This window comes from Ovis aries, chromosome 6 (genome assembly GCF_016772045.2).
Source record: "Ovis aries strain OAR_USU_Benz2616 breed Rambouillet chromosome 6, ARS-UI_Ramb_v3.0, whole genome shotgun sequence".
NCBI lineage: Eukaryota > Metazoa > Chordata > Mammalia > Artiodactyla > Bovidae > Ovis > Ovis aries.
The window spans coordinates 111,056,678-111,295,727 of record NC_056059.1 but is presented as its reverse complement, the minus strand read 5'-3'; the positions used below and the strand labels follow the sequence as shown (position 1 = coordinate 111,295,727).

The window sequence follows — 239,050 nt, the reverse complement described above, 5'->3', positions numbered from 1 at the left end:
GCCATGAGTCCTATATAATTAGGGTCCCACCCTTAAGACTTCATTTAATCTTAATTACCTCCTAAAATCCCTGTCTCTGAATATAGTCACATTGAGGATTAGCTGAGAACAGAATAATTTGGGGGGACATAGTAGATGTTTTTATAAAAGACCATCTGCTTGGAGTGGTCAACTGTTATAACAGGATTTGTCTACTACCTTTGTGCTAACTACCTATGATTACGAGCTCCCTTTTCTTTTAAATGTTTGCTTATTTGGCTGCATCGAGTCTTAGTTCTGGCACCTGAGCTCTTATAGTTGCAGCGTGAACGATCCAGTTCCCTGACCAGGGATCAAACCCAGGCCTGATGCATTGGGGGCGTGGAACCTTAGCCACTGGACCACCAGGGAAATCCTCCCTTCTCTCTTAGTATTTACTTAAACTAAAACAGTTCATAAGAATTATCCATCTCCTATTACATTCTAAAATCATTAAAAAGCATAGTTTAAAAATGACATTTCTTGCAAAAATTCTTATACAAGCAAAATAGATGAATCTAGCAGACGTATTTTAAATTCAAATGCAAAAATCTAATTTTTTAGGTTAAGTGTTCCTATCTGACTGAAGAGCTTTTAATCATGAATGAGTGTTGGATCACACGTCACAAAATTGTTTGTCCTGGATCTTTTGAGGTAATCATATATGACATTTTTCTTCTCTTAATGTTGTTATTGCAATGACAATGTCAAACTTTCCTTTCATTCTTAGGATGCACTAAACTTGGTAAAGATGTTTTAAAAATTAATTGTTGGGATTTTGTTACTAATTAGATTTTGAGGGGCCTTAATGTTCATTACTGAATTTGGCCTATTATTTTTCCTGTATTGTTCTTGAGAATAAAGGATATTCTAATATTAAAAAGGAAGACAGATATGTTTTCTTTCTCTCTCTCCCTGTCTTTCTCTGTCTCTCTGTTTCTGTCTGTCTCTCTCTTTATCACACACACACACATTCATTATCTGTTTTATGAATTTGTCCATAAAACTGTTCGTATCTGGTGAGACGTTTTTGTTATGAATATATATGTATGACATTAATTTTGCTATTTTAGCCATTTTTAAGTGTACAAGTAAGTGGCATCAGTTGCATTCACAACACTGCACAACCATCGTCACTATCTAAGACTTCATTACCCCAAACAGAAACTCTGTACGCCTTAGGAGCATTCACATATATGTAAAACAGATGGCTAGTGGGAAGCTGCGGAATCACACAGGGCGCTCAGCTCGGTGCTCTGTGATGCTTACAGGGGTGCCACGGGGGTGGGTGGAAGGAAGGCTCAAAGGGGACAGGATGTATGTGGACATACAGCTGAAATGTTGTGTGCGGCAGAAACTAAGGCCATATTGTAAAGCAAACTATCCTCAATTTAAACAAAGAATTTGTAGTCAAATAATTAATTTATTTAATTAATTAACATATTAATTATATTATTTGACTACAAATTCTTTTTACTTAAGGGAAACAATGCTTATTTTGGACCAGCCAAACTAACAAAAGCCTATAGCGCATACACAACGAAAAGAAACTTTACTTTTTGAACAGGAAACCCCCGTTTCTCCCTCCCCTCGCCCTGGGCGGCCTGTAATCTGTTTTCTGTCTTATGAACTCGCCTATTCTAGATATCTGGCATGAGTGAATTCCCAGCGTGTGTCCCTTTGTGTCTGGCTTTCCTTTTAGCATTAGGCTTCCGAGTTTCATCCGCGTTGCAGCGCTCATCAGCAATGCGAATCAGCTGTATGTCCACATACATCTTGTTCCTTTTGAGGGCTGAATGATATTCCACACTTTGCTTATCAGTTCATCTCCTGATGAACGCTTGGTTGTCTCTACCTTTTGGCTAGTGTGACTAATGCCGCAGTAAATAGTCACATGCAAGAATCTGTTTGAAGCCCCATTTTCAACACTTTTGGGTATATATGCCCAGCAGTGGATTGTTGGGTGGCATCGTAATCCTGGCTAACCTTTTGTGGAACTGCCAAACTGTTTTCCATAGCGGCTGAGCCATTTTACATTTCTAGTCTTAGTCTTTGAGTCACCATAGTCAAGGCTCCGGACATGCTCCTGAACAAGTCTTTGGATGATTCCAGGCCCTAAACATTGACTCACTTCCCAGGGTTCAAGTGTTCTCAGCTGAGGCCCCAGATATTGTGGAGTAGAGATTAGTCAACCAGTTCTGCTTTGTTCAAATTCCTGTTTCATGGAATCCATGTGCATAATAAAATTATTCTTTTAAGTCACTGCATTTTTGGGCTCATTTGTTATGCATCAATAATAACCATAGCAGTCATATCTTTAAATAAATAAATAGATGAATGAATGAATTGATGAATGAAATATAGTCATTATTTTTTTACATGGGACTCTGAGACACATAATTTCTACATGTATACCTAAAAGAAACTAGAAGAATGTACTCATTGCCTTCAAGGGTAATATCACTAAAGCATGATGCATTAGAAACCCTTTTGGGAGATTAGAACACTAGGATAAACATGGAAAAATTATAGTACCTGAGATGAAAGTATTATGCTGTATAGGCAAGCACACACATAAAAGCTGCAATGGTGCATTAAGTCAATAAATGGCCAAAGTCTGCCGTGTACAACTGGGCATGTGGAACACAATTTCAGCTTCAGACGAATGTGTCATTCTTACTCGGGTCTTGGAGTTCTAAAATATTTTTGATTGTAGCTGATTTATTCTCCATGAAAGAAAAATGTTTCACAAGGGAAAATACATCACTAAAATAAGGCTCAACCTGGAAGCTGAAGAATCACCTTTGAATCATAAATTTTATAAAACTGCATTCTTCAATATTTGATTTATATTTTCCAATTTACTGAATTATATACATCTCTCCTTGAAATATAACTCGGACTCCAGTAAATTTGAACCTGTTGTTTCTATAACAAATGGAGAGAAACATTTACTGACTCAGATATGTTGGTTGTGTGGCCTATTTTTATTTTATAGTTATTAAAGCATTTAATTTTGTTCCTCTGGGGCCATGATTTCTAACCTTTGTTGAATTGCAACACTTTTTGTTCTCATTTGTTTCATTTCATAACATTCCCACTTCTTAAGAGAGCTGTCTGAGCTATTGAGAATAAAATGTAAGATTCATTTTATTTAGAGACTCATGTCATAAATTGAAATGACTGGAGATGCTCTTACGTAGAGAAAACTAGTGCTCTAGTCTGAATATTTTTCTCTTTGAAAATGTTGCGTGCTTGGGTGCTAAGTTGCTTCACTTGTGTCTCTTTACGACCCTATGAACTGTAGCCCTCCAGGCTCCTCTGTCCGAGAGATTCTCCAAGCAAGAATTCTGGAGTGGGTTGCCATGCCCTCCTCCAGGGGATCTTCCCAACCCAGGGATGGAAACCACGTCTCTTGTGTCTCCTGCGTTGGCAGGCGGTTTCTTTACCATTGGGACTTCCCTTGTGGCTCGGCTGGTAAAGAATCCGCCTGCAACATGGGAGACTTGGGTTCGATCCCTGGGTTGGGAAGATCCCCTGGAGAAGGGAAAGGCTGCCCACTGCAGTATTCTGGCCTGGAGAAATCCCTGGACTGTATAGATCGTGAAGTCGCAAAGAGTTGGATACGACTTTTGCTTTACTTCACTTCTTTACCACTAGAGCCACCTGGGAAGCCTCGAAAAGTTTCCTTTCCTACAATTTTTACATTCTCTTCTCTAGCTACTTCCCTTAAGTGCATCTCACTGGTCTTACCTGTGTCATCAGCTTAGGGTACAAATATCACGACAGTCTCACTTTCTTTTCTTAAATTTTATTTACTTATCTGGGCGGGGTCTTCGCTGCTGCGCACAGGCTTTCCTCTAGTTGTGTCAAGCAGGGGCTACTCTGTTGCGGCTTCTCATTGCGGTGATTTTTCCTGTTGTGAGCACATCTTGTTTATTCATTCATCTGTTGATAGACATCTTGGTGGCTTCCATGTTCCGGCTTTTGTAAACAGTGCTGCAATGAACATTCGGATGCATATGTCTTTTAGAACTGTGGTTTTCTCAGGGTATATGCCCAGTAGTGGTGTTGCTGGGTCATTTGGTAGATTTATTCCTAGTGTTTAAAGGAATCTCTATACTGTTCTCCATAATGGTTGTATCAGATTACATTCCCACCAACAGTGCAGGAAGGTTCCCTTTCCTCCAGTCCTCTCCAGTATTTACTGCTTGTAGATCTTTTGATGATGCTCGTTCTGAGTGGTGTGAGCTGATCCTACATTGTGGTTTTGATTTGCATTTCTCTCATTATTAATGATGTTGAGCATCTTTTCATATGTTTATTGGCCCTCTGTATCCCTTCTTTGGAGAAATATCTGTTTAGGTCTTCTATCAGAGAGGTTTAAGTGCTGTCAAAATTTAGCAAGAAGGTCACCATCTAAGTCTCTTTTGTTCCCAGGATATTTTGCAGATTTATTCACTGACGTCAAGGATGCAAGGGGCACTTAGAAAGGGCAGCATCCGTCATGCCACAGAAAATCCTGTGATGTCCCCTTTTCCCAGGGCAATGGGTGTCCCCTTGTCTTTCGTTGCATAATCAAGAAGAGGTGCTCAAGTGACCCTTCATGGAAACAAGGTCTTATCCAAGGAAAGTTGCTGGGATTACTAGATAGAAGAGGGGCTGACAATATCTCTTGATAAAAAATACTATACTCGGTTTCACTCTGCACTCTGCTCCATCTACCATTTTCTCGTGTCCTATGGTGCCACAAATTGTACTGCATTTCCTTCAAATTCCCTGAATACTAAACATACTCAGGAAACAGAGGGAGTGGACTGGACTCAATTTAGGAATGACTACTCTATTGATTCCAGGTCAAGAATTTTCTTGTCTCGGCAGCCACAGTTCCATGTGGAGGCAAGAATGCTTTCTCTCCTGATGCAGGGGATTTGGTAGGGGATGTGAGTCCTCATATTGGTACAGATGATATATGGATGTAGAGAGTGCCTAGGAGCATCTATGGGCTTCCCAGGTGGTAATAGTGGTAAAGAACCCGCCTGCCAATGCGGGAAATGTAGGAGACACAGGTTCAGTCCCTGGGTTGGGAAGATCCCCTGGAGGAGGTCATGGCAACCCACTCCAGTATTCCTGCCTGGAGAATCCCGTGGACAGGGGAGACTGGCGGGCTACGGTCCATAGGGTCCCAAAGAGTCAGGCATGACAGAAGCGACTTAGCAAGCATACCTGCAGAAGCATCTATGTTCGCTTCTTGATTTCTGCCAAACTGGAGAGCTGTATTTCCAACATCCTTAGTTGGTCCGTTATATCCTTGGATGGGCCAGGATATAAGTAGCACTTTCTAGGACTTGCCTCTGATTTGAAAAACTGTTGATGTTTTTGGAAATGCATGGCTGATTCTACAAAACTGTCTAGCGAATAGATTTCTGGAGTAAAAGCCCTCTGTAGATAGGAAGCTGCTGGTGTTCTCACAAGGTGAGAGGTGGAATTTGGGGGAAAGGGAAAAGGGACTCTTGTCATCATACACTGCTCTGCTGTCTTGGGCTGGGACTCTGAGGGGCTTTGACACACTCGAGGAATTTCCTGGGGGTGATAGGAAGTTTGGACACGGCCATATGCTGCCAAACCAGGGCAAGATAGGAAAGCAATCCTACAGGAGTCTGGCCAGCCTCTGGAGGGTGGCCCCTAGGTCGCAGGTGCCACCATGTATAGTTGCTATCTTTTAAAAACACTGTTATCATTCCTCTCTGTTTTCCCTGAGACTTCAGTGAAATCTTGGAATGATTCCCACATGGCCTCATCTGGGCTGTGGGAAATTAAAGAAAGGGTTTATACCCATGCTTGGGGTGAAAGAGTAAGGAGATAAAGAATAATTTCAGAAGCAAGAATGATGGTATTGGTAGAGTTTGCTAGATCTTCAAAAACAAAGTGAATTCTAAGAATGCTGGTTGGGAGAAAGAAACACCAGTTTGCCCCTGATCATCTGAAGATTCTCTCTCTTCGCCACCAACCTGGGTTATTTTATCAAGGGATGTTGAGGTTTATTCATAAATTCTCACAAGCTTCAGGCTGTGTCCTATTTCAAGTCTCCACTAACCCTTCAGTATCAAGGCTGCCTTCTTTCTTTATTCTCCCAGGGCTTACTGCTAGCTTAGTGGCTGGGACATCATTTAGTCTTTCCCAGTGGGTTCTCATTACTAAGGGAAATTCCCAGCACATAGTAAACACTCAATAAATATATATTGAATGATTGAAGGACGATTTTTATTGGGTCATTATTTGAGGGCAAAAACATTTGCATCTGAAAAATACTATCTCCTCTTGAATTAGCTGTGTTGATTCAGACAGTCAGAAAGGTTGCTTCTGCAAAATTTAGAAAGGCCATCCTCAGTAGCAGGGGGCTCTAGGGCAAGTGGTTGGGATGATGGCTTTTAGTGTAAGACTGAACTGCTGGTCTCAAACTCTGGATTTGCCACTTGCTAATTGGAGAAACAGGCAAGCGACTTTTGGTTTTGGTTGATGTATAATTTCAAATTAAAATCTAACTGTCCATCTATCTACATTTATTAAATATATGCCATGTGACAAGTATGATGAAAAGTGCTAGAGATTTAAAGATAATTTTAAAAAATTCTTAATTTCTAGCTGTTTACCACCTAGAAGGGGATTGAACTATCTAACCACTTTTATCCAATTAGATTTATGGCAAGTCATAGAAGGGTTGCCTGAAATTAGAGTTTGTTGTTGTTCTCTTTGTTTAATTTATTTTTTTAAAATAAGGATAGTTGATTTGCAATGCTTCAGGTTTACAGCAAAGTGATTCAGTGACACATATGTATGAGTATTTGTCACTCAGTCTGACTCTTTGTGACCCCATGGACTGTAGCCTGCCAGGCCCCGCCGTCCATGAAATTCTTCAGGCAAGAATACTGAAGTGGGTTGCCTTCTCCAGAGGATCTTCCCAACTGAGGGATCAAACCTGGGTCTTCAACCTTGCAGGAAGATTCTTTACCAACTGAGCTACTAGGGAAGCCTAACATATATGTATACATATAGTAAAAGCGAAAGTGAAAGTGAAGTCGCTCAGTCGTGTCCGACTCTTTGCAACCCCATGGACTGTAGCCTATCAGGCTCCTCTGTCCATGGGATTTTCCAGGCAAGAGTGCTGGAGTGGGTTGCCATTTCCTTCTCCAGGGGATCTTCCTGACCAAGGAATCGAACCCGGGTCTCCTGCATTGCAGGCAGACGCTTTACCATCTGAGCCACCTGAGGTTAACTATACATATATGTGTATTCTTTTTTAGATTATTTTCCACTACAGGTTATTGTAAGATATTGAATATATATCCGTGCTATACAATAACTGCTTCTCTGGTGGCTCAGACTGTAAAGAATCTGCCTGCAATGCAGGAGACCTGGCTTCAATCCCTGGGTCAGAAAGATCCCCTGGAGAAGGGAATAAAACCACTCCAGCATTCTTGCTTGGGAAATCCCTTGGCCAGAAGAGCCTGGAGGGCTACAGTCCATGGGGTTGCAGAGTTAGACACGACTGAAACAACTTAGCATGCACGTGCTATATAATAGGTCCTTGTTTTTTATCTATTATATATATACACGTATATATTAGTGTGTATATGTTAATCCCAAATTCCTAATTTATCTCTCCCCACCCTTTCCTTTTGGTAACCATAATTTTGTGTTCTATGTCAGTGAGTCTACTTCTGTTTTGTAAATAAGTTCATTTGTATCATTTGTTATATTCCACATATAAGCGATAGCAGTATTTGTTTTTCTCTGATTTACTTCACCTAGTATGATAATCTCTAGGTCTATCCATGTTGCTGCAAATGGCATCGTTTCATTCTTTTTTAATGGATGAGTAATCTTCATATATATATACGCCATATCTTCTTTGTCCGTTCATCTGTTGATGGACATTTAGGTTGCTTCACGTCTTGGCTACTATAAATAGTGCTGCTCTGAACACTGGTGTGTGTGTATCGTTTTGAACTGCGTTTTTATCTTCTCCAGATATATGCCCAGGAGTGGGATTGCTGGATCATACGGTAACTCTATTTTTAGTTTTTTGAAAGAGTTTTGTCTCTTAATTGCAGAATATATGGAAAGGTAGCTTTTAAATATGTGCTGGGCAATGGGAGGAGATGACCCAAATGAAATATAGAAGACTTTGTCTCCAGTCCCGCCTTAGCAACCACTGACAATTCCTGATCCTTCATGGACAGCTGTTTCCTCTTCTGTAACTAAGAAACGAAGTGGACAGCGAAAGATGATCTTTAATGGCTCTCCAAGCTCACTCTTGGATTTTGTCGGAAAATTTGTGTTCTAGTAGACGAGCTATCGTTGCTGGCCGCTAGAGGTCAGTCCCTTAAAAGTAAGCTGGCCATTTTCCATCCTGCCATCAAAGTCAGGCTTGAAGCAAAAGTAGAAGTGCATTTTCTCGTCCTGTTTTGGGGAAAGAAAATAGCTTTATTTTTGACATATTTGAGCCTCGGTCTTGACATCCTTAAACTCCTGTGCTAAATGCTGACTGCAGAGTTTACTAACACTAGTGTGAGAGATGGAATGAACAGAATATGCAGTTCTAGTTACAGAAGCACTGATGATTTCTGTACAGACCTAAATGCACTGTTGTGTAACAGGACAAAAGAGAAATTGAAAACGACTCTTCTGTAGACCAGTTCCATCTGCATATCCAATGACGGGCTTGCTCCCATCCATTCACTGAGAGTTGAAAAAGCAATAGGTTTTCAGATCTGCTTTTTTGATAGAACATAAAATTTCAGCCCTTAGATACATGGGGAAGGCATCAGTTGTCTCCCTCTCCCCAAGTTCCTGCCACCTTGAAAAACAGGAACTTTGAGTCTCTTACTGCCTTGAAATTTCCAATCACTATCTTTCCATGACTCCAAAGGGTGGAGGGAGGAGGACTAACTTCTCTGGTGAGATGACGAGAGTCTACAGTCCTGGCCTTTGTGCCACTCTTGGGAGTGGGCTGTGTGTAAAGGGCCACTTGCAGGTATGGACAATGTGGAGTTCAATGAACTTGACCTGGGGTGAAGCTGACCTTTGTCCTTTCTGAGGACCAGAGAAGTTTCTGATCCTCTGGGGCAAATGTTCCCTAAGGTCTGGACCTTGGGGCAACCATCGGAGAATTTGTTTCAGCCTCATATCCAAGTTGCAGTCTTTGATTTTGTGTTACCAGTGGGAAAGCCCGTATTTTGTTCCATTTGTGTATATTTTACAATCGGGTTAGTGGTGGCCAAGGAGAGAAGCAGGATTACATGGAAACACCTCCGCTATCAGTGGAGGTGGGTTCATACTGCCCTCTCACACTCATTATTGCAGTCTTGTTTGCCACCTGGTTGGGTTGGGGGTTAAGCAAGAGTAGGGCTTCAAGTTGTTCTTGGAATGCAGGACTGAGGAAAGAAGACAAATACGCCCCTCCTCCCTTGATGATCATTGTATTCAGCTGAAATCAAACTGAAATGAATACAAAGGACGGATTACAGAAAAGAAGTCATGAAAATACAACTTGAAGAATATATAGGAGGAAAATGTTTCTTCTGCTTTGTCCAAGTCGTGGTAGTGATGGAAGAAGAGTTGGTATTAAAAGCCAGGCCTTTTCTGGTACCAGCTAGTGGTCCATTGTTCCTGTTTAACACTCCCTTTACCCGTCTCCAAACCTATTAATCGCTTCACTGGCTGTGTGTGATGTGAAAGTCTCTAAGTCGTGTCCATCTCTTTGTGACCCCATGGACTATACAGTCCGTGAAATTCTCCAGGCCAAAATACTGGAGTGGGTAGCCTTTCCCTTCTCCAGGGGATCTCCCCAACCCAGGGATCAGACCAAGGTCTCCTGCATTGCAGGCAGACTAGCTGAGCCACGAGGGAAGCCCTCACTGGATCAGTTCAGTTCAGTCCCTCGGTTGTGTCCGACTCTTTGTGACCCCATGGACTGCAGCGCGCCAGGCCTCCTTGTCCATCACCAACTCCCAGAGTTCACTCAAACTCACGTCCATCGAGTCAATGATGCCATCCAGCCATCTCATCCTCTGTTGTCCCTTTCTCCTCTTGCCCCTAGTCCCTCTCAGCATCAGGGTCTTTTCAAATGAGTCAGCTCTTCACATCAGGTGGCCATAGTATTGGAGTTTCAGCTTCAGCATCAGTCCTTCCAATGAATAGTCAGGACTGATCTCCTTTAGGATGGGCTGGTTGGATCTCCTTGCAGTCCAAGGGATTCTCAAGAGTCTTCTTGAACACCACAGTTCAAAAGCATCAATTCTTTGGTGCTCAGCTTTCTTTATGGTCTAACTCTCACATCCATACATGACCACTGGAAAAACCATAGCTTTGACTGGATGGACCTTTGTTAGCAAAGTAATGTCTGTGCTTTTTAATATGCTGTCTAGGTTGGTCATAACTTTTCTTCCAAGGAGCATAGAAGGCAAAAAAACAAGAAGGATCCACAACAACGGCCCCAATAATAATTATATTCATTTATATAGAACTTTCTGTCGTTCATTCATTTATCCCTTAAACATGTACTGAGCGTCTATTATGTGGCGGGCACTGTTTCCCCACCCTCATGGAGGTGACATTGATTTGAGAGTTGACAGAGGGCTACAGCAGGTGATATCAGTGCCTTTCCTCTACTCCTTAGACTTTAATGAGTTCAGGAAGCTTGTCCATTTGTCTTATCTCCCTCTCTGTGCCTGGGGTCTCTTCTCAGAACATTGAAAGTGAAAGTATCAGTTACTCAATCGTGTCCAACTCTTTAGGACCCTGTGGACTGTAGCCTGCCAGGCTCCTCCATGGAATTTCCCAGGCAAGAGACTGCAGTGGTTGCCATTCCCCTCTCCAGGGGATCTTCCTGACCCAGGGATTGAACCCAGGTCTCCCACATTGCAGGCAGACTCTTTACCGACTGAGCCCCAGGAGGTTCCCAGAGCCTTGGGAGTTGGTCTTTAAGCCCTTCAGCTTCCACGCTGTCAGGGTGAGCTCATTCTGGGCTGTGTGTCATCTCCCATTTCCCCAGCTTCCCTCTGGAATAAACTTCTGTCAGCTACTGTGGTCATTGCCTAGTAACACACACACATGAGCTGTTTTCCTTTCCCTCCATGCCTTCCTCACTACCTTATTGGTGTTTCCAGCACCCCCCAAATAAACTACTCACACTTGGGTCCCTGCCTCAGGGCCTGCTTTTGGAAGAAACCAGTTAGAACAGTCACTTTTCACATACACGGTCAACTCTGGTCTTCTAGAAATCCTATGATGTTATGTACATCATGGTATCTGCCCTTCAGACCTTTTTGGAAAGAAAGAAGAAAAACAAACAAATGAAGACACTAACATCGTCGGCTGACGGGTTTTGCCCAGGCGGCCGTGTTTTATACCAGGTCTTTCCAGTCCTGGCTGGTTGGACCAGGGGAAGGCTCTGACTCAGCACACAGCCAATCCCAGACCAGCCCCTTGGCAAACAGGGACCAGCTAAGCTGTGAGACCTCCTCTCCCCTGGGGCATTTGAACTGGGAAATGGGGAGAGAACCAGGCAGAGATCAGGCACTTGGACCTGAAGCAAGAAAGATGCCACGACATTACCCTGGACCAGAAATGGCCAGGAGAGGCTGAAATGATGAGAAAGGAGAATCTGCAAGGTAGGAAAGACACACAGAGGTGACAAAGCCAGGGGTCGTATGAGCAGCCCATGAGTGCAGAAGGAAACAGACACAAAGGGGAGAGGGATCAAGGTCAATGTAGAAAGAGGAAAGAAAAATCAAGGGCAATGTTGAGGAGGGGATCAGGACCTGCCACGTCTTCCACTGAGGTCCTCAAGGACAGTTCTTACAAGGTCTGATCAAAGCAGGATTCCTTGACCATTTCTTTTGTGCTGAATTAAGAAAAATCTGCTTCATCAGGCAGAGAAGAAGAAATACCATATGACATTCCTTATAGGTGGAATCTGAAGAGAAATAATACAAATGAACTTACAAGACAGAAGCAGACTCACAGGCTTAGAAAACAAACTTATGGTCACCAGGGGGAAGGATGGGGATAAAGGATAGTTAGGGAGCTGGGATGGACAGGTACACTCTGCTATATTTAAAATGGATAACCGACAAGGACCTACTGTACAGCATATGGGACTCTGCTCAGTGTTATGTGGCAGCCTAGATGGGAGGGGAGTCTGGGGGAGAATGGATACATGTATATGTAGGGCTGAGACCTTTTGCTGTTTATCTGACACTTTCACAACATTGTTAATTGGATATACCCTAATATGAAATAAAAAAGTTTAAGAAAAAAATACATAAATAAGGCAAAAAAAAAAAAAACTACATCAGAAGGTAGTTGTCAAGTTTTGCTTTTAATAGTATGGAACTAGGTATGATCTTGCTATTTAGGTTTGAATTTGGAACACAAAGGATTCCAGATTCTCATTGGAGCTGCTCATTTATTTCAAGGAAGGCAAGTGGATTTCTTGTCAAGGGTGTAGTCTTGTCCATGGATGGTGGCCTCCTGGAGATTTTGCCAAGCAGAATTCTGGACACAGTGGGAAGGAACGCTGTGATCGCTTAGCAATGTTTGCTGTGAGTTCAGAGAAAGGACGGCAATCACTTGTTTTCTGCTTTGGATGTACTATGGAAACAGACTTACAGGGTTTAGGGGGCTTGTCACAAAGTCATGCAAAGCTGGTTATTGGAATTGCCAACACTGAGGAAGTCCGAGCATGGGTTGGAAAAGCATTTCCAGATATAGAGCATTTCAGAAGGGAGTGGGTTTATTAAGAAGAAAAAGCAGAGATAATGTGAGCACTGCAACACAGCAGGCTGACCTCCCAACAGACCAGAGAGAGTTGACAGTTCTTGTGGTAACCCACAAGCCAATTTTTATAGCCTCAAGACAAAGTAAATTCCTGGATGCTTGGCATTAGGTGATTGGTTGAGACACTATAGTGTATTTACTGAGTGGGTATCTTTGCTTAATTGGGAGACAGGAAACTTGTTAGTAATGATCAAGGGGCTTTTAGTAACGATTACAAAGGGGCTCAGCCAGCTTTGAAGGTGACCTGGGTTCTGGGCTCCACTTCGGAGGCATTGGTGTGAGGTCTCAGATCTGTGACCCTGGGACTCAGGACTAAACAGTCGGGACTAGGTCTTCTGTCTTCTGACTTTCCATCCAGCATTTCTTATGTCTTTCTGATTCAGTTAAATCTGACTTTGATGCTGTTTCAGAAATCGAAGAATCCCTTCTCATAAGAAAAGCTGCTTTTTATTATAGGAGAAATTAATGCGTAGCCCTTCTGAAGGTCACTTGGATTCATGTCATGCCTTTGCAGGAGAATTCTAGTGGGGCAGAGTTGCCAGATTTAGCACCTAAGAATACAGGCCACCCCATTAAATGTTTGGTTTATTCTTAAACAGTTATTTGTTGCACTAGGTGAAACTCCAATTTGATTGAACATCCTGAATTTAATCTGAATTTTGTGCCTAGGAGGAGTCAAGTGGATAAGGACTTCTTGGGCATGTATTTAACTTTATATATTGATGTATATCGGGGAAGGCAATGGCAACCCACTCCAGTACTCTGGCCTGGAGAATCCCATGGACGGAGGAGCCTGGTAGGCTGTGGTCCATGGGGTCGCTAAGAGTCGGGCACGACTGAGCGACTTCACTTTCACTTTTCACTTTCATGCATTGGAGAAGGAAGTGGCAACCCACTCCAGTATTCTTGCTTGGAGAATCCCAGGGACAGAGGAGCCTGTTGGGCTGCCATCTGTGGGGCCACACAGAGTTGGACACGACTCACGCAAATTAGCAGCAGCAGTAGCAGCAGCACTGACATATACATATTCTGGTTTGGGGTTTCCTATGTGGCTTAGTGATAAAGAATCCACCTGCCAATGCAGGTTCGATCCCTGGGTCCAAAAGATCCCCTGGGGAAGGAAATGGCAACCCATTCCAGTATTCTTGCCTGGAAAATCCCATGGACAGAGGAGCCTGGAGGTCTACAGTCTATGGGGTCACAAAAGAGTAAAACATGACTGAGCGATTAAACAACATATGTATCCGGGGTTCTGACCATCTCATCTACCAACCATCTGATTATTATTTGCCAATAATCTGACCACGGGAACACTTCAGGCAGCTGTACTTTAATTTTCGTTCTCAATTCAGTTGTTCCTCAGTATAGCGAGGGGTTGTTTCCAGATGCCCTGTGGATGCTCAAATCCCTGGGTGCTTGAGCCCCTTCCAATCAGCCTGCAGTATCAGCTGAAGTGGAATGGGCATACCAAGGCCCGACTGCACAGTTAAACCTGGGGGTTTTCTGCAGAAAATCCTTGAAACACCATCATTGTTTCAAAGTAATTTCAGTAACAATAGAGATGCACTGCCGTGCTAAGAATGTTGTCTGAAGCTGTGGCAGGGAGAGACTATAGAGACAGATTTTTCCCGTTGTTTATTTCAGCAGGGGCAGTCTCTCACAAGCAATCTTGTAAAAGTTAGTGCTGTAATTTAAGAGGATGGCTGCAACATTTTAGGATTTATGATTTTTCTGCATTCAGTGATTTCAGATTATTTCTTGGAATTCTGACCAGATTGAGCAAGGCTTGAGTTCCATAAATCCTGCCACCTCCATGATGGTCCTGGAGCTGAGCCATGATCCAGTCTTCTTCATATGGCTGCTCATAAACGCCTTTGCCAGCCAGGAAACACTTTGGTTCTAAATGACTTCATACTGTGGGTAACCCTTTGGATTTATAGTTCCTGACTAATAAAACACAATAAAATGATGTCAATTCAAGACTCATTTCCTTCCCTGTTTAAGCTAGGGTGGGATAATTTAAAATATATATAAACTAGGATTGTTTTGATTTATTTTTGCTTTAAAGAAATCTCTGGATTGGACAAGCAGTTGTGTCACCAGAAAACTTCAAAGATGGTGTTCATGCATACTTCAGCCTATAGTGTCGAGATTTTTTTTCCTTAGACGTTTTTCTCTGCAATCCTTTGGAAGTGTAATCATGTGTGACCACCCTGACAATCTAAGAACTTATATAAAAGTTTTATGTAAAATATATTATAAAAATTGAAGTTAAAGATCAAAAGGGTAGAAATAAAAAAAAACCTCTGTTAGTAACTACTTTTGACGCAGACTCTTTCTATGCACATGCAAACAGACTTTGAAAATGGGATAATCACTGAGAAGAGTTTAAAAATGGGATGACCACTGAAAAGATTCTCTAGTAACCTACTTTGTTCTGTTAATATTTCTTGAACATCTTACGGTGCTGAGGCATTTCCATCCTCATAACTTTTAATGACACTGTATATATTCTACTGGATGAATGTATCACAGCTCATTTAACCACGGTTCTATCATCAGACACTTAGGCTGTTTCCCAATTTTCCATATTATAAACCTTGGTGCAGGCTCTTTCTTGTAATTAAATCTTTGTACACACGATCAATTATTTTCTTGGAATATGTGCTTCGAAGTTGGAGACTCTGTGAGTTTTGTATCCTAGACAAAACAGAAAGGAAATATGTTGGCTAAGGTGAGAGGGAATGGGGATGAGGGCATCGTTTCTGGTTGCTTCTTGCGTGCTTTCAAGACAGGATACAGTTCAGCTGGGGGTTCTCAGAAGGGAGCCACTTTCTTACCTGAAATGGTAACCAGCCACGTGGGTATCTCTGTGAATAAAAAGATCATTTGGAAGATGGCTGTTGGCAAACAGATTGTGGGGACTGAGTAGACTCTGTCACTGTGAACATGCTGTACAGAAGTTCTGAGCTGGGACAATTTTGACCCCAGGGATGTTTGGCAGTGTCTGGAGATATTGCTGATTGTTTGCTACCGAAGGGGAGCTGGGTGCTCCTACTACCCCAGGTAGAGGCCAGGAATGCTGCTACATGTCCTAGGGTGCTCAGGACAGACCACACAGTGAAGACGCTCTGTCTTAAAACGTCAGTATTGCTGATGTAGAAAAGAAAGCAGAGACGTGTCTGCGTCAATGTGTCTTTTAGAAACCATGGCACAGAATTTAAGCAATCCTCATGGCAAATTCCTTTTTTTCTTTTTTCAATTTTCTTCTCCAAAAAACTCTGGTTACCCAACATACTCAGTACATCTTACACTTGATCTTGTTCCTACACTAAGGGATGCATGAAGCCCATGGAAAGTGCAGTCCCACATGCTCCTGGCTCTGTGTGTGTGTGTGTGTGTGTGCGCACGCGTATATGTGTGCGAGTGTATGTGAGCACGTAAATACAGTAGAGACTGTCTGGTGAAGAAAGCCAAGAGGCATTGAGGCTGCCTGGTTTTTCTAAGCCTGTGATATAATGATGATGATGGTGAGAGATTGCCCAGGTTCTCCTTGGCAGAACCAAACCAGACCCATGGACCCAGCACCAGTCTCTTAGGGCCAGTCTTTGTCCTGTGTGCAGAGCAAGGGTGGTGGGTGCAGTTTTCGCTAAGTAAAATTTACATGGTCTAGCCAGAATGAATATTTTGGTCATGCTTGAGCACATCTTGATAGTGACAGGCTTAGTTACCAGTTGAAGTAGGAAGTATATTAACCTGCATGAAAGGAAGACAGTTGAGGAATGGGGCTTTTTGCTCATAGCACAATGATCTGTCTATAAAACAGGGTCTCTGTGAAGTGGTCTTGAGAGGCAGGGAGTAAGCTGTGTATGCTCATAACAGAGCAGGGGTGAAGCAGGCAGGAATTCCAACCCCATGTGTATTAAGGCTTGACTGTGTCTTCTTGTTCAGTGGCTTTTCTCATCTCTAACAGGGTAAGAGGAACACTTAACTCCTGATGAGCTGGAACTCTGGTAGAAACTTGAACCCTTGAATGTGCAATCAGCTACCTGTGGCTTTTGCAAGTTTAGGAGAGGGATTTACGGAGGGGACACTTCTTCAAAATCTGTTAATCATGGCCAGGTCTTGGCCCCAAACTCTAGTGTAATCTTCTTGTAATTGGACCTGAACCACTCTGAGGCACGAGGGCTCCTTGTGCTTGAACTGCTGACAGCCCTAAGCAGCTCCAGGGGGTGTTCCTTCTGCTCTTCTCAAGATGGGGCAACAGAGCTATTGCACCCCCTCCATGGAGCTTTGAAGAGAAACTAGAGAAGGAAGGGATTAAGGAGAGAGGCCCTGGTGGTCCATTGGTTAAGACTCTGCACTTCTACTGCAGGGGCATGGGATCAATCTCTGATTAGTGAACTAAGATCGTGTACAACACGCTGTTGTTGTTATTTAGTCTCTGAGTCATGTCCAACTCTGCAATCCCATGGACTGTAGCCTGCCAGGCTCCTCTGTCCATGGGGTTTCCCAGGCAAGAATACTGGAGTGGGCTGTCATTTCCTTCTCCAGGGGATCTTTCTGACCCAAGGATTGAACCACAGCTCTTGTATTGCCAGGCGGATTCTTTACCATGGAGCCATCAGGGAAGCCTTACTTGTCATGTAGTGAGGCAAAAAAACACACAAAACAAACAAACAAACAAAAAAGAACCTACCAACCAACCAACCAACCAACAAACAAAACAAGCAACCCCCTACAACAGAAAACCAAAAAAAAAAAAAAGAGGAATCCTGTGCTGTTTAATTTCCACTTGCTCCCAAACCCGATTCTTGACTCCTCTTCAATTGTCTATCCTTCCTAGCACAGTTCTTTTCCCGGGAAGCCCCTCTCTGCACACAGCATTGCCCAGCCTCCCTTTCTTCCTGAAGCTGTTGGGTTTGTCTGGGCAAGGAGAGAGAGAGGATACTGGAGGGTGGAGGAGAGCAGGGTCAGAGTTTCCCACCTTGGCTCCCTCCCCACTTCTGTTTGGTCCTAGTCATGGCCAGGCGCTACCCCAGGCGTGCTTCCTGGAGGAAGGTCTTCTTTGCGTCTCCCACTCTCGACTGCGTTGTGTCCACTGTCACACCCCTCCCCTCCAGGCCTGGGGCAGTGATGGCTCCTGCCCTGGAGAGTGCTTGGACCTTAACACTTCTGCTTGCTTCTTTTCACCTTGCCTGCCCTTCTGAATCCAGTTGTTCCACTGACCTTTCTATAGTGAAATCCTTTTTAGTGTGTCCTGTTTGGACGCTGAGTGGCACATTCGAAGGAGAGAGGAACCCATAGAGACTGTGGTAGGTGGCCTCAACTATGATCTCATCCCGTGTCATTCTTAAGCAACATCCCAGCATTGAGGGGCCTGATGTGTCCATCCTATGCTGCTCCTTCGAGGGGGAGATGAAAGTGGGAGAGGCACTGCTTTTCCTGAAAAGGAAATAAGGTGCAAAGCTAAAAGGACCCAGGATGGTACTGGTTACAAAGACAGAGAGCAAATGGCAGCTGCTGGTGCCTTTAGGCATCAACTGATGATCTCTCAAGAAGCAAGAAGGAAAACAGGACGATAGTGATGCAGCCAGACTGATGAACTAGGAGAGCATTTCAGTGCCCCATAGCAGTGCTATTATTATGTTGGCCAAGGAAGGCATTGGGTTTACTGGCTCTTCTTTGATTCTACAAAGAGACTAATCTCTAAGGATGCTTTGCTCCTTCTTGTTTATAATGATCAAAGATAATTGCATAGATTTTTGTACATATTAGGATATTGATATAAAAAATCAGAAGATTTTAGGGGAAGAAGAAGATTTCAATTGAGCACAATCCATTCTTTCATTAAAAGTCGACTGGGAGCTAGCATTAAGACAGCCTGTAGTGAGTGATCATCTCAGATGCCAGGTTTGTAGAGTGCACAATATTGAGCAAGTCTGACAAAATACTGGTGTTCCTTGGTGGCTCAGAGTAAAGAATCCGCCTGCAATACCAGAGACCCAGCTTTGATCCCTGGATCAGAAAGATCCCCTCAAGAAAGGAATGGCTACCCACTCCAGTATTCTTGCCTGGAGAATTCCATGGACAGAGGAGCAAAATTAGATTATCTCAGAGAAAAGCCATTCTGGCAATGGATTGATTTTGTATAATGCAGACAAAATAAATATGGTTTTGATTTTATATGAAATCAGCCTACAGAGGTCACCTGTTGCTTTTGACTGACCATCAGTAAGCTCTCTTTCCCTAGGCCTGGTGCCTTTATCTTCCATATGACTTAGGTGGGGCTGATTATGTCCTTTGCTCTAGGAATGGACATGTGACATGGCCTAGCCAATGGGAACACCACCTTCCCTTAGCCAATCATTGATTAAGGAGCGTACTCATGACTTAAGCAGGACCAATCAGAACTAAAAGACTGTCATCCTTAGATCTTTTGCTAGGAATACGGAGAAAGAGAAAAAGAAAATGTATATATTTTTTCTGTTGAGACTGCAAAATGCAAACCTGGAGCTGTTGGTGGCTGTCTTTGTCACAAAGGCAGGTGTCTGCCTGAAAGTGAAATCTACACTGGGGAGAACCCATCTGTGAGATGGGGAGAGATGAAATCCTGGTGACAATGAATGAGAACCCAGAGATGGCTAGAGAATTTAATGCTACTTCATTGAGTTCCCCATTCTTGAGCCCTTTTGAACTGGATTCTATCCATTGTAATCTTAAGAGTCTTGGTTAGCGCACAGGATGGTCACAGGGCTTTTCTGGGGTACTGTTTAGCTCTTCACCTGAAAGAATTTGGGATAAATTGGGAAACTGGGATTGACATATATACACCATTATATATATATAAAATAGATAATTAATGAGAACTCACTGTATAACAGAGGGAAAAAAAGAAGGTACAGTCTGTTTGTAGGGCATATATTAAGTTAATCTTGAAATGCATTCCAATATATAGCAGGTGCAGAAAATAGTGTTTGACTTTACTTATATGAGGTATAAGGCTCCCTGGTAGCTCAGCTGGTAAAGAATCCACCTGCAATGCAGGACACCCTGGTTTAATTCCTGGGTGAGGATGATCTTCTGGAGAAGGGATCTACCCACTGCAGTATTCTTGGGCTTCCCTGGTGGCTCAGCTGGTAAAGAATCTGCGTACAATGCAGGAGACCTGGGTTCAACCCCTGGGTTGGGAAGATCCTATGGAGAAGGGAACAGCTACCCACTCCAGTATTCTGGCCTGGAGAATTCCATGGACTGTATAGTCCATGGGGTCACAAAGAGTTGGACACCACTGAGAGACTTTCACTTTCACATATGAGGTATCTTGAATAGTCAGATTTGTAGAGTTTGAAGGCACATTGGTAGATGTCAGGGGTATGGAAGGTGGGGTAGGCAGATGGAACAGGGACTTAGTGCTTATTGGGGACAAAGTTTCAGTTTAGGAAGGTGAAAAATTCAGGAGATGGATGATGGTGAGAGTTGCACAAAAATGTGAATGTACTTAGTGCCACCAAATCATACAATTAAATGTGATTAAGATAGTACTTCTTATATATGTGACTTTTATCACAATAAGAATCATTGAAAAAAGAAATTAAACATACATTTTATATCACATGGTATAATCTATTTATTGAGATAAAAATGTGAATTGTCTACTGGTTAATACATGATAAATGACTAATTTTTAAATATTCAGGAAAAAGTAGGCAGAGGCTAGATCCCAAAGAGTCTAATGCTTAACTAAAGGCTGTTTGCAATAATATTAGGAAGGATAAGATCTTTTACAAGTGACTGAATACCCTCCTCAAAAATACTTAAGTGAATGGCATTTAATGGCAGCCATAACTGAAAAGTCCAAAGGAAGAGCTGGATATTATAGACATGCCTAGATCAAGATCCAATTGATTTTAAATTTCTCTGTTTATCTCTGTGTTCTGACACCATCTGTGCATGGTTCCATTCTCACGTGGTTTATGTTTTATGATTGTAATATGGTTGTTAGAGTCTCACAGGGTCAAGTCCAATGGGAAAGAAAGAGAGTCTCTTTTATAGACATACCAGCAAAGTCTCACAGTTCTGTTTGAGGTACCTGAATGAATTATTTTGGTGAGCAGAATGCTATGCTTTGATTGATCAGGCCTGAGATTTACAACCTGCAAGAGTCAATTCTACCTACCTAGAAGCTCAAAGATGTAGCATGTGAAGGAAGGTGGTCTTTTAGGAAGACACGAGGTATGAATACCAGAAAAATGATATGCATGTCAGGTAGTAAATAAATAAATTCAAATTGTTGTTCAATCACTAAGTTGTGTCCAACTCTGTGACACCATGAACTATAGCATGCCAGGCTTCCCTGTCCTTCACTATCTCCTCAAGATTTCTCAAACTCATGTTCATTGAGTTGGTGATGCTGTCTAACCATCTCATCCTCTACTGTCCCCTTCTCTTCCTGCCCTCAATCTTTCCCAGCATCAGGTTTTTTTCCAGGCTTTTCACATCAGGTGACCAAAGTAATGGAGCTTCAGCTTTAGTATCAGTCCTTCCAGTGAAGATTCAGGGTTGCTTTTCATTAGAATTGATTGGTTTGATCTCCTTGCTGTCCAAGGGGCTCTCAAGAGTCTTCTCTAAAATCCAGTTTGAAAGCATCAATTCTTTGGTGCTCAGCCTTCTTTATGGTTGAACTCTCACATCCATACATGACGACTGGGAAAACCATAGCTTTGACTATACGGATCTTTGTTGGCAAAGTGATGCCTCTGCTTTTTAATACGATGCTTAGGTATGACCTAAATAAAATCCCTTATGATTATACAGTGGAAGTGAGAAATAGATTTAACGGCCTAGATCTGATAGATAGAGAGCCTGATGAATAATGGAATGAGGTTCATGACACTGTACAGGAGACAGGGATCAAGACCATCCCCATGGAAAAGAAAATGCAAAAAAGCAAAATGGCTGTCTGGGGAGGCCTTACAAATAGCTGTGAAAAGAAGAGAAGCAAAAAGCAAAGGAGAAAAGGAAAGATATAAACATCTGAATGCAGAGTTCCAGAGAATAGCAAGAAGAGATAAGAAAGCCTTCTTCAGCGATCAGTGCAAAGAAATAGAGGAAAACAACAGAATGGCAAAGACTAGAGATCTCTTCAAGAAAATTAGAGATACCAAGGGAATATTTCATGCAAAGATGGGCACATTAAAGGACAGAAACGGTATGGACCTAACAGAAGCAGAAGATATTAAGAAGAGGTGGCAAGGATACACAGAAGAACTGTACAAAAAGATCTTCATGACCCAGATAATCACGATGGTGTGATCACTCATCTAGAGCCAGACATTCTGGAATGTGAAGTCAAGTGGGCCTTAGAAAGCATCGCTACAAACAAAGCTAGTGGAGTTGATGGAATTCCAGTTGAGCTGTTTCAAATCCTGAAAGATGATGCTGTGAAAGTGCTGCACTCAATATGCCAGCAAATTTGGAAAACTCAGCAGTGGCCACAGGACTGGAAAAGGTCAGTTTTCATTCCAATTCCAAAGAAAGGCAATGCCAAAGATGCTCAAATTACCGCACAATTGCACTCATCTCACATGCTAGTAAAGTAATGCTCAAAATTCTCCAAGCCAGGCTTCAGCAATACGTGAACCGTGAACTTCCTGATGTTCAAGCTGGTTTTAGAAAAGGCAGAGGAACCAGAGATCAAATTGCCAACATCCGCTGGATCAGGGAAAAAGCAAGAGAGTTCCAGAAAAACATCTATTTCTGCTTTATTGACTATGCCAAAGCCTTTGACTGTGTGGATCACAATAAACTGTGGAAAATTCTGCAAGAGATGGAAATACCAGACCACCTAACCTGCCTTTTGAGAAATCTGTATGCAGGTCAGGAAACAGCAGTTAGACCTGGACATGGAACAACAGACCGGTTCCAAATAGCAAAAGGAGTATGTCAAAGCTGTATTTAACTTCTATACAGAGTACATCATGAGAAACGCTGGGCTGGAAGAAGCACAAGCTGGAATCAAGACTGACGGGAGAAATATCAATAACCTCAGATATGCAGATGACACCACCTTTATGGCAGAAAGTGACAAGGAACTAAAAAGCCTCTTGATGAAAGTGAAAGAGGAGAGTGAAGAAGTTGGCTTAAAGCTCAACATTCAGAAAACAAAGATCATGGCATCTGGTCCCATCACTTCATGGGAAATAGATGGGGAAACAGTGGAAACAGTGTCAGACTTTATATTTTGGGGGGGCTCCAAAATCACTGCAGATGGTGACTGCAGCCATGAAATTAAAAGATACTTACTCCTTGGAAGGAAAGTAATGACCAACCTAGATAGTATTTTCAAAAGCAGAGACATTACTTTGCCGACTAAGGTCCGTCTAGTCAAGGCTATGGTTTTTCCAGTAGTCATGTATGGATGTGAGAGTTGGACTGTGAAGAAGGCTGAGTGCCGAAGAATTGATGCTTTTGAACTGTGGTGTTGGAGAAGGCTCTTGAGAGTCCCTTGGACTGCAAGGAGATCCAACCAGTCCATTCTGAAGGTGATCAACCCTGGGATTCCTTTGGAAGGAATGATGCTAAAGCTGAAACTCCAGTACTTTGGCCACCTCATGCGAAGAGTTGACTCATTGGAAAAGACTTTGATGCTGGGAGGGATTGGGGGCAGGAGGAGAAGGGGACGACCGAGGATGAGATGGCTGGATGGCATCACCGACTCGATGGATGTGAGTCTGAGTGAAGTCCGGGAGTTGGTGATGGACAGGGAGGCCTGGCGTGCTGCGATTCATGGGGTCGCAAAGAGTTGGACTGAACTGAACTGAACTAGGTTTCAAGAAACAGTTTATTTTGTAGAGATTGAAGCGCCACTGATGGCTTTCAGGCTGTGGAGTGACCTGACCATGTATGTAGTATAGAAGGACAGATCAAGCTTAATATGGAGAATGGATTTGAGGATTGTGGCCAGGGGCCAAGATTCAACTAAAAGTTTTATTTTTACTAGTTCAGAGGAGATGGTAAATGTACAAATGAAACCTTGACACTGGCAATGGAAAGCTACAATGATTCACAAATGAACTCTTAGGTGCTAGAACCATAAACACTTATGGTGAAAGAAATTCACCAGGGAAGGGAAAGAAGACATCCAGGATGTCCCTTAGTTTTTTGCTTTGGTGACACGGTGAGTAGTGATGTCATCTATTGATAGCAGAACTACAGAAGGAGAGAGAAAGGAAGGTATATACTAACAATAGTGTTAATCACTCGGTTGTGTCTGACACTTTGCGATCCCAGGGACTGTAGCCTGCCAGTCTCCTTTGTCCATAGAATTCTCCAGGCTTGAATACTGGAGAATCTCTTCTCCAAAGCAACAATAACTAATATTTAAAAAGCATTTTAAATACAAAACATCCATGATCTTTTTCATTGGGTGGCTGAGAAAAACTGTATTTAAAGTTCATGGAATCTTTTTTTTTTTTTTTTTTCCATTACAAACATCATTCGCAATGATGAATGACCTGGCAATGCTCTTCTGTATACCCCTATACAAGGAAACACATGTGTTCTGTAAATGTACAACATAGGTACATGCATGTTCACGCAGACACAGTTTTATATTAATCTCACCCTTTCATTTTTATTTGTTTTGCCCTTTTGTTCTCATCCTCTTTTGACCCGTGTGTCCTTTCTATATTTTATCAATCTTTCCAAGTGGCTTTAAATCCTTATGGAATGAGACAGTACATTGTCAACCAACATTTCTTGATACATGTTCATTACAAGTCAGCTCTTACGAAGAATGACTGGAATGGGACTTGGAGTTTTTTAAACCAAAATTGTTCTTCTTTACACAAATATCAGTAAAAGTGAATAAATTGTATCTGTCATTTTTTAAGGAGTAAAAGACACCTGCTTTTGCTTAAAAGTTTATCCTTTTAAAACCAAAATAACCTTTCCTTTCCCACTTTAGCTCTCTGATTCCTATCACAATCCTGCCAGATATTTCCAAATAAAATTCATTCCTTGGCCTAGAACCAAGACTCCAGCTAAAGAAACTTCAGTTTAAAAAGCTACTCAAAATAAGCTTTGCAAGAAACATGTAAGAGATAAGTAAATAAAATGGAGTCCAAAAAATGAATGCATTAAAGGATCATGATGAGAAGAAAGTTTAAATTACATAATACTCTTCTGGGTCATGACTGTCTTCCATGACTTCTCCATCTTCAGTTTCTTCAGCAAATCTCATAATCTTCAAAGGGGCTGTCTTTTGTTCTTCCCCAGGTAAATTTTTCCTATTGGCTAGTTGTTGGTTTTTTTTTTTTTTTTTTCCTTTAAAAAAAAAAAACAACTTTACAGCTTGGAATTCTAGGTTCAGCTGCTGTTTTGAGGCAGATGACTATCTCAAAAAAAAAAAAAAAAAAAAGATGTCCTTTTCATTATAGGGGTCTGGAATGCAAAAGTAGGAAGTCAAGAAACACCTGGGGTAACAGGCAAATTAGGCCTTGGAATACGGAACGAAGCAGGGCAAAGGCTAATAGAGTTTTGCCAAGAGAATGCACTGGTCATAGCAAAAACCCTCTTCCAACAACACAAGAGAAGACTTTACACATGGACATCACCAGATGGTCAACACTGAAATCAGATTGATTATATTCTTTGCAGCCAAAGATGGAAAAGCTCTATACAGTCAGCAAAAACAAGACTGGGAGCTGACTGTGGCTCAGATCATGAACTCCTTATTCCCAAATTCAGACTTAAATTGAAGAAAGTAGGGAAAACCACTAGACCATTCAGGTAGGCCCTAAATCAAATCCCTTATGATTATACAGTGGAAGTGAGAAATAGATTTAACGGCCTAGATCTGATGGATAGAGAGCCTGATGAACTATGGACGGAGGTTCATGACACTGTACAGGAGACAGGGATCAAGACCATCCCCACGGAAAAGAAATGCAAAAAAGCAAAATGGCTGTCTGAGGAGGCCTTACAAATAGCTGTGAAAAGAAGAGAAGCAAAAAGCAAAGGAGAAAAGGAAAGATATAGGCATCTGAATGCAGAGTTCCAGAGAATAGCAGGAAGACATAAGAAAGTCTTCCTCAGTGATCAATGCAAAGGAATAGAGGAAAACAACAGAATGGCAAAGACTAGAGATCTCTTCAAAAAAATTAGAGATACCAAGGGAATATTTCATGCAAAGATGGGCACATTAAAGGACAGAAACGGTATGGACCTAACAGAAGCAGAAGATATTAAGAAGAGGTGGCAAGAATACACAGAAGAACTGTACAAAAAGATCTTCATGACCCAGATAATCACGATGGTGTGATCACTCATCTAGACCCAGACATCCTGGAATGTGAAGTCAAGTGGGCCTTAGAAAGCATCACTATGAACAAAGCTAGTGGAGGTGATGGAATTCCAGTTGAGCTGTTTCAAATCCTGAAAGATGATGCTGTGAAAGTGCTGCACTCAATATGCCAGCAAATTGGAAAACTCAGCAGTGGCCACAGGACTGGAAAAGGTCAGTTTTCATTCCAATCCCCAAGAAAGGCAATGCCAAAGAATGCTCAAACTACCGCACAATTGCACTCATCTCACACGCTGGTAAAATAATGCTTAAAATTCTCCAAGCCAGGTTTCAGCAACATGTGAACCATGAGCTTCCAGATGTTCAAGCTGGTTTTAGAAAAAGCAGTGGAACCAGAGTTCAAATTGCCAACATCCACTGGATCATGGAAAAAGCAAGAGAGTTCCAGAAAAACATCTATTTCTGCTTTATTGACTATGCCAAAGCCTTTGACCGTGTGGATCATAACAAACTGTGGAAAATTCTGAAAGAGATGGGAGTACCAGACCACCTGACCTGCTTCTTGAGAAATCTGTATGCAGATCAGGAAGCAGCAGTTAGAACTGGACATGGAACAACAGACTGGTTCCAAATAGGAAAATGAGTATGTCAAGGCTGTATATTGTCACCCTGCTTATTTAACTTCTATACAGAGTACATCATGAGAAATGCTGGGTTGGAAGAAGCACAGTTGGAATCAAGATTGCCAGGAGAAATATCAATAACCTCAGATATGCAGATGACACCACCCTTATGGCAAAAAGTGACAAGGAACTAAAAAGCCTCTTGATGAAAGTGAAAGAGGAGAGTGAAGAAGTTGGCTTAAATCTCAACATTCAGAAAACAAAGATCATGGCATCTGGTTCCATCACTTCATGGGAAATAGATGGGGAAACAGTGGAAACAGTGTCAGACTTTATTTTGGGGGGCTCCAAAATCACTGCAGATGGTGACTGCAGCCATGAAATTAAAAGACACTTACTCCTTGGAAGGAAAGTAATGACCAACCTAGATAGTATATTCAAAAGCAGAGACATTATTTTGCCACCAAAGGTCCATCTGGTCAAGGCTATGGTTTTTCCAGTGGTCATGTATGGATGTGAGAGTTGGACTGTGAAGAAAGCTGAGCGCTGAAGAATGGATGCTTTTGAACTGCAATGTTGGAGAAGACTCTTGAGAATCCCTTGGACTGCAAGGAGATCCAACCAGTCCATTCTGAAAGAGATCAACCCTGGGATTTCTTTGGAAGGAATGATGCTAAAGCTGAAACTCCAGTACTTTGGCCACCTCATGCAAAGAGTTGACTCATTGGAAAAGACTCTGATGCTGGGAGGGACTGGGGGCAGGAGGAGAAGGGGATGACAGAGGATGAGATGGCTGGATGGCATCACGGACTCGATGGACATAAGTTTGCATGAACTCCGGGAGTTGGTGATGGACAGGGAGGCCTGGCGTGCTGCAATTCATGGGGTTGCCAAGAGTTGGACACGATGAGCGACTGAACTGAACTGAACTGAACTGACTATCTCAAACCACCTCTTATCTCTCTTCTCTAATCTTTATTGTCCTTGGCCTCCCAGACCCATGTCCTGAGGAGGAAGGAGAACCATGATTGGAAAATGCATGGCAGTCAGAGGAAAAGGATTAAAGCAAGATAGATCTGCAAGCTGGGAGAAGGAAGTATTGCCCACAGGCACAGCTTCTTGATCATCATAAATTTCACCCTCGATAACAGTAGCATCCAGCTCTGGAACACACAGGGGCTTCATACTTTCTTATGAATAAAATCTCCAGTTCTCAGGTTGCCATTCGAGACTCTTGCAGATACAGCCTATGGATTGGCCTCTTTTGGGTCTCTGCACTCACTCTCATGCTTTGTCCCCATTGTTCCCTGTATTGGAAGTGCCCTCCCTCCACTTTGGCCATTCCAAGTTCCATCTGTCACTTCAGGCAAAGGGGGCAGAGATTTCCCTAATTGTTTTTTCTCTCACATCCCAGTTTTGGAGTTAACATTTTCCCCTCAGCATTCCTTCCAAAGTATTTTGTCTTTATCTCCAGTTTGCTGCTGCTGCTGCTAAGTCGCTTCAGTTGTGTCCGACTCTGTGCGACCCCATAGATGGCAGCCCACCAGGCTCCCCCGTCCCTGGGATTCTCCAGGCAAGAATACTGGAGTGGGTTGCCATGTCCTTCTCCAATGCATGAAAGTGAAAAGTGAAAGTGAAGTGGCTCAGTCGTGTCTGACTCTTAGCGACCCCATGGACTGCGGCCCACCAGGCTCCTCCATCCATGGGATTTTCCAGGCAAGAGTACTGGAGTGGGGTGCCTTTGCCTTCTCCTATCTCCAGTTTAGTGCTTGTCATATTTTAGCATGATTATTTCCAGAATTCTAGGTATTTTGTGTGTGCATGCGTGTCATTGCCTTTCTTAATTCCTTAGAAAGTGGATGGCAGGGGTTGCACCAAATTCATCTTCTGTGAATATAAATACATCTGTGTTGTATTATCTTCACAGAACCCAGTGTAATGATTCATGCATAGAGGCATTGAATGATACTTATTATATGAATGAGCAAAGAATGTGGAAGGATGGACAGGATGCCAAAAAAAGTGGGCGCTAGGGAATGCTGATACTATTGGCCAGGGGAATGGGCGTGAGAGTATTATGGGCGAGATTATCTGAGGAATTGCAGTTCAGTGGGGAACGATGTTGACACTGAGAAACAGTGGAACTAAAGGGTGTGTGAGACTTAGAGGGGACAGTTATTTGTTCAGATGTTTGGCCATGCCCTCTCCTCCTCCTGTTCGCTCCTTCCATTAACTCATTCATAAATCAGTGTTCATATGCTTTGCTTTATTAGAATTTATTACCTGGGAAACCCATGAGAAACAATATCTTACTACAATGGAAAGCCCTGCCCTTACCTGTGTTAAAACTAAAACGACAAATATTTGTTCTGAGACATTATCATGATAAAGAATTTAGGAAAATAACCTACTGACTAATCTCTGAAACCCGTTTCTCTTCATTTCCATTACCACTCCCAGGGTATCTCTAGATTTTTTTCACCCCTTCCTGATTGCAAATACCATCAGTGTTTTGAGGATGAGATGGGAGAGACTATAGCTGTTGAATTCCTTGTTTTATTCGCATATCTCCCACCTATTTAAAAATACACATCTTAGCACATACAGTATTCTTCTAGGTATAAAATCTTCTCTTGTTCCAACCCCCAGGAATAACAAGCCCCATGTGCCTCCAGCGCTGAGTCAACCTATTTGCCATGGCACTTATCATACTGAACTGTGACAGTATACTCAATACTCAATACACATTAGCCTAGGGATTTTGTCTTAACTCATTATTAAATCTGACCCAGCAATATAGTGTCTGGATCCTACAGTCTCATGAAAGAATTATTGAGTATACTTCATATATAAGCATGAAGGAAAAAATAATACAGCAAAATAATCACTTTAGTTTGTTTGAAATTACTTGTCATCTCTCACCTTTGTGTTTTTACTTATTACAGTCTTTTGAGAATTGTCAAGGACTTTGGGATGTTTTGATCAGGCAAAAATACAATTTTATGAGGATTTAATGAGACAATATCATTGCCAGCTGGTTTTAGGACTCAAGAAATTTAATAGAAAATTTGTAACATTGTCTTTAATTTGTTTAAATATTTATGAACATCACTTTTGAGAGAACATATGTGGGTTTTTTTTTATATAATTCATTTTAGTGTGGTTTCAATGGTTTGCTGGTTCAACTTGTGTTAACAGATTCTGCTAGAATTGTCTGTAAATGCTCTGGAATCTGAGTGGGTGTCTTTCTGGATCTCATTTCCGCTCCTTCCAACTTCCAGGGCCCCAGATTAAATCAAAGTGTCTGCCATAAGGATCTTGGGACATTTCAGACCAGCAGTCCTCATCAGAGCTCATCGTCTTCTGATATGGAGTCTAGATAATCCGTGTCAACATACAGGAGAAATCCAGAGAACAAGCTGTCAGCCCAGCCTGGGTCTGAGAAGAGCCCATTCTGGTCAGTGAAGAATATCTCCAGCCAGACTTCATCTTCTGGCTGCAGATAGATGACTGTGGACCCTGAAGCCACATCATGGTTGCCTGTGTTGGCATCAAAGGTCTTTATCCGATACTGCCCATTGTGTACCAGCCCAATGGCCAGGTGCTTATTTGCCAATGTGATATCATAAGAAAAATAATAGATCCCTGGGAAGGCACAGATGAACTTTCCCGTTGCGGGGTTGTAGTGCTCTCCCTCGTTGAAGAGGACCTTGTTAAATATAATTGGCAGCCTTTCTTCTGGGTAGCTGGTTGTGATGCCAACAGAAAAGGCAGATTTGAGCACGATGCTTCCACATCGACACACTCCAGGCAGCCCCGGGTCCCCTTGCTCTCCTCTGTCTCCTTTTGGTCCAGGAGGCCCAGGAGGACCTACTTCTCCTTTCTCTCCCTCAGGTCCTATGGGTCCCTTCTTCCCAGTCTCTCCTTGGTCCCCTTTCTCTCCAGCAAGGCCCAGGGGTCCAGCCTTACCTCTCAAACCTTCAAAAAGAGTTTAAAGTTTAGTTAATAGTTCCTGTAAATATAGCATCACAAACAACATGCCCACACACCGCAAGTTTGTCTTCTCAACTTTCAACAGTATACTACTGAATAATTCATATATTTTTTAAAAAAAATCACTGATGTGCTGCAATGAAGACAGAAAAATTTCATCAAAATATCAAGAAAATTTTCCTGATTATATGAGAAATCATCTAAAACTTACTAATTAAAAAAAAATTAACCATCATTTTGATGATGAATCCCCTGCTGCTAAATTAGATACACACAGACACTCATCATTACTGGAGGAATTCAAAAGCATGATGATATTATTCCCCAGAGTGGGGTCATGCAGGTAGGCAGGACAAGATGAATCCTAGAGGCTACTTAGTTCCATGCCCCATTCAGCTTTTATCAGCATTATTAATAAAAAGTTAATTCAAGTTAGATTAGCTCATATTTATTAAACATTTACAATGTCCCAGCTGCAAGCCTTATGTGGATGCGTCATCTGCTTTAAGTCTTGCAACAGCTTTGTTAACTAGGAATTATTATTACTTCTAACCTTAGATGAAAAAACTGAGCCATGGAGAAGTTAGTTTGTTCAAAGGAACAGAGTTAGTGAAGGATGGAGAGGTGATCTGAACTCCAGCCTGCCTAACTCTGGCACCTGGACATCTCTTGAGAGATGTGTAAATTGTGAAGTGCAACACAGAGAGGGCTCTTCAGTATGTCACGATAACCAAACAGCTGTGACTGCCACCACTGTGTGGGAGTTCTTTTTGGTGGAGAAAGCTGAGTCCCAGAGAGGGAAAGAAACTTGTGTCAGTAGCAAGACTAGGACTGGATGTCAAGCTTAATGATGTTCTGCCTTCATCACAATGCCTTTTACCTTTGGGGCTGAAATTAAAAGAAAAAAACTTTTTTTTTTTTTGACTCTACAGCTAAGTGGATGTATTATTTTCTTTTATTTTTTATTTTTTTTTAAAAACTTTTTATTTTTACTTTATTTTACTTTATAATACTGTATTGGTTTTGCCATACATTGACATGAATCCACCATGGGTGTACATGCGATCCCAAACATAAATGTATTATTTTAGTCAAGTCCTTTAATTTCTCTGGGTCTCCATATATGTAGGAAAGACATAAAGGCTGTGAAAAATAACAGCTGACCTAAAAGTATAAAAAATGTCATTCAGTGCTATGGCCAAATCCACTTCATAAATAGCTTCTTGAAAAGTATCCAGATTATTGGTAATTTGTAATACATTTTTATAGTCAGAGAAAGTATATTATTGTTATACTGTGTAATTTTACTCTTAACTATGTATCTGTTCTCAGGAATTTTATTAAGCTAGGTCTTTTATCTTGATGGAAAAGGAAATGGCAACCCACTCCAGTATTCATGCCTGGAAAATCCCATGGACCAAGGAGCCTAGTGGGCTACAGTCCATGGGGTTGCAAAGAGTCAGACACGACTAAGTGACTTCACTTCACTTCACTTTATCTTGATAGTACTTTGATATCACTTACTTGGTTATTACACCTACATCAATTTATGAGTTTTGATTATTATTTTTTTTTCAGTTATTTGGCAAATTTAGCAATGAAGTGTTCTGGATAATACAAGTTTCAGGAGAATTAAAGCTGTACTCTTAAAGCATCAAGTATTTTGTCTCAATGATTTGTTTAGTAATTTATGATGCATAGAAAAATGCTAATAATGAATGCAACCCTTTTTTGGCAACATGGGATTGAGAAGAGCTGGACACAGCGACTTGACAACAGCAACAACCGGATACAGCGGCAACAGCTCAGTCAGCATTGTTATTGATCATAGGGCTGTTCTCCAGCTCTGGATGACCTTTGCTGTTAAGTTAAAATTCTGTTGCAGGGAAAAGCCAGTTCTGACTCCATGTTGGAACTGTTTCTCTGACTCGTTTTTTATTACTTTTCTTATTATAATCATACATAACAGCCCATCTCAGAGAAGCCTGCCCCTCTGCCTGAATGTTAAAGTGCCTTGTTTAACACCCAGTCCATCTGTAGAAGGCAGGAAGAAAGAAATTAACACATCTCCTGCCTGAGGCTTGCCATTCTAGGAGATATTTGCAAGATTAATGGCCTTTTTACTTTGTTTCCTCATCTTCCCTCGTCTCTGATCTATAAAAGAACCTGAAATCCAGACCCCATACATGGTTATTTTGAGACATTAGTCTAACATCTCCTCAATCAGCTGGCCTCCAAATAACGTCGTATTTCTTGCTTCAACACCTCGTCTCCGATTCCTTGGCCTGTTGTATGGTAAGCAGAGCAAGCTTGGACTTGGTAACAATTCCACTAGCCCCAGCCAAAACAAACTAGTATTTATTTCTTGAAATAAGGCCATGATAGTCGAATCTTTTGATGTTTGTTTCTGTTTGGTAGAAAAGGAATATGAATACTATTTTACTGTGAAATTAACTTATGAATCAAGGACTACAAGTTACACATTGCTATTTTATTTTCAATAGGAGCTGTCTTTATACATGACTTTGATGTATCAATAAAAAAACATTTTGGCATCAGTAGCAATTCCTACCACTAAATTTCATTATGTACTAAAATTCCTCTGCCCCTATAACTTTGGGCAAGTCAACTCTTGTCTGAATTTCAAATGCCACGTTTATACTATGAAAATATTGGATCTAAATCCACTCTAAACCCGGCGGGGAAAGTAGCAAACGGTGACTCAGCAAACCCGATAAGCTCTGGTTCAGCTGTGGATTAGTTGGGTGAGTGCGAAGAAGGGGCTTTATCTCTACAACTTTCTCAGTCCTTGAAATGAAGGTTTTGGACTAGATTTCTTGAAGTCTTATTCTCTTGAAAATCTTAGCGACCAGACCATAAATACTAAGATGCAGTTTTACAACGCCAAAAAAGGTCTTTATAATCTCAACACTTGGATCTCTATAGTTATTGAATATTTTGAACTGCTGGGAGTTAGATAACCAGGGACTAGCTGTAATAATTTATGGTGACTCTTCCTGTGTGCTTGAAGGATTTGCTCTGTGATAAGGGCCAATTAATGAAGAATGGAATGAAGGGATAAATCACTCTCCCCTCCCTATTCAGTCAGACATATGCTCGGTAGAGAGGAGAATTATGGAGTGTTAGTCTATGCTTAGATACTGAAACTCGGAGAGAATGGATTTCTTCTTGGTCCTCCATGAAATGAGCTTATAAGGATTTTTTTCTTTAGTGCTATTTTTTTTTCGATCCATCCACCCATGCACTCATCATACCTGTATGTGCACAGGCATAGATCCATCTAAACCATCTAATACTGATTGACCATCCGCTACAGGCTAGGTGCTGTGCTGGGTCTGAATGCCCTTGACTTGAATGACAACTGTCTTATCCCCAAGTTAGCTATTATGACATGTTACATTGTGATCTGCAAATATGGGTCATAACTAAGTTCATAAACATCCAAAGCAGTATAGTAAAACAGAATGATCTCTCCACAAGGTGGTTCTAGTGTTTCCTCTGTCCATGAAATTTTGCAGGCAAGAATACTGGAGTATGTTGCCATTTCCTCCTCCGAGGGATGTGATTTCACATTATATTAATTAAAAAAAAATGCTACCACAATAATTGCTGTACAGCAGTGAGGGAGATGGGCTTCCTTGGTGACTCAGATAGTCAATAATCATCCTACAATGTAGAAGACCTGTCCCTGTGTCAGGAAGATCCTCTGGAGAAGGAAATGGCTACCCACTCTAGTATTCCTGCTCGGAGAATTCCGTGGACAGAAGAGTCTGGTGGACTATAGTCCACGGGGTCACAAAGAATCAGACATGCCTGAGGGACTAACACTTTCTGTTCACAGTGAGGGAGACATATTTTAATGGAAGGTTAATAATTCAAACTCTGTAATTTAGAGTAGGGAAGCTGGACAGAGCATATACTTGACCATGCCAGGGGGTTGAGGTGGATGTGGTGGGGATAAATGAGAAGACATACACAGTATTAAAGGGAAAACAGGAAGCAGAAGCTCCCAGCCACTTTGTGTCCAGTTCCAGACACATTAAAAGCTAATCCTCAAAGCCCCAGGGTTCTGTCCTTATTGTTTGTAAATGAGATGTGCCTTCACTGACCACACAGACATTCTTGCTTTTCTTATATCCTTACCTATACGTATGTATACACTGGATTTAAATAAAACTGGGAAAGTCTTTTTACTTTTGAATATCAATTTTGTCTTTTGTAACATTATTATTGATTATGATTTTTGCTAAGAAGGTTACAGTTGAGATTAAGTACCTAATGTAAAAATCACTGGTACAGTAAATTCTTGATTAATAGTGATGATGATGATGACATGTTGTAATCCTGTGCTCCCACTGGCCTGCCCCACCCAATGTTTGCTTGTCAAGATTGCAGCAATGTTGTGTTCATGTTCACATTCCCTAGAATGGGGTTCTTAACCAGGTGCAATTCAGCACCCAGGGAAAACTGGCAATGCCAGGAGACATTTTTGGTTGTCACAACTGGTGGGGAATGCCCTGGCATCAAATGAGATGTGACTAAATGTCATTCAAGGCAGGAGATGGCCATCCCACGGCAACAATTATTTGGATCCAAATATTATTAGTGTGGAGGTTGAGGAACTTTGGTTTAGAATAATACTGGAGAGCAAGAGGTGTGCAAAAAGTTTGTTGAATGAAAGATGCATGAATGGATGGATGAGTGAATGGACTGATCAGTATGGGGGTTACCTGATCTCATATATGGTTAAACTTGTAGCAGTTGTTGTTGTTCAGTTGCTAAGTCGTGTCTGATTCTTTGGGACCCCATGGACTGCAGCACGCCAGACTCCCCTGTCCTCCACTATCTTCCAGAATATGCTCAAAATCATGTTCACTGAAGCGGTGATGTTATCTAACCATCTCATCCTCTGCTGCCTTCTTCGCCTTATGCCTTCAATCTTTCCCAGCATCAGGGTCTACTCAGTCACTCAGTCGTGCCAACTCTTTGCAACCCCCGGACTGTAACCTGCCAAGGTTTTCTGTCCATGGAATTTTCCAGGCAAGAGTCCTGGAGTAGGTTGCCACATCTCTTGCATCTCCTGCATTGCAGGCAGATTCTTTACCACTGTGCCATCTGGGAAGCCCCCAGGATCTAACTACTAACATTCTATTTCAGCACCAGGGTCAATTACTAACATTCAGTTTACTCTGAATGCATATCCATATGTTTAAATAGCACTACAGTTACCTCATGAAACAGATAGGTCATTTCTAGTTTATTATATGGCTTTAGAGAAGACTCTTGAGAGTCCCTTGGACTGCAAGGAGATCCAACCAGTCCATTCTGAAGGAGATCAGCCCTGGGATTTCTTTGGAAGGAATGATGCTAAAGCTGAAACTCCAGTACTTTGGCCACCTCATGCAAAGAGTTGACTCATTGGAAAAGACTTTGATGCTGGGAGGGATTGGGGGCAGGAGGAGAAGGGGACGACGGAGGATGAGATGGCTGGATGGCATCACTGACTCGATGGATGTAAGTCTGAGCGAACTCTGGGAGTTGGTGATGGACAGGGAGGCCTGGCGTGCTGCGATTCATGGGGTTGCAAAGAGTCGGACACGACTGAGTGACTGAACTGAACTGAACTTGGATATTCACAAATGTAGCTATGACTAATACTCACAGATCACAGTGTAATAGATAATAACAGCAAACATTTACAGAATGCTTATCACATGGCACTTATTCTTGAGTACTTTGTATGTATTATTTTTCTTAATCTTCACAATCACACTGAATAACTCCAATTTACCAAGAGGAAACAGATTCAAAAGTTTTTTCTCCCCCAAGGATGCAAAGTTAGTAATTGAAAGAATCATATCTTTCTGACTCCAATGCATTTTTGTGTGACCACTACATTACTATTTCCAGACACAGTAAGCTAAAAAGGCCAGTAATATCTAACTATGATCACGGTGTCATTATCGAATTTCAAGCATATTCACGACACAGTAGTGTGTTCACAGGTGTTACCAAATAGAAGACATTGAAAGATGACGCCAGAGCTCCAAATGAAAGTTTATCTGATGTTGAAACTTCACCTAAAGATACTTTATCTAGGGTTGATTAAGGGCCATAGATTCAGTAGCTGCTGATTTGCCAAATATTTTCTGCATAAGAAATTCAGCAAAGAATTATTATCTAATCACTTGAATATATCTATAATGATATTGTTTCCCATAACATCAGTAAATCACTTGCAGTGACTAGAGACATACTGCTTAGATCTATTGATTTTTTTCTTCCTATCTTTGTCCCACATTTTACACTCGGAAACTTGTTTTCAGAGATTGATTCCATCCAAAACTTCCTTTTATTTTTTATCATTAACACAGTCTCACTAGAATTTTAATTTGGTTTACTTTGAAACATTGCAGAATCTGGCAAGCTTCATGAGCCGACTTATTTGTGGGGGGAAAAGGTGACAATTACTGAAAGAGTAGGGGACAATCGTCTTGCTGTATAGAGCTGTAAGAAATCTAGAGTTTTAGCTGCTATAGGACAGGTGGGAGAGTGTTGAACTAAGAAAGATCAACAAAGGTTATACAGTACTACTGTCATTTCACCTGTTTGAGAAGTAAAATCTAGAAGCCTTTTTTTGTCTTTTTGAGGCTCTAAGTGCAGAGAGGATGGTCCTTGTGCCTCTGGCTCCTAATTCCTGCCCTCTGCTTCATCCGCCCGTATCCTCCCCAGCCATCTGTCTGTCTATCCATCCATTCCCCCTCTCACAGGCAGCCACTGTACCAGCCCAGAGGTCGTGGGTATCAGATGTTCCAGGAGAATTCAGCTCTGCCAGGCATTACCCTACCCTTCCATCCTCCTTAACTTATTGAATCATCTACCACTCTGCATTCTCATTTATAAATGGGACCATATCCCCTTGAAAGAGCTGTCATGGGGAAGCTGCAGTGAGATTGCAGTTAGAGGGTTTAGAGCAGCAACTGCGGCATAGCAAGGACTCAATAAATGGTTCTGATTAATGAAGGTGAGGTCAGGAAAGGACTGAAAGGGCGCTTCTCATTTGAAAAAGCAGCAAAGCAAGGGATTCATCTTAAGGTGGGGGCGACAGAGGGTTTTTACGGAACTTCATTCATTACCTGCAGCCCCCTTTTCACCTTTCTCTCCTTTCCTGCCGTCTCTACCATCTCGTCCTGGAAGGCCGATCCGACCATGGGGCCCGGGGGAACCATTCGCTCCAGGGGGGCCTGGAGGCCCAGGTAGGCCAGGAATGCTACAGATATACCTTGGGGAGTAGCTCTCTCCTTTGAACTGATTACCCCGCGGTTGTCCACTGGCGCAAATGGCAAAACTTGTAACATAGAGCAAGACAAACATCTTTGGCTCTGAAAGAGAAACACACGGACATCAGTGCACCCTCTCAGGTGGGGGTTTCAGGATAAAGGAACAGGAGAGTGGGCATTGTCAACAATTCACCCCAGGGACCACCTCATCATGGGTGGCTAAATGCCATGTTTGCCCTCATAATTCCACTTGAGGTTTATTGGCACATTATTCCTTATTATAATTAAATTTATTTACCTTTAATTGAAGGATAATTACTTTACTTTATTGTGCTGGTTTCTGCCAAACATCAACAAGAATCAGCCATAGGGATACCTATGTTCCTTCCCTTTTGAACCTCCCTCCCACCTCCCTCCCCATCCCACCCCTCAGTTGAGTTTCCTGCATCATACAGCAAATTCCCATTGGCTATCTATTTTACATATTGTATATATTACTCTTTTTATTAATAAGCTTTATTGTAGAAGCACAATATTGTCTTAAATCAGAAGGAAGAAAAATGTATTTATTGAACAAAATTACTTTGGTGGAATGCTTTTGTAAAATTCCTGGTGACGCAGAAAACATTGTCTGAATTAGCACATTACTGATAGTTCTCAGTTGGTGGAGATGAAGCACTGATTTTTAAAATTCCAAAATAAATCACTGTTGCATTTTTTCCCTGTAGGAATTAATGATGGACTTTGAAAAATAATGTTTGTGTTTTTTTATTTTTTTGCAGAAGTATGCAATTTTTAGCTTCCCTGGTAGTTCTGCGGTAAAGAATCTCCCTGCCAAGCAGGAGACTTGGGTTCAATCCCTATGTTGGAAAGATCCCCTGGAGAAGGCAATAGCAACCCATCCAGTCTTCTTACCATGGACCGAGAAGCCTGGTGGGTTACAATCCATAGGGTTGCAAAAGAGTTAGACACGACTGAGTGACTGAACAACAACATGCATTTTAAAAAAGAAAAAGAAATGCAAATGAATAAGATAAACATCAACATTATTCTCACCATGCAGAGATAATTACTGTTTATACTTTGATGTATATGTTCTGGTCTTTTTTTTTTTTTTTTCCCCTGTACTATGAAGAAAAGTGGTATTATGACATTCCTGGGAGTCTTTAACTTTTTTTCACTGAACAATATGTAAGGAGTATCTCCCCATGTCAGAAATTTTCATAACATTAAAAACATTTTTGCATTTGTCTCCGTTGTCTTTTATGTACACCATTTCCCCTTATAGATCTTTGTTTCCAGTTTTCTTTTTTTTTTTTTTTGGCCAGGATAAGCACCATGCTAGATAGACACCTTTATGTCTAATCTTTGTATGCATCCACGGTTGTTATTTTTAGAATATATAGACTTTTTAAAGTAAGAGAAGGGAAGTGACATTTTCAGGAAAATCATGTTTTCCACTTGCTAATCATGTGTAATGCCAATTAGTGTTAATTGGAGTTCTTTGCATGTCCTGAGTGGAGGGTGTCTCAAACTTTAATTTAAAATCTGCAGGATAGAATACTTCAGTGTCCCATTAAGCTGTTAGTCTTGGGGCTCAATTAAATAGCTGAGTGAAATTAAACCATGCAAGTTGCCATGTGCCCTGAGTGAAACAGGCAACAGGTCTCATCAGCTCTGATTTAATAGGATTTTTTTTTTTTCTCCACAGTGCCTGGATGCTGACAATGATGGATCATCTATTAGCATCACATTTGGCATATAGATGGAGTGGTGGGTAGTTAGGCTGGGGACAGTTGATTTTCTAGGCTAACCGCCTTAGAGGTGTCTGCCTCTTGGGTGGGGGAAGTATACACGTGTATTTGGAATGGTGTAAATGAGTTGTTTTTGTGTGGTTGGACCTGCGCTTTAATAAGAAATCTGTACAATGCCTGATGTCTATGCTTGGGATATACTTGTCCAAAGGAAATAATCATAGCTTGTGAGAAAAGCAATTGGATAGAGTTCCTTTATTTTTTGACAGCCACATGAGAAAATTAACCAGCACACTGTACCACTTTTAAGGCACCCATGGGGAAATTGCAACATCTTGGAATCATATCCAGAAATTTGCCAGAGCCTAGGAATGACAAACTGAGAAAAACACAGAGTGTACATGTGGTTCGCAATAAGTCTGATTCCTAGAAATCTTATTTAATGAAAAACTGAAGCAACTTATCCAAATATAGGCTCTGTATCTTTGACCAAATCTCCATGTTCCCAGTGCCCCTGCCCTTCATCAAAAAAAGAAAGAAAGAAAGAAAGCGAGTATTTTTGCTATGCTCTGTTTAGAGCACAAACTCAAAATTATTTATCCTATTACTTTACTGGAATTAAGGCACTTTATGAAAACCCCAACAGATCAGATAAACATACCAGTCTTTCCAAAGGTGCCTCAGATGAGAGAAAGTGGAAAGAATCTTTTTATCCAAACCCTTGTCGGTTAAAACAAGACATGGTTATTAAATTGCTACTTTCTTCCCCTTTGTAGAAAACTGATTAGAGGAAGCTTTGAGAAGGGATTTGAAAGAGAAGAACAGGTACTTATAAGGAAGATTTTAATCAGACCTGGAATGGATTGTTGTAGCTGAGCCCAGTAGCTGGTCTTAGAAGGGACCTGAAATGATCTGAAGGAAAGATGCTTTGGGCAATGGCATCTCAGACCCTGATGGAGATGCTGAAACACACATGCCCATCATTGGGGATCAGTCTATGGAGAAGCATGTGGTCAGAGTTGAGGTTAGGATGGATAGAGGGTGTAGACATTTTAAAGATGTGCTCAGAAGAAAGGATATTAATATTTCCTCAATGGTGAAGAATCCTCTTGCCAGTGCAGGAGACCCAGGAGATGTGAATTTGATCCCTGGGTGAGGAAGAACCTCTGGAGAAGATAATGGCAACCTGCTCCAGTATTCTTGCCTCAAAAGTCCCATGGACAGAGGAGACTGGTGGGCTACAGTTCATGGGGTCACAAAGAGTCAGACATGACTGACTGACTAAAAACAGCAAAAGCAACAAGCCAGACCACGGTGCTCAAAGGAAGGATAAATGAAAACTAAAACTGATCCAGACAGGGGGAAGAGGCAGTGTGAAGGTCCTATGGCAGAGCAAAGCTGGTATCTTTGAGAAACATCGAGCAATACAGTTGTGGTACCTGATGAATGATGATAACACGATGATGAGTGCCTATTCAAGGCTTGGGACTTGAGTCATCAGGATAACAAGGGAATGTGGGTTATAATAGAAAACTACAGGGGCTTCCCTGGTAGCTCAGACAGTGAGGAACCTACCTGCAATGCAGGAGACCTGGCTTCAATCCCTAGGTCAGGAAGATCCCCCTGAAGAAGGGACTGGCTACTAACTCCAGTGTTCTTGCCTGGAGAATTCCGGAGACAAAGGAACCTGGCAGGCTACAGTTGCAAAGAGTCAGACACCACTGAGTGACTAACACACACACACACACACACACACACACACACACACCCACCCACACACCCACCCACACACCCACACACACACTGTGGGATTACCTTGTAATTGTCCTTCATTTAAAAGTCAAAAGCCTTGTGGTACATGGTCTACATGTACCTACCTTGTCCACTTTCCTTACCTCTCTGACCTCATCTTCTTCTACTCTCCTTCCCATTCCCCCAGCTTCAACCACAAACTGTATTGCTTGATGTTTCTCGAAGATACCAGCTATGCTCTTCCATAGGACCTTCACATTGCCTCTTTCCCTGTCTGGATCTCTCTTCTCCAGGACGCCTACGTGTCTCATCTCCTCATCTGCTTGTGTCTTTGTTCAGATGCTTCCCTTTCATTAAACCTATCTCCTTATCTAACATCACAAACCATCTCCTACTCCCTGACCTGCCTCATGCTGCTCTAATATTTCTCTTGTCCATTGTTCTCATCATTATTAGATTATTCTTAAATATTCTTATTTTATTTATTATTAGCAATAGATTGTTATAAGAAATATTTTATTAAAATTTTTATTTATAAAAATTTTTAATATCTCTTTCTGATAGAATGCAAACTCCATGAGGGCAAGGATCTTTGCCTTAGCCACTGATGTCTAGAATAGTGCTTGGCACACACACAAAAAAAAACTCAGGTTGGGGCAGAGGAGAGAGGTGTGATTTTTGGGGGGAAGAAAAACGAGAGGAATTATAGAATATGAGAATATTACAAAAGGAAGAGGAAAGAGAAGACTTAAAGAAATATTCCTGGAGTCTGTGGGTTCCTTTCACAGTGTTTGAGAAATACAGATAAAGGACTTCAGTTGTTTTGATTGTGTATAGTCTAGCGTTTTAAAAATATTTATTTTTTTGTATAGCTAAAGCATGCACCTTCATAAAATTGAAAAAAAAGTGATGTACAATAAAAAGGAAATCTCTTTTCCTTCCCCACTGTCTCCCAGACATCTAGGTTCCCTCTCTAGAGGCAATTCCTGTTGCTTGTGACTTCTATGTCCTGCCCCTTATAAAAGTACTGTATGCAAATTCTTGTAACTTGTTTTCTCACCTAGCTTGGAGATCTTTCCATATCAGCATATAGATAAGCTGCCTCATTCTTCTTTTAGTAGGTATAGAATATCCATCATAAAGGTGTATTATATTTAAAAGGTCACCTACTGATAAATATTTGGGATATTTTTATCCTTGCACTTTTACAAACAATAGTGCAATGGATATTTATATATATGTTTCTTTGCATGGGGTTTATAACATGAGCAGCAATAGCTTTTCCTAGTTTGTGTTTTCACTTCATTTGTGTATTTTAAAAAATCTTTTTATTGTGAAAGTATTTTTTGAAGTTTAATTTCCTATGCTTAGAAGGCCATTCCCATTTCAAGATAACAAGAATAATTCTTCTTTTCTTTTAGCTTTTTGTTTCATTTATATATATAAAAATTTTAGTTGCTCAGTTGTGTCCAGCTCTTTGCGACCTCATGGACTGTAGCCCACCAGGCTCCCACCAGAATTTCCCAGGGAAGGATACTGGAGTGTGTTGCCATTTCCTTCATCTTTGTTTCATTTTTCATGTTTAAAATTTGAGTTACTGGAAATTTTTCTGATAAAAAGTGTGAGGTAGGGAGGCACCATTATATTTTCAACACTTTGTATTAAATGATCCACCCTTCACCCATTGGTTTGCAGTGAATTTGGTTATTTTGGATGAGAAAAAACTATGTGAGTCATGACTCTATACACATTACAATATTTTCAAAGTTTTTTGAGGTTTAATGTGAGCATCATAAAACTGATCAATTTAAAACATACAATTCAATGTACACCACAATCTACTTCAGAACATTTTCAAAACTACAAAAGGAAACCTTATACATATTAGCACTGACTCCTCATACAAAGTATCGTGAAAGATTGCACTGAATTATGTAAATTTATGTAGAATTTGTGTTAAAATGTATTTTTTCCCCACTATTGTGCTCCTTTGGAGTTATAAAATTAAAAATCTGGAACTACTGTTAATTTGAACAGATCTGTCCTGGGTATTAACTGTAAATGACTCTCTATGCAATTTTTCTTAAGGATTACAAAGTAACAGAACTTTAATTCTTTTAAACATATATTTTAAAAATTACTCTGTGGTACTGTAGATTTCAAAACCTTCATGTTAATGTGCATTTTGGATCTGTAATGTAGGAATGTAGTATGCAGTGTTTTACAAACCTTCTTGGTCATAGAACCCTTTGTTTTTGTTAAACTAGCTATGTAAAATGTTGGAAAAACACTGGATAAATTAGAGCAAAGTTTCAACTTTTGGAACATCTGTCCACAGTTGGAGATCTTTCTGTAAATAGCATGGTCTTCCTTTATTGTAAAATAAAATAAACTCATGCATACATGGTCAATTAATACTTGACATGGGAGCCAAGAATACTCACAAGGCAAAATGTAGTCTCTTCAGTAATAAATGATGTTGGAAAAACTAGATATTCTCACCCCCCCCCCAAAAAAAAAAAACAGAAAAGAAACTGGAATCGTGTCTCACATCACTCAGAAAAATAACTCAAAATGGGTTAAAGACTTAAATGTAAGGCCGAACATCATAAAACCTCTGGAAGAACACATAGGAAAAAAGCACAGTAACACTGGTCTTGGCAACAGTTTTGGGGATATAGTACCAAAAGCATAAGCAACAACAGCCAAAATAAACAAATGGGACTACATCAAATTAAAAAGTTTCTGCACAGCAAAAGAAATGACAAACAAAATGAAGAGGCAAATATGGGAGAGAAAATATTTGCCAATCATGTATCTGATAAGGGGTTAATATCCAAAATACACAATGAGCTCATATAATTCAATAGTAAAAACCAAATAATCCAATTAAAAATGAGCAAAGGATCTGAATAGGCAGTTGGTTTTTCCCAAAGAAGACATGTGAATGGACGGCGGATACATGAAAGATGCTCAGCGTCACCAGTCATCGGGAAAATGCAGATCAGAAACACATCGAGTCATCACATCTATTAGAATGATTGTCATCGAAAAGAGAAAACAAGGAGTGAGAACCTTGATGAGAATATGAACTTGTATAGCCATTAGAAGAGACAGTATGGAGATTCCTCAAGAAATTAAAATGAGAACTACCATATGACTCAGCAAGCCCACTTTTGGGGGATATATCTGAAGGAAATGAAAATCATTACCTTGACGAGATATCTGAATTCCTACAAAAAATCTAATTCAAAAAGTATATCCACCCCAGGATTCACAGCAGCATCATTCACACTAGCCAAGACATGGGTGCCACCGGTTTCCATTGACAGATGAATGGATAAGGGAAAGATATGAATGAAGAAAGGAAATATATAGAATATACAGGGTAATATTATTCAGCCACAAAAAAGGAAACTCTGCCATTTGCAACCACATGGAGAGCCTGGGGGCTCAAGTGCACACAGCCCTAAAACCAGCCCAGGTAGGTAGGATGTGAACCAAGCTCTTTTGTCTCTGAATACTTGGGTTCCTTCCTGACATCATGTGAGGGAAACTGTAGCGCAGCTTCATGGCAAAGGGCTCGATTACTAATTCAGTTTGAAAATGTGCTTTGCCTGGAAGTCATTAGGATAGGTAAGCATGGCTGCCAAAGCGAGACGCATCCTTGGCTTACAGGGGAAGGGATTTCACAACAGTGGGCTGTGTCCTCCTCTGGGCTGTGAGCCGGACAGGACGGGAACTGAGGAGCTCACACCCTAGAGCCCTCTGTCTGTGTTTCCTCAGCTCTGCCTTGGGGGCCTGGGTTTTGCTTCTCAGACTGCCTTCTTCTGTTGACCATGAAGCCCCTCCCTCTCCTGTCTCTACTCCACCCTCCATGATCGCGCAGCCACATGGCGTGTTGGCTGACTATTGGCTTTTCTCCACCAGAATGTAAACTCCATCACTGACCCTTAGGGCAAAAACCTTGTTGAGCCTCTACTGCAGAGGCTCAACAAGGGTTGAGTGGAGGAAAAGAGTTAATCGATATTTATTCTTATCAGCAGCTTCCGATTCATAAAGCTCTGGCTGCTTTATATAAAAGGCAATGATGCTACAGCAATAATCAGTGCTGACATTTGTCAAACAGTTTGTTGTCTGTTTGACACATGAAGCCCTGTCTTCCCAAAGACCCTCTCCTGGTAGGTCAGGTAGAAAAGCCATGTGCAGAGAAGTCAGGTGACTTGTCTGCAGTCACAAAGCTAGTGCTACACCAGGAATTTGAACCCAGGTCTTCAGTTTCATGGATTCTTCTCCCAGAGCTGTTTGATTCATAAACTTAAAAGCTACCCTAATGAAACAAGATGTTGCAGCTGCCATCTGCCAAGATTCTAAAAAAAGAGTAAACACCATACCTTGCTCTGGGGTGGGGGTTGCTCCAGAATTCTAAATCCACAATAGACTGAGGATCTTTCATGAGAGCTCAGAGAAAATCTTGCTTTGGTACCAGACAGAAAAATAGATCCAAGTTCTCAGAGATTTTCAAATAGTTGTGCTAAAAATAATTCTCTCCTTTGGTCCCAGAGAGACAGAGGCACTGGAAGTCATTCATCGGGTGAGGCTCAGTCAGGGCCAGTTGAAACCACGGTTTTGTTTGATATAAACCTGGGAGCGCCGTCTTCTCTCGCCCGTTAGGTGTAGAGGCGCCTCCATCTCTTGTGTGTCGTGGCCTCGTTTTCAGATTTGTTTACTTAATTTTTTCCCCTCTTCATTTGTTTTCCACCGAGTGGATGTTTCAGGAAAAAAATTACTCACTGACTGGAAATTAGTTGTTAACTTAGAACAGTTATGTCCTATTTGAGCATTTTCAATGTAGAATCTTCAGATTCTGGACTTGGCTTGTGTCTCCTGGGATAGCAAGGGGAGTGGTCCCTAGTCTGGGTAAATACGGCAGGAAAATGGTCCCTCATTCTGCACACTGCAAAATGAAAGAGGGGGATGAATCCTATGCTGCTGTTTTCTTTGTTCTCTGCTGAATGGATAAATGACTGGGTATTTTTAGAAGACGAATAGTCTTTGTTCCGTAGTATGTAATTTATGATGGCATTTATAGAAAATAAGTCACCGAAAAATTTTGTTTTTTATCTTGTTTTTCCCACTCTACTTTTCAAGCTACTTAGAATGCAAACTGGAAGAAGTACTTCGGGTTGGGGAAGTGGGCACAAGTCACAAATTTGACCAAGAAGACTGGTGGGCTCCTTACTCTGAGAAGGTTTATTTTGCCTTGGCTATCTGTCCTCTTACATTTGGGTTAATTGCTCAGTGGGTAAAGAATCTGCCAGCAATGCAGGAGACGCAGGAGATATGGGTTCAATCCCCAGGTTGGAAAGATCCCCTGGAGAAGGGAATGGCAACATGCTCCAAGATTCTTGTCTGGAGAACCCCATGGACAGAGGAGCCTGACAGGCTAAGGTCTTTGAGGTCTCAAAGAGTCGGACATGACTGAGTGACTAAGCAAACATGCACATCCACCATCACCCCACAATCTGAAAAAAATAGTCTTTTGAATTTGTTGGTTGTGCAAAATCTGAGTGCTAACATAGGGTCACAAAACCAATGCCTTGAGCACAGACATGAGGCAGAGTTTTTGTTAATCAGAGAGAATCCCTGGGTTTATTTTTCTCATCCTCAAAATAAGATGGTTGTGTTTGATTATTCCTAAGTTTTCTCATAGTTTTTAAAATTGTTTCATCTCATGATTAATAAGGTGGAACTTAAAAACTAATATCAGCTTCAGCATACATGCAGGTAGAGATACAGGTCGCTTGGAAGGAGATACTTGTTATTGACAGAAGTCCCTCGGGTGACCCTGTTAGTGCATAAAGGGATGACTTGATAGTGGCTTGATGAAGACTTGCCTCTCAGGGACCCTTGGAAGGAGAGGGGTTGAGATTGTTTACTTAAAGCCTCCACAGCCTTCAGGAAAGGAAGGAATCAAGGGTGTTTACTTGGAAAGGAAGGAATCAAGGGCCCAGTTCCTTCTCTCCATGATGCAAATTTAAAGAGTAGTCATGGACGACAGGATTGGCCTGATCCAAAGTCTGCGGTGAAGAAAGGACACTGTGGACCAGAGGATACAACTGAACTGGTGGTATGTGGGAATCTGGGCCAAAAAGCCGAAAGGAGTTGTAGTTGGCTGGTTTTGGAAGAATACGTGGATGAGGCTGACTGTTCATCTGTCTTCAGTCATTCTGTCATGGCGGCTCTTCTTTAGGAAACAGTGGTTGAACACACCACGGTGAATTAAGAGGGTCATTATATTGAAGCCTGGTGAGTGAGTAATAATGTCAGCTAGAACATCTCCTGCAAACAGACAAGCATCCACCAGACTCTGCACAGAGTGAGGCAGTTTGGTAGAAGCTGAAACAACAAGGCAAGTGGACCATCAGAGGTTTTTTTTTTTCTCACTTTCTGCCTGAGTTAGAAGTAGAAATGACCCCATTCAAACCAAGAAAGCCCCTAGACTTCTTAAATTGTTCACGGAGGGAGAGGATTTAGATCTTGACTAGTGTATGTGTGAACTTAGTCACTCAGTAGTGTCCCACTCTTTGCAACCCCATGGACTGTAGTCCACTGTAGCCTGCCAGGGTCCTCTGTCCATGGGGATTCTCCAGGCAAGAATACTGGAGTGGGTTGCCATGCCCTTCTCCAGGGGATTGTACTGATCCAAGGGTTGAACTGGGGACTCATGCATTGTAGGCAGATTCTGTATCAGCTGAGCTACCTGGGAAGTCCCTTGACTAGTCTACCTACTAATAAAAGCAAATGGAAACCTGAAAAGCGATGGGAAGAAAAAAATGGCATGACTATATTTGAACTTGAATTGGCACATAGATCTAGAGGCTGAATGTTTTCATTACTTCACTCCTAGGGTCGCACCACAAAACAAATCACTGTCATATGTAAGAAAATCCGGACTATCTGAACTTAAAGGAATCTCCCCACACTCCCCTCTGAGGCCTTCTAAAAACCTGGACTGGAATTTCAGTCCTTATAATCTTAATTACCAGAATGCCAGCCTGTGGATATGTATATATACATTTGTATACAAGTGATGACTTTATTTCTATTGAACTATAGTTGATTTACTAAGGTCCGTCTAGTCAAGGCTATGGTTTTTCCTGTGGTCATGTATGGATGTGAGAGTTGGACTGTGAAGAAGGATGAGTGCCAAAGAATTGATGCTTTTGAACTGTGGTGTTGGAGAAGACTCTTGAGAGTCCCTTGGACTGCAAGGAGATCCAACCAGACCATTCTGAAGGAGATCAGCCCTGGGATTTCTTTGGAAGGAATGATGCTGAAGCTGAAGCTCCAGTACTTTGGCCACCTCATGCGAAGAGTTGACTCATTGGAAAAGACTCTAATTCTGGGAGGGATTGGGGGCAGGAGGAGAAGGGGACGACCAAGGATGAAAAGGCTGGATGGCATCACTGACTCGATGGACATGAGTCTGAGTGAACTCCGGGAGATGGTGATGCACAGGGAGGCCTGGCGTGCTGCGATTCATGGGGTCGCAAAGAGTCAGACACGACTGAGCGACTGAACTGAACTCAACTGAACTGATTGGCTTCTGGTATACAGCAAATTGACTCAGTTATACATATATTTTCCTTTATAGTTTCTGACAAGATACTGAATATAGTTCCCTGCACTATACAGTAAGATCTTGTTGTCCACTTATTAAAACATTTTATGTGAAGTGGTTGTTGTTTTTCAGTTGCTAAGTCGTATCTGACTCTTTTTGACCCCATGTACTACAGCATACCAGGCTCCTTTGTCCTCCACTATCTCCTGGAGTTTCCTCAAATTCATGTCCATTGAGTTGGTGATGCTATCCAACCATCTCATCCTCTGCCGCCTCCTCCTCCTCCTTTTTTTTTTTTTTTTAACTTTCCCATGAGTTTTCTTCAAACTCTTCCAATGAGTCAGTTCTTCGCATCAGGTGGCCAAAATATTGGAGTTTCAGTTTTAGCATCAGTCTTTCCAATGAATATTCAGAGTTGATTTCCTTTAGGATTGACTGGTTTGATTTCCTTGCAGTCCAGGGGACTCTCAAGAGTCTTTTCTAGCACTACAATTTGAAAGAATCAATTCTTTGGCACTCAGCCTTCTTTATGGTCCAACTCTCATATCTTTGATGAACACTGGAAAAATCATGTCCTTTGACTATAAGGACATTTGTTGGCAAAGTGATATTTTTGCTTTTTAATATGCTGTCTATGTTTTCACAGCCTTCCTGCCAAGGAGAAAGTATCTTTTAATTTCATGGCTGCAGTCACCATCCACAGTGATTTTGGAGCCCAAGAAAAGAAAATCTGTCACTGCTTCCACTTTCTCCCCTTCTATTTGCCATGAAGTGATGGGACCAGATGCCATGATCTTTTATGCGTATTGAGCTTCAAGCCAGCTTTCGCTCTCCTCTTTCACCCTCATCAAAAGGCTGTTTAGGTCTGCTTCACTTTCTGCCGTTAGAGTGGTATTATCTGCATATCTGAGATTGTTGCCATTTCTCTCGGCAATCTTGATTCCAGCTTGTGACTCATCCAGCAAGGCGTTTCACACGATGTACTCTGCATATAAATGAGTACATGTCTCTTACATCTCCTCCAATGGCAGTCGGGTTCTTTACCATTCACACCACTTAGAAAGCCTCATGTAAAAGAGTATGTATCTGCTAATCCCAAACTCCTAATTATTCCCTTCCCTTCCTTTCCCCTTTGATAGCCGTAAGTTTATTTTCTTTATCTGTGAGTTTGTTTCTATTTTTTGCCTGCTTCTGTTTTGTAAATAAGTTCATTTGTATTTTTTTAATTTTAAAAAAATTTAAATAAGTGCTATCCTATGATATTTGTCTTTCTCTGATTTACTTAATATGATCATTTCTAGGTCCATCCATGGTGCTACCAATGGCATTATTTCCTTCATTTTTAATGGCTGAGTAATAGTCCATTGTACATATGCACCACGTCTTTATCTATTCATCAGTTGATGGGCACTTGAGTTGCTTCCATGTTTTGGTTATTGTTTATAATAACAATATAACGTTGCTATGAACATTGGGGTGCATGTAAGTGATGATTTCTTGGAGGGCTTTTCTCATTTACTCCTCTTTGTGTTGACACTGCCTCTGCCAAATAGCTTAGAAATGGATGAATTTGTTGACTACCAGAGGGATAGTCGTGTTCTTATTTTTCTGTTTTAGCTTGGCCACGTTTTGATACAATTTATGGATGGCATCACTGACTCTATGGACATGAGTTTGAGTGAACTCCCGGAGTTGGTGATGGACAGGGAGGCCTGGCATGCTGCGATTCATGGGGTCCCAAAGAGTCGAACATGACTGAGCGACTGAACTGAACTGAACTGATGGGTGTTCATATTTGCTTTTCTGTAACATTCATAATTTACTTAAATTTCCTATAGTGTTTGATGGCAAGGTTTCTTATATTATTAAAATCACAGTATTTTTTTCCATTCTGCAATATGTGATTTTTTCTTCATTATTTTTCATCTCAGATAAATTTTTATAATCTGTTTTCCTGGATTTATGCTTCTTCACAGAGAGAACAATTCTTTGAAATAATCTCCTAGTGTTCAGACCTTGACAGAATTAAAGCTTGTTACTGCCTATTTCACTCAGCTATTCTCACTCTAATTTTAGAGACAGAGGCAAACAAATGATGGGTAGAAAAATATGCTGAAGGGAGTACGGTTGTTGTTGTTTAGTTGCTAAGTTGTGTTTGACTGTTTGCGACCCCCATGGGCAACAGCCCACCAGGCTCCTCTGTCCATGGGATTTTCCAGGCAAGAATACTGGAGTGAGTTGCCAGTTCCTTCTACAGGGGATTTTCTCGACCCAGGGACTGAACCCAGGCTTCCTGCAAGTCTCCTGTGTTGACAGGCGGATTCTTTACTGATGAGCCATGGAGGAGAGAGTGACTGAGGGTAAGAAGAGGGGTTCTATTTTCACCTGCCACCCATGCTCAGGCCAAGGTCTTATTCTGTCTTTCAAAGGCAGATTTTTTTTTTTCCCTTTCAGCTTGTGATTTTTTTTTTTCCCTGTGGCTTAACTCACTTTTCAGCTGAATTCAGTTCAATCTAGACCAGTCCAATCAATGTTCATGCAGCATTTCACAGTGTGCTGGTGAAACAGCTCTCAAGAAAATGGCTCAGATTGGTAGTTTTGTCAATTTCCTTGGTGTAAATATTCCCATCAGAACCAGTTTCCAGCTACCAACCTGATTTACTGAAAGCAAAGCTGTGAAGAATTGCCCATTGCTTGCTGGTCTCAGTGAATTCGGCACAATACTGAGAATACGTACATACGTACATATCTATATGTCGATTCTAGGTATTAGAATTATTTTAAAAAGAAGATCCTAGCTTATGTGCTAGGGCTTCCCTTGTGGCTCAGCAGGTTAAGAATCTGCCTGCAATGTGGGAGACCCGAGTTTGATCCCTGGGTAGGGAAGATCCCCTGCAGATCCCCTGCAGAAGAGAAAGGCTACCCACTCCAGTATTCTGGCCTGGAGAATTCCATGGACTGTATAGTCCATGAGGTCGCAAAGAGTTGGAGATGGCAGAATGACTTTCAGTTTCTCAGCTTATGTGTGAAGACATTACATCATTTTCTCCTTTAATCCTCACCCTAACCTCTTTTTAAAAAATATTCATTTATTTTTGGCTGTACTGGGTCTTTGGGGCTGTGTACGGGCTTTTCTTTAGCTGCGGTGCACGGGCGTCTCATCGCAGTGGCTTCTCTTATTGCTTCCGTAATTGTGATGCAGGGGTTTAGTTACCCCACGGCACGTTGGATCTTCTAGGAACAGAGATCGAACTAGTGTCCCCTGCATTGCCAGGCAGATTCTTAGCCACTGGACCACTGGGGAAGTTCACCATAACCTCTGAAGGTGATTAATTTTATCATCCTTCTTTTGAAGATGAGGAATTTAGGCAGGCTGACCCACCATGGGCCCACGTAACGCTTCAGCCATGTGCCCTAAGGGCTCACTGACTTTACAAGACCAGGTTCCTGCATCCACACGCTCAGCTGGCAGTCTGTCTTACACACCTGACTCTCCTGATCCCCTCTTCTCTTCCCCACAGCTCTAGATTCGGGTGGGAATCTTGTGCTTTTAGCCTCAGAGCCTTGCTTATGTCACTTTCTCTGACTTGCAAGTCCCTGCTAGCCATGTCTGTCCAATGTCCTTTTCTTCATCTCCTCGCTTTTGTCCTCTGTATACATCACATTCTCCAGAGAGCCTCCCTGATGCTCCTTCCCTTGAACCCTCTTACCATATTGTTTAGATTTCTCTTATGCTTCTTTACTCATGGGTTCTTAACTGGATCTATGGCATCTGCACACCAGTAGACTGGGTGGAGGTACTTAACTTTTTTCAAAGACTATGCGGGCAATTCTGAAAGCCTCAGTGGCCAGGTATCGGGAATCTTTCCCTTATCTACTTCTGCGCAACTTTCCAAGCCAGGGAATGTTAGTGATGTAAATCTGATCTGGTCTTCTAATTCATCACCTTATCACATATTTATTGAGCTCCTATCATATGCCAGATACTGAGTGTTTGATCTTGGTATTCAATGGTGAGCAAACATGGAGTCCTTGGAGACAAAAAGTCTAGGGGGGAAGACAGACATCCATCAAATAATCACAAGACTGTGTTGAACAGATGTTAACTGAGAATTTCCATCCTCTTGGAGTCTCAGTTGAGGACTCAAGGCAGAGAATAATGGGCAATCTGTGCCCATACATTCATTTAAGACTTGCCAAAACCCAGTTGGATCTGATACTAGCCATCTCCCATTTTTACCACTTTTTATAAGAGAAAACTAGAAATTCAAACCGAATGAATAGTTGAAGCAAGTCATCAAGGTAGAGAGGTATTAGTTGATAAGGGAATGCCCTCTCCCTTCCGTTTGTATGTGGGAGGGTAGGGAGGAATAATACTGTCCAGCTCCTAACCTGGTGGCATGATCCTCAAGACATCACTGAGAGTGTCAGAGGTGACTGCAAGAAAGAAACCATCTGTTCTCCAGGTGGATGTGTACTGAGTTTGAACCTGAAAGCCGTTCAGCTCTTATGGGGTCAGAGAAATGTGAGGGAGCTTCACCCACCCCCAGTGTTTGAAACTGGGGAATTCTGAAGGCAGAAGGCTATTTGGACAAGAGAGAGCAGTGTAGAAGCAGCTATTAAAGAGGCAAGGATGTATGCATTTCCCTAGAGATACAAGGTAGTAAGGACGGCAGCTGGAAATGGAGCACTTCAGTGGGAACTCTTGAGCCAGGAGGGTGTTCTCCTGGGATGAGAAGGCCAAGAAGAAGCCATGTAGTATATCACCACGTGCAGAAGCTGAGGCTGGTGTGGGGACAACTCAGGGCATCCTTCCAGAAGTCTATCACGCATTGTTGTTGTTGATCAGTCCCTAAGGCCTGTCTGTCTCTTTGAGACCCCAGCAAAGAGTCTGCACTGCAGCATGCCAGGCTCCTCTATCCTTAACTATCTCCTGGAGTTTGCTCAAATTCATGTCCACTGAGTCCGTGATGCTATCACCCATATCAGAAGCCTATATACTACTGATACTATGTATAAAACAGATAACTAATGAGAACCTACTGTGTAGCACCCGGATCTCTACTCAAGCTCTGTGGTGACCTAAGTGGGAAGGAAATCCAAAAAAGAGGGGGCGGATGTATATGTATATATATGGCTGACTCATTTTCTTGTACAGCAGAAGCTAACACATTGTAAAGCAGTTATATGACAAGAAAATTAATTAAAAAATAAAATGAAACCCATTGGAAGGACTGATGGTTAAGTGGGAGCTCCAATACTTTGGCCACATGATGAGAAGAACTGATTCACTGGAAAAGACCCCGATGTTGGGAAAGATTGAAGGCAAAAGGAGAAGAGGGTGGCAGAGGATGAGATGGTTAGATAGCATCCCCGATTCAATGAACATGAACTTGAGCAAACTCTGAGAGATAGTGAAGGACAGGGAAGCCTGGCATGCTGCAGTGTATGGGCTCACAAATAGTCGGACATGACTTAGCAACTGAAGAGCAATAACTCCTCTGGGTAGACAGCATCGCCGATCACCAGGACCTGATTCCTGAGTTCCTGACTGGAGAAGACACAGCAGTATTTTTCATACACATAAATACCTATTATTATGGATAACTGAGAATTAACATAAAGATATTATCCCAGATCATAATACTTTATTCTCACCTTTCTGCCCCAAACGTCGCTTCTTATATTTTAAGTCATAAGAAAATTTATAAAAATTACAGAAAATATTGAACATACGGAAAAGTAAGAGATCAAATGGAAAATGACTCGCAGCACACCCACTACTCCAGCTCAGTGGTTCCCAGGGGGAATATTATTTCATCAACACCCCTAACTCACTGGTCCCCCACCCCTGCATTTGGTATGTTTGGAAGCAAATGCCACATATCATATTATCCAACTATTTCAGGAAAACCTAGGAATTTTTATCATCTTGGATAATAACAGAGCGATTGACACCATGCAGCCTTGTTGGCCCTGGAGACCTTTTAACAACAACAAAAAAGGCATTCTTTAGGCAATTCAAAAATGTCTTAAAAGCACTTTACGCACAAACTGTTAGACTGTGCACTAAAAGTTCCGAAATATAATTTTATGCAGCTGTCAGGCTTTCTCAGTGAAGTTTTCAGAGTTCACGGGGAGCTCTCTGAAGACTTGTTACAGAAATTCCAAGAAGGTTTGAGCTCTTTAAAGGCCTGTCTGTGGGCCCGTGGGTTTTGGGAAAGAACACAGTTCAGGGCTGGCCTTTGGTCCTGCTGCACGTGCAGGAGAGGTGAGGCTGCTGCCAGCTGCTCTGGGTCTTGGCTTTTGCTAATGTAACCTGTCATGCCATCCGAAGATTGTTTAGGAAACACAAGAGAACTAGCACCGTCCTTAAAATGTTAGGGAGTCCTGGGATCTTGGGATGCGAAGGCCTACAGAGCGGCGTGCATTGCCTCGGGAATTTAATCAGAGTTGGCAGGCGCAGAATGGAGCCTGTCAGTCCTGGGGAAGGATCTCAGCGGGGCTGGACAGGCCTCCTCCATCCCTGCAGTGGTGCAGACAGAAAAGAGAGACCGGGGAAACGCTGACCTGGAAGGCAGACCACAGGAACTAGAACTCCGCGCCTTTACATAACCACGTTTGTGCTTCCTGTAGCACTGACTTCAATTCGAACATCTCCCTGAGAAAGATTTGGCATATGAGAGATTCTGCATCTTTTTTTTTTTTTTTTAATTTTTATATTCTGGTGTGTGTGTTCTTTTTAAAATTGACATTAGCTGACATATGACATTTTATTAGTTACAGATGTACCAAATAATGGTTTCACATATGCAACATTGCAAAATGATCACAGGTCTAGTTGACATCTAACACCGCGTATAGTTACAAACTGTTTTCTTTTTTTTCTTGTGATGAGAACTTTTAAGATTTACTCTTTGCAGTTCAGTTCAGTTGCTCAGTTGTGTCCGACTCTTTGCAACCCCATGGACTGCAACACACCAGGCCTCCCTGTCCATCACCAACTCCTGGAGTTTACCCAAACTTGTGTCCATTGAGTCGGTGATGCCATCCAACCGTCTCATCCTCTCTCGTCCCCTTCTCCTCCTGCCCTCAATCTTTTTACTCTCTTAGCAACTGTCAAATATACAATACAGTATGATTAATTGTGGTCGCCATGCTATATGTTATATCCCAGGACCTATTTATCTTATAACTGGAGGTTTGTGCCCTTTGACTGTCTTCACTCATTTCACCTACCTCCCGCCCCCACCTCTGGCCACCAACAATCTGATCTCTGTGTCTGTGATCTCACCATTTTTTTTTAATATTCCATATAGACATGAGGTGATAAGGTGTTTTATTTTCTGTCTTGCCTATTTAATTTAGCAAAATGTCCTCAAGTTTCATTCATGTTATGGCAAACAGTAAGATTGCCTTCATTTTTATAAGGCTAAATAATATCCCATTGTATAAATGCATGTGTATACACTAGATTTTCTTTATCCATTCATCCATTGGTGAACACTCAAAGTGGTTGCTGAGATGCCATATCTTTGAGCAATAGACAATAAAATATAGTTGCCATTCATCAAGAGTTTATTAGGGCGAGGCACTGTCCTAAGTGTTTTCTGTGAATTTCTTCTTTATTCTTTACCAAGAGCACATGAAGTAGCAACTAGGATTTCTTCATGATAAGGGAGGAGGGCTGAGGTTAAGGTCAGGTGGGCAAGGCTGGTAAGGGGCAGAGCTGGACTCCAAAACCCTCACCTTCACTAGTGATTACCTCATCCCTATGGGTAAAATCCAAGGATTGCTCAAATTTTGGTTTAGGAGTTTGTCTTTCATGACATTCAACACGCTCAACAGCAATGAGAGTGGGAAGCTTCTATTAAAATGTGCTGCTTCAGAATCAAGCACAGAAAGGAGACGGGGTGGTGGTGGAGGAGACAGCCTTGCCCCTGCTCCTTTTGTCTTCGGGAGGAGGGATTTCCCCCAAACACTCCACCCCTTCATTTATTCTACCCCACAGAAGGTGTATAGATGGATTTGGGACATTCGGGAAAAACTAGGTTGTGCTCCACTCGATTGACTGGGGATGAAAATCTGCTCAGTTTCAGGGAATCTTGATGAAGAAGCTCCTTTGCCATCACACCAAAGCAATATTCCTAAAAAGTTATAATTTATAGAGAGGATAAGTCACTCTTTTCTGTGTACTGTCCAATGAGTTTTGACCAATGTATATAGCGGTGTAAGTCACAGATTAAAGACAGAGCAGTTCCATCCCTTCCTAAATGCTTCTTCATGTCCCCCTGTAGTAAGAACTCTCCCCCTTTCTAACCACTGGCAGGAACTGATCTTATTTCTGGCCCTACAATTTTGCCTTTTCCAGGATGTCATAGAAATGGAGTCATACAACATGTGGGCTCTCGAGTCTGTATTCTCTCTTTCACTGAGTGTAAGCTTTTGAGAGTCATTCACGTTCCTTTCCCTCCAGAGGACTATTCTGCTATATGGGAGCACCACGGTTGGTTTGTCTATGTACCAGCTAAGGGATGTTAGACTTTGCTCCAGCGTTTGACTCTTCTAAATTAAAGCTGCAATAAACATTCATGCACTGATCTTTGTATGGTCTTTCCATTTCTCTTTCATTGGTCTTTGTGTGGACACATATTTCCATTTCTCTTGGCTAAATACCTAGATTGCTGGTGAATACCTTAAGTGTATTAAGTGTATTGAGAGTTGGACCAGAAAGATAGCTGAGTGCCAAAGAACTGATGCTTTTGAACTGTGGTGCTGGAAAAGACTCTTTGAGAGTCCCTTGGACTGCAAGGAGGTCAAACCAGTCCATCCTAAAGGAAATCAGTCCTGGATATACATTGGAAGGACTGATGCTGAAGCTGAAGCTCCAATACTTTGGCCACCTGATTCGTATAATTGATTCATTGGAAAAGACCCTGATTCTGGGAAATATTGAAGGCAGGAGGAGAAGGGGACAACAGAGGATGAGATGGTTGGATGGCATCACTGGCTCGATGGACATGAGTTTCAGCAAGCTCAGGGAGTTGGTGCTGGACAGGGAAGCCTGGCCATGGGGTCACAAAGAGTCAGACATGACTGAGCAACTGAACTGAACTGAACCTTAAGTGTATATTTTACTTCATAGGAAACTGCAGAACTCTTTTCCAAAGAGCCTATGCTATTTTGTATTTCAGCAGCAATGGATGTAAGTTCTTATCTCCACATCCTTGCCAGCACTTGGTATTACCGGTTTTGCATTCAAATTTTAGCCGTTCTAATTTGTATACGGTGGCACTGCACTGGGCTTGCCTGGTGGCTCAGAGGAAAATAATTCGCCTGCAATGCAGGAGTCAAAGGAGACACAGGAGACACAGGTTGGATCTCTGGGTCGAGAAGATCCCGTGGAGGAGAGCATGGGAACCCACTCCAGTGTTCAGGCCTGGAGAATCCCATGGACAGAGGAACCTGGAGGGCTATTGTCCATAGCGTCGCAGAGTTGGACACGACTGAAGTGACTTAGCACGCATGTCCAAATGGCATTGTGCTGTGGTTTTAATTTGCATTTCCCTAATGACGTTGAACATCTCTTCATGTACTTATTTGCCATCTGTATATCTTCCTTGTTGAAGAATCATTTAAAATATTTTTTCATTTTGGGTTATCTGTTTATCATTGGTTGTAAAAATGTATATATCTAGATATAAATCAGATGTGTGTTTTACAAATAGTTTCCCTAGTCTGTGATTTGCTTTTATTAACTATGTCTTTTGAAGAGAAGCATTTCAAGTAGAATTTATGAACTTTTTTCTTTTATCGTTAGTGTTTATATATCCTATTTAAGAAATCTTTGCCCAAATCAAGGTCACAAATGTATCCTCCTAGAAATTTTACAGCTTTAGTTTTTACATTCATGTTTATGATCCCTTTTAATTTTTTTTATATGGGGTAAGGCAAGGGCGAAGTTTTTATTTCTTTGCACATTAAGGGTCAAGTTTTTATTTTTTTGTGAATACATGGAGAATGGCCAGACCATATTTACAATGGACTTTGACCCACAACCTGAGGCAACCCGCCCAGGAAACCAACCCTCTTACCTACCATGACTGCCAAGAAAGCGGGTCTGTTATATGCTAGATTCTTGGGAAGTCAGACTGCTATTTCCAGTAACAATGCAGGAAATAAACAATAACCTCTGCAACAGTCAGCCTCAAATGTACAGAACTTGATTAACAACTGACAGCTTCCCTAGTTATTATCTCTACTTCCAACTTAAAGTCCAGCCAGAGAAAGCCAAATATACACTGCAACCAGTCATATAGGATGCCCCACTTCTAATCACCCCACCTGCAACTCTCCTATGCAATCTGGGCATGCCTGAAGCCCCCTCTGTCTCCCACCATAAACTTTTCCACTTCTCTGCCAGCCTTTGAATCTCTGCCAAAATTCAAGTGTTGGTAGCTGACTCCCTTGCTAGAGCAAGCTCTGAATAAATAGCTTGTCCTTCTCACTTGGTCTTCATTTATTTTCACAATGTGAATGCCAACAATGCTTTGTTTATTTCTCAGTTTCCATAAAGCTCTGGCAGGGAACGTGGGTACTGTTTATTACAGACCTCAATAAATGCGGATGCTTTTGAACTGTGGTGTTGGAGAAGACTCTTGAGAGTCCCTTGGACAGCAAGGAGATCGAACCATTCAATCCTAAAGGAAATCAACCCTGAATATTCACTGGAAGGACTGAGCTGAAGCCCCAATACTTTGGCCACCTGATGGAAAGAGCCAACCGATTGGAAAAGACCCTGATGCTGGAAAAGATCATAGGCAAATGAGAAGGGGGCAGCAGAGGATGAGATGGTTAGATAGCATGACTTACTCAATGGACGTGAGTTTGAGTGAACTCTGGGAGATGGCGAAAGACAGGGAAGCCTGGTGTGCTGCAGTCCATGGGGCTGCAAAGAGTCAAACATGACTCAGCGACTTAACAACAACAAAATGCACTCAGGTTCCATCCCTGTTGTCTCAAATGGCAAGATTTTCTTCTTTCTAATGGCTGAATAATATTTCATTATGTATACCATCTCTTCCTTATCCATTCAACCTTTGATGGGCACTTAGGTTGTTTGCATATTTTGGCTGTTGTGAATAATGCTGCAATCAACATGAAAAGGCAGATCTCTCTTTGAGATCCTGTTTTCCTTTCCTTTGGATAAATACCCAGAAGTGGGATTGCTGGGTCATCTACTTGTTTTTTCTTTAACCCAGTATTATATCATAAGTATTTCTCCTCTGTTATTCTTTGGAACCATTAACAGCCAAAGAATATCCATCAAGAAACTGTACCATCATTTAATCTCTGCCCCCTTTTATTAGACAATTAAACTGTTTCCATTTTTTCCTATAATAAATGAGATTATATTGAAAATTTTTGTGCAAAAGCCTTCATCCCTATTTAGGATTATTTCCTTAGGATAGATTCCCAGAAATGGAATTACTGGGTCAAAAATTTTGGATGTTTTATGTCTCTCTTGGTACATGCTGACAAACTGCCTTCCAAAAGGCTGTGTGAATTTATACTGCCCCATCCCTTTATGAAAACAAAGGCACGGGAATGTAAGCCCCTTCACAGCCAGGCACTGATTGTCCCTGGAACACAGGCAGAGCCAAGAATCTCTCATTTGGAAGTAACGCTAAAGGTCAGCAAATCTGACCTCCACTGAGACTCAATCCTAGAGGTGTGTTTCGTGGAGAGAAAGTCCAAATTTGCTTCACAGCATTGTTGGTAATTGTACCCTCTCTGGGATGGGTGGCCCCAGAGTCTTTACACAACCTCAGCCTGGGGCTAAGCCCTGGTCTTTGTAATTTTGTAGAACTAGTCCCATGATTGCAAAGAGTCGGACACGACTGAGCGACTGAATTGAACTGAACTGAACTGAGTCTCATGATGGGCACACAGTGGGCACTCCATCCATCTGGGCAGATGAGATAAGAGGCTCAAAGCCTGATTGAAGCCCTCTCATTATCCCCCCGGGTAGACAGCACTGGCAAGACACTAGCGGCACTTTTGTGTTGGGACTGAACAGTTTCCCCTGGTATGGCCAGAGCTCAAGGGCACCAGAGACCTTAAGTCCCCAAGACTCCTCTTCTAAGGGGTCTTGGTAGTATGGGACACTCTTAAAAAGCTTTCTAGGGATCCTTGCTCAAAGAGTCCCATGATCAGGGAGGAATCACCTGACCAGGGAGGAATCACGTGACCAGGGACGTAGACTCCATTTCTATGTCTTCTGCACTCAAGGTGTCAGGCCTTCCTGGCCCTCATCTCAAGGTTCTGTCCTGACTTGGACCTACCCATGACTTTCACCCTAATCAGGCCTTTCAACCTGGCCTTCCCTCAACTTACAGGCTATTTAGAACCCGTCACTTTTCCAGATCCTGCTGGAAGCTGGCTCTGCCAACTCCTGGCAGTTGACTCATTCCATGGAGATCTATCCAGCACCCCCAGGAACAGCCACTGGCCATGTGCTCAGGGTGGGGGGTGGACAAGCCCACTCTAGTCCTTGTATACACTTGATTCTCTTCACAGTCTGTGACTTTGCACATTGCTCCTCTCTTTCAACCTGCGAGATCTTTCTCTCTGTTTCCTTGCCTGATTCACCCCCACATTCATTCAAAAAATCTTCATTAATATTCAGCTCTGTGCCCAGGCATTGGTCAACAGTCGGTCACTTCCTCTTCTTACAACCTTGGAAGGTAGTTACTGTTACCAGTATTTTCATTTATACAGGAAAAAGCTGTAAGAGGTGAGTTTCTCATCTGAGGCTGAACAGTCTTTGACTCTTAGCCACTATATTTTACTGCCCCCTTCTAGTAGCTACATATGCTGAAGACAGCAAGAGCTACAAAGCAAAAGAAGAGAGGATGGTGACAGAGATGAAAAATAGGGAAACTACTTTAGTTTGAGGGATCAAGGCAGACAACTTTAACACTCAAGAGGATTCCTAGGGGTGACTTCAGTAGGTAAAGACAGGAAAATAGCCTTCCAGGAATGGAAACAAGCATGTATAAAGGTCTTGTGGTAGGAGAGGGCTTTGGGAACTCTAGGAAATAAAAGGACAGTGAGTTGGAGCTTATATGATAAGATAGCCTGCAAGAGAAAAGGTCAGAAAATTGGCAAGGTGATGTCATTTCAGAGCTTGAAAAGCTTGACTTTTATTATAGGAGCAATGTGAACCATTAGTCAGGGGGAAACTATCATCTCTATCATGCTGAAAATGAGGCTCTAGTTGTGTGGGGAATGGGTCCAAGGGGGCTAGGCTGGGGAGATTTCTGATCAGTTGGGAGGCTGATGTAGATAAGCGGGCAAGAGATGGTTATGTTGGTCACTGTGGTGGTAGGAGATAGAGAAAAGGAGAGATTTTTGTATAGGAGAGATTTTTGAACATATACTTAAGTCCTGGAGGATCGGACAGGGTGTCCTGGGGGAAGCCCCTTCTGCACTCCTCAATACCAGCGGGCCCCAGCACTGTCTCTCTGCTCCCAGGGGACCTCACTCTCTAATCAGCCTCTTGCCACAGGGGTGAAGCTCTGCATCTTATCTCCTCTGCTTCCTCTCTGGGCTGTGAACTATCTGGTGTTTATTGTTCTGTCCATGGCTGTACCTCTACTCTAGAGCATGGTTGGTGGTTGATAAACGTTTTTAAAATGTGCTGAATAGGTCATTTACTGTGCGCCATCTCTGAGCAAAGATTTATATGTATCATCTTGTGTACTAGGCTCAGCAAGCTCATATGAGGTGGTTACTATTTCATCTCCATTTTACAGATGAGGAAGCCAAGGCATTCAGTGCCAACTGCCTTGCCCACACTCATGTACTGTGAGGTGTAGAGCCAAGGCTGGAATCCAGGTGTGCTAGTGACAAAGACCCAATGTGGGTCACCCAGCTACGCTCCCTGCTTGCACCTCCCCCAGGTGCACCCATCAGGAAAGCAGGGCCTTTCTTGGATTGCCATCACATCAGACAACCCAGCCCAGGGCAGGAGGCACCACGGAGGTGTGCATGGCACTCAATGCGTGTGTCCTTGCTCAGTTATGTCTGACTCTGTGACCCCAGGCACTATAGCCCTCCAGGATCCTCTGTCCTTGGAATTTTCCAGTCAAGAATACTGGAGTGGGTTGCCATTTCCTCCTCAGGGGATCTTTCTGACCCAGGATCAGACCTGTGTCTCCTGCACTGCAGATGAATGCTTTACCAGCTGAGCCACTGGGGGAAGCATGGTACTCAACCAAACCTAATTAGACAGTGTCAACATTCAATGGAACATTGTTCAGCCATTAAAGGAGATGGAGTGCTGATACTTCTTACAACATGGATGAACCTTGAAAACATTGTTCTGATTGAAAGAAGCTAGACACAAAAGGCCATGTATTATATGAGTTCATTTGTACGAAATATCCAGAATAGATAAAGTCATAGAGACAGAAAGCAGATTGGGAATTGCCAAGGGCTGGAGTTGGGACTGAGACATGGGGAATGACTGCTAAATGGGTTCAGAGATTTCTTTGGGGATGATGAAAATATTTCAGATCTTAATAGAAGTGGTGGCTGTAAACATTGTTAACACAGTGGATGCCACTGAATCAAGATGGTTAATTTTAAGTTATGCAAGATTCACCTTGATAAAACATGCATTGGAATGAAATGTACTAGCTTCCAGTTAGTAGTTAACCTAGGAGCAAGAAAAGGATCAAAAATGGGATTTTAGCTAAACCTATCATTTTTTATTTCTTTATAAATAATCTTTAAATTTCTTTATAAAAGATCTGAAGCAAAAAAAAAATAATAATCTGCCATTCCTTAAGTGGTTGCTGGAAATTGTTTCATATAGAGAAATGGAGCTTAAAGACAGTACAGCAGCTGAGCGAGAAGCAGAGTTGGCCACAGTTCAGCCCAATTCTCTTTCCGTCGAAGCCTCTGACTTCAGTGTAAAAGGAGGGAGTTCACAGTGTGTGTTGTGGCCACAGTTCCTGTCGCAGGATGAATGCAGGGTTGAGGTGAGACCTAACCAACAGCAGGGATCAGCTTCCCACCACTAGCCTCTGTTCTTTCCAGTGGAAGGGGAGCTGTCGAGGCACCCAGGCACATGAGTGGAAGGTTGAGTCTCCCCACCTGAAGCCAAATCCAATGGTGTGGAAAGAGCTGGTGCTGCTCAGGCTTGTAGGGGAGCGGGGTTCAGGCACCAACACTTACTGAGAGCCCCCAGGACCCCTCCTGGATCCCACCACTGAACACGTGCCAACATGGCTAACTTTCAGAGCCACCTCTTGGGTAGGTTGTATTTGCATGCATTCTGTAGCTGAGAAGATGAAGGCTCGGATGAGAACCATTCTCAGGGTAACAGGGGAACAAGACAGGGATGGGATTCAAAGAGAGAGCCTGTGTTCACTGCAGTGCCTCCAGCCTGAGAAAACCCCTGGCACGTAGAAGGTGCTGAGTCAACATTTGTTCAATGAATAAATGAATGGCAGCAAAACAAGATATACTTTCTAATCATCCAATAGCTTGGTAAAGATGCAAAGAATCCAAACCTGCCAGGAGGCAGGGTTGTTCATAGGTCGTTTGTGCAAATATGAAGCGATACACTTAGTGGTACCATATTCATATTGAAAAGATATACAAAGAGTCTGAAATTTTACAACCTTTTCTCAATATTTCTACTCTCAGGACTTAATTTTAAAAAATTGTAGGCAAATCTATACCTGTGATGATGATGCTCACAGAATGAAATACCTTTCTTTTTCGTCATTATAAGTTACTTGTTCTACAATTATAGATCGGTTAAGTCAATGGTGCATCAGCAAAAGGACCACTTTGCAGCCATTAAAATCTATGTTCTGTAAGAACATTTAATAACAAAGGCAAATGATCACAATCTATTACTTAAAAGAAAAAAAGACTAGTGTAGTGTTAGTTGCTCAGCTGTGTCTGACTCCATTTGATCCCATGGACTGTAGCCCACCAGGATCCTCTGTCCATGGGATTTTCCAGCCAAGAATACAGGAGTAGATTGCTATTCTTTACTGTCTGAGCTATAGGGAACTCATTTATTTAAAAGAAAAAAAGAGTAGGCTACCAAATACTGTCTCTAGTGTTAGAACACTCATTTTGATTTGCAAAATAATATATGTATCAAAAACATGAGATGCCTCAATTCTGAAATACTAATGTGCCTGTGGAGCGGTTATGGATGATTTGTATTTTCTACTTTATTTCTAGTGTGTTTTTCAGGCTTTCTATGAGGGGCAATAAGCATATTCCTTTCGGTTTTTACAAAGGCAATAAACACTACATAGAAACAAAAACTCACTTTGCCCACGCAATGGCCAGTATCCTGTGTAGATGATAAGAAAGTCCTTTTTCTCAAAGAAATAGAAAGTTGGTAATATAAAAGATCATTTGCAGATGTTTACCTCAGTGTATTTTATCTTCTTCTTCTTCTTTTTTTTTTTTTTTGGCTACTTAATGTATAATTTGAACTTTTCCTCTTCATGATACCAGATTTAAACATTTGATTAAAGTCCCAAATTCTCTTCTACACGTCTTCATTGATGAATTTGAGAGCAAAGGGTCTTGAATTTTAGACATCTGGGAAAGGCCACGATTTTGGATTTGTTTTGTGAAACGATGTGTTTGTTCATTTGGGCGAGTGTGAGGCCAATGCTTTCAGCGTGTCTGTTGATCTTAGGGGCCTGAGTGATGTAAGTGTACGCTCACTCGTGTTTTATAGTGCTTGGTTTCATAAAAATATGTTCAGTTTCAAGGCATTGGCCCCTGTTCTCTGTTTACTAGGAACAAATTTGGAGTATGGAAGGCATCTTGAATTTTTTCCCAAACCTAGTTTGTTTTTTAATCATCGACTGGAACTGTGTGATGGTTATGACTAACACATTTTGTAAGTTCATGAAAACATTTAGTTTAACAGGAAAAGCCTCAATAGAATAGTACTAGAACCAGAAGTGCCCAACACCACATTTTACCAAAAAACTCCTGCTGGAGGGTTTTAGGGATAGATTTGAATGGCTGTTCCTGCTCACCATACCCAGAAATCATGACAGCATCTTCATTTGAGTCATGGATTCTGAAAGGTAGAGGAGGTGAGACAAAGGGATTTTTCTGGAGAGCTGAAGATCTGAAGCCTGATTTATAATAGTTGGAATGCAGGTGAAATTCCCTTTGGATCGCACCAGAATTGTGGTTAATAATGTGCTCAATGACATTAAATTATTTTGTGCCTCCAAGAAATATGTTAGACAATTCTTTATCTTCATCAGGGTTCAGAAGTATGAGATGGCACGTGGCAATGCTTATGTTGTAATGTTTAGTAAGAAAGTTCCAACACAGAAATGCATGCATAAAATTTTATAGGAAGAAAATAGAAAGAAAGAAAAAAACATTTTATATTTTTAAAAAAGATCAGAAAGAAATGTAAGAAAAAAAATTTTTTTAATGATCTGGAACTGTGTTTGTTGCTCTCTACCTTTATCTATTTTCTGACATTCCTAATGATCAAGGATTAGTTTTTAATAATAAGAGACTTATCCATTTAGCCAACAGACAAATGCCAATCACCAAGATTAGAGATTCAAAGATAACTAAGTCATGGGTCTGTCATGAATAAGGTTGTAGCACCCGCGGGGAAAGAGACAGATAGAAAAGAAATGAAGAGCTGCCGTGAAGGATGTATATTTGAGGTCAAAGTGGGAATTATGAAGCCAGTGGCCATTATACTTGTGTGCAGAATCAAAAGTTTACAATAAACGAATACGCATGACTTGACCATAAGACACAGTTCTCTATGTGTGAAAGCACAGAATCTCTGTGACTCTGGGTCATTCTAGTTGTGTGTATTTGAGAGCGTGGAACCTCATGTCTGAGGTGGTCCATTGTGCAGGGGGCTGAGTGAATCACACAAATGCTGGAGCTGAAGCTTGGCAACTTGTCAGGTTGAGGAAAATGTCATGAATTAGTCTCTTAGATCTCTGTCTCCATCAACAGAGGCTGTAAGTTTAATGATGTGTCTCTTGAATATTATAACAGTGAAGTACAGTTACCTTGCTCCTTTGGCTCCTGTGTTTCAGACGGATAACCTTCCTTTACTATTTTGACTATAACTGAAGTGTATCCTTTTAAGCAGGAAGTAGAGTGGTAAAGAACTCAACAAATTGGTTAGAAATCACTTTTCAGAATGAGAGCACAGGCTCTGCATTAGGTCTCTAGGGGTTTCCCAAAGAGATAGAGCATTAACTTGGATTGAGAGCTGTTTATTTTGGCAGCTGAGAACTCTTATGGGGGGTTTTGGTTAATTTTTAGCATCCCATCCGTGTTGTAAGTGGTTGAATTGCTCAAACTGGTTATCTCTGCATCAAAGGACTATTATTAATTTATCACAGAAATATTTCTTTAGTGTCTGCTCTGTTCTGGCCTGTCACAGAGCTGACGGGATAGTAGTCAGAAACAGACAAGATCCTTACCTTTGTGGAGCGATAGATAATAAAGACATAGACAAATAATAAGGAAGTGGGTGACAGAGGGGTGGTGCGCAGAGGGCTGCCCTTGTTAGATCCTTGTTGCTGGCGGTGTTCATTTTGATAAATTTTGGTGTCAACTGTCAGGGCAGAGTGAACAACACCTGGACTTTGGGGTCGGAGTCACCTGAGTCCTAATCACAGGCCTGGTGCCCAACACCATTGCTAGCTTTGTGACCTCAGGAGAGTTACTTTACTTTGAGCCTCAGTTTTTTTTCACTTCTATTACGGGGACAAGGATACTCCCCATCAGCGTTGTTGTGAAGATGAAATAGGTTAAGGGAAGTGAAGTACATGGATCATAGTGGGTGCTCAAAACTGAGATACTTGCTGTTTTTTATTTAAAAAGTTGTTTGAAATTAATTTTTATTGGACATAGTTGATTTACAGTGTTGTGTTAGTTTCTGCTATACAGGAAAGTAAATAGTTTACATAAAGCCACTCATTCCCACTTGGGTCATTAGAGAGTAAAGAGCAGAGTCCCCTATGCCTCACAGTAGGTCCTTGTTGATCATCTGTTTTATATACAGTAATGTGATACCTGCTCTTTTTACACTCTCTCCATCTCCTATTGTTGGTTCTGCTGGGACCACTGGAATCCTACATTCAACAGCTTTCCCCGATTGTGTCATCTCCTGAAAAATAACTCTGCAGGTATACTTGTGACTTTTCCAACTGTCATTTAGCTCTCATTACTGATTGTAAGCTGAATAATGTCCCCCAAGGATGTTCACGTCTTCACCCCCTGCACCTGTGAATACAGAGAAGGGGCTTAGCAGATGTGGTTAAGTTCAGGGTCTTATCACATCAGCCACTGAGTCATTCATTGCAAGGGTCCTGAGAAGAAGGAGGCAGAGGGGTCAGAGATGTAGAGAGAAGGCGATGTTCAGACAGAGGCAGAGTAAAGTAGAACTGGAGGGAGAAGGTGCTTCGATGCTTTGAAGATGGAGAAGGGGACCAGGAGAGGTGAAATGGAGGTGACCTCGAGGAGACAGAAAAGGCAAGGAAGCAGCTGCTCCTCTAGAGCCTCTGAAAAGAGCACAGGCCATGAACCCGTTTCAGACTCCTGGCCTCCAGACTGCAGGACTGATAACTGGTTGTATTAAGCCACTGAGTTTGTGGTAATTTGTTACAGAGGCCACAGAGGATGGACACGAGTGACACCAGCAGACCAGGCCTGAGCCGCAGGCAACAGCGAGAGTAGGGGTCTCTGGGGCTGGGCTTCTTAACATGGTTTCTGAAGCTAGAATGTATGATTTGAAATTCAACCCTACCACCCACTAATAGTGTGGTCTTGAGAATGTGACAGTCTCTCTGAGCCTCAGTGTGCCTTCTATACAATGGGATGAAACTTAGCATTCGTTTAGAAAATATATTAGCCCATTTGTACATGGTGAGCGCTCAATCAACAAAAATGGTTGGAATAAACGAGCTCTTACTGAAATGAATGACTGTCTCCCTGGAATAGTGGAGGATGAATGAACTGTTGTTTTCAAGGTGCTAGTTGAAACTCTCCAGCTGTTTGAATGGTATGAAAAATGATTTTAGTTAGTATATATGTTCATTGGGCTTCCCAGGTGGCTCAGCAGTTAAGAAAGAATCCACCTGCCAAAGCAGGAGCCACAGGAAATTTGAGTTCAATTTCTGGGTCTGGAAGATCCCCTGGAGGAAGAAATGGCAACCTTGCTCCAGTATTCTTTGCCTGGAAAATTTCATGGAGAGAGGAACCTGGCGGGCTACAGTCCACGGGGTCACAAGGAGCCGGATACAACTTAGAGACCGAGCGCGTGCATATATGTTCATTTCCTTAGCAAGTTTCTCTCCACGGGGCCAATGGCGGTGCCTTTCTCTTCTTGTTCATGTATGGAAAGGGTTGCAAACTGGTAACAGGTGTTGATATTTCTCAAAACTCTGTTTTGTCTCTTTCTTAAAATCAGAATTGATTTTGAAGATAGAGCGAGCAAATAAAATGTTGCCCTTTGAACTGTTTGCAATCCCGTTTGTCTCTGGTAGATCACAGGCTGCCGCATTTCTGCTCTGCAAAAATTAATTCCCCTGATCACTCTGAAAACCAGGGAGATAGCACGTTCACATGAAATGGCTGTAATTTCTCTAGGTTTATCTAGTTAGATTCTTACTGTTCTTTAATGCAGTTTTATTTTTGAAAAACAGAAGGCACCATTTGTGTGAAATTAGCCTAAGGAAATAGTTCTTGATTCAATAAAAACATCTACACAGAAAGATGTTCATTGCAGCATTAAAAACAACCAAAAAAAATCAGAATAAACTATAATGTAACACAATAGAATTGTTAAATGTGTTACGGGATAGTCACTCAGGGGAATACCAGGCAGTTAGTTGAAAATATGGTTATAATAAGGAAAATATTTGGAATACACTGTTAAAAGAAAAATCAGAAGATGAGGTTTGTTTGGTGTGGATATAACACTTTTTATGATTATAACTCACACATTAGCAACCTAGCAGGAAATATACCAAAATATTGTCATCCATTGTGTTAAGGTGATAAAATTTTGAATTTTTTTCCCCTCTTCTCTTTATTTTCCAAATATCTAATAAAAGTTATTTACATATCTAAGGGAAAGAATTAGTTTAAAAATGTAATAAGCCAAAGCTTCAAAATGGTATGGAAGAGGCCCAAGAAAATTATAAATACTCATGCTCATCTAAATGAAAATGTCTCAAGAGCTCTGATTTCTTAGATCAGTACTGATGACAAGAAAACTGGGGTGAGAAATCATGGCCATTGGCACTTAGCAGGGCAGGCGGGGACCTTTCATTTTGGCGCATATGCTAGGTTTCTAGCTTAAAGTCAACTGATTTGGTTTCATGGAACAAAGAAGAGCTTTTCTTTCCAAAATAATTCAGTTCTGATCATATCAGTATCCCCATTCCAGTGCGGGGGTTGTGGAGAAAAGGAAGAGAAAGAACAGCGATTATTTCCTGCGGTCTGGCTGTGTGCCGAGCTCTGTGCTGAGCACTGTGCGGTCCTTGCGTTCACTCGTTCTCACAGGTGTGCCTGGCGGGTCCGCCCACATGGATTTTACAGATGAGATGCTCACAACAGGGAATACTCATTGGGTCAGGGGCAGGTTCAGACCTGCCTAAGCTCATTAGCTCAACTGAGGACCTGACCGAACTAGGCTGCCCAAGACCCTAAAGCTGATTTTGCATAGTGCCCTATTTTTAAAATTTTTTAAATTGGAGTATAATTGCTTTACAATGTTGTCTTAGTTTCTGCTGTACAGTGAAGTGAATCGGCTATGTGCATACATATATTCCCTCCCTCTTGAGCCTCTCTCCCATCGTACCCCTCTAGGTCATCCCTGAGCACTGAGCTGAGCTTCCTGCGCTTACAGCAGCTTCCCACTAGTCAGCTGTTCCACACACGGTAATGTATGCTTGTTAACGCTACTCTCTTCATTCGTCCCACCCTCCGCTTCCCCTACTGTGCCCACAGTCCATTCTCTACATCTGCTCTAGTTTCACGGGATGCAATGGTGTCTCACTAGGTCTGTGGTTCCCTAGTGTGGCTATGCAAGGGGAATTTTTCAGTTTAATTTCAGATAGGCAACATGCGACAGTGTTTGAAAAATTCATACAGTAAAAGCATGTATAATGACGATGTCTCCTTTCCACATTCATTCCTCATTCTCCAGTTTGTCTTTTCTGAGAAAATCACTGCAAACGGGGAGCACTAAATAAATACAGGTATCGGGGACCCATTTTTAAGTTTTAGTGATGTAAAATCTAGGTTTACCCGGCAACCTGGATTTTTAGCAAGCTTTCCAGATAATCTGGATGAAGGGCCTGGGGCTAAGGATTATTGTTCCATGGATGCAGTGATGCCTAATCAAGTAAAAAAAGCTGATAGCAAATACTAATATTTTACTTGCATACAGTCTTTTGGGAATATGTTTGATAAAAACGAGTTCAACTTTTCTTGGATTTGTGCAATCCAGCAATTTTAGAGTGGTACATTTCAGCTGGAAATGTTTCTGAGCAGAAGTGGAACTGAAAATGATCTCAGGATTCCGTGTGTCCTCAGACCCCAGCGGGCGTCCTGGAAGGAGCACTCCACCTAGCAGAGACTGGGTGTCTTGGTCAGCTCAAGCTGGTGGGTAACAAAATGGCACACACTGGGTGGCTTAAAGAACAGACATTTATCTCTCGCAGCTCCTAAGACTGGGAAGCCCCTAGTGAAGATCCCAGACAGCTTGTTCCTGGTGAGAGCCCCTCCCTGGCTTACAGATGATGCCTTCCTGTTGCGTCCTCATATGATGGAGAGAGAGAGCTCTGGTCTCTCCTTTACTTATAGGGACACTAATCCTAGCAGGGGGGTCCCATCCACGAGACTGCAAGTAAACTTAATTACTTCCCAGATGCCCCACCTCCAAATGCTATCACATTGAGAATTAGGGCTTCAACCTGCGAATTTTGAAGGACAAACATTCAGTCCAGCATACTAGGCTTCCAGTCCACTCTGCCAATGGCTGGGCAAGGGCTCTTAACCATGTTACTCTGATTGTCGGGCTTGTTTCCTCACTGATAAGGTAAGCTGATTGGACCAGCTCAAGGGTTTCCAAAGTGGTCTGGAGGGAGATCTGGAGCTCTCTTTGAGGTTGAGATGGAGGGAAGTGGTGGTAATTGAGTAGGCAGGTTTCTACCTTATTTGATTAGTCCCCTCTTCATCCTCATCATTCCTCAAGAGCACTGGCCTCTTTATCTATCTACCTACCTATCCATTTATCCATCTATCATCTATCCACTTATCTACCTATCTATCTAAATATCTGTCTAATCGTTTATCTATCTAATCTATCCTCTATCCATCTATTGGGCTTCCCAGGTGGCGCTAGTGCTGAAGAGCCTGCCTGCCAACGCAGGAGACATAAGAGATGCTTGTTTGATCCCTGGGTTGGGAAGATCCCCTGGGGGAGAAAATGACAACACACTCCAGTACTGTTGCCTTGAGGATCCCATAGACAAAGGAGTCTGGAAGGCTGCGGTCCATAGCGTCGCAAAGAGTCAGACATGACTGAAGTGACTTAGCACATCCATCTATTAGCTATCTAATCATTTATCTATCATCTAGCTAGCTAGCTAATCATCTACTCATTTATCTTTTTTCTACCTACCTATTTATCATCTTTTTGAAAAGTGAAAGTTAGTCATACAGTCATGTCTGACTGCAATCTCATGGATGGTAGCCTGCCCAGTTCCTCTGTCCATGGAATTCTCCAAGCAAGAATACCGGAGTGGGTTGCCATTTCCTTCTCCAGGGGATCTTCCCGACCCAGGGACTGAAACCAGGTATCCTGCATTGCCTGCAGATTTGTTACCAACTGAACCACTAGGGAAGCTAGTTTAGGTTAAACTTCAGACTGTTCAGATTTTATCACTAATGCTCTTTGTCTTTTCTGGGACCCAACCCAGGATACCACATTGCAGTTACTGTTTTATTTGATTTTGCCTCTGATTAGATTTTATTCAAACTAAGAGTTACAGAATAGCAACACGAAATATTTTATCTCCACTGGGTAAACTGCTCACTAGGGGTTTTCCACTTGTTTGGGGTAGAGGTTGACACATATGAAGATGAATTGATGCACAGAAATAAGCAAGGTCTTTGGAATCAGTCTAGCTTTTACCTTGGAAGACATTGAACAGTTCACTGAGCTCCAGAATTCTCATCTGTAAACTGGGTGACACCTGAGTTGCACATTCTGAGGATAAAGTGAGTCTGACACAAGATGCCACTCTAAGTGACATTTTGACTCTGGGGGCTATTTCCCAGGTCCGTATGGTGCTGCTGGCCCTCACTTTTAGTGCTGCAAGGCCACCTCCTGGCTGGACCCTTGGTGTTGCCCTACTGACACTTCTGCCCCATCTCAGCCACGCCTTCTAAATGTGTGTATGCGCCTGGAAGAATATTTAACAGCAGGCTGTTCTGCTCCAAGGAAAGGCCTTCTGATACCTAGCGCTTCTTCATGCTGTTAAGATGAGCTTTAAAGCATGCATCCTGATTTGGTTATTTGAAAGTAGGAAAAAAATTGCCTAATTAATATCTATTAATCATGGGAAAATTAGACTATACAGATAAACAACAACAGAAGAGAAAATAGAAATCAGCTGTTAATCAGGCCACCCAGAAATAATCCTGTTATCATTTTGGCATCTACATCTGGAAAAATACATATGCTTTCTCTCTTTTAAATTACCATTGTTCTATGCATTATGTTTTTTGGGGGGAACCTTTGTGTCACATACTCTATATTTACTCATATTTGCATATCAGTTCAGTTCAGTTCAGTCGCTCAGTCATGTCCGACTCTTGGTGACCCCATGAATCACAGCACGCCAGGCCTCCCTGTCCATCACCAACTCCTGGAGTTCACTCAGATTCATGTCCATCGAGTCAGTGATGCCATTCAGCCATCTCATCCTCTGTCGTCCCCTTCTCCTCCTGCCCCCAATCCCTCCCGGCAGCAGTCTTTTCCAATGAGTCAACTCTTCGCATGAGGTGGCCAAAGTATTGGAGTTTCAGCTTTAGCATCATTCCTTCCAAAGAAATCCCAGGACCGATCTCCTTCAGAATGGACTGGTTGAATCTCCTTGCAGTCCAAGGGACTCTCAAGAGTCTTCTCCAACACCACAGTTCAAAAGCATCAATTCTTCAGTGCCCAGTTTTCTTCACAGTCCAACTCTCACATCCATACATGACCACTGGAAAACCATAGCCTTGACTAGATGGACCTTTGTTGGTAAAGTAATGTCTCTGCTCTTCAACATGGTATCTAGGTTGGTCATAACTTTTCTTCCAAGGAGTAAGCGTCTTTTAATTTCATGGCTGCAGTTACCATCTGCAGTGATTTTGGAGCCCCCAAAAATAAAGTCTGACACTGTTTCCACTGTTTCCCCATACATTTCCCATGGAGTGAGGACCAGATGCCATGATCTTCATTTTCTGAATATTGAGTTTTAAGCCAACTTTTTCACTCTCCACTTTCACTTTCATCAAGAGGCTTTTGCATTCCTCTTCACTTTCTGCCATAAGGGTGGTGTCATCTGCATATCTGAGGTTATTGATATTTCTCCTGGCAATCTTGATTCCAGCTTGTGCTTCTTCCAGTCCAGCGTTTCTCATGATGTACTCTGCATAGAAGTTAAATCAGCAGGGTGACAATATATAGCCTTGACGTACTGCTTTTCCTATTTGGAACCAGTCTGTTGTTCCACGTCCAGTTCTAACTCTTGCTTCCTGACCTGCATACAGGTTTATCAAGAGGCAGGTCAGGTGGTCTGCTATTCCCACCTCTTTCAGAATTTTCCACAGTTTATTGTGATCCACACAGTCAAAGGCTTTGGCATAGTCAATAAAACAGAAATAGATGTTTTTCTGGAACACTCTTGCTTTTTTGATGATCCAGCGGATGTTGGCAATTTGATCTCTGGTTCCTCTGCCTTTTCTAAAACCAGCTTGAACATCTGGAAGTTCACGGTTCACGTATTATATTTGCATTATATTTGTGTTATATTTGCACATAATAGAAGATAATTCTGCAATGTAATTTAAAATTATAAGTATGTATGGAAATTGTCTTAACTCGCTCCCCATTGTTGGAGGGTTTGGTTGTTTTTAACTTTGGCTTTTGCCAGTAACATTGCAATACGTCAATCTGGTGAGATCTTTGTGCACCATTCTCCAGTTTGGAAATTTGAAGCTGGCGGCTGTCATACTCAGTCCACACCCTCCTTTCCTCTTGCTTCCCTCTGCAGAGTTCCCTGGATGGTTTGTTATGTGCGCAGTGGAGGTTTGCTCCTTTGAGGGCAGTGAGCATGTTATTCATCTTCTTCTTTTATTTTTTATGGCACCATTATGGGCTCTCCCTGTGTTCCTCCCCTATCTGCTACCCTGAATGCATGTTGCTGTTGCTGGTTTTGTCTGGATAATGTCAACTACAAATTGGCACTTGCCACGGGCACCTGGCATCTACTGCTACAAGATTAAATCATGTGCTGCTGTAGCTGCTGATTTTCAGCCCTCCCCAGAATAAGTTCAGGGTGGAGAAGCAGAAATGAGACATTTCGTTCTCTGGGAAACATGGGCAGAAGAGATCTTCAGATAGTTATATATTTTTAGGAGCAGATTGTATCAGCCCTAATCTTGCATCCCTTCATATCTAGAAAAGCATCAAAACCTTCACAGTGACAACTGCTCCTTGTGACAAGCAAAGCTTCACAAGACTAGGAGAAACTTTCTGGAAAAACATGTGCTTGATTGCATGTATTCCCCATCACCAAAATCATGTCTATACTGACGTTCCCTTCTGCCTCTTTGAGGCAGTTTCTCAGAGCTATCTGAGAGGCTGTCTCCCAGGCTATAGTCCTCATTTCCCCAATAAAACTTAACTCACAAAATGGATAACCAACAAGGACCTATTGTAGAGAACATGAAACTCTGCTCAATGTTGTGTGGCAGCCTGGGTGGGAGGGGACTTTGGGGAGAATGGATACATGTATATGTATGGCTGAGTCCCTTTGCTGTCTATCTGATATCACCACAACATTGTTAATTGGCTATATGCCAACAGAAAATAAAAAGTTTAAAGTTTTAAAAACAAAAACTTAACTCTCAATTCTGACTTTTTTTTTTTTTTTTTTTATAAAGTGGCAGTATTGTTGTCTGGACTCTTAACTCTGGTCCATCCTTTTACTCATTCAATAGAGATCAATTGAGAACCTAAGATGTGCAAAGCAGGGATCCAGACTCTGGGAAAACAGGGCTAATTCAACAGAAAATGGTCTGGCTCTTGGGGAGTGGTGTGGTAGAGTGGAAGGTAGACATCAGTTGATGGAACAAATCCAGTGATAACCTCAAACAGCGGGAAGTGCTGGGAAGACTAGAAAACACTTAGGAGGATGACACGTCTTGGGGAGGAGATCAAGTAGGCTTCCCTGAGGAGGCAGTGACAGACTAGAGACCTAAATGAAGCGAAGATGAGACCTATGAATCTGGGGGGATGAGCAGCCCTGCAGAGGCTTAGCCACTGCCAGGACACTGCAGCAGGAAGGACGCAAGATGACCAGAAGTGAGAACAAAACAAGATGAGCTGGATTTTGCCGGGCTACATCATGCTGGGTCTTGGAGGTCATGCTGCTGCTAAGTTGCTTCAGTCATGTCTGACTCTGTGTGACCCCAAAGACGGCAGCCCACCAGGCTCCCTTGTCCCTGGGATTCTCCAGGCAAGAACAGTGGAGTGGGTTGCCACCTCCTTCTCCAATGCATGAAAGTGAAAAGTAAAAGCGAAGTCGCTCAGTCGTGTCCAACTCCCAGTGACCCCATGGACTACAGCCTACCAGGCTCCTCCGCCCATGGGATTTTCCAGGCAAGTGTGCTGGAGCGGGGTGCCATCACCCTCTCCTGGAGGTCATGGGGAGGAGTTTAATCATATTTGAAGTTCAGTGGTAAGGTCTTGAAGGAAGCAGGAGAGGAACATGTTCTGGTTTTCATTTTCAAAAGATTGCTCTGTTCAAAATGTATCCTACATCAATTTTGTCATTACCCAGAAAACAAAACACTCAGCAGGGAGAATGATAACTCCTCAGCAGATATTAGCTAGGAGAAAGGAACAGGGGATTTCTGAATTTTCAGTTTCCTGAGCTTTCCACATTTCTTTTTGTGGTTGATATGTTGTGAAATCAATATTTGTCCCCCATCTACTTTTGCTGCCAGAATTCCAATTTTGTCAGATGGCAATATAAGCCCATTACATAGCTTCATTTGCAGCTGGGTTTGGGAGACATGTGACATGCCTTTAGCCAATCAGGTATAAGAAAACATTGAATGGAGAATTCTGGAAATGTTTGCTTTCCTGATGAAAGCTCCAGACACAGTTGGTGCCTCCTCACTTTCTCCTCTGCCTGTCCTGTGAGGAGCACAGAGGTGATGTCTCAAGTGCAGAGTCATCTTGATGACAAGCTCAGGGGTGAAAGATAACTTGTTAAGGGTGCAGTGGTGGGAAAAGAGAAGCAGCCTGGGTCTCAGTGACTTTAATGAGCAGCTGAACCCATGCCAGCAACCGTCTGACTTTTTGTTATGTGAAAAAATAAAAACCCTCCCTAGTTTAAGCTGCTGGTTCCTTGGATATGCTGTTGGTTGCAGCCAACGCATTCCTAACTGATGCATTTATCACTGAGAAAAAGTGGGCGCTGACTCCATTAGCAACTCCCCAGAATAATATGCAAATCATTAAAATTCCAAATAATTCAATGTGTATTAAATTGAGACACTTACTGAGCCCAGCTTGGGAACCCTGAGTGCTGTGGGTTGGAGTCTGTGATCTCCATGCTAAACTTAATGTCTACTTGAAACGACCTGAAGAAAAATAAACTAGGATTGAACTGAAGGAATGTTGAACTTCTGATAAACACTTGTTCGTAATGACTGAGATTATTGCCTAAAAGAAGCCTCTAAGGTTCAAAGACAATTTTGAGAAAATATAAAGAGCTTATTATTATTTTGCTTAAAAAAACCAAACAAACAAACTCTTGTGTGTTTCCACTTTCTACGATACATACTTACTTTCTGCCATGAAGGAGGAGGATTTTATGTACTTCCTGCTCCCTTCTATCTCCAGTCTCCTGATTTTTGGATAGTTTCATTATTATTTTTGGATTACCTAGAGTTATCATGTTTATATTCTGTTCTGCCAGCAGATTCCCACTGTTTCTTATCCTCAGTTCTGTGATTAAATGAATCCAGTGCTTACTGTTGTCCTTTTCTCCACGGCTGGGTGTTTAATTTTGAATCAAGCCTTGTACTCTGGATTTCATCATCAGCTATTTCTCAAGAAGCGCTTTGTTACCATAGTCCTTGAATTCCTGAATGCTTAAGAACATTTGCCTGTTTCTTTTATAGTCACAGCAGAATTTGGCTGAGTGCAAAGCTCGTGGGTCACCCTTCTCCCCTTAGAACGGGTAGATGCGATTCTGTTTTCTTGTGTCGAGTGTTGTATGGGACTGAGAAAAATTGTGTGGTTTCTGTTCTTTGCACGATGCAGATGGAACACTTCCCCTTGAATGTCAGTGTCTTCACAGTGCATATCCCTACATTCCCAACTCTACGTTTTTCCCCCTAGCATATGGTGTATGCTTTAAATCTAGAGACATAGTTATTTTTAATTTTTTAAGAGTCTTTTAAGTTTATTCCTGTACCTTTCTCACCCCCATTCAGAACACCAATTTGTGTCCGTCAGTTTTGTATTATCTCGTCTGTCATCATTTATATCTCACTGTTCTTTCTATTTTGTTTTGTGTGATTTCTTTCACTTGCTTGGCCTGTGCTTTCAACAGTATTTATCTATTTTCTGTCACTTCTAAGTTGTTTCATCTTTCTAATTGCTTTATTTTTCATCTTCCATTCATTTCCTGAGCTCTACTAGCTCACTTTTCAACTGGTTTTCTTCTTATTTCTCGTTTGATCATTTCTATTGCTTCTTTGAACTTTCTTTCTGAAAAACTGTACCGACAGTTCCTTGAAGACAGACGAAGACTAAACTCTGTTCTCTGGAACAGATCATTTGTGCCGTATATATTTGTCATCTGCCTTCTGTATTCATTTCTTCCTTCTTCTTGCAATACCCGTGCTGGGGTCCTTGCTGCCTGGTTTATTTCTTGGTGTTGCTCAAATAGGAATAGGTGCGCCTAGCTTTTTGATCGACAGTTGTGTGGAAGGGGGACAGGGGGCATGGTTAACTGGGCTCAAAATTTGGTTATGGTCTCTGCCCTTCTACCCAACAGGCCCTGGTGAGTTGCCTCCTTCAGGCTTTGGTCTCCAGAGGGTCAGTGTGGCTCATAATGAAAGACTTACAGCTATGACTCCAGGGCTGTCTCTCCTCTGACCTACGTACCCCTTTGCATGCCAACCAGGATTTCCTAACCAGAGACTTTTCCTAAATAACAAACATGGTGCATCTTCCTGGTTCCTTTTCATTTATTTGCTATTCCCTTCCCCTGCAGCTGTCTGCAATGTGGAGATAGATTTTCACAATGTATGTTTACACAGATGTTCCGACTTCTCCTTTGTGAGGTACACAGCACTGGTGCCCACCAGTATCTCCATTTCTATCCTCTTTGGAGACACCCCCTTCCTCCATTTTCAAGGCTAGACATGGCCAGATGGATTGTCTGGTCAGCAAAATGTGAGCGGAAGTGACATGAGTCAAATCTACATGCTCTCCTCCCCTTCCACAGTGAGCTGTGAAGACTCATGATATGATGGTGATACAGGAGGATGGGGGAGATGGGCAGGCCCTGCGTGCTTACTCTGTAATCACCCATGAGCTTGTAGCTATCACAGTATTGTGGCAACAACAAAATGTAGCAATAATAACAACAGCAGTAAACCACGTAGAAACTTTGCGGTCTTAAGCCACTGAGGTCTGGTATTTGTTACTCCTGCATATCCTAGCCTCTTCGACTAATAAAGGGAGAGAAAAGCCAGCAATTTCTGCATGAAATGTTAGGACGTGCAGACACTGAAGAGGTTGGAAGGGCTGGTTGGAAAGGTGTGCATCGCAGCACACCATCCATCACCCGCCCTGGACTCTGACCAGCTTCGTGGTTTCCCTAGTGTCGGAGGGGGAATCTTGTAGACTCGTTGCAGAGGGTTTCAGATTTCCTGTGTTCACCAGGAAACGAAACAATAGAGCCTAGCCCTTTTCTGTTTCTCTCTGCTTACTTTCATATATCTTCTTGTGCGCTGAATTTAGTGCCGTTGACAGCGATATTTACTACCTCTGAACAAACTTGGCTGATTTCTGATGGGCTCCCCTGATCATCTAACCCTGTGAGAGCCATGGGAACTGTTGTCTTCAAGTCTTCCTGCCATTTGCCATCTGTAAATACCTTCTTCTTTTTTTAAATAAAGTGTTGCTCCTTGCCACAATTAAAAAATGAGTGTGCAATCCTAGACATTCTCTAAGAAGAGAGGATTACATCTTTGATTTACTATTGTGTCTAGAGATGATGGTCTTGGCTCTGGTCTCATTTCCCTAAACTCCAGCATGCATGTTAGACCACAGTCGTATCTGGTTCCTGGAGCCAGGCAATCTGGGCTCAAACCCCTGTCTTGCCATTCTTTAATGGCACAGCCCTGGAAAAATTGCATAAACTTTCTGGGCTTATTTCTCTCATCTGTAACAATGTGATCATAGCAGTGGACTTTTTCATCCCTCAGGAGTATTGTGGAGAGTAGATGAGCTGATACCTGGGAAAACCCCTGGAGCAGTGCCTGGTCCCAAGTGGGTTCTCAGGACGGGTTACTTGAAAGCATCTTTCAAGGTTTGCAAGTGGTGTATCAATTGATTCATTTATATACTCAACACCTATATAATTATTTATAGTAACATAAGGAGGTGACGAGGCTTCCCAGGTGGTCAAGAATATGCCTGCCAGTGCAAGAGATACTTGAGACGTGGGTTTAGTCCCTGGGTCAGGAAGCTCTCCTGGAGTAGGCAATGGCAACCTACTCCAGTATTCTTGCCTGGGAAATTTCATGGACAGAGCAGCCTGACAGGCTACGGTCCATGGAGTTGCAGAGTCGGACCTGACTGAGCAACTGAGCATGCACGCATGCAAGGAGTTGATAGTCAAATTAAGGTACCAGTTAAAGTCAAGGATATGTATTCTGAGATTCCAGCAGCTGACGTTTGAGTGATAACTCTGTGCTCAAGCTCCAGGCTAAATCTTTATGTGGATCATTTCATTCAATCCATATGACAACTCTACATGTATTACTATCATAATCTTCATTCTTTTTTTTCTTTTTTATTAGTCTCTAAGTCATGTCTGACTCTTTGCGGCCCCATGGACTATAGCTTATCAGGCTTCTCCATCCATGGGATTCTCCAGGCAAGAACACTGGAATGGATTGCCATTTCCTTCACCAGGGGATCTTCCCAACAAAGGAATTGAACCTGGGTGTCCTGCATTGCAGGCAGATTCTTTACCGTCTGGGCTATGAGGGAAGCCCCTTCATTCTAGAGAGAAGGAAACTAAGCCTTAGGAACACGAAGGGACAGGTGCAGGTCACATAGAAGCCGGTCACATAGAGTTGGGATGGTCAGTGCAGGCAGTGACACTCAGAATGTGTGTGCTTATCTAGAGCGCTTACAGAGATACCACAGACCCTGGAAGCTGACTGCTGCCTCCGGGTGGATGGGCTGATGTCACCAGAGGTCTTCTGGAGAAATGGCTGGGTGAGCTCAGGCCTGAAGTATGTGTAGGAGGTGCCCACTCAGTGGAGACCTGAGCTTGGGTGAAGATGGTCATGCAACAGAAATGCTGAAAGCAAAGTTTTCGAAGGTCAGCTTTGAAGGAGAAGCCTGGAATAGCAGGCAGGAATCTGATCAAGACATCAAATAAAGGAGCTTGGACATTTACGAGACTAATGATAGAGGTGTGTTAGTCACTGGGGCGATTTGTAACCGTCTGAGTCACCATATGGGTGGGGCTTTTTTAGGCGGGCTGCTAGGTGCCCTGTGACTATCTAGGATCTAGGGGGAAGCTGATTTCAAAGGATGCTACTTGTTTTCATTTCTCAGGAAGCACGTTTCTCAGCCTATGGAGCCGTCATGACTCTTGGGCATGTTCGTGGACTGGAGGGCTAAGATTGTTTCCCTCACATGACTGTGAGCCCCTTGAAGGCAAGGGCCATGCCTTGGTGTCCTCAAGCCCAGTGTGGCTCACAGCATATCTGTGGAGCCTCTAGTGATGCCTGGAGGAACTGGGAGCAGACGGTCACCTGAGCAGGGACGGTCGCCAAAGGCATTCTGGAGAAAGAGATGCCTGAGATCAGTCCTGAAGTGTGACGAGCGAATTCGCAATCAGATGAGGGCCTGCGTGCTGAGCTGGTGTGCCAGGTAATTGCAGACAGGTCAGCGTGGAAGCACAGAGTCTGCAAGGGCTTTCTGAGGATCAGAAGCTGGGCTTGCCCTTCCCCATGGTCCTCGACCAAACCTATCCTGACAACTGCCCCAGAGCTGCCCATGGGGCTCTGCTTCCTTGCCCGAGGGGCCTACTTTCAGGCCTTTTCAGCCAGACTGTGGGCTGCCAGGAGGTATTGGAGACGGGAAGCCCAGAGGAGAACCTCAGGCCTTGTAAGATACGGGATGGTGAATATAAATAAATAGCCAGCCTGCCATGTTTGATGAGACCACTCTGAGGCATGTTGCGTGTGACTCCTTAGGGTCCCTGGAGGGATGGAGCCTCGGCTCCTCACAGGGTTAATCTACTCAACAATATGCCATCTTCTGGCTTTCTTATCCCTTTCTCCCTCACTTCCTGCTTTATGCTGCCAAACCTTCGTCTTAGGCTTTGCTTTCGTTGTTGTTGTTTAGCCGCTCAGTCATGTCCAACTCATTCGCGACCCCGTGGATTTTCCTCCCAAAGCTCCCCAGTTTGTGGAGATAGCAAAGGGCTGGCCTGGGAAGGTGCCTCTCCATTCGAAGTCCAATCCAGAGCCCAGAACCTCAAGCAGCTCCTTTATCCAGCTAACATACCAAGCCAACATTCTCCCTGCCCTAAATCACCCAGGGACAGGTGCCAGGCAGCTGGGGGCAGTCCCTTGGCCCCTAAGCTGGCTAGAAGTTTTGAAACCAGCCAATCCTCTTTATCCCGTTCTTTGGAAAATGCAGTAAAGGTCCTGGTCTAGGGTTTTCTCTCTCCTTCAGCCTCCTGACCAGCCAGGGGCTTCCCCAGGTGGCCCTGGGGTCATGACCTCTCTGTGTCATCGTCAAACAGGTCCATAACTTAAAATCCTGTGGGTCTATTTTGAGGCACTTTTACTTTGGGGAAACTGATGGAGTGTTCAGATTGTTATTAATGATTAGAAACCCCTCGGGTGCAGATTTCTTTCCCAAGGCCCTTTAGGCAGTTCTAGGTAAGAGAGTGCTAGAACCAGGTCTCATGACCAGTGAGGTTCTTCGCCATCTCATCTGTGATTGCTGAAATGTGAATTCCTATTCAGTTTGGATCAAACAGCTGTATGGGTGCGTGTGTGAGCTTAGTTGCTGAAGCAACTGAAGTTCTGTCCGACTCTTTGTGACCCCATGGACTGTAACCCACCAGACTCCTCTGTCCGTGGGATTCTCCAGGCAAGAGTACTGGAGTGAATTGCCATGCTCTCCTCCAGGGGATTTTCCTGGCCCAGGAATTGAACCTGAGACTCCTGTGAATCCTGCATTGCAGGTGGATTCTTTACCCACTGAGCCACCTGAGAAGCCCCCAGTCAGCATTTTTGTTGTGAAAATTAAAACGATCTGCTGCTGCTGCTGCTAAGTTACATCAGTCATGTCCGACTCTGTGCGACCCCATAGATGGCAGCCTGCCAGGCTTCCCCGTCCCTGGGATTCTCCAGGCAAGAACACTGGAGTGGGTTGCCATTTCCTTCTCCAACGCATGAAAGTGAAAAGTGAAAATGAAGTTGCTCAGTCGTGTCCAACTCCTAGCGATCCCATGGACTGCAGCCTACCAGGCTCTTCCGTCGATGGGATTTTCCAGGCGAGAGTACTGGAGTGGGTTGCCATTGCCTTCTCCGTTAAAACAATCTAGAGGTATAGAAAGAAAACTGTGAGCCCCTTTTTCACAAACCCCCTCCTTTGAATCCTAGTTCTCCAAGATTCCCATTAACAGACCCATAGGCACAACACTCCACACTTTTCTTTTTTTTTTCCAAACTCTGCACAAACACGTGCACATACTATGATAATTTTCTTTAGAAAGCTGGATGTTTGTTTCCTACAACTTGGTGTTTTACTCCATGGTGTCCAGTGAGTGTCCGTCCCTGCCCTCGAGTCTGAGGTTCTGTGGTCTGAGAGGAGTCTGAGTCATCCAGACATTCCCCTAAGGCTACACATCAGGCTGCCGAGTTTTGTCAATTCAGCGATTTCTTTTAAAGAAATTTTTGTAAAACTTGGAAGTTCGTTGCTTTACAATGTCGTGTTGATTTCTGCCATACAACACGAATCAGCCATTGGAATGCATACGTCCTCCCCCGTCTTGAACCTCCCTCCCACTGCACGCCCTCTTCCCACCCCTCTGGGTCATCGCAGAACCCCAGGTTGAGCTTCCTGAGTTATACAGGAACGTTCTGCTAGGTATCTGCTTTACACATGGCAATGTGTATGCTTCCCTGCTGCTCTCCCCATTCGCCCCACCTTCTCCCTCCTCTGCTGGGTCCACAAGTCTGTTCTCTATGTCTGTGTCTCCACTCCTGCCCTGCAATGGGTTCATCAGCACCATTTTTTCTGGATTCCATATATGTGTGTTGATATACAGTATTTTGTTTTTCTCTTTCTGACTTACTTCACTCTGCATAACAGGCTCTAGGTTCAGCCCCCTCCCTAAAACGGACTCAAATTCATTCCTTTTAGGGAATTCAGCGATTTCTTATGAGCTCTCTCTATGCCCCAAGCTCAGAGAGGTGACCTGCCTTGCCCTAGGTCACACAGCAAGCGAGTGACCAGGAGTGATGGTTCTCAAACTCATCAGAATTTTCAGGGGGCCCTCTTAAAACCACAGATGCCCAGACTCCACCCCACTGGTTCAGAAGCAGGATCTCTAGGGGTAGGGCTTGGGAGTCTGCATTTTAACAAGCTCCCAGGTGATTCTGGGGAAGGTCTGGTTGGGAACCCACTGTTCTAAAACGTATGTTAGCTTTCTCAGACGGTCTGCTCCCTCCTGCCCTCTCGCAGACAGTGTAGGAGAGTCCTTCAGAGTGGGCCCAAAGGATGAGTGTCCAGTTAGGGAGACTGTGTCTCCAGGCAAACTCAGTCTTATTTCTGAGCTTTTTCTGCCATTGTTATGACACCTTGTGGCTCAGCTGGTAAACAATCAGCCTGCAATGAGGGAGACCTGGGTTCCACCCCTGGGTTGGGAAGATCCCCTGGAGAAGGGAAAGGCCCACTCCAGTATTCTGGCCTGGAGAATTGCACGGACTGCATAGTCCATGGGGTCATGAAGAGTTGGACATGACTGAGCGACTTTCACATACGATCCCTACTTGCTGGAGGTTAGCAGGTGCCCAGACTTTGACATTCACCTCTCTTCCTGGTTTCTCTCACTCTGCGCTTTTGCTGAAATCCCTCTTGAAAGTGCCCTTAATGCTTTTTTTTTTTTTTTTTAAAGAATGAGAATTATTGTAGTTTCTTGCTAGGAGATGGAGAAAGGACATATGTTGACAAGGAGAGAGAGCAACTTCATAAGGAATTCCTGGCTCAGGCACCTCTCCCATTATACCCTCTAATCTCCCCTCCCTGGGAGCCTCATGATCTCAGTGCACACTCTGGGAAGGAGCCTGCCTCTCAGGGAGGTCCCGCAGGACTCATGGACTGTGCAAGGCAGGGGTCACACCCCTGGGCCGGGGGGCTTTCTGGGTCAGATGTGTGTAATGGAGCTGAAGGGGCACTGGGCTTGGGAGAGAAGGTTCCGTTCATCTACAGGGCCTGCCCCTCCTTCCTTTTCTGCCCTGTGGGGCTGACGTGAAGGTTGGATCCATGCTGGGCTACTGTGGGGAGGAGTGAATGAGATGAGGTAAGGTAAGTGCCTCTAGATACAGAGATACACATGGCATGGACCGCGATGGGATGAATGTGCAATTTCAGTCTCCTGGGAGAAAATGGATCTGGGTTTCTCCATCTCTGGAGTGGAGTCTAGGGATTTTGATCAGAAGAGCATTTAAATGCCATGTGGATGAGACAGAGGATGAGATGGTTGGATGGCATCACTGAGTCAATGGACATGAGTTTGAGTAAACTCTGGGAGTTGGTGATGGACAGGGAGGCCTGGCATGCTGAAGTCCATGGGGTCTCAGAGTCAGACATGACTGAGCAACTGAACTGAACTGAACTGAAAACTTTCTCTAACAAAGCCGTTCAAACACTATCATTCAATCCAAGGCAAAAAGAAATATTCTAGAAGACCTGGTTTACTCCTGCTTAAAGTAAGTCCAGGCAATAATCTAGACATCATGAATACTTTCTCCAATCCCTCCTTCCCTCCGTGGTCTCTTGCCTCCCGCCCTCCCTGCCTGTGTGTGTGGGACCCTGGTGAAGTTGAGAGTTGAAGTCTGTAAGGTCAGGGTTCAAGTCTTACCTTATCTACTCAATTTCTTTATGCATCAGCTTTTTAATCCAGGAAAAAAAAAAAAAGAGAATTAAAGTACCTACTAATCCAGATGACTTTGAGGGCCACTAACAATTGCTGATATTTATAAGACACTTTGTATATGCCCCCTGGAGAAGGAAATGGCAGCCCACTCCAGTATTTTTGCCTGGAAAAATCCCATGGGCAGAGGATCCTGTTGGGCTACAGTCCATGGGGTCTCAAAGAGTCGGACATGATTGAACACGAGTGTATGCCCAGTGCCTTACCTGTATTGGCACATTCAGTCTTTATAGTTATGCTATGAGGCAGGTACTACTATGATCCCATTTTGCAGATGAGAAGACTGAGAGAGTGAGAGATTAAAAACTTGCCCAAAGTCATACACTGCTGCTGCTGCTAAGTTGCTTCAGTCGTGTCCAACTCTGTGCGATCCCATAGACGGCAGCCCACCAGGCTCCCCCATCCCTGGGATTCTCCAGGCAAGAACACTGGAGTGGGTTGCCGTTTCCTTCTCCAATGCATGAAAGTGAAAAGTGAAAGTGAAGTTGCTCAGTCGTGTCCGATTCTTTGCGACCCCATGGACTGCAGCCGACCAGGCTCCTCCACCCATGGGATTTTCCAGGCAAGAGTACTGGAGTGGGGCGCCATCACCTTCTCCGAAGTCATACACTAGTAAGGAACAAATCCACAGTTCTCACTAGTGTGTGTGCTCAGTCATGTCCAAACTTTTACAACTCCACAGACTGTAGGCTGCCAGGCTCCTCTGACCATGGAATTTTCCAGGCAAGAATACAGGAGTGGATGGCCATTTCCTCCTCCTGGGGATCTTTCTGACTTAGGGATCAAACCCATGTCTCCTGCATTGGCAGGCAGATGCTTTACCGCTGAACTACCTGGGAAGCCCAGTTCTCACTATTTCAATTTGTTTTCTCAGATAAAAATTCTGAATGTGAAGGATCACCTGCATTGACTATGTTAATAGAAGAGAACAAGTCTCTCAACTTGTGGGTAATTTTGCCCAGATAGTGATACTTTTTCCTGCTAACTTTTTTTCTTCCCGCGTCCCCTTTGCAATACAAACTTAAGCCCCACCACATGGATAAAGCTCTCTCCATATCTTATTTTCAAATGGTTTATGATTTACAAGGCATATTTGCATAGATTGTACTTGATTTTTAGTAACACTTGTAGCCATGAGACACAGTAGGGGTTGTTATGAGCCCTTATTTGGAGATGAGGAAATAGAGCCTCAAAGGAGCCTGTCCTTAGGGCAGGACACCCAGTGGGATTCTCAGCTCTCTTCTGACTGGCACTGGTTTCTGGACTGTGAGTTGTAATGTTCCTACAGAGAGCCCTGCTTTTTACTGTCTACCCGCTATCTGTTCCTGCTTCTGGAAGGGCCTCTTGATTTTCCACGGGGGACCTTTTTCTCTCTCCACCCATGTTCCAGCCTTTCCAGGTTATTACATTGCTCTGGTCACAGTGATTCATTCGTGGGGGTGGGGAAGTGCTAGTGACTTACATGAGTCCAGGGAAACTCAACACTGGGATGACTGCTCTAAGATGTGAGCCTGGTACTGTTGCTGACTCAAGAGACCTGATCAACCACAAAACCATCTCAGAGAAAAGCAGAACTATGAGATGCAGAAAGGACAGGAGTTCGGTCTGTATTCCTTAGAGTACCTGGATCCAACTGAACCTGAAGTTGGACATCTACCCCAGACTTATGCATCATGAATTCCTCCCCCCCCCTTTTTTTTTTTTTTGCTTTGAAGCATTTGAATTGGGTCTTCTCTCACTTTAAGTTGAGAGAGTGCAAGCTAATAGCTTTTCCAGAGAAATTGCTTCTCAGGGCATTATTTAATTTTATGATTTAATTATTTTTCCTCTATTTTCATTAGAATGCCTGATACTGATTAGGTGCCCATAAATATCCATCAATTCATTAATCATAAGTTTAGCAGAAGATGGGAATTTTGAACTATTGCTTAAAAATCTTTGCACACTGGGCAAATTTGACCTTTCTTGAAATATCCAGAGAAATTTGGAATAACTTTTCTTTGGGGTTCTTTCCAACTTGCTTTATTTCCCTCTGAGATCAACCATAATTCACATGGATTTACACTGGAGAAAGTCATATTTTATTTTTAGTATGGTGTGCTCAAATTCCTTCCTAAGAATTTTTACCACTTAAGCCCCCAAATCTGATTTTTCTGAAGTACAAGGTGGACCATCTTGCTCCTCTTCGTATAATGCTCCATGAATTCTTGTTTACAGAAGGAACCCCTAAAATGAATCTATAGATTTTAAGGAATATGCCGATGTCATGCTCAGTTTGATATATCAATTTGGTTACAGTTCAGTTTCCAGTTTGTCACCAAACACTCATCTAGCTGTTGCACAGAGGGTATTTTGTAGATGTGATTAGAATCTGTAACTGGTTGACTTTAAGTAAGGGAAGGTTTCCTAGATAATCTGGGTGGGCATGAATCAATCAGTTTAAAGGTCTTAAGCACAGAGCTGGGGCTTCCCTGAGAAAGAAGAAATTCCACAGATAGACCTTAGCATCAGCTCATCCCTGACAATTCTAGTCTGCCTTTCCTGGAGGTCTCCCTGACAGATTTCAGACTCTCCAGACAATCTTCCCAACCACATAATCCAGTGTTTCACAATACATTTCTTAATACATATCACCTCCAACTGGTTCTGTTTCTCTGGTTGAACACTGACATATACAACTGGTAAACCCCTCACTCCCCAAAGAGTTATGTGGGAGGGGAAACAAAGCCATCATGTTCATAAGGGCCCTTGTTCCGTCACAAAGACCAAGTCTATTCGATAAAGGCTGAAGTTTTCAACGTGATGCACAGTTCTCCATAACCTGCCTCTGCCGACCCCATCAGCCCAATTTCCTGCCTCCCCAGCCTTTGCACATCTCAGCCAGGGTTACAAATTCAGCTGGGCCTCTCTAGAGGGTTCATGAAAATCTATGTTGGGAGCAAGGAAGGCATCTCAGAACTTCCTGGGTGCTTCAGATAAGGCTTCCCACTCTCTCAGCTCCAAGCCTCTGTGGATCTGTCAAGGTTCTTGCTTCTCTTTCCTCGCCAGCCTCACTCACCACCACTCTGCCTTGAGACCCTCAGGGAAGCCTCATCACATCCTTTATGCAACTTCATGTCCTTCATGGTCCCAGGTCATCACTCATCCCACGGACTCTCATTCTGATGGCCCCTTCTACAGCCCTGGTGGCTCAGATGGTAAAGCGTCTGTCTACAATGCGGGAGACCCGGGTTTGATCCCTGGGTTGGGAAGACCCCCTGGAGAAGGAAATGGCAACCCACTCCAGGACTATTGCCTGGAAAATCCCATGGATGGAGGAGCCTAGTAGGCTACAGTCCATGGGGTCACAAAGAGTTGGACATGACTGAGCGTCTTCACTCACTTCTGCAGCCCAGCTCCCACTCCTTCCAGGGGTAGACCAGATGCCCTTCTCTGGTTTCCCTTGGAACTCAAGTTCCATTCATACCAGCAAAGTCCTCTGTATCCTCCTCCTCCTTTGTGGATGTCCTTTCACTTCCTTGCTCTGACCAAAGCCCAGGTCTCCACTGAGGTCCCTGAAACCCACTCAAATGGTGGCTGCTTCCTACCTCACTTCTCATTCCACTGGGCTTGGAGGTGAAGTGGGTCACCTCTTTGCTCCTTCCTGCTCTTTCCAGATCGTTCATTCTCCTGCCTTATAGTATCCCTCCAGCACTGAGTCTCATGTCATTAATCCATGCCATCCGCCAGTCATCTCCTAATCTATACTGCATGCCTCCTTTTTGGGTATGTTGGCTCCTGGCCCCATCACTCTCTCCAACATCACTGTTACAATTCTCAGTGGCTTCTGTATCTACTTAGAAAATCCATCACCTACCCTGGCTTCAGAGTTTCTGTCGGAGTGTAATAAATACACAACATACATTGTATAGAAATAGAAATTATCTGGGTGGTTATATATACATATATAATCATACAATAATGTATAGAAATATATAAAGTAAATTTTATATATGTAGTAATATATATTACTCTATATACTAGGTACATTACTCATGTGTTAGCTTCTTCAGACATTTCCCCTCCAGTCACTGCCCCATTTCACTGGTCTCTTTTATTGTTCAGTTCAGTTCAGTTCAGTTCAGCCGCTCAGTCATGTCCGACTCTTTGCGACCCCATGAATCGCAGCATGCCAGGCCTCCCTGTCCATCACCAACTCCCGGAGTTCACTCAGACTCGTGTCCATCGAGTCAGTGATGCCATCCAGCCTTTTCATCCTTGGTCGTCCCCTTCTCCTCCTGCCCCCAATCCCTCCCAGCATCAAAGTCTTTTCCAATGAGTCAACTCTTCGCATGAGGTGGCCAAAGTACTGGAGTTTCAGCTTTAGCATCATTCCTTCCAAATGATCTCTATGCCTATCTACAATTTCAGCCCTCACATTCTCTCCCAAACCTACCCCGCCTGGCTTCAGCCCACCACTCTTCTGAAATCACCTTTGTCAAGGTCATCAACAATCCCACGTGTCTAAATCAGTGGTCCCTTCTCAGTCCTTTTGGTGCTTGACGTACTGCTCTTCCTTTCTTTCCTCACTCGTCCTGAGGAGCCACTGCCTCTTTGTTTTCCTCTTGTCCTTTGTTTTTCATTGCCTCCCTTCCTGGGTTTGCTACTCCTCCTAACCCATAAATGTGGAAACCCACGCTCAGTCCTCAGATCCCTTCTCTTCTCTATCGACATTCTCTCGCTTGGTGAGCCCATCCAGTCACATGACTTGAGATGTCTATTTCGAATTCAGAGCTTCCTCCTGAACTCTGGACTCACATCCAATCACCCCTAGACATCTACACGTGTGTGTCTAATAGATTCCACGACCCTAACGTGTGCGACAAGGAGCTCCTGATGTCTGCTTCCCCAATTGTTGTTGCTTCTCCAGATCCCTAGTTGATAACAAACTCAGACGTCCAGGCCAAATAACTTGGAGAGCCTTTGATGCTCTTCTTAACCATGAATCCTTCTGAGTCTCCTTAATGTTATCTCAAGCATCTCGCCACTGCTCAGCATCTCTATGGCTGCCACCTTTGCCCTTATCAACAGATTCTCCTGCCTGAATTAGTGATTGATCTGGACTTCTTGCTCCTGCGCTTCCCTGGTAGCTAAGACAGTAAAGCATCTGGCTACAATATGGGAGACCCGGGTTCTATCCCTGGGTCAGGAAGATCTCCTGGAGAAGGGAATGGCAACCCACTCCAGTACTCTTGCCTAGAAAATCCCATAGACCAAGGAGCCTTGTAGGCTACAGTCCATGGGGTCGCAAAGAGTTGGACACGACTGAGCGACTTCACTTCACTTCTTGCTGTGTGAGTGGGAAGCCACTCACAGAGAAATATTGTTATGATTCCCAGATTGAAATGAAAGGCCTAGAATGAACCACAGGTCTGCCCTTCTCCACCACGTTACCTCATAGTGTACTTCTCTCTCCTTCACTCATTGCGGCTCCAGCCATACTGCCTCTGTGCTGCTCCTGAAGCATATTCCTGTCACAGCAAGATTGCTTACATTCTTCTTCCTGCCTGGAAAGACTCCCCTCAGATATGTGTCTCTGTCTCTATCTTTATTGCATCTCTATTTCTATGTCATTGTGATATTGTGATATATGTATATTTGGTCTTCCATTAGGTTCTGACACAGAGCTTCTAAAACTCTTGGGATTTCCTAAGTGATGAGACCCATAAAGGTATCTTCTGTTATGTTATTGTTGTTGTTGAGTAGCTAAGGTTTATTCAGGATCAACAGAAAATTGCAATTTGTGCTCTGCAAAACCACACTGAGCTGTGTGCAAGCCCCTGTACAGCGGGGGAAGAACTTTTTTCTTCTTTTTAAAAAATTTTACTGGAGTATGGTTGCTTTATAATGTTGCATTAGTTTCTACTCTGTGGCAAAGTGAGTCAGCTATTTGTATACATATATCCCCTCTTTTAAAAATTTCTTTCCCATTTAGGTCAGCCCAGGACATTGAGTAGGTTCTCATCAGTTGTCTGTTCCATACATAGGAGTGTATATAGGCCAATCCCAATCTCCCAACTCATCCCACCTCCCTATCCCTCTTTGATGCCCAAATGTTTGTTCTTTATGTTTGTGTCTCTATTCCTGCTCTGTGAATAGGTTCATCTGTACCATTTTTCTGGATTCCACATATATGTGTTAATATATGATATTTGCTTTTCTCTTTCTGACTTCCCTCTGTATGAGTCTACAGGTCAGAGGAAGAGGAAGTTGGGAGGGCTCTGGTAAAGAGTCGGTGGCTTTTAACTGGCTGAGCCCTTGCCAGGAAGGAAGAGGAGTCTTTGATCGCAGGGCATGAGAGCGTCCCCTTCTAGTCTCCTAATTTTATCTAATTGAGGTTTCTGTTTATTAGTTTTTTACATTTATTCTCTACATTTATCATCTGTGCTTACCTGTAACTCCATCTATACCAATACCTACACCAACGCTTACATTGACGTCTACACCTATATCTGCACTTGTATCATCATTTTCTACCACTTTTTAACGATCTGCTCTCAAGCTGCAGTTGGTCAATGAAGCCTCTCTGGACCATTATTCTAAAAATTGCAAATCCAACTATTCCACACCCTTTTAAACTTTATTTTCTCCGTCACATGTGTCATCATCTAACATGCTATTGTGGACAAAAAATGTGGCCTGCCACTTCAGTAAACAAAGAAGGTTGCCTGCCATCCCTGTAAACAGAGGATGTTGTGGTCAATAAGCTCTCAGCCATTTCAGCCTCCGCAGACGGCACACCCTGAGAGGATTCAGCATGGAGAAAAACAGGCCGCTGGCCCTAGACAGTTAAGATGCGTAGCTCAGAACAGGTTTCAATGAGGACAGACACTTGCATCTTCCAGTACATAGGAGAGCAGTAAAATCATTAAGTTGTTTGTTTGTGATTAGCAGTAATCTTTTGATGTTTGATTACAGCAAAAACTCCTATATATCCCGGCTCCCTCTTTCCCTCTTTGAACAGTTCCTCAGAATTATCTGAGAGTTTGTCTCTTGGGCTATAGTCCTTAGCAAGTTCTCTGAATAAAATGTGACTTGCAACTCTTAGATGGTTCATTTTTTGCATTGACACTGCATGATTTCTTATTTATTTTTGTATCACCTTTTCTCCTCATAAGATGTAAGATGCTTGAGGGTAGGTATTTTCATTCATGCTTTTGGTTGCTGAGTACAGAGCATTTAGAACAATATCTGGTGAGTTTTAGGGATGTGTATAGGTTGATGAAATAATTCAAGCTAGCACTATTGATACTATGCATAAAATAGATAATTAACAAGAACTTACTGTACAACACAGGGACCTTTACTTAATGCTCTGTGGTGACCTACATGGAAAGGAATCTAAAAAAGAGGGGCTATATGTCTACATAGAGCTGATTTGCTTTGCTGTACAGAAGAAGTTAACACCACCCCATAAAGCAACCATTCCTGTTCAGTCGCTAAATTCTGCCTGGCTCTTTATGACCCCATGGACTGCAGCATGCCAGGCTTCCCTGTCCTTCATTACCTTCCATAGTTTGCTCAAATTCATGTCCATTGAGTCAGCAATGCCATCCAACCATCTCATCCTCTGCCACCCTCTTCTCCTTTTGGCTTGCATCTTTCCCAGTATCACTCTATTCCAGTGAATCAGTTCTTTGCATCAAGTGGCCAAAGTATTGGAGCTTCAGCTTCAGCATCAGTCTTTCCGATGATTGTTAATTTTAAAAAAGCTAGCAATGTTGATAAACACTATTTAATGGGGACCCATGAATGCTTACACACATCTAAGTCTTTAATTATACAGTTTCTGTAGTCAGCCTCCCTCCACGTGGGCCCTGGAGGAGTCTCAAGGGAAAGAGACAGGCCAAGCAAAGGAAGATTTTGTTAGAGCTGGTGCTTGGGTCACAAACACGGAAGAAGGACCCCAGAACCCTGGTGGGTTGGGCTGGGACTCAGGCACGTTTCGTGCTCTCTGCAGATATTACTCCCATTGCCAGCAAAGGCAGGTCCAGGGAAAACAAAAACAAACAGACAGCTTTTTCCTTTGGCTTCTAGGTCTGGGTTTGAACATAACAGTCTGGTATTTAAGCTTTTTGGCTGGTGAAATAAAATGCCACAAATAGAATGTCCTTAGTCAACTTCATTACATTTTATGATTGGGCTTATGATGGGGTCTGTCTGTCCTTAGGCGGCTGCTAAGTCACTTTAGTCGTGTCCGACTCTGAGCAACCCCGTAGACACCAGCCCACCAGGCTCTGCCTTCCCTGGGATTCTCCAGGCAAGAACACTGGAGTGGGTTGCCATTTCCTTCTCCAGTCCTTAGGCAGAACGGCTTAATGTAAGATGTAATCTGTAAGGTAAAGGTTGTCAGACTTTCAGTGTATGTCCACTTTATTGTGAATTGTTTGTCAAGGGAGCCTGCGATTGGCATTGAAACCACAAGTGTCCTGGCAAGTCTACTGAGTGCCAGAGCGAGGATGACGTCATCTCTCTAGCCTGGCCACCCGACAGTCCATTTTCAGAACAATGGTCCTAGTGGTCTTGGAACTTAAGTCTGAACCTGTCAGCACTCTCCTGTTCACAACCCGGGAAGAGCTTCGAGCATCCCTCAGGATGAAGCTCAAAGCCCTAGGTCTGAGATGCTCTGGACTTCCACTCCCTTCTAACCTCACGTGTCCACCTCATGTGCTTCTTTCCAGTCACCTGGCATCCTCATGTTCCTGCAACAAGCCAAGCATCATCAGTCCTGCCTCCTCTCCTGCTCATACAGCCCAGCCCAGGTGCTGGTGGGCTCATTCCTCTGCCTTCAAGTCTCAGCTCAGATGGTGGCTTTCCATGACCCCAGCTTCTCTGACCCATCTGTCTAAACAGCACACCTGCCCCCTCTTGCTTCACTTTCTTCTTCATGGTCCCTATCACTTGTGGCACACACACACACAGACACAGACACAGACACAGACACAGACACAGACACACACACACACACACACACACACCCACCCCTGTGTTTTCTTTGTTTATGCCTCAAATGGGCTCTGCCAGGAGGGAGTTTGTTTTCATCACAGGTCTGTCCCAAGTGCCTAGAATAGTGCCAGCCCTTTATAGATTCTTAATCCTGTTTCCCTATGACTCCAGTGGTTTTGTGGTAACCAAAAGTCCTAACAGGCAAAGCCAAGTGTCAGCTGCTCAGTTGGGTCTGACTCTTTGCAGCCCCATGGACTGTAGCCCACCAGGCTCCTCTGTCCATGGGATTTCCCAGGCAAGAATGCTGGAGTGGGTGGCCATTGCCTTTTCCAGGGGATCTTCCTGACCCAGGGATTGAACCCAGGTCTCCTGCATTGTGGGTAGATTCTTTACCATCTGAGCTACCGCAGAAGCTAACAGGCAAGCCAGAGAGACCAGTAATTAGTTACAAGAGATGAAAGAGGGGCTCCTCTGGTGGCTCAGTGATGGGAGGGTGGAGGGTCCACTTGCCAATACAGGGAACATGGGTTCAAACTCTGATCCGGGAAGATTCCCCGTGCCACACAGCGACTAAGCCCATGCCTCACAACTACTGAGCCTGTGCTCTGGAGCCTGGGGGAGGGCAACTGCTGAGGCTGTGAGCCTCAGCTACTGAAGCCGGAGGGCCCGGCGAGGCCGTGTTTCCGCAACAAGAGAGGCCGCCATAATGAGACGCCTGCGCACTGGAGGAAACCATCACGGCACAAAGACCCAGCACAGCCAAAAACAAACTAAACAGAAATTCTAAAAAGAGATGAAAGAGAGGGGAATAGAGAAAGGGAATAAGAGCGGGGGAGAGGAGAGAGAAGGAGACTGAGATGGAGGGACAGAGAGACAAAGAGAGAGGCTGAGGAAATCACTGCTCAAGAAACCCGAAACTCCTTCCCTTGTCCTCACGAGAGAATTCTCCTGGGATTTCTGAAACCCTGGCTGAGTCTAGACCTGGTTCTCTCTTGTCTGTGCTCTTCCCATCATAATGTGGGTGAGGGGAGGGCGGGTCAGGAAAGGAGAAGCCAGAGCTCCCAGCAGAGGCCACCGCCTGCTCCATTTCTTCCACCAGCTGCCCCTCAAGTCTGAGCACAAAACTTCCCCTAACTAACCCTTACGATTTTAAATAATCCGAGGGAGACAGTCTAAATCTGAAACGTTTGGGAGCAAAGAACCTGATCTGGCTCGGGAAAGCTGAGGCTTATTAAGATCTTCAAAGGCCAAACAGGCGAACAGCCCGTGTTTTAAATTATCCCCCTCTCGTTTGTCATGTCGGCAGCAATTTTCACAGCACTAAAATCCAAAGCTTCAAGAGAGCACGTCTCCTCCTGCACGCACCTCTTTGCTGGATAAGTTCCAGAACGTTCTCCAGACTCGCGGGTCACGGAGAGAGAATACGTGTGGTCACAGGGCCTCTCTGACACAAGCTGCACTTGGTCCAAGTTATTTCTAAAACTGAGATGAGTTTAGAGAGGTCTTTATAGTTCCTAGTTTAAAAGTTTAGGGAAGGTTCACGTGTTTCACTTAGAATGCAGAATATATGGGTGGTGTCCTCGTGGCTATTTTTATACAAGGCCTTTTGTAGACAAACATTTGCTATCAATTTCAACCTGCCAAGGGGAAAGAAGGGACTATAATTTTTTTTTTTTTAGTGCTTATTTACTTTCTTACAATAACTTGTCTGGATGCTTGCAATACACACTTAGCTAGCTCACTGTCCTGATCTTAAGCAATGGTCCCAGTTCCAACCTTCTAGAGAAGAACAAAGAGTATCATCATGATTCCTTCAATTTCCCTCCTATCCTTAATTTGGGCTTCCCTGGTGGCTCAGTGGTAAAGAATCTACCTGCAATGCAGGAGACCAAGATTTGATCCCTGAGTCAGGAAGATCCCCTGGAGAAGGGCATGGCAACCCACTCCAGTATTCTTGCTGGGAAAATCCCATGCACAGAGAAGCTTGGTGGTCTACAGTCCATGGGGTCACAAAGAGTCAGACACGACTGATGAGACTACGTGCATGCACGCGCGCGCGCACACACACACACACACACACACACACACACACACACACACACACACAGGACCTTCCTAATGTATTCACATTCCCATCTATCCTCTCTTGCTTCCTGCCTGTCTCAGTGGACACAGGTGTGACTCAGGACTCATGATTGTTCAAGCCCAAGCCTTTCCCAGTTAATCCTAAAGGAAATCAACCCTGAATATCTATTGGAAGGACTGATGCTGAAGCTGAAGCTCCACTACTTGGCCACCTGATGCAAAGAGCCGACTCACTGGAAAAAGACCCTGATGCTGGAAAAGATTGAAGGCAGGGAGAGAAGAGGGTGGCAGAGGATGAGAGGGTTGGATGGCATCACTGACTCAGTGGACATAAATCTGAGCAAACTCTTGGACATAGTGAAGGACAGGGAAGCCTAGCATACTATCGTCCGTAGGGTTGCAAAGAGTCAGACACAACTTAGTGACTGAACAACTGCAACAGCAAAGCCTTTCAGGGCTGGTTGTTTGAACCCACCTCTCACTTCACCTGGATGACCTTCTCTCATTCTCTTGTATCTTCAACCTCCACCACTGGCTGGTTGCTCTCAGCCTGTACTAAGGCACAAGTCTCTTTCTGCCCTTGAAATAACCTTGACCTGGCTCCCGTGGCCCACCTCTAACCACCATGCCTCTCTGTTCTTCTAAGGAAAACAAAATTTGTTGGTTAATGGCATATTGTAGACCCCAAGAGGAGATGACTTAGTGACTGAACTATACCAGAAGGGGTAAAGGGGGCAAACCTACTTTTCAGAGGTTACTCCCTAAAAGCATCTATGTATGTCCAGCCATCCTGTGCTTGGGAGTAGGTGGTGATGACTATTTCCTAACTACATCAAAGGGAAGGCCCAAACCTTGTGAAAAATTTCCCAGATCTCCTTGGTTTCTAGAGTGTTCTAGCCAAGACCAGCTAGAAATTAGAGACTGACCTAATTAAGGGTGAGAGGCTTGGGGGAGGTGTCTGCAGAAATATCTAAATAGGGCAAGGAACATATAAGGACAGTGGAGGGTCTCCATGGTTTCTGTTCTGGTTTTGAGGCTCTATGGACTGAGTAATCAGTGTCAGGAGGGTTTGAAAAGAGTGTTTCCAGGAAAACTTTTCAGGAGGACATTTCCAGTAAAGACTGGAGTCTTCTAGTATAAGCACAGCTACTATGGGGCCAGGCGACCCAACGTGTGGACATGGTTCTCTCCCTGGTGGCTCAGATGCTAAAGAATCTGCCTGCAATGCAGGAGATGTGGGTTTTCTCCCACCTGGAGAAGGAAATGGCAACCCACTCCAGTACTCTCACCTGGAAAATTCTATGGACAGAGGAGCCTGGTGGTCTACAGTCCACGAGGTCACAGAGTAGGAACAACAACTAGCACGTTGCTATTTGATCTTCTTATCAACAGGTGAGATAGGAGGGGCAAGCATGTTCACTTTTTTTGTTTTTCCAGCTAAGAATCCAAAAAATAAGTTTAAATAGATTGTTAAAAGTCACAGAATTCATATGTGAACAAGAACCTGTGGCTTCAAATTGCATTCTCTCATTTTTCCCTGCCTTAAAATAGTGCAGAAATCAGACTTTGGCTGATGGCTAGATTCTGGCTCTGCAAATCTGTGAGCTCTTTTCGGTTTGTTTCGTTTCCTCGTTTTAATTTCACAGCGGTGACTATGAGGTGATAAGCTCTAATCATCCATCTTTGACTGGAAAGGTTGGAGTGACATGGGCAGATAATTAAAACGGAAAGAAAGTCAATTTAAAACCTGGCTTCCTGGGGTAAGATGAAGATAATGTATTGAAACAGCTGAACGTCTCTGTGAAGGTTTTAGTTCACATCTCGACAACACAGAACAAACTGCACAAATTCTAGGAACCATGTCCCTTGGTAACAAACACTGAAGTCACTTTTTAAAAGGTCACCAAATGGCTCTATTGACTCGGTTTTGTAACATGTCACAAGCAGATGGCACTTTGAAGCAAACGAAGCAGCTTGAAAAACAAAATTGCTTAGACATTTTTGTCTGGTTTGCTAAGATAATGTGATGAAGCCCCAAATGAAAGAATCTTGGCGTGTGTTCATCGAGAAAGCCTACACACCATTCAGCGGCTTTGTTCTAATTTCTTGCAATCAAAGGATTGAATCTTCAACTGTCAGCTCTTGGCTGAGTTGGGTTTTATAAAGGTTTTTGCACTTGCAGAATAAAAGGTGCAAAGCAAAAGAGAAGAGAACGGTTATTTCTTGAATGTCTATTACCTGTCAGACTCTTTATATATTATTTAATTTAATTCTAATTCAATCCTATGGGTAGCTATTATTACTCTTATTTTGAATAAAAGAAATTGAGGTCCAGAGACATTCCACATCTAACTATTTACTGAGCTGGGATTCACACTTTGGTCTGACATCCAATCCACTTCTTTCCATTACTTTGTAGTACTTCAGATAGAATGCTGTCCCCACCTACTTCTTACCACTTTTTTTTCAAAAACTGTTTTCATGCTTCCAATGGAGTACTAAAATAGATGCAGCTAAAATTTTTTATGTAATGTAGTATCAAATTACAAACATAGTTATAGCATATTTTGACAAATACTCTAGGTTGGCTCACTTGCAACCCATCCTAATCCACGTCTCCCCTGCCTTTTTTCTACATGGAAGACTGGAAACAGTACAAAAGTCCCAGAAGAGGGTTTTCCTTCCCAAATAAAAGCCAAAGTTTGACAAGAAGGTTTTTGCTTTCTTGTCTGGGATATGCTTTCAATGCCTGGAGCTGCAGCAGCCATCTTGCTCTCAGGAGGATGAAAGCCACCTGCTAACACTGATGAAACAGGAATATAAAAGGATCCTGGTTTCTTGGTGATGAGTGAATGTTATACCATCTTTTGATCCCCTACTTCTCAGCTTCTTCTTATGTGAGAAAAACAAACCTCTTCCATGTGAAAGAAACTGGGTTTTATAATACTCACAAATGCAATCCTACCCGATATACATAATAGCTAGAATTTTAAAAGACAGTCTTGCTTTCCAACAATGTTCCAACTTTGGTCTTGATTTATAGTTCTGAAGCATTGGAAGTACAGGCTCAAATTAGGTAATAGATTCATTGGAATGGTGTTCATTTAGTTGGGCACAAAGTAGGAGAGAGCTGAGATCTGTCCCTAATTGTGGGAAAAGGACTAGCAGTGACTGAGTGGCTACAGTTCTTCCAGAAAGTCTAGCCATCCCTTCAGCCAAAGCGATTGGCATGGAGCAGGAGAGGGAGAGTAGGAAGTGGGGACTAAACCCGTCAGCCCCATTTCTGCCTTGCAGTGATAGAGTTCATCTTCGGATGGGAAAATGAGAAGGAAACTTGGGAAATCATTTTGTTATCTTTTCACCTTGGGAAAGGACCACACTGGAGTCATACCAGATGTATATGCTAACTGATCTGGTTTTAATAGACCTCCAAAGAAGACAAATCCTCTGCCTCTTCCCTCAGGCGGCCATTTCAACGTTTAAAAACTTGCAGTAAATTCTGTTTTTAACTTAAATAGGATGTGTAGTGCATGTGGGAATTAAAAAGTCCTTTATCTTTCTGAAGCAGAGTAGTCAAGTGGCATGCTGATTGGCTGCGGACTAAGGCAGCCCTAGATTCAAGTCGTAGTTCCACCATTTACTGGCTGATGAACTTAACTACTGTTACTCAACGACGCTGTGTCTCAGAGTCTCATCTGTAAAGTAAGCAGAGACAAAGCCACACTACGGTAGGATCGTGGCAAGGAGCTAATGTACGTAAAAGGCTGAAATATCATTCGCATTAAACATAAGTGCACAAGGAGGTGAAGGGAGGGTGGGATGAAGTAGGAGATTGGCATTGACACACAATCACAATTGTGTGGGTGCGTGTGTGTGTGCATGCGTGCATGCGCGCTCAGTCACTCAGTTGTCTGACTTTTTGCAACTCCATGAACTGTAGTCTGCCAGGCTCCTTTGCCCATGGAATTTTCCCGGCAAGAATATGAGTGGAATGCCATTTCCCTACTCCAGAGGATTTTCCTGACCCAGGGATCAAACCCTTGTCTCTTGCATCTCTGGCATTGGCAGGTGGATTCTTTATCACTGGCACCACCTGGGAAGCCCCATATACACTATTGACATTTTAAATCTGTATAAAATAGATAGGGTTTCCCTGGTTGCTCAGTGGTAAGGAGCCCATCTTTCAAGGTAGGAGATGCCAGTTCAATCCCTGTGTCAGAAAGACCCTCTAAAGAAGGACATGGTAACCCACTACGGTATTCTTGCCTGGGAAATCCCATGGACAGAGGAGCCTGGCAGGCTATAGTTCATAGGGTCACAAAAGAGTCAGATAAGACTTAGTGACTAAACAACAACGTGAAATAGATAATTAACAAGAACCTACTTTATAGCTCAGGGAACTCTACTCAGTGCTCCATGGAGACCTAAATGAGAAAGAAATCCGAAAAAGAGGGGATATATGTACATGTATAGCTGATTCACGTTGCTGTACAGCAGATATTAACACAGCATTGTAAAATAACTACCCTGCAATAAAAATTAATTTGAGAAGAGTAAGTGCACAGTAGTAGTTCCCTACCCCATTGCTCTCCCTACTGGAGAGCAGTTCCCTGCTTACGATCATTTTAGAGCTTCAAGGAACATCACAAAGTTGCTCACAACTCTCTCTGCTACAAGGGCTTGCCTGTGGCTCAGTGGGTAAAGAATCTGCCTGCAATGCAGGAGACTTGGGTTCGCTGCCTGAGTTGGGAAGATCCTTTGGAGAAGGGAAAAGCTACCCACTCCAGTATTCTGGCCTGGAGAATTCCATAGACTGTATAGTCCATGGGGTCACAAAGAGTTGGACACGACTGAGCGACTTTCTCTCTCTCTACCGGTTAATTAACTCCAATGTCCCAGTCTCATCCTCTTTGCTCTAATACTTCAGCCTTTTGATTCTAACTCTGGATTTTCTAATATTGGACCGTGTCTTCAAAACAACTTTTAAAAATGTGTTTGCAATTTGGACAGATCACAATTTTATAAATTGAGCGCCAAATATCAGCGTTTGAGAATCGAAAATATTGACCTGTACATTTTAGCTATGAACACAAAACTCTCGTTCTAAGCCGTTGACCCATGATTGGGGTTTATCCCGTGGTGCTCACAGTAAAGTGGAGTAATTAGACAGTCATCTGGATCACTACAGCCAAGAATACTCTGGCCACAAATATTTGGCGAATTTAGAGACAATGACTCCTCGGGTACAGGTTATCTGCACTGTGACCTTCGCTTTGGATGGATGCCGTCTCAGCCCCACAGGAGGTCTGCTGCACCATTTTAAGAAAGGAAATGTTTCAGACCAGGCATTGTTTTTTAAAGCCATGCACATGACTCTTGGCTAGTAGAGCGTTGGATCAACCAACTTCTGGCAGCTTCGCGTCTTGGCTGCACTGACATATGTGCGATTTCAGACTTGAAGCCACACATGAAGTCATTGGGAAGCTACACAATTCATCCCTAAAAATCTGCCATACGGTGGTTCTTGTCTTTTCCAGCAATGTAATCCCTAGGAATTGTGATGATTTGAGCTTTACGAAAAGAATCATTAATTAATCTTCATTCATTGAGGACCTACTCATTTATCTATGTTAGGAAAAACTTTTTGAAAAAATCCCCAGGAGATGGGATGAAAGAATGAAATAACTGTAGTATAGTTTAGTTCAATGACTTTTTTTTCCCCCATACAATTACTCATGGCATAGGATTCCAAGACAGGCAAAGGAAACGACTAAACAGACTTTCAGGACTAACTAGGTTTCCTCCAGCTCTGCAGTTTGTAGGTCATGAAGCCCAGACCTAACAACTTTCAGTGACTTGTCTGGTGTCGCATGGTGAGTTAGTGGCCTAACATGGCTTTGGTGTTTTCCTTATGATTCCAGACTGTGCTAACTACCACTTCCTCAGTGAGGCAATGCCTGACCACCTTAGGTGAAGAAATAGCCCCATTTCTGCCCTTGCTAGTCACTCTGTCTCGTGATCAGATTTTATTTTTTTCATAGCACTTTTCAGTTTCCCAAATTACATTATGATTTGTAATTCTGTCGTCTCCTCATCTAAAGATAGGGAGGCAAAAGCTTAGGCTCTTGTTTACTGTTCTATCTACAATAATTCTTGGCACATAGTAAGTGCTCAATAGGAGATCCAACCAGTCCATCCTAAAGGACATCAGTCCTGGGTGTTCATTGGAAAGACTGATGTTGAAGCTGAAACTCCAATACTTTGGCCACCTGATGCAAAGAGCTGACTCACTGGAAAAGACCCTGATGCTGGGAAAGACTGAGGGCAGGAGGAGAAGGGGATGACAGAGGATGAGATGGTTGGATGGCATCACTGACCCAATGGGCAGAAGTTTGGGTAGACTCCGGGAGTTGGTGATGGACAAGGAGCCTCGGCGTGCTGCGGTTCATGGAATCTCAAAGAGTCGGACACAACTGAGCGACTTAACTGAACTGAACTGAACTGAACTGAAGTGCTCAATAAATAATTGTGGCTTGAATGGACCACAATGGAGAGGAAAGGAACCCCTGTTCGTTGAGCACCTACTATGCTGGGTTCTATGCTGAGATGTTTATGTCTGTTGCACACTCTTGAGAGATGACACACCAGCGAGCCTTGGAGTTAAATTGTGGTGAAGCCAGAATACAAGGACAGAGATATGTCGCTTCACACCCTGAAGTTTGCCATCACCAGAAATTATTTTCAACGTTCAGTGGTTCCTGTTCTCCCATGCCCTCTGCAGCCTCTTCCTGAGGCATCTGAAGCTCCCAGACTGGGTTATGACATCCCCCTGTGGTTGCTTGTATCTTTCTGTGCTGCCTTAGTCTCCAGAGGAATCGATCTGATGATACTTTATTCAGCACAGTAAGCATTCCATGTTGCTGGTTCTCTGTGTAAAGCTGATTGAATCATTTTCTCATATTATGGACACAGCTCATGCTACTCGAATATGGTGGTGAATTCCACCAAGTTGTACTGACTTGTGACAAAAAGCCTCCAAAGGGAAAGAAATGTATCTTCTGCTAATCATCAGAGACTGATGCAATCAGAGGGGTTGATGACAAGCAGTTCAGATGGTCACGGCTTAGAAGGTGACGGGTGCCAAGACATGAGGAAAACAAGGCAGTAAATAACTCTGAAATAACATTGATTCTGACCACAGGGTAATCCATAAATTTGAATGGGGAAAAGAGCTCTCTTGTCCTTAACAGAACTTTTCACCTCCTTCAGGTGAAGTTTGTATGAGATGTGGTGATCCATTGTTGTCCAGTTTACAAAACATGTTGAGGACAACAACTGCTCACCTTGGATGCATCCAAACCCTCCGAAGAACTATTAACACAGGGACCTGGGGACCTGCCTTAGTTAATAGGCATACAGGGAGAGCCTTCTAGAGGATAACCATCACCATCTTTCACTGGGCTTCCCTGGTGGTTCAGCTGGTAAAGAATCTGCCTGCAGTGCATGAGACCCGGGTTCCATCCCTGGGTTGGGAAGATCCTCTGGAGAAGGGATCTATCTACCCCAGTATCCTTGCCTGTAGAATCCCATGGACAGAGGAGCCTGGTGGGCTACAATCCATGGGGTCACAAAGATTTGGACACAACTGAGAGACTGAACAACAACAAAACAGTAGCTCGTGTATGACAGACGAAAACATTACTTCCATTCATTCTCAAGCTTCACATGAATAGTGAAAGTGAAAGTGAAGTGAAGTCGCTGTCATGCCCGACTCTTGGCGACCCCATGGACTGCGGCCTACCAGGCTCCTCCATCCATGGGATTTTCCAGGCAAGAGTACTGGAGTGGGTTGTCATTGCCTTCTCCGTATGCTGCTAATTAATCAATCAATTAAGGTTAGTTGCTCAGTCATGCCCGACTCTTTGTGACCCCATAGACCATTGCCTGCCAGGCTCTCCCGTCCATGGAATTTTCCAAGCAAGAATACGGGGGTGGGTTGCCATTCCCTTCTCCAGGGGATCTTCCTTTGATCCAAGTATCAAACTTGGGTTCTCCACTGTCATTACCTTTATTTTATGGACAGGACATTGAGGCACAGACGAGTTAGATAACTGACAGTGGGTCACACAGAGGCTAACCGGGGACAAGCTGCCAAGTGCTCTGGTTCCAAACACACCGCTTTTCACCAGAGCCACCTGCTCCGCAGACCACGAGACACATGGCAAGCAGCGTGCCAAATGCATGGCAAAGGCTCAGTACACGGTTCCCCATATTTGAAGAATTTCCTTTCACATTCCAAGCTTGCAGCCGTCCATCTCATGACTCCCTGCACCACATATGTTCCCGCAGCCATGGGGTTCTTGATGAGGGACCCTGGAAAAGCACATGAGGTCCCGGGGAAAGCTGTGGGAACTCATGGAAAAAGGCCCATCAGAACAGAGCTATTTCTTTTAAAAGAACTACATTCTGTCAATGACTTCTCAGATCTTAACCACAGTCTGATTGAAAGCCATGTGTTATTTATGAAACTACGTGATCCATTCATGCAATTACATTTATACAAACCCATAGTTTTACTAACACAATCTAGATATTTACACTCGTATATTGCGATGAATGTATTATCTCCCTTACAGCTGCGTGTGGGGACAGGCACATTTATTTAATAAAATAAATAATAATGCATTTATTATTTATTTTAGTAATAAAATAAAAGTAATACAAGTAAATATACAAATAAAAGTTAATAAATCAGTACCCTTAGCCCAAAATAAATTGAGGGGGGTATAAGCACAGTGGTATAGCATTTGTCTGCAAACATAAATTGAGCACACAGCTTATACTGCCACAAGGCAATCTCCACAGGAGAATAAAAGGGCTAACGTTTTCTTTCTCCTGTACTCAAAAGCCTACAACACAAAGGGAACGCCTTTCACTCAAATTATTTAGGCTCAGAGGCGGTGACAATTTTGTGTTTCGGGGGAGGCAATGGAGCCCCTTCTGTTTGTCCCACGAGTGCACACATGCAGCTCACACTCCTGTTGTTTATGGATCTATAACCACGAGGGAGGATGTCTACCCAGTCAGGGCTTTTTGCAAAATGAAGCCAGCAAAGCCGATTCTGACAACTTTCGCTTGCTTTCTTCGGTTCCGCAGGAGCAGCCCTCAGAGGAGATGTGTCATTGAGTAAGTCCGGGTCAGTAAACACCCTCTCACCCTCAGAGTAGAGCAGAGAAAGAGAAACACCCGCCCGAGCCAAAAAAGACTCATCTCTGGGAGAAAAAATGCCTACAGTTGTTCATTTGAATCGCAAGAGCGGACGCTGTACTTACATCCCTTGCAAGACCTTCCGGCAGCTGGCGTCTTTGAACTCTACTGCACACAGATGCGGAGCTTTCCTGTGAAATCCTCTTCCCGTTGGCAGTGAGGAGGACGCATAGCTCTTTGGGGCTTTAGATTGATAAGTAATTTCCTGGTTTATTTCCAAAGCATCTTCCCAGACTTTGAGCAGAGGCAGGGGGAGAGAGAGACCAGCCAGCCCCACGCAACGCGGAGATGCTGCGGCCTACACAGACCTCCCAATGGTTTGACTGAGCCTGAAAGAAGGGTTTGTGAATCTCACAAACAAAAACAAATCTCCTCCTCTCTCCGTTGGCTCACTCCCCGAATCGCACTTGAGAAACAGCAGAGTCCAGACGATATTTGCTCTACAATGTAAAATTCAAGTGAAATGGTGCCTCACGTTTCTTGCTGGAGAAAAACCGGGGGCACCTTTGACAAGTCTTCAGGGCGAGTGGTGAGTGTTTTCTCACAAACTTCTTTAGAGATTGTTCTTGGAGACCAGGCCACCCAGCCCCTTCGGTTTACAGAGGGAGGAGATCAAATCAAGGGGTAACAAGTCTAAACTAGGCCCACATGGGTGGTGAGGGGATGGAATGGAACCAAAGGACTTCCTGGTGGTCAAACCAGAGCTCTGTCCCCTGTTTGGAGGTGAAGACAGATACAAAGGTTTGAAATCTGGCTCTTGATGTTTACCATGAGACCCCATGGACTGTAGCCCATGAGGCTCCTCTGTCTATGGAATTGTCCAGGCAAGAATACTGGAGTGATTAGTGATTCACTTCTCCAGGGGATCTTCCCAACACAGGGATCAAACCTGGGTCTCCCACATTGCAGGCAGATTCTTTACCTTCAAAGCCACCACGGAAACTGGAGACTCTGCCTGGAGAATTCCATGGACAGGGGAGCCTGGCAGGCTACAGTCCACAGGGTCCTGAAGCGTCAGACACCACTGAATGACCAGCGTTTTCACTATTTTTTCGCTTACTTGATGTTTAGCACACGTCACTGGATACTTCTGTCCTTAGTTTTTCTGTGTCTCACTTTTCCCAGCTACAAAATGGGGATCCTAATAACGGCTCTCCCTGCTTGGTCATAGGTTGGGCTGGCCAAAAGTTTTGTTCAGGTTTTTCTATAACATCTTACAGAAAAATCTGAATGAACCTTTTGGTCAGCCCACTACTATGGTGATCACTGTGAATAAGCTTCATCAAGGAAGAAAGCAATTACACTATATGATGGATTTTTACCAACCTGGCCCGCATTACATGCTTCTCATCTTGTGATGCTCATGTTCCACCAAAATTACTTTCTGTGCTAGAAGAAGCCGTTGAGTGACTTGGAGGGAGGAGAATATAGGTTGGAAAATGGGATGGAGCATGGAGAAAACTTTCGAGTTGGAAAATCAGGTCAAGATCAGACGACAAGGTAGAGCAAAGTTTAACATTTGCTGTGGAAAGGATGCTGGTTCTGAAATCAGAAAAGCAGGGCCTGGCCACGGCCTCTACACTTGCCAGCCAGGGGTGGTGGTGATTTAGTTGCTAAGTTGCGTCTGACCCTTTGCGACCCCATGGATTGTATCCTGCCAGGCTCCTCTGTTCATGGAATTTCCCAGGCAAGAATACTGAGAGTGGGTTGCCATTTCCTTCTGGGGCGGGGGGGGGGGGGGGCGGCGGCGGTCTTCCCAACCCAGGGATCCAACCCGCACATCCTGCTTGGCAGGCAGATTCTTTACCACCAAGCCACCCTGGCAGCCATATTAGCCATGGGAACCTCATTTAAATATTTCCAACCATAGTTCCATCCCTGAGGACAGGATACCTCTCTGCTGTGCTCGCCTCTGTAGGCTGTGGTGAGATTCAAATGAGGTCCTCACTGAGCTGCTACATGTCAGCCTGTGCAGGCTTTGGAATTGGAAAGCAGTATTTGCCCGTGTCCAACACAGCACTTTACAGAGAACACACTGACAGTGGTATGGTCCCACAGTCACATCCCCTTCATCTGTTGGATCAGTTCACACTTCTTAGTGCCTGGGATCCCAGGCCCTTGACTTTTCGTTTTTCTCCTTTGAAGGAGAATATTTCTCCTTTCCCCTCATCATCCCATCTCTTGATGCTTGTCTCCCCATGCTGGCTACTGCTTGTTTTCTTAGAGTCTAAGTGTATTTCCATTTCACATGCAACAGTAAGAATAAAAACAAGGAGAAAACATTTCTGTTCAACCAGATAGGAAAGCATCATCTGTAGTCTTGACCCAGATTGGGTCTTTATTTTGGAAGTCATCACAGCCAAATACCAAATGAATTGAAGCTTCCCCTGTGGCTCAGCTGGCAATGAATCTGCCTGCAATGCGGGAGACCTGGGTTCGATCCCTGGGTTTGGAAGATCCCCTGGAGACAGGAAAGGCTACCCACTCCAGTATTCTGGCCTGGAGAATTCCATGAACATACAGTCATGGGGTCGAAAAGAGTAGGAAATGACTGAAGGACCTTCACTTTCATGTTTACCTTTAGAAAATGCTCAAGCCTGAAGCCAGCTCAAGTTTAATGATTACACTCACTTCTTTTGCCCTTTCAGAAATCCATTCGTTGGATGTCATTGCAGTTATGATCTGCACTTGATGATCTGTTAAGAGCAAGTTTCTAATGGAGACTTGTTTTAGTTGGCTTCGGCTGCCATAACAAAATTTCATAAGCTAGTGGCTTCAACAACAGAATTAAAAAAATTTTTTCTTTATTAATTTATTTTTGGCTCTACTGGGTTTTCACTGCTGTGTGCTGGCTTGCTCTAGTTGTGACAGGCATGGCCTACTCTCTAGGTGCAATGCACGGGCTTCTCACTGAGGCGGCTTCTCTTGTTACGGAGCATGAGCTTTACATGTACTGGCTTCAGCAGCTGTGGTGCTCAAGCTTAGTTGCTCCAAGGCATTTGGGATCTTTCCAGTCTAGGGATCGAACCTGTGTCCTCTGCATTGGCAGGTGGACTCTTAACCTCTGGACTACATGGGAAGTCCAGCAATTGACAATGTCAACTGACAATTGACATTCCAGCTCAAGAGGCTGAAAACTTGAGATCAAGGTGCCTGCATAGTCAGGTTCTCATGGGAACCCAACTGTAGTTGAAGATGGCTGCCTCTTCCTGTGTCTGCTCACAAAGGAGAAAGGGAGAGACCTTTCTCTCTCTTTCTCTTTTATAAGGCCACGGCACTTTTGGATCAGCCCCCCTATCCAGCCCTTATGATCTCATTTAACCTTAATTACCTCCTAAAGACCTATCTCTAGATACACCAGATACAGCCACATTGGAGTGTGTACATTTCAGGGCAGGGGATATATTCAGTGCATATGGAACCTGGAGAAAGTGAGAGAAGAGAGCGAACATTTATTGAGTCCTTACTGGTGAAAAATGGAATATTTCAAGAAATAAAGTATTTCCTGCTGTATTAGTAAACAAGGATGTCACCATCATCAGGGTGAGCTGGTGAGCCCTGAGGGAACTCAGGAAGGAGAAGAATACCTGCCATCTGGCGGCTGTCAGACTGCAGCCACTCCCAATGGTGAGCCCTGAGGAAACTCAGGATGTGAAGATACAGGATACTGACCCCAGATAACTGAGGTGAATATCCAAGGAATGATTTCAGTGAGCCCAGACTCCTGCATCTTCCCATACATAGAAAAGCACTAAATTCTTTAACTTGACATATCTGGTTTCAGATTAATTAAAGGTAATCTTTGGATGTTTCTGACTATTTACTCTTTGTTGCAAAACCCTTATATGTCCTCCCCTCACCTCCTCAGAGCAGTTTCTCAGAGCTGTCTGAAACACTGTCTCCTGGGCTTCAGTTCTCATTTTGTCCCAAATAAAGCTTAACTTGCAACTCTCACATTGTACAAGTTTTTTCAGCAGTGTCCTGCTTGTTTCTATTCTCAGTCAATCCTTACAACAACTATGAGATGTCATAGCACCTTTTCCAAGGTCACAAAGCTAAGATGTTGGCCGTGTCCAAGTGTGAACTCTGGTAACCAAAGCCCTGCTCTTTCCATGACACATTCTGCCTCCATCTCTGTTTCTCCCCTTGATTCAGGGCCATGAACCTCCATTTCTCCTTCCTGCTAGGTCCCAGCTCAGTTGCCTGGAAAGATGACATTGTTACCCACAGCACTCTGTGAAGGACAGCAGCGTAGAGGCAGCTCTGAGGATTCCCTTGGGATCCCCATGGAGTTTAGACTGACAGCTCTGGAAAGCCTGCCCAGAAGGTTCTCTCTCTTTCTTCTCAGCCTCCTTTATGTTGATACTTAAAAAAAATTGGCTGCACCAGGTCTTAGTTGGTGGTTGCAAGATCTAGTTCCCTGACCAGGGTTTGAACCTGGCTCCTCTGCATTGAGAGTGTAGAGGCTTAAATACTGGACCACCAGGGAAGTCCCTAGATTGATACATTTTCTCCCTCATCATTTCAAAGTCAACTTGTGTTCCTCCCTCAAGGATGCTTTCTCTGACTTGCCCTTCACCTGCCTTAGCTCTCCCTACTCTCTCTTATATATTATCCTGAATTGCCCTTTCATGGTTTTTTCCCTTTTGTATAACTTCATAAATGTTGCTTCATAAATGTAGTAGTTCTAAGATAATCTGCATAAAGTTTGTTTTCCTACTGGTCTGTAAACTCCCTGAGAGCAGCAAGGTTTTGCCCCTTGAAATATCTGTGGCCATCAGGACACTGGCATGAAGACCTACAGGGGAGGGAAAGGTGACTCAAGGAAAGTTAATGGTAGAAGTAATCTACCAAATTCATTTACAGTTGTGTGACGGGCACAAATATGCCTGAGAGAGAGCTCCTTCTAACTGGGACCTTTATTAAGTCCTTGCCTACCACCAACTTTATTCTTCTCCTTTTTATTTGGCATGGGGGTGCTAGATTTGGCTGGCCAAGGAGTAAGTCCTTAGAGTAGGGAGAGGCGGCTGAGGAATAGATCTTGGTGTGCTGGTCAACTCTGGACTCTCCCAAGGGTAGCACATCTGGGGATGCCTGTTTATACCTTATCAGACTCAGTCTCTTTCAGGAAAAGGAGGAAGCAACGTCTTGGTGGAACAGAGTATGAAGAGGCACAGGGCCTTCCAGGAGACAATTGTAACAGCTAAAGAAGCCACATACACGAAGACATGAAAAGATGGTGCTTTTTCTTCAGAGAACTACAAAATGCACACTTTTACTGGTGAGTTGCCCGGAAATGTGATAATGTAAATAAAAGAGTTAGACAAATATTCAGTGTTTTCATTATTGTCTATTTCTATTTCAACATGGTTTGGTGGGTGAGTAAAAGCGTTCATGTGGAATTGTTTTATAAACTGGAAAAATCCTATGAAAACTTGCTTACTATAAATTCTTTTGGGTGAAGATACCTTAGAAGAGATACCAAGAAACTGTGCTGGGAACTTGAATTATTTATGAATTTATTTTATTTATAAACTGAAAATTTTGTCTAATTTCCTTTTTCTAATCCCCTTTTCAAAGATCAGATTATAAATCTATGGATCTATGGTATCTGTTATTATGAATATCAGTGGTCTGGGATGTGTGATTTTAGCTTGGCATCATCTACCCCTGGACCTTTCTACTCATACATCAGTGTGGCTTCTTAGCAATCCTGCCCTTCTGGGTTTCCAGCACAACAGCATGTTGTTCCTCCAAGCTGGTTCCACAGCCCCCTTGTAAAAAAACGTTTTTTATTTAGAAATAATTATACACAAATCAGTGTATATACTATAACTAACATACTCTGTAATAATCAATGTTATGATAAATAACTGATGTAAAGCAATCATTTACAATGATGATTTTAATTCAGAGGAAGTGAGGAAAAAAGCTGCATAAAAACCCAAATAAAACAAAAACTAACCTCCCTCAATAGGGACATCTTGTGTGCATATGTGTTCAATTGCTTAGTCATGTCTTACCCTTTGCAACCCTGTAGCTCACCAGGCTCCTCTGTCCACGGGATTCTCCAGGCAAGAATGCTGGAGTGGGCTGCCATGCCCTCCTCCAGGGGATCTTCCCAATCCAGGGACTGGACCTACACCTCCTGCATCTCCTGCATCTCCTGAATCTCCTGCACCGCCTGTATCTCCTGCACCTCCTGCACCTCCCACATCTCCCACATCTCCCGCATCTCCCGCATCTCCCGCATCTCCTGCATCTCCCACATCTCCTGCACTGCAGGTGGATTCTTTACCCACTGAGCCACTTGGGAAGCCCAAGGACAACATACATCCCTGTAATAGGGTATCACAACAGGAAACTGGCATCAGTGCTCTATTAACCAGACTACAGAACTTATTCAGAGCATAGTTTTTTTCATGGATTCATTTGCATATTGTATGAAAGTGAAAGTGGAGTCGCTCAGTCGTGTCCAACTCTTTGTGACCCCATGGACTGTAGCTTGCCAGGCTCCTCTGTCCATGGGATTTTCCAGGCAAGAATACTGGAGTGGGTTACCATTTCCTTCTCTAGGAGATCTTCCCAACTCAGGGATTGAACCCAGGTCTCCCGTGTTGTAGGCAGATGCTTTACCGTCTGAGCCACCAGTGAAATTTGACCCTACATATATATTTTCTACAGTTCTTTCAGTGATTGTTTAAGACTTGGATTTTTCATCCTAAATTCCTACCTGGAGTGATTTTTCCCAATTGGTTGTGATTGGTTTGATGGATAATTTTCTGATTTTATTTCATATTTAAAGCCTTGTGGTTAAGTTTTATTTCTTACACTCCATTGTGTTCATTCATTTACTCAACTAAAATGTTGTTCACTGGGGTACCACCTCACACTTGTCAGAATGGCCATAATTAAAAAGTCTACAAATAACAAACACTGGATAGGGCGTGGGAAAAGGCAACGCTCCTTCTCTGTTAGCGGGAATGTAAACTGGTGCAGCCACTGTGGAAAACTGTATAGAGGTTCCTCAGAGAACTAAAAATATGATCTAGCAACTCCACTTGCATATATCCATACAAAGCTATACATCTAAAAGATAGGTGCACCCCTATATTCATAGCATCTCTGTTCACTATATGTATATATGAAACTGGACCAAGGTCCGTCTAGTCAAGGCTATGGTTTTTCCAGTAGTCATGTATGGATGTGAGAGTTGGACTGTGAAGAAGGCTGAGCACCGAAGAATTGATGCTGTTGAACTGCGGTGTTGGAGAAGACTCTTGAGAGTCCCTTGGACTGCAAGGAGATCCAACCAGTCCATTCTGAAGGAGCTCAACCCTGGGATTTCTTTGGAAGGAATGATGCTAAAGCTGAAATTCCAGTACTTTGGCTACCTCATGCGAAGAGTTGACTCATTGGAAAAGACTTTGATGCTGGGAGGGATTGGGGGCAGGAGGAGAAGGGGATGACCGAGGATGAGATGGCTGGATGGCATCACGGACTCAATGGACCTGAGTCTGAGTGAACTCTGGGAGTTGGTGATGGACAGGGAGGCCTGGCGTGCTGCGATTCATGGGTCGCAAAGAGTCGGACACGACTGAGCGACTGAACTGAACTGAACTGAACTGAACTGAACCACTTTACTATACAGCAGAAATTAACACATTTTTAATTGACTAATTTTTTAATTGGAGGATAATTGCTGTACAATGTAGTGTTTGTTTTCATTTTACAACAATGTGAGTCAGTTACATACACATAATTATATCCCCTCCCTCTTGAACCTCCCTCCTGCCCCACCATTTCACCCCTCTAGGTCATCACAGAGCACCAGGCTAGGCTCCCTCTAACACAACATTGCAAATTAACCATACTCCAGAAAAAAATATTGTTCAATGGTAGTTTTTTTTTTTTGCCTGTTTTTCTATCCATTGTCTTTGCCCAGGGCTTTGTCACATTGCATCATTTACTGCAATGCACTTTAAGCTCTCAAATAGCTGAGAAAAGAAGAGAAGTGAAAGGCAGAAGAGAAGTGAAAGGCAAAAGAGAAAAGAATGGACAGGCCCTTCTGAATGCAGAGTTCCAAAGAATAGCAAGGAGAGATAAGAAAGCCTTCTTAAGTGGACGCTGCTGTGCACGAGCCCTAATGAACTGCATTGGCTACATCATCTTATTCTAACTAATTTAAAAAGGGAAATTGTAGGAAAATATTTTGTAAATAAATGGTACGAGTGGTACTACATAATGACAAAAACTGTGAAAGTGATGTGAAGGCTGTTATCTGGAAAACCCAAATGTAGTGAAGTCCCAAGGCTATGATCCTGATCTGTAGGTGGAAGCCCTGTCACGAGGGACCGTTTGGATTTGCTTTCAAAATTGGAGTTAATTCTTTAGAACCTCAGCACTTTAATAAGGGTAACAAAACTCTCATTCCTTGCCAAAGTTTAATTGAGAAGGCTTTGTTTTCCCCAATGATAGCTCTCCTTCAAAGACTAGACATTGCTTTCTTCCTAAGCTTACTTTTAAGGTTTTGATTGAAGACATTCAAATGCAGGCCTGGCTTCAAAGCATAGTTTGTAACCAAAAAGGATTTCCTGGTTTACATTGCTTAATTAATGATAATATTGATTTGAAAGAAGAAAGAGTTTCCAAATCTCAGCAATTTCCATTAGTGGTAGATGTAACTCCTGTGTAAACAGATAAACCAAAATGTCCCTTGAAAGAATTCAGTCTCAAGCTCCTTATTTCACAAGCATCACCCTCTGCTTTGCTTTGCTTTGCTTCCCCCGAAGCCTGGTTTTCCCATTCTCCACATTCAGCATCATGCCCATGCTGTCTCAGCCAGTCCACGGTAATTGCACATGTACTTCTTGTCCTAATCAACAGGGAAGTTTCCACTTAGTGGATTAACCACAATAAATGTATTTACTGAGGCTGGCGTGTTTTAGTCAAACAACACATAGCAGCTCCTTTGAAGATCAGAAGCAAAATCTAAATCACATGTTATTTGAAAGGTGACTATATTGCCAAACAAGAAAGGAAAAGAAAATGAAGAAAATAAGAGAGAGAAGGGAGGAAGGTCAGAAAGAAGGAAGATGGGAAGAAAGGAAAGAAAGAAAGGGAAGAGGAAAGGGGGAAAGAAAAGCATTAAAAGAAAATGAAGAAAGCAGAAGAGGAAAGGCAAAGAAAAGGGGGCAGATGCTGTAACTTTAAATAAAAATTTAAAGTTGCATTTTTCCATGGGACTATCTACCTACAATTTCAATGGTTTTGGATGTACCATGCACATCATTCTTCTGCTGATGCAAGAACTAATAAACTGACCTAACAGGTTTCCTGGTGGCTCAGATGGTAAAGAATTTGCCTGCAATGCAGGAGGCCATCTGCAGTGCAGGAGACCCTCTGCAGTGCAGGAGACTCAGGTTTGAGCCCTGGGTCGGGAAGATCCCCCTGGAGGAGGGCATGGCAACTCACTCCAGTATTCTTGCTTGGAAAATTCCATGGAGAGAGGAACCTGGTGGGCTACAGTCCATGGGGTTCCAAAGAGTTGAACACGACAGTGATTGAGCATGCGTTAATGCAGGCAATATTCCACTGTGTATGTACCAACAAGACCTCAACTGCAGCTAAGGTTTACGCTTTACAAGTTCCATCTTGGAGCAGGGTGACCAGCTGTGCAGGTCTTCCTGGGACTATGGAGATTCCCCAGTTGTGGGATTTTCTGTTTTAAACCAAGCATAGTCCAGATGAACGGAAATGTTTTGCCTGGGTCTGAGGAATTTTCCAGGGTGAAATTTAGAGTGTTAATACCAAGAAAGTGGTGGGCAAATTGAGAAAAGTTGGTCACTTTGTCTTGCGTCTCTGACTATAGTGTAGGAAACTCTCCAGTTAATTTTAGGGTGTCTTGTGCTTGCCAGCGTCTGTACTAAGTGCTGTACATACTGTAGAGGACTTTCTTCCCCTGCCTGCCTAGCACTCCAGTGTTCTTTGAGAACTGTCTCCCTAACTTCTGTGGCTCTAACCAGGCTTCGTGTATGGGTCTCTTTGCTCCTGTCATCTCTCTGGAAGTGAGAAAGTCAACCAGGCTGGACCAAGCCTAGTAGTTGGCACCAGACACAATGGAAATGGTGATTAGTTGAGGGCTGAACATGTCACACAAGAAAGACAGCCTTTGGAAGAGAACAGTTCCTTTTGCTTCTGGTGAAGACTATCTTTGGTCATCCTGCCCATCATGTATGACCAAGTCAACAGATGCGAAGGAAGGGGAGCAGCAGAGAGAATGGGGATACAGAGCATCCTTTGAGCCCCTGGATCCTGCCATGCCTGAAGCCGACACCATTCCTAGATGGTCCAATTTTATGAGCTAATGCATTCTTTTCCCTTTTAAAGACATTCTAGCTTTATTGATGTATAATTGACCAATAAAATCAAAAGACATTTACAGTGTACACTGTGGTGATTTGATATATATTCCCTTTTCTAAAGCTAGTCTGAGTTGGGTGCCTCCCACATATAACGATAGAGTTGTGACTCATAAACTTACATGGACTTAGTCTTCTATTCTGGACTCGGTCCTGTGACACAGGTATAGGATGAACCATATGAGATCATGGATATTTGACTTCTCTTGACTTCAAATATGGCAATTTCACTTGGTTCAATTTAAGTATTGTCATTTTGTAGATAAGGAAAAAACTCAGTGGTGGTAAGTAGTATGCCTCCTGTTGCACATTTATTCCATAGCAGACCTGGAATCAAATCCAAGTCTGTTTGATTCTAAAGTACATGAATACATTTCCAGTTGTTTATGCTGCCGGACAAAAAGAAATCTCTTGAGAGTTGCCCTTTGCTACCTAACAAATGCCTTGAAAAGACACTGTGTTATGACTCATACCCCGTGTGTAGGAAGCTGTATGTGGTGCCAAACACCTACTTGCTGCGTCCCAAATTCATTTCACTGAATGTATTGTAAAGAGAGGTCAGATACCTAAATGTATCAAGAAAGACAGAAATCCCATACTACACTGGTGTGAATTTACATTCTGGTCTCCAGGAGACCACATATCAGATTTCCAAATTTACTCCAGCTTTGGTTTTCACTGACAATCAAGAGATGCAATTTTTGACAAAGGAAAAATTCTGTACCCTACAGAGGTTGCTTAATTGCTTCCCATAAGTCAAACCTAACGCATTTGTCATGCATTCGTCAGTGAGATAAGCATTCTGGTTATTTTCTTTTATGGTAGGCACCCTATGTGTTTGCCCGCTGATACAACAAAATGATGCTTTGCCCAGAAAACGTTTCTTTCCATGGTGGTGTTCTGCATGCTCTAAAAACCTCCGAGTAAGCTTTGGAGAAGCTCCTGTGTCACTTTTTGGCATTTACTATATGTGAGGTTATCACAATTCAGGATTGTCTGTTAATTTTAACAAATTATAGAAAACAAAGCTTGTTAGAGCATGGATGCTATTCTATAGTACCTGTCTTTGACATTATGTGCTGATCGTCTCTTTTGCAAGAATTTCCCTCCCTCACTACCTGCTGCTTCGCAGGTGGCACTAGTGGTAATCCGCCTGCCAATGCAAGAGATGCAAGAGGTGCAGGTTGGATTCCTGGGCCAGGTAGATCCCCCAGAGGAGGGAATGCCCACTTGCTCCAATATTTTTGCCTGGAAAATTCCATTGACTGAGGAACCTGGCAGGTTACAGTCCGTGGGGCCGCAAAGAGTCGGATATGACTGAGTGACGGTATGCACTCCCTGGCTGTGGGCTTCAGTCTTCAGCTACCGCAGCTATAATGCTGAAGCACGGTCAGCAACCTCAAAACAAGCCTTTCTTTTTTCTCATCACGGCAGGTTCGAAACGCCCAAGCTCACGCAGCTGGCAAACAAGGAAACTGAGATTCACTTGTTCAACAGATAACATTGAGCTCCTACTAAGTGCCAATCAGAAGATGCTGATTAAAAATCCAACCAAAGGCTATTTATGTCTTAGCTGATGAAGTTACAAGTGAAAACAATATCATGACAGCTCTGGAGAGAAAATTCAAAAGAGGCACTATATCAAGCAGGAAAAGATCTGACATGATCTAATAACGTCAGCAGTGCTGTTTGCCAGAAGTTGCGGATATGGACACACTGGCCAGAACAGCAGCCTGAGTTAGATCATAGCAAGACCAATTAGACAATGCACATATGAAAGCACTCCAAGAGAAAGCTGGTACTGCTTTCTAATTTCACTTGTGAAAGAGGACAAAGAGAAGGGGAATATTTGAAATCGTTTTCGAGCGTCTCTTCTGAGCCAGGCATTGTCACATGAGAAAAATTCACATGGAGATCCTCTGAGGAAAAGGCATGTCATTTCACATTTTACGGCTCTCTGGATATAATTTTCTTTAGGTCTAATGCAAGAATAATGTTCTTTCTTTCTTAGCATTGTGTTGTTGTTGTTGAGTTGCTATATCGTGTCTGACTCTTTGTGACCCCACGGACTGCAGCACACCAGGCTTTCCTGTCCTTCACTATCTCCCGGAGTTTGCTCAAATTCATGAGCACTGAGTCAGTGATGCTATGCAACCATCTCATCCTGTGGCCCCCTTCTCCTCTTGCCTTCAGTCTTTCCCAGCATCAGGGCCTTTTCCAATGAGCTGGCTCTTGGCATCAGGTGGCCAGAGTATTGGAGCCTCAGCATCAGCGTTGTCTTAGTTTGTGTCTGACACGCTGCAGATCTCCGATCAATGGTCGTCCTCCCGGCAAACTCTTAGTTGATTTCCAGTGTCGATTTCGCTATTCGTTTTTACTAACGGAGGCCTTGTCTGTTTGGGGGAGGCAATGGCACCCAGTAATACCCATCTTCCCAGACTCCCTGTGACCAGGGAAGGTCATGTGAGCCACCCAGCAGGAACAATGATGCACCCAGCAGGGTTGATGGAAGAGGTTGTCAGGAAACCTCCTAAAGGAGAAAGACGGCTGGTGCCACCTGTTCAGATTTTGCTCTTTGTATTTTGCCTTCATGCAGAAGGCAGTCATGACATTGATGTAGACTTGACATTTTGTGATTGTGATAAAGAGTTCCATAGGCCAAGATGGAAGAGCAGAAAGGCAGTAGGAACCTGGGTCTCTGATGACCTTGTGAAGCCATTGTACCAACCCTTGACTGCATATCTCTAAACTCACTTCTGTTTAAAAATAGGTGTACCATAAGCAAGCCACTGTTGAGTCAGGTCACTGAAGTTGTATTTCTGCTACATGAAATCAAACATTTTCTAATGGCCCAGCTTTTCTGCCCCTCCTCATCCTGTTCTGAATATGGACAACATTCACATTTGCGTATTGTACTTCATGGTTGCAAAAGATGCGGCCTCTCTTTGAACAAACTTTCTGGAATAGCTCATTGTTCTTTCTAGGTGAGGCATTATTTGGCTGCCAGTATAACAGAATTCTGCTCGAAAGAAAACAGCAATTAAACATCTTTTTTTTAAAACCAGCCATCCAATACACAATTATGATAGCCTACAAAAACAGCTCCAACCTGGCTAAATGACTGTGCTGAGCTTGGTTTTGCCAACGATGGCAACATCAGAGAAAACAGAAGAAAAAATCAGAATTTAAAATAAGATAGGACATCCAATGGAACTGATATAAGCCAAGAATTCGTGAGGCTTCTGTTGAGACTTGCACTCCTATAATGTCAGCAGTGAAATTTGGTAGAAGAAAAGCAAAGACTTTCAGGGCAGAGAATCCAGGTTCAAATCCCCCCTGAGTCCCTTACCAGCTGTAGAGTTTGACAAAGTCTTTTCCTTGTGGCTCAGCTGGTAAAGAATCCACCTGCAATGCAGGCAGATTGGGAAGATCTGGGATTGAGAAGATTCCCTGGAGAAGGGAAAGGCTACCACTCTAGTATTCTGGCCTGGAGAACTCCATAGACTGTATAGTTTATGGGGTCACAAAGAATTGGACATGGCTGAGCGGCTGTCACATTCGCTTTTCATCTGTTTAGGCTTTGGTTTTCTACATTGCAAAATTGCGAAAAATACCTCCGTAAAGAATCGATACAGAAGAAAGGGGAAATATGTGAAAGGGATCTGTAGGTACTAAAATATGACACAAACTTTCATTGCTACTGAGAGGTGAAAAGATATAAAAGTGTGGAGTAGCACCAAAATTGCCTAGCTGCCTTCTGCCATGGATGCAAGGTCTAGAGGTGTGAAGCTGAGATGCTGAAGGGTATATGGAGTGTAGATTCTCTGTTGAATGTGAGCAGTGCAGGTAGGTCTTTCATGGTTATACTTAAATGCTTCTTGCAAACACAGGCATCATTATTGACATCAGCAGGGAAAGGAAGGAAGAAAACGAACAGCTTTGAGCACTTATTATGGCACTTTGGTGGGGCTTCTCTGATGGCTCAAGCTATAAGAAATCTGGCTGCTAATGCAGGAGACACAGGAGACTTGGCTTTGATCCCTGGGTTGGAAAGATTTCCTAGAGGAGGCAATGGCACCCCACTCCAGTATTCTTTTTTTAAATTAATTTATTTTAATTGGAAGTTAATTACTTTACAATACTGTGGTGTTTTTTGCCATACATTGACATGAATCAGTCATTGGTGTACGTGTGTCCCCCATCCTGAATCCCCCTCCCACCTCCCTTCCCATCCCATCCTTCAGGGTCATCCCAGTGCACCAGCCCTGAGTGCCCTGGCTCAGGCATTGAACCTGGACTGGCGATCTATTTCACATATGGTAATATACATGTTTCAATGCTATTCTCTCAAATCATCCCATCCTCGCCTTCTCCCACAGAGCCCAAGAGTCTGTTCTTTATATCTGTGTCTCTTTTGCTGTCTTGCATATAGGGTCATTGTTATCATCTTTATAAATTCTATATATATGTGTTAATATACTTTATTGGTGTTTTTCTTTCTGATTTACTTCACTTTGTATAATAGGCTCCAGTTTCATCCACCTCATTAGAACTGATTCAAACGTGTTCTTTTTAATAGCTGAGTAATGTTCCATTGTATATATGTACCACAGCTTTCTTATCCATTCATCTGCCAGTGTACATCTAGGTTGCTTCCATGTCCAGGCTATTATAAACAGTGCTGCGATGAACATTGGGATGCACGTGTCTCTTTCAATTCTGGTTTCCAGCAATGTCCAGCAGTGGGATCGCTGAGTCGTATGGCAGTTCTATTTCCAGTTTTTTAAGAAATCACCACACTGTTCTCCATAGTGGCTGTACTAGTTTGCTTTCCCACCAACAGTGTAAGAGGGTTCCCTTTTCTCCACACCCTCTCCAGCGTTTATTGCTTGTAGACTTTTGGATCGCAGCCATTCTGACAGGCGTGAGGTGGTACCTCATTGTGGTTTTGATTTGCATTTCCCTGATAATGAGTGATGTTGAGCATCTTTCATGTGTTTGTTAGCCATCTGCACGTCTTCTTTGGAGAAATGTCTGTTTAGTTCTTTGGCCCATTTTTTGATTGGGTTATTTATTTTTCTGGTATTGAGCTGCATGTGCTGCTTGTATATTTTGAGATTAATTCTTTGTCAGTTGCTTCATTTGCTATTATTTTCTCCCATTCTGAAGGCTGTCTTTTCACCTTATAGTTTCCTTTGTTGTGCAAAAGCTTTTAAGTTTAATTAGGTCCCATTTGTTTATTTTTGCTTTTATTTCCATTATTCTGGGGAGGGGGGTCATAGAGGATCCTGCTGTGCTTTATGTCAGAGCCACTCCAGTATTCTTGCATGGAGAAACACATGGGCAGTGGAGCCTGGTCGGCCAGGGTCCATGGTGTTGCAGAGTCGACATGACTAAAGGGGTCGAGCACACAGTGACACACGCATGCACTGGCCTCTGGTATCTTACATACGTGATCTCCTAGAACTAACTGGAGATGTGAAACTGCATCTGCAAATCCTCTGAGGACAGAGTTCCATTTTTAGTTAATTTTCGTTGCATACAGTTGCTTTACGATGCTGTTAGTTTCTGCTCTACAGTAAAGTGAATTAGTTATGCATATATCCCCTTTGTTTTAGATTTCCTTCCCATTGAGGTCACCGCAGAGCTTTGACTAGAGTTCCCTGCACTATAGGCTAGGTTCTCCTTAGTACAGAGCTTTCCAATTTACAAAAATGGAGTTATCCTGGATGCAAAGCTGGTGGGATAGCTTGACTAAGACACAAGGTTCAGGGATGTGGACACAAGAAAGGAGGTCTGGGTCTGGACCAGGCTTAGGTGAAAGGTCTGGGATCTGAAGTTACCTTATTAGGCACTCAGGGAAAGATGAGAGCCTCCTTAACCTTGGATTAAGCCCTGCTCATCTGGAGGAAAAGAAGGGAAAAAAAATTTCTAGCCATAGAGACCTGTTCCATCAGCTTGCCATATACCTCTAGGTAATAATGGGTGCAAACATTTGCTGTGTGGCTGGCACACACAAATACTTTAAATTATTAAGTCACTTATCTCTTCAACAACCCTGTGAGGTGGGTATGATGATTATCCCCATTTTTCAGATGAGAAAACTGAGGAACAGAGAGGTTAAATGACTTGCCCCAAATCACCCAGTTGGATTGGAATCAGGGCAGCCTGACTCTGGGGGCCCCACCTTTAATGATGATGTTATTTTACCTCTTCAGGGGAGAAATAAAGTAGAACATATATCAGACAGCTGTGCTGTGGATCTTGAGGACTCTGCTCCTTCAGTCAGTTCAGTTCAGTCGCTCAGTCGTGTCCGACTCTTTGCGACCCCATGAATTGCAGCACGCCAAGCCTCCCTGTCCATCACCAACTCCCAGAGTCCACTCAGACTCACGTCCATCTAGTCAGTGAGGCCATCCAGCCATCTCATCGTCTGTCGTCCCCTTCTCCTCCTGCTCCCAACCCCTCCCAGCATCAGAGTCTTTTCCAATGAGTCAACTCTTCGAATGAGGTGGCCAAAGTATTGGAGTTTCAGCTTCAGCATCAGTCCTTCCAATAAACACCCAGGACTGATCTCCTTTAGAATGGATTGGTTGGATCTCCTTGCAGTCCAAGGGACTCTCAAGAGTCTTCTCCAACACCACAGTTCAAAAGCATCAATTCTTTGGTGCTCAGCTTTCTTCACAGTCCAACTCTCACATCCATACATGACCACAGGAAAAAACCATAGCCTTGACTAGATGGACCTTTGTTGGCAAAGTAATATCTCTGCTTTTCAATGTGCTATCTAGGTTGGTCATAACTTTCCTTCCAAGGAGTAAGCGTCTTTTAATTTCATGGCTGCAGTCACCATCTGCAGTAATTCTGGAGTCCAGAAAAATAAAGTCTGACACTGTCTCCACTGTTTCTCCGCCTATTTCCCATGAAGTGATGGGACCAGATGCAAGTCCAAAAAGTTCGTGTGTTTTCTTGGTGAAATAAAAGCTGAAGACTTGTTCAGCGATCCTTTCAGCATTTCAGTGAATTAAAATGTAACCCACAACACACATACAGCAAAGTTTCTCCTTATTTTAATGGGAGATTTAGGGATTTGAGAAGGCATCTGGAATTTATTTATGATGTTTGGGTTTTGAAATTCAATATTAACTTCTTATAATGAAAAGAGGCAAAGAAGTCAGAGTGGGCCAGATTAGTGAAGTGTGACCCACAGGGCATAGGCTTGAGAACTAGACTTTAATGTCTGGGTAAAATATAGCTCCAAATACCCTGGACCTTTTGTCTTTAAAAGGAAAAAGTCCACATTAAAAAAATCATTTTAACTCTCTGTATATATGTCAATGGAATGGACTGTATGTTAGGGTTTTCTTTCTCTTCCAGACAACACTGTAGATGCTCAAGTATTATTAATTCACTTGCCAATGCTGAGATTAAATATGGCACCAAGACAATTAGAAAAATATCACATTGACTGTCTCGGTTTTTCATTCTGATCCAGAGGAGGCAACGTGGGTTTCAGAGTCAGCCAGCTAGTACTGGTTTTACCAGTAGTAAAATATTTGGGTAATCTCGTCAAAGGAAGAAAGCTCAAGTGTTAGTCGCTCAGTCATGTCTGACTCTTTGAGCCCCCGCGGACTGTAGCCTGCCCGGCTCCTCTGTCCATGAAGATTCTCCAGGCAAGAATACTGGCATGGGTATCCTTTTTCTTCTCCAAGGGATATTCCTGACCCAGGGATCAGACCCAGGTCTCCTTGCAGGCAGATTCTTTACCATCTGAGCCACCAGGGAAGCCCCATCTCCCCAGACCAGTTGGGGAGATGGGGAATAGAGGATATCTCAAAGCAGAAGGTATAAGGTGGAAAGCAGGGATAAAAATTGGGCATAATTTAAGTGGTTCATTATGGTCAACGTGGAAAGTATAAATACTTGTAAGGCCAGGTAGTTTATGGAACCTGAGAGATAAGATCATAAGAAGTCTCATGTCCCAAGCCAGATGTGTGGACCTTTTTCTGAAAGCAACAGGGAAATACCAAAGTGTTGCTTTAATTGCAGTCTTTTGGAAAACTGAACAGAATTGTTTTTCCTTATAGTGTAGGAAGAAATAAAGAAGAAGGGAAATACTTTGAATTTCGAGAGCTTTTACTAAATTCCTGGGAATGTTTTCCTTTCTTATAGATGGGTGTTTTAATAACATGTAACCAGGTTATAACCACTCTTTTACAATCTTTTGTATTACAATTATGTAAATACCTAGGTAAGTCAATGTAGATTTATTCATATTGTCATTTTAATGGTTGTATGGTTATGCCATAATTTCTTTAACATTGTTCTATTCTTGGCTGTTTCCATATGTTGGGATAGTAAAGGTTCCTGTAATGAACATCTTTTCATAACTAAGTTTTACCTTACTTTTAATTTGTGTGTGTGTGTGTGTGTATTTTTGGTCCTCCTGCATGGCTTGTGGGATTTTAGTTCTCTGATCAGGGATTGAACCTGGCCCTTGGCAGTGAAAGCGCAGAGTCCTAACTACTGGACTGCAGGGAATCCCCTATAACTAAATGTTAGCACATGTCCATAATAATTTCCTTAGACTCCCAAGGTGGCTCAGTGGTAAAGAACCTGCCTGCCAATGCAGGAGAGGCGAGAGACATGGGTACAATCTCTGGGTTGGGAAGATTCCCTGGAGTAGGAAATGGTAACCCATCCCAGTATTCTTGCCTGAAAAATCCCATGGACAGAGGAGCCTGGCGGGCTATAGTCCATGAGGTTGCAAAAGAGTCAGACTCAACTTGGTGATTGAGCATATACATTTCCTTAGTATAAATTTCAAGACGTGGAATAGTTTCCTTATTTTGAAAAGTTTCACATAGGTTGCTATGGTATTCATCAGTGAAGCTGTTTAAATTAACAACTTTAACAGCAGAGTTTAGGCTACGCATTTCACTCTAGAGCCTAAGGAGGACATGACAGTTGATTTCTGATAGATTAGACACCCTGTTCAAAGAAAACAACAGAGAGGGTGAAATTGGAGTAACTGGGAGAGATGGGGATGCCAACAGTGGGAAAGTGCAGCTCGAAAGGGAACTGGTTGTATCTTCAGATATTTGAGACACCACCGTGTAGAAGGAGGCTTGGCTCCATCCTAAGTTCTCAAGCACAGAACTAGTTAGTGAAAGTGTGAGTCGCTCAGTTGTGTCTGATTCTTTGTGACCCCATGAACTGTAGCCCGCCAGTCTCCTCTGTCCATAGAATTCTCCAGGCAAGAATACTGGAGTGGGTTGCCATTTACTTCTCCAGGGTATCTTCCCAAGCCAGGTATCAAACCTAGGTCTCCTGCATTGCAGGTAGATTCTTTACCTCCTGAGCCACCAGAACTAGGATCGATTTGTAGAAGTTCCAGGAAGAGAGTCTGCCTTAATAGGAAGAAGTTTTTTTCAAAATCAGTTTCATGCTAAAATAAACAAGGGGCTGATGTAGCATCTTGCTAAGATGTCACAGGGATAATTTCGTTTGGTGTCTGTGTCCTTTCGAGGGAAACGACAACAACAAAAACCAATTCTACAGTGCAAACATTGTATCTTTTATAATCGCCATGATGTCCTCCAGGCTAGTACTCATAGATCTTAAAAACAAATTGAGTTGTTAGAAATTGACCAGAGTTTTGCCAGTCTGAGTTTAAATGCAAATGGTAAGTGTGTGAATAACTTTTAGAGACAGTCAATACTCATTATCTATGAATTCCTCATTTGCAAATTCACCTACTTGCTGGTATTTGTTTGCAACTCGCAAATCAACACCCAGAGTGCTTTCCTGGTCATTTTCAGACCCGCACAAAACTGCAAAATATCTGAGTCACCCGACATGCATGTTTGCAGCGGAGGTCAGCTCTCATACTGTAAACGAGTATGTGTTTTACAGTCTCTGTGCTGCCACGCTCTTTGGTTTTTGTTGGAGATTTTGCTGTTTAAAATGGCCCCCAAGCAGAGGAGCGCTGTCTGGTGGTGCCTGAATGCAGGAAGGCTGTGATATGCCTTACGGGGAAAATATGTGTGTTAGGTAATCATCTTTCAGGCATGAGTTACAGCTCTGTGGCTGTGCATCCAATGCTAATGAATCAACAATATTTACTAAGTAAAGTGTCTTTAAACAGAAACACATGTCGCACCACGGTATGTGTAGATCAATTGCTGAAAATGCTGTGACCAGAGGCTTGCAAGAACCTAAGTCTGTTTTTCCCCGAGGAGCAATGAATTTGCTAATTCAGTCTTTGGAATGACCTGAAATAGAACACAGCTACTGTGAACAGCAAGAATTAACTATACTGTGTTCACAAAAGACTGATGGATTGCTTTTGTCCATAGAATCCAGCTCTCAGATGTCTGGTCACCCACTTCAGCCCCAAAGCCCTGATGATTCAGAGGAGAGCTGGCTGTCCAAGTGGGATACCTGAGGCTTTTCAGAGGGTCCAGACCACCCTCCTACATCTGCCAGACGTTGATGAAGGAGGCCAAACCCAACCAGGTCAGGGCTCAGGGACAACCCAAGTCTAGCGACATTGCTCTTTGCTGTGATGGAGGGCTTTGAGGTGGCATAGTGGTAAAGAATCCGCCTGCCAATGCAGGAGATACAAGAGATGTGGGTTTGATCCCTGGGTCGAGAAGAGTCCCTGGAGAAGAGAATGGCGACCCTCTCCAGTATTCCTGCCTAGAGAATCCCACAGACAGAGGAGCCTGACAGGCAGAAGTCCATGGGGTCACAAATAATTGGACATTTAAATACTGTCTGTCCTCTGGTAGTCACGACCTGTGTTTTCCTCATATTTTATCCCCCTTAACACAGAGCATGGTTTCGAGTGACATGAAAATCTTTCTGGATGGGGAGCAGAGTGAACCTTAATGGAGCCTTAAAAACAACTGCTGTGAAAAGACCAAAACTTTCATTTGAAAAGATGCATGCCCCAATGTTCATAGCAGCACTATCTGCAATAGTTAAGATGTGAGCAACCTGAGTGTCCATCAGCAGATGAATGGATAAAGAAGATAGGATACATATACAAAACGGAATACTACCCAGCCATAACGAAGCATGAAATAATGCTGTTTGCAGCAACATGGATGACCTTGAGATCATCATGTTAAGTGAATGTCAGACAAAGGAAGACAAATATCTTATACTATTACTTATTTGTGGAATCTAAAAAAATGATATGAATGAATTTATTTACAGAATAGAAACAGACTCACAGGCAGAGGAAACAAACTTATGATTACCAAAGGGGAAAGGGGGTGAAGCATAAATTAGGAGCTTAGGATTAACAGATACAATCTACTATATATAAAACAGATAAACAACAAGGACCTGCTCTATGGAACAGAGAACTATATTCAATATCTTGTGATAGGCTGTGATGGAAAAGAATCTGAAAAAGAACACTGAATCACTTTGCTATACCCCCAAAACTAATACAGCATTGTAAATCAGCTATGCTGCTGCTGTTGCCAAGTCACTTCAGTGGTGTCCGACTCTGTGTGACCCCATAGACGGCAGCCCACCAGGCTCCCCCGTCCCTGGGATTCTCCAGGCAAGAACACTGGAGTGGGTTGCCGTTTCCTTCTCCAATGCATGAAAGTGAAAAGTGAAAGTGAAGTCGCTCAGTCATGTCCAAATCTTAGCTACCCCATGGACTGCAGCCTACCAGGCTCCTCCAACCATGGGATTTTCCAGGCAAGAGTACTGGAGTGGGGTGCCATTGCCTTCTCCAAATCAGCTATACTTCAGTTATTAAAAATTACTGTGGTCACTTGTTGAACATTAAAGAGATAGAGAGCTGGATGACGGGCTTTGGTGAAAGCTGTGCTGCCTACCTCTCACCCCCTAGACCTCCCTGAAGACCTATAACTAAAGGGTTAATGTCTGGCACAGCAAGGGGCTTCCATATCCAGCTCTAACCTGCTGACTGTGGAGCCCTGCACACCATCTCAGTTAATCTCCACCGCTGCTCTCTGCATTGCCCTTCTTATCCATGTTTCTTTGTTGAGAAAAGTAAGATTTAGGGAAGGTGCGAAAGGTGTCTAAACGCACACAACTAGCACGCGGCAGAGCTGGGATTTGTGCTTAACTGTTTGCAATCAGCTGACCCATGTCTGCAAACTGGCAGCCAAGTTTGATCCACAGCTTTGTTTGAGGTTTTATAGATGATCTGAGTTAGTTATTATTTTTACATTCGGGAGCAAATTGAGTGTGACTGAGAAGTTGGTACCCTGTTTGGGCTGGGCATGGAAGCTCTGGTTTTCAGGTCTTCCCTCAGCCCCCTGCATTCATTTGCATTCCCTGCCTGGCCTTGGAGAGAGGCACGTGCGGACCTCTGTAGTCAGCCCCTTACTTTGTAATGCTGTCATCTGTATTATTTCATCCGACCTTCATGCTTTTATGGCTGTTCTGCAGCCAAATGAATTTGCCCAAGATCAGATGTCTAAGTGAGCTGAGATGCAATCTTCTCTAGGCTTTTCTCCCATATTGTTTTCTTGTATTTTTACAACCTGTAAGATGCATAGATCCACTCAGCCCCCACAAGCAAGGCTTAGTTAGGATGTTTCTAGTTCAAGGGTCTCTGGAGATAGCTCTGAGCAAAGCAAGAATTCAGTGGTGCAGACGTGAGCAGGGGTGCGGTGAAACAACAGTGTCTCTATGGAAAAGAATTCTTTCCCCAGTAGTACAGTGACTAAGACTCTGAGCTCCCAACACAGGGGCCCCAGGTTGGGTCCCTGGTCAGAGAACTAGACCCCGCAGGCCGCAACTAAGAGTGTGCACGCCGCAGCTAAGAAAGATCTCATGTGCTGCAATGAAGACCTAGTGCAGCCAAATAAATACATGAAATAAACATTTTACAAAAAAAAAAAAAAAAAGAAGCAAGCACATTTTTTCCCCCAAGCAGTTTGCTTCTCATCACCATCTCCTTGCTTCCTAAGGTTAGCATGCCGGTCACGGGGTCCTCTCTCTTTAGTGGGTGATCTCTGTTGGAAGAGTTCCTGGAATTCACTCACTGTCAGGATGACATTTCCACATCAAAGGTCTGGGTAATTAGGCCATTTCATGGGAGCACATTAGAGCACAAACAGCCTAAAGTTGCATGCTGGGACCAAGCAGTGCACGGCACAGCACGCAGGGCACGCAGAGCCTCCCAACGACTTCAGCCTCGAGTGTCACGGAATTCTTCTCAGGAAAGTCCCCAGGCTGGCCTCCCCACTTCCCGTCCCTCTCTCAAACCATGGCCAACTTGAAGTGCTAGTGTTGGTCACTCAGCCATATCTGAGTCTTTGTGACCATGTGGACTGTAGCCCTCCAGGCTCCTCTGTCCGTGGGATTCTCCAGGCAAGAATACTGGAGTCGGTGGCCATTCCCTTCCCCAGAGTATCTCCCCAGCCCAGGGATCGAACCTGGGTCTCCTGCGTTGCAGGCAGATTCTTTGCTGTCTGAGCCACCAGGGAAGTCCCATATGGCCAGCTTAATTCTTCTCAAACTCTGTTCCCCATGTGCCTCCCTCACTCAGAAGCCTTTGATGGGGTCCCAGTTCTTTGAAAATAAAGTCAAAATCACCTCTCCCGTACAGTAAGTTCCCTACATATGAACTTTCAAGTCGTGAACTTTCAAACACGAGTTTCATAAACGTTAGGCATGAGTGAAATCGCAGCTTACCCTCCATCTCCTATTGCTGACGATCCTTCAGCTCTGTCAGCTCCCGTCTCCTCTCCCTCTTCTGGCCAGCGATTCTTCTTGCCTGATCACCGGATGCCAGACCCTGTATGAGAGCTGTTGTCCCGTACCACTGAACTTTTAAGGTACTGTACTATAAGATTAAAAATGCTTTCTTCATTTTTGTGTTTTGATGTATTATTTGTGTGAAAAGTATTATAGACTTATTATAGTGCAGTGCTCCGTAGCTGATTGTGCTAGTTGGGTACCTGGGCTCACTTGGTTGGACTTATGAACAAATGGGACTTAAAAACACGCTTGCACAATGAAACATTCCAGTATGTAGGGGGCTTACTATATTCTGAGTCCTTCACGGTTTGAACCCTATCCAGCCCTTGTCTGACTTGCATCTCACTACTTTCCTTGCGGAATATTCTTCTCTGATCAAACAGGGCTACTTGACCATGGCTAAAGGATTCCATCAGCAAGTCTTTTTTTCTCCTGTTCACTGGGTGTGTGGGTCCCTATCATTTCCAGACCTTGTCCAGCCTTCTCTCTTCTGATGTTTAAGGCTTCTGACACTCATTGTCCCTAGTTGCAAAGTGGGTTGTGATGAGCATTAAGCTCACTTAACTAGTCCACCACAAAACAGCTGTGGAGGAAGAGGGGCTGGCGCCTCTTCTCCAGGGAGATCCATGCATATTGGGATGTGCCTTGACTGAAGGTTTAGGTTCTCAGGAGACATCAGCTTCCAGTATCCAAGGGTTGAAATGGATACAGGGCTTATCGAGTCCTTGTATATTTCTCTTCTTTTTTGTTACTTTGTAAGGTTCATTCATTTATTGATTCAGATACATTTTGAATAAATAGTAGTTTCAGTCTGAATTCTTCGGCTCATATCTCACCCATACACTAGCCATACTTATTTTTCTCTCTTGATAAATGGAGCTAATGGGGCTTCCCAGGTGGCTCAGTGGTGTAGAATTCATCTGCCAATGCAGGAGACACAGAAGATGTGGGTTCGATTCCTGGGTTGGGAAGATCCCCTGGAGGAGGAAATGGCAACCCACCCCAGGGATCTTACCCAGATAATCTCATAGACAGAGGAGCCTGGCAGGCTACAGTCCATGGGGTTGCAAAGAGTGGGACATGAGCGAGTGACTGAACTGAGCATGCATGCACCCAAATGGGACTAAAACCATTCTGAAGGTGTAATTGTGAGGACTGACTGGTACAATGCTTGTCCAGTACCTGTTAGGATGCTGGGCACGTTCTAGACACACAGTGGACACCGAGAAAATGCCCCATCTTTCCTTTCAGTGAATTTTATAATCAATCTGGCACCTCACATACAAGAATCTCGTCCAAATTAGCACAAATTCCCCGGAATGATTTGTTCTGAGATACAAGTTCTATTTGAAGTGTTTGTTTTCATGGGTGTATTGCATGGCTTCTCTTCAATTTTTGTCAGACTAACTTTTGAAGAAAATCTGAAAATAAGAGCCAAAAGAAAATATTCAGCCAACCCTTCCTTTTATGGACTTGTTGGCAATTTGTCTGTCCAAACTAAACAGTCTGTTATGGTCTTGCCCAACTTGATTCTCAAAGAGTCTAAAATGTGTCCTTGAATGACCTTGCTGGCCAGTTTCCTTTAAAATACAATATTAAAATATGTTTTAAAAAGGCAGCACAAAATGTTTCTGGCTCTTTCCTGCCGGACATTGCATCAGCAATTTCCAGGCCTTTGGATTGGAAGGAAAAACAATATTTTGCTCTCTCCCCCATCTGAGCGTAAGGATAACTGGTAATAATATCTACAGATGGCAGCCCAAATGGAAAGCATCTCTTTGACACAGATGATGCAGCTATTTGGAACTCATATTATACATTTTATTACATTCCATTCCCCTCTAAGCTAAGATCCCAGAAATCAAAGCAATCCTCTGGACCCCAGATACCTGGACGTACTTTTGTTGATGTTCAGTTGTTCAGTCTGACTCTTTGCGACCCCATGGACTGTACCCCTCCAGGCTCCCCTGTCCATGGGATTCTCCAGGCAAGAATACTGGAGTGGGTTGCCATGCCCGCCTCCAGGGGATCTTCTTGATTCAAGGGTAGAACCTGAGTCTCCTGCATTGGCAGGTGAATTCTTTACCTCTGAGCCATCTGGAAAGCCCCTGGATGTACTAGGAGGAAAATATTGCTTGCAAATGCAAGCTAATCAGTTTCCAGGGATAATCAGGGGATGTGGAGATTCAGTTTCAGCAAGAGAAGGTGGCCAAATGAGTGGGTGCAAGTTGGATGATTGGGTAGGCAGAAATTAGCAAGGATGACAAGTCCAGGGGAGGAGGAAGGCGTGGACAGATGGTGGAGGAAAACGATGTTGAGAGTGGCCGTTCCTGCTCAAACTCTTCTGCATTTGAGCACAGGGCTCAGGGCACGGTGTTTTCAGGTTCGTATCAGTTGTGGTCAACCCCAATTCTGGCTGCCCTTCAGCTATCTTCCTGGGCACCTGTGTCACTGATGGCACAGACCTCATGCCTGCCTCTCTCTGAAGTGCTTTGTACCCTGCTCAAGTGCTTCTGCAGCCTCTGATATACTTTCCATTTATTTCATCCAGAGGCCCCGGTGCTGGGACACCACCCTTCCGGGCATTGTTTTTTCAGTCGCTCATTATGTCCAGCTCTTTGTGACCCCATGGACTGCAGCACTCCAGGCTTCCTTGTCCTTCACCATCTCCCAGAGTTTTCTCAAACTCATGTCCATTGAGTTAGTGATGCCATCCAACCATCTCATCCTCTGTTGTCCCCTTCTCCTCCTGCCCTCAATCTTTCCCAGCATCAGGGTCTTTTCCAATGAGTCAGCTCTTCGCATCAGGTGGCCAAAGTATTGGAGCTTCAGCTTCAGCATCAGTCCTCCCAATTAACATTCAGGTTGATTTCCTTTAGGATGGACTGGTTTAATCTCCTTGCTGTCCAAGGGACTCGCAAGAGTCTCCTCCAGACTCTTCACAAGAGTCTTTCAGGGCATAGTTTTTGTCTTTTTGTAGGTTTCAAAGGAAGCATGCAATTCTCCAAGGATTCAATTTGTGCCTTTTCTGGAAGTACAGAAGCGAGGTACAAAGGCTGTGGGCTTTGGGGTCACTCCCCAGATTCAGGTGTGAATCTCAGTTTGTCGCTTATTGACTCTGGAGAAATGGAGGGGGCCTCTCTGAATCTCATTTCCTCATCTGGAAAGCTTCCTCATCTGTCAAGTGTGAGGCAGCCTCTTTATGGGCTCTTGTGAGGATTAACAGAAGCCATCAAGTGACATGTTTGACCAGAAAGCAGAAAGTTGAACAAATGACAATTAAAATGAAAGGAGTCACGAGGCATAAAGCAGAGTGCATGCTTGGTCAAGAGCCTGCGATGTATCTGAAATCATCAAAATCAAATCTACCGGGTCAATGTAAATATGTTTTCACTATTTTCCCAAATTTATATTTCACTTTTTAAAAATGTATTTACTTTTTAATTGGACCACAACTGCTTTACAGTGTTGTGCTAGGTTTTGCAGTTGTTGATATTGTTGTTTGGCCACTCAGGCATGGGCAGCTCTTTGCAGCACCACGGACTGTAACCCACCAGGGGCTTCTGTCCACGGAATTTTCCAGGCAAGATTTCTGGAGTGGGTTGTACAGTTTTTGCTGAACTACAATGTGCATCAGCTATCAGTATAATTATATGCCCTCCGTTAGGGCCTCCATCCCACCACCCCCCGTCCTGCCCCTCTAGGTCATCACAGAGCGCCAAGCTGAGCTCCATGTACTGTACAGAAGCTCCCTGCTCACAGTCTAGTTTACACGTGGTGGCATATAAATGTCAGTGCTTCTCTCGCAGTTTATCCTGCCCTCTCCTCCCCGTGTCAACAAGTCTGTTCTCAATGTCTGCATCTCTATTCCTGTATGACAGATTCTAGGTTCACCCACATCTCTTCAAATGACTGGATTTCATTCCTGTCGCCAAGTAATATTCCAGTATTCCATTCTATTGTGTGTGAGTGTGTGTGTGTGTGTGTGTGTGTGTGTTCCCATTCCTCTATCAATGGACATCTAAGACGCTTCCTGGTTATTGTAAATAGTGCTGAAATGAACATTGGAGTACATGTGTCTTTGACTTATGATTGTCTCGGGGTATACACCCAGGAGTGGGGTTGCTGGCTCATATAGCAGTTTTCAGAGAAGGCAATGGCACCCCACTCCAGTACTCTTGCCTGGAAAATCCCATGGATGGAGGAGCCTGGTAGGCTGCAGTCCATGGGTCGCTAGAGTCAGACACGACTGAGCGACTTCACTTTCACTTTTCACTTTTATGCATTGGAGAAGGAAATGGCAACCCACTCCAGTGTTCTTGCCTGGAGAACCCCAGAGACGGGGAAGCTTGGTGGGCTGCCCTCTATGGGGTCGCACAGAGTTGGATATGACTGAAGCGACTTAGCAGCAGCATAGCAGTTTTATTCCCATTTTCTTAAAGATATCCCCAAACTTAAACTGCAAATGTATAAGATGTGGTAGGCTCGTCTTTGACTGAAACTTGTTTGCGTCGCCCCTTCTCTGGAAATAACTTGTCTTGCTGTCGCTCACTCCTCAAGCCACCTTCCTCCCTCTCCCTTTCTGGGTTCCACCACATTTGCAGAAGGATGAAGCTGCGCCTGCTGTGTACTCTTCTTGGCCACTCACTCCTTCCTTTCAAGCCTGATTTCTGATCCCAGAGCTCTCCTGAAAGGTCTCGCCAGCGTCTAGGACGTTATCGATGTGCTCACACTTTGCGTACACATCCAGTCTTGGCAACTGCCGCTTTCTACACCGCTGGCCACTAACTTGCTCTAAAACAGCAGTTCTCAACCTTGGCTGCACATTAAAATCAACGGAGGGACTTTAAAAATAATTTATGCCTGAATTCCAGCATCAGGGGTTCTGAGGTAATGGTCTTGGTTGCAGTCTGGGCGCTGGGATTTTTCAAAGCTCCCTTGCGGGTGATGAAGGTGCAGTGAAGGTTGAGAACCACAGCTAGGACTCTCTCCCTCTCTCTTTTATTTACATAATTTTTCAAAGCTCTGTTTCATATCTTCTGAATATCTTTTGGGGTCTCATTCAAATCCTGCTTTTAGAGTGTGGCTTTAGGTAATAAAGGATGCAAGTGCTGTAATTAAGGCAATTTATAGCTGGAGCTTTTGTTTTGGCATCGCTAAAGGAAATCCACCACTCTTGGTTAATCAGAAAGCTTACTGAATGGAAATTCAAGGTATGACTGAATATGGATATGATGCATAAAGGATGAGGGAAGGAGGAAAGGAAAGAAATCGTTGGATCTTATGATCCAAACAATAGCCCTCTCTGTCTAATGCTTTCTCTTCTATTGTATTCCAACAAAAGTACCAAGAATATTCATCTTTGCTATGATTGACTTACCACCACGTTATGTGGTCACGGCAACCTCGGCCAGATGTATGCTATTATCATAATTGTTCACATCAAAAAAGTGGAGATGGACAGAGTTCCTTCCCCAAGGACCCAAGCCTAGAAAAATGACAGAACTATGATTTTAACTCAGGTCAAACCCTCCTTGGATTAGAAACTGAAGAAATTGATGCCAGTTCAGTTCAGTTCAGTCACTCAGTCATGTCTGACTCTTTACGACCCCATGAATCTCAGCACGCCAGGCCTCCCTGTCCATCGCCAACTCCCTGAGTTCACCCAAACTCATGTCCATCGAGGTGGTGAAGCCATCCAGCCATCTCATCTTCTGTCATCCCCTTCTCCTCCTGCTTCCAATCCTTCCCAGCATCAGGGTCTTTTCCAATGAGTCAACTCTTGGCACGAGGTGGCCAAAATATTGGAGTTTCAGCCTCAGCATCATTCCTTCCAATGAACACCCAGGACTAGTCTCTTTATAATGCACTGGTTGGATCTCCTTGCAGTCCAAGGGACTCTCGAGAGTCTTCTCCAACACCACAGTTCAAAAGCATCAATTCTTTGGTGCTCAGCTTTCTTCACAGTCCAACTCTCACATCCATACATGACCACAGGAAAAAACCATAGCCTTGACTAGATGGACCTTTGTTGGCAAAGTAATGTCTCTGCTTTTTAATATACTATCTAGGTTGGTCATAACTTTCCTTCCAAGGAGTAAGCGTCTTTTAATTTCATGGCTGCAGTCACCATCTGCAGTGATTTTTCTTGGAGAATTGCTTCCAAAATCTTACTTGAGGGAGACTGACAAACACCTGAAATCATTCTCACATCTCCTATCAGTTTTGCCATCTCCAGGGTGAGACCTTTCATCCTTGTCTGTGCGCTTTGGTCTAATTCTTCTCGTCCTCTGGTCTGTCATGCAACCTCCATTTCAGCTTGACAGTGACCTTATTGACACGTGCTGTCCAGAGTCTAGAGTAACAGTGATAGTCCTAGGCACTGACCAGTTATCACACATGTCCGGGGGTCATGGCTAAGTTAGTAACCAAACAGAATCTTTGTGATGATGGTAGATGGGTTCAATAAAGGACAGAAATGATATGGACCTAACAGAAGCAGAAGATATTAAGAAGAGGTGGCAAGAATACATGGAAGAACTGTACAAAAAAATCCTCATGACCCAGATGATCACGATGGTGTGATCACTCACCTAGAGCCAGACATCCTGGAATGTGAAGTCAAGTGAGCCTTAGAAAGCATCACTACAAACAAAGCTAGTGGAGGTGATGGAATTCCAGTTGAGCTATTTCAAATCCTGAAAGATGATGCTGTGAAAGTGTTGCACTCAATATGCCAGCAAATTTGGAAAACTCAGCAGTGGCCACAGGACTGGAAAACGTCAGTTTTCATTCCAATCCCTAAGAAAGGCAATGCCAAAGAATGCTCAAACTACCACACAATCTCACTCATCTCACATACTAGTAAAGTAGTGCTCAAAATTCTCCAAGCCAGGCTTCAGCAATACGTGAACTGTGAACTTCCTCATGTTCAAGCTGGTTTTAGAAAAGGCAGGGCAACCAGACATCAAGTTGCCAACATCCACTGGACCATCCAAAAAGGAAGAGAATTCCAGAAAAACATCTATTTCTGCTTCATTGACTATGCCAAAGCCTTTGACTGTGTGGATCACAAGAAACTGTGGAAAATTCTGAAAGAGATGGGAATACCAGACCACCTGACCTGCCTCTTGTGAGAAATCTGTATGCAGGTCAGGAAGCAACAGTTAGAACTGGACATGGAACAACAGACTGGTTCCAAATAGGAAAAGGAGTACGTCAAGTCTGTATATTGTCACCCTGTTTATTTTACTTATATGCAGAGTACATCATGCAAAATGCCAGGCTGGAAGAAGCACAGCTGGAATCAAGATTGCTGGGAGAAATAACAACAACCTCAGATATGCAGATGACACCACAGTTATGGCAGAAGGTGAAGAGGAACTAAAAAGCCTCTTGATAAAAGTGAAAGAGAGTAAAAAAGTTGGCTTAAAGCTCAACAGTCAGAAAACAAAGATGATGGCATCTGGTCCCATCACTTCATGGCAAACAGATGGAGAAACAGTGGAAGCAGTGGCAGACTTTATTATTTTGGGCTCCAAAATCACTCCAGATTGTGACTGCAGCTATGAAATAAAAAGATGCTTACTCCTTGGAAGGAAAGTTATGACCAACCTAGACAGCATATTAAAAAGACATTAAAACAAATTAAAAAGAGACATTACTTTGCCAACAAAGGTCCTTCTAGTCAAGCCTACGGTTTTTCCAGTAGTCATGTATAGAAGTGAGAGTTGACCCTAAAGAAAGCTGAGCGCCCAGGAATTGATGCTTTTGAACTGTGGTGTTGGAGAAGACTCTTGAGAGTCCCTTGGCCTGCAAAGAGATCCAACCAGTCCATTCTAAAAGAAATCAGTCCTGAATATTCACTGGAAGAACTGATGTTGAAGCTGAAACTCCAATACTTTGACCACCTGACACGAAGTGTTGACTCATTGGAAAAACCCTGATGCTGGGAAAGATTGAGGGCAGGAGGAGAAGGGTACGACAGAGGGTGAGATGGCTGGATGGCATCACCGACTCAATGGACATGAGTTTGGGTAAACTCCAGGTGTTGGTGATGGACAGGGAGACCTGGCATGCTGCAGTCCATGGGGTCACAAAGAGTTGGACACGACTGAGCAATTGAACTGATCTGAACTTACATTCTATGTTCAGGAGAAAGTGCTAGAAATAAAGGACTAGGTTTTCATGAGAGGTGGGGGTGGGGTGGGAGGGTAGTCTGAGATGGAAATAAGGGTTTTTCTGTAGGTGTTAAGAGTGAAAGTGACAATCACAGAAAAGGAGAAAGAGTGAAAATGTGGAAACTGAATATCTTTAGAGGAAAATAGAAAAGGATTCAGAGACCGAGGCTTCCCTGGTAGTCTGATAGTTAAGAATCCTCCTTGCAATGCAAGGGACACTGATCTGATCCCTGGTCTGGGAAGATCCCACATACCTTGGAGCAACAAAGCCCTTGTGTTGCAACTACTGCAGCCCGAGTTCCAGAGTCCGTGCTGGACAACAAGAGAAAGCACAGCAGTGAGAAGCCTGTACATCACCAACTAGAGAGTAGCCCCCACTCGGCCCAACTAGCATGCAGCAATGAAGACCAGCCCAACCAAAAGCCAAAAGTAAATAAATATAAATCTTTTCAAAAGAGGATTTGGAGAACCCTTTCCTCCCGCCCTCTCTTCCCTCCCTTCTTTCCTTTATCTGATATTTTTCTTCTGTGAATCACACAGCTGTTGCTTGAACCCTCATTCAGTAAGCTTTCTGGTCAACCCAAGATTGCAACTTTCCTTTAGGAACCTCCTAGCAACCACTTCAACGCCAAATTGCCTTCATTATCAGGTTTGCATTCCTTATGACACAAAACAACATTCTAAACAGGACTGGAGTGAGCTTTTAACACCATACGGGGCTGGATAGTCAGTGCGAGATGAATGGAATGTTGAAAGGAAAGCTGAGATATAGAGAAAACAGTTGTTCCAGAGCAGGACGCGGGTCAGGGCAGGAGGGACGGAATTCATTTCCTTTTCTCAGAGAACACATGGGTCACTTTAAGTCTGAAAGGACTCTGGGTTTGGCTGCCAGGAAGTGAAATTTCACGCTCAATCACAATAACCAGATTGGGCCTTATGGTTCACATAGTTTGTTTTCTTTTGTCTCATGGCTTTGATTTTTTAATTTCCACTTAAACTGCTTCATTTTGCACAATTCTTTTAACTTGCCTCAAATCTTGTATAGCTGGAGCATTCTGACATTTACAAGATTTCTGCTACATCCCAGACACTGCTCAGGGTGTTGCAGAGAAGAACCAATTCTGATTCCATGTTGGAACTGTTTCTTTGACTTGCTTTGTGTTGCTTGTGTTATTATTGTCATTGTTGTTGTTCAGTCGCTGAGTCATGTCTGTCTCTTTGTGAACCCATGAACTGCAGCACATCAGGCTTCCCTGTCCTTCACTATCTCCCGGAGTTTGCTCAAACTCATGTCCATTAAGTCCATGATACCATCCAACCATTTAATCTTCTGTCCCTCCCTTCTTTTCCTGCCCTCAATCTTTCCCAGAATCAAGGTCTTTTCCGATGAATCATTTCTTCTCATCAGATGGCCAAAGCTTTAGAGCTTTGTTGTTATAATCATGTATAATGGCCTGCATCAGAGGACCCTGCCCCTCTGCCTGACTGTTACAATGCTTGTGTTCAGCTCACAGAGAGATAATCTGACCCTGCCCGCCTGTGTATGGCTGCAAGAAAGATGAGATTAACACATCCCTTCCCAGAGGCTGGTCATTCCTGGAGAAGTTTTGCAAGACAGATGGCTCTTTTTACTTGATTTCCTCATTGCCTCATCCTCTTTATATTGTCTTTTGACTTTAGTTCCTCACTGCTCTTCTCCCCGGTTCTGTAAAAGAACCTGGCATCCAGACCCCAATAAGATGGTTATTTTGAGACATTTTCTGCCACCTTCTCTGTCAGCTGTTTTTCAGAATAAAGTCTCTATTCGTTGCCCCCACATCCCTCTCCTATTCATTAGTCTTTCGCATGGTAAGATCAGGCTTGGACTCAGTAGCAAGGGCAATCCACTCAGGGTGCACACGTACTGCAGGGTCTGAAGTGCAGAGGCAAGCAGGCAAAAGCACAGAATTTACACTCTGGGGGTTGTTCTGGAGAAGAAAATGAAGAGGAAGGAGGACTTTGGAGAAGGTGATAGCTGGGATTAAAGAGAAAGGCTGAGAAAGAAGAGAGAAACAAGTGGAGAAGGCGTGAGGACTTCCCTGGTGGTCCAGTGGTGAAGACTCTGCACTTCCAATGCAGGGAATGTGGGCTCAGTCTCTGGTTGGGGAACAGATCCCACATGCTGTTGGGCCAAAAAAAAGAGAGAGAGAGAGAATGAGTGAAGAGGGGTTAAGCAAGTGAGAAGCTGTGTTGAATAATGAATCGCAGGACTCAAAGAATGGGGTTGAAAGAGGGAAATGGCTGAATGATGTAGGCTGGGTGGATTTAGGAAGATTTAGGGTGAGGGTTTGAAAAGAGAAAAAGGCAGGAGAGGCTGATTATCCACAGAAGAAGGTTGGGTGTTATGGATTTAGTTGTGCCCCACCCCAAATTCAGAAGTTGAAGCGTCAAATCTTCAGTGTGACTAAACTTGGAGGCAAGACCTTTAAGAAAGTCATTAAGGTTAAATGAGGTCATAAAGATGGGGCCCTGATCCGACAGAATTTATGTCCTTACAAGAAGAGGAAGAGACATCACAGCAGATTTCTCTCCCTTTTTCTCTCTCTGTGCCACATGAAGACACAGTGGGAAGGTGATCACCTGCAAGCCAGAAAGAGAGTTTTGGACTTCCCTCCTCCAGAACCACAAGGAAATACATTTCTGTTATTTAAGCCCTCAGTCAACGGTGTTACCCTGTTGTGACTGCCTGAGTGGACCGCCACGAGGCATATGGAGCTCTCAAGTCACCAGAAGAGGCCAGGAGAATCACTGTTCACCCCAATCTGCCCATCTCTGGGCATGTGAGCAGCCACACACAGTTTAAATTTCTTCCTGAAATTCAAGAGACGGAAGACTTCGGCTCTGTTGGTGAGGGGATCGCGTATTCACGTTCATGTGCGTCACTGCTAACTGATGGTGAGGCTTTGGGTTTTACTTGTAAATTAGTCATGTCTGACTCTACAACCCTATAGACTCTAGCCCTCCAGGCTCCTCTGTCCATAGAATTCTCCAGGCAAGAATTCTGGAGTGGATAGCCATTCCCTTCTCCAGGGGATCTTCCCTACCCAGGGATTGAACCTGGGTCTCCTGCTTTGCAGGCAGATTCTTTACTATCTGAGCCCCAGGGAAGCCACATATGTGTCACTGCTAACTGATGTCGAGGCTTTGGGTCTCATTTGTAAAATAGGGTTAAACACCTTACCAGCCTGACTGGTGTATTGGGAAGATTTGATGAAGGTTTGCTTAGAAGAAAATGGGAACTCGTTTTATGCCTCTAGATTGTATTAAATGGAACAATATGACATTGTCTTTTCTATAGGTCTAAGACACATCAAATTTTTTTTTCCACTTGTACACATTCTTCTTTTTAAGGTTCTTTCCCATTATAGCTTATCATAGGATATTGAATACAGTTCCCTGTGCTATCAATTAAAACCTTGTTGTTTATCCATTCCAGATGTAATAGTTCACAGCAATTGTTTTTAAAATGGGAACATGCCACATAAAACCCCAGGTACATGGATTTTCCTGCAAAAAAAAATTTTGAAAATCTGGTACCTTAGAACTACAGTAACCCTGGAGAGCCCTATAGGGGTGGGTGATGACTGCCCATGTTGTTTGGAGAGTGTGGTTTCAGGGCCCCCTGGGTCTCGGCCACATTGTAGATTTCGGGTGTGGCCCCTGATGGAGTGTATGGTATAGAGTTATGATAACGTGTGGCTGACAACATCCAGAGAGATGGGTATATTTTCTTTTCTGGCAAAGCATTAGGTCATCAATGTCGATTTGTGTAAGCAGATGGCAAGCACAAATCATCCCAAACCAAACATCTTTGACCTTGAATAATCAAAACAACAAGGGAAAGGCGCTCTGGATTTCACTTTGACAGCTCAGTGGAAACACTTTGGTCTTGGCCAGAATGCTTTCCCTTGACAGGTTTATATTCTCATGCAAGTCCATTCACGGCGTACCTAGTGTGTGTCCACGCCTCTTGCTTATACTTTTGTTTTTAATCCCCAAGAGTCGACTCATTAGAAAAGACCCTGATGCTGGGAAAGATTGAAGGCTATAGAAGAGGTGGGCGGCAGAGGATGAGATAGTTGGATGGCATCACCTACACAGTGGACATGAATCTGAGCAAAATACAAGAGATAGAGAAGGACAGAGGAGCCTGGCACGCTGCAGTCCATGGGGTCGCAAAGAGTCGGACACGACTGAGTGACTGAACAGCAACAAGAGAAGCTGTCAGTTTGTCCATTGAGAAGAAATCCCCTCAAAGAGGCCAAGGTAAAAAATGAGCTGGCTGGCCAAAAGCAACAGCTCCTGACACTGAGTAGAATGTGTATTTCATCTTCTGACTTACAATCATTTTCTCATATAATATTTTACTTAAGATACCAGTGGATCAGCTGGAGTAGGTACTTATTTTTCTCATTTTCAATGATGTACGGAGGCTCAGAGTGTTCAGATAACTTGCCCACAATCACACAGCCAGGAAGGATTAGGACTGAACATGTCATACCCGCAGGTCACAATTTCCGATTCCTCATTCTTTTTAGCTAACTACGGAGAAGGCAATGGCAACCCACTCTAGTACTCTTGCTGGGAAGGTCCCATGGATGGAGGAGCCTGGTAGGCTGCAGTCCACAGGATCGCTAGGAGTCGGACACGACTTCACTTTCACTTTTCACTTTCATGCATAGGAGAAGGAAATGGCAACCCACTCCAGTATTCTTGTCTGGAGAATCCCAGGGATGGGAGAGCCGGGTGAGCTGCCATCTCTGGGGTCGCACAGAGTTGGACACGACTGAAGCGGCTTAGCAGTAGCAGCAGAAAGAAAAGCAGAACCGCAGCATGGATGAAAATCGGCTTTGCTGGAACTAAATTGAAAAAATAATCTGGGGCTTCCCTGGTGGCTCAGTGGTAAAGAATCTGCCTGCCAACACAGGAGACATGAATTCGATCCCTGATTGGGAAGATCTCATATATTCCAGACAACTAAGCCCGTGAGCCACATTTACTGAGTCTGTGCTCCAGAGCCTAGGAACTGTAACTAATGAAACCCACACCCTAGAGCCCGTGCCGCATAGCAAGAGACGGTGCTGAAAAGAAATAATTTGAGCAACGTACTTGATCTTTTTTTTTTTCCAAAATGGGCTGACTAGCAAAGCTGATGCAAATTTAGCATTAAGGAAAACAGAGTATTTAAATCACAGAGTAATAGCTTCCCTGTGACCTGGACTGTCAGATAGTGTCCAGTGTAGTATTAACAGTTAAAGCAGTTCTGGAGAGTATCTGCTTCTCCTTAAGCTATCGCTAATTGAATTTTACATTCTTTCCTGCGAACCCTAGATTGGGTTCAGATTATTTCTCCATACAGGTTTCTGCATAGCTGCCACCCATCCCAGGAAACTGATGTGGAGTTAGCACTGACTGTGAAAGTCATCTGGTATCCGGTGTCGAGGTCTGGACGTTGTTTCCAGAGGGGCGTGGGTATGTTTGGTGAACCACATAGTGTCAGGGAAATTTCTCCCTGCAAGTCCAGGGAGACCCTGGAGAGGGTTAGGTAGGCAGATGGTGATGGTCTTTAAATGTATAAGAAGCCAGAGGAAAGTGGTGGTATTCCTGCTACTTCTAAAAATAGAACAAGACCAGTGGAGAAACATTTAAAAGGGTCAGATTCTGGCATAAGAAAGAACTTTCTGGTGACTGGTGGTATTTTAATGGAAAGTGAAAGTAGCAAAGAGTATCCAATTCTTTGTGACCCCATGGACTATACAGTCCATGGAATTCTCCAGGCCAGAATACTGGAGTGGGTAGCCTTTCCCTTCTCCAGGGATATTCCCAACCCAGGGATCGAACTGAGGTCTCCTGCACAGCAGGCAGATTCTTTATCAGCTGAGCCACAAGGGAAGCCCAAGAATATTGGAGTGGGTAGCCTTTCCCTTCTCCAGGGGATCTTCCCAACCCAGGGAGAGAACCCAGGTCTCCCGCATTACAGGTGAATTCTTTACCAGCTGAGCCAGGGAAGCCCAGGGCTGCCTTACAAAAAATGAACATTTTGCTATGATTGGTGTTGAAGCTGAAGGTGGAGTTTGTAGTGTGGATAAATTCTCAAAGTTTGTCTGGGGCCATTTCATCTCAGACTCAAGAAAAGACAGGAGGATGGAAATATGACAATTTCTGTAATATTATAAGGACTTTGTCCCTAAATTGTTTTCAGGAAATGAGAGTTTTTATGTCTCTAGGTTGTACTGGAGTAATATAAAATTGCCATTTTGTGTAGGGTTTCCCAGGTGGCACTAGTGGTGAAGAGTCTGCCAAGGCAGGTTTGATCCCTGGGTTGGGAAGGTCCCTTAGAGAAAGGCGTGGCAGCTCATTCCAGTATCCTTGTCCGGGCAATCCCATGGACTGAGGAGTCTGGCAGACTATTGTCCAAAGAGTCACAAAGAATCAGACATGATTAGCTCACAGCATGCACGCAATAGAATGGTTGAAGGTCAGCCGTTGCATATGGTTCAACATAATTCATGCAAAGGGAATAGACGTGACTCTTTAAACCTACGTCACACGGAGAGAAGGAAGGACTGGAAACTGTGATGACTTCACTGTGCATAGCTTTTGGGGTGTTCTGCAGCGAACGGGGCTTCCCTGAAAGTTACCTGTTGACGTACCTCACCAGCTGACTGTACTTGGAGATAAGGCCTTTAAAGGAGTGATCAAGATAAAATGAGGGCCTGAGGATGGGCCCTAATCTGATCTGACCAGTGTTCTTATAAGAGGGGGAACTTGACCACATGCTCTCTACAGAAAAATGGCCACATGAGGACACAGTGGGAAAGCGGCTGTCTGCAAGCCAAGGAGAGAGGCCTCAGAAGGTATCAAACCTATGGCACCTTGGTCTTGAACTTCTAGCTTCCAGAACTGTAAGAAAATCAATTTCTGTTGTTTAAAGCACCCAGTCTCTGGTATTTGGTATACATGGGTATATGGATATATGGAGGCCAGCAGTAGGGATAAAGGGGATGAGGAAGGGGGCAAGAGACAGATTTTCAAGACCCCCACCCATCCAGGATCATACCAAGAAATGCGGTCTTTATCGGAAAGGAAGAGAGGTGAGGCGAAGGATCGGAGGAATGCATATGAACACCCGTGATAAAATAAAATGGGTTGGTAACTCAAAGAATCCCTACACTGAGATGCTACCGATTTCGAATTAGATTTTACAGCAGCCTGGGGTCAAAATTACCTAAAGAAGTCTTTTTCCAAAAAAATTTAAAGGTGCAAGTAAGAAACTGAAAAAAATAACTTACTAGTTTAAGAGAGTAACCTGGTTTGAGGATGCTGGCAATTGGCAAGCCCACCAAGTGAAGTTTTAATGACACCTCTCAAATATCATTTGTGTACATCTAGCAGGATGCGTTTTAAGGCAATAGTGTCAGCTATGATTTTCTGTTACGGGCCGTATGAGCAGGCACTAAACGTGCAAATATTTAACGCTGTCTTATAGATGACTTCTGATTAATTAGGACTAACTCCCCTCCTTGCTGGGGAGACAGACTGAGAAATGCATGTGGGACTTTGAGCTCCCGTCTAGTCCTTTGGCCGTGGACAGGTCACTTTGCCTTGCTCTCATCTTTCAAATAGGATTAAGTCTCCATCCCTGCTGCCTCACAGATGGCTGATGAGATGGGGTAAAATGCCATTCCATGAGATTGTCAGTATTTCAAACAGAGTCAGACTATGTTCATGGTGAAAAAAACTCCACTTAAAACAAATGTTGTAGAGAAGAGATCTATAGGTTGCCAAGGGAGAGGAGGTTGGGGAGGAATAGATTAGGAGTTTGGCGTTAGCAGAGGCAAACTATTATACAGAGAATGGATAAACAACAAGGTCTCACCGCCGTAAAGCACAGGGAACTAGATCCAACACCTTGTGATAAATCACCATGGAAAAGAATATGAAAAATGTTTATATGTATGTGTGTGTATGCATAACTGATCACTTTGCTATACAGCAGAAATTGGCACAGCATTGTAAATCAACTTTACTTTACCAAAATAAATTAAAAAAAAATGTTAATTGGAAATGTCTCCTCTGGGATGAGTCAATACCAGGGCTCTGAACTGCTAGTTAGAGAATCAGGAATCCTTGCCAGAGTCCATGTGGCAGGGTCGGAAGGGTGTGGGTTTTGGAGATGAGTACAGCTGGAATTTAACTACCTATGCTGCCCTACAGTGCTCGTAGGGTGTTAAGTAAGTGATCCACCTCTCTCATCTGAAAAATGGGGACATGTGGACAATATAGGCAAGGTACCGGCACATAGTAGGTTCTTAATAAAAAGCCTGATAAGCTCTGGTGATCAACTGAGCAACTTTGGAGATGCCGTTTCATCGGTTATCAGCAGATGTACTCTACTCCCACTGCTGAATGCCTGTTGGGTTATATGACAAAATAACTTAGGGAAATACCTATTCATATGTGTTCTCTACTCCCAACTTATCGCAAGAAGGTTGCCTGGCTCTTTGGGCTCCTTTGTTTCAAGGTTATACAGGCAGAGCAGGAAGCAGACATTTCTTGAAAATAATATTTCTTCCTTTCTTTCCTAAACCCAAGTCCAAGAGTAGACGCTGGGAAAGGCAAGAATGCAGGGCTTTTGATGGGGGACTTCCCCAGGGGACCAGGGCATCCGTGAGAAGTGGAAACGTTGTGGCCAGACTGCAGAGGACAGGACAGCTGAGGACCACTTGGACCCCAGCTTCCCGGCTGGACAGTGACCCTCACTTCATAAGTAGGGCTGGAAAGCTGAGTACACAGACATCAAAGGGACAGGCAATTTATAAGCGAGCGCACAGTGCTCTGAAGGAAGACCTCCCCAGTTCTGGTGACGGTGGGGGTAGGAGCCTGATCACTTTTGAAACTAAACTTCCTGCTGTCACGAACTCTTGGAATCAGATTTATGTTGTACGAAATAAAATGGAAAAATGTGAGATTTCTTGCAGACCTGTGTTTGTAGATTGATTCAGATCTGCTAGAGTTGTAAGGCACTGGAAAATCTAGATGATTTCATTCTTGCTCTCTGAAGCTCACCCTCTGTGGGAGCTGAGTGCTGAGTGCTAAGTCGCTTCAGTCGTGTTCAACTCTTTGCAACCCTGTGGCCCCCATCCCACCAGGCTTCTCTGCCCATGGGATTCTTCAGGCAAAGAGTACTGGAGTGGGCTGCCATTTCCCATGTGGGAGCTGGTGGGAGTCATAGGACCTCAGCACGAATAACTATTATTCAAAGCACCACAAGGGGGCTCCCTGGGTGGCTCAGCGGTAAAGAATCCGCCTGCCATCTGGGAAGATCCCACATGCTGTGGAGCAACTAAGCCTGTGAACCACGACTATTGAGACTGAGCTACAGTTCACAAATTGCAACTACTGAGCCCATGTACGAACTACTGAAACCCAAGCACCCTAGCGCCTGTGCTCCTCAATAAGAGAACCCTGGTCTCCTGCATTGTGGGCAGATTCTTCACCGTCTGAGCCGTCAGGGAAGGCCACAATAAGAGTAGCCACTGCAACGAGAAGCCTGTGTCCTGCAGCTGAAGTGTAGCCCCTGCTCCCCACAGCTAGGGAAAAGGCCTCACAGCAACAAAGACTCAGCACAGCAAAAAAAAAAAAAAAAAATCCCCAACCCCGCACAAGATCCTGGGGTGGTATCGCACCACAATAAGTGTTCTCGGACACAAGGGGGGGACAGCTGAATTTCTGCAAAAGGCAGACAGCCAAGAAGATGGATAAAAATTTATCCTGAAGGAATATACGAAAAGAAATCCTCCTGTAATCCCTGCACGCCAATCTTATTATTATGCAATTGCTATAGCTGTAAACTCATAAAAATTTTGTAGACTCTCAAGTTCTTTTGGAAACAGGCCTGTTTGTAGGAACAAGTCTGGAAACTGGTGATTGAATGGTGAAATGTATGGGTAATGATGTCCATAAAAGCACTCGGAGTTTTTAGCTCCATGGAGTCTGAAAGCTGAGAAGGCCCTCAGAGGTCTGCCTGCCCCTCTTGCTCCTTCCATTCCACCCCCTGTTATTGCAAGGGTTAAATCTGGATGTAGTAAGGCCTCAAGGTCGTTGCTTGGAAAGATCACTGTGGTGGTCATGGCTTTGGGGTAGCAGAATTAGGAGCCTGGGTCTGACGAGCATCCGCATCCCTTAGGGATTGTGGGAGCAAACAACTGCTGTCTCCCACCTGGACAAACATGGCTTCCCAGTAACTGGAGGTTTCCTCTTTGCCCCTGCTGCACTAATCATCTTCACTTATTTGCTCTAAAGCACTGCCAGGCTGTTACTTTCTTGTTTACAAAGTTTTAATGATTCCTGTATTAAAGAAATCCAAACTTTGTGGTTTGGCATTCAAGGCTTTCTATGATCTGATTCCAAACACATCTTTTTTTTTTTTTTTTCAACCAAGTCTTTTTTTTTTTTTTCCCCAGAAAATAACATAAATTTTCATCAATTACACATTTCTATAACAGCATTTGCCAACATTTTTGTAATGTCTTTTTGGGCATTTTCTAGCTAACTATTTTTTTTTCTTTTTTAGAATTTTATTATTTTTTTCTGTTTTTTAGTTCAGATACAATTAACATAGAACATTCTATTAGCTTTAGGTGTACAACATAACGATTCAACATTTGTATGTGTTGTGGAATACTCACCACAGTAAGTCTAGTTAACATCCACCACCAAACATCAAATTTTTGTTCTTGTAGGTGCCAAAATGGTAAAGAATCCACCTGCCAATTCAGGAGACTCAAGAGATGAGGGTTTGATCCCTGGGTCAGGAAGATCATCTGGAGAAGGAAATGGCAACCCACTCCAGTATTCTTGCCTGGAGAATCCCATGGACAGAGGAGCCTGATAGGCTACAGTCTATGGGGTCACAAAGAATCAAACACGACTGAACACACAGACAATGAAAACTTTTAAGATCTAACCAAGCCTTTTGAGCTCATTTCCCTCTTCTTTCTATGCATACCCTTTGTTCCATCAGGTGGATTTTCTGACACTCCCCATACTGATCTCTTTCATGACTTTGTTAATTTTCTTCTCACCGCCTGAAATTCCCCTCCCATTAATCTGTATCCATCCTTCAAGGCCACACATCTCCTCTGAAAAGCCTTTCCTGGGTGAGGGATACAGAGAATCAGATGGACCTGAGTTTGAGATGATAACTCTACTTCCTGGAAGACTTCAGGCAGATTACTGCCTTTCTCTAGGGCTTAGTTTGTTCATCTGTGAAATGGGCAAGTCAACATTCACCTTATAGCCTTATAAAGTGCACATGAGTTATCATTGCAAAGTACTTAGCGCAGTTTCTCACACTTGGTAAACGTCAAAGAAAGTTAGTTATTGCTCTGATCATTCCAGAGACTTGAGGTCTCGCTTTTCCAGAATTCACGTTGAGCCCCTCCTATACTCTTCCTTGAAAACATAATTTCACATTTTAGAAATGAGAACACACACTTTATTTTCTCTACCTGATTGACAGAGTCATTGACTCAATGGTCATGAGTTTGAGCAAACTCTGGGAGATGGTAAACTCTGGAGATGGTAAAGCCTGATGTGCTGCAGTCCATGGGGTCCCAAAGAGTCGGACACAACTTAGTGACTGAACAACATTCTGACTGATGGCTCCTTGAAGATGGGATCATGTTTTATTCTAGCTTATGTCCTTGCCTTTGCCCACCAAATATAGACCCTCAAACCAGAGGCAGAGGTTGGCCTTTTGGGTGTGAAAGTGAAAGAATTTGCTTTGCTCTTATTTTTCTCTTCCTTATAAAAACTGACAATAGTTTTAAGGAGACAAACTCAATTTTTTAGATAGGAGAAACTCAGTTTTGGGGTTTCTGTTTCATTGTAATAGGGTGGCATTCATGCAGTGGCAGGAGAAGACTGATAAATTTTGATTAAATCTTGGAAGACTTCATGGGCTTGCAGGCCTTGGTAGTCTCAACTCCTTGGGCCAACCCAACCATATTCCAGCATGCATTTTGAGTTCACCATGTGTGACACTTTTTGGGGACCAAAAAAAAAAGTGGTCTCATATTCTAATGAATTAGAAAATATTAGATTCTAATGACCCACTCATGGAAAGATAGAGGACAAACCAAGGAAATAAAACATGTGAGGATTCCTGCAGCAAAGAAAGTAGCATCTAATAGCTAGTCAGAATAACTAATGTTCAAGGGGCCAGACACTTTGGCCCCACGACTTTGACCAGACACTTTGATAGTAGGCCTTTTTCATTAACACTCTAATTAAATCTTCCAAATGTCCTTATAAGAATGCAGATAATGGTCCTCATTTGACAGATGGAGCCATCTGGGTCCAAGTTTACAAGGCAGGTAAGGGGTGGAGTTTGGATTTGAGTCACATGTTTGGGATCCTGTAGCCTGAGTTCTTGGTCCTCTGTGGTGTATATTTTTAGGCTTTCCCATATTTGCCTGACCAGGCGGTGCTTCTGGTTATCCTCTTATTAATGACCCATGAAACTGACCTGAAATACACTTGGGGAAACAGAGCCTCACCACCTCCCTGGGAGCAGCCATGACCTTTAATCTCTCTTTGCTCCTTGGCTTCTGCCTAGATGCTCTTGACCCTCTGGTCTCTCCATGATATTTCACTCCTCTGCCAAGGTCTACCTCAGATGCAGCTAGAAGCTCTCTTTGATTTCAGTAGGCTGATTTACAAAGCCCCTCTTAAGTTTTCCATAAACCTTCCAGGCTGTTACCACTTGGTGTCTCCATCAAGGGCCAAGTTCACGAGCCCCGGCAAAGCTTCTGGACCTCGTGGACACATAATTAAGGTCTACTGAGTTGCAATAGTGTCTCCTCCCCAGGCGCCCGAGTGGCTGAGTCCCGAGTCTGGGGCTTCCCAGGTCCAGATCCATGGACTTGGGGTGTGCTGCTGTAGCTGGCAACCTGGTCTAAGTCTGGTTCCAACGTTTTTCAAGGTTCAGACAGCGTGGCGATCGCACTCTGGCAGTTCATTAGTTAACGCTCTCGTCCCTCACAGATGTGGCCTCTGTCCCAGCCTCTGAGGTGAGGAGGCACGATTAGGTCACACTGGGCCGTACCTCACCATCCTTTTTGGGGACAACCCTGACCCGTCTTTTCCAGGTTTCATCACAAAGCCCCACACCCCGACTCCCGCCCCCTGTGGCTGCGCCCCAGATGAGTCATCTGGCTTGGGGCTTCATTAGCAACTCTAATTGCCTTTTTGTTTTGGTCCTCTCTGGGGCCTCCTCAGGGCCCAGAGGTGGGGCCTGGGGCCTCTGGCTTCCAGAAATGCCGCCAGCCTCTGTGGGAGCCCGAGATGGGAAGTGCGCCCTCCATCCCGGGGCGAGTCCCTCACGCCACGCCGCGCGCGTGGCCGCACCCATCCCCGGGGTGCACTCAGGCGCCACGCAACCCCTGGCCATCCCAGCTCCGCGGCTGCCTGCAATGAGGTCACGGGGTGGGGTCCTGGAGACCCCCTCCAAATAGGGCGGGGGCTTCCCCAACTGGCCTGGGAATGGTCGGAGAGGACGAGAAGGAGGAGATGCTAGCCTGTCTGTCCAACCCACTGTTCCGCCTCTGGAGGTTGCGTGGCTGGCGTGGATCGCCCAGGAAGGGGAGAGGGAAGCAACAGGGACAGTGAAGGGGCAAGGCAGGGGTCCGACTTCCTCCGCTCACCCACGGGGATGGCGAAAAGGGCTAAGCTTTCTCCCCACCACCTTGCCAGTGAGCAGGTGGAGCTGCCTTCTCAGTTTCTCTACAATCCCTGTCCTTCCGTCTGAGCTTAATCTCTCTCCCATCCCCAAGAACCCCAAAAGGCGGGGAAGCCACTGTAATCCACTTCATGTCATTAGAATTTGACGCAGAAGGAAAAGCTTTCCAGAAACAGATCAACTGCTGGTACCCGAAAAGCAGATAGAGCCCTTTGGACGCCGAGAGCCAGGGCTCCTGGGAGCACCCCACTTTCTCACTCAGGCCTGAGAGACCTGTGATCAGTTTCTGCCAGCAGTGGGTTTCACAGATCGAGGTCAGCTTAGTGTCCCAAACCACTCAGACTTCAGCAAACGCACAGGGTTTTCTAACCTCTGCCTGCAAGTTCATGTGTGTGCTTGAGGAATGAATGTGAGCTCTGATAAAATCTCAACCTGCATGCGCGGGGTTGGGGGGCACATTTGCAAATCTCTTTTGTTCTGTATCAAGTGTTTTTGCATCTGGAACTCTCTCTTGAAACGATGGCAAGACTGATATCACAGACTTTCTCAAGGAAACAGAAACACACATCACCTACGTTCCCCTTCATCTAAAACCACAGATGCTTCTCCTACGATCCTGGTGCAGAAAAACAGCACTGTCATAAACTCTCTTCCTCCTACCTGCTTCTGAGGCACAACCAGGAAGACCCAGCCACCCGATCCAGTCCACAGCATTGCCTATCAACCACGACTTCGCAGATTTTGAGCTGAACTCTTTCTCCCTCCCCAGGATATAATATCTGTAACAGTCTTGTCACTCCAAAAGAGAAGCCAAATGATTTATTTAACTTTTAAAAAACGTAGGCTGTAGAACAAGCTTATAAGCACAATTCAGAGAATTTCTGGACTAATGTTACAGTCTTCCATGGGAAAGATTTCTGAGTTAATAGCAAGATCACGGTTTCGGAAGTTAAATTGCCTATAACGGGATAAGAAAACATACACTGTGACCTTGGCAATACATGAGCCCGTCAGCACACTGGCAAATGCTGGGCACATCAGATTGGAGACCTGCACACAATTTCTGAGAGAAATGGCATTTTTCATAGACTCAAAAATGGTTCACAGAGGTTCCTGTGACAAGCAGAATAGAAAGTGGGAGAAAACACCACAGCTGAGGATTTCCGACCTCTGACTTATCATTTGTTGACATACTTTCTACAAGTTCCCCATTTCCCTACAAGTAGCCGTCTTAAATCCTTTCAGTAAATATTGTTGATGAAAGCCAACAGGAGGGGGGGTGGGAAAAAAAAAGAGAAAAAACGCAGAGAAAAGGGAAGCTTACCTTTTCTAGGCATTGCTGATATCAAACCTTCCACCAAATCATGAGGCTTTCTTGCTTCTCTTGTCCCATGAATTCAGAAACCATTAAACAATGTTTCCAGCAGAAATATGTGTTTATTATTTGAAGCGGCTTCAAAACAACTCAAAAAATAGCTTGATGAAAAATAAAGTGCTGGTCCGCGCGTGAGAATACTTTTGAAGCCTGGAGCTCATACTGTTGTACAAAGTTTTGCAACTGTCTTTCTCGGTTTAAACAACCTCCTGCTCCTCCCAGGCACTTGCCAACTTCTATAATTTAAAGCAACTGCGATCCTTCCCATAATACTCACATTTCAAAGAGCTTAATATATACTCTTGTTAGGAATGAGTGGGAGTGGGTGACGTCCTGCAAACCCCAGGCTGAGGCAAATGAAAAGCGAGGGTTTCGGATATCTAAATGGTTCTATTTCTCTCTTTTATCCATTGCTCTCCTCACCATGTTCCTTCAAGTGGCTTTTGCCTTTTAAAGTGATGCTTTAAGACCAAGTGGTATCACTTTATTGGAAGCAAATAGCACATAGGAAAGTTTAGGTCCCTATTTATGGAACAGTGATGCTAGTGAAATTGTGTTTAAACATCACTTTTACTAGCAATTATATCCATACAATTTCTCCCTAATGCAGCTGTTTGAAAATTTAAATTAGTGTACACTGTGTTTTACTAAGAGAGGAAACTATCTAAAATGATGTTATTTGCATTCTGCAAGAAAATTATTGTCTCTGGGAAGGAAAATTTGTTTTGCAGTCTATATCCATGTAGCTGAATAAATCTTCTGACATTAGACCTGTAATCGCTGTTAGCAGTTTTTACTATTTTCACCACCCTTCCCCAACTGCCATTAGACATACAGATACATGCACGCACACACACACACACACACACATTTGTGAGTTGAAATTTCAGCCAGCTTCAAGTGTGGTCAACTGAAACTGGTGATTTAAAAATATTTATAGTCTATCTTAAAGCATGTCTTGCTTAGCACTCGATAGATGGCAAATATTTAATAAACATTTACTGAATGAATAAAATATTGCATGGGTTCAGATCAAGTAATGATTGTGACAATTTTGGTTTGCATTTATGTTCCAGAAGGGAAAGTTAATATGTGGAAGCTTGTACAGAGAGTAAACATTGGACAGTGTGCACCTTTGCCAGATTTAATGAATGTTTATGACATAATAAAATTCCCTAAATGAATACAGAAAGCATTCATTAAATAAACCATTTGGCAGAGAAATGGCGGAGAAATATTGACAGAGGCACGATCTATTAAGTAAGCTCACTGTGTAAACTTATGCAAACAAATTTCAAGACAAGAACCTCATTCATTGTTTCAAAAATTACGGATTATTTTTCCACTGGGTTTTTGAGTTGTCTTCAGTAACTCTTATTTTTCTATGGATAGAGGGTAATGCCTCTGAAATAGTGCGAAGAGAGAAGGGATCTACAGCTTCAGGGAATGCTCGGGTTTCCTTTGCTATAGAAGCAGAGAACATGGTGGAACATATTTTTGTTTTGGCTTATACTGTGTAGCCGTCCAGAGACACAAGCATAGGTGGTGTCATAGACTTGGATCAGTTATCCCAGATATGTGAACTCTGATGTGTTACTTACTTTCTTTCTTCTCAGTCCCTTCACTCATATCCAACTCTTTGCTACTTTATGGACTATAGCCCACCAAGCTCCTCCATCCCTGGGATTCTCCAGGCAGGAATACTGGAGTGGGTTGCCATGCCCTCCTCCAGGGGATCTTCCCAGCCCAGGGATAGAACCTGTAGCTTCTGCAGCTCCTGCATTGCAGACAGATTCTTTACCACTGAACCACAGGGGAAGCCCAATTTCTTTGAGCTGGTTTCTTTAATTAAGAAAGATTAAACACAATTATGTTCAAACAACTAATTTGCATATAACACCTAATACTGCATTTTCAGTAATACTAATAAACATCTTAAAGAAGGCTGTGTGGCAAAGAATTGATGCTTTCACATTGTGGTACTGGAGAAGTCCTTTGGATTGGTACTTGAGAGTCCTTTTGATTGCAATAAGATCAAATCAGTCAGTCCTAAAGGAAATCAACCTGGAATGTTCACTGGAAGGACTGATGCTGAAGCCAAAGCTCCAATACTTTGGCTACCTGATGCAAAGAGACAGCTCTTTGGAAAAGACCTTGTTGCTGGGAAAGACTGAAGGCAAAAGGAGATGAAGGTGGCAGAGGTTGGATGGCATCACTGACTCAATGGACATGAATTTGAGTAAACTCCAGGAGACAGTGGAGGACAGGGGAGCCTGGTATGCTGCAGTCCATGGGGTTGACAACTGGACAACAACATGTATAAGGTACTTAGTAAGACCTGATTATGGGATCATTGTGATTTGTCTCAGCACCTAGAGTTATCTCCCCTGACAACTACCAAAATCGGTAATGCACAAGGGATACTGCTAGCAAAATCTTAAACTTGGTGGCATTGGCCTAATAGTCAGGAAGTAGGTGTTAATTTGATACCAAATGCTGGAAAGATGAGACTCTGTGTTTTGCAGTGACAGCACATTTGATGAAATTAACACCTGCCATAACGTGAAAGTTCATATGCGCCAAGTAACCTTGTAGCTCCAGAAGGAGAAAATTGGGCAAACATCATTAGTTGTGTGTGTTGGCCACTATTGACTGCATTTGGCAAATGTTTCAAGAGTGACATGAGTCCAGGAATGAAACAGCTAAGTTACAAAGAGAAATAAAAGGGAATACAGAGACAGTACAAGATTTAATGGCTTGCAAGAGCCTGAAGATTTTTTGAGGGACTTACGTTGCTAAAATAACCATAAACCTATATGGAAAATGTCATGAAAGAATGAAAATAACTTCTTCCACAAATAAGAAGTGGACTGCCCGGAGGGCTGGCTCTTAAACACACATCTTAGAGGTAGAGGAACTGCTGGTCATTGAGAAAAACAAAGGAGTTCCCCAAAAGAGCAGATCCAAGGCCGCATCCAGAACCTTCTCTGTCCACAAGGTAGAGGGTGGGTATATCAGCCTGGCCGCGTGTAGCATCAGTGCTGCTGTGATTTCTGTCATTTTTCCTTCCCTGGATGGGGATTTTTATTATGGTTATTCTGTTGCTGTTATACCGTTTGTATTGTGTGTATGTATGAGAGAGAATACATTTGTCCTTTGGTTTCTCCATCACTTTCCTTTTCATTCATAGGACACTGAATCAAGAGATGCCGCATCCATGGGACTTCCCTGGTGGACCAGTGGCTAAGACTCCATGCTCCCAATACAGCGGGGCCAGGGTTTGATTCCCAGGCAGGTAGCTAGATCCCAATGCCACAACTAAAGCTTCCACATTTCGCAGTGAAGACTAGAAGATCCTGCCTGCCGCAACTAAGACTCAGCACAGTCAAATAGATAGATATCAAGAAAGATGTTGTATCTGGACTTAACAACAAGAAATTCACAGAACCCAGAAGACCTGGACTCTCAGCTGGTTGCAGTGACCAGATGGAAGTCGAAATTGTTTCCTTTGAAAGGAGTTAAGTGTGCTCTGTTTTTAAAGAGAGGGAAGGAAATATATTCCATGACCACAGGCTAAGTTACATGGCAGATACTTTTAGTATTTACTGGTGTCTGCATTTTCCTCACCATTTCCCAGCCTCCCTTGCAATCTGACTAATGGCGTGTAAGCAGAAGTAATATAGATTAATTACGGGCTGCAGTATTTAGAAACTGATATTCCCTGATAGCACAGTTGATAAAGAATTTGCCTGCAATGCAGGAGACCCTGATTTGATTCCTGGGCGCGAAGATCCGCTGGAGAAGGGATAGGCTACCCATTCCAGTATTCTTGGGCTTCCCTTGTGGCTCAGCTGGTAAAGAATCTGCCTGCAATGCGAGAGACCTGGGTTTGATCCCTGGGTTGGGAAGATCCCCTGGAGAAGGGAAAGGCTACCCACTCCAGTATTTTGGCCTGGAGAATTCCATGGACTGTATAGACCATGGGGCCCAAAGAGTCAGACACGACTGGGCGGCTTGCATTTGCTTGCACTATGCCTCCTCCACGTTCTTCCTCTCTCCCCTGTCTATAGAGCAAGAAGCAAAAGACTCAGAGGTGCTGGAACCCCATAATAGAAGGAACCCCACACCGCAAGGCATCCCTTAGAAGAGTGCTACCTAGGAGACTCACCTGGCCTGCAGCAGACATTATTTAGTAATATGCAAATGTGTACTGGGTCGGGGGGAGTTCCCAGGTGGCCCTAGTGGTAAAGAACCCAACTGCCAATGCAGGAGACTTTAAGAGACACTGGTTTGATTCCTGGGTCAGGAAGAGACCCTGGAGGAGGGCATGGCAACCCACTCCAGTACTCTTGCCTGGAGAATCCCCATGGACAGTGGAGCCTGGTGGGCTACAGTCCATGGGTCACAAAGAGTTGGACATGGCTGAAGTGATTTACCATGCACACAAATCTATACTGAGTTCCCCCTCTGAGTGGGTTAATTTGTAAGAATTAGCTAGCATCAGTTATTCTAATACACATAGCTATCTTGAAAGATTCTTAGAATACTGATTGAGATAATAGATGTAAAAATGCAGAAAGGGCCTAACACAATAATAAGTGCTCAACAAATGATAGTTATTTTTATATTAGGCATTATTTCCCACTTTCTTGGTCTTGCAAAGTGAATCTAGCTAAAAGCCAGTTGTATTTCTATAAATTTAGGTTTTCTGCATTGTGTGCTGATGGGAAAAATAAACTGGAAACCATGATAAGATTAGAGACCAAAATTGATGTTGAAAACAGAATTTATTCCCTGTCTTCTAAAATATATGCATTTATTAAGAAAGTTGTCAATACTTCCTTGTCAGATTTTACAAGCAACCTTCAAAGCAGGGGATAAAGAAAGTTATAAATTCCAAGTTACAAATTAAGTACTCTCCTTAGCTTCTAACTGGTATAAACTCCATTACCCAAACATTTGTTTTACTGTGTGTACACAAAGCCATCCTTTTGACATTGACTGTTCCAGGCTGCTTCTCTGTAGGAATGGGTGACTATCTCATTAATACTAGTTGAGAGCTAATTTTTCTGAGAATTACCCTCTACTCAGGCCATATTTTTTCTTTTTTTATACCAGTTTTGAACTGCTCCAGGTGGAGGTACAGAAAGGTCTAGTGGATACATTTTGTTTCTACCTCAGGTATTTTGAGCAATTCCCAATAGACACGTGGCTTTCTTCATTCCACAAACTCTTTCAAAAAAGAGCCAGACCTTTTTCTCTTCTACTATTTAAAAGCAACAGCAATGATCATTACAAACATTCATTGAGCACCAGCTGAAGTGAGGTGAAGTCGCTCAGTCGTGTCCGACTCTTTGTGACCACGTGGACTGCAGCCCACCAGGCTCCTCAGTCCATGGGATTCTCCAGGCAAGAATACTGGAGTGGGTTGCCATTTCCTTCTCCAGGGGATCTTCCCAACCCAGGGATCGAACCCGGGTCTTCCGCATTGTAGGCAGACGCTTTAACCTCTGAGCCACCAGGGAAGCCCTGAGCACTAGCTATGTACTAGGGATTGTTTTATTGCTCTGTAAATGTGTTAACTCATTTCATTCTTTCAACAATTCTATAAGGTAGATACTAACTTTATTCTTATTTTATGGTTGGGAACCTAGAGTTCAGAGAGGTTACAGGACTAATTCCAGATCACACAGCCAGTAAATAGAAAAACTGGGATTTGAACTTAGATTGCCTGGTTGCAGTACCTGAAGTTTTAAATGCTGGTTAAAGCACATTTTTCATGCCAAATAAAGAGAATATGCATACATCATGTATTTTCCTTAGTATCCATTGCCCTGGAGATGAGTACTGATTACCTCTGAAAAATACTCTAATTTCTTAGAGGCAGCAGATTGTTTTCTTTGGAATATATTCACTTCCCTATCTGAATATAAAGTTTGAACATTTTTCATTTATTACGCTTTGTGTTCTTATAGTTGACTTTGTTTCTTTTCTTTTGCGTGCATAAAGCAGCCAAGTTTCAAATTATATCCTGAAACCCAGGTGGCTTCATCTGGATTTTATAATCAAGCCTTTGCTGAATTTTGTCAAACATGTGAAGATGTTGAGGAAGAGGCCAAAGGAGAAATGAACCTTGTTGGGAAACTGTCTTCCTCTTGGAAGAGGTTATTAAAGTTTGGAGATTGGAGACCAAATAAAATGTTATTTATTGAGAGTGGTAGGAAACACAGTTATCCTTCAGTATCTAGGGGACTGGTTCCAGGACCTTGGTAAATTAGTTGTTCAGTCTTTGTGACCCCATGGACTGTAGCCAGTCAGGCTCTTATGTCCATGGAAGTCTCCAGGCTAGAATACTGGAGTGGGTTGCCATTTCCTTCTCCAGGGGATCTTCCCAACACAAGGATCAAATCCAGGTCTCCTGCATTGCAGGTGGATTCTTTACCATCTCAGCAACCAGGACCCTGGCAGATGCCAAAATCTGAGCATGCCCAAGTCTCTTACGTAAAATGACGTAGTATTAAAATTTGCATATAACCTATCACATTTTTCCTGTATACTTTATATCATCTCCAGAATACTTACAATATCTAACACAATGTAAATACTATGTAAATAGTTGTAAATATAGTGCAGATGTTATGTAAACATTTGCTCGTGTGCAGCAAATTCAAATTTTGCTTTTGGGAACTTTCTGAATTAAAAAAAAATTTTTTTTTCTATTTGTGGTTGATTGAATCTGCAGATGTGGAACACATGGATATGGAGGGCTGACTGTATGTAATTCAATCCTGACTTCAAGGTGTAGCCACACAGGAGATACTGCTCCTCTCCCAATTGGCAGGTGGTACACAGATGTGTACTGTCTGCTCATCACTGTTGGGTGTGAGAGGCGCAGATGGAGCAGAAGACACTTCTTTCAGCCTGAAGTCTCCAGCTCACCTTTTATGAGTTTTGGTCATGGGGACCCAATCTGAAGGCCCTTGTTTTGCTTTCTTGGTGATATAAGGTAGCAGATCTGCCTGGTGAGAATAGTCTAAATTAGGAAAAGAGACAGCTTATTTGTATTAATAGATGCAGGATCTCAGATTTGGAAGAAGCCATGAGGGTATTTTCATTCGCTCTCATACTCGTCATCATCCGTCTGCAGAATCTTGGCAGATGGCTACTCCTCTCCCCTTGATGATTCCCTGGGGAAGGAGCCGTGCCTTCACAAGGCATAGAAGAATCCTCTGAGGCACAGCAACTGTTCCTGCTCTGCTTTCCACCCATAAAAGCCTTTACTGGAACTGAAAGCAATGCCCAGCTTTCCCCTCCCCCACTTCTCCCACTTCCTTTTTCCAAGTTCAAGGATTCTGGCTCTTTTAGACTGTTCTTCAGGCAGCATGACTGCAATTAGGTCACTATCTTGGTTGGTTGCCCTTCTGTGAATCAATATCCAATTAATGGCTAAATGACTCATGAACGCTGTTGTCAGGTTACCAGGAAATCAACAGTTGGAGGTATAGTCTTGAATCTGCCTCAAAATGTACCTTAAATGAGAAGCGGTCTCGTTTGCCCGTATGGCCTCTGTATGTCTGGCTCACCGGTGTCACCGCGTTTGGAGATGCCTCACTCAGCTCCCGAATTTCTTCCCTCGGCAGGATCTTCTTTCATGAGTCGATTGTTCACCATTTAGAATCTGCAGAACCAGTCCGATCTCTCCCTGGCATTGTTCTTGTTTTTTTCTGATGCCTGCTAAGTCTCATTTATTAAAGATAGAACATTGCCGTCGGGTTTAATCTCTCTAAAGCCTATCTGTTGTTGTTGTTGTTCAGGCTCTGAGTCATGCCAAGTCATGACTTGGCGACCCCATGGACTGCAGCACGCCCGGTTTCCCTGCCCTTCACTATTTTCCCTCAAAGCCACTTCTCCTGAGTTGCTTGGTTCTGTCTTCAAGTCCACAGTCTGCTCAGGTTCTCTGGCTTTTAAACATGTTATTGTTTTTACTCCTTCTTTCACTCTCCCAGAACACTCCATCATTAAATCTGGATTGTCCTTTCTTTAATATGTCTCTAAAATATGACATCCCAGGGCACTTATTTATTGCAGTTTATTCATCCCAGTGTCTCCCTGGATTGTTGTCTGTGAAATCATATCCTGAAATGTTCCATGGAGAGGGACATAATGGTGAAATAAATTTGTGAAAGTGTTAGTCGCTTAGTTGTGTCCAGCTGTTTGTAGTCCCATGGACTGTAGCCTGCTAGGCTCCTTGGTCCATGGAATTCTCCAGGCAAGAATACTGGAGTGGGTGGCCATTTCCTTCTCCAGGGGATCTTCCTGAGCCAGGGATCGAACCTGGGTCTCCTGAATTGCAGGCTGATTCTTTACCGCTGAGCCACCAGGGAAGCCCCAAACCAGTCTGCGTGACAATTATACATGATACTCCTTTAGCCTGCGTGGGCCGCCGTAACAGAGCAGTGGTTCAAACAATAGCTATTTCCTTTCTCACAGTTCTGGAAGCTGGAGGGCGGGTCAGGGTGCTCGCATGCTCAGGTTCTGGAGGAGTCTCTTCCCATTGTGGCGGGTGCTTTCATGCGGTCATCCCATGGTAAAAAGAGATATGTCTGCAGTCTCTTCCTTTTCTTTTCTAAAAAATAAACAAATGGTTTGGCCTTGATGTGAGGTGTATGGGGTCTCGGGTTCCCAACCAGCGATCAAACTTGTGCCCCCTTGCCGTGGAAGCACAGAATCTTAACCACCGGTCCACCAGGGACGTCCCTCTTCTTTTTCTTATAGGGCACTAATTTCATGATGGCCCTCCTCTCACGACAGCAAAACCTAAATTACCTCCCAGAGGCCTCATCACTGAATATTGGGTTGTCCAAAATGTTCGTTCGTGTTATGGAAAAATCCGAACTAATGTTTTTGCCAACCCAATGCCATCAAGTTGAATGTTAGGATTTCAACTTATGAATTTTTGAAGAACGCAATTCAATCCATAACATTCTGCCCCTGACTTCCCCCCAGTTCATGTTGTTTTTACATTCAGAATGCATTCATCTCATCCCAACAGCCCCCACCATCTTAACTTTTTCAGGACCAAAAAAAGTTTAAACTACAAATTCTCATCTCATATCATTAAATCAATATGGGTGAACCGTGAAGTAAGACTCATCCTAAGGCAAGATTCCTCTCCTGCTATGAACCTGTGAAGCCAGATGAGTTACATGCTTCCAAGATACAATAGTGGTGCAGTATGAGAAAGACAGTCTCATCCCAAAAGGGAGAATGAGGGAGGAAAGACGAGGTGATTGACCTGGGCAAGCCCCAAGTGCATTATGTCGGTCTGCATTAGATTTAAGACTCTGGAATAATTCTCTTCAGACTTTGGTTCAGTGCTCTGCCCTTCAGACTCACTGAGGGGGTTGTCATCCCCATGTCTCAGTGGGGTGACCCCACCCATGTGGCTTTGCTGCCAGTGGTCCCACCCTGTCAAACTGAAGTGGCGGCAGCTTTGATTCCTGTACCTGTGCCTACTGAGGTGGGAATGGTGACCTTGATGGTATCTGAATTGCCTTGGATATTCTTCTTCTGTCTTCTTGAAAGATAACACACATTTACAGACAATTAGCTCTATGAGGGGAGCTTCCCTCATGGCTCAGCTGGTAAAGAAACTGCCTGCCAATGCAGGAGATGCAAGAGATGTGAGTTCCATCCCTGGGTCGGGAAGATCCCCTGGAGAAGGAAATGGCAACCCACTCCAGCATTGTCACCTGGAAAATTCAATGGACAGAGGAGCCTGGCAGGCTACTGTCCATGGGGTTGCAAAGAGTCGGACACAACAGCATGCACAAACATACACAGCTCTATACACCTAACTTATAACAGCAAAGATGTCTGACAGCCTTCCTTAATTTATTTTGACATTTTCTGCCCCAAAACTGGCAATATTTCTGCTAACATCATCTCATATCTATTCACGGCTTTCTATTGTCTGATTAAGTTCATGTGTTTCACCTAGGATGCTTTTGTTATACCCTTAATGTTTTTAAAATAGACTTTAAAATTTTTTTTACAATATGGATCAGCTGAGAATTTTCTAAATCTTTGAGTTCTGGCCCCTTTTTGCTTAACAATTTCTCTTAATTTCTGTCTTTTCGCATTTTACTCCAAGCAGTCAGGAAGAACCAAGTCACTTCTTCAGCACTTTACTTAGACATCCCCTTAAGTAAATACTTAATTTCCTTCCTCATGAGTTCTACGTTCCACACAATAGTAAATTCAATTCAACCAAATTTTCTGACAGTTTATAACAAGGGTCACCTTTCCTTCAGTTTGCAATGTCACGTTCCTCATTTCTGTCTGAGAGCTCATGGGAATTGCCTTTAATGTCCGTATTTCTCATGCATCTCAAAACTCTTCCAGCCTCTACCCTTTACCCAGGTCCAAAGTTGCTTGCACGTATTTAGATGTTTGATAGAGCAACCCACTACAGCTTCGTACCAAAGCTGTCTTAGTCTGCTGGGCTGTCATAAGAAAATACCATAAACAGGTGGCTTAAACAACAAACAGTAATTTTCTCACAGTTCTGGAGGCTAAAGTTGAGACCAAGGTGCCAGTGTGGTTGAATTCTGGTGAGGGTTCTCTTCCTGACTCTTACATGGCTGCTTTCTCGTGGTGTCATCCCAAGGCAGAGAGAGAGAGGTAGGGATCTTGTGTCTCTTCCTCTTCTTATAGGGCACTGATCCTATCATGAGGGCCCAACCCCTCACGTCCTCCTCTAAGCCTAATTGTCTCACAAAGACTCTATCTCCGAATACCATCACATCAGGGGTTAAAACTTCAACCTCTGAATTCTGCTGTTGTTCTTCAGTCACTAACTCATGTCTGATTCTTTGTGACCCCATGGACTGCAGCACGCCAGGCTCCTCTGTCCTCCACTATCTCCCAGAGTTTGCTCACATTCATGTTCACTGAGTCAGTGAGGCTATCTAACCATCTCATCCTCTGTGGTCCCTTTCTCCTTTTATCTTCAGTCTTTCCCAGCATCAGGGTCTTTTCTAATGAGTTGGCTCTTTTCCAATCAGGTGGCAAAATATTGGAGCTTCAGCATCAGTCCTTCCAATGAATAGTTAGGGTTGATTTCCTTTAGGATTGATGGTTTATTCTCCTTGCATAAAATTCTGGGGTGACACAATTCAGTTCATTGCAATCTTCAAGAAGGGTATATCACTTAGCTACATCTGTGTTTATAAAAAAAAAAGCAACACAGCAACCATTTGTTATTCCTCATGAATCTGTGGGTCGACTGGGCAGTCCCATTGATCTTGGCTATGCTCAGCTAGGCAGCTCCAGTCTTGGCTTGTCTACATGTCTTGTGGCCTCCTGGCTGTGGGCTGACCCTGGATGTCCTTGGCTATGCAAGCGGCTTCGTTCCATGGTTCTCATTCTCCAGAAGGATATTCTGGACATGTCTTCAGATAATTAGAAGAGTCCGAGGGAAGAATATGCCAAGAATATGCCACTCAATATGCCAACATATTTGGAAAACTCAGCAGCGGCCACAGGACTGGGAAAGGTCAGTTTTCATTCCAATCCCAAAGAAAGCCAATGCCAAAGAATGCTCAAACTACCACACAATTGCACTCATCTCACATGCTAGTAAAGTAATGCTCAAAATTCTCCAAGCCAGGCTTCAGCAGTATGTGAACCGTGAACTTGCAGATGTTCAAGTTGGTTTTAGAAAAGGAGAGGAACCAGAGATCAAATTGCCAACATCCATTGGATCGTTGAAAAAGCAAGAGGGTTCCAGAAAAACATCTATTTCTGCTTTATTGACTATGCCAAAGCCTTTGACTGTGTGGATCACAACAAAGTGTAGAAAACTCTGAAAGAGATGGGAATACAGACCACCTGACCTGCCTCTTGAGAAATCTGTATGCAGGTCAGGAAGCAACAGTTAGAACTGGACATGGAACAACAGACTGGTTCCAAATAGGAAAAAGAGTACCTCAAGGCTGTATATTGTCACCCTGCTTATTTAACTTATATGCAGAGTACATCATGAGAAATGCTGGGCTGGAAGAAGCACAAGCTGGAATCAAGATTGCCAGGAGAAATATCAATAACCTCAGATACGCAGATGACACCACCTTTATGGCAGAAAGTGAAGAGGAACTAAAAAGCCTCTTGATAAAAGTGAAAGAGGAGAGTGAAAAGGTTGGCTTAAAGCTCAACATTCAGAAAACGAAGATCATGGCATCTGGTCCCATCACTTCATGGCAGATAGATAGGGAAACAGTGGAAACAGCATCAGACTTTATTTTTTTTGGCTCCAAAATCACTGCAGATGGTGATTGCAGCCATGAAATTAAAAGATGCTTACTCCTTGGAAGGAAACTTATGACCAACCTAGATAGCATATTGAAAAGCAGAGACATTACTTTGCCAACAAAGGTCCATTTAGTCAAGGCTATGGTTTTCCAGTAGTCATGTATGGATGTGAGAGTTGGACTGTGAAGAAAGCTGAGTGCCGAAGAATTGATGCTTTTGAACTGTGGTGTTGGAGAAGACTCTTGAGAGTCCCCTGGACTGCAAGGAGATCCAACCAGTCCATCCTAAAGAAGATCAGTCCTGCGTGTTCATTGGAAGGACTGAAACTCCAATACTTTGGCCACCTCATGCAAAGAGTTGACTCACTAGAAAAGACCCTCATGCTGGGAGTGATTGGGGGCAGGAGGAGAAGGGGACAACAGAGGATGAGATTGTTGGATGGCATCACCGACTCGATGGACAAGAGTTTGAGTGAACTCCGGGAGTTCGTGATGGACAGGGAGACCTGGCGTGCTGTGATTCATGGGGTCGTAAAGAGTCGGACATGACTAAGTGACTGAACTGAACTGAAGGAAAAAAAATGAAATTTGCAACCCATTTTTCAAGTTTTTGCTTGCAGCAAGTTTGTTTTTAACCCACTGGCCAAAGCAAGTTGCGTGTTTAAGCCCAGGGTCATCATTAGACTACCAATTTAGATATGGATTCAAGAAGATGCAAAAGTTCATGTTACAGGTGCAATCAATCTTTAACTAAGGGGTTAAATATTCCATTTCTTCCAAAGAAATACTTGATTCAAAGATTGCTTATTTTGAGGCACACATTATGTTGCAAATATTGTGCAAAGCAGATTTAGGAAAAGGCTGTTTTAAGGTAATGGCAGTCGTGGGGAGAAAGGTAATATTTATTTTCTATTTTTTAGCTTTTAAAAGTCATTTTTATTTTTTTATTGAAGTATACTTGTTTTATAATATCATGTTAGTTTCAGATATACAGTACAGCAATTCAGATCCATCTGTTTTCGTTTCTATCTGTATCTTGTTTTGTTTTTGTTTAGTTGCTAAGTCATGTCCAACTCTTTGTGACCCCATGGACTGTAGCCTTCCATGTTCATTTGTCCATGGGATTTCCCGGGCAAGAGTACTGGATCAGGTTGCCATTTGCTTCTGCAGGGGATATCTTCCAGATCCAGGGATTGGACCCACATATCCTGTACTTGCAGGCAGATTCTTTGCCACTGAGACACTATCGAAGTCCATTTATCTATCTATATGTTTCTTTTTCAGATTCTTTTTGAAAAGGACTATTTCTATCCCCCTGCTCACATCTCATCTCCAGGCAATAGGAGAGAAAGAGATAATGTTCTTGCTTTGTGTTTCTATAATCTCCTTTTCCTTGTCCTTTTAGTGGAGAAAAGTTGATCCAGGACTCAGTCTGGTTGGTCCAAAACTGAAATTTGCTGGTCACAGTTGAGTAGTAGGTGGAGACATTGCCTTGACAGACTGGGGCTTTCCGGTCTGAGCTCCCTTCTGATTCTGTGATAGATCAGGGACTCATTTCTGTCCTCAGAGCTGGACAGAGGTTCTTCTCTGGTTTTACTCTTTCACTTCCTCTGCTCCCAATGAGGGGTGTGGTTTTCAATTTCCTGTTTCCAGGTGATAACAGAAAAGTCACCTGCCCAGAGGTGGGTCCACCATTCCTTCACTTTGTTAGACTTTTGTCCCACACAGTTGCTTAAGTAAGTGGGTTCGGCTTTGGCTTTGTGGATTAGGGAGTGGAAAGAGGAATGTGTAAGAACTCATTAGAAATTTGAAGCAAAATCCTGTGCTTCGGTACTCTACATGAGAAAAGATCAACTTTGCTTCTCTTTGCCAAGGTAAGAATGGGCATTCACAAAGCTATTAAACAGCATTACTTTATTCCCTACTTGGTGTGTGCATAGTTTTCTCATCCCAGCAAAGCCTTGCCTGCAGTGACACTCAATGCCTTCAAACTGAAGTCATTTATCTCACTCTCAGGGTACTTATCTGTTTCATGTCATATTTCTTTATGTGAGTGCCTTTTTTTCACATCAAAGTATAAGTTTCTTGAAGGCTGGGATTATGTCTTAGCCTTCATTGTAACTTTCTATTATTCCCATGGTGACTCACATAATACCTTGTATTTATGTGCATACAAAAAAAAAAAAAAAACCTGCCAAATGAAACCACATAAGGGTAAAACCATTTGGAAGACTATGTTGTGAGAATGTGTTCAGAGCTATGAAGCAAGTTTGAGGTGAGTAACAGTGCTTTTACCCATTTTCAAGCAGTTGTACTACCAGATATAGTGCTTGGGACTGGATGTTATCATATTGTGAATCTTAAGAGGAAAAAGAGAGACTGTGAAGTTGAAATCATTTCATTCTGATGGTAGGTCATTGCCAGGATGAAAGAGGAAAATGGGAAATGAGTCAACAAAACATTTTTGCTTGAGTTTGGTTTCGAGGATGGACAGAATCCCAGGATCGACTTTTTATTTTGCTCTCATGGATAAACTTGTACCTGTTTGTGGATGGTGATTCTTTCAGTTCGCAAAAGGTCAAGATAAAATGTTAGGATAAATCTTCAGATTTATTTCAGAGTTGATCATAACTTGAAACAATATATTTTCATTGATGACAGTGGTTCTTGAAACTTGCTGTGTGCTTTATGGCTTTGCTCTTCAAAAGAAAATACTAGACTGGAAGAAAGCTAAAAGTTCAGTAATATAACATATATAGTGTTGTGTATCTTTTAATGTTAGAGCTTCCCTGGTGGGTCAGTGGTAAAGAACTTGCCTGCCAATGCAGGAAACCTGGGTTTGATCCCTGGGGCTGGAAGATCCCCTGGAGAAGGAACTGGCAACCCACTCCAGTATTCTTGCCTGGGAAATCCCATGGACAGAGGAGCCTGGTGGGCTATAGAAAAAGAGTCGGACACAACTTAGCAACTAAACAATAGCCTTTTAATGTTATCAAGGTTTATAATAATTGTACCATGAATGTTATGGAGTCTTACTGAGTAATTCTTTCTCTTGGCACCTGACTTACAAGCACAGGGATAACCTCAAGTGTATTGGTGAGAAATATATGTTTACTAAAGGTTTTGTGAGGAGGTAGAGAAGATTGCATCACACATGTAACAGCAAAACTTAACCCAAAATACAGGGCTGTTATGGCTTGACCTCCTCTCTCAAATCGCTGGTGGCGCAGGTGGTAAAGTGTTTGCCTGCAATGTGGGAGACCCAGGTTCGATCCCTGGGTCAGGAGATTATGACTGATCCCGTGTGCTCACTCGTGTTTAACTCTTGTGACCTCACAGACTGGGGCTGCCAGGCTCCTCTGTCCATGAAATTGTTCAGGCCAGAATCCTGGAGTGGGTTGCCATTTCCTTCTCCAGGGGATCTTTCTGACCCAGGGATTGCTGCAACCAAAGTCTCCTGCTTGGCAGGTGGATTCTTTACCACTGCCCACCTGGGAAGCCCAAACAAACACTTCAGAGAACTAGTTGGCAGCTTGGTATAAAAAGTGAACTGTAGGTTTATTATAAAACTCAGCAATTCCATTGCTAGGTTATTTGCCCAAGATAAATGAAAAAATATACCTGCAAGTAGTAAATATAGGAATATTCATAGCAACCTAGTTTCAGTTCAATTCAGTTCAGTCGCTCAGTCATGTCCGGCTCTTTGTGACCCCATGAATCGCAGCATGCCAGGCCTTCCTGTCCATCACCAGCTCCCGGAGTTCACTCAGACTCATGTCCATCGAGTCAGTGATGCCATCCAGCCATCTCATCCTCTGTCATCCCCTTCTCCTCCTGCCCCTGGTCCGTCCCAGCATCAGAGTCTTTTCCAATGAGAACTCTTCGCATGAGGTGGCCAAAGTACCGGAATTTCAGCTTTAGCATCATTCCTTCCAAAGAAATCCCAGGGCTGATCACCTTCAGAATGGACTGGTTGGATCTCCTTGCAGTCCAAGGGACTCTCAAGAGTCTTCTCCAACACCACAGTTCCAAAGCATCAATTCTTCGGCACTCAGCCTTCTTCACAGGCCAACTCTCACATCCATACATGACCACAGGAAAAACTATAGCTTTGACTAGACCTAGTTTATGATAGCCAAAATCTGGAAACAAAATATCCATCTATAAGGGAGTGGATGAACAATTCAGAGTAGATCCATAACGTAGAATACTACTCAACAATAAAAGTGGAAACATTTCAAATGTCCATCAACACATGAATGAATAAATCAGTTATGTTAAATTCATACAATGGAAGGGTTTCCCAGGTGGTGCTAGTGGTCAAGAATCTGCCTGCCAATGCAGGAGATGCAGGAGACACAGGTTTGATCCCTGGCTCAGGAAGATCCCCTGGACTAGGAAATGGCACCCCACTCCAGCATTCTTGCTGGAAAATTCCATGAGCAGAGGAGCTTAGCAGTCTACAGTTTATGGGGTCGTAAAGAGTCAGACATGACTGAGCAACTGAGCGCATACAATGGAATACTACTCAGGAAAAAGAATAAAGGACAGTTACATGTAACAATATGGATGAAACTCAGAAACACTAGGCTCAACCAAAGAAGCCATACAAAAGAGAATATACTATATGATTCCATTTATAAGATATTCTAGAATTGCAAGTCAACTACGGTCGCAAAGCAGATTAGCAGTTGCCTGAAAACCTAGGGCGAAAAATTTTGGGAGTAACAAGAACACTTTGTGTCTTGACTGTGAAGACAACTACAATGGTAGACAACTGCCATGGCTCATCAAACTGTACACACAGATGGTTGCAATGTGAATTATATCTAAATGAAGTTGATTTAAAAAAATCTGCACTCGTTTTGAGGATTCTGATTCTTCAGGTTCTCTGTCTGCTTCAGAAAATTGAATGCTGCAGTGGTAAGGCAAAAGTTATGACTATTTGTTGATATTCTCATATGCCTTGTGTTGCCTTCAGTTCATTGTATCAAGGGTGTTTGTTTGATAAACTTTAGAAAGCCTTGAAATGTACTGTAATTTGGTACTTGTTTTGAATACTTATCTGTAATTCAGCCTTACTTTTGTATATATTTTTTTTCTCATTTGTTTACTTATCTGGGCACAAGATCCTAAGCCGAAAATTCTTAAAACTTACGTTGGCTCCAGACATCCTACCCTTGGGACTATTTTCCTGACTCACTTTTGTCCTCTTTTCATTAAGCCTTCCTTAGTCTTGGATTTAAATGTCATGTGATAATAAAAGTCCAGCTTGGAAGTAACTATGCACCCACTTAAGTGAGGTTGGTCATTAAATCATCCCAAATATCAGCTGCCAACACAACTCAGGGGTTGCAGACTGGCATCTGGTGGCCAGCTGTTCAGGATCTTCAGAGAAAGCAGACTTGAAGAAACTTCCAGATGAAACAAAGCATGCAGGTGGCATCTTTTATCTTGATGACATGGCTCACCATGCTTCTTCCTAAGTGGGTCCCTAAGAGCTTTCCACTTGGGCTGTTAAAATGCCAAAGGAGCAAATAGCCCGGTGGTAGGCACTGAGGGGTCTGGTTCAGTGTTTTCAGCAGGACTCGAGTCCCAGAACCAGTAGACATCCACACTACCACTGAACCCAGTCATCCTCCAGGTCCAAGGTAGGGCCATGTAGACAGCTGTCAACAGCAGAGTTCCTCCAGACCACCTCTTTTCAGCCCACTCTAACGCTACTAGCTTTCTTGGCTTCTGCTCAATAACTTAGACCCAGCTCTCTCTCCAGGCAGGCAGACTGAGAGCAGAGCCAGCAGCCACCAGGGCTGGGATGGTTTCTGAGATATGGTTTTCAGACACTTGGTCTCCTCCTTCCATATGCTCTTTTTTTTTTTTTAAACCTTACTGCTGTCTCCAGGGGAGAATTCTTGAACAGAAGAATCATAAAGTTAATTTACCAACCAAGGTTTTCCAAAACCTGAGGCTCAGAGGTAGCACACAACATTGCCTTTGATAAATGCAGATGCCCAGTTGAAAACCTGAATACTAGATTCTAAACTTTCCTCCAAGGCAAGTGTTCTTTTCTCTAGGCACAGACTCATGGTATGCCTACTCAAATCCCAGGGTATGATGTGAAGTATTTAAGAGGCAAGTTCCTCCATCCAAAAATATCTCCTCAAAATTGCTATTGGAGTGCCTTGTTTTTAAATTGACTGTCATAAATTGCAAGTCATTCTGGAAGGATTTTCTGAGCTTCCAAGACTAGGTTAGAATCCCTCACTATTACCCGGAGCTATAAAGAACCCACTTACAATGCAGGAGATGAGGCAGGAGCCATGGGCTCAGTCCCTGGGTCAGGAAGATCCCCTGTAGAAGGAAACAGCAGCTCACTCCAGTGTTGCTGCCTGGGAAATCCCATGGACAGAGGAGCCTGGTGGGCTATAGTCCCTGAGGTAGCAAAAGAGTTGTACTTGATTTAGCAACTAAACAACAGCAGTTAGCTCCTGCAGTGCCCTGTCTGCTGACTGTTGACATCCCACTTCAGTGGGGACAGAGATGAGAGTCTGTCTTGTTCACCAGAGCAAGTCACTCACCAAACATTGGATCATTTAATTATTCTGTTAGTCTTTTACATGTTACAGACATACAAACGAACAACATCAGAGTTTCTTTTTTAATAATCCAGGAAAACCAGTCTCCCTAAGTGTATCAGTTCAGTTCAGTAGCTCAGCCATGTCTGACTCTTTGCAATCCCATGGACTGCAGCATGCTAGGCCTCCCTGTCCATCACCAACTCCCAGAGCTTGCTCAAACTCATGTCCATTGAGTCGATGATGCCATCCAAGCATCTCATCCTCTGTTGTCCCCTTCTCCTCCTGCCTTCAATCTTTCCCAACATCAGGGTCTTTAACAATGAATCAGTTCTTTGCATCAGGTGGCCAAAGTATTGGAGCTTCAGCTACAGCATCAGTCCTTCCAGTGAATATTCAGGACTGATTTCCTTTAGGATGGACTGGTTGGATCTTCCTGCAGTCCAAGGGACTCTCAAAAGTCTTCTCCAATACCATAGTTCAAAAGCATCAACTCTTCGGCGCTCAGCTTTCTTTATAGTCCAACTCTCACATCCATACATGACTACTGGAAAAACCATAGCCTTGACTAGATGGACCTTTGTTGGCAAAGTAATGTCTCAGTGTATAGAAATGTTACTGGGGGGAAGGAGAGAGGAAGGAAGCATACTTGACTTGAAAAATGTTTTTACTGGAATATAGTTGCTTCACGATATTGTGTTTTTTTCTGTTGTACAGCAAAGTGAAGGAACTATGTGTATACATACACCCCCTCTTTTTTGGGTTTCCTTCTCATTTAGGTCACTGCAGAGCACTGAGTAGAGTCCCCTGTGCTATACAGTAGGTGCTCATTAGTTGCCTACTTTGCCCATAGTATCAATAGTATACATGTCAATCCCAGTCTCCCAGTTCATCCCATTCCCCATTCCTCTTTTCCCCTCTTGGTGTCCACACATTTGTTATCTGCACCTGTGACTCTATTTCTGCTTTGCAAATGGTTTCATCTGTACCATTTTTCTAGATTCCACATCCATTCATTAACATACAATATTTGTTTTCTCTTTCTGACTTATTTCACTCTGTATGACAGTCAATACAAACAGCTCATGAAGCTCAATATTAAGAATAAAAATCAAGAAATGGACAGAATACCTAAATAGACAGTTCTCCAAAGAAGGTATATGGATGGCCAAGAAGCATGTGAAAAGCTACGCAGCTCCACTAATTATTAGAGAAATGCACATCAAAACTACCATGAGATATCAGCTCACACCAGTCAGAATGGCCATCATCAAAAAATCTACAAACAGCAAATGCTGGAGGGGGTGGGAATGTGGATTGGTGCAGCCACTATGGAGAGCAGTGTGGAGGTTCCTTACGAAATTAAAGACAGAGTTACCATATGACCCAGCAATCCCACTCCTAGGCTTATACCCCGAGAAGACAATAATTCCAAAAGCTACATGCACCCCAGCGTTCATTTCACCACTATGTACAACAGCCAGTACGTGGAAGCACCCAAAATATCTACCCACAGAGGAATGGATAAAGAAGCTGTGGCGCTTGTGACCAATAGAGCGTTATCCAACCCGGGAAAGGGGTGAGAGTGTGCCATTTGTGTGCGCGGCTTTTAATCAGGAGTTCAGGTTCAAATGTCAGCTCTTCTGTGCATTTGACCTGTAACCTTGGCAAGAACGGCGTGGCACTGAGTCTCAGTTTCTTCTTCAGGAGGGGTGTATCCGTGACCACATGTAAGTTGTTTGAAGAATGAAATGGGGTAATGCAAGTGTAATCTAAAATGAGCTGTATTTACTCATAGTTTGCCCTATGTGTTTCTCCCATCTGGCTGTTCTAGAGTTATACCCCTTCAAGATAAACTGGTTGTGTGTTTAGTAATAAACTATATATATATATATATATATATATATATATATATTATCTGAGCTCTGTGAGCTGCTCTAGAAAATGTACTGAACCTGGGGAGAACCTCCCACTCACAGCCAGTTGTTCAGAAGCACAGCCTGGACTTGTGACTGGCGTCTGAAGGGTGGAGAGGCAGCCTTGTAGCCTACGGTATCTGATGCGCCTCCAGGGAGGTAGCAGCAGGAGTGAGTTACATGCATGGCGTGCCCGGTCCGTGTTCACTGAGAATTGGAGAAACCCTTGAGGTGCTGGGAAAAAACACATATCATGCAGGCTCATCCCTGCAACCCATGGATGGGAGGAAATCTGTCTCTGGTGACTGTGTTTTAGGACGTGGCACAGCTGACCTGAGGAGAGGGGCATTATCTGGGGGAGCGGGCAGGCTTATCTGATCACCTTGTTCTTGCTTGGTTGCTCACTGTGTCTGACTCTTTGCGACCCCATAGACTGTAGCCCGCCATGCTCCTCTGTCCATGGGATTCTCCAGGCAAGAATACTGGAGTGGGTTGCTATTTCCTTCTGCAGAGGATTCTTCCCAACCCCGGGACTGAACCTCTGTCTTCTGCACTGCAGGCAGGTTCTTTACCACTGAGCCACCCCTCATCTCATCACAGAAGCCCCTGAAAGCAGAGGGCATCTTCTGGCTCGTTGGTGGCAACACACATGTCAGAGAGATTGCAAGGGCAAGAAGGATTCAACGTGCTGCTGCTGCTTTGAATGTGGAGGAGGCCATCAGAGGAGAAGTGCAAATGCTGAGAGTGAACCACAGGTTAGAGCCAGCAGGGAAGAGAAAATCTCAGTCCTGTGACTGCAAGAAATGAATCTGCCAACAATCTGAATGGGCTTGAAGCACACTCTCCGTCAGGACCCTCACATACGAGTGGTCTGGCCAATACCTTGATCTGGGGCTTAGAAGACTCTGAGCATGAAACTCAGCCAACCCTGTTCCCCATCCCACCCCAGTTTTTGACCTGCAGGACTGGGAGCTGACAAATGGATCTCCTTTCCACTCACTAAGATACATGTATATGTATAACTGAATCACTTCCTTATACACCTGAAACTAGCGGAACATTGTAAATCAACTCTACTCCAATTTTTAAAAATTAAGAAAGAAAATTTAAAAAATAAGTTAAAAAAATTAAGAAAGAAAATTTTAAAAATAAGTTAAAAATTAAGAAAGAAAGAAAATTAAAATTTTCTTAATTTTATAAAAATTAAGAAAAATGTTTATGACAGTTTGTTACGTAGAAATAGAAAACAAATACACCCAAGGGTCTTGGTAAAACAATTCTGAAGCTGCAGGTCTGTCATGGAGCCTGAGATTCTGCATTTCTAATGAGCTCCCCAGTGATGCTGCTGGTCTAGAGATTAAACTGGGTAGCAAGAGGCTAAAGAACACAAACATTACAGCAACCCTGGTCAAACTCTTTTTTCCACCAATATACCATTTAGGAAATAAATGGTTATTATTAGCCATACTTTTTCCCTAGGACTATTCTCATAGTTTGCTTATTTTACAAGTTAATTTGTCTCTCCATATTGTAATGTGCTGGAGTAGAGAGAGTGGCCTTCATCAAGGGTCAAGCTCTATTTTCCCCTTTGATTAGTGATGCGACCTTAGATAAATGGTCTAATGTCCAGGGCTTCAGTTTCCTCACTCTAATGCGCCTAGTATACCCATCCTTACAGAAGTGGTGTTCAGTCTTGTCTCAGCCTGGCTATGGTGTTAACTGTTTGGTCGAACACTGGTCTGGATGTTGCTGGAAAGGTGATTGACTATAGATAGGATTACCATCTATAATCAATTGATTTTTAAGTAAGGGAGATTAGCCTCAGTATTATGGGTGGCCCTCATCCCATCCAAGGAAAGCCTTAAGAGCAAAAACTGAGGTGTCCTTGAGAGGGAATTCTGCCTCAAGAGTGTAACATAGAAATGTTCATGGGATTTCCAGTATGCCAGGTTACCCTATAGATAAAGAACTTAGCAGCCTTCAATCACATGAGCTGATTTCTTAAGTGTGTATATATATATATATACACACACACACACTCACATATACAGGGCTTCCCTGGTGCCTCAGATGGTAAAAGAATCTGCCTGCAAAGCAGAAGACCCAGGTTCAATCCCTGGGTCAGGAAGATCCTCTGTAGAATGGCTATCCACCCCAGTATTCTTGCCTGGAGAGTTCCATGGACAGAGTTGCCTGGTGGGCTACAGTCCTTGGATCACAAACAGTTGGACATGATTGAGTGACTTACACTTTCACTTTCATACACATATATATGTGGCAGGAAATGGAAATCCACTCCAGTATTCTTGCCTGAAGAATTCCAGAGACAGAGGAGCCTGGTGGGCTACAGCCATGGGGTTGCAGAGAGTCAGACATGACTGAGCGACTAGCACACGTGTACACAGAGAGATAATGTACATATATATTATATAATAATATATATGTATATATACTTCAATGGACTTCTTTCTATCTATCTGTCTGTCTCGTTGAGTTTTGTTTCTCTGGAGAATCCTGACTGATAACACAGGGGTTAAGAAAAATAGTGTTATATTGGAGGCACTAATAAGTGTCCATCATTATTATTTTTTTAATTTGTATATCTCCACATCACAGTAAAGTAGGTGGAGGAGTGTACGGAGGAAGTGTTCATTGATGGTTCCCATATTTCCTCCCTCTTATTTGGTCACATGTGTTGGCGATGTGCTTAGTCCTTATTCCTATCCCAAGAGTGGGTGGTGGTGGGAGATTCAGCAGGTTTCAATATGTTACAGACGACAGAGATGGTTACCACTGACAAGAGCAGCCAAATTGGGGATCAAGTTATAATGATTCTGTGAAGGGAACCTGAAAGCAATTGCTGGGACCTTACGGGCAGGAAGGAAGCACGTCTCCTGAAACCATACCAGGACCATGATGATGGCGGTGCTAGTGTTTCCCCTTTGAAGTCTTGTCTCTGATCATCCCCATCTGTCTTCTAATGGGCTTATCTGCAGCTTCTGCAGACTGAAGACGTCAAGGATTGGTTAGTGGTTCTGAATGTGGATAGAAGAATCACAGTGTGTAGGAGAAGCTGGAAGTGCATGGATTGAAAAATAGCAACAATCTTGTGTTTTTGTATAGCTATTGTACCTTAAGAAGTGGTTTCACTTCCATTGCCTCATTTAACTTTTAAAAGTAGACTGTGGCTGCCTTCATTTAGGTATGAAACCGTGGAGGCACTAAGGCTTGAGGCTTCCCTCTGCACATTTTTTCAGCAAGCCAAATGCAGAGCCTGGGTCTGTCTTGTTTTAGGATTGTCCCTCTATCTCCTCAGGAGAAGGAAATGGCAACCCACTCCAGTGTTCTTGCCTGGAGAATCCCAGGGATGGGGGAATCTGGTGGGCTGCTGTCTGTGGGATCGCACAGAGTCGGACACGACTGAAGTGACTTAGCAGCAGCAGCAGCCATCTCACTATCAGTGCAATCCAGCAAGTTACGAAAATCATTGCCATCAAGGGGTCACAAACTCTTCTTTGATCTTCCTTCCTGTGGTGAGTAGAGAAGCCTAGAGAGAAGCTCTTCGGGCATGGAGCCCTTCAGTGTTGGAACCACTGTGAAGTGACTCAGGACAGGAAGGAGGGGGTGGAGCTGGCAGGGAGGATAGGGACCAACTAAGGCATAACGTGGCTGAGGCTATTAGTGCTTTAAAAATGAGGTCAGTTATGCAAGGAGCAGGATTACAAATTTTTAATGCAGACCAGACAAGACTTTTTAGAAGAAATGAATCCTCTAGTGGTGAGGCACATTTAGCTTTATACATCCCAGAGAAGTTCAGGTTCTAGCTTTTGGGGGCCAGAAGGAGCTGGCTGTGTACAGGATGCTGGAGAGTCAAGGCTACTCTGGAGAATCCAATCAAACATGTCATCTGCAGGTCAGGTTCTTCAGGCCATGACATTCCTATCTCTGTCTCTAGGACCAAACAGTCCTGTTCTTCCTGATCATAAGGCAAGAGCTCGTGTTCATTCTCCTGGGCAACTGTAAAACCACCAGCTGGAGCCTAGCTCTCTCCTTCAAGTGGGAAAAGGAGACAAACCTATGACATTAAGTGGAGCATGGTGTCTGGGGTCCCCCTCAAATGGGAAGAAGCTCAGGATCCAAGGGATGGATGAGGTCACCAGGATACTTGGGGAGGATGTGACATTTTGAAGGGTTTGCAAAGAATGTGGCAGGAAATAAAAATCAGAGATCAGAGCTATCTTCAAACAGGGAGGGAATCCACATGACTGGCTAGAGATTCACAGTTCAGGTTTGCAGTGGAGTCCATGTCCAGAGAAGGCTGAATGCTTAAACAGTCTGTGGACTGTAACATCATAAGGTGAGTCTCCTATGTTACTTGACCTGGGTGGCTCACCAGCCGGCCAATTGTGCTTTGGCCAATTTTGGTTTTCATGGAATAATCTCTTTGTTTTCAAAAGTATTATTCACCGGATTTGAATATTTGTGTTTTCAACTTTTTGTTTTCTGCAAATAATTTCCCTTGACTTATTTAAAGTCACATCAGTTCAGTTCAGTTCAGTTCAGTTGCTTAATTGTGTCTAACTCTTTGTGACCCCGTAGACTGCAGCACACCAGGCTTCCCTGTCCATCACCAACTCCTGGAGCTTGCTCAAACTCATGGCTATTGAGTTGGTGATGCCATCCAACCATCTCATCCTCTGTTGTCCCCTTCTCTTCCTGCCTTCAGTCTTTCCCAGCATCAGGGTCTTTTCCAATGAGTCAGCTCTTTGCATCAGGTGGTGAAAGTACTGGAGCTTCAGCTTCCATCAGTCCTTCCAATGAATATTCAGGATTGATTTCTTTTAGGATGGACTGGTTGGATCTCCTTGCAGTCCAAGGGACTCTCAAGAATCTTCTCCAACACCACAGTTCAAAACATCAGTTCTTCAGCACTCAGCTCCTTTAGGGTCCAACTCTCACATCCATACATGACTACTGGAAAAACCATATCTTTGACTAGATGGACCTTTGTTAGCAAAGTAATGTCTCTGCTTTTGAATATGCTGTCTGGGTTTGTCACAGTTTTTCTTCCAAGGAGCAAGCATCTTTTAATTTCATGGCTACAGTCACCATCTGCAGTGATTTTGGAGCCCCCCAAAGTAAAGTCTGTCACTGTTTCCATTGTTTCCCCATCTATTTGCCATGAAATGATGAGACTGGATGCCATGATCTTTGTTTTTTGAATGTCAAGTTTTAAGCCAGCTTTTTCATGCTCCCCTTTCACTTTCATCAAGAGTACCTTTAGTTCCTCTTCACTTTCTGCCATAAGAGTGGAGTCATCTGCATATCTGACGTTATTGATATTTCTCCCAGCAATCTTGATTCAGCGTGTGATTCATCCAGTCCAGCGTTTTGCACGATGTACTCTCCATATAAATTAAATAAACAGGGTGACAATATACAGCCTTGACATACATACTCCTTCCCCAATTTGGAACCAGCTTATTGTTCCATGTCCAGTTCTAACTATTGTTTCTTGACATGCAGACGGATTTCTCAGGAGGCAGATAAGGTGCTCTGTTATTCCCATCTCTTTAAGAATTTTCCACAGTTTGTTGTGATCCACACAGTCAAGGCTTTGGTGTAGTCAATAAACTAAAGACACGCTGATGTTAATTAAGGGATGATGGCTGTGCATGTAAGTGCTGATAGGAGTAATAATGTGCTGATCCAAAATGGGGAAAGGCTCAAGTTCATTCTTTGAGAATTTCTGGAAGAAATCCCATTTTCATAATTAAAGGCCTAATACATGGAGCTGGAGATTTGGCAGTTATCACAACAAGCCCTTGTACCTTGTCTCCCCAGCACTCATGGGGAGAGAGGTTGGGAGACACCAATCTGAGCTTGGAAGACTGTGAATTCATGTGACATTCTGTTTATACTCCTGGAGAGAACAGTCTGTTAAACTCATATTTGACTAGAAGCTTGGGATTCTTTGGTAGGCTTATCATGATATATATAACTATAATGAATCAGGGACCCCTTTGAACTTTTAAGTGAGAATTATTAGTCACTTATTTGTCTTTTCACTTATTTGGCAAATGGTTATCAACTACCCATCTCATGGAAGGCTCTGTCCTAATTAAATCGACTCACAAAATAAGCAAAGTTCTCCTCTTCCAGAATGAATGTTCCAAAGAGCTGGGGCAGACCACGAAGGCCAAGTGAGCAAAGGTTGCCTTCCATCAGTTCTTAGATGTGCACTTTTAAAGTAGAAGTCATATGAATGGGAAAAAAATGAATGCATACTTACATATACACAAACTCATTATATCTTGGTACATATTTCACAACCAGATTCATAAACGAACAGGCAAGACTTTGCTTTTTAGTGATTACTGATTTCAGTGCTATAAATATTCCCACGGCAGCCAATTTTAAGCTACCAATTTGATGTTTTCACTGAATGTGGAGTTGGGAAGAGGCTAGCAATAAATGAAAGCAACATCAAGAGCATAGAGTAAAATGTAGTAAAATAATGAAGGTGTTAGGAGTTTCCTGTATTACCTTTTTTTTTTAATGTAACTCATTTAATTTGAAGTTTATATAATATGATTTTAATAGCAGTTGTTCTAGCAATGGGCTCACAGGCTGTCTGGAAATTTAAAAATGAGATCTCATGAGCAAGTACAGCTGTCTCTGCATGCCACTGACACACATACATGTGTACAGTCACGTGCACACACACACACACACACACGTTCATTCGGGGAATGATAGTATGCACTGACTAAAACCTCTGAGTCCAATCCAGATGGTGGCTCTTGCTTTTTTCCTTTCCATATTTATTTATTTATTCCATTTTAAAAAATGGAAATATAAATGATTTACAGTCCTATTTAGTTTCAGATATGCTGCATAGTGACCCATTTTTTTAAAGCAGATTATATTCCATTATGGGTTATTATCAGACATTGGGTATCTTCTCTGTGCTATACAGTAATATTTTATTGCTTATTTATTTATATGGTAGTTTCTATCTGTTAATCTCATTTTCTTAATTTTTCTCTCATCTCTTCCTCTTCCCTTTGGTTACTGTAAGTTCGTTTTCTATGTCTGTGAGTCTATTTCTTCTTTGTGTATAAATTGATTCCTATTACTTTTTAGGTTCCACATACAAGTGCTATCATGTAGTATTTGTCTTTCTCTGTCTGATTTATTTCGCTTAGTATGATGTTCTCTAGGTCTGTCCATGTTGCTGCAAATGACAAGATTTCATTCTTTTTCATGGCAGAGTAATATTCCATTATATATGTATATCATGTCTGCTTCAGCCAACCCCTGTTCCATATTTAAATTTCCTTTCTTCCCTAGTGAGAACCTTGGTACTAACAACCTCAATGACACACTAGTCATTGGCTCAATCCTGTTATACATCCTAAAAGTGCTCATACCACTGAGAAAAGCAAAGCTACTAACAGGAATTCAGTTGTTCCCCTATCCTCAAGCCTGTTCAAAACTGTGACATACTGTGCCATAGTTATTCAAATCAGTTATCCACCTCCTTTATCCCATCAGTACTGTTTGGGTATTCATGTTAAATATATTTGGCTTTATTTATTTCACTTTATTTTCTGTTTCAGGTTTTCTTTCCTCCATCCCATCCTCCTTGATTTAAGATTATTTTTAAAAGATGTAGACAGTGAACCTAACTGTGAAAGTCAAATCTGTGCGGAAAGTGGACTCAGAGGAATGTCTCTCATGCCTGCATTTCATCCACCCCTTTATCCCACACTCAATATCAGTACATTCTGCTTTATCCTTCCTGAGTTTCTTTTTGTAAAGATAAACAGATATATGTTTCTTAATTCCTCTTCCTTTTTACACAAAGGATATATATATTTTTTGCATGCTCCTTTCATCATTTAACACTATTTCCTGGAAGTCATTCCATATCAGTTCTTAGAGCTCCTCATTCTTTTTCCCAGATGCATAGTACTCCATTGTCTATGTCTTCCAGTTTATTCAACCAATATCCTATATTTAGTCATTTAAGTAGTTTCCAGTATTTTTAATTATAAATAAAGCAATGAAATTGCATGCATATATGTTTTTATACTGTTGGAAGAGTATATTTGGGGTAAATGCCTAAATGTGGGATTGTTAGGTTGATGGACACATGCTTTATGCTTAGGTTATTTTGTCAACTATTACCAAATTTCTCTCTCTAGGAGTTGTATCACTTTGTATTTCCTCCAGCAGTGAATGAGTACATGTTCTTTCAAAGCCTATTGTATTTCTATACTTAAAGTGAAAAATAAAATTAAACATGAACTGGATTTGAAGTCTGGGAGTCTTGGATTTGAGCCAAACCTCTGATTTTTATCACCTGTTTGAGTTTAGGAATTCCCCAGGTACAAGTTTCAGTTTCCTTATCTAGAAAGCAGAGATGGTGGTTGCAGGATTGAAGAGATGGTGTGATGTATCAGACAAAGTTTTGGAACCAGAGAAGACGTGCACAAAGATTGCTTGCTTATACTGTGCTTTTGCTTGCTTTATATAATCTTGATTAAGATAAGTTTCACAAGCAAGAATTCTGGCAACTCAAGGTTCCAGGTAGATAGGAATGTCCTGACTTACGGTTTTATCGTCTGTAGACCAGGGGGCTGCCAGATAAAATACAAGACTCACAGTTAAATTTGAATTTCAGATAATGAATGGTTTTTAGTATGTCTCAAATGGTGTATAGGACATATTTACACTCAAAATGTACGTGTATTTTTTTAAAACTGAAATTCAACTAAACATTTTTATTTGTTAAATCTAGCAACCCTATGAAGAAGATGGAAGAATAAAGATTTCTAAGTGAAACATCATGTCCTTGGTCCAAGAAGTTTAAGAATCCAAAGTCAATGCCAATTGATGAATGACTGAATAAACAAAATGTGATATATACATGTATGCAATGAAATGCTATTCAGCTTTACAGACAAAATTTGCACACCTGTCGAATTTTGAAGATATAACGCTAAGTGAAAGAAGCCAGACGCAAAAAGTTGCGTATTGTATGACTCCATTTACCCATGATCCTTAAGATAGTCAAATTCACAGAGACGGAAAGTAGAAAGAGTGGTCACTAGGGGCTGAGGCAGTGGGGTCACTGTGTGCTCAGTCATGTCTGACTCTTTGTGACCTCACTGACTGTAGCTCACCAAGCTGCTTTGTCCATGAAATTATTAGGCAAGATTACTGAAGCAGGTTGCCATTTCCTTCTCTAGGGGATCTTCCCAACCCAGAGGCTAAACCCACATCCCTTGCCTCTCCTGCACTGGCAGGCAGATTCTTTACCACTAACCACCTGGGAAGCCCCAGGCATGGGAATTATTGTTGAATGGCTATGGAGATGATGAAATGTTATGGAGTTGGATGGCAGTAATGGTTGTACTACAGAGTGAATGAAGTAAATTTGTGAATTTTACGTATATTTGACCATAAAAAATTTAGGGTGTTACTTGCCTTTGGTTTTTCCAGTGATCATGTATGGATGTGAAAGTTGGACTGTGAAGAAAGCTGAGTGCCGAAGAATTGATGCTTTGGAACTGTGGTGTTGTTTAAAACTCTTGAGAGTTCCTTGGCCTGAAGGAGACCCAACCAGTCCATTCTGAAGGAGATCAGCCCTGGGATTTCTTTGGAAGGAATGATGCTAAAGCTGAAACTCCAGTACTTTGGCCACCTCATGCAAAGAATTGACTCATTAGAAAAGACCCTCATGCTGGGAGCGATCAGGGGCAGGAGGAGAAGGGGACGACAGAGGATGGGATGGCTGGATGGCATCACTGACTCGATGGACATGAGTTTGGATGAACTCCGGGAGCTGGTGATGGACAGGGAGGCCTGGCATGCTGCGATTCATGGAGTCGGAAAGAGTCAGACACGACTGAGCGACTGAACTGAACTTGCCTTTTCTTGTTCTCAGCTTTCCCATCCACAAAACAGGCCGCTAGACCAGTGAAGAAAGATCAAAATAGAGTGCAGTTCCCTGCTTCAGAGCCACCTGTGGTCTTGTCGAAAATACAAGCTCCTCCCCCACCCCTAACTCTGCACCTGGACTTCTGATTCATTTCGGTTCAGATATGGCCAGGAAATCGATAGTTATAATAAGCTTCTCAGGTACATTCTAAGCAGGAGGAGAGCCTCATTTCCAAGAAGAACCTGGACACTCTAACAAGGACTTCAGGAACTGAAATAATTAATGGATCTCACTGAATTCCTGTATTCACACCAAGCATCTCCTTCTGGAAGAAATATCTCTAGATGTTTTTGGAAGACGTCCAAAGCCGTTAGAATTCAACCCAAACAAGCTCAAAAGCTTAAATAAAATATGTCTAGGTTGATTTTCTGCCCTGGCCTAGATTTTATGAATCCATTTTTTCCCTTCATCTTTCAACTTTCCTCTCATATATTTTGTATATTTTCCCTTCTGAAGTTTTCAGCTTTAACTTTGAACTTCACTCTTGGAGAAACATCACCACACAAAAGATATTGATCATTGTCTTATTTGTCCCTTTTATCAGAGAGCATAATTTCCAATGTGGTGTTAATCTATAGATTAAAGGGGATTTCAAATTGTCTTTAGAGAAACTGCTAAGTAACGTCAGTCGTGTCCAACTCTGTGCAACCCCATAGATTGCAGCCCACCAGGCTCCTCTATCCCTGGGATTCTCCAGGCAAGATTACTGGAGTGGGTTGCCATTTCATTCTCCAGTGCATGAAAGTGAAAAGTGAAAGTGAAGTCACTCAGTCGTGTCCAACTCTTCGTGACCCCATGGACTGCAGCCCACCAGGCTCCTCCGTCCATGGGATTTCCCAGGCAAGAGTACTGGAGTGGGTTGCCATTGCTTTCTCCAAGGTCTTTACTGTTCATTACTGGAAGAAAGAAAGGACAACAGATTTCAGACTCTTAAACATCACTTTTCAAACAAACCCCAAAACAAAAACAAAACCCTATCCCTGCCTGTACTTTGGAACTCCAAAGCTGTCTCACTGGTTCATATTAAAACACTTAATAAAATCGCTACTGTACAGGATTCTGCGGTCCAAAATGGTTAATGAAAGCAAGCTGCCCCATCCTATACGACCTTCTTTGCTTGTTTTATAGGATCTAATATTGTCTGCCTAATCCATAAACGGGGCTAATGAGGTCAGCCTGGGAGTAAAAATTCCAAAGGCTGTGCTAATTCAAAGAGCTCAAACCAGTCAATCCTAAAGGAAATCAACCTGAATATTCACTGTAAGGACTGATACTGAAGCTGAAGCTACAATTTTTGGCCACTTGATGCGAAAAGTTGATTCATTGGAAAATACCCTGATGCTGGAAAAGATGAGGGCAAGAGGGTAAGAGGGGGGCAGCGTATGAGATGGTTGGATGGCATCACTCACTCACTGCACATGAGTTTGAACAAACTCCAGGAGATACTGAAGGACAGGGAAGCCTGGCACGCTGCACTTCACAGAGTCATAAAGAGTCAGAGATGACTTAGCGACTAAACAGCAATTGCCGATGATATCATTCATCTCTGAAAAAAATCAGGAAAACCCACTTATTAAGAACTTAAATGACTCTGAGAAAGGAACTATATGATATAATTGTCTATACTAATCAATGTATACAAAATAATTTTTTTTCTCAAGGGCAGGTGGAGAAGGAGCTGGGAATGTTTACAGTGGGTAAATTTTCAATATGTCAATTCTGGAGACAGATTTTGCTCAAATTTTGGCTCCGCCTTTAGACATTGTGTCATTTTAATAAAACTATTCAATCTCTTTGTAAAAGATAGATGGCAGTCCTTACAGCCAGCTCTGTAGCTGGTGCTAGCGTTATAGAAGGCAGATAATAATAATAATAGCAACAGCTATTATTTAGGAGGCAAATCCTTACGTAGCCCCTATTCTGTGCCAGACATTGTTTGAAGTGTTTCATATTTAAAAATTGAATTTCCCTGACAACCCTGGGAGGAAAGTTCAGTCCTTGTTGCTACGTCACAGATGGGGAAACTGAGGCATGCTTTGAGGATAAACAGCGTCACTGTAACAGAAGCTCCCTGAAGGCAAGGACTTTTGCTCTTACTCTGCTTTTTTTCACTGCTGTGACCTCAGTTTTTAGAACAATGCCTGGTTCCTAGAAAAGGCATAATAAAGCTCGCTAAACAGGGCTTCCCTGGTGGCTCAGCAGCAAAGAATCTGCCTGCAATGCAGGAGATGTGAGTTCGATCCCTGGGTCAGGAAGATCCCCTGGAGGAGTATTTGGCAATCCACTCCAGTATTCCTGGTTGGAGAAAATCCCATAGACAGAAGGGTCTGGCGGGCCTCAGTCCATGGGGTTGCAAAGAGTCAGATATAACTAAACACAGGTATACACACACGCACACTTCATTGAATAAATGGGTGCATGAGCGCCCAGTGGAGAACTCATCGTAGCTGGCTGACCTCTCCACCTAGTGTCTGCTGCTGCTGCGAAGTCGCTTCAGTTGTGTCTGACTCTGTGTGACCCCAGAGACGGCAGCCCACCTAGCTCCCCCGTCCCTGGGATTCTCCAGGCAAGAACACTGGAGTGGGCACGCAGTGTTCATGGCGCCCCAGTTGGCAGGTATTCATTAAGTGGTTGCCCTATGCCACGCAACTTCATCAGATTCTCACTGTAACTCCATACGAACGGTACATTATACCTCCCATTTTGCAGATGTGAACACTGAGGCCCTGAGAGAGCCTTACTTGTCCAAGATCACACTCTTAATCAGAAGCACAGCCAGGTCTCAGAATCAGGTCCTTTTAACCTCAGAATTCATGTTATCCATACCATGCAGTAACAGTAGAGAACAGCATAGACCCTTTACAGAAAAGGTCTCTCCTATTCATTACAGAAAGAAAGAACAACAGATTTTCAGACTTTTAAAGGTCACTTTTCCAAAAATAAAACAGCAAAACGCCATCTCTGTCGCTGGTGCAAGAAGTTTAAAAATCCAGAGTCGAAGTCCCTCTCCCCTTTGGTTATCATGTTTGCTTCCTATATCTGTGAGTCTATCTCTGTTTGTATATAAATTCATTCCTATTATTTTTCAGGAATAAACTTGTCACAGACCTGTCTCCCTTTTGCACTTGGCGGGGAGAGCTGGGCTCCAGCTGGTGTTTCTCCAGTTTCCTCAGGTCCATCCCTGCCACGCTCTTAGCCAGAGATTTAGAAAATCAGACTGAACTTGATAGAGGTGATGGAGATGCACACAGCTTAGCATTTGTGAGAGAAAAGGTTTAGGTACTTTTCAGTTGGATAACAACACATTCTCTCCCTTTTCTTTCTGTATCTCAGCTCTGATTTTAAGACAAAGCCCACCAATGACATGTGAGCCCTGACTCTTCACAAAGTTGCCAGCACTCACTGGTGTAGTTGGTGGTCACTATATGTTTGCTGTGTGAATGGACCTGTTCAATGTGCGGCCTGATTTCTCAGTTTCTCTGCATGTAGCCCATGTGTAGTTATGCTGGCCTCGAAAGGCTCATGTGCTTCCCTCAGGATGAGCAGGACAGGACCTGGAGGACAGCAGGCTTTTTAAAACCAGCATTTGTTCAAAGAATGACAAGTTTATTAACTCTCAATATTTAAATGTGTACTGAGAGCAATTAAGTTCATTCATTCATTCGTTAGTTATTGACAAACAATATATTTCAGATTCTATGCTTTATAGTAGAAATGCAGAAACGAATAAAATATTATCCTTGTATGTTGTGAGAAACAGTTAAACAATCAACTTTAAAGAAAGCCACAAAATTGAACTGAAAAGAGAGAAAAAGCCTGAAAATGAGGCTTGTATATACTTGGACTATAGTCCATCAGGCTCCTTTGTCCATGGGATTCTCCAGGCAAGAATACTGGAGTGGTAGTCATTCCCTTCTCCAGGGGATCTTCCCAACCCAGGGATAAAACCTGGGTCTCCTGCATTGCAGGCAGAGGCACCAGGGAGGCCCACACACTGTAGTGGAGTCTAGCAATTCACTTGTTATTTCTTCATGAAATTTCCTCCAAATTTTATTTTTAAAGCACTTTCTAGTCTATAACTCCTTAATTCCAATTATGGTTGGATCAAGATCATCTTAGAAGCATTTCCAACTCTTTACTCTGTTGATTGTGGTGGCTCAGAGGTTAAAGCATCTGCCCGCAATGCGGGAGACCTGGGTTCGATCATTGTGTCAGGAAGATCCCCTGGAGAAGGAAATGGCAACCCACTCCTGTATTCTTACCTAGAGAACCCCATGGATGGAAGAACCTGGTGGGCTACAGTCCACGGGGTCGCAGAGTCGGACAAAACTGAGCGACTACACTTTCACTATTATTTACACAAATGTGCGAGGATTTTAATCAGATTTAATACTTTGGTAAAAAAAAACACAAAAACTTTCTAGGTAGTAAGATATATTTTCCCCTATCTGAGCATCCAGCTATCCATCTGAATACCTGTCCATCCATCCAACCATCCACCCATCCATTCACATATCCCTTTCCACGTAACTCTTCATCCATGCAGCCACTATAAATCAGGAGCCTGAGGCCAGCAAGGATGATGTGAAGAGTGCCTGACAAATAGTAAACTTGCAACTGGGTGTGAGTGCTCAGTTGTGTTCAACTTTTGGGACCCCATGGACTATAGTCCACCAGCCTCCTCCGTCCATGGAATTTCCCAGGCAAGAATACTGGAGTGGGTAGCCATTTCCTTCTCCAGGGGATCTGCCCAACCTAGGGATCGAACCTGTGTCTCTTGCATTTCCTGCATTAGCAGGTGGGTTCTTTTACCACTGAGCCACATGGGAAGCCCAAACTTGCAATACCCACTGGATATTACTATTATCCACGTAGTCAGTCAGCCTTTACTGAATGCTATTGATTACTATGCCAAACCCTGGGGATAAAAAATTTCACTCAGACCTGGGAGACAGATATGCACAAATGTATTGATAGTAGAATAAATTCAATAAGAAGAGGCATCTGTGCTCAATGAAGGGTCTTAGAAGACTTAAGGGCTTCAGCTTCTTTAAGACAATAGACTTATTTTTCACCAAACTCTCCAGAGACATAAAGTTGAATAGAAGAACTCAGGTGTTGGTGCTAGGAAGGTCTACCCTCGTCCTTTGTGACCCAGATGGCCTTTGGCCTCAGTTTCTTCATCTCTGCTTTCTGTCTAGAGGCTCTAGTTGTTGTTCAGTTGCTAAGTCTTATCTGACTCCTTGTGACCCCATGAACTGCAGCATGCCAGGGTTCCCTGTCCTTCACTATCTCCTGGAGTTTGCTCAAGTTCATATCTATCGAGTTGGTGATGCTATCTAACCATCTCATCCTCTATTACCTCCTTCTTCTCCTGCCTTCAATCTTTCCCAGCATCAGCGTCTTTTCCAATGAGTTAACTCTTCACATCAGGGACCAAAGTATTGGAGCTTCAACTTGATTATTTTTGAATAATAATAACCTTCCAATGATTAGTCAGGGTTGATTTCCTTTAAGATTGACTGGTTTGATTTCCTTGCAGTCCAAGGAACTCTCAAAAGTCTTCTCCAGCACCACAACTCAAAAGCATCAATTCTTTGGTGCTCAGCCTTCTTTATGGTCCAGTTCTTCCATCCACATGTGACTGCTGGAAATACCCTAGCTTTGACTATCTGGACCTTTGTCGGCAAAGTGATGTCCTTGTTTTTTAATATGCTGTCTAGGTTTGTCATAGCTTTTCTTTGAAGGAGGAAGCACCTTTTAATTTCATGGTCGCAGTCACCATCTGCAGTGATTTTGGAGACCAAGAAAATAGGGAACTTATTTCTTGGTCTTTTCTACTTTCTAGAAGCTGATCTGATTTCTTGGCTTATCCCGTTTTCCGTCTACAATGTCAGCGGCGACATCTTGAGTCTTTACACTGCATCACGCTCTTTCCTGCCTCTCTCTTCCATTTGTAAGGACCATTATAATTACCTTGGGGTTGCTCAGAAAACCCAGGGTAGTCTTCTCGTATCAAGGTCCTTATTTATTGATATCTGCAGGGTCCCTCTTCACCATGTAAGGTAACATATTCCCAGGTAGTGGGGGATTAGGTTGTGAACATCTTTGCGCGATCATCATTCAGTCAATTTCATTGAGTGACTACATATGAATTATCAGTAATTCACAAGGAACAATAGGGAGGAAATGGTAAAGACCCAGGTGTGAGAGGAAACAGTGACAGCTGAGTTTGAAAGAAGCACAGAGCCTTGGATGTTCATGGCTAGGATGTAAGATATTGGGGTTGCAAATATCCCAAAGCCAGAGAGACATCCAGGGTGAGGTGGGGATCTCTGCACCGCAGGGCAAGTGCCCGGGCTGGCTGAAGATGGATGGAGGGAGGGCAGAGGATGCCTGAGGGACGAACAACAGGTGGAGACAGGATGAGAAATGGTTGCAGGTGTGAGAAAGAGAAAGCCTCAGGGAAGAGACATAACTGCACTCGGCTCAGTAACTGGGTTTTAATTGACTCCTTCAAGAAGACAGGTCACCCCTCCGCTCAACATCTACAGGGAACCCCAAGCAGTAAATCATCGTATCACCCCCGTGCAAAAGGAGAGAGGAGGCTTTGGCCAAGGAGGTTTCTGGGGTCACTTTCCAATTGAAAGCCAATGACAGAGATAGAGGTTGGAACTCCAAAGAAGAGAATGTGGAAATAAAATTCACTTTGACCTGAAATTGCAGATGGGAGGCTTACCAAGCACATGTTTCTATATGAACAGCTAGGAGAGGAGGAGCTTGTCTAAATTCAGCCCACGTGGGGCTGCTCAGGGCCACGCCTCCTGCTAGGCAGCCTGGAGGGGTCCTGCTGTTAGGTGTCAGAGAATGACTGTGGACTTGAGCCTCCCTTCCATCTCTCAGCAGCTGTGCAATCTTGTTCAAACGATTGAATCTCCAGGGGCCTCAGTTCTCACTGGAGAATGCAGGTAATGGTATCTAACTTCCATGGCTACTGTGAGGATTAATGAAGCTAAATGAGAGAACATAAATGAAGGTCTTACCACATTATTGGACATACAACACATACCAGCTGACACGTAGTCATGAGCATGACTGCCCATCCTTACACTGTCTGGCTATTCTTCCGTGTTTTCTGGGTCCCTTCCTCTCTTGCTTGTTCTGCTCACACTTTTTTTTATTCAGCATCATGTAATTTAAACCATGGCTTCCGAAGTGGCTCAGTGGTAAAGAATCTACCTGCCAGGGCAGGAGATGCAGATTTAATCCCTGGGTCAGGAAGATCCCCTGGAGAAAGAAATGGCAACCCACTCTAATATTCTTCCCTGGGAAATCCCATGGACAGAGGAGCCTGGTGGACTCAGTCCATCAGATCGCAAAAGAGTTACATGAGCTAGTGACGAAAACAACAATTTATACCAGTGCAGTGTATGACTCCTCTCCCCCTTCACTCGGTATAACACAAGATCGTTTGGTGAAAAGTCTTCTGAAGTTCCCTGTTGCCTTCAGGTTGGAAGCACAAATTTCTCAGCCTATTATTTAAGGTCAACCAGTGTCTGACCATCAGAGAAGGCAATGGCACCCCACTCCAGTACTCTTGCCTGGAAAATCCCATGCGGGAGGAGCCTGGTAGGCTGCAGTCCATGGGGTCGCTGAGAGTCGGAGATGACTGAGAGGCTTCACTTTCACTTTTCACTTGCATGCATTGGAGAAGGAAATGGCAACCCACTCCGTTGTTCTTGCCTGGAGAATCCCAGGGACGGGGGAGCCTGGTGGGCTGCCATCTATGGGGCCACACAGAGTCAGACACGACTGAAGCAACTTAGCAGCAGTGTCTGACCATAGCCTTTCTGCTCCCCCGCCCCAACTTTACTGCTTCCCAAATAAGAAGGAACATTTGTTGCTAGTTCAACAAATAAATCCCTACTGTGATCCCCTCTCACTCCGACTCCCACAATCTGCCCTTAAGTCAGCCTCGTTCTCATCTTCAGCCACACCTTGACCTCTGTCTGGAATGTCTTTCTTGCCTATAAGTCATTCCATTAGTAATGTGGGCTGATAGAAGGGCAGAGATGAAGAGGGTTATTAGTGATGAGACCAATAATGATGGGAGAAATGGTGTGCAGGGTATGGGGGGATACGCTGATGGGCATGTGGAGAGAGGGAGGTTTGGGGGGTGAAAACTGCTTACATCCTGAAGTTTGGTCTATAAAGTAAGATAGGAGAGGGACCAATGGTTTTCATCCATACAGAACTACTGCCAAGGGAAGCAGATGCCAACTCTGGGTTTTCCTGGGTCACCTAACACTCTGAAGCGGAGTTTACCAAGAAACCAGTGAAAGGCTGTACAGACCAGCACACAAACAAAACTCTTAGGTGAATGCACATCAAGACATCTTTTTATCTCAACAGGGGCATGCTTAAAGCTGAGGCAAGGGCAGCAGAGGGCAATCAGCATTCCTGCGTTGGTCATTCTTTTCATCTTTCTCCCTATGTTTTCTTGAGTTTGTCTGCTGTTCCCCTGAAATACCCTGGAGAAGGAAATGGCAACCCACTCCAGTACTCTTGCCTGGAGAATTCCGTATACAGAGGAGCCTGGCAGGCTACAGTCCATGGGGTCACAAAGAGTCTGGCTATCTGGGAGCAACTATCACTCCCTTGAAATACACACGCTTGTATACCATTGACCTCTCCAACTCCGCTTCCCCTATGTGACTTTTAGTTTACAGCTTCAGTGGCTAGGAGTGTGGGGGGTGACTTGGCTTCCTGGAGTCATTTGTGGCAGAAGATTTAATTTTTGTCTTTAAAGGTGCCCTTTGCATGTTGAACATTGGCCCCCCGTGGTGCGTGTCTGCAGAACGTAGTTGTGCTTGGCATTGTAGCCTGTCCGTAGGATTCTCCTGGGCCTGGAGAGAAGCTGCCAGAATTTTCAACATTGTTAGTTTCTTAGATGAGGAACAGGCTGACCTTCCTCACAATGTGTCTCCTCGCTGTACTAATTTTTATCTTCTGAGGAAGAATGTGGAGGGATATAGCCTAACTCAGTTTTGAACCACTCAAGATAGGCTTTGCCAAGCTGGCTCTATTTCATGTCAAATTTCACATCAGATGCAGACAGCAAGGGATGGGATGATCTTACTCCAGGGACAGACCTTCCATCTTCCTCTTTGGATTCCAGTGTCCCAAACAAATCTGTGAGACTTGGCTCAGCCATTGAAGCTAGACAGGTCCCTCGTGGGCAATTAGCTCAAGCTCAATTTTTCAGCTTCAAAATTCTACTTCCTTTGACCTGAACTAGGCAGGAGAGTGGTTTTATCCTGCAGGTGTCCCTTGGTGAGAGAATTCTGCCAAAAACTCAATCTGCATAGTGTTCTGGATCTCGTGATTTTTCTGCTTGGAGTGTTCTTCAAAGCCATTTCTAGTCAGCCCTGGCTGGTTTTTTGACAGTCACCCCAAGGACCCCCTCGTCTGGAAAGCCTTGCTGTTACCTCCTCTGAGTCTGTCTGAGTTGGGTGGTCCTCGTCTGGGCTGCTACAGCCCCTGAGGTCTACTGCCTTCACAGCATTCCCCACCCTTTGCTCTAGGACCCAGAAGGAGCTGCTTGGGTCTCCTCGGGCTGGTCTCCTGGGCCAGGTCTTCATGCATCACATCTAATCCAAAGCTCAAGGTCAATCCCATTGGCTTCTTCATCTTGCAGGTGAGGAAATGGAAGGTGGCAGGGATTAAGGAACATGCTTCAGGTCACACACATGGTTAGCAACTGGCACTTTGGATTCAAATCAAGGCATCCCAGCTTCACACGGGCTTCCCCACAACTCCCCCAACTCTCTAGATTCAGGGACCATGTATGTCCATCTCTATGTCCTGAGTACCCAACAGAGTGCTCAGCACATGGCGAGAGCTCTAGAAGCTCTAGCTCCAGCTCTAGACTGATCCCAAACAGAAGTAAGCTACGTGCAGGTAGCTTGTGAGGCTTGCGTGTCTTGTGAAGCTGTGAGCTCTTTCATTTAAGGGCCATACTACTTATAACTGCTGGCTGGACATCAGCAAAGACTCTGGAGCAGAGCAGTAAAATAAAAAAGAACCGCATACACAACAGTGAGCCCATTTCCTGTACGCCAGGCACTGGAAGCGCTTTACAAGTATATCTTTTAAAATCTTGACAACAACCCTATGAGGCAAGTTGTCATTTTTCTTTTACAGATGGATGCTGAGGTCCAGAGAAGCCAGATAACTTGCTCAAAGTTGCAGAAGGTTGGGGTTCTGATCTGCGGTCCTAATCAGTCTCTAGAGAGTCAGTGCATGTCATGAAATATGGATGAAATAACGAGTGGGTGACTTTCTGCAGTTGGTTTCGGTTGATACCGGTGTAGCTTCTTCCTTGAGTGTCCTTGGACTAAAGAGTTACCGAAGAGGAAACTGAAGTTCAGGACCCCTTTCTCACAGTTTCACCAGAGGTTCCTGTGTGAGCATACAGCAAAGAAGAGTCACTAGTGTGTTCCTTCCTTGCGCCTCTCAGGCAAAGTAGGCAGCGTTGTGGCCACAAGCAATAGAAAACCAGTGCTTCCCAGGTATCTCAGTGGTAAAGAATCTACCTGCCAATGCAGGAGACACAGGTCTGATTCCTGGGTCGGGAAGAAACCCTGGAGGAGGAAATGGCAACCTACTCCAGTATTGTTACCTGGGAAATCCCATGGACAGAGAAGCCTCGTGGGCTGCAGTCCATGGGGTCTCAAATAGTTGGACACAATTGAGTACACACACATACACATACACACACACCACACCTCCCATGTAGAGGGATAAGAATAACACCGGGAGGGCGCAGAAGCTGTTGCGCGCCTCCCTTGGGAGACACCTTCTCTGAGGAGGTCACAACAGCACATTCCACAGAAATCTCAAGTACCACCAGATTTCATCCTCTGTTGAAAAGAAGGAAAATAAGGCCCAGAGAGATGCTGACTTGCTTTTATCACACAGCAGCAAGGCTGTTATCAGAAGCTCATCTCTCCCCAGACCAGGTCAGAGGAAAAAGAATTCAGTTGTATTTGAAAGAGAAAGGCCACCAACTTCTCGCAGACTTAGTATGTTCTCGAGGGCCTTTCACAGGCCCTTGAGAAACCTGATTTCATGGAATCCTCAAACAAACCTAGGAAATCTGGAACATCACATTTCAGACAAAGAAATCCACGCTCTGAAACATTTGCTTAAGCTCATGCAGCTAGTATGGATTTGAACCAGTGGATTCTGAGTATGTCTAGAGGCTCTTAAATTTCCAAGGTGAAAAATTATTTGGCCTGAGACCAACTGCCCAGCATTTGCATCAGAATAAAGGATAATAAAGAGTAAAATAATAAAGAATATTACTCAAAAGGCAATTAATTTCCTGCTGCTATAATGATAAAGAAGGCTTCCTCATCTCTGACTCCATTTCATTTCTGAATATATATTTCAAGAGCTAAGCACATTGATGGTTTAGTACAGATTAGAATCTTTCACTCAATCTGAATGTCCAGTTCAGTTCAGTTAAGTTCAGTTGCTCAGTCGTGTCAGACGCTTGGAGACCCCGTGAACTGCAGCATGCCAGGCCTCCCTGTCCATCACTAACTCCCAGAGTTTACTTAAGCTCATGTCCATTGAGTCAGTTATGCCATCCAACCATCTCATCCTCTGTTGTCCCCTTCTCCTCCTGCCCTCAATCTTTCCCAGCATCAGGGTCTTTTCCCAATGAGTCAGCTCTTTTCATGAGGTGGCCAAAGTATTGGAGTTTCAGCTTCAACATCAGTCCTACCAATGAACACCAAGGACTGATTTCCTTTATTTATTTATTTTTTTTTAATTTATTTTTTTTTTCCCACCTCCCTCCCCATAACATCTTTCTGGGTCATCCCCATGCACCAGCCCCAAGCATGCTGCATCCTGCGTCAGACATAGACTGGCGATTCAATTCACATGATAGTATACATGTTAGAATGTCATTCTCCCAAATCATCCCACCCTCTCCCTCTCCCTCTGAGTCCAAAACTCCGTTATACACATCTGTGTCTCTTTCCCTGTCTTGCATACAGGGTCGTCATTGCCATCTTCCTAAATTCCATATATATGTGTTAGTATACTGTATTGGTGTTTTTCTTTCTGGCTTACTTCACTCTGTATAATCGGCTCCAGTTTCATCCATCTCATCAGAACTGATTCAAATGAATTCTTTTTAACTGCTGAGTAATACTCCATTGTGTATATGTACCACAGCTTTCTTATCCATTCATCTGCTGATGGACATCTAGGTTGTTTCCATGTCCTGGCTATTATAAACAGTGCTGCGATGAACATTGGGGTACATGTGTCTCTTTCAATTCTGGTTTCCTCGGTGTGTATGCCCAGCAGGGGGATTGCTGGGTCATAAGGTAGTTCTATTTGCAATTTTTTAAGGAATCTCCACACTGTTCTCCATAGTGGCTGTACTAGTTTGCATTCCCACCAACAGTGTAGGAGGGTTCCCTTTCTCCACACCCCTCCAGCATTTATTACTTGCAGATTTTTGGATCGCAGCCATTCTGACTGGTGTGAAGTGGTACCTCATTGTGGTTTTGATTTGCATTTCTCTAATAATGAGTGATGTTGAGCATCTTTTCATGTGTTTGTTAGCCATCCGTATGTCTTCTTTGGAGAAATGTCTATTTAGTTCTTTGGCCCATTTTTTGATTGGGTCGTTTATTTTTCTGGAATTGAGCTGCATAAGTTGCTTGTATATGTTTGAGATTAGTTGTTTGTCAGTTGCTTCATTTGCTATTATTTTCTCCCATTCAGAAGGCTGTCTTTTCACCTTGCTTATAGTTTCCTTTGTTGTGCAGAAGCTTTTAATTTTAATTAGATCCCATTTGTTTATTTTTGCTTTTATTTCCAGAATTCTGGGAGGTGGATCATAGAGGATCCTGCTGTGATTTATGTCGGAGAGTGTTTTGCCTATGTTCTCCTCTAGGAGTTTTATAGTTTCTGATCTTACATTTAGATCTTTAATCCATTTCCATGACCAAGTGGGCTTTATCCCAGGGATGCAAGGATTCTTCAATATCCGCAAATCAATCAATGTAATTCACCACATTAACAAATTGAAAAATAAAAACCATATGATTATCTCAATAGATGCAGAGAAGGCCTTTGACAAAATTCAACATCCATTTATGATAAAAACCCTCCAGAAAGCAGGAATAGAAGGAACATACCTCAACATAATAAAAGCTATCTATGACAAACCCACAGCAAACATTATCCTCAATGGTGAAAAATTGAAAGCATTTCCCCTAAAGTCAGGAACAAGACAAGGGTGTCCACTTTCACCGCTACTATTCAACATAGTTCTGGAAGTTTTGGCCACAGCAATCAGAGCAGAAAAAGAAATAAAAGGAATCCAAATTGGAAAAGAAGAAGTAAAACTCTCACTGTTTGCAGATGACATGATCCTCTACATGGAAAACCCTAAAGACTCCACCAGAAAATTACTAGAGCTAATCAATGAATATAGTAAAGTTGCAGGATATAAAATCAACACACAGAAATCCCTTGCATTCCTATACACGAATAATGAGAAAGTAGAAAAAGAAATTAAGGAAACAATTCCATTCACCATTGCAACGAAAAGAATAAAATACTTAGGAATATATCTACCTAAAGAAACTAAAGACCTATATATAGAAAACTATAAAGCACTGATGAAAGAAATCAAAGAGGACACTAATAGATGGAGAAATATACCATGTTCATGGATTGGAAGAATCAATATAGTGAAAATGAGTATACTACCCAAAGCAATTTACAAATTCAATGCAATCCCTATCAAGCTACCAGCCACATTTTTCACAGAACTAGAACAAATAATTTCAAGATTTGTATGGAAATACAAAAAACCTCGAATAGCCAAAGCAATCTTGAGAAAGAAGAATGGAACTGGAGGAATCAACTTGCCTGACTTCAGGCTCTATTACAAAGCCACAGTCATCAAGACAGTATGGTACTGGCACAAAGACAGACATATAGATCAATGGAACAAAATAGAAAGCCCAGAGATAAATCCACACACATATGGACACCTTATCTTTGACAAAGGAGGCAAGAATATACAATGGAGTAAAGACAACCTCTTTAACAAGTGGTGCTGGGAAAACTGGTCAACCACTTGTAAAAGAATGAAACTAGATCACTTTCTAACACCGTACACAAAAATAAACTCAAAATGATTTCCTTTAGAATGGACTGGTTGGATCTCCTTGTAGTCCAAGGGACTCTCAAGAGTCTTCTCCAACACCACAGTTCAAAAGCATCAATTCTGTGCTCAGCTTTCTTCACAGTCCAACTCTCACATCCATACATGACCACTGGAAAAAACATAGCCTTGACTAGACGGACATTTGTAGGCAAAGTAATGTCTCTGCTTTTTAATATGCTATCTAGGTTGGTCATAACTTTCTTTCCAAGGAGTAAGCGTCTTTTAATTTCATGGCTGCAATCACCATCTGCAGTGATTTTGGAGCCCAGAAAAATAAAGCCTGACACTGTTACCACTGTATCCCCATCTATTTCCCATGAAGTGATGGGGCCAGATGCCATGATCTTAGTTTTCTGAATGTTGAGCTTTAAGCCAACTTTCTCACTCTCCTCTTTCACTTTTATCAAGAGGCTCTTCAGTTCTTCTTCACTTTCTGCCATAAGGGTGGTGTCATCTGCATATCTGAGGTTATTGATATTTCTCCCAGCAATCTTGATTCCAGCTTGTGCTTCTTCCAGCCCAGTGTTTCTCATGATGTACTCTGCATATAAGTTAAAAAAGCAGGGTGACAATATACAGCCTTGAGGTACCCCTTTTCCTATTTGGAACCAGTCTGTTGTTCCATGTCCAGTTCTAGCTGTTGCTTCCTGACCTGTATACAGATTTCTCAAGAGGCAGGTCAGGTGGTCTGGTATTCCCATCTCGTTCAGAATTTTCCACAGTTTATTGTGATCCACAATCAAAGGATTTGGCATAGTCAACAAAGCAGAAATAGATGTTTTTCTGGAACTCTCTTGCTTTTTCCATGATCCAGGAGATGTTGGCAATTTGATGTCTGGTTCCTCTGCCTTTTCTAAATCCAGCTTGAACATCTGGAAGTTCACAGCTCATGTATTGCTGAAGCCTGGCTTGGAGAATTTTGAGCATTACTTTACTAGCATGTGAGATGAGTGCAATTGTGTGGTAGTTTGAGCATTCTTGGGCTTCCCTGGTGGCTCAGACGGTAAGTGTCTGCCTGCAATGCAGGAGACCTGGGTTCAATTCCTGAGTCGGGAAGATCCCCTGGAGAAGGAAATGGCAATCCACTCCAGCACTCTTGCCTAGAAAATCCCATGGACGGAGGAGCCTGATAGGCTACAGTCTATGGGGTCACAGAGAGTGGGACATGACTGAGCTATTTCACTTTCACTTTGAGCATTCTTTGGCATTGCCTTTCTTTGGGATTAGAATGAAAACTGACCTTTTCCAGTCCTGTGGCCACTGCTGAGTTTTCCAAATTTGCTGGCATATTGAGTGCAGCACTTTCACAGCATCATCTTTCAGGATTTGAAACAGCTCCACTGGAATTCCATCACCTCCACTAGCTTTATTTGTAGTGATGCTTTCTAAGGCCCACTTGACTTCACATTCCAGGATGTCTGGCTCTAGATGAATGATCACATCATTGTGGTTATGTGGGTAGTGAAGGTCTTTTTTGTACAGTTCTTCTGTGTATTCTTGCCACATCTTCTTAATATCTTCTGCTTCTGTTAGATCCCTACCATTTCTGTCCTTTACTGAGCCCATCTTTGCATGAAGTGTTCCCTTGGTATATCTAATTTTCTTGAAGAGATCTCTAGTCTTTCCCGTTCTATTGTTTTCCTCTATTTCTTTGCATTGATCACTGAGGAAGGCTTTCTTATCTCTCCTTGCTATTTTCTGGAACACTGCATTCAAGTGGGTATATCTTTCCTTTTCTCCTTTGCTTTTTGCTTCTCTTCTTTTCACAGCTATTTGTTAAGACCTTCTCAGATAGCCGTTTTGCTTTTTTGCATTTCTTTTTCTTGGGAATGGTCTTGATCCCTGTCTCCTATACAATGTCACAAACCTCTGTCCATAGTTCATCAGGCACTCTGTCTATCAAATCTAGTCCCTTAAATCTATTTCTCACTTCCACTGTATAATCACAAGGGATTTGACTTAGGTCATACCTGAATGGTCTAGTGGTTTTCCCCACTTTCTTCAATGTCCAGTGCATCTCAAATAAAGATGAGGGAGAGTAACTTGTTTAACCTCACAAAGCATACAATCCAAGAAAGCCAGTACAATGATGGAATAACCAGCCCCTCCCTAGAGGTGCTGTCTGTGATTCTGGAGATGCCTAGCGTTCTGGGTGAACTGGGCACACTCCGGGCATGGTTTTGGCCCTGGCACAAGGCTTTCCCACTCTGCAGACCCCTTTTGCTCACCTGCAGAAGGTAGGGAAGGGCAAGTGTGGGCTGAGGTCACACCCATCTCCTCAGGGCATCTGGGTCTTTCTCAGGCCCTCTCTGGCTCTATTGCCCGGGCTGGGACAAGTCCAGATCCAGGACCGGGGGAGGTGGATGCTCCTGGACTGGGCTGAGGCATTTTCCCAATAAGAGGAGCTTGTTGATGGGAGAATCCACTCTAAGTTGACAGTTTAGTGTGAACTCTTATCAGGAGTGCAGTGATCTCCAAAGAAGGTAAGGGGACAATTTAAGTTTATGAGAAGAGAGGAAGGACATTTGTCTTGGCATCATCCTTAAATGAACTGAGAGACAGATTCGCTCTGGATCACATTTCGAAAAATCAAATTTCTTACACATATTGTTATACCATAGAGTGTCTTTAAGCAGCAAGTTGATAGAAACAGTGAAAGAATCAGAATATTCTCTGGAGGCGAAGCAGGAAGTTGGAGATATGGTTTCTGTCCACCTCGTCCGGGATTTATCAAGTGTTATCTTCAAATCATTTAGCTTCATCTTATCTCAGATTCCTCAACTCTCGAGAGGAAAGGAATTCATAGGCCAATTAGCTTAGACTTGAAAATATTTGTGATTCTGGGACTCTGTAGGATAGAAAAGAAGAGATCAGTGTTCCCTCATTTGGATTTCCCTGATGGCTCAGAGGTAAAGAATCTGCCTGCCAATGCAGGTCAGACACAGATTTGATCCCTGATGTGGGAAGATACCCTGAGGAAGGAAATGACAATCCACTCCAGGATTTTTGCCTAGAGAACGATGGAGCCTGTCGGGCTACAGTCCATGGGGTTGCAAAGAGTCAGACACGACTGAGTAGGCACACACGCGTTCACAAACGACCTATCAGATACAAGGACTTTTTCTAGGCACTGAATCATTACTCATATGCTACTTTATGTATTTAAGTTATCTTGAGATCTTCATACATGTCTAACTCAAGCTGTTGTCTGGCACTTGCTTGCTGGAAGGGTTTCAGGTCCCAGATGACATCATCTCCGCCTCTTCCTTTTACCCAATTATGGTGGTAACCTGGATGACACAGAATCCCTTCTAAGCCATCAGTCATAGCTGACAAGCCGGGGCTGATTTCTTGAAGCCTCTTTTTCAGTTTCAGAGAAGTTAGACTCGTGCCAAAAAGCTGCTGGTGCACAAAAGCCTCAGGAAAAAATTAATCTGCGACTTGTCATCAGTAACAAAGCTACAAACATCATGATACACACACCCTCTCCTCCTTGTCCCATCCTCGTCTCAGGGCTCCATCGTCACATGCATCTCAGGTGATGAGATGTGTAATCACTCCTATTGTCAGAGCATCCCCCTCCCACACAGCACACGTGTATGCATGCTCCTGAGTGATGCAGTCCAGGGACCGAAAGCGGGTGTGGTTCAGTCTTCATTTTCATCCCAGATCTGCTGTAAACAGATGATGCTATTCAAGTTCTCTGGAACACCAGCCATCATCCCTATGGATGCTTTTTTTCCCATTAGCGTCATCAACCATTATCCACCATGGAAGATCCATGGGGCTCAAGGAGTCACAGTGTTTTTCCAAGTGGTTCTATAAATTTGTTGTCGTTCAGTCACTAAGTCTGTCCATTGCTTTGCAATTCCATGGACTGCAGCACGCCAGCCTTCCCTGTCCTTCACCAACTCCTGGAGCTTGCTCAAACTCATGTCCATTGCATCGGTGATGCTATCCAACTATCTCATCCTCTGTCACCCCCTTCTCCTGCTGCCCTCAATAGTTCCCAGCATCAGGCTCTTTTCCAGTGAGTCAGCTCTTCACCTCAGGTGGCCAATGGAGATTCAGCTTCAGCATCAGTTCTCCTAGTAAATATTCAGGATGGGTTTCCTTTAGGATTGACTGGTTTTATCTCCTTGCAGTTCAAGAGACTCTCAAGAGTCTTCTCAAGCACCACAGTTCAAAAGCATCAATTCTTTGGTGCTCAGCCTTCTTAATTGGAAATCTCTTTGTCCACTCAGCTATAATTTTGCTTTTACCCATGGTCTGGACTGTAGATTAAGGGGACTTACTTTTTTCTATAAAGGTTTGCATCAGAGACTTAATGTAAGTCTTTACAGTGGATCTGAGCAGACAGCATTCTAAGATTGCAGTCCTGGCTCCAAGACACTTTTCACTTAGATTCTCCAGAAGGCAGCAGGGGTGCAATCATTCATTCACTTAAGCCTGTCAGGAAGGAAATTGCTTATGAGAGGAAGGGAGCTGTTATGTGAATTTCCATGAGATTGTGAGCCAAGACAATTACGTGTCACTACTTTTCAAATATCGGGGGAAAAAAACCCACCAGCACCCTATCATTTCTCTGGCTAAGTGCAAACTGCTCTTCTATTTATTCAATTCACTGAAAAAATTGTATTGAGCTGCTTAGAAAATTGCAAGATAATCTCCCAGAAATCATGTACTGGATATTATGTTTGTTGTGTGGGTTTTGGCTTGTGCTCCACACACTTGCTTTAGCTCACTCTGCCAGCTGGGGTTTGAACTGTCTAGGGAGAAGTGGCGGGGGGGGGGGGGCTGTTGTGGAGGAAAACATCCTCCATCAGTGGTTTCATTCACCTGTTTAGGGAAGAGATGGTGTCCTAAGTATTTCCTGCTGTGCACTGATTCTCCTTTTAAGGTATCAGCATCCCATACTTTGGGAAATTGCTCTTCCCCTCCCCATGGTCTGGGTAACCTGTTCTCTAGTCATTGAGATGCTAATCAGTTTCACCCTGGCCACAGTGACTGGCTCAGAGATGGACCTATGAGCAAAGCAGAGCCAATCAATCAAGGTCTTCATTTGGATTCATATATGACCATCAGGAAAAGAAGTCCTTCTTCCACTAGCATTGGTAAATCGGGAGGCTGTGAGTCCAAGGCTCTGTGTGGCTATCTTGTCAACCATGTGAAGAGGATAGGTGTGGTAATTAAGCCTAGAAGAGGCAAGTAGAGCTGAAGGATAAAGAGGAGAAACAGCCTTGATCACCTCCCTTCAGTGCTGACTTTATCAGCCAAGACAGGCTCTATGCCATCCAGAGAATCCACCCTTGAACTGATGGTTGGTTATGAGAGCCATACAGTCCATTTCAACTCCACCTTATATTAACATGGTTGGAATTTGATTTATGTCCCTTGCATTAAAAAGAGACACACCTCAAAACATTACTTATTGCACAGCAAATGCCTAGACACCTTTCTCTCTAGATCTCCCTTAATCTTCACAACATCCACAGGCATAAGAGAACATGGTTCCTGTTTTAGAGGTAGGGAATATTATTCCCATTTTACAGCGGTTCAGAGAGGAGTGAGAACTCACCCATGTCCCTGAGACTAGGCAAGTACATCCAGTTTCATATTCAGGCTTCTTAAGCTCTCTCCACCCTGTAGAATGACTCTCTGAGTCATTTATCCTCACTATTTTTCAACATCATCTCCGGAAATCTAACTAAATGGGGACATGGAAATATGGGAAAGCCACAAGGAAACGAGAATGAGGCTGCCAAAGCAGAGACATATCTTGGAATAGGAGCTGCTCTGAAGGGAAACCAGCTTTATTTCTGAACATTGTTGATACTAACTTTCTCCTAGGACTTCTTTCTATGTTTTACATGATATTAATGAACCATTCTACATTTTCTTTCTGAGTAGATTGGGTCAGCCTCATAAAAATCTGTCCTAAGGGGTTATTATCAGATGAGAAAGAGAAACCATTTGGAACAAAAGCCACTCCTGATTTCCTTCAGTAACTGGATTAGGACAGATTAGGATAAGATTAGATTGGGAAACAGTTTTCACAGCAGGAGCATAAATCATAGCTCACTGATAGCTCTTGGAGAGCCTGTCTGTATCTTTTTGTTCTTACCTGACACCATTTTTCCAGCATCTGGCCAGTAAACATTCATCTGGAAATAAATGCTAAAATAGATGTGTCAGGCATACATAGCAACCAGCCTATTCCCAAGCCTTATGTTCAACAAGGCCACAGGAAAAGGATGATAGAAGCTTCTATCGTACTTCTTAAAGTGCTCAATGTGCTAATTAGCTGGCTATATTAAACACTTAGCATATTAAAAAAAACAGAGATATCACTTTGCTGACAAAGATCCATATAGTTAAGGCTCTGGTTTTTCTAGTTGTCATGTACAGATGTGAGAGTTGGACCTTAGAGAAATCTGAATGCCAAAGAATTGATGCTTTCCAACTGTGGAGCTGAAGAAGACTCTCGAGAGTCCCTTGGACTGAAAGAAGATCAAACCAGTCAATCCTAAAGGAAATCAACCCAGAATATTCACTGGAAGGACTGATGCTGAAGCTGAAGCTCTAATACTCTGGCCACCTGATGCAAAGAACTGACTCATAGGAAAAGACTCTGACATTGGTAAAGATTGAGGCAAGACAAGAAGGGGACAACAGAGGATGAGATGGTTGGATGGCATCACTGACTCAATGGACATGAGTTTGAGCAAACTTTAGGAGATAGTGGAGAACAGGGGAACCTGGCGTGCTGCAGTCTGTGGGGTCACAGTCAGACATGACTTAGCAACTGAACAACAACAGCATTGAAAGTGTGAAAGTGTCAGTCACTCAGTCTTGTTTGACTGTTTGTGACCCCATATTTCATGGATTAGGATATTAAGGTTCAAAGAGGGTGAGGAATTTTCTTGAACTCCCCTAAATGAGGAAGGCAGGCAGCAATCCTAGAGATCCCTGATTTCAATGCCTGAGGTCTTCCTGTTGTGTCCTCTGACCTCTCTGATCGAGTTCTGGACTCTGATTGACCAAGTTCATTTTTGAAAACATGGTTTCCACCTCCAATGTATGTACTGTGTGTGTGCTCAGTTGCGTCTGACTCTTTTCGACCCCATGAAGTATAGCCCACCAGGCTCCTCTAGCCATGGAATTTTCTAGTCGAGAATTCTGGAGTGGGTTACCATTTCCTACTTCAGGGGCTCTTCCTGACCCAGGGATCAAACCCATGTCTCTTGTGTCTCCTGCATTGGTAGACATGTTCTTCACCACTGTGCCACCTGGAAAGCCCCCAGTGTGTGTGTGGACAAGGACATAAATTGATGGCGTGAGGGTGCCTGGTGTCAGGCTGGCTGAGGTTACTCTGGCTGCCTGGTCAAAGCTAAAGCCAAAGCACTTGTTGTTAGACAGACATCAGTCCAAATCGTGGCTAGCTATTTGACCTTGGGAAGTGTCTGGCCCTCTTCGGACACTGTCTCACCTGTGAGATGGGGCTAATCAGCTGCTTCATGGAGTTGAGGAATGAGTCCAGTGAGCTGACGTATCAACTCCTTAGCACAGGACCTGACTCAGTGTAATAAACAGTCTGAACCCATTTTTGATATTTGACTGCTGACAGCTCTTAAGCTTCACCCTCCTTTCCTCCCCTCCGCCTCACATCTGGGCAAGCTAATTAAAAACCCAGGGTGGTCCTTCCTCTGGAACTGATGGGAGATTCAAACTATATAAGCTTCTGAAATCCTCACCCAGCCCCACCCCTTAACCACAAAAGAAACTTCAAGCCAGTTTCCTTCCTCGCTGTTTCAAGCCAGTTTCAGACCAGCCTGAGTGGCTTGCTCTGCTTTCCCTGAAAAGCCTTACTATGTAAATAATAAACCTTTTCATGCTTCCTTGGTTTGTGTGCCTTGTCAGTCTTGACATCTGAACCAAATTTGGGGTGAGTGGGGGCCCTCCTATTTCTGATGGGTGTCCACAACCCACTGAGTATATTGGCTATCATCAATATTATTGTTATTAAAAAGTGGAATTTAGGGGTTTTGTATTTCATGCAGGAGCCTCATCGTTGACACTATTAACTTGAACTTATACATTTAATTGGCTATAATCACTCTGAAAGGAATGGGCACTTGAGGGGTTAGTAGGGTTGGGTTTTCAGAAAGGCTGGTATGAAGGTCATTTAGGTTTGCACAGCTGTGGATCCAGGGTGTGTAGCAGGAGGTAGATGTTCCTGGGCTGGACTGGGGGCTCTGGCATTTTCCCAGAGTGGCCAGAAGTTGACTGAGGCAAGAATTCACCCTAAGTTGGTGATTTAGTAGTAAAAAATGAAGGTCAAGATGGAAGAAGAGGTTTCCCTTGTCACATCTGAGGAGAAAATGGGATGTATGAAGGAACCAGATCAGTAATCATATGGCAGCTGAGTTTACAGCCATCAGAGGCACAGCGTTTGACTCATAGACTCTTTTTTTTTTTTTAATGGAAGTATATTTGCTTCCATAAAAAAAGCTGAGCACCGAAGAACTGATGCTTTTGAACTGTGCTGCTGGAGAAGACTCTTGAGAGCCCCTTGGACTGCAAGGCGATCCAACAAGTCCATGCTAAAGGAGATCAGTCCTGGATATTCACTGGAAGGACTGATGTTGAAGCTGAAACTCCAATACTTTGGCCACCTGATGCAAAGCACTGATTCACTGGAAAAGACCCTGATGTTGGGAAAGATTGAAGGCAGGAAAAGAAGGGGACGACAGAGGATGAGATGGTTGGATGGCATCACTGACTCAATGGACATGAGTTTGAGTAAACTCCAGGAGTTGGTGATGAACAGGGAGGCCTGGCGTGCTGCAGTTCATGGGGTGGCCAAGAGGTGGACATGACTGAGCAACTGAACTGAATTGAAGTGAGTTACTGATTTGCTTTACAGTGTTAATTTCTGCTGTACAACAAAGTGAATGAGCTATTTGCATACATATATCCATACATCCCCTCTCTCTTCCCACCCCGCCCCAACACCTCTCTAGTTATCACACAGCGCCAAGCAGTGCTCACTGTTTGGTACAGTGGGTTCCCACTAGCAATCTAATTTACCGACTTCCCTGGGGGCTCAGATGGTAAAGAATCTGCCTGCAAAGCAGGAGACCTGGGTTCGATCCCTGGGTTGGGAAGATATCCTGGAGAAGGGAAAGGCTACCCACTCCAGTATTCTTGCCTGGAGAATTTCATGGACAAAGGAACCTAGTGGGCTACAGTCCATGGGGTCGCAAAGAGTTGGACATGACGATACTGCGTATGTGTCAATCCCAACCACCCAATCCATCCCACCTTCTCCTTCCCCCACTGTGTACCCAAAGTCTGTTCTCCCCATTTGCATCTCTATTCCTGCCCTGCAAATAGGTGCATCAGTAGCATGTTTATAGATTCTAAATATATGTGTTAATGTGGATGAGCCTAATCTCTCATACAGAGTGAAGTAAATAAGAGAAAAACAAATATCATACATTAACGCATAGACTCTTATGAAGGTAAGCTGGTCGGTTCCTCTTTAACACCCCCACTAAGCTGTCTCCTTACTGCATACCAGACTGGCTTAAAGCAAAAGCAATCGAATTAATAATTTGCCTGCTATTTCTTCAGGCAATCGACCAATGACTAGCTATCTATCAAAGACTTAACATATCAGTCACCTGGAGGGAATTTTGCCTGAGCTCATCAGTTCATAAAAAGCTGCATGTACACCCGTGGTGGATTCATGTCAATGTATGGCAAAACCATTACAATATTGTAAAGTAAAATAAAGTAAAAATAAAAATTAAAAAAAAAAACATTTAGCCATTCTGAGGCTCTCCATGATTTTAATTTGAATTTCTTTCATGATGACAAATATAGATTTATATCCTAATCAAAAAAAAAAAAGCTGCTGGGACCTTCAGTTCAGTTCAGTTCAGTCGCTCAGAAGTGTCCGAACTTTGCGATCCCATGAACTGCAGCACGCCAGGCCTCCCTGTCCATCACCAACTCCCGGAGTTATGTCCAAACTCATGTCCATCGAGTTGGTGATGCCATCCAGCCATCTCATTCTCTGTCATCCCCTTCTCCTCCTGTCCCCAGTCCCTCCCAGCATCAGAGTCTTTTCCAATGAGTCAACTCTTCTCATGAGGTGGCCAAAGTATTGGAGTTTCAGCTTTAGCATCATTCCTTCCAAAGAACACCAGGGACTGATCTCCTTTAGAATGGACTGTTTGGATCTCCTTGCAGTCCAAGGGACTCTCAAGAGTCTTCTCCAACACCACAGTTCAAAAGCATCAATTCTTCGGCACTCAGCCTTCTTCACAGTCCAGCTTTCACATCCATACATGACCACTGGAAAAACCATAGCCTTGACTAGACGGACCTTAGTCAGCAAAGTAATGTCTCTGCTTTTTAATATGCTGTCTGGGTTGGTTATAACTTTCCTTCCAAGGAGTAAGTGTCTTTTAATTTCATGGCTGCAATCACCATCTGCAGTGATTTTGGAGCCCCCCAAAATAAAGTCTGACATTGTTTCCACTGTTTCCCCATCTATTTCCCATGAAGTGATGGAACCAGATGCCATGATCTTAGTTTTCTGAATGTTGAGCTTTAAACCAACTTTTTCACTCTCCTCTTTCACTTTTATCAAGAGGCTTTTAGTTCCTCTTCACTTTCTGCCATAAGGGTGGTGTCATTTGCATATCTGAGGCTATTGATATTTCTCCTGGCAATCTTGATTCCAGCTTGTGCTTCTTCCAGCCTGGCATTTCTCATGATGTATTCTGCATAGAATTTAAATAAGCAGGGTGACGATATACAGCCTTGGCATACTCCTTTTCCTATTTGGAACCAGTCTGTTGTTCCATGTTCAGTTCTAACTATTGCTTCTTGAACTGCATATAGGTTCCTCAAGAGGCAGGTCAAGTGGTCTGGTATCCCATCTCTTTCAGAATATTTCACAGTTTATTGTGACACAGTCAAAGGCTTTGGCATAGTCAACAAAGCAGAAATAGATGTTTTTCTGGAAATCTCTTGCTTTTTCCATGATCCAGCGGATGTTGGCAATTTGATCTCTGGTTCCTATGCCTTTTCTAAAATCAGCTTGAACATCTGGAAGTTCACGGTTCATGTATTGCTGAAGCCTAGCTTGGAGAATTTTGAGCATTACTTTACTAGCGTGTGAGATGAGTGCAATTGTGTAGTAGTCTGAGCATTCTTTGGCATTGCCTTTCTTAGGGATTAGGATGAAAACTGACCTTTTCCAGTCCTATGGCCACTGCTGAGTTTTCCAAATTTGCTGGCATATTGAGTGCAGCACTTTCACAGCATCATCTTCCAGGATTTGAAATAGCTCAATGGAATTCCATCACCTCCACTAGCTTTGTGTGTAGTCATGCTTTCTAGGGCCCACTTGACTTCACATTCCAAGATGTCTGGCTCTAGGTGAGGGAATCACACCATCGTGATTATCTTGGTCATGAAGATCTTTTTTGTACAGTTCTTCTGTGTATTCTTGCCACCTCTTCTTAATATCTTCTGCTTCTGTTAGGTCCATACCATTTCTACCCTTTATCGAGCCCATCTTTGCATGAAATATTCCCTTGGTATCTTTAATTTCCTTGAAGAGATCTCTAGTCTTTCCTATTCTGTTGTTTTCCATTTCTTTGCACTGATCGCTGAGGAAGGCTTTCTTATCTCTCCTTGCTATTCTTTGGAACTCTGCATTCAGATGCTTATATCTTTTCTTTTCTCCTTTGCTTTTCACTTCTCTTCTTTTCACAGCTATTTGTAAGGCCTCCCCAGACAGCCATTTTGCTTTTTTGCATTTCTTTTCCACGGGAATGGTCTTGATCCCTATCTCCTGTACAATGTCACGAGCCTCCATCCATAGTTCATCAGGCACTCTATCTAGATCTAGTCCCTTAAATCTATTTCTTACTTCCACTGTACAATCATAAGGGATTTGATTAAGGTCATACCTGAATGGTCTAGTGGTTTTCCCTACTTTCTTCAATTTAAGTCTGAATTTGGCAATAAGGAATTCATGATCTGAGCCACAGTCAGCTCCTGGTCTTATTTTTGCTGACTATATAGAGGTTCTCCATCTTTGGCTGCAAAGAATATAATCTGATTTCAGTGTTGACCATCTGGTGATGTCCATGTGTAGAGTCTTCTCTTGTGTTGTTGGAAGAGGGTGTTTCCTATGACCATTGCGTTCTCTTGGCAAAACTCTATTATCCTTTGCCCCACTTCATTTCATATTCCAAGGGCAAATGTGCCTGTTACCCCAAGTGTTTCTTGACTTCCTACTTTTGCATTCCAGTCCCCTATGATGAAAAGGACATCTTTTTTGGGTGTTAGCTATAAAATGTCTTGTAGTTCTTCATAGAATCATTCAACTTCAGCTTCTTCAGCATTACTGGTTGGGGCATAGACTCGGATAACTGTGATATTGAATAGTTTGCCTTGGAGACGAACAGAGATCATTCTGTCGTTTTTGAGATTGCATCCAAGTACTGCATTTCAGACTCTTCTGTTAACCATGATGGCTACTCCATTTCTTCAGAGGGATTCCTGCCCACAGCAGTAGATATAATGGTCATCTGAGTTAAATTCACCCATTCCAGTCCATTTTAGTTCACTGATTCCTAGAATGTCGATGTTCACTCTTGCCATTTCCTGTTTGACCACTTCCAATTTGCCTTTATTCATGGACCTGACATTCCAGGTTCCTATGCAATATTGCTCTTTACAGCATCAGACCTTGCTTCTATCACCAGTCCCATCCACAACTGGGTATTGTTTTTGCTTTGGCTCCATCCCTTCATTCTTTCTGGAGTTATTTCTCCTCTGATCTCCAGTAGTGTGTTGGGCATCTACTGCCCTGGGGAGTTGCTCTCTCAGTATCCTATCATTTTGCCTTTTCATACTGTTCATGGGGTTCTCAAGGCAAGAATACTGAAGTGGTTTGCCGTTCCCTTCTCCAGTGGACCACACTCTGTCAGACCTCTCCACCATGACCCACCCATCTTGGGTGGACCTTAGGCCTGACTAATTTTCCTTCTCCCGAGGTTAGACACTGAAGCATCCTGAGATGATTTCAATCTGCTCCAAATCACCTGGCCAAACAGTGAATACGATCTGTCCACTGGGCAATGTTTTTCTAATCTGAAAGCTGTTGAAACGGGAGGCAGATAATTTATGCTTTTAGCTCAGTCTGCACAGTAACATGAGCAGGTTATACAAGATCCGTATAAACAAAGGTATTAGGTTTGGACCCAGAGTGAAAGAGGCAAAAATATGAAACTTGGATGTTGTGTGCTATTGGGTGTGTGCAAAGCCTCATATTTCTCAAAACAATGAAACATGTTCAGAACCAGGCAAGCACTCTCAAATGGGTTCTTTCAGGATGAGTCAGCTTGCTCTGTGTACAGATGACTATATGTTACTCAAATGGGCTCAGGGGACAAGTGCTCAAGAGAAATCCTGAGGGAGCAGGGAAGTTCCATTTCTTGTGGAAACCAACCCCCCAGGACACCAGCTATGTGCCTCAGTAATAGACATAAATTGTCTTAGCACCTTTTTAAGAACTTGGCTTCTATGCAACATTCTTTCTGACTGCCTGAAGGGATTTTTGAAAGGCTGGCCCACCCCAAATTGGTTTTGCAAAATTTATTTTATATGGTATGATCATAAAAATAGTTACTCATAAAAACATTAGCCTGGGAGTATTTTTTCCCCCTGAAGACTTCTTTTTTTCTCACCAGGGCAGAGGAAGCCATTGGGAGGAGAGTGTGAGTTGAAAGCCTTATGCCTTTAGTTGCTTAGGTGTTTCTTTTTCACAAGTGACTGTCTCACCATTTCCTCACCTTCCAGAATAAATATATTATTTATTTGCTTATTATTGAGGTATGGTTGATTTACAATGTTGTGTTAGTTACTGCTGTAATTAACTCAATTTACCCCTGAGTAGCCAGAAGACAAGGGAAGGCCAACCAAGACAAGCTAGAATCCCTTCATTGTCTTAAGAGGCGGAGGAGTCATGAAGGGATCAGGATCATGGCCACTGTTATTGGCCCGTCCAGCTATGGTCCTTGTGATATCCATCCTCCTCAGACCAGTCGTCTATAATTTTCATTTTGATTTCCTGATTTGCCACTTTAATCTGACTTGGATAATCATTTCCAGAAGGGTTCTTGCTACTTGCCACCAATGGCTTCAAAGCAGCTAGATTCAAAGGATCTTTTTCAATTATAATCTCACTTGATGTCAAAAGAATTTCATGTTTTTGCAGCACGCTCTTCCTTTTGTTTTCAGTGATACAATACATTCCTTGTTTTTGATAGTCTTTGCAGGCTTGGCCTCCTCTTGCTCTTCCTTACAAACTGGAGCTCATTGAACTCCACCAGAGCATTTTCTTAGTCTCTCCCACAGCTTCCTCATCTTCATGGCTTCATTTTCCTCATCCGTATGTTGGTGACTTATGTCCTTATGTCAGTCAAGGCCTCCCTTCCATCTCTCCACTCAGCTTCTGCACCAGGGAAATTCAAAGGCACCTTGTATTCACCAAGTCCAAAGCCAAACTCACCATTTCCCTTATGCTTTCCGACCTAAGCCCCTTCTGCTCTCTTGTTCTCAATGAATGGCGACAGAATCTTTCCAGTTCAGTCAGAAATCTAGGGCCACCCTTGACTCTCCTATATTAGTCATTGGAAGGACAAATATATTTTTTGCTGGCCAAAATCTTAGCTTTCTCTGCCCATCAAAGCATGTGAAATAAAAATATCTCCTGCCATATTCCCTGATAGCTCATTTGGTAAAGAATCTTCCTGCAATGCAGGAGACACCAGTTCGATTCCTCGGTCAAGGAAGATCCCCTGGGGAAGGAATAGGCTACCCACTCCAGTGTTCTTGGGCTTCCCTTGTGGCTCAGCTGGTAAAGAATCGCCTGCAATGCAGGAGACCTGGGTTCAATCATTGGGTTGGGAAGATCCCCTTGAGAAGGGAAAGGATAACCATTCCAGTATTCTGGCCTGGAGAGTTCCATGGACTGTATAGTCCATGGGATCACAAAGAGTTGGACTCAACTGAGTGACTTTCACTTCACTTCACTTCCTGCCATATTAATAAAAAGAAAGGTTACAGCCATCAGTGATTTCTGGCCTCCAAGTGTGAATGAGAGCTCCCAAAACTGCAATCCAGTGGATGCTGCCACCCCCATGGTGATTGCTGAGGAGCTGGGGAAATGCAAGAAGCAAGGTGAGCAAGGAAACAGGATTGAGCCCAGATAGCTGAGGAGCCTATGCAAGGAATGGACTCAGTGAACCCCAAGGCTTGCATCTTCCCACACACAGAATGCTAAGTTCCTTAACTTGATGCCTGATCTTTGATGTTCAGACTGCCTGCTTCTTTTGTTGCAAACTTGCATATAGCCTGACTTCCCCTCCTGGTTCCTTGAGCAGCTTTCTCAGAGCTACTGGGATGCTGCCTCCTGGGCTCAGAGTCCTAAATATTCCCTCCAAATGAAATAGCTCTCTACTTGCAGGTTGTGACTATGTTTTTTAGTCACTGGCAGAATAAAAAATGCGGACATAGAGTTTGGAGGAAATAGAAAGGTGGCTTTAATTCTCAGTCTGCAAAGAGGGGAACAGAGTAGGCTTGTGCCTCAAGAACTGTGCCCACCCCTCCACGAGAAGTCTAGGCTTATATAAGATGAGGGATCATAGTCAGGAGTCAGTGATGAGGAGCAAAGGTGATAGGATCCTGTCTTCTTCCTCTCGCATTGCTTCAAAAACAGTCATAGGCTGGAGTGAGTAATCCAGTAATTGAGTCTGGTAGTTCCCGGCTCTGTGGACTTCTTTCTGATATGTAAAAGAGAAGAACTACAAGGGGGAAGACATAACAGGTGTGGAATGAAACTCCCGCAGAGTTAGGGGGCAGAAAAGCTAACTTAGTTACAGGCAGGCAGAGTTAGGGGAGGTTAAGTAGGAACATTCAGGCCTGCTCACTGTTCTCTTTATCTTCTTTGTTTTTAGGAAAGAAGAAAAGAAACTCATTCCTCTTTTTCCCTTTTCACTGCACCATATTTAAAATTGTCTTTAAAATACATTGTAGGCTGGATATTGGGGGTCATGGTCCTCCGTTGCTCAGCTGTGTTCAACTCTTTGCAACCCCATGGACTGTAACCTTCCAGGCTCCTCTGTCCAGTGGGATTCTCCAGGCAAGAATACTGGAGTGGGTTTCATGCCCTCCTTCCGGGGATCGTCTCGACCCAGGGATCGAACCCGTGTCTCTTGCGTCTCCTGCTTGGCGGGCAGATCCGTTACCACTGCACCGCCTGGGAAGCCCAGGGGGTCATGAAGCACCAAACAAATTCAGAGCAAGCACCACCAGGACACAAGGCCAATGAGGATGGTGGCTTTGGAAGCAAGGTTCAGGGATCCTGAGTCCTACTAGTGTTCAAATACCTAAGAATAAGCGAGATTTCCTCCCTGACTAACCAGTTTTGCAGAAAACCCTCAGGGATGCTTGGAGGTCACCACTGCACCTCTTAATGGGCAGGCATACTTCCTGGAGTCCAACCACAGTCAGAAAGATGGGAGAACATGGACTCTTGCCCCTCCACCAGAGCCTAGTGAGAACGGCACTCTCTTGTATCACATGCGGTATTAGTGTTGTGGAATCTGGAGTCGCAAAACACACCTCAGAGGACACTCAAGACAGTGGAGTACAGTTTATTATGCCAGAGGGTCCAAGGGGAATCAATTCCCAATAAGGACCCTGAGGTTTCTGAGAGGTCCAGTTTTATACCCCCCACTACATGACTGGTTGGTTACATGTTAGCAACCTCTTTGTTGGATACGATTGAGTTTTATAAAGGTAGGTGCTAGGAGAACAAACAATGAAGGTTGGCGGGGGGTGGGGGGGTGGGCAATGATTAAACATCAAGAGGGGATGTCTCCGTGGTTAATCTAACAGGGGCAGCCTGACCTCAACTACAGTCTCCATTTGTCGCCTGTAGGTGTTGCAGAAACTGAGAGTTGGCGAAGTCAGGCTTATTATGCTGGCGGGCCCAAAGGAGTTAACACTTCAAGCTCTGAGCTCTGAACAAAGGGGTTACAGAGTTTTTATAGGCCTACTATAGGGCACAACACGAGCTGCTAATAGGTTGGTTTGCACTAAGGAGTTTTTCATGCGCGTGTGGGAACAGTGCAAGACTGGGAGGGGGATGTCTGATCTTACTGGGACATTCATGGTTAAGCAGATTTGCAGAGGCTGCGATTACAAAGAGCAGGACAAGGGTGAGTAAGATAAGCTCCAGTTCCCAGTATTTTGAGTCCCCACTCTCTGAGACTACGTGACCTACGTGATCCAGACTTTGCAAGGAGCAAGCTGAGTTACAAAGGCAGAAGGAGCAGGAGGTTATGTAAAAATTGAACTTTCCCTCTTCATAGGGAGTGAACAGAGAAGGCAATGGCGCCCCACTCCAGTACTCTTGCCTGGAAAATCCCATGGGTGGAGGAGCCTGGTGGGCTGCAGTCCATGGGGTCGCTAAGAGTCAGACACGACTGAGCGACTTCACTTTCACTTTTCATTTTCATGCATTGGAGAAGGAAATGGCAACCCACTCCAGTGTTCTTGCCTGGAGAATCCCAGGGATTGTGGAGCCTAGTGGGCTGCTATATATGGGGTTGCACAGAATCGGACACAGTTGAAGTGACTTAGCAGCAGCAGCAGCAGGCAGGGAAGTCTCCAGGAGACCTGGTTTTCACTAGTAATGCTCTCCTCACTCTTGGGCAGGACTCAGGCCCAGTTCACATTGTGTCTTTAAGATGGATGACAGGCTTCTAGATGGAGTCTCTCCTACTTTCCTCACACTGGCTCCAACATTAGCACCCCCATGGGGAAATGGGATGCTGTCCCTCCAACCAAGAATACGCTGTGGTTCCTCCTGCTTTGAAGATTTATGCCATGCAGAAACTTCCTACCTCCTTTTCCACAGAAGAAACACATTGCCTCTGACTATTGTGTTGGGCTCTTCTGCTGATTGCATTATGAAGCATAGTTCACACAGATGGGTAGGATTAGAAACTCTACATTGCAGGAGCAGTCATTCCAGGAAGCACAAAAGCACAAAGGCAGCAAGGTAACAGTGTATTGAATAAAAGATGGCCATCCTTGGCATCACTAGTGACACATTCATGAAGGGGATGAAAGCGAAAAAGTGTTAGTTGCTCAGTCATGTCTGACTCATTTCAACCCCATGGACTGTAGTCCGCCAGGCTCCTCTGTGGAATTTCCAGGCGAGAATACTAGAGTAGGTTGCCATTTCCTTCTCCATGAGATCTTCCCAACCCTGGGATCAAACCGGGGTCTCCTGCACTGCAGGAATTCTTTACCATCTGAACCACCAGGGGGATAAATGAAGCTAAATCAGGGAAGAAAATTTGGCACAAGATCAGGAGGGGTCCTGAGCTTTTCTGTAGAAGAGCATTTTCTATCTATTGACCTATCTGTCTATCTCTTGCAGGTCGTAGAGAATCACTGGAGACTTTTAAGCAGATAACTATCAAAATGGCTTACATTTAACAAGATTGCATCAGCATAACAGAATGGTTAAGAAAAGCACCCATATTTTGGAATCACACTCAGTTCAATTCAGTCGCTCAGTCGTATTCGACTGTTTGCGACCCCATGGACTGCAGTACAACAGGCCTCTCTGTCCATCACCAACTCCTGGAGTCCACCCAAACCCATGTCCATTAAGTCGGTGATGCCATCCAACCATCTCATCCTCTGTCGTCCCCTTCTCCTCCTGCCCTCCATCTTTCCCAGCCTCAGGGTCTTTTCAAATGAGTCAGCTCTTTACAAAAGTCAGCTCTACAGCCTTCTTGCTGGAAGACTGGGGCCATGCCCTTCTACTTCCCATGGCCTCAGTTGTTTTATCTGTAAAATGGAAGTAATAGTTGTATATTATTTCACAGAATTCTCTTCAAGATCAAAAGAAAGAATAAAGTGCTCAGAAGGGTAGCTGCTCAGGAACTACATCTCTGATGGTAGACACTGAAGCTTCCTGAAAAGAAGGGATCTTTACTGAAAAATAAAAGAAGGAAAGGCAAATTTTAGGGAAAGTGCAGGTGACTTCAGTTTTGGAATTGTTGAACTTGTGTTCCTTTGCCATAATCAGATGGGAACATAATTCTAGCACTTGGGAGCAAGTTTGGGGCTAGAACTGGAGATGTGCAGAAAGTATCTGCAAAATAATTACATGTCAAGTTACTATGTAAAAGGTCTATTTTTACCTAGTATGGTCCATTAACTTTATAAGTGCTCGATCGTAGAGATAGCTCATCTCCAGATAACTATGAAATCCATATTTGCAGGGGAGACCAGATTGGCGCTGGCTTCCCTATGGTTCAGTGGGTAAAAAATTCGACTGCAATGCAGGAGATACAAGAGACATGAGTTTGATCCCTGGGTTGGGAAGATCCCCTGGAGAAGGGCATGGCAACCCACTCCAGTATCCTTGCCTGGAGAACCATAGGGACAGAGAAGCCTGGTGGGCTACAGTCCGTATAGTCTCAAGGACTCAGACAAAACTGAAGCCACTGAGCACACGCACAGCACACACCACCAGGCGGTGCCAGTGGTAAAGAATCCATCGGCCAATTTAGGAGACTTGCGTTCAACCCCTGGATGGGGAAGATCCCCTAGAGAAGGGAATGGCAACCCACTCCAGTATTCTTGCCTGGAAAATTCCATGGACAGAGGAACCTGGAGGGCTATAGTCCATGGGGTCGCAAAAAGTCAGACAGAACTGAGCATGCATGCACCATATTTGCAAATGTGCCTGCTTGCTAAGTTTACTTGTAACTCCCAAATGATGGCACTTTCCGTTTTGTAGATACACACAGATCAGTGAAAAATTCAAGTTTCCTGATACACATTTCTAGCTGAGGCTCGATCAAGGGTTGTTTTGCCTTCTTGTTTTAACTCTCCTGTAAACACGTTGTTCTTTCCATAGTCTGCTTAGTGCCATTTATTTTGCATTTTTGTGCCTTTTGTGGTGATTTTGCTGTTAAAAATGGCCCCCAGGCATAGTGCTGATGTGTAGTCTAGTGTTCCTGAGTACAAGAACACTTAAAATGTGGTGTGCCTTTTGGAGAAAATACTTGTGTTAGATAAGCTTTTTTCAAATATGAGTTACAATGCTGTTGGTCAATTGTGCCCAACTTTTTGTGACCCTCAGGGACTGTAGCCCTCCAGGTTCCTCTGCCCATGGGATTCTCCAGGCAAAAATACTGGAGTGGGTTTCCATGCCCTCCTCCAGGGGATCTTCCAGACTCTGGAATGGAACCCATGTCCCGAGCCCTGCAGGTGGATTCTTTACTGCTGAGCCACTGGCAGTTTGGTGTTAATGGATCAACCAAATAATATGTTGCATAAGTTGTTCTAGACAGAAACGTACATGAAACAAGGTTATGTACTGATCAGTTGACAAGAATGTTGTGACCAGAGGTTTGCAGGAACCTAAATGCATCTTCCTTAGAAGCAATGGCTCAGTACTTACCAAATGAGTTCTAATGGTGACCTTATAGAAAATAACTCCTGGAAATTATGATACAAAAATACAGGTTGCAATAGAAACAGAGAATGAAAAAGGGATCCATTTTCTTTGCAAAGGTTAAATGTTATTAAGGAGGGGCTCTTCCTAAAAAGCATCTGGAAGTTCATTAGGAAAATGATGTCCAATTGGCCTCAGGGCAGTCGGAGCGGGAGGAGTGATCAATAGTCTAACATTCCTTTTTTAAATTGAGCTCTTTGCCACACACTAGATTTTCCAGTCATAGCACAAAGTTGCATGATATTGAAAACACATGTGTTACCCAACTGCATGGGGAGGACTAGCCTTTTAGGGGATAGTTGAGAAGTGGTGAGGCTTGGAAGGTCTGCTGCTGCCCTGCTGACAGCTTGACCCAAGGGAGAGACTCAGAGCATCACTCCAATCAGCCTCTTCAATCGCATTTGTTCTGATCCCTGTTTGGTCCAAGTTGCTGAATTTTCACAAAGCTTCCCTGAGTCTCTAAGATACCATCTCTAACATGGCATCCCCTAAATGGTCAGGGTCTTATTAATGATAAAATACTACCTTATTTATACTAATCAAAGCTATGACAAATCTAGACAGCATATTAAAAAGCAAAGTCATCACCTTGCCAGTAAAGGTCTGTCTGGCCAAAGCTGTGATTTTTCCAGTCGTCATGTATAGATGTGAGAGTTGAACCATCAAGAAGGCTGAGAGCCGAAGAATTGATGCGTTTGAATTGTGATGCTAGAGAAGACTCTTGAGAGTCCCTTGGACAGCAAGAAGGTCAAACCAGTCAATCCTAAAAGAAATCAACCCGAAATATTCTTTGCAAGGACTCATGCTGAGGCTGAAACTCCAATACTTGGACCACCTGATGTAAAGAGCCGACTCATTTGAAAAGACCCTGATGCTGGGGAAAATTGAGGGCAGGAGGGGAAGGGGCAATGGAGGATGAGCTGGTTGGATGGTATCTCTGACTTGATGGACATAGTGAAAGTGTGAGTCGCTTAGTCATGTCTGATTGTTAGCAACCCCAGGTACTGTGGCCCACCAGGCTCCTCTGTCCATGGAATTCTCTAGGCAAGAATACAGAAGTGGGTTGCCATTCCCTTCTGCAGGGGTTATTCCCGACTGAGGGATTGAACCCAGGTCTCCTACACCGCAGGCAGATTCTTTACATCTGAGCCACCTGGGAAGTTGTGAGTTTGAGCAAACTCTGGGAGATACTGAAGGACATAGAAACGTAGTATGCAGCAGTCCATGGGGTTGAAAAGAGTAGGACAAGACTTAGTGACTGAACATTTGATACTAATGACCCACATTTGTACGGTTTGACATTTTCCAAAACAGTTTGCATCCTAGTGACCTTGAAAATAGACTCTTAATTTATAGATGACAATCGGAGGGGAGACTCGGAAGTGTTAGTGATTTGTCTGGAGTAAACAGCTCATAAATGTAATAGCTTATACTGGAACCCAGGCCTTCTGGCCCCAGAGTTCATGTTATGCCTGTTACTTGAGTGAATTTCTAGGTGGATTTCAGGGTGCTCCAGGTTTGCGCTGAGCTTTCTCAGTGTGTTGAGAGGTTGGTGTTGACCAGAAATGTTTGAGTACACCTTCTCAACTGACACTTTAGCCTGACCAGCTCTGCTTTTAGTTTTAAAAAGTATTAATCTATAAGTTTAGGTTTATCCCTGTCATTACAGTGAAAGGTAGAAAACTTACTTTCCTCTGCCTTCAGAGCTTTAGAATCTGTGGAACCACAGCACCAAAGAAAGACTGAACTGAAAGCAAGTCTTTGATCTGGGAGGGACTTTCTTGGTGTTTAGTCCAAGCTGTTGATTTTGCTGATATTAAAACCAAGAGCAAGAAGGGGAGGTTAGTTCCCCAGACTGTGTTATAAAAAGAAGACTGCTGGTTCAGGTTAACTCAGCTGGAGCATTTGCTTTCTGGAATGGCAGCTTTGCACGAGCATGGGCCATAGGCTTTGAAACCAGAAGGACTGGGTTCAATTTCACCTTAATGACCCACTGTCTCAATAGCCATGGGCAAGTGACTTAATTTCACTCAGCTTTAGATTCTTCATATATTAAAATGGGGATAGAAGTACTTGCTTGGGGGGCTTAAGGGAAGCATTAAATACCATCCTTGTCACTTCCACCATGTCTGGAGTCCCTTGAAAGACAGCTACAAGAAGCACACAGGTGGAGCTAGAAGCCTCAGCTTTATCAGTATCAAGGCTGACTTGAAACAGTGGGGTGTGACTCTATACCCAGATGGGTTCTCTGAAATGTCCTCCCTGAATCCTATCTCCTTTGCTAGTCCCAAGTGGAGTCCAAGAATCACTTAAATGTCTCAAGAAGGGGCAGAGTGGTCCCCTGGAAGCTTGTCAAATCCAAGATCAGAGAGTATGTGTGTCCACGAATTGGGGTAGGCCCCAGGAGTTGTGGCTAAATTCTTTCTCAGAGCACACATTAGGGAAGGCTTTCTTTCTCCCTTGGGGAGGGGACAGGAGGATAGGAGAAAAGCCCTGGGTGCTCAGATCATTGTCCTTTAGGGGACTTTAAATGAAGTGCTGTATGTAACATCCTCCTTTGATGCCATTGGCATTGCGTGTTCTTGGTATAAAGACAATATATAGTGTTGGCAGAAGCAACCCAGAGCCTTAGCCCCTTCTTCTTTATTCCATGATTAAACACATGAGTCTATTACACAGGGTTGGGCGGCCTTCAGTGTGGTTAGCACTGCGTTTCTAACCATTTTCTGTAGCACAGTGCCTGGTGGGGACACAGAATCAACATAAAGCACACACTGCTGGACTGCCTGGGGTTTCAGTGCTTAAGAGTCTGCCTTGCAATGCAGGGAACGTGGGCTTGATCCTTGGTCGGGGAACTAAGATCCCACCTGCTGCAGAGCAACTAAGCCCAAGCAACGCAACTACTGAGCCCACCTGCGTGCCGCGACTAGAGAATGTGCTTCAGTGAAGCACCTCCCTGCCGCAGCTGAGACCCAAGGCAGCCAAATAAGCAAACAAGCCCATCACACACACACACACAGACACAGACACACACAGACACACACACACACACAGAGACACACACAGACACACACAGACACACAGACACACAGACACACAGACACACACACACACAGACACACACACAGACACACAGACACACACACAGACACACACAGACACACACACACAGACACACAGACAGACACACACACACACAGACACACACACACAGACACACACACACACAGACACACACACAGACAGACACACACACAGACACACACACAGACAGACACACACACAGACACACACACAGACACACACACAGACACACACACACAGACACACACACAGACACACACACAGACACACACACACAGACACACACACAGACACACACACAGACACACACACACAGACACACACACACAGACACACACACAGACACACAGACAGACAGACAGACAGACACACACACAGACACACACACACAGACACACACACAGACACACAGACAGACAGACAGACACACACACACACACACACACACACACACTGCAATGCAGAGACCCCGGTTCGATCCTTGGGTTGGGAAGATCCCCTAGAGAAGGGAAAGGCTACCCACTCCAGTATTCTGGCCGAGAGAATTCCATGGACTGTATAGTCCATGAGTTCGCAAAGAGTCGCACATGGCTGAGTGACTTTCACTTTCAACACACACACACAGACACACACACACACACAGACACACACACACACACAGTATTTCCCTAGTTTGTCCACCCAAGGAGATCAGGAGATTCAGGTGTGTGTGTGTGTGTGTGTGTATGAAGCTGGTGGGGTAAGGAAAGAGTCCAGCCCAGTAAAATTAGGAACACGGGTCGTTTCTTCAGAATCTGGCTCATATGAGCACATCCTGAGAACACTTCATGCATTGTCTGTACTCCTCATAATAACTCTGTAGTCCTCACAATAACTCGGCAGGATGGATGGGTATTATCCTTGAGAATGAAGAAACTCTCATAAAATAGATTTCCAAGTCAGGTCCAGCTTGTTTCCCAGTCTCCCCTCTGACCGCTGCATCCTGGTGTAATAGCTCATCTCTTCCCTAGCTTGGAAGGAGGTGTGTGGAAAGAGGGTGATGGCTCTGTAGATTTAACAGGAACACAGCAGCAGGCGCTGCCGGAACAGAAAGACAGTGGAGCCCACAGCTCCTGCATGCAAACTCCCTGCAGGGGAGATGGGATTCTGCTCTCAATGACAGAAACCTGGATTCCCACCGCAGGATGACTTGCACTTAGGAAAATCGAATCTGGCATCCAGGGCCACACACAGGGTATCGCCCTGCCTAATGACTTGGTGAGAAAAACAGGGCCGATTGGGAAATGTCCTAGGCCTACTTTATCAATGGAACAGCTACAGAAACTGCTGTTGCTGGGGTTTGCCAGGAATGGCTGATGCCCAGCAGGTGGGCGGGTCCGTGCCCCCCACCTTCCCACGCTCTGCCTTTGGTGTGGATTTCTTTCTCTTGCCAGTGAGTTTTCATCCACATCTTGGTATGACTTGGCTTCAAATAGATCAGCCCTAAGACAGTAAAAGAGTCTGCCTACAATGCAGGAGACCTGGATTTGATCCCTGGGTCAGGAAGATCCTCTGGAGAAGGAAATGGCAACTTACTCCAGTACTCTTGCCTGGAGAATCCCATGGACAGAGGAGCATGGTAGGCTACAGTCCATGGGGTCGCAAAGAGTCAGACACGACTGAGTGGCTTCACTTTCACTTTCAGGTAGGATGTAGTCCTTCTTTTCTCCCTTCCAAGCTCCTTTTAAGATGATCTTCTCTGTTCTGGCCAGAGTCAGGTCACCAGAGCCATGGACGGCACTGCTTGTGAGAACAGCATGGAGAACCCTGGGGTAGAGACAGAGAAGGGGTTTGAGCCGGGCCTGGTCTCAATCAAGGACCTCTAGACATTTTTCCTCTCAGAAGGAGATGTTTCAGCCTCTTTTCTTTTAGAATCAGACTTTAAAAATTCTTTTTAATTGAAATATAGTTGATTTGCAATGTTGTGCCTGTCTCTGATGTACAGCAAAGTAACTCAGTTATACACACACAGACATTTTAAAAATTATATATACATTTGCACTATGGTTTGTCACAGAATATTGGATATAGTTCCTTGTGCTACACAGTAGGATCTTGTCGATGATCCATTTTATATACGTTAATTTCTGTGCTCAGTTGGTTCAGTCGTGCCTGACTCTTTGAGACCTCATTGTCCAAAGCCTGCCAGACTTCTTTGTCCATGGGATTTCCCAGGCAAGAATACTGAAGTGGGTGGCCATTTCCTTCTCCAGGGGATCTTCCGGACCCGGGGACTGAACTCTCATCTCCTGTGTCTTTTGCATTGCAGGCAGATACTTTAGCTGCTGAGCTAGTGAAGAAGCCCATATTCACTAGTTTCAGTTCAGTTGAGTCGTTCAGTCGTGTGTGACTCTTTGCGATCCCATGAATTGCAGCATGCCAGGCCTCCCTTTTCATCACCAGCTCCCAGAGTTCACTCAGACTCACATCCATCGAGTCAGTGATGCCATCCAGCCATCTCATCCTCGGCCGTCCCCTTCTTGTCCTGCCCCCAATCCCTCCCAGCATCAGAGTCTTTTCCAATGAGTCAACTCTTCGCGTGAGGTGGCCAAAGTATTGGAGTTTCAGCTTTAGCATCATTCCTTCCAAAGAACACCCAGGACTGATCTCCTTTAGAATGGACTGGTTGGATCTCCTTGCAGTCCAAGGCACTCTCAAGAGTCTTCTCCAACACCACAGTTCAAAAGCATCAATTCTTTGGCACTCAGCCTCCTTCACAGTCCAACTCTCAATCCATACATGACTACTGGAAAAACCATAGCCTTGACTAGACGGACCTTAGTCGGCAAAGTAATGTCTCTGCTTCTGAATATGCTGTCTAGGTTGGTCATAGCTTTCCTTCCAAGGAGTAAGTGTCTTTTAATTTCATGGCTACAATCACCATCTGCAGTGATTTTGAAGCCCCCAAAAATAAAGTCTGACACTGTTTCCACTGTTTCTCCATCTATTTCCCATGAAGTGATGGGACCAGATGCCATGATCTTCGTTTTCTGAATGTTGAGCTTTAAGCCAACTTTTTCACTCTCCTCTTTTACTTTCATCAAGAGGCTTTTTAGCTCCTCTTCACTTTCTGCTGTAAGGGTGGTGTCATCTGCATATCTGAGGTTATTGATATTTCTCCCAGGAATCTTGACTCCAGCTTGTGTTTCTTCCAGTCCAGCCTTTCTCATGATGTACTCTGCATGGAAGTTAAATAAGCAGGGTGACAATATATAGCCTTGACATACTCCTTTTCTGGAACAACCAGGCTGTTGTTCCATGTCCAGTTCTAGCTGTTGCTTCCTGACCTGCATACAGATTTCTCAAGAGGCAGGTCAGGTGGTCTGGTATTCCCATCTCTCTCAGAATTTTCCACAGTTTATTGTGATCCACACAGTCAAAGGCTTTGGCATAGTCAATAAAGCAGAAGTAGATGTTTTTCTGGAACTCTCTTGCTTTTTCCATGATCCAGCGGATGTTGGCAATTTCATCTCTGGTTCCTCTGCCTTTTCTAAAACCAGCGTGAACATCAGGAAGTTCACAGTTTACGTATTGCTGAAGCCTGGCTTGGAGAATTTTGAGCATTACTTTACTAGCGTGTGAGATGAGTGCAATTGTGCGGTAGTTTGAGCATTCTTTGGCATTGCCTTTCTTTGGGATTGGGATGAAAACTGACCTTTTCTAGTCCTGTGGCCACTGCTGAGTTTTCCAAATTTACTGGCATATTGAGTGTAGCACTTTCACAGCATCATCTTTCAGGATTCGAAACAGCTCAACTGGAATTCCATCACCTCCACTAGCTTTGTTCATAGTGATGCTCTCTAAGGCCCACTTGACTTCACATTCCAAGATGTCTGGTTCTAGATGAGTGATCACACCACCGTGATTATCCAGGTGGTGAAGATCCTTTTTGTACAGTTCTTCTGTGTATTCTTGCCATCTCTTCTTAATATATTCTGCTTCTGTTAGGTCCATACAATTTCTGTCCTTTATCGAGCCCATCTTTGCATGAAATGTTCCCTTGATATCTCTACTTTTCTTAAAGAGATCTCTAGTCTTTCCCCTTCTGTTTTTTTCCTCTATTTCTTTGCATGGATCGCTGAAGGAGGCTTTCTTATCTCTTCTTGCTCTTCTTTGGAACTCTGCATTCAGATGCTTATATCTTTCCTTTTCTCCTTGGCTTTTCGCTTCTCTTCTTTTCACAGCTATTTGTAAGTCTTCCCCAGACAGCCATTTTGCTTTTTTGCATTTCTTTTCCATGGGGATGGTCTTGATCCCTGTCTCCTGTACAATGTCACGAACCTCATCCCATAGTTCATCAGGCACTCTATCTATCAGATCTAGTCCCTTAAATCTATTTCTCACTTCCACTATATAATCATAAGGGATTTGATTTAGGTCATACCTGAATGGTCTAGCGGTTTTCCCTACTTTCTTCAATTTATGTCTGAATTTGGTAATAAAGAGCTCATGATCTGAGCCACAGTCAGCTCCTGGTCTTGTTTTTGTTGACAGTATAGAGCTTTTCCATCTTTGGCTGCAGAGAATATAATCAGTCTGATTTTGGTGTTGACCATCTGGTGATGTCCATGTGTGGAGTCTTCTCTTGTGTTGTTGGAAGAGGGTGTTTGCTATGACCAGTGCATTTTCTTGGCAAAACTGTATTAGTCTTTGCCCTGCTTCATTCCGCATTCCAAGGCCAAATTTGCCTGTTACTCCAGGTGTTTCTTGACTTCCTACTTTTGCATTCCAGTCCCCTAGAATGAGAAGGACATCTTTTTTGGGTGTTAGTTCTAAAAGGCCTTGTAGGTCTTCATAGAATCGTTCAGCTTCAGCTTCTTTAGCGTTACTGGTTGGGGCATAGACTTGGATAACTGTGATATTGAATGGTTTGCCTTGGAAATGAACAGAGATCATTCTGTCATTTTTGAGATTGCATCCAAGTACTGCATTTCGGACTCTTTTGTTGACCATGATGGCTACTCCATTTCTTCTGTTTACGTCTGCTATTCCCAGCTTTCCTCTGCTAATCCTCTCCTGCCCCATCCCCTCCTTCTTGGCAATCACAAGTCAGTTCTCCATGTCTGTGAGTCTGTGTCTGTTTTATAGATAGGTTCATTTGTTTCATATTTTAGAAAATCAGACTTTTAGCATTGTTAAGACATATTTAGTATTGTTAAGACATTACGTATTGTTGCTGTTTAGTCGCTAAGTTGTATCTGACTCTTTTGCGATCCCGTGGACTCTAGCCTGCCAGGCTCCTCTGTCCATGGGATTTCCCAGGCAAGAATACTGGAGTGGGTGGTCATCTCCTCCTCCAGGAAATCTTCCCAACCCATGGATCGAATCCACGTCTCTTGCATTGGCAGGCAGATTCTTTTCCACTGATCCACCAGGAAGGCATGTCACATGTTGATAAATTGTGACAATGTTGATAAATATACATCAATGTTGATAAATATATATATATATATTTTTGTTTTCTAGCAAGGCTTTATTGGCTCCCTGCTGCAGCAAACATCAAGCCCCTTGGCTCATTTGCCCCTTGAGGGGGCAGTGAGCTTGTTCCTTACATGACATGAGTAAGGATGTGTCCAGGGGTTGGGCTGGAAGGTGTGGCTTAAGTGCTTCATCCACTCCTCTGGTGGTGTTGGGTGCAGGTGTATATATTTCTGAATGAATTTCCAAAGAGTCCTTAAAAGTAAAACCCAGTCACCAGTTGCAGCCTTTTTACTCTTGAATGAAGTCTGACCACATTCCACAGTTTCTCAACAATGCAGAGAAGAATGGTGTTAAACCCCAGCCATCTGGCCAAAGGGTACCCTGTCTTCCAGCTCAGTGGCTGGTTCCTTCTTAGCTTGCTGTCTGAAGACTGCCGTGCTGCTGACACATCACAGAAAAAATTTTATCCAGGGGTAGGAGGGAGGGTTCCTCTGCCTATGGGTAGTTAAGAGCCTTGGTTCTATTGGGAATGAATTTTGATTTGGTGGGGAGAGGGGTTTGAGAAGAAGCCACTTTTCCAGCTGTTGCATGAGGCAGACCATGGCATCCTGGTCCCCTTTGTACTCCTTTTCTCTGGCCACCATAGCTTCTTAAAAAAAAATTTTTTTTTGATGTGGACCAGTTTTTAAAGTGGAGAAGGCAATGGCACCCCACTCCAGTACTCTTGCCTGGAAAATCCCATGGATGGAGGCGCCTGGTAGGCTGCAGTCCATGGGGTCACTAAGAGTTGGACACGACTGAACGGCTTTTCACTTTCATGCTTTGGAGAAGGAAATGGCAACCTACTCCAGTGTTCTTGCCTGGAGAATCCCAGGGACGGAGGAGCCTGGTGGGCTACCGTCTATGGGGTCACACAGAGTTGGGCATGACTGAAGCGACTTAGCAGCAGCAGCAGCAGTTTTTAAAGTCTTTATTGAATTTGTTATCGTATTGCCTCTGTTTTCTGTTTTGGCTTTTTTGGCCAAGAGGCACATGTGTTCTTAGTTCCCCAGTGAAAGTGAAAATCTCTCAGTTGTGTCCAACTCTTTGTGACTCCATGGACAATAGAGTCCAAAGGGTTCTCCAGGCCAGGATACTGGAGTGGATAGCCTTTCCCTTCTCCAGAGAATCATCCCAATCCAGGGAGCGAACCCAGGTCTCCCACATTGCAGGTGGATTCTTTACCAGCTGAGCCCAAGGGAAGCCCAAGAATACGGGAGTGGGTAGCCTATCCCTTCTCCAGGGGATCTTCCCAACCCAGGAGTCAAACCGGGATCTCTGGCCTTGCAAGCAGATTCTTTACCAACTGAGCTATCAGGGAAGCAACCAGGGATCAAATCTGCACTTCCTGCATTGGAAGGCAAAGTCTTAACCACTAGATCACCAGGGAAGTCCGTATCATATCTTTCTTCAGATTGCGACCTTTAAGATGTTATGAAAATGAATTTCTTGCTTTGTTTTCTTGTTAACTTAGGATGTTTCAATTATTTAAAAAAATTTTTTTCTTTCTTATGTTCTTCTCCTTCCTGTTAGGTTCAAATCCCTTGTTTTTAAATGGAATGACACAGATTGGCTCACCTAAGCTCCAAAGTCAGCCCCATTTTCCATAATTGCCTCCATTATAGAGGTTATAAAAGTGAAGTAGTTGATTTTCCAGTCTTCCTTGTAGCTCCAAAAATAGTTTGACTTAGTTCTAACCAGTGAGAAATAATTTAAAATTTGCAGTGTCTATTTTGAACTTTTCCTCTTTATTCTTGTCTTGAATGGAGGTCTGATGTCTAAGCCTGAAGCCACCATCTTAATCTCAGAAAGATTACTTCTGGTATTATATCAGATTTTAGTTATTTTTACTTTCTATCTACCTAAGTGCTCATCTGCGCTATTTGCTTCACACACACGCACACACACACACACACACACACACACACACACACACACACAGCATTTACCATGGCCAGCCACTACTCTAGTAATTGGAGATTCATTAGTAAACAGAATAGACAAAGAGTCTTGTGCTCAATGTCTTTTCTCTTCTCAACGTTTGGAACTTGCGCTAGATACCTGTTCAACTCTGTCCTTTTCTCCTTACTCTCTCTTAACTTCACGTTCATATTTCTTGTCTCCTTGTCTCCTTGATTACTTTCTGGTGGAATCTTCAGTTCTCTTCTTGTTCAGTCATTCAGTAGCATAGGACTTTTTGCAACCCCATGGAAAGAAACACACCACACTTCTTGTCCTTCACCATCTCCCAGAGCTTGTTCAAACTCATGTCCATTATATCGGTAATGCTAGCCAACCATCTTGTCTTCTGTCATCCCCTTCTCCTCCCACCTTCAGTCTTTCCCAGCGCCAGGGTCTTTTCCAGTGAGTCAGTTTTTCCCATCAGGTGGCCAAAGTATTGGAGCTTCAACCTCAGCATCAGTCCCTCCAATGAATATTCAAGATTGATTTCCTTCAGGATTGACTGGTTTGATCTCTTCGCAGTCCAAGGGATTTTCAAGAGTCTTCTCCAACACCACAGTTCAAAAGCATCAGTTCTTTGGTGCTCAGTTTTCTTTATGGTCCAACTCTCTCATTCACATGTTGACTGCTGGAAAAGCCATACCTTTGACTGGACATCCTTTGTCAGCAAAGTAGTATCTCTGCTTTTTAATACACGGTCTAGGTTTATCATAGCTTTTCTTCCAAGGAGAAAGCATCTTGTAATTTCATGGCTGCAATCACCACCTGCAATGATTTTGGAGCCCCCAAAATAAAGTCTCTCACTGTTTCCATTGTTTCTCCATCTATTTGCCTGAAGTGATGGGCCCAGATGCCGTGATTTTAGTTTTTTGAAAGCTGGGCTTTAAGCCAGTTTTTCACTCTCCTCTTTCACCTTCATCAAGAGGCTGTTTAGTTTCATTTCACTTTCTGCCAAAAGGGTGGTGTTGCAGGCATCTGAGGTTATTGATATTTCTTCATCCAATCTTGATTCCAGCTTGAGCTTCGTTCAGACCAGCATTTTGCACGATGTACCCTGCATATAAGTTAAATAAGCAGGGTGACAATTTACAGCCCTGACATACCCCTCTCCCAATTTAAACTAGTCTATTTTTCCATGTCTGGTTCTAGCTGTTGTTTCTTGACCTGCATACAGATTTCTCAGGAGGCAGGTCAGGTGGTCTGGTATTCCCATCTCTCTCAGAATTTTCCACAGTTTATTGTGATACACACAGTCAAAGGCTTTGGCATAGCTAATAAAGCAGAAGTAGATGTTTTTCTGGAACTCTCTTGCTTTTTTGATGAGCCAACAGATGTTGGCAATTTGATTTCTGGTTCCTCTGCCTTTTCTAAATCCAGCTTGACCACCTGGAAGTTCGCGTTCACGTATTGCTGAAGCCTGGCTTGGAGAATTTTGAGCATTACTTTATTAGCATGTGAGATGAGTGCAATTGTGTGGTAGTTTGAGCATTCTTTGGCATTGCCTTTCTTTGGGATTGGAATGAAAACTGACCTGTTCCAGTCCCGTGGCCACTGCTGAGTTTTCCAAACTTGCTGGCGTATTGAGTGCAGCACTTTCACAGCATCATCGTTCAGGATTTGAAATAGCTCAACTGGAATTTCATCACCTCCACTAACTTTGTTTATAGTGATGTTTCCCAAGACCTACTTGACTTTGAACTCCAAGATACGAAGTTCTATTCTACTGTCTTCAACTGTGTTTAGTTGAATGTAATTATTTAATGAGTTTTTATTTAATCTACTGTAATTCTTCATTTCTAGTTTTCTTTTAGGGTTCATTTTAAAATCTGCAGTTGTCCTCAGTATCCATGGTAATCCTGGAACTAATAATATTTGATCAGAGGTCAGTTGATGCTGCAGAGATGAAACTGACAGATATGGGGGACTGATTATACCTCCTGTTTTATTCAAAAAGTTCTGCATTGTATTATCCTCTTATTTCTTAACTTGACTATTTCAACATGCTTTACTTATGTTTAACTTCCTTTTATGTTACGCTATGATCGCTTATTATTTAGATGTGAATTATACTACTTACTGACTCTATCAGCTCTTTCCTTTAACAGTTGTGATCTTTGGGTGCTTTGTAAATTTAAAAATATGAGTTCATTTTTAATAGGAGTTGTCTTCCATTGGAGTCTCTCTTGTACCTGGGATTGAATGAACCCTTAACAGGCTGTTTTACTTATTTCTCTGCATGGGCCCAAAAGAAGATGAAATGTATATAAATGAAATAAAATATTAAGTCCTAACCGAGGGCCACACTAAAAGAAATGTGTATGCCTTTAAAATTTATATATATGATATATATACAATATGCACACAAATATAGCATAAATGTATGTACACATGCATGATATACAACCAGGCATAATATAATGAGGTTTTTTTAAGAGAAGCTCTCAGAAGTATCACTGATAGCTGGCATAAGGAATTTGGAAGAGAGTGTTAGTGAAGAGTTGAACTCCACAGGTGATATATTCCGCCATCAGTGTATCTTGAGAATGAAACTTTTATTATGAACAGACACTTTTCGAGAACATTTTCAAAGATGTCAAACAATTTTGTAGATTTAGTGGAAGAACCGAAGCAAACGTGGGAATTGAGGCTCATGAAAGTGTTATCATTTATCATGTCAGCATGTGGGATGTTTCCAATATGGAAAAAGCTTTTAGACGCTGAGAAGTCAGGGACTCTAAGGAGGTTTCCAAGGTTAGCTTTTTAAACCCATCCTGCAATCCAGTGATACAACATATTGACTAATACCCTTATTGCCTCGAAGAGCTGCTATCCAGTTAACCTAAGAAAAATTTTAAAATACACTAGTAGCATCATGCTTGCCTTTACAGCATATAAAGCATAGCCAGCATTAATTCAGAATTCTGCCTTTAATGCTTGCATTTGCTTTTAATTGTGCACTGCTAAGAGTTCCATGTCAGCTTGATTACTTACCAGTTCTATTTCCTTTGCCAAGTTATCATCTGAGACTCAGTTTTCTTATTTATAAAACCAGGATATTAATTGCAGCTACTGTTAGGGCAGTTGGAGGATTAATTGAGATGCATTTCACAGAGTGCTGGCATGGCATCTGGTCCCCAGAGAGAGTAATTATTATTATTTTTGATTTTCAATGTTCCAAGCCAGCCCAATTGTACACGGTTTTTCCTTTCTTGTAAATTTCACATCAAAGACGCAATCCAAACTTTCAAGTACCAAGAAGATTTATTTCCTGCAAGAGCCACAGCAAAGGTTCATCCCATTCATTCAGTACCTTTTATATTATCATCGGCAGCAGCACACAATTTAATAATTCTGTTCTGGGCATGGTGCACATTTTCAAGTACAGAGAAAACATCCTGAGAAGAGAACCAATGAGGCTGCTAGTCCTCTCACCCCAGGCCTGCAAGCCATCTGCACCATGAAAGGATACGGCCTCTGAGCATTTGAAAACCTTCTGAGGAATGTAGACACAGGCATAAAGCAGACTATTTTTTAAGCTTGCTGACAACCCAGAAGGGAGAGTAGCTGTTGCCAAAGGCCCACAGAGAGAAAAAACTGAAAATGTCTGGGCTTTACACTGCCTGCAGTCAGATGCTGCAGACGCAGAGTCGGCGGTTTAAAAGAAGGCCCTACGACACTCTCTGCAGAGGAGTGTAGTCCAAGGGTCTCTAGTTTTGGGCTCAGATGACAGACCAGTTAAGATCAGCTCTGTGAATACCAAGTTGGGATCAGGGAAGTGAAGACAATGATAATCCATATCACAGAGCCATCCTGAGAATGACTTTCCATGGACCAACTCCATTCATGCACTATTTGCTCAGATATTAGTAGAGGCCTTTACCGAGTGCCTCTGCAGGGGTTGCTCCTGTGCCTGAACGTTCAGTCATGTCTGACTCTTGGGACCCCGTGGACAGTAGCCCACCAGGCTCCCCCGTCCATGGGATTTCCCAGGCAAGAATACTGGAGCAAGTTGCCATTTCCTTTTCTAGTGGATCTTCTTGACCCAGGGATAGAACCCATGTCTCTTGTGTCTCCTGCACTGACAGGCAGATTCTTAACCAGCTGAGCCACTGGGGGAGGCTCTGTAGGGAGATTCTGTGTTAGGGAGCTTGGGAAACAGAGATGCAGGAGGATTGGACCATTGGATCCCTTTGCATCAGACTCGAAAATTCTGTAAGTGTTCTGCTCTTTTAACAAACATTCCTACTCGTGATTCCAGGCTATGAAATAGACAATGGATAGCTGCTCTGGTTGATGTGCTGTTGATATGTCTGGAACTGACTTCCTCTTGACTCCAAGGATGCTCCTGAATCCATTCCCCGGGAACCCCTGAGCAGCCTAGAAGAACTGGAAATTCACCTCCCCACAGTGGGAACTGCCTTGAAATTCAATGACGTTTCTCATGTTCTGTGTTTCCCAAGCACAGGCCTTCAGAGTTTAGAGAATCAGAGGCAAATACTAGCAAGAGTGGCCTGGCATGGGGGCCATGAGAATATGCCTCAGACCCCCTGACCGCTGACAGCTGAATCCTACAGGGGCTTTGAAATCTGTTCAGGCTGTGTTTTCCACTGGCGCTCCTGCCCAGGTCTGACCACGATGCTGGAGATGCTAAGGAAACTAGGGGCTTCTCCGATAGGCAACTTTATCTCATGGACTCACTGATGCCTTGGCCAATTTCTCTTTTGATTTGATGGCAGATCATCCATGATGCCTCTACATAACCTCCTCTCCCTTTCCCCTTCAATTAATTAGACTCTCATCATGTTCGAATGGCCCCCTCCCTGCAGTTTTTCCCAGCTCCCTCTTCATTCTGCTTAACTGGCATCTTCCCAATAAAACCCTGGGACACTTAATCTTCCCTTGTCATCTGCTTCTCAGAAAACCTAGACTAACACACCTGCCAATTGCCTCATCCTGCTTTCCTCCAGGAATTCAGATGGAATGATTCAGCTGCCGCTTGCGGATCCCGTGAGAACCAGCCCAGGACAGTGAGCACCAGGGAGGCTGGCCTGGAGAGGGGTGGCTGTGGGGGTCAAGTCAATCTCCCCAGGATGGAGAGTGGAACAAGCCCACCTCTGAAAGGAGAGAGAAGCGCAGGAACTGGCGAAGGACAGTCGAGTCGGTAGCAAGGAGAGACAGCATGAAATAGAATCAGAAGCCAATAGAGTCAGGAGGAATAAATGGACCGAGGAGGGCAGTTCAACACGAAGAACCTCAAGTGCTCAGGGAAGATCACTTTATGGGCGTGCCTGATATCAGATACGCAGATAACACCACCCTTGAAAAAGTGGAGAAGAACTAAAGAGCCTTTTGATGAAAGTGAAGGGGAGAGTCAAAAAGTTGGCTTAAAGCTCAACATTCAGAAAACTAAGATCATGGCACCTGGTCCCATCACTTCATGGGAAATAGATGGGGAAACAGTGGAAACAGTGGAAACAGTGGCTGACGTTATTTTGGGGGCTCCAAAATCACTGCAGATGGTGACTGCAGCCATGAAATTAAAAGACGCTTATTCCTTGGAAGGAAAGTTATGACCAGCCTAGACAGCATATTCAAAAGCAGAGACATTACTTTGTCAACAAAGGTCCATCTAGACAAGGCTATGGTTTTTCCAGTAGTCATGTATGGATGTGAGAGGTGAACTGTAAAGAAAGCTGAGCACAGAAGAATTGATGTTTTTGAACTGTGGTATTGGAGAAGACTCTTGAGAGTCTCTTGGACTGCAAGGAGATCCAACCAGTCCATCCTAAAGAAGATCAATCCTGGGTGTTCATTGGTAGGACTGATGTTGAAGCTAAAACTCCAATACTTTGGCCACCTGATGGGAAGAGCTGACTCATTTGAAAAGACCCTGATGCTGGAAAAGATTGAGGGCAGGAGGAGAAGGGGACAACAGAGGATGAGATGGTTGGATGGCATCACTGACTCAATGGACATGAGTTTGTGTAAACTCCAGGGGTTGGTGATGGACAGCGAGGCCTGGCATGCTGCAGCTTATGGGTTCACAAAGAGTTGGACACGACTGAGCGACTGAAATGAACTGAACTGATGTCTACCATTAGGATGATTCTAGAAATTTAAGTAGACACAGAGTTCTTATTAACACAGGGGTTAATAAGAAATCTTTGGCATGCCGATTTTGATTCAAGGCGGTGATCAAGATCAGGGAGGCTGCAGGAGCTGGTGGGAGTCCTTAACAAGAGCCAGATGAGGGTCAGCAGTGCATAAGTGTCACCAACCCTTGACCAGACTGTCTGCCTGAAACAGACAAGGGTCCAACACACCTCTGGAGAGGAAGATGATCTGGGAGATACTGGCAGACAAGTGGCAATGGACCATGATGGAAAAGCATGTATAGTAGGACCAGACACTGGTGCATCCATGGGCCAGCACAGCCAGTTGTAACCTGGGATACTGGGCAAGTTTCTTCATCTTGTTTCACTTCACTTACCCCATTTATGAAACACGGATAATGATACCAACTTTGAAGGTCACAGTAAAATGAGAGATAATGTAAACATAGTACCTAATACAGTATTTACTGCAAGGAAGTCCAACCAGTCCATCCTAAAGGAAGTCAGTCCTGAATATTCATTGGAAGGACTGATGTTGAAGCTGAAACTCCAATACTTTGGCCACCTGATGCAAAGAACTGACTCACTGGAAAAGACCCTGATGCTGGGAAAGATTGAAGGCAGGAGGAGAAGGGGACGACAGAGGATGAGATGACTGAATGGCATCACCCATTCAATGGACATGAGTTTGAGTAAACTCCAGGGGTTGGTGATGGACAGGGAGGCCTGGCATGCTGCGGTCCCTGGGGTTGCAAAGAGTCAGGCACAACTGAGTGACTAAACTGAACTAAACTGAATACAGTATTTGGTATTTAATGGGTGCTCAAAATATGGTGCTTATTATTAATATCAGAAACCAGAAAGTCTGTGTTAGTGGGGATATGTCAGACCAGGTAACACGCCAACAGCCCCCAAATTCTGCAATTAGAAGAATGAGTTATTCTGAGTCCCAAGTAGTTTTTCTATACTTTATATTTCACTGGAATTCACTCCTAGAATAAGACTTATTCTATTAATCAGGAGTTTCTCATTTGCAAAAGGCTTTTCATCCAACTTTCAAAACCAAGCAAAATGACTTTAATCAAAAAAGAAAATTTGTGTGTTAAGCAGTTGAGAATTTCAAAGGATGCTCTTCTGAACTAGGAGGCTGGACCAAGGGCTCAAATGATGCTCTGAGGCCTGTCCCTCTCTTCCTGAGTCTGAGTGTTGCTTCACTTTCTTGAGGAGGCTTAGATGGCTCAGGGCAGCTCTAGGACAGGAGTGTTTTCCCAGATTATGATCCCAGAGGAAAGAGGGCATCTCTTTCCAGATAATTACAGCAAGTTACTTGTGGAGTAACTGGTCTGACTGGTTCATATGTCCGTCCTTAATCCGTCATTGCGGCCAGAAAGTAGATGCACCTTCGATTGTCCAGGCCTGGCCTGCTGGTCGTCTCTGGAGGCAGGGGTGAGAATGGATGAGGAAAGTTTCCAGAAATGGTTGTTTGGATAAAATCACATACCCAATACATCTGCTCATTAGAGGGCTTTTTTTGTTTTAATCTACTTTTTTTCCTCATTATCAAAAATTCCCTAGAGGGCCATATCCCTCTGGAGAAGCAGAGATTTTTCACAGATAGCAGTTGGTTCTATTTGGTCTCACAGATGAGGGACCTGCCCAGAGAGACCTTTAGAAATTCAGACAGAAGAAAAATTCAGACCCTCATCCTTAGAGATGGACATTAGGGTGGAAGCTTTAGTCATAGATTATTTCAAATCAAGGACTTAAAAAATTCGTCTCCTTTCTAGGC

The 239,050-nt window shown here is 43.3% G+C and overlaps 1 protein-coding gene and 1 non-coding gene across 6 annotated transcripts; both read right to left on the bottom strand.

Moving 5' to 3' along the window:
- Positions 1-29,828: 29,828 nt before the first annotated feature.
- C1QTNF7 (C1q and TNF related 7) lies at positions 29,829-155,162 on the bottom strand. 5 transcript variants are annotated; one of them, XM_060417683.1, is made up of 4 exons: positions 154,844-155,162; positions 150,467-150,601; positions 37,941-38,186; positions 29,829-30,768 (listed from the first exon to the last, which is right to left on the bottom strand). In XM_060417683.1, the coding sequence occupies exons 3-4, from the start codon at positions 38,176-38,178 to the stop codon at positions 30,137-30,139; spliced, it is 870 nt and encodes a 289-aa protein (XP_060273666.1). In that variant the 5' UTR covers positions 38,179-38,186; positions 150,467-150,601; positions 154,844-155,162; the 3' UTR covers positions 29,829-30,136. The 5 variants fall into 5 exon arrangements, with proteins under 5 accessions (XP_060273666.1, XP_004010046.1, XP_060273665.1 ...); XM_004009997.6 differs by lacking the exon at positions 150,467-150,601; XM_060417682.1 differs by lacking the exons at positions 150,467-150,601; positions 154,844-155,162 and adding an exon at positions 131,491-131,696.
- Positions 155,163-160,347: 5,185 nt separating this feature from the next.
- TRNAC-ACA (transfer RNA cysteine (anticodon ACA)) lies at positions 160,348-160,419 on the bottom strand. The gene has a single exon. It is a non-coding gene; the product is annotated as a tRNA-Cys (tRNA).
- Between the last annotated feature and the right edge of the window lie 78,631 nt (positions 160,420-239,050).

Excerpts from the sequence above, each read along its gene's own strand:
- C1QTNF7 (XM_004009997.6), bottom strand. Across the intron at positions 30,769-37,940 it reads AGGTGAAAAGGGGGCTGCAG|GTTTGAGAGGTAAGGCTGGA; the intron begins GTAATGAATGAA and ends CTCTTTTTGAAG.